Source organism: Lissotriton helveticus, chromosome 9 (assembly GCF_964261635.1).
Source record: "Lissotriton helveticus chromosome 9, aLisHel1.1, whole genome shotgun sequence".
NCBI classification, from domain to species: domain Eukaryota; kingdom Metazoa; phylum Chordata; class Amphibia; order Caudata; family Salamandridae; genus Lissotriton; species Lissotriton helveticus.
The window spans coordinates 172,063,505-172,351,862 of record NC_136070.1 but is presented as its reverse complement, the minus strand read 5'-3'; the positions used below and the strand labels follow the sequence as shown (position 1 = coordinate 172,351,862).

The 288,358-nt window shown below is 45.6% G+C and overlaps 2 protein-coding genes and 1 long non-coding RNA gene across 4 annotated transcripts; 2 read left to right on the top strand and 1 right to left on the bottom strand.

The window, feature by feature from the left end:
* Nucleotides 1-66,104: 66,104 nt before the first annotated feature.
* LOC144782676 (uncharacterized) lies at nt 66,105-221,505 on the bottom strand. Of its 2 annotated transcripts, none has more exons than XR_013601203.1 (3): nt 221,352-221,505; nt 156,623-156,693; nt 66,105-66,179 (listed from the first exon to the last, which is right to left on the bottom strand). It is a non-coding gene; the product is annotated as an uncharacterized LOC144782676 (long non-coding RNA). The 2 variants fall into 2 exon arrangements; XR_013601202.1 differs by lacking the exon at nt 66,105-66,179 and adding an exon at nt 121,073-121,446.
* On the top strand, nt 70,856-74,018 carry LOC144782675 (zinc finger MYM-type protein 1-like). The gene is made up of 2 exons (XM_078662016.1): nt 70,856-70,943; nt 71,294-74,018. The coding sequence occupies exon 2, from the start codon at nt 71,337-71,339 to the stop codon at nt 73,449-73,451; it is 2,115 nt and encodes a 704-aa protein (XP_078518142.1). The 5' UTR covers nt 70,856-70,943; nt 71,294-71,336; the 3' UTR covers nt 73,452-74,018.
* LOC144782674 (uncharacterized) lies at nt 166,925-177,622 on the top strand. Its single transcript, XM_078662015.1, has 2 exons — nt 166,925-168,922; nt 176,602-177,622. The coding sequence occupies exon 1, from the start codon at nt 167,967-167,969 to the stop codon at nt 168,903-168,905; it is 939 nt and encodes a 312-aa protein (XP_078518141.1). The 5' UTR covers nt 166,925-167,966; the 3' UTR covers nt 168,906-168,922; nt 176,602-177,622.
* Nucleotides 221,506-288,358: the final 66,853 nt, after the last annotated feature.

Here is a 288,358-nt window from a genome sequence, read left to right as displayed (position 1 = left end):
TTTTTACATTCACTGTGGTTAAGTCCTTTGTTTATGTTATGTTATGTTATGTTATGTTATTTATTCTTTTATATAGCGCACGGCTACTCAAAAAGAGTGTCCCGGCGCTTTTATTGGAGAAGGAAGGCTGCCACACAATAACATAACACCGATAAAAGAAAGAACAGAAATACAGAACAAGTACAAACAGGAAACCGGCTACTGAGTGAACAACCAGGTTTTCAAACCTTTTCTAAAAGCAAGGAGACTAGAAGCTCCCCGGAGGGCAAGCGGCAAAGAATTCCACAACTGTGGTGCCAGCAAACCAAAGGAGCGGCCTCCCAGGCGCGCTCTCTGCACACGCGGGACGACCGCCAAAAACAGAGATTCTGACCTCAAGGACCTAGTCGGTTGATAAAAGACCAGTCTCTTTTGAAGGTATTTAGCTCCCACCATGTGGAGAGCTTTGTAGGCCAGAGTCAAAGCCTTGAAGGCAATCCGTTTCCGGATGGGAAGCCAGTGCAGAGTTATCAACAGGCCAGATGCACTGGCCCGCCTGTTTAATCCAAAGATTGCTCTCGCGGCAGCGTTCTGCACCACTTGAAGCCGCTGCAGCAAGTACTCTGGAAGGCCCAGGTAAAGAATGTTGGAGTAATCCAACCTGGACCCAATCAGAGCCTGCACTGTCACTTTCCTGTGCTCCTCGGACAACAGGGGAAGGAACCTCCGCAGCATCCTGAGGATGCCGAAGCAAGTGCCCGCCACCCCAAGGATCTGGGATTTCAGTGTTAATCCTTTGTCCATCTTGACCCCCAGATTTTTAGCGACATGGGAAGAGCAGGATGGAGGAAACATATTAATCGGCCACCAGGCCTGCCAGTCTGGCTCTGAGTCACACCCGAAGAAGAGTACCTCGGACTTATCGGAATTGCACTTGAGGCTGTTCAGATGGAACCAATGAAAAACAGCCCCAAGGCAATCCCGGATACTCTCCTCCTCAAAGTCTCCTCCCCTCTGACAAGAGAAGAGGAGCTGGGTGTCATCAGCGTAAGACACGATCCGGGCGCCATACGACTCCGCCAACGCCGCCAATGGGGTCATGAAGATGTTGAAAAGGGTTGGGCTCAAAATAGAGCCCTGTGGGACCCCGACTCCCAGAGGCGGCATCACGGCGGAGTCTGGCGACGCCCAGACCGTTTGCCGGCGGCCGGCTAGGAAGGAAGAAAACCAATCGAGCACCGTCCCCCGTAGACCTATCTCAAAAAGTCTTGCGAGAAGGCCATCATGGGGGACGGTGTCGAATGCCGCCGACAAGTCCAGCATCACCAGCATGACTTTGCCCCCTGAGTCCAGAACACCTTTAATGGTTTCTGAGACCTCAAGGAGCGCAGTCTCTGTGCTTAGATGGGGACGAAAACCAGACTGGGTGGCGTGCAAGATCTCATTGGTTTCAAGAAAATTGGAAAGCACAGCCTGAACGTGCTTTTCCACAATCTTCGAGAAAGCCGGCAGCAGAGAAATAGGCCTGTAATTGGCCGGGGCCTTCGGATCCAGGCCAGATTTTTTCAACAATGGAATCACCATCGCCTGTTTCCAGGCTTGCGGGACCACTCCCCTACTCAACGAAAGATTTAACAGCGGGTTTGCCAGAGGGTTGATCACCTCCGCAACTTTCGCTAAAAATTTAGCGGGGCAAGGGTCGAGGGGCGACCCCGATTTAAGATTGCCCATTATCGCTAAAGAGTCCGGGGCAGACATCGGTGGAAACACATTCAGCGTCACAGCTGGCAAAGCCAGCGCGGATAAGTTGATCTCAGGATTAGTCTGGACCATAGGTCCAGGCGATGGAAAAGAATCCTGTATGCGTTGAATCTTGCTCGTAAAGAAATCAGCAAGGTCCGAAGCCCAGGTGCCAGACGGTTTCTCATCCGAGGTGTTAGACCATGGGGAGATAAATTCTCTCACAATGGAGAAAATCTCCTTGCAGGAATTAGAAGCGGCTTCTATTCTCCTAGCAAGATATGCTTTCTTTTCCAGGCGAATGTCCCGGTGATAGGCTTTGACCACCGTCTGATAGGTCAGCTTGGCTACCGTATCATATTTTGCCCGCCAAGCTCTTTCGGCTACCTTACACTGCTGCCGCGAAGCCGACAGTGCAGCGGTAAACCAAGGCGCAGAGACCCGTTTCGGTGTCAGGCGTGGTGTCAATTCCGGGGCCAGATCATTTAGCCTGTCTAGAAGCCAATCTTGCAAGGTCTCCAGATCCCTGTCCAAATCGCCCGAGAGGGAACACGGGTGATCCACAGCGGCCTGAGCCAGCAACTCTGGGGTCACTCGATGATAAGCTCTATGGACACGGCCCTGTTGCTGTGCCAGGGCAACCCTCGGTTTAGCTATGCCTTTGATCGTATATTTGGCAAGCAGATGGTCTTACCAGAGTACAGGTGTAATCTCAATCTCCTCAAGAGGGGAAGACGAGAATACCTGGTCCAGAGTGTGCCCCTTCTCATGCGTAGGCCCCTGCAAATAGGGGATCAGTCCCAGCGGGGTCATAGCCTCGGAAAGTTTAATGGCAGCAGGGTCGGATGGATCATCCATCCGGAAGTTAAAGTCTGCTGCCACGATGCAATGTTCCGTTTTCAGGGCCAGCCCCAACAGCACGGAGTCCAGATCTTCAAAGAACGTGCCGGGTGAGCCCGGGGGTCTATACACGAGCAATCCCTTAACAGATTGATGTGGAGACAGAGTAATAAAAAAAGCAAGGGTCTCCGAACCTCGAATGTCCTTTACTGGCAAAATCACACACGGGGTGCCCTTCCTGACCACCAAAGCCACTCCACCTCCCCTGCCCTTAGCTCTATCCTTCCTGAAGATGTTGTAATCAGGCGGAATTGCCGTCACGACATCTGGGTTGGAAGAATCACCCCACCACGTCTCAGTTAGCATAAGACATAGCGGCTTCACGGTATCTAGGAGCTCAAAAATGCCCTGCGCATGTTTACCCGCTGACCTGGTGTTAAGTAGCAAACAGCGGTAGCCCACACTAAGAGTATTATAGGTGGGGCATGAAAGCTGAGAGCGGTTAGGGCGCCAGCCACAGCCCGGGCAACAGGATTTCCCGCGATGACGTCCGGGAAAGACAGTGCGGCAGCCTGTGACCAGAGTGTCAAAAGAGCGAAGTTCCGCAGAAGAGTAGTGCAGCACCGGTACCCCAGGAGGACACATCCCTAGTGGAAGAGCCCCACCCGCCGCTCCGATCGCCTCCGGGACGCTGACGGGCGCAGACGGGCAGGACTCTGGCTTGACTCCGGCGCGAGTCAGGCGCTACCGCTGCGCGTCACCGCTGCGCGGGTGTAGCGAGCTTTAAGTAGGGCTCACCTGTGGTGGTGATAAGCGCTAGAGCGCTCAACCAGTGGCACAGTGGACACTCGCCACCCCCAAGATGGCGGCCACGCGCCAGAAACGAAGCCTAAAGATCGTAAATCCGCTCAAAACGCGGTGAGGGGCCCAATTTAGAGTGCAGGTATGTGGGCAGTACAAGCACAATTAAAAGCAAGGTTAACAAGAAATTAAAACAAAGAAAATAGCAAAAACGGTAATTTTTAAAATTACAAGCGCTACAGCCTACTATTGCAGCAGCCTAGCGCGCGTGCGTGTGATTACCTTCTCCAAGGCCGAGGCTACAGAAGAGCTCGCCTTAAGTAGGGCTCACCTGTGGTGGTGATAAGCGCTAGAGCGCTCAACCAGTGGCACAGTGGACACTCGCCACCCCCAAGATGGCGGCCACGCGCCAGAAACGAAGCCTAAAGATCGTAAATCCGCTCAAAACGCGGTGAGGGGCCCAATTTAGAGTGCAGGTATGTGGGCAGTACAAGCACAATTAAAAGCAAGGTTAACAAGAAATTAAAACAAAGAAAATAGCAAAAACGGTAATTTTTAAAATGTTATCACTGACGTATATTTAAATGTGTAAACTGTAATGCTTCTTTAGCGTGATCAAGCCGAAAGGTGAAACGCGTTGCGGTGCAGTCGAATATTTGAATAAATTACCTGCAATACATGCAAGGTGTCCGTGATTACTCTTCCGAAGAGGGGAAGCGTTGGGATACGATATAAATATATATATATACATATATATATATATATATATATATTTATATTTATATATATATATATACACACACACACACACACACACACACATATATATATATATATATATATATATGCAAAAATGAAGCAGAGAACTCTGGGTAGTTCTCAAGTTTAGGTGGAAAGTAGCTTCTGTATAGAGCACCCTCAACACCAGCGACACTCTAGTTCTGCTCACCTCAAATGTCTGCTTTTCTATCAAAATCTTTAAGCATAAGATTAGCACAGTGCCATCCACGCCGAGATAGAAATTGACAAAGTCTTTTGCCTTATATTATATATACATATTACAATAAGAGTATGCTAAAGTTATTTATCTATTTGTTATATATACCAGTGAAGAACCCGATTAACCCACTCACAGGGTCTCGGCAGCGGCGGAATCGCTCAAATCTCCCATACCCTTCATACGTAGTAAAAGGAGACACAGGAGCCTTCGTCTGCAGGAGGAACCCAGATTTATTTCAATAGCCCGGGTTATGGAACAGAGTCCAAAGCCAGTCAAAGACACGACAGAGGAGGCTGCTACTTAAATCCGTAGCTAACAAGCCTTTTATACATTTCATACACCAGACTTTTGGCTGCAAGACCATTGTTCAATCGTAGCAGTGTTTATTATTGATTAGCCGGATGCAGGTGGTGTTTGCAGCTAGTGACCTGATCGAGGTACAGCACACAGTCAAGTGTTGATTCTGCTTTGATCGGGGCTTGGTTTCCTCAGGTCTCTTTGCCCAGTCGCCTTGATCAAAAGCCCCGGCTTTACGAGCCATTCTCCGATTGTTCTGGATGAGAATGCGGCAATCAGACCATTGTCCAGACAACCTGACCATGGTGTCAGGGATGTTTGTCAGGCTGGGAGTAGGAGCAGGAAAAATGGATCATTTACTCTGTGTGAGGGCCATGTTGCTTTTTGACGGGCTGCAGAGAACGGGGGTTGGGTGGGTGACGGTCTCTGGGCTGAAATGCAGGCCTGCAAGAAATGGGTTTTAATCATGGTGGTGGAATTTCTTTCGTAATTTCAAGGGGAAGCAACCAAGTGGGTCCTGTGGAAGTGTTTGCCACGAGATGGCAAGGCAAAAATCAGTGGAGTCCTGTAAAAAGATTGTCGTTCAAAAAATACATTTCCTCAGACCCTCCTTTTGCCATAGAGTGGCAAACACTTTTATGAAATGTCAATGTTCATAAGCCCATCGGTTTCTTGCTGGACCATTACCATCATATTGGTATGGTGGAGGCTTGATGGTCTGGGCACACATAGTACAGAGTACTGGCAGGCATTGAAAACACAGGCAGCAGGAGACCAGGAAAGCTACTCCCAATGCAAGGAAGATGAGGACCTTCCAACCCCACTGGGAAAGAAGCCCCAGATCCAGCCGGTGAGTGACCAGTTGCCTTCATCCAGATGTACTTCGGAAGAGAGACGATGCAGACGTTGGATGGCATCGTACACTGTAGGTGCGTTGTCCGGGATATACACGCAGCAGCTGGAGCCGATCAATTTACATACGCCACCACGATGAGCCAGGATGACGTCCAGGACCATGCGGTTTTGGAGCGTTATGAGGCGGTCCGCCTGCAGCTCCGCAGTGATGTTGGTGAGGGCACCAGCTGTTACTGTGATGGTGGCCTCAAGGACCCTGGTCAGTCCTCAGATAGCTCGACTGTTTGCCATGGGGCCCCAGAATGGAAGCATACCTTTGAAGAAATCCCCAGCTTCCTGGCCTGCTGTATCTTCGGCTGATATGACACCCCTGCGTGAGCGGCGCAGGGTGCCCTTCATTGTCAGATGGTAACCTCCATGGGTGGAATATGTTGGTGGAAGGAGGAAGGCCAGATCGCAGGTACCAGACCAGTTACGGGGGAGCCAAGTGTAGACGGCAGTTCCACAGATAAAGTAGGTGTTGGGGGATGCCACCAACTTCGGAGGAGATGAGGAGTGTAGTGTCTTAGTGATGTCACATACACTGGTGCCAACTGTCTTAGTCCCTAGGCCATGGATGCAGACATGGCCTTGTACATTTATGACGTTCAAAGTGTCTCTTTCATTGAGTAGTATCTTTCTTGTGCGGAAACTTGAAAATGTTTGTCGAGTGCTGGAATTGAATACTACCATCTCACCGAGTTCATCTGGTGGTAGTAGCAATGTGGAAGAGCTGGTCGGGCAAAAAGGAGCACTGGTATTTCCAGATCTGTTCTGCCAGAAGTCATCACGGAATGTTCCAAGGACAGTATAGGCAGTGCCATTGACAGTGAAGGCTTCCTGCATCAACATCCACCATGCAAGGCAAGACCCAGAGATGGAAAATGGATAAGGTAAGAAAGGGACAGGATGTAGCATGGAATGTGGTATCAGTCCGCACACCCAGCAGTTGAAAGTATTCATGATGAGTTGGTGGTGATGTAGCATTTGGATGAAGGTGTTATTGAAAAATTCTGCATGGCGGGGTAATTCGTGGGCTGGCAAGGAATAGTACTGATGCTCTGCAGGAGTCGGGATAGGAGTTGGTGATGTAGCAGGATGGAAGATCAGTAAGAGCCAACCAAGGATAGATAGGAGGAGGGAGTGAAACAGTGTCACCACGGTGATCAGGAAGCATCTGCTATGCCGGAGACTGCATCTCGTTTCTGGATACGGGTGTTTGGGAAGGCAGCCACTGTGCTAAGCCAGGGACCCGTAGTGGCTGTCTGTGATTGGTGGTTGCTTCGCCTGAATGCAGAGGGCTGAGGGCCCTTGTGATTTACCTCAGTCTTACAAACGGCACTACTCGCAGCCTGGAAGGATCACAGCCCTACAGCCTTTGGCACCTGGCGAAGTCAAGGGCAAGCCTTCCCTCTGGAACGTAAATTGTATCTGTCGGAGGCAGGGATAGTATGATCAGGAAACAGTTGTTTTTGAGCAGTGTTAAGGGAGGGTTCCACCCTTCCTCTCAGAATATTGTCAGTTTCTGCTTCAGTGGATGTGGAATGTAGCCTGGCGTCGCTGAATGGGATGAAGGTTGGAACTGTGTCTGTCTCTGTGTCTCCCAGTCCTTCCTTCACCCATTGATCATAGGGGAGAGGCAGAGGGACACGCCGGCAATGGGTAGAGTGGACCCAGTTTTTCCGACCATCCGCTTTTACAGTGGTGTGGGTGGCCAACAGGACTTGGCGTGGCTGTGTCTAGCGGGGCTCGAGACTCTTGGTCCGCTGGAAATTCCGAATTAGGACCCAGTCCCCAGGTTGGATGACGTGTCCTGGGCCCTCGCTTTTGTCCGGTATGGCCTCGTGCACCTGGTGATAAAGAGTACGAAAGTTGTGGGTTAGATTGTACAGGTAATCAGTCAATACAGGGTATTCAACATCTGACAGTTTCTTAGGTCGAGGGACACCCCAGACATTGGCAGGCCTCCGGAATACAATTTCGTGTGGAGATAACCCTATCCTGGTGTGGGCCGTTGTTCTAGTGGACAGTAGGGCCAAGGGCAGAGCATCAACCCAAGTGACACCGGTCTCTGCTACTATTTTGGCCATTTTAGTTTTTAGGATGCCATTGTATACCTCCACTAGACCTGCTGACTGGGGGTGGATAGCGGCGTGAAATTTTTGCTTTATGCCTAGTGCTGTACAGACATGATCCATGATTTGAACTGTAAAGTGTGTCCCGTTGTCGCTCCAGACCAAGCAGGGCAAACTAAAGCGTGGGAAGTACTCCTTGAGTAGTACTTTGGCGGTAGTGATAGCAGTGCAGTCTTTGACAGGGTAGGCTTCCACCCATCGACTGAATGCACAGACCACTACCAGGACATATTTCAAGTTAACGCACCTGTCCATCTGGATGTAGTCCATTTGGAGGACTTCAAACAGGAAGGTAGGAGGAGAGAATCCTCCCTTAGGAGTAACGGTGCCTTTTCCGGGGTTGTACATTAGGCAAACCATACATGTTTTAACCAGCTTGTTTCAAAATTCTCAAACATCAGTTTACCAATTAAACAGTGCATAAAGGAATCATTCCCTGCCACAATTGCACCAATTGCAATAGCATAATTCCTGGGAACACCATGACTCACCCTACCCAAGGACACACGATTCATCTAAAAGTCAATGCTACCTGTGACACTACCAACGTAGTGTACTTGTTAAAATGCCCTTGTGGTTTACCATATGTAGGCAAAACGGAACGGAAAATAAAAACTAGACTGATTGAACATCGCAGTAATATCAGGAATAAGAATCTGAAATCAAGTGTGGCAGCACAGTATGTTCAATCTCTACACAGCCCAAGTCAAATCCGTTTTCAAATTTTAGAAGTGGTCAAGAAACCATCTGGTACTGATCCACTAAAATTCCTTCTACAAAGAGAACTGTATTGGGTTTACAAACTTTGTTCTATTCACCCGAAAGGTCTCAATGACAGACTGGAATTCACTTCAGTAGTTTTCTCTAAATTCATATTTTCTCTCTTGGCGTCTTCTGTATATTATATAATGTATCATGACACTCTGATGCTCTGATATTTTTGATCTATTTATCTATCATTTCTACACTAGATTGTCACGTATTTTTTCAAGTTTACTTCTCATGTAATCTGTTGTTTTTCACGCATCATTTTCCTTCTCTTTCATATATCCACTATCACATTCTCACTAGTTCGTCTTTTTACACGTTTTTATTTTGGGTTACATCATCGGCTTTGTTTGTCTATTTTCTTAGTTTCTTCACTTTGACCTTTTGTGGTTTTGTTTGTGTTTCTGTTCTTATTTACTTTTCCTTTCTTTTCTACACATCTCTAGTCTAACCCTGACCTTTCTTTTCTGCCTTTGACTCCATACGTTTGTGTACCCTTTTTTCATTCGTTTTAGTTCTTTGTTTATGTTCATCCCTTTTACATTACTGTACATTTGGTCTGTCCTTTTTTACTATCATCGGCATTAATCTTTCATTTATAATGTATGCACAGCAGTATGGCACTAGCCCGTTTTTTTATGTCATTTGAATTTCGTCTTCTATCTTTATTGTTCGTAATGTTTATATTTTGGTTTTGCACATCGCTTCCTACACACGTGATCACAGTGTGTTTTCGATCTCTTCTGACTTTTTGCAACCCAGTCCTATTTCTATTTCCGATTCTATGGTCTTTATCACGCATGCGCTTGGACGCTATCGCTTAGTTCCGCATTTGAATGGCGTTTCTTCACCACACGGCGTTACTTTTGAATTCATCCCTTACGCATGGGTAAGCTTGGTTTCTTTGTTCGTTTCACTTTGGCATGCCACATAATTCGTTTCTCTCTCCATTTCATACTTTATCTGGCACTTTGTTTAAAGCGGTTCGTGGTTACCAGGGGTCTATCTTTACACTCTTCACATTTTGTGCATGAGTCAACGTTTATCTATCCATACCCGGTTATCTACAACTTTCTTACGTTTTTCACTCCATTATTTCCTTTTATTAAGTGCACGAAGGTCTATGCTTATCTTTTCCACATCCCATCGATTTCAGGTGTATTTAGATACTTTGTTGATATTATCACACTCGAGCTCTGTATTATTGCTACACACGTTGTCCTGCCTATTTTTTCAGATTATTGACCCCCTGAAGAAGAGCCTGAGGGGCTCGAAATCCATCGGGGATAATTTGAATGCTAGTTAAATTTGTTCAATCTTTGGAATTCTGAATGTGATGATCACGAATTGCATTTGATACAACTTCAATTATAATTAGTTTGTGCATTTGTTGGATATATTAAGCACAAACCAACTGAATGATTCTACCACAAAGTGATTAAAACTTTGGTTTTTGACTGACATTACTAAGTGATACTATCATTGTTCAAAGTGCCACGGCACTCAGGAGTGCTCAAGGTTCCCACCTTACACTGGTAAGGTTCATCTTTGCTATATATTTTGCGCCTTTAGAGCAGGAGGCGAACACCGTGAGCACCCATACCTTTGTTATCTTCTTCTACATTGGATTACTTTTTTGATTACCCACTCTTTTATAACAGGTGTGCAGCGGACCCCATACTCTATTGTCACTTTGCCTGTCTCAACCGCTCGCACCCATCGGTTTACCAACCATGTCTTACGCGGACATAGCAAACCTGACTAGCAATAAAGCAGACACTTTCGAATTTACCACGGAAGACACCGATCGCATATATACCCTCATACAGGAGCCCGAGTGTGTAGCATCCAGTACTGGTTCAGTACAATCGAACATCAGACAACTTCTGTATGCAGCCAAGAGAGAAATAAATCAGCGTCTACATGCTAGTACGCTAATACGCTACCATAAGGTTCAACGTATTGCTAGAGGTCTTCGTATACCATTAAAATCCACTTTGTGTAAAAACAACATCAGATTTACAGAAAGATGGTATGGTATTCTCAACAAATGTTCGCTCGACCTTATTCTTCTCATTGTGGAAGAACTGTCCAAAATGATCGAAGATCTAACTACAGAAGTCAATGAACTCAAATAAGAACTCAGCACCAAACTAACACCAGAGGAACTTGGTCAAACATTAGCCGACATCAATGTTCAACTTGAGAAATACACTAAGGAAATCAATGAGCGTAAGTTAAGAAAGTTTAAACGCGACACTGTTGATTATAAACTCGGCGAGGTTTATAACTGGGTGGAAATTTATGCAGCAAGGAGACAACAACGTTCCCAGTATAACAAATCTACCGATGGTGATACCACTTCCTCTGAGGAATCCTCTTGCACAAGATTTAACAGACAAAATGCCTGAGCGCCGTCACGTCCTGTGCAACCACAAACCATTGTTTCTACATCTCAGCAACCGTCAACTTCCAGCATTGTTTCGGTGCCTTTTTTAGAGGTCGGCACCGCCGTAATTGGCGATCCAGGCGGACCCAGTTTAACAGGATCTCCAGACTCCATAGCCAAATCGACACGGAGCCACAAGGTTTAGTTGTCAACATTTCTCACACGGAGATTTCTAATTCGCAAATGAAAGTATTACAGAAGGGCACGTCTTTTGTCCCGACGTACATCACGAATGAGTTAGAAACTCAAGTATGTTTTTATAAATTTATGCGGACTCTTAGGCTTAAACATTGTTTCACTAACATCAGTGTACCACAACCAACGGAGGAATCTACTCTTCTGGACTTACGTCCCAAAAGTTCATTTTTGGCTCCTGTAAGCCACAAAACATTGGATCTATTTGAGTCAGTTGTTCAAAAGGACTTCCAAGACATCCATAAGACAAAGTTTCATACCAAACAGAATTTATCTATGAATGACAAACAAGCGATCACACAACTTGCCACTAATCCTGATATCACGATTTGTAAGGCAGATAAAGGTGGTGCTTTAGTAATTCTTGATACCAAATTTTATGAAGACAGTGTTAACACACACTTACAAGACAAAAACACCTACATGGAAATTTATTCAGACCCCACTGTGGAATATACTACTGTACTCCAGACCCTCATTGACAAGGCAGTATCATTGTGTACCATCACTGACAAATATCGAAGATATTTGATTAAGCTACATCCACAAATTCCTTACTTGTATATGACGCCGAAAATACATAAACATCTGCTAAAACCTTCATTCAGACCCATCGTCAGCACCCGCAATTCCATCCATGAGCCTATTGGAACTTATCTCGATCGCCATCTTCAAAATTCAGTTCGACAGATGTCCAGCTATCTACAGGACACAATGGACTTTCTCAAAAAGATTCAGACCATTGACATTGATCCTGCTGACCCCATGCTTTTGTGTACCATCGATGTAAATTCCTTATACACATCTATTCCTCACGATCTTGGCCTACAGGCAATTGAAACAGCATTACTCAAAACTAATAAACCACCTTATTTACAAGTATTCTTAATGGAACTTACTCAGTTTACATTACTGCACAGCTATTTTCAATATTCAGGTAAATTTTACATCCAATTGTCCGGCGTCGCCATGGGCAACTGTGCGGCTCCCTCATACGCAAACTTATTCATGCAAGATTTTGAGACAGAGCACATATTGTCAGTTGCATGTTGGAAAGATCATCTTAAAGCCTACTATCGCTATATCGATGACATTTTCCTTATTTGGAAAGGAACTGAAGAACAATTGACCACAGCAATACAAGATCTCAATAAGATCAATAGTAGAATCCAATTTACATTCACCATCAGTGCCTCAAGCATTTTGTTTTTGGATGTTGACATCAAAATGTGTAACGCTAAACTTGATACATCTATACATACCAAACAGACAGATCCTAACAATTTCTTGCATTTCTCCAGTTTCCACCAGTTCAGTTTAAAAAGACATCTACCCTTCTCGCAGTTACTTCGAGCTAGGAGAATAGCTTCTACTGAAGCCTACTTTATTAATGACAGCACCATCATCAAAAACAAATTTTTAAAAAGAGGCTACCCTGAACACATTGTGCAAAACGCGGTTGATCGAGTAGCAGACATAGAACGCAGTACCCTTCTTGCATCTAAAAGTCCCATCGACCAGTCGGAATCCAGAAGTGTATTTGTTTCAAAATTCTCAAACATCAGTTTACCAATTAAACAGTGCATTAAAAAACATTGGCAAATTTTGCAACTTGAACCTGACTTTAACCACATTTTTTAACGTTTTCCTATTTTTGCATACCAAAGGTGAAGCTCTCCCCGAGACAGCTGCAGGGGCTGCGAGCTAATGCTGCTTTATTAGTATTATAGGACAAGGAATTTGCATCTTTTAATCGTTTTTATTACTGACAGTAAAATTGTTCGAGCGCAATTTTAAATTGTACTTTGGGGGGCTTCCAACTAGAATTAAGTGGGAAAATTACTTGAGGTACACTGACACTCTTATCACGTTCCCTCTTCTAGCCACCACCGACGCAGACGATTTCAGGCGGCGGCCGGCGGTGGGCGCCATCTTAGGAGTAGCGGGGTCAGCGCTCTAGTCGCGCAGGACTCCCACCCTCCTCATACTATAATATGTGTGTTATAGCCAGACGGCGCAGCGGGCGCGCCGGGCGCGCGCCGAAGCCGCGCCAAAGCCAAGCCCGTCTGCGCCCGTCTGCGCCCGTCTGCGCCCGTCTGCACCCGTCTGCGCCCGTCCGAGCCTGGACCGAGCCCAGGGCCACCCCCCCTGCCTCACCAGGAGCACCAAGGTTGGTTTATTCCTCACACGACTTACATGCACTGAACAACACCTTCCATAACACACATGACCCACCGGTGTGTATCTACGTAGATCCTATTGGAGGTCCTTTCATGTGCACCTTGTGTAGAAATACCATACAAGACACACAGACATTTTCCAAACCAATACAGGCAGCACTAGTGAACGCGCGCTCACTACCTTGCCACAAGATTGAAATACTGGAACTGCTTGCTAGTCATGCTATCGACCTCTTGTTTCTGACCGAAACTTGGGGAGATGAAGCCTTAGGTCCAGATTTTAAAGCCGCTATGCCAGAGGATTACTGTGTCTATAGACAAGACCGCAAGGCACCAAAAAAAGGTGGTGGTATCGCCATAATTTATCGCAACACTCTACGAGTAAAAGCTATTGACCTTAAACATGCGACATGTGAGGCCCTGGTATTTACCGTTTTGCTTAATACCAATCAATCATTCACGGGCACACTACTCTACCGTCCCCCAGGTTCTCGTAACGCTTTTTTGTCCCAACTTCATCAAATAAGTGAACTAGCTGCCGAACATAAATACTTCACTATATCGGGTGATTTTAACTTTCATTTAGAATCTCAGACGGACAAAGACACGGCCCAGCTCATCGTGGACCTATCTGCTGTAGAATTAGAACAATTGATAATGACTCCCACACATAAGGCAGGACACACGCTTGACGGTATTTTCTCCAACAATCCTTTTATTACCGTGAACAAAGTACTACCTCTTATTTGGTCTGACCATTCCGTTATACTTTTCGATATCAAAATCAAATCAAAGTCAGGTAAAAATGCTTCACATGATTCTCTTTTAACCACCAGAGATTGGCGAAACTTAGATGCGTTTGTACACGCAGAGGGAGAAACAGACCCAAATATTGCGGCCGCCACTTACACTTCCATTCTGGAAAGGACGTTTCAAACTCTAGCTCCGCCCAGAATCTCTAAACGTAACAGAAAAATTCCTTCGGCTCCATGGTTCACAGAACAACTTAGGCTACAACGTCAATATTGCCGCAACTTAGAGCGTAACTGGCGCAAACATTACAACACATCAGATAAAACAACCTATAAAGCTGCACTCCTTGATTATAAGCAGAAAATAGCCAGGGAAAAAAACATCTACTACACCACCCAAATAGACCAGGCGAAATGCAGCATGAAAAAGCTCTTTGATGTAGTGAACCACCTTGCAGAACCAGCTCACCCTTCTACTGAAACTTCACAAAGCTTATGTAATAAATTAGCTGACTATTTCTCAGATAAGGTCACCTCTATATTTAAGGACTTCACTCCCAATTCAAACATTATGGTGCCCATGAATACTCAACCAGAGCTGAACTCAGATAATTTCATGGAATTCACTCAGGTACATTCATACCGTATTCACAAACTTATCTTGTCTACCAAATCAGGTTCCCCTCTGGATCCTTGTCATCCCTCCGTACTTCATTCCATTCCAGACACTATTGTTTCACTATTGACTCACATCTGTAATACTATGTTCTCATCTGGCACATATCCTAATATCTGGAAAAATACTATAATAAAACCGTTACTCAAAAAGCCATCACTTGATCCATCTGAGTCCTCCAGCTACCGTCCCATCGCTTCATTGCCTTTCCCAGCTAAGATCTTCGAATCTGTCATGAATGAACAACTATCTGACTACATTCAAGCCAATGACCTACTAGATGACACTCAGTTCGGTTTTCGACAAGGTCATGGGACAGAAACGGCTCTGATCAAGGCCGCTGATGAAATCAGAACTACAATGGACAACGATGGTCAGGCTATTTTGATACTGTTAGATCTATCAGCGGCTTTCGACACGGTCGATCACTCTACTTTGATCGGCCGTGTCGAGGCCATCGGTATCAAACACAAGGCGAAGGACCTCATAGCTTCCTTCCTGGCTGACCGCAAACAGGCAGTGAAGATGGGTCCATTTACCTCACCAACATTCAAGCTCCCTTGCGGTGTCCCTCAGGGCTCCTCGCTAAGTCCGACCCTTTTCAACATTTATGTGTCGGACTTGGCGAGAGTAAAAAAAGCGTATAACATCAACCTGACTACATACGCCGATGATACTCAGTTGGTATTATCTATTCACAAAAACGGACCGACGAGGGCGGCCAACTTTAAGGACGGTATGCGAGCCATTAGCAGTTGGATGGCTTCCAACTGCTTAAAACTTAACTCTGCTAAGACCGAAGTAATGCTGTTCGGCAAGGTCCAGCCTGCCTGGTCCCCACTGTGGTGGCCGGAAGAGATGGGCACTCCACCTGAACCGGTGGGCAAAGTGAGGAACTTGGGAGTTACATTCGATGACAAGCTTCTTTTTCATCACCATGTGAATTCTGTTGTTTCATCGTCATTTAACATCCTGCGAAAAATTAAGAAGCTTTTGCCATACCTCCCTACCACAACAGGCAAAACTCTTATTTCAACTTTGGTGTTTTCTCACACCGATTATTGTAACGCCCTCTTCCTCAATGCGCAGGAAAAAGTCATTTCCAAATTACAAATGATCCAGAACGCCTCTGCCAGAGTTCTACTTGGCATTCCAAAATTTACCTCTGTTACTAAACATTTGGCCCAACTACACTGGCTCCTGGTCAGAAGCCGTACTAAGTTTAAGTCCTTGTGTATTGTGTACAAGGCATTACACAACATGGGACCCAAATTTCTCAGAAATTCCTTAAAGCCCCTCCCAATTCGCAGAACGCTTCGTTCCAACACGACCCACTTGCTTCAAACCCCCAGAACAAGGAAAGTAAACTGGGGAGACAGACGCTTCAGTGTTGCAGCAGCAAGATTATGGAACACCCTTCCTTTTATTATAAAATCTAGCCCCACATTGCTCACTTTCCGAAAGCAACTTAAGACTTGGTTGTTTTCTCAATGAGCCCTCAGTTCTTTAGACCCAGAATTTACTTGTCCTTAGGATACTGGTATCATACATAGCTCTTAGCGCCGAGACACCCTCGGGTAATTGTAGCGCTTTAAAAATTACATAAATAAATAAATAAATAAATAAAGAAGTTTACAACAGCTGTTAAAATACCGGTCTACCATTTCTACCGTATATAAAGGAACCATTCCCTGCCACAACTGCACCAATTGCAACAGCATCATTCCTGGGAACACCATGACTCACCCTACCCAAGGACACACGATTCATCTAAAAGTCAATGCTACCTGTGACACTACCAACGTAGTGTACTTGTGAAAATGCCCTTGTGGTTTGCCATATGTAGGCAAAACGGAACGGAAAATAAAAACTAGACTGATTGAACATCGCAGCAATATCAGGAATAAGAATCTGAAATCAAGTGTGGCAGCACACTATGTTCAATCTCTACACAACCCAAGTCAAATCCGTTTTCAAATTTTAGAAGTGGTCAAGAAACCACCTGGTACTGATCCACGAAAATTCCTTCTACAAAGAGAACTGTATTGGATTTACAAACTTTGTTCTATTCACCCGAAAGGTATCAATGACAGACTGGAATTCAGTAGTTTTCTCTAAATTCATATTTTCTCTCTTGGCGTCTTCTGTATATTATATAATGTATCATGACACTCTGATGCTCTGATATTTTTGATCTATTTATCTATCATTTCTACACTAGATTGTCACATATTTTTTCAAGTTTACTTCTCATGTAATCTGTTGTTTTTCACACCTCCTTTTCCTTCTCTTTCATATATCCACTATCACATTCTCACTAGGTCGTCTTTTTACACGTTTTTATTATGGGTTACATCATCAGCTTTGTTTGTCTATTTTCTTAGTTTCTTCACTTTGACCGTTTGTGGTTATGTTTGTGTTTCTGTTCTTATTTACTTTTTCTTTCTTTTCTACACATCTCTAGTCTAACCCTGACCTCTCTTTTCTGCCTTTGACTCCATACGTTTGTGTACCCTTTTTTCATTCGTTTTAGTTCTTTGTTTATGTTCATCCCTTTTACATTACTGTACATTTGTTCTGTCCTTTTTTAATATCATCGGCATTAATCTTTCATTTATAATGTATGCACAGCAGTATGGCACTAGCCCGTTTTTTAGGTCATTTGAATTTCGTCTTTCTTCTATCTTTATTGTTCGTAATGTTTATATTTTGGTTTTGCACATCGCTTCCTACACACGTGATCACAGTGTGTTTTCGAACTCTTCCGACTTTTTGCAACCCAGTCCTATTTCTATTTCCGATTCTATGGTCTTTATCACGCATGCGCTTGGACGCTATCGTTTAGTTCCACATTTGAATGGCGTTTCTTAACCACACGGCGTTACTTTTGAATTCATCCCTTACGCATGGGTAAGCTTGGTTTCTTTGTTCGTTTCACTTTGGCATGCCACATAATTCGTTTCTCTCTCCATTTCATACTTTATCTGGCACTTTGTTTATAGCGGTTCGTGGTTACCAGGGGTCTATCTTTACACTCTTCACATTTTGTGCATGAGTTAACGTTTATCTATTCATACCCGGTTATCTACAACTTTCTTACGTTTTTCACTCCATTATTTCCTTTTATAAAGTGCACAAAGGTCTATGCTTATCTTTTCTACATCCCATCGATTTCAGGTGTATTTAGATACTTTGTTGATATTACTCACACTCGAGCCCTGTATTATTGCTATACACGTTGTCCTGCCTATTTTTTCAGATTATTGACCCCCTGAAGAAGAGCCTGAGGGGCTCGAAATGCATCGGGGATACTTTGATTGCTGGTTAAATTTGTTCAATCTTTGGAATTCTGAATGTGATGATCACAAATTGCATTTGATACAACTTCAATTACGATTAGTTTGTGCATTTGTTGGATATATTAAGCACAAACCAACTGAATGATTCTACCACAAAGTGATTAAAACTTTGGTTTTTGACTGACATTACTACGTGATGCTATCATTGTTCAAAGTGCCACGGCACTCAGGAGTGCTCAAGGTTCCCACCTTACACTTGTAAGGTTCATCTTTGCTATATATTTTGCGCCTTTAGAGCAGGAGGCGAACACCGTGAGCACCCATACCTTTGTTATCTTCTTCTACATTGGATTACTTTTGTTATTACCCACTCTTTTATAACAGGTGTGCAGCGGACCTCATACTCTATTAACCAGCTTTTCAGCATATGCTGGTATTTTGGAGTTGTACCATGTAGGTTCCAATAGTTTACAAATTCCTTTCGCGCTAATGTGGGCGGGACCATGGGCCATTGTAACTACGGCCAGCACGTGACTGTCAGGAAACATCCATTGTCTTTACGTGGTTGTACGGACCCAGCAACCATCACTTCCCTCCTTTGCTAAGTGATCTTCCCACACTCTTAGTTCTTCAGGAGTAGTATGGGACTGAATGTCAAGCACACTTTGTACTGTATTTTCAACCATGCCCCCTTCTGTCACCCACCTAGCGGGACCTCCTACATACATTCCTTCCCTCTTCCTCAGTGTTGTTTGTCTGGCCGTCTGATCAGCCAGAGCATTGCCTTTCCTGACATTGTCTGTCACCTTCTTATGGGCTTGACATTTCATAATGGCCACCTTTTTGGGGAGTGACAAAGAGTCTAACCCATGGGAAGTAAGGAAATTCCTTTCTTTCCATAACCAAGTTGTGGGCCACCCCGAAGGCATACTGGCTGTCGGTGTAGATATTTACCGTTATACCCTTGCTTAACTCACAGGCTCTAGTGAGGGCCACTAGTTCTGCTGCTTGGGCAGAGCACTGCGGGATTTGAGCTGTTTCGACTACCTTTTCTAATGTTGTGAGTGCGTAGGCAGCTGAGGTGTTACCAACTGGCCTCCTGAGACATGATCCGTCTACATATAGTGTACCTTCTGGGTCCTCTATCGGGGTATTCTGTAAGTCAACCCATCCCTTTGTCTCGTCCTCTGTCCTTAATATGCAGTCATGTGGGTCTGAGCGGGTATCTGGAGTGTCCAGTGGGAGTAATGTAGCGGGGTTTAGTGCAGTGCATCTTTTGATATTAATGTGGCTGGCAAAGAGTGTTAGTTCATACCATGTAAGTCGTGCACTAGTGAGGTACTGTGTCTTGGTGTTGTTAAGAAGGGTGTCTACATAATGAGGGACCATCAGGGTCAGAGGGGAGTTTATGACGATTCCCGCACTCTGACGGATCATGATGGCGGCCGCAGCTGTCGCCGTAAGCATCCTGGGAGAGCCCTTGCAACAGGATCTAAGGTGGCTGAAAAATAGGCACATGGCCGTTGGTGACCTCTAAACATCTGGGTCAGGACTGCGCATGCACAGCCATCTGTCTCATGTACAAAAAGAAAAAATTGTTTGCTATAGTCAGGAGTACCGAGGACTGGAGCAGTACACAGGGCCTTCTTCAAATCTTCGAAGGCCTGCGCATGCTCTGTAGTCCATGGAAAAGAACTGTCTGATACATCCTTGGTGGTGAGGGCAAGAAGGGGTTTGGCCATGGCCGAAAAATTTGAAATCCACTGTCTGCAGTATGAAGTTAGGCCTATGAAAGCTCGTACCTGCTTTTGTGTTCGTGGGGCCGTCATAGCATTGATAATGGCTACACGATCAGTGGTGAGCTGCCTTCCCTCCTTCGAGAGGAGATTACCTAAATAGGTCACATTCTCTTGACAAAACTGAAGCTTTTTTAAAGAGACTTTGTGGTTGTGGAGGGCAAGGTGGCGTAACAGAAAGAGAGTAGCTTCTTTACATGTTGGGGCAGAGTTTGCAGCAATGAGGAGGTCATCTACATACTGCAATAGTGTTGAATTCTCAGGAAGTTCCAAGGAATCTAGTTGGCTTTTTAAGGCTTGGCTGTAGATACTGGGGCTCTCGGTAAATCCTTGGGGTACGCGGCAGAATCTGAAACTCCGCCCACCAAGGGAGAAAACAAAAAATTGTCTGCTGTCAGGATGTATGGGTATGCTGAAGAAGGCATTCTTCAGGTCAATGACAGAGAAGTGTGTGGCGTCAGAGGGAACCATCGTCAAAAGGGCAGTGATGTCGGGGACAACAGGATATTGGGATATTGTTATTTTGTTAAGGGCTCTTAGGTCAATCACAAATCTGTATATTTTAGGGGAGAGAGCATCTCCATTAGTCTTTTTAAGAACAGGAATAATGGGACTGTTACAGATATTGCCACGTGTCTCCTCTACTACGCCCTTGTCCATCAATTCGGATATTATTGTCAACAGGGCCATTTCTCCTTCCACGGGCAGTCGATACTGTCGAAGGCGGGGGAGAAGTGTACCTGGCTGGATGCGTACCACATGAGGGGGTATGTTGAGACACCCTACATCAGTGTCTGATGATGCCCAGAGGGAGGAAGGTAAAGACTGCAACTCTGGTGGGAGAGGACCGGACAGATACAGGTAGAAAGCTGCAGTCGGGGAGATTGTTAGGGATACACCTTGGGCACTACATGATATGGTCGCATACAGGGCTTTTAGTAAATCCAAACCTAGCAAGTTCTCACTGCAACCTGTAGTAAGGACCAATGGAGCGTCAGCATGTGCAGGGCCATTGTTGAGAGGGAGGGGTTCAGAGACAGGACTGGTCACGGGCGTCCCTGCAAAACCCACAGAGACATTCATATTGCCAGAAAGGGGTGCCTCCGGGACTGACAGACGTGCAATAGAAGACCTGGTGGCCCCAGTATCCAAAAGAAAATTCTTATCATTCCCCACAACTGACATTTTAACATATGGGCCCCTTTGATCCACTGGAATTTGCACTCTGGTAATACCCCTTTTCTGGCTGTCCTATGCTTGGGTGTCTCATCAATTTCATCATAATCATCATTATAATAAGTGCGTGTTGCTTCGTTCCCATCAAACCTGTTGGTCGGGCGTTGCCGGATGGGGGCGTCATCCCTGGGCCTACGTTCTTTATCCTGTGGGTGGGGTGGGCCATGATCCCGAGTCGGCCTCGCTTCCCTGGGAGCGCGAGGCAGAGTCCTCCCTGTTCTTATGTTTTCTGCTAATACAGAACACTCATCTATCCAATGGATGTACCCCTTACAATAAGCACACTGATCGGTTTGGAGGGCTCCCGTACCTTGAGGACTGGAGGGGGTGGACTGGCGAGCCCTTGGAGGGGGTTGGGATTGAGGTCTAAAATTTCCGCGGGCATCGGGACCTCAGAGAGGATAAGCTTGCTGTAAAAGAGCCTTAGTCTTAAAAACCCTAACCTTCTTACTTTCCTTATCTTTATCTTCGTTCTCCCTATTCTCGTGGTATTGAGCCATAGCCAAGATACTGGTCATAGTTTGGGCAGACCATGTACTCTCAACCTTCTTCAGCCAGGCAGAGATCTCGGGAAGTAAGTTGCTGACAAATTTGTCGACAAACACTGGGCCAGAGCCTGGAGTCCGGGGGTCCAGACCACTATGTCCCGTGTATTCAGTCTCAAAACGGGTAAAGAAGTCAGCCATGTTTTCATCCTTTCGCTGTCTACACGGCGTTTATTTTATCCCAGTTAATGACAGTTTCTGGTAAAAACGTTTTCATAAACGTCATTATTTTTCCGGGCAAAGTCAGGATGACAGCTTCTGGTTTAGCCCCTCCTATCCTTGCTTCTTCCATAGCCTCTAGGTCGGCCCATATACCTCCCAATGCCACTTCATGATCGGTATGCCGAATCTTATCCTAAATTTCAGTGGGTACAACCATACCAAAAAGTAAGTCTATATCCTCCAGAACAAGAGTACCTACGGATATAATCTGGCCTAACTCTCGGTAAAAGGCAGCCGGATTCTTCCGGGGATCTGGTAACTGACCTTTTAATTGCATTACTTCTGACCTTTTCCAAGGGACATGAACCCAAAGCCCGCGCCAGTGTGCTTCGACAGCCCCTCGGCCATTATTTTGGGCGTTGGTAAGTGGACTAAAAAAGACAGGGGCGGCCTCTCGCATAGCTGTTTCTAAAGGGGCATTTGAAAAGGTAGTCATGTCACGGTAAGCTACTAAAACAGATATAGCACTAAACATCCCCTCTGCCTGAACATCACCCCTTTTTACTTGTGACCTAAGGTCCATCAATCCGGTAGGTATCTGAACAGACATATTTTCAAATTTTTGCATTATCAAAACACACATATATTCAGCCCAGGTGGTCTGTTCCATAATGGTCCATTGTGAAAAGGTGGACCATATTTCTTTAAAGGAATAAATATTTTTGTTATTCATCCAACATTCACATTATTGCCTCTGTAGGTCTTTCTCTTGAAGGGACGAAAAGCTGACTGCTGAGCATAAGGAGGCTAATCGGGGGGAATTAAATAATTTACATAAGTCTTGTTTGACTGTAGACCACGGGGAAGCAGGAGAAGGACGTGTAGGGGTAAAGCCGCTGGGGTTAGACTGGTGGTGACTTGTTGTCATTCCCTCGCGAGGACAGAGTTAATGGGTGTGGTCGAAGTCATGGGAAAACTCGGGAGGGCTGGGGTGACAGGGAGACAGTAGGGGGGCAGTGGGGGCTGGAGCGGGTGGTGGTAGGGGGACATGCGGGATGTGAGGCATCATGGCAGGGTACATTGGGGCATATGCAGGAGGGCTTTCTAGCATGGTATCAAGCAAAGAATCGCTTTCTTCTCCCCCCTCTATATGGACCTTTACTTTTTCCTCACGGACTGGATAACATTTCTGTACCCGGGCCCCATGCTCCCTATCGGCTATTTCTACAGATTTGGTCATTCTATTTTGCTAAATTTCTCTGGCATGGTCGGCCATAGACATTCGTTCTTGCTTTCTTTCTTGTGCTGTGGAAAAGTAAATTTTGCCATGTTCTGTGTCCCTACGTGTCATCCATCATATGTTATGTGTGCATGACCAATATGCATATGTTATTCCCCATGTCCGATTAATGACGCAATTATAGTTGTGTCCACCTCTAGTATGTCATTTTCCAGTTCTCGTGAATACTACGAATATCAGGCCTATGTAAAGCTACGTTGCCACGTTTCTCAGTGTGCACGCTATTTCATTATAAAGTCCCCGTTTCCAGGCCTCAACAGGGCCCGGACATCAGATTCAGCTCCTGTCTCCTGAAGCCTCGCTAAGGAGCGATACAGCCCCCACCTGTATCCTCGACCCTTCACTTACTTCCTGTCTCACAGTGCCCGGTGCAGCCTGGCTCTGCCTCTGAGTCTGCCAAGAGTATGTTATGATTCCAGCTATCAGTTTAGTCCTCCTTCTCTGCATTCCTAAGCTACTGAACTGCATCAATAGTTTCCGTCATTGTCTAGCCTTCACGTCTCCATGTTAGAGAAATACTGTATTTACTGGTCATTTAATATCCTTCATCACGCACTACATGTAGAATAATGCATGGTCCAGTCTTAGAGTCAAGTTAGCTCTTCCCCTCATGACTTCTAGTTTATATCAACATGTTCCCTAAACATCAGATACTAGATAGGGTTTAGGTACATGTCGCTCCGACCCTCCAGACTTTAGTCTCTGCTCCTAGCACAGAGTTCATAGCCCCCAGCTTCTCCTAGTAACACGTCATTGCCAGTTTGCGCGCACCACCAGATTAGAGGTCCCGGCTCCTTAGGTAGCCCCCTCCAATGTTTCCGCCCATTTCATGACATATTCTGTTACGTCTGCACCACATGTCTATGTATACGCCCAGTTACACCTACTTTTACTGTTATCTTTCGCGACTGCTACGCGTCACACCTTCTGCTCCACCCACTGCTACGCCTACTGCAATGTAATGCTATGTGTTCGCGCTATGTATATATGCCCGTGTATTGTTATTAAAAGTTAGCGCGCTCATCCCAGACCTAGCCCCGGCAGCTGCCGGGCCACTCTAGCCCCGCCATTCTGTTCCTATGCAGGTTGTCCTGATCCTGTCCTAATGCTGTAATAAACCTGCAGAAACTCCTACTACCTCGAATCTTGACTCTTATTTATTGAGCTATCTGTTATGATATATGCCTAGTCAAAAATAGGGTATTATTTATTTATTTACCACATAATGGCGCCCGAATAGGGACTTGCCCTTTCCCCACGCGTCGGTGAAGCCACGCCGACCCCCTGACCCTCTGCAGCCGTGACGGAACCATACCGTGCACATGCAGATATTTCTGCTTCAAGTATCCCTCAGGCCCACGGAGGAGACGGAGGAGGCGGTCCAGCATCCAAACGAGACGGTGGAGGAACGCGGCGAGTCCCGACCAGAGCCCAAGCCGAGAGTCCAAGGTCCGAGGTATCCGGAGGCCCACCCGTAACTGAAGTCCGAAGTCCGAAGTTCGTCGTCATCAGTCCAGTCCAGTCCGAGGCTTTCCGTTCCGTGCTGCCCGGTGAGTACCATTGCTGGAGTAGTATCTAGACAGGACCAATCTAAATTGACTCCTGGTCCGTGGGTTGGTGGTACCCAGACTCACAAACGAAGTGTTCACCTAGGTGGATACGGGTCTTGATGCGTCCCTTTATGGGACCGGTATGTTCCGTACTGTTACAGCAGTGCATCCAGTAACTCTAGTCTGTTCCGTTCTCGAGAAAATCCTTGTATTTCTGTTCTCAGTATTCCAGGTAATATTCTGTTCGAACTGTTATGTTATGATATTGTTTAATGTATTTTCAATGTCGTGGTATGCCTGAATTGTTTTCCCAATTGTTATTGTTCTTTGTATATTGTATTGTGTTCCGATTCAAGTTTACAATGCCGCTCTTTTCCAAGTTACGTCAGTTAAAAACTAGAAAGGGTTTATTAGAAGAAGCAGTTCCTGTTCCGCCGAGGGACAGTCCAGGTCATTTTATGTATCAGAAACATGGCATAAGTGCCATATTGTATCTAGATTTATGGGTAGAGTATACCAAACAGTTAGAAGAAAAGTATAGATGGCCTGTATCGGGTACATGGGATGCCGAATGTATCATGCGAGTAGAAGAAGCATTATGGAAAAAGAAAGCCAGACAGTCACAGAAAGATGCCATCGAGTTATGGCGTAAAGAAGCGCATAGAAGAACCGAAAAGGAAGTCAGAAAGTCAGAGTTAAGTAGAGAATCCCAAGAACGAGCCAAAGAAAGAGAATTAATCGAGATAGGTGAACAAGTCAAAGCCGAACAGTCAGACAGACAGAGGCATGCCCTTATTAAGGGTATGTATCCTCTTCTTGCCGAGGGCTTGCCAAAAGCGACCCCAGAGGCATCCAGTAATTTCCCGCCACCATTAGTTCCGACCAAGCTACGTCACAAACAGACCGCAGCTGATATTTTTATTTCGTCCTATTTGGACGACACAGTCCCAGAATATGCAAATCCTGTTCGCGCTCCGCCAGTCCCTGTAAATCAGGCACTTCCCGCTCTTCCAGACACCGGAGTACCTGCTACGGTACCCCCGGTCCAGCCAGCATTTCAACTTCCCGCTCCGCCACGAAGAATGTCCGTCGATGATTCTAGTTTAGGGGCCGCAGGAGGAGGTCCTCCTCAAACCCCGCCGCCACACAAGCGTTTAACGTTAGCCGAATTACATGCACAAGCGTCACAGCGTACGCCTAGACATCAGACTGTAGCAGAAATAAGAAAATCCCTTGCCGAATGTGTCTATGATCCGGTCCCAGGCGAGGATAATATGGTTTTATATTCGTTCCGCGTAAGAAAGGTGACCGAGTATCTAGTCACCTTACCGAATATGAAAGAAGATCTAGACAGAATATATCGTTTCATCCGTACAGGGGATGATCCAGAAAGTATTCACGAAGCCATGTCTCAAAGGAAAGCTGAGATCCAGCTCATGATATTAAAGTTTCTGATTAATTGTCTAATAAGAGAACAAGATTACCCGTCTAAAGATTCTGCCGAAATGAGAATCCTGACAAGGTGGAGTGATAATATAGCCGAGGGTAAGCACAAGACCGTCGGTGCCATGGAAAGTATGTACAAGAAAATCCGTAAAGAAATAATAAAGATACACGAACAGCGTAAAGCAGCACAAGTAAGCGAGAAAGAAAGTACCTCTGATCCTGAAGAGGAAGACGACGAGAATACCGCTAGAATAGCGTATGTAGGAAAATCTAGATTTCCAGATCGTCATTTACGTCTAGAACCCAAGTCTATTTTCCATCATTCAGTACCAGAACAAGGTTCCCTAGAACAAGTATTTCAAGCTACCGATCACATTCTGAAATCACGAATCGGTTACAGTGAATTAAGTACTATGCATGAACAAGAACTAGTTCGATCAGCAGTCCGATGGATTACTGATTCTACCACTTTTCCAGACGAAATAGTGGCACAAATGTTCCTGAAACTGCCCCCAGCCGAACAACGACTGGTGGGTATGTATATGATTCAGCACCTCATTACTTTGTATGAGGGTCAGCACTCTGATCCAGGCCCGTTACATGATGTCCTGAACGAGTTACTCCAGTATAAATGGAGAGGTCTAGGTACCGATTTAATTAGTGTCATTCTAGAACAGCGTCACAAATATAGAACGTTCTTGAACCCGCATTTTGTTCATGTCTCACCCCCAGAAAGTAAACAATTTTACATAGACAGACAGAATCCGTTACGAGAAGTCCACCCAGTTAAAGGAACGGGTGGCGAAATGCAACGAGTGTTTGTATACACTCCGATTACAAAGATGGAACTCCTCGAGATGAAGAAATTAATTCCCTGTCATGACAAAGATCCAGCAGGGTTCCATCGAGAATTAAAAGACATGCTCCGTATGGGAGAATACACTTACCCAGATATCATTAAAATGTTAAAAGTTCTGCTACCCGCAGGGGTGTATGAAAAGCTAAAGGAAAAAGAATGGGAGGTGGGAGAGAAAAAGATCGATTGGACAGCTCTAGAAGCTGAAGACAAGGCACGAGTACCAGGTACCGGTCTTGGAGATAAATGTAAAGAATTACCAGAATTATTAATTCAAGTTTTACCCAGATTATTAACAACGAGAAAAGAAGACTGGGATGCAATCTCAGCCTGTAAACAGAAGCAAGATGAAGATATTAGTGATTTTTATTCTAGATTTGAAAAATGTTTCAGTATTAACAGTGGCCTCAAGACAAGTAGTGAGTCATATCCTCACCTTTTCGTTACTAAATTAGTCGAGAATTCAAGTCCACAAATTAAAAATCGAGTTTTGAAAGTCGAAAGCACCTGGCAAGCAAATACTCCGTCCCAGATGCTCCAGATGCTTCAGTATCACCAGAATAGAATCAGGGAAGAGCAAGAACACGAGAGAAAACGTATGAAAGACACGAAAATGAAAGTGCTAGTTGCACAATCTGTTCCTCAAGACAGCCAGAAGAGGGGTCCGAATCAAGCCAGTCATCCTGCAGCTCCCGTTAAAGGGAACTGCAATTATTGTAAACAGCCAGGTCATTTTATAAATGAGTGTGCAGTTCTGAAACACAACATAGCTACTGGTAAGACTAAAGAAAGACCACGTCCGCCTAGACAAGAACAAGTTTCACAGATTTCTCAGCCACAGAATGCACAACAGACAGTTACAGTACCGCAGCCTATTGCTGCAACACAGCATGTCACATCGCAGATGTACCAGTATGCGCAGTCTGAGTATCCAGAGTACCAGCCATATTCATGAAACAGCCTAGAGAGGGAGGTAGGCTTGCCTCTCATCGAGATACCTGTAGATCAAGAAGGTCCCTATGTTCACAGTCAAGTATTAGGGAAAGACAGAAAGTTTCTGATTGATACAGGGGCAAGTAGGACCACAATTAGTCATGCCGAAGTTCCAGGGGCTCCGCTCTCAGGCTCAAGAAATGTTTCCCTTGGATTTTCAGGAAAACCTATCGTTAACGAGATATCAAAGCCAGTTACCCTAGAAGTAGGTCCATTGTCCCGCACTACTGATCTGTTACTTACTAAGTCATGTCCAGAAAATCTGTTAGGCATTAAGACACTGAAAGCGTTAGGTGCAGTTATTTGCTGTTCCCCAGAGGGAATACGATTGTTCCTACGTGACTTTAAGGGTCACTATGTGTTACGAGATTTTGATTCCAGACTGTCTAATGTTCCGCAGCATTTATGGGCGCAAGGTCCAACTGATGTAGGTTACATGCAAATCACACCCCATCGTGTGACTCTAAAACCAGGTGTAGTGTTGCCACGAATCAGGCAGTATAGATTGCCACCCGAGGCTGTAGCAGCCTTATCCAAAATTATAGACGAGCTCATCGCTCAAGGAGTAGTTGTAGAAACTGACTCCAATGTATGTAATTCTCCGATCATTCCAGTCATGAAACGCACTGATCCAAATGCACCCCCAGTATATCGACTAGTGATTGACTTACGAGAGCTTAATAAATGTATTATTCCGCAGTACCCAGTTGTCCCAGATATCTCTTCCCTGTTAACAGCTATTGATTCCGAAGCCATGTTCTTCACTGTCATAGATCTCAAGAATGCATTTTTTAGTGTTCCCATTCATCCAGACAGCCAGTTTCTTTTCGGATTTTGTTTAAATGGAAGGAGCTATATGTTCACACGCGCTCCTCAAGGTTTCACAGAAAGTCCTAGTATTTACAGTCAAGCACTGAAGAGACAACTAGACAATATTCACATGCCAACTGACACTGCCCTGCTCCAGTATGTCGATGATCTACTGATCACAGCCCGTTCTGAACGTGATTGCGAGCGTGCATCACTGACGGTTCTGTATTTCCTAGCCGAGATGGGGCACAAGGTGTCCCCTTCGAAGCTTCAATTCTGTGTCCAGCAAGTGGTCTACTTAGGACACTTGCTGTCCAAGAGGGGTAGGCAGTTGACACCAGACCGTATCCAGTTAATAGCGAGTCTTCCCCAACCCAGAACCCAGAAGGAGGTACGTGCCTTTATCGGCCTTACTTCTTATTGCAGACAATGGATTCCCCAGTATGCATTTCTAGCCAAGCCACTGATACAGTTAACGACACAGGAGGCAGCCGTATCGACTGTCCTCCCTTGGACATCTGAACATACACTTAGTTTCAATGAGTTAAAGACAGCCTTATGCCAAGCTCCAGTTCTAGCTACACCGAACTACAGTAAGCCTTTTACACTTTTCGTCACAGAACGTGAAGGTACAGCATTATCTGTTCTCACACAAGATCAAGCAGGTCAATACAAGCCCTGTGCTTATTTTTCGAGCACATTAGATCCAGTCGCCCAGGCGTTGCCTGCGTGCCTCAAGTCAGTTGCAGCCACAGCACTAGCTATCAGACAAAGTGATTCCATAGTTTTAGGACATTCCCTGACAGTACAAGTCCCACACTCCGTAGAAGTTCTTTTAAACCGAACACAAACTCAGCACTTGACAATTGCACGTTTAACAGGTTATGAATTGACACTGTTTCAGCCACACATAGAAATCAGACGCTGCAACGTCCTGAATCCTGCTACACTGTTACCATCAGCTAATTCAAATCCTGACACACACGACTGTGTGGAAATAGTTAACATTACGACAAAGCCAAGACAAGACCTGACAGATATTCCATTACCAGATCCCGACCTGACACTTTATGTGGATGGTTCATGTATGAGAACTAGTACAGGAGATTTAGTTGCCGCGTATGCAGTAACTACTGACACTGAAGTTATTAAAACACACCGTATTGATACCCTGTCCGCTCAAGCAGCAGAGCTAGTTGCTCTGACACAAGCCTGTATACACGCCAAGAACCAGAAAGTTAATGTTTACACAGATTCACGTTACGCATTTGGAGTTGTACACGACTTCGGAGTGCTCTGGCAGGAGAGAGGTTTCATGACTTCTCATGGAACCAAGATTCAGCATGGTTTCCTTATTCAAGCTCTGTTAGATGCCATACATTTACCGACATCCATTGCTATCATGAAATGCAAAGCACATACGAAAGTTACTGACATTATTTCCCAAGGTAATGATCTAGCAGATCGCACAGCCAAGCTTACAGCACAGACTCCAGACATTCCAGTTAACCTGACACACACTCCAGATCCGACTACATGTATGACAATTAAGGACCCTACTCAAGAGGTCATAGATATCCAGTTACATGCTACTCCCGATGAAATCAAGAAATGGTCCGAACAAGGAGGGGTCCAGACAGATCAAGGATGGTTAACAAAGGGTAGAGCCACATGGTTTCTCCCCGACTCTATGGTTCAAGTCATCATTAATACCGCACATAGTCCAGCACATTTAGGAGAAAAAGCTATGTTAGACAGTATCCAGAACATTTGGTTCAACAAGCATTTACGAGCTGCAGCCAAGCAGAAAGTCCGTACCTGTATGATATGTTGTCAGTTCAATCCAGGTAAAAGTGTCCCGGTGGAACAAGGTGGATTCCAGCCTCCTGACCACCCTTTTGAAGTCCTCCAGATGGATTATATTCAGATGGAGCGATGTCGAGGTTTCAAGTATGTCCTTGTAGTTGTATGCGCTTTGTCCAGATGGACAGAAGCATATCCAGTCCCAGATTACACAGCCGCGACCACTGCCAAGCAGTTGGTTCGTGAATTCTTCCCTAGATATGGACTCCCTAGAGTCGTATATTCTGATAACGGTCAGCCATTCTCATCTGAACTCATGAAGCACGTTTCCCTTTTGTTAGGGTACCAGTGGAAGTTCCATTGTGTACGCCATCCTGAAGCAGCCGGTCTAGTCGAGAGACATAATCAGACCCTGAAAATTCGAATCGCCAAAGTTTGTCAAGAGAAAGGTGTGGACTGGCTAGTAGCTCTGCCAGTCGCTTTATTTTATATGCGCATGGTCGCACATTCCAGATCAGGTCTGTCCCCGTATGAGGTCGTTTTCGGCCGCCCCCCTAACATGTGGGGTACTCCTAGACCCCGAAGTATTACTGATGTTTCATGTAATATGCTGACAGATTACCTAGCTTCCTTGATGTCTGCCCTCAACTCATGTCGTTCACAGGTTGCCGCCGCATTTCCAGACAATACCGAGGTGGCACCGCATGAAATCGTTCCAGGTTCGCTGGTGATGATCCGAAATTTTGACAGATCAAGTCCGCTGGAACCTCGTTGGAAGGAGCCCCGTCAGGTCCTCCTCACCACCCGTACAGCCGTGAAGTTGGAAGGCCGAAAAGGATGGATACATCTTTCTCATGTAAAACTTTTCAATGGATTAAAACCCGTTTCTAAAAACATTTCCAAGGATTCCCAGGATTTTAAAGACTGCCGAAATATTGTTCCTAAGGACTGTCCCGCAAAAGACATTGACACAACCCCTTCCCTGTTAGAGAAAACTCCGCAGCAGGAGTATAAGTTAAAGCTCCGGTCTAGTAAAATAAGTCAGTCAGTTTGATTGTATAAGTCCTCCCCTAGGTGAAACGGTTAGGCTGTTTCTGACATGTATAAAATAGACCCCCATAGTGAGAGAGTCGGTCAAAACTCAATTCAATGTATCATTTTTCTAAGCTTCATATTATTCATCAGCATTATGATTTCTTGCATCAGCTATGCATTTTTCCTGTATTTTTCAGTTTCTCATGTAAATAAGTCTGCTAATGTTACAGGAGAGCACACGTTTAGTGATCTGCCTCCTCACGAATATGCTTACCGCCTCGCTATGCGTAACAATTCATTTATCCGTACGTTACATTACTCACACCAGACCAGCAATGCCACTAATTGTTGGGTGTGTGGTCGACTCCCCCCTTTCCAGACACCGAAGGGAGTTCTGCCACTCTTTCCTTATCCATTCTCACATAATGGTTCGTGTGGAGCATGGTCCACGTTAACGTCATCCTCCAATGATATGTCCCTTCTGAATAGAACATGTTTTCCAGACAAGCAAGGTTTCCCCCACAGAACAGGTTTAGATCTAGAAAATGAAGTGTATAATTTAGGTAATTATTCGTCGAATTTCATGGTCCTGAATGTCCAGTCTGATACTACTCCAGACTCACCTGCTATTTCAGTACTACCAGTCAAAGGCGAATTATGTGTCCGTAGTCATGGTTCTGTACACGTAGGACATAGTGATTGTACTACTATTATCCAGTATAGTGACAGTGGGAAATCTATTTTCAAAGCTTCACGTCATTCTTATTTTGTTTGTGGTCAAACTGCATATGTTCATCTGCCCCTCGATTGGGAGGGAACCTGTTACATTGCCTTCCTACTGCCACCTGTTTTCCTAGCCCCACCTGACTACCATAGGAATTCCTTCCTAGTACATACTAGACACAAGAGAAATCTCCCGATTGTCGATTATACTGAAACTGCCGCAGAGCAATTCATTGATATAGATAAAGGTGTGTTCCCTTATTTAGGTACAGTTGTAAACAGTAAGCTAATCCGTAGGTTAACAAGAACCCTTGAAGCAGTAGTAGATGAGACTGCCTCCGCTCTAGGTAACTTAACCGAAGAGCAATCCTTTATGAGAATTGTCGTTTTACAGAATCGTCTCGTCCTTGACGTCATACTGGCCGATAGGGGCGGGGCCTGTAGAGTTCTCGGATCCAGTTGCTGCATTTTCATTCCTAATAACGCGCCGTCTGTTTATTCAGCTATAACCAGACTTCATAAAATTGCCCATCTGTTACACCAAGACCCAGGCACCTGGACATGGTCCGGTTGGTTCTGGAATATAATTTCCGCCTGGGGATGGAAAATCCTGTCCTTTCTAGGTATTGCAGTAGCGATCATATTCAGCTGCTGCCTCTGTATACAATGTGGCCCTGCGATTTGCGGCATTTGTGCTACCTCTTGTATTCCTAGTCCCAAGCCCCGTTCCAAATCCCGTTCCAAGATAATTCGAGACGAACAAATGATACTATATGAAATGATAGATGGTATCATGAATATTGATGTTTCCTGATGGAAACGTAGTGACAAGGAGGGAATGTGGAAAAGTAAATTTTGCCATGTTCTGTGTCCCTACGTGTCATCCATCATATGTTATGTGTGCATGACCAATATGCATATGTTATTCCCCATGTCCGATTAATGACGCAATTATAGTTGTGTCCACCTCTAGTATGTCATTTTCCAGTTCTCGTGAATACTACGAATATCAGGCCTATGTAAAGCTACGTTGCCACGTTTCTCAGTGTGCACGTTATTTCATTATAAAGTCCCCGTTTCCAGGCCTCAACAGGGCCCGGACATCAGATTCAGCTCCTGTCTCCTGAAGCCTCGCTAAGGAGCGATACAGCCCCCACCTGTATCCTCGACCCTTCACTTACTTCCTGTCTCACAGTGCCCGGTGCAGCCTGGCTCTGCCTCTGAGTCTGCCAAGAGTATGTTATGATTCCAGCTATCAGTTTAGTCCTCCTTCTCTGCATTCCTAAGCTACTGAACTGCATCAATAGTTTCCGTCATTGTCTAGCCTTCACGTCTCCATGTTAGAGAAATACTGTATTTACTGGTCATTTAATATCCTTCATCACGCACTACATGTAGAATAATGCATGGTCCAGTCTTAGAGTCAAGTTAGCTCTTCCCCTCATGACTTCTAGTTTATATCAACATGTTCCCTAAACATCAGATACTAGATAGGGTTTAGGTACATGTCGCTCCGACCCTCCAGACTTTAGTCTCTGCTCCTAGCACAGAGTTCATAGCCCCCAGCTTCTCCTAGTAACACGTCATTGCCAGTTTGCGCGCACCACCAGATTAGAGGTCCCGGCTCCTTAGGTAGCCCCCTCCAATGTTTCTGCCCATTTCATGACATATTCTGTTACGTCTGCACCACATGTCTATGTATACGCCCAGTTACACCTACTTTTACTGTTATCTTTCGCGACTGCTACGCGTCACACCTTCTGCTCCACCCACTGCTACGCCTACTGCAATGTAATGCTATGTGTTCGCGCTATGTATATATGCCCGTGTATTGTTATTAAAAATTAGCGCGCTCATCCCAGACCTAGCCCCGGCAGCTGCTGGGCCACTCTAGCCCCGCCATTCTGTTCCTATGCAGGTTGTCCTGATCCTGTCCTAATGCTGTAATAAACCTGCAGAAACTCCTACTACCTCGAATCTTGACTCTTATTTATTGAGCTATCTGTTATGATATATGCCTAGTCAAAAATAGGGTATTATTTATTTATTTACCACAGTGCCTTTTGTTTCCTAGTTCTCTGTTCTACCTCTTTTCTCCAAAATCGAACAGACTCAAACATGGACGGACGCGTTTTTCTTTTAATTAATTGTTCCTCTAAGTTTGCAAGGACTTGGGAATCAAAGTAGCCAAAAAATGGCCACTGTAACTCCGCGCTACTTTTCTTTGTGTATTTCACCCACACGAGGAAAACATTATGGCAGCAGGGCAATATTTAATATACATAGTATGGCCAGGAGTTCCTTCTGGAGGAAGCGAGCAGGCCTCTTCCAGCTGGGAGTCCTGGGTACACATACAACAACATTACCTCTTGAATTTACTACTGACCGGCATGCCTAAAAACAGATATCAGACACCAGCGGGTTCCTAAAACTCACCTCGCTTGCTTGTCTTTTGCAAAGGAAAATTATTCATACAGTTTTCATACAGAACAGACACCAGCGGGTTTTAAAAAATTTACCTCGCTTGCTTGGCTTTGGCAAAAGTAAATAACAAATTGGCTTTTGCGAAAGTCAATAACAGACAGACTTGGTGGATGATCAGTCCACCCTTACCTTACAGGGGTAGTTCTCTTCTGCAGACGTAGGGCTGTGTCCTGTTCCAGAAATTATTTGCTAGGGGACTCCAGCGAGAGGGCGGTCAAGTGGCCCAGACCGGGTGGGGAGGAACACCGGGTTAGTCGTCGGGTCTACCGGAATATAACGAGAATCCTTGGGTAGGGCGCCTCAGTTAGAGTCTCTCCGTGCACCTCCTCACATCCACCGGGCCTGACTTGTGGAGTCCCTGTTTGGGCGCCATTTGAAGAACCGGATGAACCCACTTACAGGGTCTCGGCAGCGGGGGAACCGCTCAAATCTCCCGTACCTTCATACGTAGTAAAAGGAGATACAGGAGCCTTCGTCTGCAGGAGGAACCCAGATTTATTTAAATAGCCCGGGCTATGGTACAGAGTCCAAAGCCAATCAAAGACACGACAGAGGAGGCTGCTACTTAAATCTGTAGCTAACAAGCCTTTTATACATTTCATACTCCAGCCTTTTGGCTGCAAGACCATTGTTCAAGCATAGCAGTGTTTATTATTGATCAGCCGGATCCAGGTGGTGTTTGCAGCTAGTGACCTGATCAAGGTACAGCACACAGTCAAATGTTGGTTCTGCTTTGATCGGGGCTTGGTTTCCTCAGGTCTCTTTGCCCAGTCGCCTTGATCAAAAGTCCCGGCTTTACGAGCCATTCTCCGATTGTTCTGGATGAGAATGCGGCAATCAGACCATTGTCCAGACAACCTGACCATGGTGTCAGGGATGTTTGTCAGGCTGGGAGCAGGAGCAGGAAAAATGGATCATTTACTCGGTGTGAGGGCCATGTTGCTTTTTGACGGGCTGCAGAGAACGGGGGTTGGGTGGGTGACGGTCTCTGGGCAGAAATGCAGGCCTGCAAGAAATGGGTTTTTATCATGGTGGTGGAATTTCTTTCGTAATTTCAAGGGGAAACAACCAAGTGGGTCCTGTGGAAGTGTTTGCCATGAGATGGCAAGGCAAAAATCAGTGGAGTCCGGTGGAAAGGATTGTCGTTCAAAAAATACATTTCCTCACAAGCATTGTATAGTTTTTTTTGTATTGTCTATTTGTTTGCAAAAATCAACTAAATATCTTGAACACAAAAAAATACTAGGTGTGGGGGGATGGGAAAACTAGAAGAGAAATTGAAACAGTCATGGATAGAAAAGACAACAGTTTAAACACGCACATTCCACAGAAACTAAGAGTTCAATTGAAACAGTTATGGGTAGAATCAACAGCAGTTTTAAAGTGAGAAGAATACACAGTACAAGTCTGTGTTCTTACCACCATCTCTGGCATTTGTTCACTGGGCAGTTTAGGGCACAGAGAGGCTGGGGCTACAAGATGGAGGTGGCTGTCTTGGGTTTCCCTACACAGACCTTAAGGGCCTCTGCAGGTGTGAGAGGAGGAGGGCTCAGGGTTGCTTGGGAGCTAGAGCCAGGGGCCAGGGAGCTGCTCCCGAAGTCAAACTCTTCTTGGATACTGACAGGCTAAAGCCACTCTTTGCAGGCCCTGCTTTATGCAGCAGAGAAGGGCCAAATCTAAGCCACTTGAAGAATGCTTTTCGTGCACTTTAACAACTCATTTTTTCTAGCCAAAAATGAGTGCTACCGACAATTTCCAAAGACAGTTTAGACCATAAAGCAAATTAAGCAGTCCCTTACACACACTCTGCTTAGCCTCTGGGGGTGTCCTTTGCCTTTTTACATTTTAAAAACACAAGGGGTGGGAGGGCTGGGAGGGATGGGAGGTTGTCCCTGCAGTCCTAAGCATAGTACAGGGAAAACTAGAAGAGAAATTCAAATAGTCACTGTCAGGAAAAACAACAGTTTTAAAAGCACAAATTGCACAAAAACCAAGAGTTCAATTTAAAGAGTCACTAGTAAAAAAACAGAAGCTTAAACAAAAAATCTGAACAGATTCCCACCACTTGCCTAAGATTATAGAATTGTTGGCTTTGACTACTGGTGCAAAGTGATTCACACACTTAACCACGCATTCGCCAAGTTGAGCTCCCTCCTGAGTCTAGGCACATAGTAGCTTTTGTTTTCCCTGTAGGTACTTATCAGTACTGCAGCAGGCTTTTGGTTTGGCCTCTGTGGCCTCAGTATTTCAACAGGGCATGTGTAACATGCTCAAGGACATCAAAGCTGTGGCTTTCTTTCAGGACAGTGTACTTATTTTTGCTTCTGAATTTGTAGTGCATGATTTCATTTTGGAAACTGTATTACATATTTTTAACAAACATGGTGTCGTTCTGAAGCCACAAACGTGTGAATTTCTAAATCACATTGTGGAATACCTAGGTCATGTAATTTTGAATGAAGGAATTCAACTGAAACTAGGGACAGTCAATGCTATCCTTGAAGCATCACCACTCACTGACAAGACAGGGTTACGTCTTTCTTTGGTTTGATTAAAATTCATTCTCATTGTATCCCCAATTATGAATCTTAAATTAGACCAATCAGCAATCTCCTGAAGAAAAATTTGACTTTTCTCGGATTGAAAAGTCTCAAAATGCTTTTCAATTGATCAAATTACCACTTGTGGATGTAAAATGTTTGCAACCATATGATCCCACACTGACATGCTCTTTGACTGTTGATGCAAGTCATTATGGCTTCTAACTCAGAAAGAGGGGATGAGGAATTCCCAGTGGGCTTTCCATCAAGAGTTCCTAAAAGTACAGAGTTTCACTACTCTGGTATTGAAAAAGAACTCCTACCAAACTTTTTATCCTCCAAATCAATCACAAGAAAAGTACCCCTAATATTACCCTACCTTCAACTAAACCTCTTTAATATCAGTTTGATATTGTTTATATTTCTGGTGGTAGAAATATCAGAGCAGTAGACTACTTATCCAAGTTCCCAGTCAAATGTGACACTGGGAAAAATGAGGTTGAGGAAGTTGAATCAGATGCTGACCTTGAGAATTGTTTGATTGCCTCTGTTGAGGTCGAAAATATCTGTACATGTTCTTAGGCATCCTGGAGGATTTTACCCTCTGATAAATCCTCTCTAGTCCAGGTTGTACATTTTATGAAAGAGGTGGCTAAAAAAGAAAAATGTAGACCTTTTGCCAAGGAAGCTAACAAACTGTCTGTAGAGGATAGTTTGGTGGTGAGGTCAGACAAGTTAGTTCCTTCATATGGTCCTAGAACTGTGCTAATCAACAGAACACATGACGGGCATCGGAGGGTCCACCCTTACCAAACATTAGAACATAAGTTGTTTTGTTGGCTCTACACGGATAAAGACTTTGAGGAGGTGGTGAAGGGTGGTGTAATATACTCAAACCATGAAGTCGTTAAAGGTATACTTTCCCCCTCTGAAAACTACTGACTTACCATTTGGGCCATGGAGAAAGATTGGCGTTGACGTAACAGGTCCTTTTAACCCTTTATCTCATCACACATGCTTCATCTTGTTCACGGTTAAATACTACTCAAAGTGGCCTAAAATAAGGTTGTTAGTGAGTCCAGTTCCAAAACCTTTACTGACTTCATGAAAGATGTGTTCCTTAGGGAAAGATTCCCTGATACTCTGGTGTCTGACAATGGAATTCGATTTTTGAGAAGAGAGGTGGAAAGTTTCCTAAAAAGAAGTGGGATTAAACATCTCATAAGCGCAATGTCCAACCCTCAGACCAAAGGTCTTGTAGAATGCACTAAGAGAGTTGTGGTTGTCTGCCTAAATTGAGCTTTGGGTGATAATTGTGCTGTCACTAACATAATTGTGGTTTTATAGAAAAAAACACCTCATTCCTCTACCAATGTGTTTCCTTTTGAGTTGCTGAGAGGAAGGAAAGCCCTCAACCGAATTCTATCCAGCATGACTATTGGAGTGGCTCAAGAATCAAGGAACTTTGGCTGCACTTGATTCATTTGTGAGAAAAACTGTGTTATGTGCCCAGACAAAAAAAAATTCTGCTGGAATATTTCTAGAGTTGTGAAAATGAAGCCTGACAATGCTGTTGATAGGATAAATCCTAATGTGGCAAAACCAATCTCCTTAGAAGAGACTGATAGGCATGTGCCTGGTAAAGAAGGATGCTTTGGCGGCCCATTTTCTCAACCCATGCAAAAGAGTTCTTGTCGCCACAACATACCTTTTAGATTCAAAGGTTAGTTATTACTGTATTTCACTTTGGTTATCTCTGTACGTTTGCCTCCTAGTCTCTGCTCTTGTTTTTCTTTTTCTTTTTTTCTTTTGGTCTCACACCCTTTAGCCTCCTGTCTCCTGCTTTCTTTTTTGAGCAATTGTCTTTGTTTAGAAGAGGGAATTATAGGTAATATCTTAAGCGTGAATATCTTCCCCTGTCTGATATTTTGTGCACAAATGGCTGGCACACATAATGTTCCATGGAATGTTAACAATCAAATATTCAATGTTTAAAAAAAAAAAATCTTTTCATTAGATTCAGCAGTAGTTATGCATACATCCTTTATCATTGTGTCAATATTTACATAGCACATCATTACAATATCAAGGGGTGAAAAGTAGCATTTACATAGAAGCAACACCTAGATCTCCAGCACGTCTTAGTTCTAATTCCACCAATGGGGAGACACATAACCCTCCCCAGTATTCATTCCATTTGCCCCATTTCTTATCCCACTTCTTACGGCACCCACGTGTCGTAAATACTTCCTTTTCTGCGACCATACATTTGTCCAGTTCTCTTATCCATGCCCGGACAGTCGGTGGGTTTGCCGCCCCCAACCCTTGGCAATTTCTCATTTGACAAGGGTATTACCCAGTGTGGTCAGCTGTTGTTCTGTGTCCGTAAGGTCCTTGGCCACCCAGATGTTAAGTAGACCCAGCCCTGGAGTGAGAGTCATTTCTTTCCCTCCTGCAGTCTAGATATGAGCTGTAGCCCCCTCCCATAGTCGTGGAAACGCCGGGCACCCCCAGATCATGTGATAAAAGGTAGCTGTTTGGTAGCAGCCCCTAAGACAAAGTTCGTCAGTTCTGGCAGCTATTTTCGCTAGAGTCACTCCTTTAAGGTATGACCTATCAAGGATCTTAAGTTTTATCAGTCGGAAGTGGAGAGTAATCACTGCTTCTTTGGGGGACATTAGGGCCACCTGCCAGTCTTCATCGTCGATTGGTCCCAAGTCTTCCTGCCACCGTTCCCTAAGTTTGTGGAATGTGTCTGGTAAGTTGCAAATATTCAATGTTGCAGCTAAGAAACTGTTGTGACTGACCTCGTGCATGTGTGCTCAAGGGTGGTGTCATCTCAAGACCTCAATAAACATTTGAAAATTGGATTTACTTTCTGCTTTGTTTCTGAACATCTATACATATAGGTGCAATTTAAAGCGGACTGCGTTGAAGCATGGGCCGAATACAGAAACCAGTTTTGAACCATCAGGAAGTTTTACCTTCTTACTTAGTCTCTGAAATGGATGTCAAAACTTCTCAGCAGGGCAGGGCAGGGCAGGTTATCAGACGAGGTCCAGGTGAAGCCATTGCCTTTGGCATGAAGGCTCTAAGTGAGAGAACATTATAAATGTGTACCTGGGAAAGATTCCTTGCTGGCTAGGGATAATATGGCACCTTTTCTTGGTGAAAATGTCTATGTTTGGACTTAGTCATTTTTGTGAGGCTTGGATTTCTCCAGCGGGGCAAGGGTGTAAGCTGTAACCGAGCAGGACTCCATGAGCCTGGATACCCTCTCCGCAATATCCAGCTGAAGCAGATTTGCTGTGGTGGAAAATCTATGAGCGGGAGCAACCTGAATTTTTCTCCCAGCTGCAATGCACCTTTGTCAGATTGACTTGGCAGGTTTGTCCTGGCCCTTCAGAGGTCTTTTGAGTCAAACAGTTTCGAAGTCCAATGTTTTTCAAGATGTTAGGAGGAGTGCAATTTGACATAGCCAAGAATCCCAGGACTTCAGGAACAGCACTTGAGGGGGTCGACACAGTGGAAGCCACCAGCAGGGTCCTTGGCAGGTCCAGTTGGAACTAAGCAATTGGGTTCTTCAGGAAAAGGGGCTTCTTGCAGCTTGTTATGTCCGTGTAGCTTGACAGGAGGTCAACTAACTGACCCTTGGCGTCCACTTCTTTGTCCTGGGTACAAGTGGGAGCTGCAAACGTTTTTCAGGTCTCCTCACAGGTCTCAGCAGCAGGTGCTCTCCTTTGTTGCAGGGATTCTGCACACATACAGAACTATGCGCTGGAAACCAGGACCTCGGTAGATCGTGGTATACTAACCTATCACCCTAGTACCCAAAATCCCTAAAACCGACTAGCAATAGTGTCTCATTTGTTCTCCGAATAACAGCAAAGCTACCAATGAGTAGACAACCCAGAACACGACACTCCCGACTCTCTCAGGAATCGTGGGAGTAAGACAACTCTTTTGCTTACTCACTCATACTTATCCACATTAAGAGTATTCAAAGTCACGGTATAGTTTAAAATGTTTATTTTAACTAACGCGCTCTATGGTACAGTACACATGCCATTACCAGCAGCAAAATGCATAAACACAATATAGTCAGCATTGTCACAATTCCATAGAATACAAACAGGGATATCATTTTATAAAGACAGTGGAAAAGGTCTACCACGCCTAACCACCCTCCCCATTATAAGAAATAGTTTATTATAAAAAAGAAGACCACTGGGCTTTGTCAGCAGACCCCATACCTCAAGGCCTAGATGAAAGGTTTACATCTAAGGACAAGCACAGCTCTTCTCTCTGGAAAGGTCTCTCTCGAAGTGCGTGAACAACATGCTTAGCTTGCAATATTAAAGCATGCGATTTTCAGTAGTGCAACTGTGTGTCATGTTATGTCTAGGTACGAGGAACTGACCAGAGCAGAATAACAAGGGGCATTGTTTATCAACCTTGTACATAATATGCAAAATAAACTTCAGAGCACAGCAGAGAATGAGAAAAGCAGACAGTTCTCATGTGAAAAAGGCACAAATAAAGTCATGCAAAAATAAACGCATGTAGTGTCATGTGCAAAAGCAGCCTAATGGCAGCGAAGCTCATGCAACCTTAGCAGTGTCAACAATGAACCCTCCATCCCCACTACACCCTCCCCCTGGTAAGTCCATAGTACATAGGCATAGGATGAAAACAGAGTTCAATTTAGTAACGGCAGAGTTCAAAAGTGCCTAAACTAAAAAAAAGTGATGTTTTTCACAAAAAGGGGCGAGAAGAAAGGGAAAGGAAAAAACCCCATTGAGGAACACATTCAAAATGTAAGAACCTGCGAGATGCCTGTGGTGCATGAGCGAGGTTAATCCATCAGAGTGTATGAGCAAAAGAATGCAACACCCTCCAAAAGGACATCATTGTCGTTGGTAGAAAAAAGGGATGCCATCCAATTCAGCAAGCGGAATGAACAACGTGCTCAGAACTTAGTAAGTCGTTAATACCTGGTTCCTGAGGCCGGGATTTGCGTTTTGCCAAGCAGAGGAGAGTGAGGAGTGAGGAGCAAGGAGCAAGGACGCCTCCCGCTGTCTCCCGCTGCTGGTACTACCCCCAGCCCCAGGTGCCACGGACTTCACGGGCTTCATCGGGAACCCCCGCTCGAGCCCCCGTTCGTGGCCTGAGGTCGATCTTGCCGGTCCTGCATTCCAAGCGGGGGGCCCGCAAATCACCTGCAAATCATCCCTAATCACCTCTAATCGGACCGAGTGGGGGCAGAGCAGGGAGTAAGCTTAGGTCAGCTCCCCTCGCAGTGCATCGAACAGCCGCCGGTCGGGAGGGCCGTGGGTGCGTATGGCAGAGTGGCAGAGAGGCTGAAAGGCACAGCCCCATAGCCCCACAGCAGTGAGGCAGAGCGGTAGAGAGCGGCAGAGAGCAGAGAGGCTCAATGGTACAACCCCACGGTAGTAAGGCAGAAAAAGCAACTTCGAGCCGGCACTCATGACTAAGCCAGGAGTTGGAGGCAGGCTGGCTGCATTACATGCATGGGTCAGATAAGTGAATCATGCAGGACAGTTCACCTGATTCACCAGATTCAGGGCACGAGATGCACGCTGAGCTGAAACCAGAGAGGCAGAGTGCTTTCTTTCACAAGACAATTCTCAAAACAATATTACATTATTAAAACACCAGCAGCAGGGTATAAAAAAACAACAACAAAAACGGCAAGACGTGGCGAAAGCAGGCAGGTGAGCCGGTGAGGAAGAGAGTGAGTGCGAGAGTGAGAGAGGGAGTGTGACCCCCTTATTGGCAGGCAGTGCAGTGAAGTGCCCAGGAGAGCCCAGCCCTCAATCTCTCAATCTCTCGACTCCTGGCAATCCCAGTCCTGCTGTTCTCCATCAAGCTTTCACTCCCAAACACAGATCAACTGCAAATAGTTTGGTTAGTGCACAGCCAACAGCTCATCCCTATCCCGGTCCCGTAGCAGGGAAGCATCCCAGAATGAGGTCAGGGAGGACGAGAGGAGGAGAAAATGGGGAAAAGAAAACGCTACTCCACCCGACACAGGGGGCGGAAAAGGTGGGTTCCCCGGTGCCAATCATGGAGCACAATAGCAGCTCACCAGGAGTGCCAGGAGAACTAGAAACCCCAACAGGAACCACACAGAGGTAGTGAACCAAGTAAGGTCAAGGTCCGAAAACAGAACTGCGTTCCAGAGTGAGGGCTGAATCCACATCCACAGCTACAGTCACAGCCACAGCTACAGTTGCAGCAACAGCTACAGCAACAAGGCTCACCACAGGAGCGGGAAGTAACAAGGCAGCAACCAGCAAAAAGGTCACAGAATCCGCCTCATGTGTTACCAAATAAGGTGGCAAGATAGTCACTCCATCAGCACCCATCAGGCACCATTCATGTCCAAACAACAGTAAACGGACACTGATTACATATTTCCTAAAAGCAGCTATCAAATCTACCGAGCAAAGCAGGAGCTGTGATGACAGTAATGACCCCCTTATTTTCAACCTTCCTATGGTCAGGAATACCAGCAAGAACATCATTGACCCCCTGAGGAGAGCCAACACAAATCCCTCCGACGAAAGCAGCCCCAATAGGGGCGGGAAGGAAATAGATGAACAGCGGGTCACGTGCTCAGACCTTCAATTCACTACAAAGAAAGAAACCCCGGATTTACAGACATCAATAACCACATTTCAAAACCCATTGCACTGTGACCAGCGCAGTAACCTGCAAGTAGTCGAGGCACAAGTATATGGTCACCCATCCACCTTAAATACACAATTACAGCAACAACAACAAATCTTATTTGGAAATCTGGAGGCAGTCCCAAAACCGCAAATTCCTTAAGAAATATAAACACGGAAGAGCAATCGGTATTACAATCTCTAGATGACTCTGGTTTGATAAAAATAACTTTCGACAATTGCAATAAACAAGATAAATCCAGTCTCCGAATCACTTCACCACAAAAGGAATATCAAACCGGGCAGAAAATCCTGAACCTCATCCAATACGATGACAATTCAGTCACGTTCAGCAACCTGGAAATGTCTCCTATGCCGTCACTTTCGCAAAACAAGGTTCAACCCAGCAGGATCTTGGGCACTCCGGACCTTCCGGACCTTCCATTCCTGGACAGGCTATTTTACCAAGAACAACGTGTCAGTTCACCTTTAGAAGGATTACACAGTCACCCTCCACCATCAGTTTGGCAACACCTGCTAAACACCCTGCACACTATCGGCAAAGCGATGAACTACCACGCTGATAAGTTACACACACAGGCAGACCTTCTAAACATTTTAGCAAACTATGTCCAGGGGGTCAAACAAAAGTTGCAAAACCTCACCGATTTGATCATGAGGGTGCAGCGAGATCGCGAAACAACATACCAACTATGTCATTGCCACTGCACCCAAATAATAGACCAACTGGCAGCCGTTCCAACCCTAATGATGGAAATACTGGGGGTCGTCAGCAGCGCGCCAATGAAGATAGTACCTTCTCCCAAAAAAGCAAAAGAACAAATCAGGGAAGAGGTCCAGGAATGCCTCAGCACTCCGAGGGCCCATAACAATAGATAAACAGAGTCTATCACTGTACAAACTCAAACAATTACAGATACATCTCAACAACTGAATGGACAGGGACCCACGAGCACCCCGGCCATCTCACCCAAGGTTAACATCAATCAGTCTTCAGTAAATCAATCAAAAGCAATAACTCCATTATCCAAGCGGGAGAGAAAACGTCTGAGGAAGGCCAGAAACCGCAAACAACTCAGGCATTCAACAAAGGCAATCACCACCACGACTGAGCTAGAAAAGCCCGAAAGTGAAGACACCACCACTTCAATTTTAGGGGAAGCCGAAACTATTGAGGACCACTTGACTCCCCCGACTGAATCGTTTACTGCTCGAAGCACTCAAAAATCGCACACAGCAAAATAAATTCCATCTGTAAAGGTATACGGAAGATTAAATCCGGTTGAGCGGAAGGGACAACAACATCTCACAACTCAGGCGACACAAACCAAGAAGCTCAAGCTAAGTAACAACACAAAAGAACCTACAATAAACAGCCTGAAGGAGGTCATCGGGCCAAAAATAACAGAAAGTGAAGAGAGGCCAAACTCAGAAACAACAAACACTCCAGGACAGGGAGGTAGCTTAGCGACCTCCATCATGGGTAATGACAATTCATCACAAAATCGCATAAGTAATCACCAGATTTTGTTCCTATCAGACCTAGAGCGAATCACGGCTGATCTGCAACCCAATAAGAGCTCGGTTATCGAAAGAGGACCCGCCCATCCCAATCGCGATCAGAAGTTGGATTTTATTCCCCATTACATCTCAAGGGGACCTCATGACATCCTCAACAGAAGCGCACTATTGAAAGTATTTAAAGCCCTTCCATCTCTGTGTCACATTAACACCAACAACATAGAAAGCATAGAGTTCAGACCAAACTTCAATCCAATTGGCCAAGAGAACACCTCAGTCACCTTCCTTGACAGCTTCATTATTGAGCCGATTTGGCAGCAATAGGATTCACTCGCCAAATGGGGCATCGAGGTAAAAAAGCCTGCTTTCAACTGCTATCCAAGCCCACTTCAACGACCCAACCAGACAAAGGGCTTCCTCAGAGGAGCCAAAGGCCCAGACCATGACAGCCCACTGAAGGTAATAGCCCAAACTCTAAGAAAAATCACCATCACCTTTTCCCATCCAGAAGCAGTCAGGCCTTTAGCCACCAGGCAGATGAATAGAGCCGGGAACAGCAATACCACGGGCATGAACACTATCTTCCAAAGCCCCAATTTTGAACCAAGGTTGTGATATCTGTTCCTGGAATATGAACGTTATATATAACACAAAGGGAACCCTGAACCTAAAAAAGGATACGGGGGAACAACCTTCCAGGGAGTTCAGAACTAATAATAACATGAGTGGGAAGTTCCCATTACTCTAAAGGACCAAGACGTTCCAGTATGAACAATTGCCCACAGAAACGCTGCTTATTATTAAATCATTTTATTTTTATATAAATATTTATACACGAAAAAACTTCATTTCTTCAAAAAGTTCTATTGACATACAGAATTCATGTCGTATTAGCCCAGAACAACAGAGAGCAATAAAAACATTATATACAATAATCATTCATACCTTCAGGCATACACACATCTAGCCATCACCACATACATCAAAAAAGGAACTACAAACACATTTTAGCCTAACAGACAGAAGAAAGCGCCGACGCACGTTTCGGAACAAGTGCCACCATAGGGTATTCCTTCATCAGGGCGCAATAAAGGTTTTAAAGTTCCATTTCAGATTTTCTGGGCAACAAACAGCAAATCGTAGCGTATCAGATGGAAAGGCAGCCTTAAGGTCTTCTAAGCTGTAGACAGCCGGTCACTCCGATAAAACCAGCTTGCAAGTAGTGGGATAGTAGATGGACAGACTCTGGAAACTGTTGAGGTCCCAAATCCAGTTATTCAACGGATAACCAGCAAAGTGAACATCCCAGTACACGAAGGTAATTAGCATGTGCAATGTAGGGTATACTCCAAACTTTTAAATATTCGCATGAATATGGTTGAGGGCAGGAGACCGATAGAAGTTATACACTCTAACGCAGATCAGGAGAAGTCTTTAATCGTGATACAGGGAAATCATTCGTAAAGTGTAACGGAGCTCTCGTAAGCGTCTTCGACAACAAACGGACCGATGGGGATTAAACACACTGGAGCAAGCCAGGTGAAGTCTGTGGTCGCGTAAAGGAAATATCATTCGAAAAGTATGGCGGAGCCCCCGTACGCGTCTGCAGCCCTCTACAACCGGATGGAAGGCTAATACGATATGAATTCTGTATGTCAATAGAACTTTTTGAAGAAATTAAGTTTTTTCGTGTATAAATATTTATATAAAAATAAAATGATTTAATAATAAGCAGCGTTTCTGTGGGCAATTGTTCATACTGGAACTTCTTGGTCCTTTAGAGTAATGGGAACTTCCCACTCATGTTATTATTAGTCCTGGAATATGAACGGCCTAAATGCAAAACTGGAAGACCCTGATTTTTATGGAATTCATCAACCAATACGTTCTACTTCTTCTCAAAGAAACATGGCCGGCAATTTTTTCACCTATAGTAGATTTCAAAGAACATCTAAATCCGGGTAAGAGAGCCTCCAAACACAGAAGAGCAAAAGGAGGACTCTCCACCTTTGTTTCGACTAACATCCCATGGCATGTTGCCGCCATAGATCTTGATTCAACCTGGATGTTATGCATTGAAATAGTTGTGTCGCCCTCTTATTGCTTGTTAATATTGAATGTTTATATCCATCCCGCATCCAAACTAAAGAGGTCAAGAGTGGAGAAATTACATGCCGCATTAGCCACCCTCAAACTTGCTCACCCGCATTTTAACATCATACTGTCGGGAGACTTCAATATGAACCTACTTCATGGAGGGGGAAAAAAGTCAAATTGGCCGCCCACATACCAGCAAATGACGAGATTTCCACGGTAATAGAAGTGCAGCTCTTTTGGAATAACTCTCAATTCACATGCTCAACACACGAGGTCTGATCAACCACCCTCCAGCCTGCACAAGGGTCACACAAAAACAGGCTCAATCATTGACTACACTTTTACGGACTACGATATTCTACCATACATCTCGAATTTTCAAATACAAGATAGAGCAGAAAGTGATCACTTACCACAAACCTTCAAACTACTCACAAATACACCAAGACCAATAACAAATAAGGTGATGTCTTCGCAATCTCAATGTTTTAACCTAAAGCGCCTTACCTGAAAAAAGGAAACTATTGGTGATATAATCGGCATATGTACCACCCTCTTGGAGAGCATCAAAAATGAATCATCGCCCATAGAGGCATGGGAATCTTTTGTTCTCAAACTAGACAAAGAACTCCCAAGACAGGGCAATGCGAGCAAAGTAGGAGGTTCATCTGGGGCAGCATGGTTCACAAACAGCCTTAGGAAACAAAAAAACAACTGAATATATATCTAAGATGTCCAGGAACCTGCAGTCAAGAATCCACCCAAGAGACCCTAAGCTTAATAGGAAAATCTAGAAAGGAACTCAAAATGAACATCAAGGTAGCCAAGCGAGATCATAGAGAACTCACATGGGCGACTCTCCTCCATGCCAGCAAGAAAGGAGACTCCAGACTCTATTGGCGGATGAGGGAAGCCGAAGATAATACCCTGGCCCACTTCTGTTGGGAAGAGATAGAAAAACAAGCCAGGCTAAAGAATTGAATCTTTACCATCCATAAAGAGTCACTCCTGGCCCTTCACCTCGAGGAAGCATGGCTCACAATCCCCACATACTCCGTATTCAAAACAGCAGCGAATAACGCAATTAAACGGGTCTCTTTGCTAATGGACAAAACTATCTTCGCCATGAAAAGTCACGCATGGGAGCGGCCGAGGAAAATGGCTGTGGCGTAGAGGAGCTCCGAAAAAGCAGTAGCCCTCTTTAACAATCTGTTCATTTATCCGTGACATCAAGGCTCCCCGGAGGCTCTCGCCGGTGTCGGAAGGTGAGCGGCGGCTGTGCGGCTGACCCCGGTCGAAATTCGAGACCGGACTCGGGCACACCTGGGGGCAAACGGTGGCGGCCTACAGAACTCACGGAAGCCGGGGGCTTGCCTAGAGCGTGCGCACAGCACGGCAGCAAGGACGGACTGGCGTGGGCGTCGCTAACAGGGCACACGCACTCTGAGGAAAATAACGCAGGACGGCCCTGAGCACAGGAGTGGCGGTGGGGGACCAAAGACCGCTGAAAAGCACATCCTGAGGTGGTGGGTCCGAGGTGAGGCCTACACACAGCAGGGAAGCCGGGAGGTCGCGTACCGGAAACCCTGGGCCCCACGCAGTGCCAGCAACATAGGAGCCCGCAATACAGCGAGGATGAGACCCCGTGATTCCTGACTCGGGAGACCCGGTCTGCCCCCCCCCTCACATCTGGAGATCTTGGCTGGGGGCACAGAAGTGGTGAGGCCTGGATGTCCTGGGGAGGCTAGCCAGTGCTGACGGTGGCAAGTAAGGAGGCCCCAGATAACCTACGTGGTGGCCAGTGAAGCCACTGACAAAATAAACGGTCCGCAGGTGGTGAAGCCACGGGCTGGCGCAGACCCAGGGATACACCGCCGGACATGCAGAAACGCGGAATAGTGGGCAACATCACACGCCCACGGAGTTGTGATGTCGGGCAGAGGCCCGCGGAACCAGTCCACACAGTCCTAATTGGACAAATACGCATATGGCAAGGACTTACCGCCGCTTCCAGAATGACAGGGCCAGGCAGAAAAGACCCAAGGCGATGGTGGCACCACAAAAGTAACGTTGGAGGACATAATGGCGGCCCTCATGGCGGTGCAAGCCACAGTGAGATCCATATCAACTGACGTGTCACTATTAAGGGCAGACTTTCAAAAAATAACGACCAGAGTCACAGAGGTCGAACAAGTCACCAAGACTTTAATAACAGACACGACATCCCTGCAGAAAACAGTAGCTCGGCTTGAGATGGAGAACAAGCAAATAATGGCAAAACTGGATGATCAGGAAGGGCGTTCTCGAAGGAATAACGTTCGAATTCTCAGAATTCCTGAGAGTGAAGGGACCCCGGCGATGGACCTCTATGTAGAGGACCTCATAAAGACACGTCTGCAACCTAGGGGACTATCAACCTTCTTCTCGGTCGAAAGAGCCCACAGAGTTCCTGGGGGAAGACCCAAACCGGGAGCCCCTCCTAGGCCGGTACTGGCTCGTCTCTTCAACTTCCGAGATAGGGACGTCGTGCTGCAGGCAGCCAGAGTGGCCCGCCACTCCGAGTATTGAACTCCACAGTGTCCTTCTTCCCTGACTATACAGCAGCGGTCTCTAGGCGCCGTCGTAGTTTTATGGAGGTCAAAAAGAACTGAGGGCCAAGGAGCTTCCCTATTCAATGTTGTTCCCCGCAAAGCTCAGAGTTGTGGCGGAGGGCAAGACTTGGTTTTTTGAGACACCGGAGGAGGCCCATGACTGGCTTGAAGGCTGGCGACAAACCGGAAGGCACAGGCGCAGAGATGGGAACCGACACCGTCAGGACGAGGCTGAAAATACAGACGTCCAAGATCAGCATCAAGATGAAGTTCTGCACTCACAGTGGAGTGACAGGGGGGACCCTGATCTCGGTTGACCCGGTCCGACAGGAATAGACTGGAAAACTGTAAGACTGTACCGGGGCGGCGGTGCAGCCGCGCTTGTTCTGAACGCCCGACTGATGTAGTCTCTGAGGGGCAGGGAAGGTCTACGTGCTTCTCGGACTACTTCCCCCTTCACGCAAGTACTTTTTCGGGGTTGGGGTTGGGATTGAGCACTCTGCTAAGTTGGGGAGGCGGGCAGTTTTGAGTCCGTCGGGCAGGGAGGCAGGGAGGGGGAGGGGATTTGGGGGACAAGTCTATGATGTTTAAAGTTTTTGGGTTCAGTTTGTGATGGCAGTGTCAGAATGGCTACATATTCCTTGACTATTAGGCAAGCACATCACACGGACAGATTAACGCTACTATTCCCTCAATATCTTACACAATAGCGACACAAACCCCAGCTGAACGCGCGTCAGAGATGCCCATTAGATCCCCGGTAACTCCTCTGATACTACTTACCTCGAACGTCCATGGGCTGGGGGACAAAATAAAGAGAGGCCTGGTACTGCAGGCCCTCAAGCGTCAGGCCCCAACACTGGCCCTCTTGCAGGAAACACACCTCACCGACGCGGCATGTAAGGCGCTAGATAGGTGGGGATACAAGATGGTCGTACACTCCGAGTTCTCATCTGGCTCCAGAGGGGTCGGTATACTGCTCAGGAAGGGTTCCTCCTTCATAACCAAACATACCCAAAGGGATGATCAGGGGAGATTTGAAGCCCTTCAGGGTCAATGGGAAGGTAGACTAGTAAATGTGGTGTCGGTCTATATGCCCCCGGCTTTACATGCGATAGCGCTACCAGCCCTGGGAGAATTACTACTGGCTTTGCCGGAGGGCGATCTTATAATTGGGGGCGACTTTATTGCCACCATGGACAGCAACTTGGACAGGCACCCAGTAAGGTCGCACACACCAGGTATCTCTCGCATGCAGGGTTTCATAGAGGCCCTCTGGCTTATTGATGTCTGGAGACACCGCCACCAGGCCACACGGCAATACACCTTCCACTCTAACGCACACAATAGCCTATCCAGGATAGATTATTTCCTGACTTCTGCAAACAGCCTGCAGAGTGTTGACGACATACTGATAAAGCCCAGAGGGATCTCATACCACTCACCAATTCTACTGACATTCTCGCACCATCTCGAGACCCGTAGACAACTCTACCCTATACACCCGGGCTACCTACAGGTGCCAAAAATCAGAAAGGATATCAGTAAAACCACAAAGCTCTTTTTTGAGGAAAACACCACATCTGTTCCTTCCCCCACTACATTATATGAAGCTTATAAGACAGTGCTACGGGGACAGGCGATAGTCACGATTGTAGGGCATAAACGAAAGAAGCAACGAGAATTGCTGGAACTAGAATGAGAACTGCAGGACGCTGAGGCACGTCACGCAGTGGACCCCACACCAATTTCTTCACATACATTATGCCTAAAGCAACAATAATACAGGGACCACTACAGAGAGGTAGTATCCACACACCTCTTGTCCACCAGACACGGGGTATGCGACGTTGGGGATAAGGCTGGGAAACTACTCGCATGGCTAGACAGACGGGAACAGGGAGCTAAGGGAATAACGCAAATATGGACGGCAGAGGGACGGCTCACCACTGACTCACGAGACATAATACACACAATGGCAGAGCATTTCCAAGCAATTTACACACCTACGTCTACCGTTACGGAGGAGGAAGCGGCCGCCATCATTAAAGACATAGTTATGCCCAAGCTCACCCCTGAGGCTGCCTTAGAGCTAGAGGCCGACCTCACGGAGGAGGAGCTGCAAACCGCGATCCGAGCTCTGCAGTCGAGCAAAGCAATGGGGCCGAACGGGGTCCCGATCGAGTTATATAAACATTTGGCAGGCACTCTCATCCGCATCTTCTGCGAATGTACGTGGACAGCCTGGATAGGGGGGAATTGCCACTCGACCAGCGATTGGCCACGATAGTAGCGATCCCAAAGCCGGGGAAACTCCCGTCTGAATGCGCCTCATATCGCCCAATCTCATTGCTCAATGCAGAAGTTAAGATACTTGCCAAGGTATTGGCCAACAGGCTGACACCTCACCTCCCGCATCTAATTAACTCGGACAAAGCCGGCTTTATGCCAGACAGAAACACCGCATTAAACCTCAGACGTCTGCATGGGGTGATGGCTAAGATCCCTGCCCTACAGGAACAGGCAGTGGTGATCTCCTTGGATGCGAAGATGGCCTTCGACATGGTTGAGTGGAGTTTCCTCTTTGCGGTCCTTCACCATCTGGGGTTTGGGCCCAAGTTCTGTGCATGGATCCGTCTCCTGTATACCAGACCCTTGGCATGCGTGACAGCAAACAGCCATCTCTCCGATAACATACCGCTGGCTAGAGGGACTCGGCAGGGGTGCCCACTCTCGTCGATACTTTTCGCATTAGCACTGGAGCCCCTGGCGGCGTGGATTAGGGGAGAACCGCTGCTGAGAGGCATTAAATGGGCGGAGGGGTTGGAAGACCATATCTCACTCTACGCTGACAATATTTTGGTATATTTAACCAACCCTGAGTACTCCTTGCAAGTCCTCCTTCAGATATGTGACAGCTTTGGGAAAGTATTGGGTACACTATTAACTGGTCCAAATCTGTGCTATATGTATTACACAGTGGATTGCCCACTTCTTGTTGCGCGGGACTCGTTCAAATATCTAGGCATCCATGTCACGCCTAACCCTACGGACTTCTTCTCCACAAATTTAGCGCCCCCACTGGAGCGTTTGAAGAGAGACGTGACACATTGGGAATCACTGGGGAAGGCAGCATTGTTTAAAATGATGGCCTTGCCTCGATTCTTATATGTACTTGAGAACACACCATTTCCAGTACCCCTGAAATACTTTAAGCAAATAGCGGCCCAGGTGTCCACACTGTTATGGGGCAATAAGCCAGCACAGGCAAAGCTGCATAGGGGGTGGTACGATGGAGTAATAGCACTTCCAAGTATCCAACTGTATTACTGGGCGGCGCACCTCAAAGTTATTAACCAATGGATACAGGCCCCGCAGGGGGATCCAGCGTATCAGGCAGATAGGTTACAGCTGGGCACAGGGAACAGACTGGCAGCCCTCTACAATAGAGGCCAGCTCACGAAGCTAGTCGGTCCCACAAAACACACGGTTATGATATGGCACTCGGCGCGCCCCGGCTAGGCTGGAAAGGAGTCATTACACGGCACACACCGCTTTGGGATACCAAGAAACTGGGATACCTGAGAAATAGCAAGGGTTTTGACCAATGGGACAACATAGGCATATCCACGGTGGGCGACCAATGGGACAAAGGGACAGTAATCCCATTTGCACAACTTAGACAGCAATATGACCATGCACCTTCTGAAGCATTTCGCTATGCCCAGATTAAACACGCACTACTAACGGTCCCCCCCCGGACACTGAGGTCCCGGAGGCCTCTCCGTTAGAGGATAGGCTTCTCACGGAGTACATGCAAAAACGGGCCACATCCTTCACATACCGTAAACTGATAAATAACTTACCAGACCCGACAGTCGCTCTCCGGGAGAAGTGGGTAGTGGACGTGGGGGATTTGGACGATACGGAGTGGCAGGAAGCACTTTCCTCTCCCAAAGAGGTGTGCATACCCTCGCGCCTTAGGCTGGTGCAGCTTAAAATACTACACCGCACATACCACACTAGGCGTAACCTACATACCATGGGCAGAGCACAGGATCCATACTGTCTGCGAAGGTGTGGGAAGGAGGGTACCCTCTTCAATACGTTGTGGGAATGCCCCAAGATAACCGACTATTGGATAAAGATCCTACGAACAATGTCATAAACGGTGGGGATATCACTAGTCCCTGAGCCATGCCGATGTCTACTAAATGTGTGGGAACCCAATGACCTGACATGCCCTGCGCAAACATGGGCTACTATGGGCTTGATGTTAGCTAAGTGAAATATAGCGCAGAGATGGGGAGCGGTGGAGGGTCCATCGCTAACGACTTGGTGTAAGGACATGGACATGGCTATGCTGGCAGAGAAAACAGTGTTCATAAACAGAAAGTGTCCCCGGAAATGGGGCAAAATATGGGGACCATGGAACAAGGTGGATGTATATGTTTAATGTAGCATGTAACACTGATCAACCTGACTTTATTGCCAAAGTTGTGAATGAAAACAATAAACAGAGTTTTAAAAAATAAATTTAAAAAAGTCACGCATGGGGCGTGATACAATTATATCAGTCGCTGAAGCCCCAAGCGTACCTATCTGAACACTTCTCACACCATAAAAAGCACTTTTTGATGCTACTGCGGCTGGGGTCTTTTCCAACGAAAGACTTAACTCCGAAGTGGATATGCAGCTGGCCGACCAAAGAATGCCGCCTCTGTGGACAAGGAGAAGAGTCACTGCTACACCTTCTATGAATTTGCCCCTCATTACTAGAAATCAGAAAAACATTGCTCCGTGAGTTACTGAGGAAGGCACAATTAAGGACATGCAGAGGGGCAGTCATACAATGTCTCGGAGGCTCGTCAATTCAACTATCTTGCAGGGCCATAACCTTCTGGAAAATGGCAGCAAAGGAACTGAATAAAAAAAGCAAATGAACTAACCGGAGCAGTCCAGAACTGAACGGCCCGCTCAATTTTCAAATAACACCGCCATCTTGCATTTTACTGTTTCTAAAATGTTTAAAATAATATTTTATTTCACAATCAGATACTTTTAAAGCTACCACTCGCCGACTGCTCAAGCACCTGATTGCGTTATGCACGTACTTTTAGGATTATCAAACAACCCTTAAATTCTATTTACAATGTATTATGGTATAATCAACCAGCTGTCAAATAGCCAGAACCAACACTTCAACTCGGATATAATGGAGGACACTTGGAGAGCCCATATTGATCAAACATATAATGCAACCTCCACCCTAGTTCTAATAACTCACAGGATGCAACCTGAGAATGGGGGTCCCCAAGCAGGAATAGTTGCTGAATCACCTAAGCCACGCTCACAGGAATTTGCTAGCCAGTTCTCGCAAGACCAGGTCCATAAGATCATAAAAAATCTAAGGCCAGAGGGAGCCCAGGGACCAAATGGTCTGCCAAACGCCCTATTTTGGCCGGACCCATCGTTCTGGAGCGGTATTCTAACCCCGCTTTTTACACACGCTCTAGCAACTGGCTCAATCCCAGATTCATGACAAGGAAGCATTATAAATCACATATACAAACCATACCCTCATTCTGACCCTTCCAATTATAGAATGATTGCATTAATCGACATTGAGTCTAAGATATATGCATCAAATTTGTTGCTAGATCTAGAGGATTGGGTGGATCGTACAAATTTGATGCCAAACACGCAAACGGGATTTCGCGCAGGAATGGGCACACTCACAAACATCTGGGTGGTAACTCTTCTAGCCAATCAAGCGTATGCAAAATCCCGCACCTTGTATGCATGCTTCATCGATCTCAAAGCAACATTTGATAACGTTCTGAGGGCGAAATTATGGGCCAAAATGCAAAGTTTGGGGGCGCCACAAAACTACTGGAAGCCATAATCAACTTGTACTCGCACACATGGGTCCAAATAAAGATAGGCGACAGGCGCACTCTAACAAAAAAGATTCATACATCAAATGCACTAAATCAGCGGTGCATTCTGGCTCCCTGCCTATTTAACATCTATACTGCAGACCTTGAGAAGTACCTCCAGCTTACACACTCTGACCCCCCCAAAACTGGGTAAAACATTGATACCTAGTCTCCAATAAGCGGATGGCATAGTCCTCCTAGCCCAAACACCTATAGGCCTACAGAGATCGATATCTCAATTAGGCGCCTACATTACTTCTGCCCAACTTTCAATTAATCATCAAAAAACAAAGGTGCTATGCTTTTCAAAACAGCGTAAAAACAGGAAAAAAGGTAAATTTACCTGGAATTTAGATGCAAACCCAATATCCCAGGTGGATTCGTATAAATGCCTGGGGTTTTATCTTGATCACAATCTAAATTTTAAGCCACAACTGGAACAAGGCAAAACGAAAGCGAAACAACTCCACTTCACCTTTAAAACTGTTCAGAAGAAGCTAACAGGCTGCTCAACAGGCCATCTCCTCAAAGTAATCTTTGCTAAATTCCTCCCCTCCATAACCTATGGGTCAGAAATTTTGAAAACAAAAGATGCCACTGTCCTAAATCTAGCACAGTCCGGTCTCTTCAAGAGACTGTTTTCAATTCCCCAATATATCTCTCAGGCTCAAATTTGATTGGAATACGGACTCAAAAACCAGATACCCGCTAGACAAGGGGCAATGGCCAAATATTTTTGTCGGATGAGGGAAGCCGAAGATAATACCCTGGCCCACTTCTGTTGGGAAGAGATAGAAAAACAAGCCAGGCTAAAGAATTGAATCTTTACCATCCATAAAGAGTCACTCCTGGCCCTTCACCTCGATGAAGCATGGCTCACAATCCCCACATACTCTGGATTCAAAACAGCAGCGAGTAACGCAATTAAACGGGTCTCTTTGCTAATGGACAAAACTACCTTCACCATGAAAAGTCACGCATGGGGCGTGATACAATTATATCAGTCGCTGAAGCCCCAAGCGTACCTATATGAACACTTCTCACACCATAAAAAGCACTTTTTGACGCTACTGCGGCTGGGGTCTTGTCCTACGAAAGACTTAACTCCGAAGTGGATATGCAGCTGGCCGACCAAAGAATGCCGCCTCTGTGGACAAGGAGAAGAGTCACTGCTACACCTTCATTGTATTTGCCCCTCATTACTAGAAATCAGAAAAACATTGTGTCAAGGATTACACGTTGTTACATTGCTGTAATATTTTTTTCTTGTACGTCCTCGCGATGTATTCACTGCGAGAACGCATGTATTGCCTGAAAAAACTACATCTCCCATGATCCTCGGAGGAAGGGGAGGTATTTCAGCATGGTAGACACGCTTCCTGTTGTGTGTAATTCCTTGTGTCTCCAGATTTTCTGGCGTGGGGAAGGTCCCTGCACGTCGCCTTAGAATTTGGCATCTGTGAAGTGAAGCTGCCGTCTGATTACCCCGACTCGAGGTAGGATCGGGGTTCTCCTGAGAAACCCTTGCTAGGAGCGCGCTGCCTTCCACCGCACTGCCTCTTTGGAAAAATCGGTCTTTAATGCATTCGACTTTTGGCGGAGCACGGTAGTATCCGCTACGCTTTGCCGTACTGCTCTTGAGAAGTGATCATATAACTTCTTAGAGCATCTTCGTATTATTTGTTTGTGGGCATGCTATTCTTTGCATCCAGCGCACCGCCTTAGTGGTCGCAACTATGCGCTACCGTGTGGGCTCATTTCCTTAGGATTATATGACTAAGAGGAAGCGGAGCGCTGTGGGGTGCTATTCTACTCGCTTCCGTGTTCCATCACTCAATGACATTTCATTATGCACTAGGAAAGTGCCGCAAATACAATTGCTGTGGTTCTACATATAAATTGATCTTTGCATAACAGAGCGGAGTGTTGTAGTTTTTGCTTCCTACACACTACCGTGTCTCAGAAGCCAAGGTGCTACTATTTAGTGTTTCTTTCTCTCCTCCGAAGGGTTTGTTTTCTTTTCTTATGTTGTGGAGCAACTACAAGAATCCAGCTGATAGCGCTATCCTTTTGGTTCTTTCAAGGTATGCCTGAGGGATTATCTCTACAATACACATGTTTGTCCAATAATAGATTATGAATGTTTTCTGAGTATTGTTTATGTTTCATTAGGCGAAACAAAGCCGCAACTGGAGGTGTTTGAGGAGGCCTTCATCAGAGGTTGTGTTTTTCTTATTTTGCAGGTATATAGATAGTCTAGTGAGACCATATGAGAGTAGCCTGATGTTATGTGTTTGTTAGGGCCAGATTGAGCCATTGAGCTTCCTGCGCGGGGGGAAAAAGCTAATTTTTACAGCAAATAACGTGCTGTGAAACCGTTACAATGTATGATATTCCAGCAAGCAAACCACAACATTCTTGGTTATTTAAAATAAGATAACTACAGTTAATAAGCAAAGTGAATGTGGGAGTTATTGCGGGAACTGGATTACCTTTTAAAACACAAGCAAGGCTTTGAGCCGACACATTACAAGCCCTGTGCAACTTTATGTTTTTACAAACAAGGGAATGACCTACTGTAGAGTCACAGTCCTCTCCCGTAAGGTATACCTCCTTCTCATCCCGTAAGCATCTGTATGTGAAAGGCAGAGACCACAATTCCTGTAGAAAAGCGCTATCCAGGGGTTCAAAGCAGCCTAGCGGGTAATGTTTAATGCAAGAGCTGAATTGAAACAAAGAGAAAGGTAAATATATAACTCCATAATAATCTGAATGACAGAGCACAGCTCATACATGTTATAGAAGGGACTCAAGTGGGTCCACAGCTCTGAGAACAATAGTAGCACAAGTCCATTTGTATATGCAACAGAAATATTTTATTCATAAGTCACCTCCAATGTTGACACGTAGAGACAGAAATAAGAACAGCCGACACGTGTTTCATCTTGGGACGACTTTTTTAAGGCTGTTTAACAGAATAATACATTTCATTCATCAATTTTTAATATTTATTCACCAAAAAGTTTTTATTTGTAGAAAAATCTATTAAGATTCTAATAAAAACATGCCTGTAGAAGAAACAAGAAGGAATAGAAAGGAAGGTCTTAAGAGTGTTGGTTAAAAAAAGGAAAACAGAGGAAAAATGTTGAAAATATCAAGTGAATCACGGAAAGACACCCGAGTATACAAAGTGAGGCTCCAAGTGAAAGAAGCAAAAAGTTGATTCAAAGTAAAAAATAGACCCAATCCCCATACAGTAAGCCAATTCCAAATTCAAGGATAGTTCGTGACTAACCACTTCCAAAGTGACATAAAATTCAAGAGAAACATATAAGTAAATACCTAAGTTGAGAATGTTGTAAATATTATGTGAGGCGCTTCTAAGCTTCTCAAAGGGTATTCTGAGGAGGTAGTATGGTTGCCAAGCTAGAAGATGTTCTGCAAATACGTAGTATAAACACTAAAAAGAAAAATAGAGGCGAGAGTCCACGTGTTATTCCTATACAATCTTCTTATATTTTTTGCAACTAACGGGAATATTCAGTGCCTATGACTTTGATGAGGATACCCCTGGAAGAGAACCAGGATTACAGGTAAGTAACTTGTCCAACTTGCATATTGATTGAATGGAAGTTCTTTCGATTCCGGTCGACTTGCTCTCTGGCGTATGGTGGCACTGAGGCAATATGAGTGCCATCAATTGCTCCAACCACATGTGGTAGGTGACCGAAACCATAAAATTTGCTCTTCACATTGGAAAAATCCTCATGTTGTGGAACCTGGATGAAGCTGTTGATGTGTCTCATCATTGAAATAAGAACTTCTTGTAGCACACCACTGAAAGTTAGTTGTGACATTCCACTGGATACTGCCACAGTGTATTGGAACGATCCTTTGGCCACAAAATGATGTACTGCCATTAGTTTGACAATTGATATATTAGATGTTGGAATTCTATTGTGTGGCAGAAGATCTTGGTCCAGCTGATCACATCAATCCAGTATAGTTTGCCTATACAATATGATTTGTTTTATAACATCCCTTTCTTCCATGGTGGCAAGGTCTGGAAATGGTTGGAAGACTTGAGGCTGTTGTCTCTTCAATCTTCCTGAGTTCATATGTCTGCAATGAAAATTTGTCAAGATTTTGAAAAAGTTTCAAACTTTTTTTATAAAAAACACAAATGTCATGTTTTGCTAACAATATATATGGTTTCTTAACACATTTAACAGAACATGTAATATTGACATCCTTTCTTAACAAATAACATTTTTAATATTCTATTGTTTTAAAATCATTATTATTATTTTTCAACCAATATACTGTAAACAAACCTGCACACCTATCCCATTTCACCAAAGTAACACACTAACTATAAATGTTTATTTTTTAAAATAACTAGCTAAATTAGCATTTTGTATATGCAAACAAACTAGCCACCATTTTGAGTAGTGCTTACGTACTAAATATTCTCAAACACACTATTTGACCATCTAAAATTGCAGGCATCTGACCTCGCCATAAGGACATTTGCAATTAGGCTGCCGAAGCGGAAGTTGACCGGGCTGTGGGTGTAAAACTCTATGATGAACACAGCCATAGGCTAATGTGCGTGACAGCAATGTACGAGAGCTAATGGCTGTGTCCATTTCCACTGATGATCGCGTATGTCGTGTACATGTACTCAGCATTTAAAAAAACAGCCAACATGACCTCCTCAACTTTTGCTGCTGTTTCCGACCTGTAGGAGCCATGATGCCAGGATGAGAAGGTGACAAGACCCCAGCCTTCTCGCCAGAGGAGCTGGAGTTACTGGCAAAGGAGGTCCTGTCCCTCTGCAGCCAGCTCTATGCCCTACCAGAGGAACAGGTACATGTTTAAAAAGTATTTGTAAATCTGTGTTTTTTTAACCCAGACTATGTCCCTTTGAGTTCCTGAGTGAAGTGGAGTGATTTAAGTGAAGTGTCTTCTATGAGTTACATTAGTGTGACATTTTAAGACATTTATGATTAGAGAAAACAACATTTGTATGTGTGGTATGTTTTAAGCCCTATATTTAATATGGTGTATATTTAGAGATATATCTATGTATATGTATGAATTTCATATGAAATATAGAAATTCCACATCATGCAAAATTAGAAAACACATTATATTTTCTTTACAATTGTACATATATATAATTTTTTACATACCAAATTAAAATGATGTTTGCTACGTGTATTATCCCACAAATCACTCAATCTAGATCAGATGTTTCCAATCAGTCCATTTAGGAGCTACCAGTAGCTCTGAGGTACTTTCAGAGTAGCTCATTACATTGAGTTCCTTTTCAAATGAGCACAATTTCATATTTTCTTTTCAACGTTAAGGAAGGCAGTGTTAATTTGATATCATGATAATCAGGCTGCAGATAGCAGGGTCAGGCAATGAGCAGTGCTCAGGCAGATATATGGGCTAGGTGGGGACAGAGTCACAGGTGAACAACTGAAGCACTGAGGTATTGTACTCTTAAAAATAATTCCTTGTCACTCAAACTTAGAGTTGTGAACAAAATGATGCTTCTAAATGCTTTTAAACGGAGGAAAAATAAAATTGAGTGTTACTTTAATTATTGAGTTAACACTTCATCTCAATTTTCTCACATTTAAAATGTTGCTTATGAGTGATGTAGTAAAATTGTGTTATATCAATAAAGATAAACAAAAAAAGTCATGAAACAAATCTTTTTTCCTTTAACTTTTTCTGTTCATAAATAAAGCACTATGGGATCACTCAAACTCACATATTCATCACAAACGGAAGTTTAAAAATTCTCAAAATTACATCAATGCATACGATTAAAAACACATCAAAGAAATCATATTATTTTTTTTTCTATTCATACAGGTCAACAGCCATCAGAAAAAGGTCATTTGGAAGGCCATTACCAAGAAGGTGGAAACCCTGGGGTCTAGAAGCGGCGCAGCATTCATTGTCATAAGAGGTGGGAGGACCTACAATGCTGGACCAAGAAGTAATCAGAAAACCAGCTCGGCCACTCACCCATACCGAAGTTGAATACTACATTTATTGGTTAACCTGTCTTTTTATAGCATTTGAAGACTATTTTATGTCAATTTTAGTATTCAGTAGTATTCTTTTTGTGAAGCCTAGGGTATGAAGACTACGTATGAAGAGACTAAAATGTGAGTGATACTTCTTGAACACTAACACAATATAATCATATAGTTTTCATTTACAATGCAGAACAAATAGTGAATATTGATACTACTGTACTTTAATGAATATTTCCAGACTACTAATCACATTCTTCTTTTCAAGTGTTGCATGCTGAATTGAATGATTTAGTATACAGCGATTGATATGAATATGAACCTTATTATGTGCTTACTATTGAACTATTAAAAAGATGTAAGTGCAAAGCATTGTTCCAAACTTTTAATGCTAAACTGAATGGTATGGCTAGGTTATTAATATTATATAACAATTTTAACAAACAAACGTGCATGTGTTTGCATATATTTTCATTATTATTAAGATCAATTGAAATTATTAGAGCCTTAAATGCATTGCTATTCTGAAAAAGATGTAACATCTAACTAGTAATAAATTATCAGAAGTTTACAAACTGTTTGTGTTTTTTTTAACCTAATCGTTTTAGATACTCATAAAAAACCCTAATATGTAAGTGGATGTTATAGTAAAGGAATGCACAGTTCGACTATAATATGTCTGGCAGTTTTATTAAAAGAATAAGTGAAGTGTTGAAACAACTTCATGTTTCAAATCTCGACCTCTGTTCAACATCCCCTGATTAAATCACATAGCCTGCCTCTTCCTAAAAATAAATTGCAACATCTGGCTCTCAAGTGTAAAAATATCTTGTTCTCATGTAAAGCACACTCTGATGTCTTTCGGCCAAGTTTACGCTATATAAAACTCCATTTAAATGTTTTACTTTCAACACAAATTAAAATGTGTTCTGTGTCTCGCCTGCTTCTACAATAGTTGGTTCAAACAAGAAAAATGAAGGCTTCTAAAGGTGGTGTGCACACCGGCAGAGAGGTTGTATGTACAAGTTAGGAACAAGTTGCCTTTACAAATGTTTGATGGCCGCCAAGTTAATTCCTGCACTGTGAGTTTGGTGCAGTCCCTTTTCTGTTTTTTTAATCTACCTGCATTGCATCAGAGAGGAAGTGGAAGCACAGTGCTATTGTGACCGAGGGCGAGGGGATATAGCTGCTGTGTTGAGCAGTGTGTTGATCTGGTGCCCTTCTCACTAGAGAGGGGACTGACAAAGCATTCTTCCATTCTGTTCTGTAGTTTTTGAGGGGGGTGTTGGAAACAAGGGAAAGGCATGAAGTGTGAGCAGCTGTTTGTGTGAAAGGAGGGAGACTGCCATTTAAATGCAGCCATTGATTATTTTATTTCCCCGGTCAAACAGGATTACTTTAGAAGCCATCCTAGAACTATTGAATGTCTACGGTAGAAGTCATTTTCATGTCCTCAGAAATCACCAACATCTTGAAGTCATCAGCAAAGTTTAGAAATTTGAGCCTGATGATTGGAGGATGGCTTCAAAATGAGCATCTGATGACTTCACAAGATGTGACATATTCCTGATGACCCGAGGATGATTTGAAAAGGAGTATCTGATTACTTCACATGGTGTGAATATTTCTGATGATTTGAGGATGATTTGAAAATGAGTATCTGATTACTTCACAGGGTGTGACTATTTCTGATGACTTAAAGATGATTTGAAAATGCGTATCGGATTACTTCACGAGTTGTGAATATTTCTGATGACTTGAGGATGGTTTGAAAATGAGTATCTGAGTACTTCACTAGCATCAATAAAATAGTATTGTTTTTGATGATTATGAAATGATTTGTATGCATTTACATATGCCTTATGTAGATCTGTATAATGTATTTATGTATCCATAATGTATTTATATATACATTAAAAATAGTAACCCTAACATCATTTCCTGTATTTCTGTGTATCTTAATGCTTTAAGTACCTGATCTGAAAGGTGTAATATGTACAGTCTGTGTGTTTAATTGAACTATAAGTAGACCATCCAAACAGTACAGTCAGCCGTTAGTCTGGCTGCTCTAAGCTTCTGATAACCATTGTACAGTGCGCACAGGGTTTATATTTTAATTTGCTTTATCTAAACAATTTCGTCTCTTTGGCCTTTTGTGCACAGCAGGTGACAAACACGGTTTATAAGGAAAAACAACACAGGACTGGTTCATTAATACAGCTGAAAGGGGGAGCAATGGTAGTAATGTGATTGTGGCACCGTATAAAACAGGGCAAAAACCACTGGCAGATAGAGCTCCATCTTCGCTCAGTACTGGTAGTAAATACATATATTGAAGCTAACTGGGAAAAAGTACAGTGCGCTGATATCACACTCTTAGGCACAACCATTGCCACAGAACACAAAACTCAGTAGTTAATATAGCAAACCTCAATATTTCAATAAACTTGGTATTGGGATGTGAAGTTAAGGACAGTGACATAGATAAGACTGTGTTAGTCTAATAATTGGTTAAGTGAATTAGAACTTCACTAGCACTACAACTTTAATTTGAAGCCGAAAAATTCAAACTGACTTGGGAAACTGAGTCACCTGTTGACACTACTACTGTGAATGGTTTTAGCTCAAAAAGTTGTTTCTGGGTTTTTTGGACAATTTAATTTAAATATTTTACAATTCATATTTTAATTTTTATGTTGTAATACGTTATTAATTGAACTACATTTCAAGCCGTTTGCTTTCAACGGATAATAAACGTTTCTCCTTGATGTTCTAACCAGTTCTAACCTATTTTCACTTGACTTGGTCAGCAACTTTCCTCAGGTCTGCCCCCAGGAGATTAACATTAATGAGACCGTCTCTAATTTATGTTTGAGTGCGATTTTGGAGCTTGAATAGCTGCCTAGAGTTTAGCCCTGGAGGGGTCCCCAGGAGCATCATACTGTTGTCACCACATCGTCTTTTGGACATGTGAACCAGGGAGATATACGAGTCACTGCGACCGGGCCTGACAGGAGGGTGCAGCTGCTCTCTGGCTGAGGGAGAGCCAATAACGCTGCTTACATTGATACCACTCTGTAGAGTAAGTACGCATGATTTAGAGGAAGAAGACATCTTTTGGGATGTTATTCATACAGAGCAATCTTCTTTGTACCCGCAGCCAAACAGCAGCTCTCCCAGACAGGTAGACAATTCTTACACTGCTCTCCAGGAGACCTACAAGAGTGGTCACATGGGGGACAGTGAGCCCTCTTAGACCGGTCACATGGCGGCCCAAGAACCAATCACAGAACAGGCTAAGCCCTTTAAAGGGGAGTATATGGAAGAAGAGCATTTGAGTGTGGAAGAGAAAATGCTTTGTGAGACAGAGAAGTTGAAGACAACTACCCGAGGACACAGGACGGAGCCAAAACCTACCTGGTTTCTCATCCGAGAATTCCAGAATAGAGGAGCCGCCCAAAGGTTTGCGGTGCTGAGCCATACTGCTCCTAAATGGCAGCTCAACACTCAAGAAGACAAGACCTGAGAAGATGCAACGAGTATGTCGGAGTTGGCGTTTTTGAAGAAATGTGGCTTAGCCAGGTACAGCGCCAGATCTGGGGAAAGTGGGAGGGAAGAGGGACTTAAAGTTTTGTCTCTCTCTTCCCTCTGTTTCCCTTGAAAACAGCGAGCATACATTAAACGGGAACGTTAACTATCAGATTAAAGTAGCCACTTTAATCTCAACTGCTAATAACAAGAACTTTGTGAAGTTAACTAAGTCCTCTGCACCATTCTAATTTTTTCTTTTCTGCCATGAAGCTATTCTTTACTTAGTTGTCATCCAGGGGTGTACGTGTCTTTGGGAATGAACCTCTCCTATCTCAATAAATTGTGAGATAAACAATTCAAAAGGAATTATCTCTAGCTTTTGTTTTGTTTTCTTTTGTTCGATTGCATGCTTCGATCGGGTGTTTGAATCTTGAAGGACCTTGAAGCCTGGGAAGTGAGAGAAAGAAGAAGAAACACTATATTACCCATTGTTTTTTTTAACCCCAAAAAGGAATAACCAAAATAAAGAGAACACTAAAGCACATACAGTTGTGAGTGTGTTAGCGCCTTGAGACCCTCCGGGTGAGTAGTGCGCTATACAAATGCTCTGATTGATTGATTGATTGATTGATTGATTGTTAGAAATCTCATCAACTGTGACAGGTGGTGGAGAATGCAGGCGATTTAACCATTCATTGATAAAAATTTAAAACGTTGTACAGCAATTAATACAGGGCCACACGTAAGCTAGAATAGGTGCTTGAGAGACAGATGTCCTCTGCCAAAGCGGATCGTTAGATATGTAAAGATTCAATGATGGCACAGGTGGAAAGGCTTCATAAAGTAGCAGAGGACCAATTTCAACTGACTTCCAACCTTTCTTAATAAACTTTGAACGCGCTGCTAAAGCTGGTGCGTGGCCTCCAGAGAAATGGCCCTATATCCTTATCCCATTGATAGTAGGGGAAGCCCAAGCTGCTTACCAGGCAGCAAATCCATATGGCATCAAAACCTATGAAGAAATCAAGGTTGTCAGTTAGCAATTAGGATTGGACACCGAGTCTTACCGGTTGAAGTTTTGGAAAGTGCCATGGGATAACCCCAAATTCCCTTTTCATTACGTTGAAATTGGCTGCCGATAAGTGGCTCAAACCCCTAGATCACACAAAAAAGGAGATCATGAATCTGATATACTTAAAACAATTGTTGGAGGCCCTACCTCTTGCGACACAGAAGTGGTTAAGACAACATACTGGGTTGAGAGTTAAACAACCCATAGAAATGGCCAAAACTTTTGCTAGAACTAAACCAAGTTCCGGTTTTGAGGAACAAGAAAAATCCTAGAGGATTTACCAGCGGCAAGATTAAACATGATAGGAAACTTATTCAACCCCCCCACAGAAAGTCTCACACCTAGAATCTTTAAATCAGTGCCACCCACCTTTAAAGGTCCCCAGTGCTTTGACTGCGGTGAGTGGGGACACATATCTCGGTATTGCCCTAAAATGAAGTCTACAGAGGAACCCATGGATGTCAGCTTTATACCATGCACCATCCTTTACACTCAAGAGCTTGGTCATTGTTTGTATGTAAGTCTTTTTCTTAACAACCGGAACATTACTGCTTTACTAGACTCTGGTGTAGTCAATCAGTTATAAACAAAAGTTGGTACTACCCTCCCAGATCCTTCCCGAAAGGAAAGTAGATATTAGCGGGGTCATTAGTATGGCAGGCGGATCTGCCCGCCATAAATCACCCCCCGTTTTCAAATTCCTCCTGCCACATTAACATGGCGGGGGGACACCGTCGGACGGAAAGACCGTCTGCCTTTTTCCCGCCCGGTCGAAGAGTCGACCGGGCGGAAAAGCTGCTAACATGGTGTCTGTGTCTGGGAGACACCACCATCCATATTAGCATGTCTGCGGGGAAATGCCTTTCCGTGGCGGAATGCAGGCGGTTCACACAATTGGGGGCCCATAGCGGGCCCCCAGGGATTCTGTGGGGTGGGGGGTGCACATGGGGGGTACCTATGGTACCCCCCTGCAGTTCCATGCACAACATGGCAGGCACCGCGCGGTACCTGCCACGTTGTGCATGGAAGTGCAAGGCATGCCTTCTTGGCATTGCAGTGGGCCGTGCTGAGAACACCGCCCGCCGCAATGCCAAGAATGCAGGATGCGTCTGCCAGTGTGGCGGGCACATCCTAATGTCAACAAGGGCACCCCCGAGCAATGGCGGGTGGTCCCATTTCACAAAAGGATGGCCCTAATGACGCCCTAGGTGTGTACACGGAGATGTAAAAAGATATCCGGTAGCTAATGTATTAGTGACTACCCACACAGGGAAAGTATTAAAGATAGAAGTAGGGGTATTCAGCAGCGGTGCGTCCATTGGGGCGTAGGGGCGTAGCCCCACCAGCCCATGGACACACGGCTGCCAGTAAATAATTAAAATAAATGTCCCAACAACAACTTGCAGTTACTTCCTGACTTCTCATGCCCGACTGAAACGGGAGTGCGCAGGGGGGCGGGCTGCGGGCTGCAGTGTCAGTGAATGATTGACAGGCGCTGAAATGTCACGACGAGACAGACGACGAGTCAGAAGACGAACGCGCATCACAGCTTGGGGCAGAAACTTGCCCGAGCATGTGCATATTAGGGTGCCCCATAGTGACATGGGGGGGGTGCATGTTTATTCGCATGCGGCGCAGCCCTGGCGTTAAAAGGGCGACAGGGCGAGCATTTCGTGTGCCCTCCAAGCCAATCCTGGCGCTGCAGCAGCGCCAGGATTGGCTGGTCACCGTTCCGCAGAGCAGGGGCAATCCATATTGGATGCCGCGCGTGGGTGGCTCAGCCGCAGTGCACAATGGCCAATCACTGTATCTGACTTCTTGTAGTCATGCAGTGATTGGCCATTGGCGCGCGGCGCTGGTAACGGTTCTTCACTACTAGTGATCACTACGTACTCACTCACTGTCTACTAGTCCGACTCTCGCCTCGTGGTTGTGACTGACTGTGTGGACTGTGGACTCGAGTCGACTCGTGTGCTGGTGCTGCTGCTGCTCGTGTGGAGTCAGACTCAGTGCCTGTTCCAGACAAACACTGCTAGTTTATTGTACCGCTCGAATATCAGAGGTGAGCGCAGAGCGAGCCACCTCAGCAAAGTATAACGAAGGAAACCGTTTTATGAAGCGTTACTGGCGATGTGACCCCCAGCAGGGTTTGATCGGGCTCACTTATAGAGCTCTAAAAAATTACGCCGTATTTTTTTGCAGTTTAACACAAACTCGTACCCAGGTATCAGAAAGCTTTAACCGAGCAGCAGTCACATTATTAGGCAGGGTCGCATTATGTGTGTTTTGTTAAACCTGGGGAAATCAAGTCATTAGCCCAGAATCACAGGTTTTTTGTTGGACCGAGACCAGCCCTGACCGAGACTTGAAACCGGTGTTTCCCTGTCCCACAGTCGGCAGCTCTGGAAACGCCACATCTCCTCACCTCTCCTCTCTTTCATGCAGGAGTACGCCACCCACTCCAAGCCTGTTCTTCACATTCATGGATTTGATGTCCTGATTTTATCTCGAGATAAGAGAGAGCTACAAAATCTAAAAAGCAAAGGAAAATATACTTGACTGGATCAGCTATTACAAATATAGGACGGCCCGTTTTCGAATACCAGGAAAACACAGCCTGGATTAACTATTATGCAAATACTTAAAATCACGAGAGCCCTTTGCACCCGGCTCCGGTATTCACTGGTAAAATGGAAAGTCAAGAATATTTTCCTTTGCTTTTTAGATTTTGTAGCTCTCCTAATAATGTGACTGCTGCAGTTTTGCAATAATCACTTTTTTATTGTTTAGCGTAGATCTCTGTGAGGTAGAACTCACTGAATGTAAATAAGTCTGCTGTCCTTACTCCAGCAGAAATGATCAAGCTCGAAATGAGCACGAAATAAGTGATTATTTAAATTTGGAAGACATGAGCGCGAGGAAGCATGTATCCCTTAATATTAAAACAAATTAGAGGAAATACAAAACAGACTTCATCATGTAGTCGACATCCAAGCGCTCTGCGGAAAGTAGTTGAGGCAAAAGCAAGCGAGAGGAGCTTTATGTTAATGAAAGTGGGGCAGTAACACAACCTCGAAAGTCGAGTGATTTAAAAAAAATACTTTTGCAGTTTTATGTGGTGGCATGAACTCGACCCAAAGGGTATTGGGGCGCTTTTCATTAGCACCAGCTACATTACACAAGGACGCATTCCTTTTTTTTCTGGTAGGCACGGGGAGATTAATTGATTTGCCCAGAATCACAGGATGTTGAGCCGACGCCGAGGCTGAGGCTGGAACTTGAATCTCAATCCAAAGTCGGCGGCTCTCTTTAGGGTTCTGTGCTTGTCTGTGGGCTCCAGGCTCGTCTTTAAGGTCCTGTGCTTGTTTTTTGTCAGTATGCTCCAGGCTCGTCTGTAAGGTTCTGTTCTTGTCTGTATGCTCCAGACTTATCTTTAAGCGTTCCGGTCTTGTCTGTATGCTCCAGACTTCTCTTTAAGATACTGTATTTGTCTCTATGCTGTAGTTTCATTTCATTTTTAAGGTGCTGTGCGTGTCTCTATGTTCCAGTAAACAACAAGACAACCCCAACCTCCTCCTTTGCTGCTCTCTCACCCGACCCCGGCTACAACCCAGTGTCTCTTTCAGTGCCTCCAGCAACCACTATGGCACAGAGAGGCAGGAGCGAGTACGGCTGTATTTTAGCAGTCATTTTGTGGGAAGGGGAGCTGTTGGAGATGTATTTGTATTTGTACTGAAATTTCATATTATTGCACTGCACCTTATACGTTGTACTTTGATTATTGACAGGTTTATCAGCAAACAACAAGAGGACCCCAACCTCCTTTGCTGCTCTCTCACCCGACCCCGGCTACAACCCAGCAAACACCAGTGACCAGTGTTAAAGGTAAGCAAACTGATGCTATATATTTTGTTTACATGGGAGTTAGGGCTATGTATCTAGTCACTCTCCAGGCCCTCAAGCAGTGTCTCTTTCAGTGCCTCCAGCAACCACTATAGCACAGAGAGGCAGGAGCGAGTACGGCTGTATTTTAGCAGTCATTTTGTGGGAAGGGGAGCTGTTGGAGATGTATTTGTATTTGTACTGAAATTTCATATTATTGCACTGCACCTTATACGTTGTACTTTGATTATTGACAGGTTTATCAGCAAACAACAAGAGGACCCCAACCTCCTTTGCTGCTCTCTTACCCGACCCCGGCTACAACCCAGCAAACACCAGTGACCAGTGTTAAAGGTAAGCAAACTGATGCTATATATTTTTTTACATGGGAGTTAGGGCTATGTATCTGGTCACTCTCCAGGACCTGAAGCAGTGTCTCTTTCAGTGCCTCCAGCAATCACTATGGCACAGAGAGGCAGGAGGCAGTACGGCTGTATTTTAGCAGTCATTTTGTGGGAAGGGGAGCTGTTGGGGATGTATTTGTATTTGTACTGAAATTTCATATTATTGCACTCCACCTTATACGTTGTATTTTGATTATTGACAGGTTTCTTTAATATATATATTGGTAAGGCCAGCAACACACCATCATGAATACAGTACAAGAGATGATTGCAAGGTCATTCCAGTCACGGCCACTTGAACAAAAACTACAGATAAAGCAATTAGGACCTCATCAGCCTGAAATAAACCTACAGCAAACTACCCAGGACAGAGGAAAAATGTCAAAACGTACATTCTCAAATGCCTGGTACAAAAAAGCTGATTGGCTTACAGGGTGCCCTATAAAAAATTCTCTGTTCTGCTTCCCCTGCCTGCTGTTTGGTGGTGACTTTTCTTGGACACGGCAAGGAATGGTAGACCTGAAGCACATCGCTGAAAAAATAAAGAAGCATGCGCTCACAAGAAATCATCTGGAAAACCTGACAAGACTGGGAATGTTGGGGGAAGACGCACCAATTGAGCAGCAGATAAATGATGCATATCGCAAATCCATTCAAAAACACAATGAAGCTGTTGATAGGAACAGACAAAATCTATCCAGGATCATTGATTGCATTTGTTTCTGTGGTGCTTTCGAACTGGCATTGCGAGGCGATGACGAATCAGAAACTTCCTCAAAACCTGGGATCTTCCGAGGCCTAGTGGATTTAATGTCAACCATAGACAAGGATTTGGAAACACATTTAGCACGTGCTACAGTCTTTAAGGGCACCTCTAATACGATACAAAATGAACTCCTTGACTGTATGCTCGAGATTATAAAAAGCCATATTGTGCAAGAGTTGCAAAACACAGACTTTGTGGCTATTCAGGCTGATGACACCACTGATGTGGCCACTAAAACACAGTCCGTGTTAGTGTTTCGGTACCTTGACAGTGACAGAAACATTGTGGAGCGGTTTTATGGTTTCACACATTTAAAAGACTCTAGTGCAGCAACCATCACTGAAGCTATACTGTGTCAACTGGACTTAATTTTCCCGGACCTGCCTCAAAAACAAAAACTTATCGCACAAAGCTATGATGGTGCATCCGTAATGAGTGGAAACCTTGGTGGAGTACAGAAACGAATTCGAGATGTGTACCCTAATGCTCATTTTGTGCACTGTTACGCACACCAACTCAATCTTATTATGCAACAGGCGGTATCAAAGATCAGAGAGACACAAGTTTTCTTTCAGGATATCGGAGGCATAGCAGCATTCTTCACACGTTCCCCCAAAAGAACAGAAGCCCTTCATGAGATTGTGGACAAAAGCGTACCAAGGGGATCCTCAACTCGTTGGAACTTTCACATTCATACAGTCAACTTAATCTTTGAAGAGAGGGAGGGCCTTGAGAAATGTTTTGTCGCCATATCATCCAGAGAAGACTTTGATCGCACAAGTCAGAATGAAGCCCATGGCTTTCTTAGAACACTACAAGACAAAGAGTTTCAGTTCTTACTGTTTTTATTTCATGACATAATGTCTCATGTTGATGGGTTATACGATCAGTTACAACGAAAAGACATAGATACTGTCTCTGTGAAAGCCGTTACATCTGCATTTGTACAAAAGATAATGGAAGTGAGAGATGGGGTTGACGATTTGGAGAGCAAACTGCCGGAGCATTCTATTTTTGCAAACCGCAGACAAAACATCACCTCTCTGGTTCGAATTGGAAAGGAGATATGTGACATTGTAATTGTGCAGGCAAAAGAACGTTTTTCATTCACAAAACATTTGGTGACTGCCACTTTATTGCAAAGTAAAGAGTTTGCACGATATGATGAATCCTTCCCTGAGCGTGCTCTGAATCAGGCTGCGGAAGCATATCCTATGCTCAAAAAAGAGCAGTTGAGAACTGAGTTAACTGTACTCTACGGAATGCCTGTGTACCGGAAGGCCACAAGCGCCTTGAGTTTGCTGAGGTTAATTCATAAACTGCATATGGAAAACTCACTTACAGAGACAGTGACTTTACTCAAAATTGTGATTACGACTCCAATGACAACAGTAGAAGCTGAACGATGTTTTTCAGCCTTAAAGCGTATAAAGACATTCCTCAGAAACACCATGCTAGAGGAAAGACTAAATGCTTTGGCGATGCTGTCTGTAGAGAGCAAGCTAGTCCAAAAGATACCGGACTTCAATATGCAAGTAATTGACAAGTTTGCTACACTGAAAGACAGACGTGCGGATTTCCTTTACAAAAAGTGAATGCTGCTACTTGTTGGTTGAATACAAAAAATTCTGATTGAGGTAAGAAATGCATTGTTATCTCTGTTTTTAAAAGTTTTGTAGTGTTTGTTCTATTTGGAGACTACACAGATTTGCTCACCTTTGTTCACTGGCCGGACCTGTCTCCCGCAGGGTGAACCATTCGTTGCTTGTGTTGCCTATCAAACCTTTCCCCTTGGCAAATTGCGAAAACCTTTATACCATTTATGTTTGGGGTACTTGCGTGGACCTATGTGAAGTGTGTACAAAGCTCAGCTCAACCAGAATCACGGTAACAGCGCATTGCGCTGCCTCTTTTATATTCAGTATATTGTAAGACTGTTTTTCTTCCCCCGCCTTTCCTTGTTTTGTTTCCCTGTTTTCCCCTTGCTTGCCATTCGTTACTCTAGAGTCTAATATTCAGTATATTGTAAGACTGTTTTTCTTCCCCCGTCTTTCCTTGTTTTGTTTCCCTGTTTTCCCCTTGCGTGCCATTCGTTACTCTAGAGTCTAATAGAGTCGGAAGGCCGTAGGGGAAGACTGTGGACTTTTCTTCAAGTTCCTGACGCTCCTGCGGAACGAACCTGGCAACCATTACACTGCTGTCTAACTTCTTCTACTCTTAGAGCTGAGATTTCCATGAAAGTCTTATAGTCTGAATTCAGCACCTGAGCATAATAGGACAGAATGTATGAAGCTCTGTGGTAATACTGAATAAGCAGCTACCTATGTTATGCCATCTATTAATGTAATAACTGCACTTTCACAATTGCTTTATTAACCTTCCTGTTTTCTCAAATTTGCTTGAAAATGCACGATTTTTCTTCTTTTTTTCAAAATTTTCATAGGGGGGGTAACCCCCCCAAACCCCACTTTTGGGGTTCGGGTGCGCTCGCTGCGCTCGCGCCCTACGGTGCTGTATGCTAATTAGTTTGCGCCCCACCACTTTAAAATCTCACCCACCGCCCCTGGGGGTATTACAAAACTTCCCAGAGGATATGTTAGGTACAGATAATAAAGAATTCCTGTCCATGTTTCAGAAACAACTTCAATCATTAAACCTCTTAACAGGAAGGAGATATAAAACCACTGTGTCACAATACTTTACTTACCTCAGAGCCATGGCAAATACATAGGGATTTTCACCATGTCTAAAGAAATTATGTAAATTTACAAAATGCCTGGAGGGAAGCTAGGGAGAATGAGGAAAAGCCCCCTTCTCACTTTCCTCACTTTATCAATAAAAAGAGTCTTTTGTATAGGTTGGGAAAACTGGGGGCTGATCTCCACCTCCTAGTTTCAAAGGAATTCAGCGAACAAATACTTTTTTTCTCATTCTCACCTCCTGGCTGCAGAAAAAACATCCCAAATGATTCTGAGATATATGTATTGCCCAGGTATCCATGCCAAACAAAAGAAATACTGTCAAGAGTGTGAGGTTTGTCAGCGTAAAAATTCATACAGTCCTCCACCCGTTCGTCTCCAACCATTACCTATAATTGGCAAACCGTTTTAGCGTTTTGGCATGGATCTGATTGGGCCCTTTCAGAAGACCAAGGACCAGATGTACAACTATATTTTGCGTTCGCAAATGGGAAACTGGCCCGTTTACTACTGCAAAATTGGTCTGCCCAATGTAGAAACCCTATTTTGTGAGTCTGTAACTTATTACCGACTTCTGCTTTGTGAGTGTGTGCGAAAATATTTTTTAAGAGAAGGCAGCGGTCTGGCGGACCACTCCCTACACTTGAAAAATGAAACAGAAACATTTCATTTTTTTTTAAAATGCATTTCGCTTTCTTTTGAGGAAAATGGACTGTATTTAAAAAAAAAAACTGCTTTATTTAAAATGGAGTCACAGACATGGTGGTCTGCTGACCCCAGCAGACCACCATCCCTGGGAGTGCTAGCCATTCCTAATGGGGTCACAAATCGCACCTACCTCATGAATATTAGATCACTGACATAACATCGACACTCAAAATATCGACCTACAACATTATCGACGCACAAATATCGATAACATAATTATCTATTTTTTTTGTAACAGATTTTATTAGATTTTTCCAGTTTTCACCCCTTCAATGCAATGCAGTCATACACCATATTATAGTACTTTGAATTCAACGCACAGTGTACAAACATTATCAGTAACTGTGAGTGTACATTTTTAGGAGGGTAACCAACCCTCCCTCCCTCCCCCAACGTCGTCTGGCACCAACCATTTATAGCGAATCTGGCAAAGAGCTCCCAAGTCTATTCCCGGCTGTACATAAGCAGTTAAAGGGTATGTAAACGCCCTACAGCGCAGGAGTCGCAAGCAGCTGTGATCCTTAAGCATAGAACCTAGAAAACAGAGAACAGGGGCTCGGTGATATTACAAGTGTTACGTCCGGGCTATCGACACAGGTGGCGGGGCCGCAGCCTTGAACCCTTCCAAGATACTGTCCCAATCTAAGGAAATAATTATTTGGCGCAGTCCCCGTGCTTCCTCCCAGCGAATGGCAACACTCTCCGCCGCACACCATCTCACAACTTTCTCATGCCATCCGTAAAGCCGGGGGGTGTAGTTGATTTCCACTGCATAGTGATGGAGCATATCCACAAGCAAAGACAGGTCCACAAAGCGAAGTTGTACTTTCTGCGCCTTAGGGCGTCTTATCAATCCTAAGAGGCACACTGCAGGCATGATTGGGACAGGGATCTTAACCGCAGCTGTAATCAAGGACAGTACCTCCGACCAATAAGGGGTAAGAACAGGGCACAGCCATAGCATGTGTAGGAGGTCAGCATCCTCCAGGTGGCATCTTGGGCAGCAGTGTTGTGTGGTCGGAAACATCTGATGCAGGTGGTGCGGGGTAAGATATGCTCTGTGTAAAACCATATATTGGATGAATTTAAACTTGGCATTCCGTGGAATTCTCCTAGGGTACGCCAAGGCACTGTCCCAGTCTTTGTCCCCCAGGTCCATCCCGAGGTCTGCAGACCATTTGTTGCGTAGGTCAGTTAGTGGAGTTCTAGTGTGAGCAGTAATGCCCTTATATAGCCATTTAGTAAGGTGGTGGCCGTCTCCCATAAGGTAAGTCATAAAGACCATTTCATGGTGTGGTGGCTCCTCCCTGTGTGGGGCCCAATTTTTCTTCACATACTGCACTAGTGCAGCATGCTAAAGGTACAGTGTCTCCGTGACTCCCCGGCGCCGGGCAAAATTGCCATGGTCCATGAGCGTGCTGTCATCAAAGAGGTCACCCACCGTAGTCACTCCACCCTCCACCCAGGGAAGCAATTGTCGTTTAGTAAGCAGGCCAGTGGGGGTAGGGATCCCGAAAGGTGGTGTAGTGTCGGATTAGGGAAGGCAGCTGCGCGTGTAGTGAGTGTCTTTTTTTTAAATGAGTGAGTGCAGTGCGCATGAGCAATGGGGCATCCGCCGGGATCATAGCCTGCGGAAGCAGCAGTGTATGGAGCCGCCCTCGGCCTACATCAGCAGAGGAATAGTCAATTTCCTGTAAGTTACGCCCAGACAGCCAGTAAGATAGCCATTCCAGTTGGCTCGAATAACAGTATACCCGGAAGTCTGGGGCCCTCAACCCGCCCTTATCAGTGTCTAGCTGTAGCTTAGTCAACCCCACTCTGTGGCAACCAGTACCCCAGATCAAAGCGGAAAGAGTGGTGTTCAGGGAGTTAAGCATCGGGGTCGGGATCACAACCGGTAAATTAGCAAAAAAATATAAAAGCCTGGGTAGGACCACCATTTTCGAAATCGCTACTCGGCCCATCGCCAAGAGTGGTAAGGAGGACCAAAAGGTGACCTGGGAATGGAGCGGTCGAATAGCCTTGCCCAGATTACCCTCAATAAGGTCCGGTGTCAATCTGTAGGCTTGTAACCCTAAATACCTAAATGTGTGTGCAGCAACAGTCAGGGAGTGGGGGCCGAACTGGACCATCTCCGGACAGTCCCACTGCAGGAAGAAGAAAGCATAAGATTTATTGTTATTGATTGCAAGGCCCGATAGCCACGCAAAAGATTAAAAAATGCTCGGGATAGGTGCAAGAGAGGTGAGGTCATCAGCATATAGAATAATGCCGTTTTAATACGCGGAAATTACATTAGTCGTCTGCCCCAGGCGAATCCCCCGTGGCATCGACGATAGGCGCACCCTGAGGGCCAAAGGCTCCAGGGCTATGACGCAGAGCAGGGGGGACAAGGGGCATCCATGGCGGGTGCCTTTACACACTGGGTACTCCTTTGAGATGTGCCGCCCCGTACGGGCCCGCACTGTGGGATCCGTATCTAAAAGCCTCACCCACTTCAGATAGTACGGGGGGGATTCCAAAGCGTTCTAGGGCTCGGAACATGTAATCCCATCGGAGCGTGTCAAATGCCTGTCTCAGATCTAGGGTGACGCATCCAGCGTTGGTTCTCTCCTCTGGGGTGGCCGCCATCACATGATACAGCCTCCTGATATTAAGTGAAGTGCACCGTGCTGGCATTGATCCGGGTGTATGAGCTTTGGCACATAAGGGAGCAGACGGCTAGCTAGTACCTTGCTCCAAATTTTATATTCGGTGGTGAGTAAGGACAGTGGTCTATATCCGGACAAGTCAGTCGCCGGGCGCCCTGGTTTGGGAAGAGATACCACTAGTGCCTGTCTAGTAGAGTGGGGAAGAGACCCTGAGGACAGCACAGCTCTATACAAGCTCTCTAGGTGTGGCACCAGACTGTCCGAGTAGATGGCAAAGAATTCGGCCGGGAGGCCGTCTAAACCTGGGGCCTTATTCCGGGGCAGGGCCCCGATGGCTGCCTTAATTTCGGTCTTTGTAAAAGGGCCAGAGAGAGCGTCCTGTGCCAATTTATCCAATTGTGGGAACTGTACCTCAGCTAAAAAGGCGTCTAGTGCCTCCTCCATCAATGGAGGGGTGCCCTGTATAGGCCCTGATAATAGTCACAGAAGGCCTCATTAATTTCCTGGTGCATGTTTATCAAGGTCCCATCGCTAGTGATAATCCCATGAATCTGGGAATGTGGGGGATCATCCCTGAGTATGCGTGCCAATAGCTGGCCCGCTTTGTCCGCATCGGCGTGTTTCGCGGTTGTATAAGTGGTATAGTCTATGTGCCTAAGCGTGTCTAACAACTCTGCATGTCGTATTCGGGCGTCTTGCAGAAGCGTTCCCTTCTTGGGATCGGTCGCTGCAGCCTGTTCGAGACTATTTAGTGGATTTTCTACCTCTTTCAAGGTATTATGTATTTCCTGCCGTGCTCCCGCTGTGGTGCTGATAGCAATCCGCCTTAGCACCGTCTTGAACATGTCCCACTCCACCTGTGGTGTGGAAGCGGTACCAGCGTTCTCCACAAAGTAATTATCTATGCCAGTCGCCAGTGCCTCCCTGAACACCGGGTCCTCAAGCATCAGGGGCCACAGCTTCCAGGTAGGTACCGGAGCTGGGATCTTACCCCAGCTAAGATAAATTTCCAGTGGGTTATGGTCAGAAAGAGTTTTATCCAAATATGTTGCATGTGTCACCTGAGTTGTGATGTGGTTGGAGCAAAGGAACCTATCTATACGGGTATGAAGTTGGTGCGGATGGGAAAAGAATGAATACTCCCTACTGTTGGGGATTTTCAAACGTCACACTTCACCCAATCCCCAACCCTCTGCCCAATTGGATAATGCCTCCGCTTGCCGGATGGTGCCTGCCCCTCCAAGGAGGGGGTGAGATCTATCGATAGCTGGGTCCATTACCGTATTATAATCCCCGTCCAGTATCCATGGGCAGGCAGCCCACAGCACCCGAATCAGGTTGAGGCTTAAGAGGTATGCATCCTGCTCAAAGTTGGGCGAGTATATGCTGCCAAGGACAATCTGCGCCCCATCCAGTGTGCCCTTCACTAAGACATATCTGCCCAGAGGATCTATTTGTTGCTCCAGCGCCTCAAAGGGAACCCCATTCCTGACCCAAATGGACGTGCCCCTCGGAAATGCAGAGTAATACGTGGAGAAAATCTGGAACTCTCCTTTTTTTGCGAAGCTTAGTCCACACAACCGCTGTCAGGTGGGACTCCTGTAGGAGTACTATGTGCGCACGCCGCCTGTTCAGCTGCGCATGTACTCTGTGCCGCTTGTGAACCAACCCCAGTCCCCTGACATTCCAGGTGATCACGTTGTAGCTATCCTGCATTGATCTCTCAGTTGTGTAAACATGCATTGCCTGCGCAGCGGAGTTGGAGTAGTTTTGTATCGGCAAGCTCAAGTGGTGGGCCAGAACCTAAAAGCTACAGAACTCCCATCTACCCAATGCACAACGGTGCAAACTAAAAACATTGTGCATGTTGTTTTCGCTATGGGTGGGTGCACGTCTATAGTCAGGTCAACTGAGTTAAAGCGTCACGAGCTTCACGCAGCCTGGATAGCTGTTGTTACCTTCATATGTCGCAGTGTCGGTACTAAAGGTATGACATCCTGCAGCCAATTGCAAGACAGCAGGGAGCGGGGTCAACAGGTACCTTACCACCACAACGTACGGGAGTCACCATCACCCTAAGAACCAATCAGCAGTCTGGGGTGTAATGTTACTGAACAAGTTAATACTGGATTCCGAGTCCGAGTGGTGTGATGCCTCATCAGAGGAGTCTGAAAGGATTGGATGGGCCTCATCCCAGAACCTGATGGCTGTTTCAAGTGCCTCTGCTTGGTCCCGCAGGTCTTGCTCCAGAGCAGGGGTCCTGGGTTTAGCTGCCAGCCCCCCCGGAGGCGTTTTGATTTGCATACTCGCCGTGGCCTCAAAGAGCCCAGATCCGCCAGGGGGAACACGATTTTGATCCCTTCTGCCACTTCGTCAAGAGACTCAAAGAATTGTGTCTTATGATTATGGATCACTTTCAGTTTAGCGGGGAATAGCAGTGCGTATTTAACATTCAGTGTCCTGAGATTGGCCTTCACGTCTTGGTAGTTGGAGCGTTGGTGCTGGACCAGGGCGGTGTAGTCCGGGTACAGGGATATCCGCTGGTTCTCATACTGTATGTGGGACAGCTCCCTAGCCTTTTGCAGCAGAACGTCCCGGTCTCTAAAGTTCAGCACCCTAACGATGCAGGGCCGAGGGCGGGCCCCTGCCACTGGTCTTCCCTCAGCACCCTGTGCGCTCTTTCCACGCAGAAAAGATCTGAGAGGCCCCCCTGAGCCACGTGCTCCCTGAACCACCCCTCCATGAAACCGGCAGCATCAGAACCTTCGCATCGTTCCGGCAATCCTATGACGCGGATGTTATTAGGCCGGGCACGCGCTTCCGCATCATCCGTCCTCTCCTGTAGCCCTGCGACCTGTTTTTGGAGCAGTGTGATCTGTGCTCTATGTTCTTTGTGTTGCGGCGCCTTCTCCATCAGGGTAAGTTTGTTTTCTTTAACCACCACAGAAAGCTTGTCGTGATTTGCTTTTAGGAGTTTGAACCCAGACTTCAGAGTCCCAAGCTACTTCTCAATGGCCTCAATGGCCTGCCGCGAGCCGCGCACCTCCTTTAGAATAAGGTCCAGCTTGTCCGAAGGAGCCTCCAGGTCAGAGGGTGGGTCGCCAGCAGGCAGTTGCGGGGCGGGCATGGAGTCGTCCACCTGTTGACTTTCAGGAGCGCCAGTATCTGCCCCCTTGGCTCTGGGACGGCTCATTGCGGCGTATGGAGTTAATGTAATGCGAGAGCCCAGGCAGGCCGGTAGTCACCACTATCATGGCCGATGAAGTCGCCAGCAATTTTCAAGAGTGCTTTCCCCACAGTGGGCCACAACCAGTGGGGGGGGGGTACCGCAGGCCCCAAGCAGGGCGCTACACTTCAAACGTCACTCCAGGCAGCTCAGAGGGCCAGATTAGTGCCAAATCAGCACCCCCAAATCAGCCCAAGCCTGTGCCAGTTCTCCATGAACCCCTAGGCCTCACACCAGATCTACGCCCCAAGAATAGGAGAGGGGGAAATCGCAACAGGCAATCAAAGGCTGTAAGTTGCCCAAGGGTCAGTAGACAACACTCCGCTGGGCGCTCTCCCCAATGGTAGTGATGCAGCCAGGCAAGGGGGAGCAAGGAATAGTACCAGGTTAGTGTCTTTAAACATCAGTTAGAGGCATTGCGCCGGTTGGTTGCCGCCCAGGTGACAGGCAACAGGGATAAATGAAACAGGGGGCTTACTTGTGCAGCCGAGTGCTCTAAACGCCACCTCTCAGATGCTCACCGCTGCGCCAATGCTGGAAAGCACAAGCATGTCTGTGTGCCACTCAGTTGATCTCGATATGCAGCAGGATCCTCACAACGACCCTCTCGAGGCTTCCAGCACAACAGCCTGTGGTGACGGTCTAGTCGCTGTGACTAGCGCCGGAACCGGAAGTCCGGAAAGAGGAACCGGAAGGTGGCCATTTTGTGTGGCGCTGGACGGCTCCTACTGAGAGTCACGTAATCCCGGCGCTCCGGGTAATAAAGAGAATAAGCACCTTAACCAGAAGTCCGAGCATTATTTGGGGTGTAGCCTCATTCTTACAATGGCGACGAGGCGGGACCAGGACTGAATGCAAGCAGACTGGAAGAAAAAAAACGAAAACGAAAAACACGGAAACAGAAGAAGGTAACACCCACACGAACAGGGGGTGCTGGCACACACCAGCAAGGCGACTTTGGCGCCATTCCCGGAGCGCGGCAGAGGACGAAGGATAGGGCAGCGGCCCCCCGCTACGACAGTAACCGCGACGCTCCGTAGCAGAGGAGTGGAGTGGCCCCATGCAGTCAGGATACCTGGTACTGCGCCCACCCAAGAGGGGTGGCCGACGACCGAAAAGCGGGAAGCGGCAAGATGTGGACAACGCGACTGGTCCATCACTATAGGCAGCGGCAGGGGGGAGCAAAGCCCTACACACACACACACCCCTGAGTCAGGGCACGCTGGCGGAGCAGCAGGAGCGGGGTGAGGGGCCAAGCAAAGCGGAGAGGGGCAGACCATTATTTGGGGTGTAGCCTCATTCTTACACAGCCCTCTTGCATGCGGCCGCCTGACACTGCAGCACAGCCAGGGAGCACCCCACGGCTCACCACGAACCTCCCGCCAGTCCGGGGTGCACCCGATGAATCCCAGCGTCGTGGCCGGCTGTCCACTCACAGCCATGCAATCAGGGACCCGCTCCCAGCGACAAACATCCAGAATGGGGCGCCCACTGTCCACAGCCGTGTCCTAATCAACAGATGTCCGATGTGGTCAAACCACCCCGGGACCTCTTCCACCAGGCAAAGAGTAGATATCTGGAAATTGCAAATACGAGCCACCTTGTAGTGCCTGTCCTAAAAATGCGTAGAGCGTCGCTAGGCCGGGTCAAAGATAATAAGCGGCAGACTGGAGTTATCTACGTTTTTCTAAGATCAACATAGGAGGGACAGTAACAAAAAAAATTATCAAGAGTCTCAGGAAAAGTTTGACATGTAGGGCACAGTGGTGTCACTCTCCCAGGTGCTTCTTCTTGCATTTAAGGGAAAGGTTCCGTATCTGAATTGAATATACAACGCTCATGTCATCCAGAAATATTTCGAAGCCAACCCCTCCTTTAAGTTCGCAGTTAAAGTGCCATGTGCAGTGCATTCTAGACTTTGTGAGTTCATAAACTCCCAGTACCTTTTTTTGAGAACCACTCCTTGATCTTATTGAGCCACTTAATCTGACCAGTTTGTTTATGCAGAGTAATCAGCTCTTCCAGGGTTTCCTTCACCGGGACCTGTGTGTGGCTTGCCCATATTATAATCCAGAACAGGAGTGACCTAAGGATAGCAAAGTGGGCTATATGTTTTAGATCAAGATCAAGTCTTAGTGGCAGTAGAGGAGTATTCACAGGCAAATTCAGGATCGCTCTAATTAATTTATTTTCAGCAAGGGCTAACCCCCAGATTCATCATTGTCCCGTTTTGCGAGTCCTTAATAGCGATTATTAAGGAATCGCTATTAAAGACTCGCAAAACGGGATTCATGTAGAAATCGCAATTTTATTTGCGATTTCAACAGCTTCCTTATTTGCGATTAGCAATTTGCTAATCGCTAAAAGGATGCGATTTCAAGGGTGCCAGGGGTGTCCAAAGGACACCCTGTAGCACCCCTGAAATGTAAATGTAGACTGACGTTGCGCACACACATGTCCAAAGGACATGTGTGTGTGTAACATACAACTTAGAAAAATGCACTAAAGTGCATTTTTCTAAGTTTTAGCTATTTACCACGAAGTCAGACTTCGCGGTAAATAGTGGCCAAAAATAGCGATTTCGCAATTTTTAAAAGGTTCATGAATAGCATTTAAGGAATCTCAAATTGAGATTCCTTAAATGCGATCGCAATTTGATAAATCGCAATTATTTGCGATTTTTCAAATTGCGAGTTCATGAACTATTGATGAATCTCAATCCATGGACTGTATCACAATACCAACATCCCCTTTATATATGCCCTGTTACCAAACAAACAAACCACTACCTGTGTAGAACTCTTAACAAAAGTATTTGTATTTGTAGAGTGCAACATTCATCCCGAGGGACATCACAGCGCTAAGTCAAAGCAAAGTGTAGGTTAATGTAGGAGTGTGATAGTCTACTTGACAGGTTGATAGATGGGGAATAGGTGAGTTTTTAGTTTTTTCCTGAACGTAAGGTAATCTTCCGTCATACTGCTGCTAATTTTGAGAATGATCGGTCACCCATCCTGACTTTAGATGTAATCTTAACTGACGCCAATGCCTGATGGTGGGATCTCAAGTTGCGCGAGGGTACATAAAAGTCTAATTTTCCCTGTAGAATTTGTGGGCCAGTTTGTATAGCAATCTATATGCATAACACAGGAGCCTAAAATTGGCTCTTTGGAGTACTGGTAACCAATGTAACTCCTTCATACAGAAGGAGGCTGAACTGTATTTGCTCTTGTTGCATATCAGTTTAGCAGCGGCATTTTGGACCACTTGAAGTCTGGTGAAAAGGTAGTCCGCCATGCCAACGCACAGTGCATTTCCATAGTCCAGCCTACTCACAAGAAGTGCCTGTGTCACCGTTTTCCTACAGTTTAGAGCAATCCATGGAAAAAGTCATCTAAAATGTTATAGTGTGGCGAAACTTTTCCAGCACAATAGACGTACTTGATTCTGCATGGACAGGGCGTCATCAAAGATGATGCCCAAATTCTTAGCAGCCGGCCTTGGTTTAGGGACAGGGCCCAGTGTCTGGGGCCACCAGCTATTGTCCCAAATTGCATGGGCGCCTCCGAAAAGTAGGATCTCCGATTTTCCAGCAATTAGCTTTAAGCAATGTCCAGACATTCAACCAGCAATTTCTGTAAGGCAGTGTATAAGATTGTCTTTAGTGTCGACTTTTGTCAGTCTATCAAACAGGGGGATTATCAATTGTGTGTCATCAGCGTAGGAGCATATATCGAAACCCCATTTCCTGCTGATGTCTGCTAGGGAAGAAACATATATGTTAAAAAGAGTAGGGCTTAAGGTAGCTCCCTTCGGGACTCCATAATTGACTTTTTTTGCAGTGGAAGAATAGGGACCCATTTGAATTATCTGGGTTTGGTTTTTAAATTCAAATTTGTTTTATTGGTTTCAGGAGCAGCATTAGTCATTACATTGCAAGGGAGGTATAGTAGGCATAGAAGGCAATCAAGCAAATAAGATATGCAGTATTCAGAAAACGTATGATTGAACATTTGCGTTTGATAAACATTGACGTGGTACTGGAAGTGCAAACTCCCCTTGCTATGCAGCAGTGAAATCGTAAGAAGAAAAAACCCCAACTGTAACCCCCCCCGCTCCCCTGCCCTTCTCCCGGTTCCCACCCCGCCCAGTATGCCGATATTGTGGGGCAAGCAGAGCCCTGATCATGTAGTAGCTGAAGCAATCACTCAGGTGGATGTATGGAGTCATTTGTGTTCGCGGTGAGTCTCAGAATGCGCAGGTATTTGGGGCACGTGATCTCATTGAATTCCCTGTATAAAAGGGAGAGCAGTGGAAGCCACACTTTCTGATAAGCAGCTGTGGACTGTGTAAGCGTAGCGTGAATGCGCTCCATGCCCAGAGTAAACCATATTTTATGTAACCAACCCGTGTGAGTAGGTCTGGTGGTTGAGCCTCACAGGGACAGGACATGTTGTGTTGCGGCCTGCATGGCTACTCCCATCTGGCGACCTCTAAGGGATTTCAGGGGGAATGTGAGTGCGTTGGGAAAACCCAAAATGGCATACGCCGGGAATCTGGGAATTTCGGTATCAAATGCGGAATCGATGTCGTCTAGGACAGCCTTCCAATAGTCTTGAACCCGCGGCAGTCCCAGAGGAGGTGAGTCAGAGTGCCCCTTTCCCCGCAGCCCCTCCAGCATAACACGCTTCGTGCGGGGTTGCCCTTATTGAGCCGAGCCGGTGTGAGGTGCCAGTATATGACCAGTTTCGTCGCTGTTTCCCTGGCAGCCGTGTTGCGAGTGGTGTGTGCAGCTCTATAGTAAACATAACTCCATTCCTTGTGTGACAAGGCCCTCCCCAATTCTGCCTCCCAACGCCTCTGGCCCGCTGTTTTGCCTGACGGGGGAGTAGGTGTAAGCATTTTGTAAAGGTCCGTAATAAGATGTTTGTCTGAGTCTCTCGTCACTAGCCATTTCTCGAAGACTGTTATGAGTCTGCCGACTAAGGGGACTATGTCCGGGTGGGTGAGCCAATGTCAGAGCTGGAAATATTGAAATAGATGAGGGGATACAACATCTTAGCCTTGGATTATGTCTTTAAGGGGGAGAAAACCCCGCAGGTCAAAGAGATGACCAGCGGAGAAACTACCAATTCCTCGCCATTGCGGAAAGGCTCTAGGAGCATTGCCCGGTGGGAACTCCGGGTTATCCAGAACAGGCGTAAGGGGAGAGGGGAAGGTGGTGAGATCCCTCTTGACCGCGACCGCTTTCCAGACCTGCATGACAGTGCGAGTGATAGGAGACCGTAAAAGGTAGCGTGGTCGGTGTTGTCTGGGAAGGAACGGGATCTTCCAAAGGGAGGTGCCCGCCATTGCTCTGTCCTGGAACAACCAGCGCTTCTCGGACTCTGGCCTGAACCACTCCACAAAGTATCGGAGTTGCGCCGCCTGAAAATATTGCAACAAGTTGGGGATAGCAAGACCTTCCTCATCCGTAGTCCTATAGGTTAGGTGTTTATGTAGGCGCGCCCGTTTGCCCTCCCAGATGAAATGATGGATGGCGCTTGGAGGGCCTGAATGGTACCCCCGGGGGGGAGCATCGGGAGAGTCTGGAAAAAGTATAGGATCTTAGGCAAGGCCGACATCTTGACCGCCGCAATGCGACCCAGTAGGGAGAGTGGCTGTTTGGCCCATCGAGCTAGGTCAGACCTGATCCGGGAGGAAAGGGCTGCGTAGTTGAGAGTCAGCGTGGAGTCCATGGAAGCCGTGAGCGTGATGCCTAGGTACGGGAGGTGTGCTGCGGAGGGGACTCCTCCTCTGTAAGCAGGTGGATGGGTGTGCGTGTGGACGATCCTGCCCAAGGGTAAAATGAGGGACTTTCCTTTATTGACTTTGAAGCCGGAGATGGCTCCAAATGATTCAAGCTCCGTCAGGAATGCGGGGACGGAGCGATCCGGGGCATCCAGAGCAGCGATGATATCATCGGCATAAAGGCCTATTACATGGGGCTCCCGGCCGAAGGTTATGCCTCGGATGGTAGGGTTGTCGCGGATCTTTTGCGCAAGAGGCTCTAGATAAAGGGCGAAGAGAAGGGGCGAAAGGGAGCAACCCTGCCTCGTGCCCCGCTGAATCTCAAAGGGAGCAGAGCGCAGGCCTCCCAGGCAGACACGAGCTTGGAGGCGGTGGTAGCAGCTCGCGATCCAGGCCTGAAACCTGTCCCCCACTCGAAAGCGCCGCAGGACTTGCTGGAGGTAGTGCCAGTCCACCCGATCAAACGCTTTCTCCGCGTCTATAGCCAACAACGCGGAGTCAGAGTTCTGGAAGTGGGCCTTATCAATTAGGTGTAAAATACGTATAGTGTTGTCGCTGCATTGGCGAATGGGGACAAAGCCAGATTGATCAGACTTAAGGATCCCGGGTAGACATCGGCCGAGGCGCGCAGCCAAGATCCCCGTAAAGATCTTCAGGTCCTCGTTAAGTAGGGATAAGGGGCGGAATGCTGAACAGCTGGAGGGTTTTTTGCCTGGTTTGGGTAGCACAATAATCTCAGCCGCCAGCATGTCTGGAGGAATGGAGCTCGGGCCCTCGAAGGAGTTGAAAAGTCGGGCGAGGACGGGGCCAGCAGTTGGCAAAAGGTTTTATAAAACCCGGCTGAAAATCCGTCAGGTCCTGGGGACTTCAGAGGGCGAAGACGAGAGATAGCTGCAATGACTTCGTCTAAGCGAATAGGGGCGTCTAGGGAATCTACATTGTCCTGAGACAACTCCGTTACATTCGCCGATTCCAAGTATCGGTGAACCTCCTCCGGCGAGACGTCATCGGCTTTGTATAATGTAGCGTAAAACGTTCTGAATGCTTCTGCTATCTGGGTCTCACCCGAGATGTCCTGACTGGAGTCATCCGTCAGGCTAGTGATTTGGGAGCTTTGGGCCTTCGCTCTCAGGGCGCTAGCAAGTAAGCGGCCTGTTTTGTTCCCCCGACGTAATAAGAATGACGGAGGCGCAGGGCGGCAAACTCCGACCAATCCGTATCTAGGCTGGCCAGTTGAGCTCTGGTAGATTTTAGTTGTCTCCAAACTCTCGGAGCGCCGGTGCGACTATGGACCCTCTCGAGTTCCGAGACGCGAGCCGTGAGGTCAACCCTCTTCGCTTTGCGTTCCTTGGCCTCTGTTGCTGCAATGGCAATGAGCTCGCCCCGGGCCACCGCTTTCAAGGCCCCCCCATAGGGCGGTCGCAGATGTCTCGGGAGTGTTGTTAATCGCCAGGTAGTCGGTAAGGCATGTATGAAGTTGTTTGGTGACTTCCGGCCGCTGTAGGAGGGTCTCGCGCAATCGCCATGACCCAGGGGGGCGAGCGGACCTGGGAACCTGTAGTGTCAGTTCCACAGCGTCGTGGTCAGATAACGCCGCAGGAGTAATGTTTATGTCTTTGAGAATGGGGAGCAGTTCGGAAGAACCCAAGATGTGGTCTAACCTGGCGTAGGTGTGATGAACGTGAGAGTAGAACATGAAGTGAAGTGTGATGTGGTGGGATGAGCGGATCTCCATAGGTCCACCAGGCCCTGGTCACGCAGCCAGTCCCTACCAGCAGCCGTTATGGCTCCCGTGTCCCCATACCGACGACCCGACCTGTCCATGTCCGAGTCAATCAATCAATCAATCAGAGCATTTGTATAGCGCACTACTCACCCGGAGGGTCTCAAGGCGCTTGGGGAAGGGAGGTCCGCTACTGCTCGAACAGCCAGGTCTTGAGTTTCTTCCTGAAGGCGAGGTGGTCTTGGGTCAGGTGGGGGTGGGTGGGGAGGGAGTTCCACGTCTTGGCAGCCAGGTAGGAGAAGGAGCTTCAGTGGAGCGAGGTCGTCTGCGCAGTTGCTGATCCACCTCGTGAGGTTGATGGCGGCTTGGTTGGGGTTTGCTGAGCTGGCGGGAGGGTTCTGGCTCAGGGATGTTGGTCGGCTGTGATCTTGTTCCAGTTTCTGCAGGGGACCTGTTGCTGGCGGTGGTGGAGCGTGGTCCTTCTGAAGCTGAAGTGGACGCAGCTGTGGTCTGTCCAGTGAAGTCCGGTGGCGTGGCTGAAGGAGATGTCCTTGCTGGAGGAGAAGATGGGGTCAAGCGTGTGGCCGGCGTAGTGGGTGGGGTGGTCACCAGTTGCTTGAGTCCGAGGTTGGCGAGGTTGTCCAGCAGTGTGGTGGTGTTGCGGTCGTTGTTATTCTCCAGGTGGAAGTTGAGGTCCCAGAGGAGGATGTAGTCAGCGGAGGGGAGGGCGTGCGGGCTGATGAAGTCGGTGATGTCTTCGCTGAATTGTGTGCGTGGTCCCGGGGGTCTGTAGATGAGGGTGCCTCTGAGGGTTGTCTTGGGGTCGGTGTGGATCTGGAAGTGCAGGTGTTCGGCGGCGGTGAGGGTGTCGTCGGCGTTGGTCGTGAGGCGGATGGTGATCTTGTGGACGATAGCGATGCCTACTCCAGTCCGGTTGACGTGGTCCCTCCGGGTGATCTTGTATCCGTCCGGGATGCGATGGCGATGTCGGGCGCTAAGGAGGCGTTCATCCAGGTTTCCGTGAGGAAGGCGACATCTGGAGCTGTGGTGTCTATGAGGTTCCAGATTTCTATGGCGTGTCTGTGGATGGAGCGGGTGTTGAGCAGGATGCATTTCAGGTGGTTGTTGCTGGTGCTTGTCTTGGCGGGTGCAGTGCAGTCCATTACTAAATTGAGGTCTCCCCTGACAAGCAGAAGCGAGGCAGGGGAATGAAGAGATTGGGAGGTAGCCTGTTTCAGAAAAGTTTCCTGACCTGAATTCGGGGCATATAGTGAGGCAATCGTGAAGCGCTGTCCCCCCAGGAGAAAGGTGTATGCCAGCAATCTGCCCTTAATCTCCTCCACCCTGTCCCCTACGCAGCCACAGAAGCGCTGGGAGACTAAAATAGCCACTCCCGCCTTCTTAGTTGGAAGCGAGGAAAAGAACTGTTGGGGGAAAGCGCGCGAGCGCATCCTATGCCAATCTTTAGGTAAGAGGTGGGTTTCTTGGAGTAAGCATATGTCTGCTCCAGAGTTCTCCAGGTACGAGATCACCGCCCTCCATTTAATCTGATTGTTCAGACCCTTAACATTAAGAGTCAGTACCTTCAGACTGGACTCCATCTCAGGGGGTCACGGAAGCCATGAGCTGTGTGATTGCAATCTCCTGTCGGGACTGAAGGCGCGAACGCAGCGCTTTCACTGCTGACACTTCCCTTTCGGCACACTGGGTCCCCCCTCCCAACCCACCCTGAACCCCCCCAATCAACCCAACTGTCAAACTGTCTATTCAGAGTCCAAACCCAGTGTTCCAGAACTGAACGTTCATCCCCCCTCCCAACTCCCTCCCCCCAACCCTCCAACCAAGAAAAGGCATAGTCCCAGTCCTGTCAGTTCGCACAGGGCTGTGGAAAAGGTTCTTACAAGGGTCATATCCGATGGCGGCCGTCCCGGCCCCCCACCCTACACCCCCCTGCCGCACCAGCGAGGATCGTGCTATGAATGATCTCCCTGCCCGGGGGTATAGGTCATTCGGAGGAAGAGGTCTCTTTGGCCACCTCAGCCACCGCTGTAGCCCGCTCTTGCGTGATGATGGCTGCGTCAGGCTTCAAGCGATGTGAAGGGGACCGTCTTCGGCCCACTGTCTGCCAGCCCCCCCTGGAGGGCCCTTGCGATGCTCTTGCTGTTGGCGCATCAACCTCCTGGTCGAGTCCCAGAAGGGTGTAGGTGTCCGTAAGCGATCGCATTTGATGTAGGGTTCCATTCCATTTAAATATCAGCCTGAAGGGGTGACCCCAGGAGTAAGGGATTTCTTGACTTCTCAGGAAGTCCGTCGCTGTTTTAAACTCCTTTCGTTTTTGCAGTGTAATGGCCGACAGGTCCTGGTAAAGGGCGACTGGGTTACCCTGAAACTGAAGGGGTTGTGCTCGCCGAGCCTCTCGTAGAATCCGCTCTTTCAAGGGGAAATCAGGGAGAAAGGCCAGGATGTCTGGTGGAGGGGCAGAGGCACGCCGAGGCAGCCCGACCCTATGCGCTCTGTCAATACGTATGGCAAAGTCTGCTGGCTCCCCTAGAATGTTCCGGAATAGGGCTTGCAAGTATACCACGACGTCAGTCCCCTCCGCTTTTTGAGGGACCCCCCGGACCCGTATGTTGTTGCGCCGGGAACGGTTTTCAAGGTCCTCTGCGTGGGCCTGAAGGTCCAGCTGCTGGTCCATGAGTCGCAGGACTTCTTGTTGGAGCTGCTCGATTTCGTCGCTTCTGGTTTGGTCGGCTTCTTTGATTGCCACCACTCGTTCCCCAAGATCCTCCACGTCCCGCCGAAGCTCACGGACCTCTCCCGCCACTTCTTGCTTCAGGGACTTGAAGTCTTCCCTGAGGGAATTAAACAGAGTCTCTAAGAAGGATCTGGTGATGGGTATCTGGTCATCGGGCGGTGACGGCAAAGTTTTCGTGGTCACTGGGGAGGGTGGGTCCTTGCTGGGTTTAGATTGGGACTTGGCCAGCATTTCGGGGAGCGTCTGGGGCCCTTTCTTCCCTCTGAGACCTGCCATGTTGCGGCTAGCCTCCGAGATGGCCCGGGCGTCTAGCTGTAGGTGTTCGGGGGCAGGTGCAGAGGGCTAGCAGTGGGGAGCCGAAGGCAGGTCGTGTGCCGCTGGCGGGTCATGCGGTATCTTACTCGGTGCTATCTGGGCTCAGACCCGTGAGGCAGTCGTGGCTTAATGGGCAGCCGAGCAGCGTGCGGCTGTGGAGTGAACAGTACCAGGGTCAACCGGCCGTCAGGCAAATTCCCGGTGGTTCCTTGTGTGTCCCCAGGGGGGGCAGGCCGCCGCCACAGACTCAGCGCCTATCAGTTCCCCCTGTCCATGCAGCTACGCTCCCCCTCAGGTGTCTCCGCGATGGCCGCTCGCGCTATGCCACAGGGGCAAATGGGCCCTAAAGCAGACCGGGAAGCTTGTGGTCCCGTTCTCTGGACACCAATGAGGCTTGGCCCGCCAGGCAGTCCCCCCGCCGGGAGCTCGATCATGCCCCCGAGCCCTCGCTGCAATGCCCGCCTCCGCGCACCTCACCGTCCCTCTGTGGCTGGCGCCGCCGTTCTGGCCCTTCAGGTTCGCTCACCCCTCTCTCCGGTCGGCCCCGGCCCAGGGGAGATCCTCAACCACCAGATCTCGGGATGCAGTCACAGGCTCGGCCTGTTCCGGAGTAGAGTGGTGTGATCTACAGCCAGCGATCACCCCCGCGCCGCGGGGGCCCGCCGACCAGGTCTCGTGGAGGGTCGCGGGCTCGCGGTCAGATGGCCCGAAGCTGGGGCCTCGATTTTCACCGCACCCGGCCGGACCGCTCCTCACCACGGGCCGGGTCGCGGGTTCGGCAGATCACGCCCGATAGGGGCTCCGCTTCCAAGGCCGGCTTCAGGGGGGCCGCTCCGGCAAATTCCACGGGCAACTGGCTGTCTCGCCACCACGAAGGACAGGGGCGGCGGGAGCACAGGCCATTCAGCGCCTCGTTGCGGCCGCCATTACCGAGGCCGCGGCCGGGGTCTCTTCTCCGTCCGGTGCCACCCCGAGGTGTGCAGGCACTGCGATGGGATCACAGCTGTGTTCCGCTGCTGGCGCCGGTGATTCCCCGTGCTTTAGGGAGACCAGGCAGAGTGGGATCGGGCAGGGAGCCTCACAGACCTGCGTCCGATCACGCCGCCATCTTGGACACGCCCCGTGGGTTTGGTTTTTAAGAAAAGATGCGAACCATGCCAGGCCTTTTGAGCAGAGCCCTTTTTCATAGAGAATTTGTAGCAGCTTGCTGTGGGACACAGTATCAAAAACCGCTGTGAGATCCAAAAGGAACAGTGCTACGGCTTTGCCCTGATCGACTAAGGACCTAATATTATCGGACACAGCTAGCAAAGTAGCCTCAGTGCCGTTGTTTGCTCTGAATCCGGTTTATGAAGGATCTAATAGGCTATTGGTTTCAATAAAAGTCGTGAGTTGCTTATTAACCAATTTCTCCAAAACTTTAGACAGGTATGGTAATTGGGAGATTGGCCTATAGTTGGCTGTATCAAAGATTTCAAGACCTGGTTTCTTTAGAAGGGGGAAAACAACAGTTTTTCTCCATATATCTGGGAAGGATGCAAGCTCTAAAGATTGGTTGAGGGCTTTGGTGACCTGGGGGCATAATACTGACACCAGGCGGGAAAAAATGAAGTGTGGACAAGGGTCTAAGGGAGATCCTGCCTTAACCTCTGTCATGGCTTTAGCCACTTGTTCTTCAGAAAAAGGTGACAGCCTGTCTAGATGACTATGGGCGGCAGGATGAGGAGCTACATTTTACCAGACTGTCTTCCTTGTTAGTGGGAGTAAAGGTTGCATAGATTTTTGTCACCTTATCTATAAAGAAGTTGTTTAGTAGTTCACAATTCTCTGGCGAAGGCATCATAGATTGAGACGGCGAGGTGGGCTTACATAGTTCCCGAATGACTTTGTAAAGTTCTTTGTATGAACTACCAGTTTTTCAATCCTTTCTGTATAGTTTTAGGTTTTTGCCTTTTTTAAGGCCCCATGATAGGTTCTTTGTTCAGCTAGATAGATATGTCTGTTGGTACTTGTTTTTGAGAGTCTCCATTTGTGTTCCTTAATTCTGCACTCTCTTTTCATAAGTTTTAATTTCAGTGTATACCACTTTTCTGATTGGGTTTTGGGGACTGGTTTCTGAGTAAATTTGGGGGTATATTGGTCAAGAACTTTTTCAATATCTAATTGTAGCTGTGTAGCTAATGTGGTTGTAGGGTCTTGATGCTGTGGTCTAGGCGCGCAAGAAACTAATATTAACTAGCCTCAAATAAATATCATAGACTTTGAACAGTCAATGATACAAGCCAAAACACAAACACTTTTAGATAGGGTCTGAGGCAATCTTTTAAGACCTGCCTGGATACCTTGCCCCAATTCACAATACTAACATATCCGAGTATCCAAGGGTCTACAACAATGTTCTAAGCACTATGAACTCTAGAAAACAAAAACCAAATGAGTGCGCCGCAATAGGAAAATATTCATTACATTTACGGATTCCCATCACTCACCAACTTGGTGACATGCTTCATCATCTGGGTCTCCTCTTAAAGTCACTTTGGTGACACTAAGGGCTACAACACCATCATAATGATTGGGAAGCCCGAGGATGCTTTCATTGAACTGATAAGGGAGGAAAACTGTCTAAACCAGATGTGAGCAGTTGACTTGTGTGGGAAATAAGTGCAGAGCATCAGTGATATGTGAGATTAAAATTGAATTGCGACAGACCCTATATTTATTATTGTTTCTCACAGTTCAAATTAAAAACAGAGCAAACAACAGTTTTACCAAAAAGCTGTCTGGTGTTAGTAAGAGGTCAACATGTTTCAGCACACCCGGACATCGATCTGTCAAGTACCTTCATCAGGACCAACCAAAATATTGCTACTGCAACCCGCAAAACAAATAGTAAAAAATTAACTAGTACAAGTACATTTGAAGCAGTTGGAAAACGATACAACCGAATCACCTGTAATACGGCGTGTACAATCCTTCCTCAGCAAAACCCGTACATCTGGCTGTATCTGTAGCATAGGAAAGGAAAACGTGTGCCACATTTGAGTTCATTAACATAGAATATAGTGTTCTCAAAACTAATAATGTAGTGACATTGACATTACAAAATAACAATATGAGAGAGGGGAATATTTACCGACCTAGTATCCCATACCCCTATTCAACATTACAAACTACAAAAAGGGGGATACTGGGTCCTGAGTGTGTGTTCGCACCAAAACAACTAAGGTGAAAGAGACCACATACTAGGCATACTGAGTCATATCTGGCTGAGAAATACCCATCCGACCACCCTTTATTGGCGGAGTATCGTCATGTGGGAGTTGGTACATGATCCTAGTACCACCATAACCATCAAACGACGGTATGGGTATGGATCTGTAAAGAGACTCTTGCCAAGATAATGCTCAAAAGAGTGGAAAGAGATGAGGATAAAGTGCAGTGCTCAAAGTGAAAAGTGAGACTAAAATTGACTACTTAAACAAAAAATATCTTTAATCAGGATTGTCTAAGTGCCAAAATGAAAACCACGCCCTGTAGTGGAAATTAATAACTACAAAGTGGCGCTGTGCAGGACGGTCAACATGTTTCAGCCAGTTAGGAAAATTTATCCGGCTTTCTTCAGGACCCAATGATATAATAGCTACTGCAGATATACAAAGTGTAGTGAAAAAAGAAGAATTTAATACTTTACAAAAAGCTGTAGTCTCCCTGGACCTTGGAGCCCCAATGTATCCTGGAGAGCTAGCTTTCCTTTCCTGTTTATAAAAAGAAAACTATCAGCATATATGTATGTATACTGTATATAGCCACCTCACACACAAAAGAAATAATGAGTGCACACACACACTGGCATAAGTAGTATTTACTTGGCCGAATATGTGTGTGAGGTGGCTATGTACAGTATACATACATATATGCTGATAGTTTTCTTTTTATAAACAGGAAAGGAAAGCTAGCTCTCCAGGATACATTGGGGCTCCAAGGTCCAGGGAGACTACAGCTTTTTGTAAAGTATTAAATTCTTCTTTTTTCACTACACTTTGTATATCTGCAGTAGCTATTATATCATTGGGTCCTGAAGAAAGCCAGATAAATTTTCCTAACTGGCTGAAACATGTTGACCGTCCTGCACAGCGCCACTTTGTAGTTATTAATTTCCACTACAGGGCGTGGTTTTCATTTTGGCACTTAGACAATCCTGATTAAAGATATTTTTTGTTTAAGTAGTCAATTTTAGTCTCACTTTTCACTTTGAGCACTGCACTTTATCTTCATCTCTTTCCACTCTTTTGAGCATTATCTTGGCAAGAGTCTCTTTACAGATCCATACCCATACCGTCGTTTGATGGTTATGGTGGTACTAGGATCATGTACCAACTCCCACATGACGATACTCCGCCAATAAAGGGTGGTCGGATGGGTATTTCTCAGCCAGATATGACTCAGTATGTCTAGTATGTGGTCTCTTTCACCTTAGTTGTTTTGGTGCGAACACACACTCAGGACCCAGTATCCCCCTTTTTGTAGTTTGTAGTGACATTGACATTGTCATCTACCTAACTCCAATAATGGATATATGCCACTTGTTCTTACCCGAAATGTATAAGGAGGCTACCTCACCTCACCTGGCCATGGCTCAGGAAAAAGGAGCCACCGCTCTGTAAGAAAAAAGTAGAACAATTCCTTGTTTATTGTGGTGTTCTACCATTCCTAACATCCTATTGACTATCATTGTGCTCCAATCACCATACGAAAACACACAGAAGCACAGGGTTAAAAACTGCTTATGTAAGCTTGTCATGCCTATCATAGCCAGATATGCTGCTCATAAAGAAATAACAGTACATCACGAGCATGTTCATCCAACCAGATGAAAATGTATTCCATAGTGCCTTTTCTTCCCTAGCATTTATTCACTTATGAGTGCTGCTATGACTTTTAAATTTACTGAGTGTAATACCACGTCATTGGATGTAGAAAACGATCAGATTTTTCTTCTATCCTCGATGAGACACGAGTGCATTGTCGAAAGAGGAAGTACATGACACTTTCCTGCTGCATACTGAATTAAATGCCGCTCAGCGTCTCACTCGATGTTTGGACCAACACTTGATGACTATCATTCATCTGAAAACTTCTGTGTTCCGAGGAACACTCATATTACAGTGTCCTGAGACAACGGTATCCCTTTCTGAATACTGAATTGACTGCTGCTCAGCGTCTCACTTGCTTTTTGAACAAACACTTGATGACTATCATTCATTTGAAAACTACCATGTTTCGGGGAACACTCATATTACAGTGTCCTGAGACAGCAGTATCTCTTTCTATCACAAAGCCAACCTCGCAGTGGTTAGTATTTCAACTAATCTACCAAAGGCACGCAGGCTTACCTTTCCGTCGTTACCTCTTGATGGTCATCCAAGCCGTCTGGGAGGTGCCGACCAGGTAGTTGTTCCATCTATTTAATCGCAATGCCGTTCCTCAGCATCCTGTGTGCCTGGGGCATCAAAATCATGACATCACGGCTGTGCGTCTAAGGAATCATGGGAAATGTAGTTCCCTACCGGCATTATCACCGATATTATTGACACCTCTGAGCTTTATTAACAAAAAATCCCATTGAGATGTCATATTCTTTTTGATGTAACTAATAGTGTGTAGATATTTTTACATCGGGGTTATTGTGTGGCCAATGGCATCAAACATGTATAGTACACGTTTCAAACGGTGGAACACCGCGTGTGTAGATTAAATATAGATCTCAAAGAAAGAAGCTATTCAGAGGCCCTCAAAAATATATATAAAACCACCCAGTTAATCTGGATTACCCGTGATGTTCCTACCAAATGCACAGGTTCTAAAACATATTAAGAGATCTCATTAAATTGCTGGTACAATGAGCTGGCGTTTTGTGGCAGAATACAAGTCGTTACTTTAAGATTCAGATCTTCCTGCCACTAGATCTCAACAGGGCACTTGTATCAAATATAGATGTTGTTCACATGAGACATCTGCTGTTCTTATGTCACCCCCCTAGAGTATCCACTCTGATGAATCAGAATTAGTTAGATGTACAAATCCCTAATTGCTAACAGTCCAGGTATACAAAACACTGTCGGGGAATGTTTGAGAATCAGACTGCCCCCAGAATCATCAAATTGAGCAAGTGGGATATAAACACTTATTACAGCATTACCCAAGGTATCGCGTCATTTAAACCCACTTTATCGCTCTTTAATTTGAACACCCACTTCTGTTATTTAAGCAGGAGAAATTTATATATGTCAGTGATATGTTCTGGATTGTACGGTTGTTCTAAAACCGTCCAGGTAAAGTCTACTGGTCGATGATGGACTTCTAGAAAATGGCTCGTCGATCTAGTAGCTTGTTTTTTGCAACTCACTGTGCTTCTGTGTTCCATTATTCTCAATTTCTCCTTTTGAGTCGTCATCCCTACATAGTTTAACTTGCAGGGGCACATAATCAAATATACGACCTTCTCACTGTTACAATTCGTACATTTCTTCTGCACCCATGGTTTTCCGGTGCCCTTTTTGATTTCTGCGTTTGGGGGCAGACCCCACATGAACCACAGGGGAAATGACCTTGAACAGCGGGGAGATCCCACAACGTGCCTGTTGTCTGAGCTTTACTAGTCCCCGGTCTGGTGTGCACAAGCTGGTCACGCAAGTTGGTACTCCTTTTGAAAGAAAAGAGTGGCTCAGGTATCTACTCCTTGCCAATGTTTAATATTTTCCAATGCTTACGCACACTCTTCTTTATATCATTTGACACTGTACTGAAGGTGTTTACAAAGGTTAATCTCGACAACTCTCCTTTAGGTTCAGGTGAATCCAGCAGAGCCTCTCTGTTATTATTGGTGGCTCGTTTCACAGAGCACCGGACCAACTTAGGAGGATATTTTCTAGCACATAGTTGGGATGTTAAGGTTTTGGGCATGCTTCTGAAAACTCTCTTTTGTGTAACAGTTTCTGCGAATCCTTAAGGAAGATTATCCTTCATGGACTTGGGATGATGGCTGTCATAGCTCAATAAAGAATTCCTTAACATTGGTTTTGTTTACAATTCTGTTTCAAGCCCTGTAGAAGTAGCCACAATTAGCAAATCAAGAAATGCCAGCTTGTGTTTGTTAGTCTCCACCGTGAATTTTAGAAAGTTGTTCCTGCCATTAAGCCAGGTGAGGAATCCATCAATCGCTTCTCTATACCCTCGCCAGATGACAAAAATGTCGTCTATATAACGCCAACAACAAATGGAGGAGTATCTCTGTGAGATTTTGTAAAAAATCTCTCAATACAGATTATTATGGTGCACGTCGTGCTCAACCAACCTGGGACATGGGTAGTCCTTTAAAAGACCCCTCACTCACCAACCTGGTTGGTGACATGCTTCATCATCGGGGTCCCACCCCGAAGGCCGAGTGCCAACAGGGTGTGCTATGACACCTGATTACAGTGGAGCGGGTATTCTTTTTTTTAATATGTGCAGTGAAATATAAACGTTAGTGGTTTAAAAAGTGTCCAAAGCTACTCATAGACTTTATTCTGGAGTGTTTGGGCACCGGATACAAATAAAGTGAGACACCTTTGTCTGGTTAGGTAGGCTTTGGTGTTTCAAAGACGTGTAGTGTATTAAAAATAGCGTTGTGTGTTATGTGTTTAAAACTTAGGTCTACATGTTTCAACCATTGCAGTATTATAGGTTTTCGTCAGGACCAAGGTGGGTGAACGGGGAGGTACACACACGCTAAGGCGTGTCCAGCCCTCGATCACTGTGTCAGATGGAACCACAAAATCGTGGTTCCTGAAAAAATAGTGTAGTCTTCCTCCGGATTCTGGAACAGATTCCCCCCGATTTGCCCACCATTGGGAATGTATTTACACCCACTTACTCCACAACGAGGTAACATCACATGTTACCTAACATAGTGGGGTCATAGAATCGAGAAATCAGACACATGTCTGTACCCCCCCTGGGAATTGTGTAACCAGGGCAGGTTACTTGATAGTGCACGAACTACGAAGCACAGTGTACTAGTAACTTCCACCACGCGATCAACTTCACTCAGACGTTACCGCTAAGAGCACGACTCTGTATGCTGTACGGTTTACACGTGTGAGCTATGGTTGTCGTGGTCCCAACCCCCCTTCCTCAATAATAAAAATTTTTATCCACAGGTTTTGTTGCAGAATCTGGAGGAAGACTACACTATTTTTTCAGGAACACGATTTTGTGGTTCCATCTGACACAGTGATCGAGGGCTGGACACGCCTTAGCGTGTGTGTACCTCCCCGTTCACCCACCTTGGTCCTGACGAAAACCTATAATACTGCAATGGTTGAAACATGTAGACCTAAGTTTTAGACACGTAACACACAACGCTATTTTTAATACACGACACGTCTTTGAAACCCAAAGCCTACCTAACCAGACAAAGGTCTCTCACTTTATTTTTATCCGGTGCCCAAACACTCCAGAATAAAGTCTATGAGTAGCTTTGGACACTTTTTAAACCACTAACGTTTATATTTCACTGCACATATAAAAAAAGAATACCCGCTCCATTGTAATCAGGAGTCGTAACACACCCTGTTGGCACTCGGCCTTCGGGGTGGGACCCCGATGATGAAGCATGTCACCAACCAGGTTGGTGAGTGAGGGGTCTTTTAAAGGACTACCCATGTCCCAGGTTGGTTGGGCACGACGTGCACCATAATAATCTGTATTGAGAGATTTTTTATAAAATCTCACGGAGATACTCCTCCATTTGTTGTTGACAATATTTCTAAGAGGACCAGGAGTTTCCTCCCTACACATAGTTAGATTCCCTTTCTCTCCCTTTTGTTGTAAATAAGTCTATATAAAGCCTCCAAAGGCGTATTGACTCACAATAGGGATTCATAGTTGTTAACACATGTTCTTGTTCGAACCCGTGGACATAAAGGTTCGCCAGGCTGGGAGCGAAAACATTCCCATACTGGTACCGGAAGCCGGGAGATAGATGGTGGTTTCAAATTTGAAGAAATTCTCCTTCATTGCGATCTGGGCACAAGCCATGATAAAATGTGTAGGGGTTATAGAGTCCAGGTCTCTCTCCGCCAATAGTAACGCAATGGCATCTAATGTCTCGTCCTGAGGAATCGAGGAGTAGAGAGATTCTACATCAAACGATACAAGTACTTCAGTTTCTTTGTCAAAATCAACTTCAGGTAGTAACCTTAGAACATCTTTCGTGTCCTGTAAAAAAGTTGGCATGTCTTTCACCATAGGTCTTAAAAAATGATCTACAAATGTAGATAAGGGTTCCAGTAGAGATCCAATGGCAGATATAATCGGGCGTCCAGGTGGAGGCCTCTTGGCAGACCCCCAGGATTTTGCGATTTCGCGGTTTGCCGCGAAATCGGCACTTTTGTAAAATTGCAGCGATTTTTACGAAAGTGCCCGCAAAATCGGCATTTTTGTAAAAATGCAGCGGTTTTTACAAAAGTGCCTGCAAAATCGGCACTGAGATTCTCTCATCTTCTGCTACATTGATTCTGGTGTTTCGCAGCGTCTACACATAGAACATGAAACGTTACATAGTATGTTATTCGGTCCGTGACAGCTAGTTTGCCCTTGGAAGTGTACATCATGTCTGACTTTACTGGGAAAGTCTCCTTGTTACAGCAAAACCTGGAAAGTTATAGCAGAAATGATCATGTGGTATATGGCAATGACACATCCAACATGGACGACAGAAGCTAAATTGTCCTAAATTAGCTAAAATGCCTTGTTGTGTTCGACACATTACAATGTTGCTACTGTACTTTCACACACCGACAGGAACAGGAAATATGCCAGCCTCTAGGAGCCTTCTGTGTATTTTTATACTCCGTACCCGTCTCTTACTATTTCGGCATCAAATAGTAAGGGATGAAAGGGCTAGGGTTGGACCCAGTGTTTGTGAGTCACTGCTGCTGCCACTGCCATTTTCAGGACTCAATGCCATGGCATCTCGGTCTGACGGAGCGTGCCAAAAAAGTACAGTTTCCAAGGTCATCAGAAACCAGAATTGGAATTGATTTATGTTTCAAAGTAATTAAAATGCTGCCCGAATCAATAACATTCTAAATAAGGGTGGTACCTTTAAACAACATTTCTGAAACATTGCGGGACACTCAAAAGCAACACATTTTGCATTTTGTATGGTTCAAGCTCCGACTCTTTCTGGTGGAAAGTGTGTCAAGGAACATCATGTGGGTGCAGTCTTACCGGAAGAGCCTTCAGCCTGAAGCCACCCCCAGATACCTGCTGCCCCCTTACTTCGAAGACACTCGGTGGCTTTGCTGAAAGGAGCTGACGAAGAAATTAAGTTTCTCGCTCACAGCTGCAAGGGTATTAGCCACACTTGTGACTCCAGGAACTTACAGCAACTGTGAGTCAGCAAATTATTTCAGAAATGTTAAGAAAGGGGCTGAAACTATTACAGGATATGAGCTCTTCCATTTTGGCCTTTTGCTGTTGGATTTACCCTGCCATAATCGCTCCACTGACACAGAGATTATGCATCTTTTTTTTGTTGCAGTTTTATATAGCGCTTTACATGAGCACCTGATTACATTATAAAAGGCCATCATTTTTTTAGGCACAGGAAGATTAAGTGATGTGCCCAGAATCACATCACGGTGGGACACTAAGCTGGCTACCAAGTCCAAAGCTGGCAGCTCTGCTGTTAGGTCATATCTCCTGCCCTACTTTCTGGTACTGATACCAATGTACGGGCTAAGCCCTGTAACCCTAAGAGGATGTATGTCGTTACAATGCATGCTTTTTCTACGCATGCATTTACAACGCAAGTTTTACAATGCAAGTCGTTACAACGACTTGCGTTGGGGGGTGCTGGATAGTGGAATAGTTTAATTTACTATTCCAACTCCAGTCCCCTTGTGTAGGAAGGTGGATATCTGACTATGGTTACCCCCAAACTTTTTGCCTAGTGTTTAGCTGGTTTTTGACTTAGTTGGCCTGGAATCCTGCTATTCAGGGCCCCAGGCTAATTGCTCTCTCCTTTAAATGGACTCCATGTACCTTAGGTACATTACCAATTGGAACTAGTTCACCTTATTGGCCCCTGTAACAGTGTACCCTAGGTACCCAGGGCATAGGTGGTTCCAAGGCCTACCAGGGGCTGCAGCATGTATTGTGCCACCCCTGGCCTGGCCTCCATATTTGACACAACTGGCTGATCACTCAGCTGGGGTAAGTCGGTGTAATCACCCCTTACTTAGGTATAGTATGCCTATACCTAACCTAAAATGGACACATATGTTCCTATCAGCCACTCCTATGGAAGGCCTCATCAATCCTGGAGGCAGAGTGCTTGGAAATATGTGAGATGGTGCTCTAGCATGAGCTGAGCCTGTCTGCAGCTTTCGGAACCACTTCCTGTAGCTGTTCCATGATACTGCCATACCATATACTCTTAAGTACATTATAATCCTCGCGGTTATTTGCTAACTTTGGTTTGGCTTTATCAAAACATGTCGAGTAAGGTGTCATACGAATTGGAATACTACCCCCTCGCCAGTTCTGGCGACGGGGGTAGCATTCCACCCTTCTAGAGGGACACGACATGTACATAACCTGAACCCCGGTTAAAATTAAACTAGAGCCTCAGCATCACAAAATGGATGCTGCCACCACAGACACAAGTCTGACCTCCTGCTGCTGGGAGTCCTTCCAGCGAGGGAGGCTTGGACAAAGGGTTTCCTGCCTTGGGAGGTGCTAGCACCACCCCAGACAGGATTTTGTGTATTGGGTAGGACAGGGCTGAATAGAATGAGACATGCCTGGGGCACACAAGGTGTCCCTGTGCATATGCCAGTTCAAACCAGTGTTGGGACTCTCCAGCCCCAGTCTTGGCGCGAAGCTGGACAAAGGAAAGGGGGTGTAACCACCCCCCTTCCTGGTCCCACCCAGAGGAGGGACCTAGCAGGTAATCCGGCCCCTAGATTTAGAATAAGAGTAGGAGCTGTGTCCCAAGACTTCAGATCATCCTGAACTCGACTTGAAACTAAGAAGAAAACTGGACTTCGACATTCTGCTGCACAGAAGACTGAAGAGAATCTCCCTTGTGGCCAAGGAGTGACCACCCTGTGAATACAGGCAGCAACCAGCAACTCGACATCTGATTTGCCGCCGCCTCCCGCCGGAGCCGGAGCCCGAGCCTAGAGCCCGACAAGACCTGGATTCCCAGACATCTCACAGCCCGATCCACAGTCCCTGAAAAGAAGAGACCCGTGGAGGCATCGAGATACGTGGGACCGGCCATCTTGAAAGACCCCCAAGAAGCTGACTGCGCAGCACTCAAGGCTCCCTCAATGCTGTGCTTTGGGGTTTGAGAAGCCCCACCACCGAGCAGCATTTGCACCGAAGATCAGCCCCCCAGCATCTCCACGATCTGCGTGGGGCCCTTTTGCATTTTGCCACTTGACGCGCCATCCCGGCCACTTGCCACGTGGCTAGCGGCCATCTTGGCGACGAAATCTACAAACAACACCACTGGTCTGGTTGCTCCAGACTGGCCCTTGCTCCCCTGAAAAGGAGCACCCGCTCTGACCTTGCTGGTCCGAGTAACAAACTTTCTTCACTTCCTGTGTGGCTTGCATTAGCCAAGGCCTGTTTGCTCCAATCAAGTTGCCGACACCGCCATCAGCTAGAGCCTTCGTGGGACAGCTCGTGATCGACTCCTGGACGTCCTTGACCTCTTCGTATCCACGTGGCTGCAAGGCAAGATGCACCTCTTCACCTGTTAGCACCCGACATCGCCTGGTTCCATCCTGGTTCCACGGTAGTCACTGGCTAGTGACTTTGAACATTGTCCCCTCTGCTTTCAGGTCTTCACATCTTCAGATCCATCCTTGGATCCACCGGAACTCTCCTCGACGACCCGCCTGCAGCATCTTCATCTCCAGGTACCATCGACCTGCGTGACGAAACCGGACACAACTAGGCACCTGTGCACCCGCTTCCTGTGGGTGAGGTAACTCAGCAATGCCGGTGTTCCTACACTGGTACACACCTCTAGTGCCTAGAGCTAAAGTTTTGTCCTTGTAGGTCAGTCGGAAGGTTCCTAAAACACTAACCGTGTAACTTTTACGCACCATTGACATTGCATTGGTGCATGCGTGTGCTTTAAGCGCTGCACCGAGTCCCGCGGGCCTTTCCCGACTTCTTCACTGTTAGTCCCGAACAGCTCCAGCGATTCCCCAGGCCCTAGGCCTATTTCCTTTCAGATTGGTGGTTCTTATACCACTATTTTAGTATATGGTTTAGGTGGCCCCTAGGGCTCATCCATATTGTGAAACATTTGTATATTTAAACTGTGTTTTGTTTTAACGCATTTGCTTCTGTGCTCATAAAGAGTATAGGGGATATTTGTAGTAAATAAATATATATATATTTTCAATATATATCTGTGTGGTGTCCTTTCATTTGGTATTCAAGGGGATTGTGTATGGTAAAACAGCTTGCTTCACATGCCTTTACAGAGTTTAACCTAAGACTGCTTTGTCCACGCTACTAGGATAGCTGGTCTATAAGGTTGACTTACAACCAATCATCATAAGGGTTGCTTGGCATGGTACAAGGTGATCACTAGAACTAGTGAGCATCATATACCAGGCCAACTTCTCACATTGGTGAGCAGCGGTGGGATTTGAGCTTGCTGTTGTTTTACCATTACAATCTTTGAGAGTATCATTTGAAAGATCATACAGGTACCTGTTAGGTACATATAAAACAAGACTAGTATACTTAAGTTCTACTGAACTTAGTTGTTGTAGAGGATAGGGAGTAGCACACCCTGACTACAACTACTAGATAGGTTTAGTAGGTAAACACCGGTGTAGGTAGATTGCAACATATCCACCCACACTAGAGCAATGTCTGGAGCAGAGGGGTCCACTGGACCTACCCCTGTTGAGAGTGACCCTCCAAAGGCACCATCCAAATTTGCTATGCTTAATTTTAAAGAACTGAGGCAGCTGTGTACCTTAAGAGGTCTCAAGACGGGTCCAGTCCCTACCACAGCACACCTCAGAGAGCTTTTAGACCAGTCTGAAGCTCTAAAGACCTCTAAAACAGACCCCCACAGGGAATGTTGAAGGAGGCTCTCCCACTGAAGATGATAACACTGATGCCCCTGTCCCTGTTGTCCAGATAGATGAGGAAAACCAGAACACTGGGGATACTCAGCCCGAGGATGAGGAGGATGAAGAGGAGAAAGGAGAAAGTGATTCTGATGATGAGAGACTTAGTCAGGTGCCAGCCAGAGGGCTTAGCCAGGCTAACTTAAGCCTATTTGGGACTGAGTCAGGGTCAAACCCACTCAGACCCCCAAGTGGACTTAACCAGGAGCAAAGGAGGAGGAGGAATCACTCAGGTGAATCCAATACTTCCCAAGCTTCTAGAGGTTCTCATGGTCACTCCAGAAGGGGGATGACTAGTCCTCAGAGAAGGGAACATGAGGCCAGAATGAGAGAGGCTGAGCTTAGGATCCAGAAGCAAGAATTAGAAGTTGCCCTGGCCCAAGAGAAGCTTGCTAAAGCAAGACAGCCTAGAGAGAGTGGATTAGGATCCACTGGTGGCAGCACTATCCCTAAGGATAAAGACAGGTCCTATGACAATAGAAACCTGAGTAAGATTGTGCCCCCCTACAAAGCTGGGGATGACATCCACAAATGGATAACTGCACTTGAGAGAGCCTGCAGAGTACAGCAGATCCCCCAGGAGCAGTGGGCAGCAACCTTGTGGCTCTCATTTGAAGGTAGAGGCAGAGACAGACTCCTCACAGTTAGTGATGGGGATTCTAGAAACTACCTGGTCCTGAAGAGTGCTCTGATTGATGGGTTAGGCTTAACCACTGAACAGTACAGGTTAATGTTCAGAGAGACCCAGAAGACACAGACTCAGGACTGGTCTGAATTTGTTGAATGTGCCACTAAGGCTCTGGAGGGCTGGTTGCTGGGAAGTAAGGTTACAGACTATACAGGATTGTATAATTTGATGATGAGAGAGCAAATCTTAAATAATTGTCAAAACCAGTTTCTACATCAGCACCCGGTGGACTCTGATCTGACCTCTCCACACGAATTGGGTAAGAGGGCAGACAAATGGGTCAGAACCAGGATCAGACCTAAGAACCAGGGTGGTGACCAAAAGAAAGAGACTACCACGCCTCAAGAGAAGGGTGGGGATAAATCAAAAGAGAAGACTTCCCCAGGGCCCCAAAACTCCAAGGATGGGGGTGGGTCCCAAGACACTTCCTCTACACAGAAAAAGCCTTATTGCCATGCCTGTAAACAGGTTGGCCATTGGAAAACAGACAGCTGTTGTCCAAAGAATAGTAATAAGGAAAACATACCTCCAGGTAAAGCTCCAACACCTCCTGTCACTGTTAGCAGTGGTCCCCCAGGTGGTGGGAGCACCCCCAAGAATTTGGGTGGGTTTACCTTTGGAACACAGGTGGACTCTGGCCTAACCAGGTCCCCAACTGATCTTGTCTATGAGACTGGCATGGGGTTTGCCAATTTCACTGATTGCCCAAATACTTTGAGCAAGTATAGACAAGAACCCCTCATCAATGGTTTGAAAGTTGAGGCCTACAGAGACACAGGGGCTAGTATCACCATGGTGACTGAGCATCTAGTCCTCTCTAGGCAACTTTTACCTGGTACCACATACCAGGTGACAAACATTGATGGAGTTCAGAAAAATCATCCCATAGCAGTGGTAAACCTCAGCTGGGGAGGAGTCACTGGCCCAAAGAGAGTGGCAGTGTCCCCAAACTTGCCTGTAGATTGTCTACTGGGGAATGATTTGGAAATCTCAGCCTGGGCTGAGGTTGAACAACAAACCCATTCTAAAATGGTAAATCTCCTTGGAAAGGTTAGTGGGGCTGTGCTGGCCACAGCCCCAATACAAGATGTCCTTCCTGAAAAGGTTGGTAGGGCTGAGCAAATCTCATCCCCATCTTCAGTAGAAATTCTTCCTGAGAAAGTTAGCAGAGCTGTTATGGTAACAGCCCATACCCAAACTGAGTCCCTTCCTGAAAAGGTTGGTGGGGCTGTGATGGCCACAGCCCAAACTCAAACTGATTCATGTGTTGTGAAGCCTGAAACTATGGATCACTCCACACAAACAGAGAGCATTGAGGAGGAAGAGAAATCTCCCTCCCACCAGACATTAGGAAAGGATCAGCCTCCTCAGGGAACTGATCTTACCCCTTGTGAAGAAACTGCCCCAGAGGTAGTCAGGCCTAGCCTGGCAGAGCCCCTGATGTCAGTGGACCCTTCCAAGGTGGGACCCAGTCTGGAGCAGGTAACCTGCCCCTCTCTACCTTGCCTCAGCCAGACCAGGGCTGCAGAGGACAAGAAGGTCAGTGAGCCCCAAAGGGCCCCCTGTCAAATAAAGCACCCCCATCAGCAGATTAGGGGCACCAAAGCTAGCCGCCCTAGCAAGGTGAAAACTTTAAAAACGTCTGAGGGATCCCCCTTACAACTAGTTAGGGACCTCCCCCAAATGGACACTGTTGGGCACAGCCAAACCTGGGACCCCAAGGCCCCAAACCTGACCTGTCCCTCCAGTAAGCCAACAGAAGGGACCCAGCCTCCAGCTTTAGGAAGCCAGAGGTTGACCCTGAGAGCACAGTGCAACTCAGTCAAAGAAAGAAAGGCCTACATGGTGGAGAGTGATTGGAGGAAGCTGAGTCCTACAGAGGAATCTCACTTCAGTACTCCATCTCAACATCAGCCTTTAACTTTGCCAAGACACACCACAGGTAGAGATTCCCTATGGTGGAGACCCTCAGATACCCTTAGGGTGAGGGATTGCTTAGTGGACCATGAGACAGGGGGTAACCAAGCCAGAGCTGGTACTTCCTTATATGGCCACTTAGGCAATATAGGCTTACCTGGTCAAGGATAGCCTTATCTCCTTTCGTTTGCGGGGGGTTGTGTAGGAAGGTGGATATCTGACTATGGTTACCCCCAAACGTTTTGCCTAGTGTTTAGCTGGTTTTTTACTTAGTTGGCCTGGGATCCTGCTATACAGGGCCCCAGGCTAATTGCTCTCTCCTTAAAATGGACTCCATGTACCTTAGGTACATTACCAATTGGAACTGGTTCATCTTATTGGCCCATGTAACAGTGTACCCTAGGTACCCAGGGCATAGGTGGTTCCAAGGCCTACCAGGGGCTGCAGCATGCATTGTGCCACCCCTGACCTGGCCTCCATATTTGACACAACTGGCTGATCACTCAGCTGGGGTGAGTCTGTGTAATCACCCCTTACTTAGGTATAGTATGCCTATACCTAACCTAAAATGGACACATGTTCCTATCAGCCACTCCTATGGAAGGCCTCATCAATCCTGGAGGCAGAGTGCTTGGAAATATGTGAGATGGTGCTCTAGCATGAGCTGAGCCTGTCTGCAGCTTTCGGAACCACTTCCTGTAGCTGTTCCATGATACTGCCATACCATATACTCTTAAGTGCATTATAATCCTCGCGGTTATTTGCTAACTTTGGTTTGGCTTTATCAAAACATGTCGAGTAAGGTGTCATACGAATTGGAATACTACCCCCTCGCCAGTTCTGGCGACGGGGGTAGCATTCCACCCTTCTAGAGGGACACGACATGTACATAACCTGAACCCGGTTAAAATTAAACTAGAGCCTCAGCATCACAAAATGGATGCTGCCACCACAGACACAAGTCTGACCTCCTGCTGCTGGGAGTCCTTCCAGCGAGGGAGGCTTGGACAAAGGGTTTCCTGCCTTGGGAGGTGCTAGCACCACCCCAGACATGATTTTGTGTATTGGGTAGGACAGGGCTGAATAGAATGAGACATGCCTGGGGCACACAAGGTGTCCCTGTGCATATGTCAGTTCAAACCGGTGTTGGAGCTCTCCAGCCCCAGTCTTGGTGCGAAGCTGGACAAAGGAAAGGGGGTGTAACCACCCCCCTTCCTGGTCCCACCCAGAGGAGGAACCTAGCAGGTAATCCGGCCCCTAGATTTGGAATAAGAGTAGGAGCTGTGTCCCAAGACTTCAGATCATCCTGAACTCGACTTGAAACTAAGAAGAAAATTGGACTTCGACATTCTGCTGCACAGAAGACTGAAGAGAATCTCCCTTGTGGCCAAGGAGTGACCACCCTGTGAATACAGGCACCAACCAGCAACTCGATGTCTGCTTTGCCGCCGCCTCCCGCCGGAGCCCGAGCCCAGAGCTCGACAAGACCTAGATTCCCAGACATTTCGCAGCCCGATCCACAGTCCCTGAAAAGAAGAGACCCGTGGAGGCATCGAGAGACGTGGGACCGGCCATCTTGAAAGACCCCCGAGAAGCTGACTGCGCAGCACTCGAGGCTCCCTCAATGCTGTGCTTTGGAATTTGAGAAGCCCAACCACCGAGCAGCATTTGCACCGAAGATCAGCCTCCCATCATCTCCACGATCTGCGTGGGGCCCTTTTGCATTTTGCCACTCGACGCGCCATCCCGGCCACTTGCCACGTGGCTAGCGGCCATCCTGGCGACGTAATCTACAAACAACACCGCTGGTCTGGTTGCTCCAGACTGGCCCTTGCTTCCCTGAAAAAGAGCACCCGCTCTGACCTTGCTGGTCCGATTAACATGCTTTCTTCACTTCCTGCGTGGCTTCCATTAGCCAAGGCCTGTTTGCTCCAATCAAGTTGCCGACACCGCCATCAGCTAGAGCCTTCGTGGGACAGCTCGTGATCGACTCCTGGACGTCCTTGACCTCTTCGTGTCCACGTGGCTGCGGAGACAAGCTGCACCTCTTCACCTGTTTGCACCCGGCATAGCATGGTTCCATCCTGGTTCCACAGTAGTCACTGGCTAGTGACTTTGAACATTGTCCCCTCTGCTTTCAGGTCTTCACATCTTCAGATCCATCCTTGGATCCACCGGAACTCTCCTCGACGACCCCCCTGCAGCATCTTCATCTCCAGGCACCATCGACCTGCGTGACGAAACCCGACACAACTTGGCACCTGTGCACCCGCTTCCGGTGGGTGAGCCAGCTACGGTCCACCAGCCTCGCCCTCGCAGCCGTACCACGCATCCGAAGAGCCACCGCCGGAGGAAGATCCTTCTCTTACCTGGCTGCCAAGACTTGGAACTCCCTCCCCATCCACCTTCGGCTGACCCAGGACCATCTCGCCTTCAGGAAACAACTCAAGACCTGGCTGTTCGAGCAGTAGCATACACCTCCCCCCAAGCGCCTTGAGACCCTCCCGGGTGAGTAGTGCGCTATACAAATGGCATGATTGATTGATTGATTGATTGAACTCAGCAACGCCGGTGTTCCTACACTGGTACACACCTCTAGTGCCTAGATCTAAAGTTTTGTCCTTGTAGGTCAGTGGGAAGGTTCCTAAAACACTAACTTTGTAACTTTTACGCACCATTGACATTGCATTGGTGCATGCGTGTGCTTTATGCGCTGCACCCGAGTCCCGCGGGCTTTTCCCGACTTCTTCACTGTTAGTCCCGAACAGCTCCAGCGATTCCCCAGGCCCTAGGCCTATTTCCTTTCAGATTGGTGGTTCTTATACCACTATTTTATTATATGGTTTAGGTGGCCCCTAGGGCTCATCCATATTGTGCAACTTTTGTATATTTAAACTGTGTTTTGTTTTAACGCATTTGCTTCTGTGCTCATAAAGAGTATAGGGGATATTTGTAGTAAATAAATATATATATATTTTCAATATATATCTGTGTGGTGTCCTTTCATTTGGTATTCAAGGGGATTGTGTATGATAAAACAGCTTGCTTCACATGCCTTTACAGAGTTTAGCCTAAGACTGCTTTGTCCATGCTACTAGGATAGCTGGTCTATAAGGTTGACTTACAACCAATCATCATAAGGGTTGCTTGGCATGGTACAAGGTGATCACTAGAACTAGTGAGCATCATATACCAGGCCAACTTCTCACACCGTGGATTGTAGGGAAGGTTTTGGATAGTAAATTAAACTATTCCCTAGCCTACAGCACCCTCCAGCGCAAGTCGTTGTAACGACTTGCGTTGTAATACTTGCGTTGTAAAGGTACTGCGTGGAAAAAGTTTTGTTGTAAAGGATGTTTCCCACCCTAAGAACCAGGGTGATAATATATCCTCAAATAACTGTGGTTCACTTGGGATAGCCTTGACCGACATAGACTGAGACTATAAACATGAACAAAAACACATAGGGTCCAATTCACAAAGGTGGACATTGACGTTTGATCTAAACTTAGACCAAACGTCTATGTTTACAACTTTGGGAATTCACAAAAGGGCATTTTTCGAGTACTATATTTAAGTCAGTACCTGAGGTGCAGATCCGGCTGATTGCAGACATAAAGATAGTACTCGTAAATGCCCTTTGTGAATTTCCAAATTCGTAAAGTTAGACATTTCGTCTAAGTTCAGACCAAACGTCTGTATACCTTTGTGAATCGGGCCCATAGTATGTAAAACAAAGTGAGCCTGCCACATAGTGATCCAGCGCTCTCACCAAAATATTGCACAAATGACACTATCTACTACCACCAAACTTACATTACAACACTAGGCCCATATCAGCAATAGAGCGACTGAATCATGAGGCGATAAAATCTAAATATGTTGTTTAAACAATCTACAATAATCAAGATCAGCTTGTCATTTTAGAAAGTTTATTTAAACACATCTAGGAAAACTCAGGTTTTGGAATTTTATTAAGCAAGCATTAGAAAATGTCATGAAGAGAGGTTTATTCAGAATTAATAAAAAGAGCATAAATCAAGAATTATTATTCATTAGCAGAAATATGTAAAATTAAGCATTTCCAAAATCCTAACTATCTCTCTGTCTCTACCCTCATCACCTAGAAATAAAATAATTAATAATAACTCCTTTCCTCACGTGTATAGTCCATCAGCATATCACGTCCTCCAGAATTCTCGAGCGTAAGCCAAATCTCTGCTGTTTGGTCTGATTCTTATACCCTAAAATAAGCTGAGCTAACTATTTTTCACATTCCAGCAAACGAATTCTAACTCTCCATTGGCTGAGCCACCTCGTGCCACAGTAAACTGTGACACCTCCTTCTCACATGCCCGGGCAAATTCACTAGTTCATTGTTCATGTAGAAGTCTTGGCAGCATTTCCTCAGGCTGCTACAATTTGTATCGAAGAAAATTCAAGCAATGCAATTTTTGTCACGTCTCTTCCTTTCAACCTTGAGCTTGTCCGTTCTAAGCTCCCGTGGCACGTTAGCAGATTTCTCCACAAAATCATCTTTTAGCAGTTCTTTCCAAAACCTTTCAAAATAAAAGCTCAGAGGCTTTTTCCATCCTTTCAGAATTATTTTCTCTTGAGCCATTTTCATCATTAGGCCTCTTTTCAGAAAGCGTCATTTTTCTGCGCCACCTCTCTTGCGCCACTTTTAAAAGAGCATTATTTTTCTGCAGCCATCTCTAAGCTTCATTTGTAAAACTATTATATAAACAAACACAAAAGAGTAATTAATGCAAGAAATACAGTTTGTTTTGTTATCACCCATCATTGTTAATGATTAACCCATTAGTCTAAATTACTTAGCAGAAGCACAAATAAAGCAGCATTTTATATCTACCATTCTTCATTTAACCCAGCAGGTTTCTTTATGCACCTATATAGAATAGAGTGACACCACATAGACAGGGAAGCAAAATAAGCACATGCCATTATTTAAAAACAGCTGCTATTAGTTATGACACAACAATAGACAAGATGAATTTATTAATTTCCACATACATGAGAATGTAACATAATGCACATTTATGAGCACACATGTTAGTTTCCCGCGTGTCTTTTGTGTATGCAACTTTAAACTAGGTTGTATTAATACTCACACACAGCACAAATTGTTAGCATAATTAATTAATTTATGGAAGTGTGACTTCACGAGTTGAAATAAAAATTATTTCTTAACCTCGCTTCATCAACTCCCCCATCTGGTGATTTTAAAATCACCAAACACCACCAAAAATGTTAGCAAAAATTTTATCTAAGATGAACATGATTCAATTTCACCTGTGTTAGTAAATTCTAAAGACTTATCTTATCAGTTTATCTACAACTCTCATTTTGAGTTTTAAGAAACCCCTTCAGTTCTACCTTTCTTTCTTATGCCTTTCTCATTTTATAAATTCTCTGCTTTTCCTCAAGTGAAATTGACAACTAAAACTAACTAAAGTATCAATTATTAGGAGCACACATATCAGAGACATCTTACAATATCTCTTTAAGATTAAGCATCTTGAGCTGTTAATTACAAAAACATGAAAGTAATTTCATTAAGCTTGCAAGGAAAAATAAAACAAAAATGTTAAAAAATTTTGGCTAAATTTTCTAAAAATTTCTAACACCCCCCTTTTTCAATTTTTTTTAAATATTTTTTTATATATATATACTTAAACCTTCTAACAGTTTTTCTTCGACCTAAAGTCACATGTTATATTTTTCCAGCTAACACAATTTCTTCGACCTTGTGTCACCTAACACACTTTCTTCAGCCTTATGCCAAAAACAGAAAACCTAAAAATTTTAACAGGTATGTACCTCAATCATTGTCACTATTCTCTTCAATGTTTTCCTGACTGTGACTATTTACCTCCATTACAGGTATCACTTCCATTTTCTTTCCTGTCTTACTTTTCTTTTCAGAATCTTTTTGACTTGATATTTCATCAATCTTTTCTTTTGATCTGTGTATCAATTTGAATTTTAGGCCTTCATTTTCTTCTAGCCAATTATCATCTTTTCTTGATAATTTCTTCTTTTGCTTGGTCACATTACATTCTGTTCTCCAAGCTCCTTTTCTTAATTTTCTTATCTGAGAATCTTCATCACTCTCATCAGTTTCAGTGTCAGAAATTTGAATTCTGGACTCAGGTACTTCTTTACTCGGCAGCTTCACTCTGTTAGGAATGTCATCTTTGCAACTGGTACTTGGCAATTCATCTTCTTCTTCTTCTTCAATTACCTTCAACTTCCCAGTTTCACAATTCTTGTTCCTGCTTTCAGAGCTTCTTTCCTGCTTTTCAATACTCTCCTGGTTTTGAATCACAATCTGATCACATTCTTCTTCTGCTTCTTTTTCTAGCAGATCTCCATCATTTTCTGAGCCTTCAGTCACAAATTTCAAGTCTTCTTCATTCAAGGCTTGTTTTTCAATCAAACTCTCCAGATGTCGACCATCCTGTCGATCTTCAAGATCTGGATTCTTTTCATGTTCTTCTTCAGAATTTAAATCAGCAGTGATGACACTATCCTCATCAGGAATTTCAGGTGTAGTTACACGAAAGGTATGGCCAGTGTCAATCCACCTCTTCAGTCTTTTGCACTTCACTGCATTTGTTGTGACAAGACTAACTGGCCTCCTTTTCTGCCACCTTGGCACTAGAGTATTTCTTTTTAGACGAACCTTTTTCCTGACTCTTTCACCTGGTAACAATTCAAGTGCTTGCTCTTTTTCTCTTGTTTGCACTTCAGTTCTATCTTCATCAGACACAGAAGTTACTACATCTGAAAAATTCCTGCAGTTCTCCAAATTGATGCTATCATTGATAGTCATCATTATTTTCTCTGGAATGAATGCCTGTCTCATGACCTTGTCCATCATAATTTCACGTGGACTTAAATCAGTCTTTTTATCAGTAGTACTTCTCAAAAACATCAAAACAAGTGGAAGGACATCTGTCCACTTTGTACCTATAGCTAAGTACATGTTAGCATCTCTATTCTTTATAGTACCGTTCTCTTGCTCCTCAACACCTGAAATTTCTGTTCTATCTGTACAATGGAGCAGTCTGTTTTCAATATGTCTTCTACTAACTGGTAAATTTGCAACAGTAATTTCATCATTATGCCGCATCTGAAATGTTTCAATCCATTTTGAAAATAAACATATTAATACAAAAATGTAGCACAGTTTGTCATGCATTGCCATCTCAATGAAATCCATTTGTAATCCAGTGAATGAATCATTCTCCTGTAATTCTGTTCCCAATCTCACAATTGTTTTCTTAATTGTGTTCACTTGCTGGTATGACAGACACCTCTGGTAAAGAAATTCTACAATTCTTTGGTACATTTTGTCCATGTCAGTAATCATGCTATTTAGTAAAACTACTCTGCCATCTTTGTGTGTCCAAATCTCATCCTCATCTCGCTGTTTATAATATGTTCTCAACCATGTGTTTTTCTCCTCATGAGTTGCTTCATCTTGTAAATCTTTAACTCCCTGCCATGTTTCAACTACAGATGTTAGTATTAGTAAACTCAAAGCATGTTCATCATTCATTTTGTATGCTGTACATATCACGACAGCAATCCTTTCTGCCAATTGAATGTTATCAATCAATCCTTTAATTAAATTTGCATTTCTGATAAGTGAACCTGTAGAAGTAAAATAATCTTTTTGGGACCAGAACTGTTCAAAATCATGCTCAACTCCATAACCGTATTCATTGTCTGTTTCCTGTTCTCTATTTAATCCTGTATCTGTATTGTCTGACTGCTTATTAACATAATTTGGCAATGGCAGTGAAGCCATCTCATTCTGTTCAATCATTACCTGTCGCTGTATTTGTAGCTGTTCATTCAGCTCATTTATTTCAATCTCCTTTTCTTTTGACCATAATTTTGACTCATCAGACTGTGTCAATTCAATTAGATCAATATCAGACTTCTCACTTACTAGAACTGAAGTCATCTCTGTTTCTTGCTGAGTTGCAATCCCTACTAGTTCAATTTCAAGTACAATAGAATAAACCTTTTCAGTAAAATGTTTAATTTCTGAATTTAATGGGACCATTAAAGCTGTAAGACTAGTTTCATCTTTTCCAAGTACAGGGACTGTTACTGCTTCCATATATTTCATGGACTGTTTTAAATCAATTGATGAATTCACATGATCAGGAATATTTATTCCAGAAGTATTTGGCATTTCATCATGTTTTTCTGTTGCATCACGTTGAGAACAAGTCTGAGTTGACACACTATCAATCTGATCTGGGACTTTTGGTGTTATATTAATCTGCTCTGGGGGTCTTCTTGAATTTCTGTTCTGATCTGTATTTATAACATCTATTTTACATTGATCTCTATCTTCTACTCTGATACCTTTATTATTTAATTTCGTTAATTTGGGAATCATTAATTTATTCTCGCATTTAGCAACAACCTTTTTCATTTTCTTATACAAGGAAGACATTTTCTCTAAATAATTTGGTAAATGCACTCTCTAAATTTGTCTTGCAGCGTTTGCTGATCAATTAATTAATTAATTTAACTCTATCAGGTGTAGAATTATCTTATAATTTGGTCAATTTAATATTTCTCCTAATTTACTTGTATCACTAATTTTAATTAATCTGGAAAGAAAAACATCAATTTGCAAAAACAGTAGCAACGCAAAATATTTATTTATAACAATAAATACCAACATATAATCACATGTGTTTTAAATGTACTTAATTTTCACTTACACACCTTCTGCAACATATATCTGTGAAAAGTAAGCCTAAATGTGCTTGCCTTAATTTTAAATAAAACGTCTGCTTGCAAATAACCTTTGACCCCTTAAACATTAATTCTTAGCTCTGACATTACTGTTATTACATCTAGCTGCCACAGGCTACTCAGTTTAATTTAAATGAAATTGCAGTCTTTTATATCAGCTGTGTCACCAATGTGATCACAGCACTTCTCTTTCCTCCTTTTTTTTTTTTTAAGTCAAGACACCTCCTAACTCGGCAGACACAGGCAGCCTAAATAATTAAACTCCACTTTTGGAATGACGCTGCGCACGTCTTTAAAGACACACAGCCAGCCTCTAAATGCCCAACACCTGGTTTTAATAGTGTCACGATGTTTATAAAGCCTTGACCAATGAGGTCGCGGTTTTTCAATGATACTGTGCGTCAATAGCCAATCAGTAGAAACCCAGCAGCACAGATACAGTGAAAATCCAAGCTTGCCTCTTCAATAATAAAACGGCAAAGACAGCATAGGCACAGGTATAGCGTAATGCTTATACAGCATTCGCTATAACAGCTAACTTAACAAATAAGCATTTATTCAGACGGAGACAAGAGCAACCTCGAGGCTCGAGAAGCCTCAACCAATAAGGTCGCGGCTCCTCTATGACGCTGCGCGTCACCAGCCAATGGGTGCGCGGCTCTTCTATGATGAGTCGGGACCAAGGAATACTCACTGGGAAAGCCTCGCCCAATCAGAGCGCGGTTCTGCCTATGACGCGCTAGTCACAATTTTTACCAATCGGAGCATAGCGGCTCTAATACACCCTGCCGCTGTATCTCCAAGCTCTCTCCTCTCGCTTTTTGCTTTAAGAAGTATTTTAATATAACACTCGTCAGTGGCTGCATACAAGTCAGCTTTTCTTTCTTTTAAATTAATAGCCTAATCTATGAGGAGAATGTTGACACCATCAAATATAAATATCACAGGCAATTACTTTTAAACTTTAAAAACGCTTCGAATACGGTCAAGGAATTAAAACGGGGATCTTTATTATTTATACAACTAACTCGGTAATTAAAGCAAATCACATTGTTACTTTGCAGTGACGTTATGAAAGTTTCAGCCAAATCGGAGCGCTTCCTTACTCTAATGCTCCTGAAGCCTTAACCAATCAGAGCACGACTTTACCCTAACACTTCGGATGTTCCAACAAATCAGAGCGCGGCGGCTCACACAATTGCTGCAGCTCTCAGTTCTTCGCACTTTGCCTAAATAGGATTTAAACACAGCGCACAATCGCTTTTAATTTAATTTATTTATGCAACTTTATTTAGCGTGTACTCGCTCATCCTCTTCACCCACAACACGCTTTTCTTTTGAAAACGACAACGCGACTACAGTAAGGGAAATAAAAGCGGAGATCTATCTCTTTTTATCTGAGAACACTTGCAATTTTATAGGTAATAATGATGCACATTAGCTACCCCAAACGCCACCACCCTAAACAAAGAAACGTCATTTACCAATCAAAATTGCAGCTCTTGCTCTGACACTGCGATACTTCAGCCAATTAGGTCACGGTCTTGTTATGACACTACGGCCTCTTAACCAATGGGAACGCGGCGGCTGTGATGTGGTCAGCCGCTGCAGCTGGTAGCTCTCCCCTTCGCTCCTCACTCGGCAAACGGCCCCTCCCTTACAAAATGTATTTTAACAGAGCGCGCTATGCTCTTCTTTTAAATAATAGCGTTTGGGAAGAAGTATTTTAAAAATAAAACGGGCATTTATTTCGAGGACACTTGTTTAATACTAAGATTTTCAGCAGAAGACACTCCAGACACTTCAATTAATCGGAGTGATATTTTATTGTGACTCGTTTTGTTGCTTGAAAGCAGTTTTTATTCTTTAATACAACGCTTGTCATGTGCATCAGTTTTTAATTTAGCAGTATTATTGAATCAAAGGGAACAAAGTGGAGGCTTAGCTTGTTACAGCATAACGACGCCTCAACCAATCAGGAGGCAGCTTTTCATTAACAAACCAGACGCTCTAGCCAATCCGAGCGCGGCTGTTTCTGACGTATGCAGCTGCTGCGGTTTCAGGCTCTCCCCACACGATCTTACTCCAAAATCAGCCCCTCCCTTACAATTTTCGATCGGGGCACTTTTCAATTGATTTAAATAGTGTGCAATGCTTTTTAATGTATTTAAACACTGCACAACATTTTAAAAAGTCTTAGAATGGTACAGACTTTATCCTGAACTTTCCTAAGTACCTTACTTTTGGTACAATTTAGTAAATACATAAAACGGACTCATCTGCTCTCTTCTCTCTAATTAGGATAGTTTTACATGCATTCAAGTATTCTCATTCTCGGAATAGTCGACGCTATTCCCATAGAATATGCATTTGCCAGTACAGTAATCCTTTTACTCTACCCTTCTAACAAGTAAAATATGAACTCATCTCCCTCAGAATGCACAACCAAGTGACATTTCAAAGTTCAACTTGAACATACCTTACAAAACAATCACGCACTTTAAAACAGAAAAGTTTCCCTATTCAAACACACATGAAATCCGTACAGGACTCTCACCTGTTTATAGATATCATGCACCGTTAGTAAAATAAAGACGTTATCCGTACAGGACTCTCACCTGTTTATAGATATAAAACATGTACCCCTACAGGACTCTCACCTGTTTATAGATAATCATGCACCGGCATTATCTTACCCTTCACTCAAGCTTGAATATAACTAATACTCTTATCACAGTGAGTTTTACAGCAGGCTCATTGTCCCTATACTCATGCTGCTCAAATTTCTTAGATAATCCTCACTATACAACATTCACACCTAGCCCTAACATGTGTTGCACGGCCACAACACTGGTGATACACGGCGATATCACCTCAGAAGCAGAACAAATGTACTTGTGTAACCTGCTTACATATCAGCGTCCTGATCACAGCGTTACACATCTCTAGCCATGGCTAATCTGAGAAATTTCACACTGCTTGAAAAATCTCTACATTAAACAAACTGACTAACTCAACATATGTTAAAATGTAATCCTATCAATATACCAACATATATGTATCAAACATGTAACATGTATGTCAAAAACAACATAAAACCATCCGATTGCTGCCAGAGAATTGATCCAGCGCTCTCACCAAAATATTGCACAAATGACACTATCTACTACCACCAAACTTACATTACAACACTAGGCCCATATCAACAATAGAGCGACTGAATCATGAGGCGATAAAATCTAAATATGTTGTTTAAACAATCTACAATAATCAAGACCAGCTTGTCATTTTAGAAAGTTTATTTAAACACATCTAGGAAAACTCAGGTTTTGGAATTTTATCAAGCAAGCATTAGAAAATGTCATAAAGAGAGGTTTATTCAGAATTAATAAAAAGAGCATAAATCAAGAATTATTATTCATTAGCAGAAATATGTAAAATTAAGCATTTCCAAAATCCTAACTATCTCTCTGTCTCTACCCTCATCACCTAGAAATAAAATAATTAATAATAACTCCTTTCCTCACGTGTATAGTCCATCAGCATATCACGTCCTCCAGAATTCTCGAGCGTAAGCCAAATCTCTGCTGTTTGGTCTGATTCTTATACCCTAAAATAAGGTGAGCTAACTATTTTTCACATTCCAGCAAACAAATTCTAACTCTCCATTGGCTGAGCCACCTCGTGCCACAGTAAACTGTGACACCTCCTTCTCACATGCCCGGGCAAATTCACTAGTTCATTGTTCATGTAGAAGTCTTGGCAGCATTTCCTCAGGCTGCTACAATTTGTATCGAAGAAAATTCAAGCAATGCAATTTTTGTCACGTCTCTTCCTTTCAACCTTGAGCTTGTCCGTTCTAAGCTCCCGTGGCACGTTAGCAGATTTCTCCACAAAGTCATCTTTTAGCAGTTCTTTCCAAAACCTTTCAAAATAAAAGCTCAGAGGCTTTTTCCATCCTTTCAGAATTATTTTCTCTTGAGCCATTTTCATCATTAGGCCTCTTTTCAGAAAGCGTCATTTTTCTGCGCCACCTCTCTTGCGCCACTTTTAAAAGAGCATTATTTTTCTGCAGCCATCTCTAAGCTTCATTTGTAAAACTATTATATAAACAAACACAAAAGAGTAATTAATGCAAGAAATACAGTTTGTTTTGTTATCACCCATCATTGTTAATGATTAACCCATTAGTCTAAATTACTTAGCAGAAGCACAAATAAAGCAGCATTTTATATCTACCATTCTTCATTTAACCCAGCAGGTTTCTTTATGCACCTATATAGAATAGAGTGAATAGACAGGGAAGCAAAATAAGCACATGCCATTATTTAAAAACAGCTGCTATTAGTTATGACACAACAATAGACAAGATTAATTTATTAATTTCCACATACATGAGAATGTAACATAATGCACATTTATGAGCACACATGTTAGTTTCCCGCGTGTCTTTTGTGTATGCAACTTTAAACTAGGTTGTATTAATACTCACACACAGCACAAATTGTTAGCATAATTAATTAATTTATGGAAGTGTGACTTCACGAGTTGAAATAAAAATTATTTCTTAACCTCGCTTCATCAATAGGAAACCCCAAACAAACAATACTTACAATTAGCACGAAAAGAGAAACAAACACAAAGGAAAAAATTTGAACTAGGTACCTAACTAATCCCTAGACAGACCCTCCAGGATTTCGCGATTTGGCGGTTTGCCGCGAAATCGGCACTTTGTAAAATTGCCGCAATTTTTACAAAAGTGCCAGCAAAATCGGCACTTTTGTAAAAATGGTGCGATTTTAACAAAAATCCAGACATGCCCATTTAGCTGAAAACGTGTCTCAGAAGCTATTATTAACCCTAGTTAAAGTCCAATGAGGAATGCATGAGATGTGTATTACTTTGGATGAGTGGATTACCCACCCCTATGCTACTACTTTCTTGGCATTTTCCCAAACAGACAGGCACGCATATGAAACTAAATAAACACGTATGCTCCCCCCGCCCCCCTACCCTTGGCATCGCTAGCTCGTCCTGCGAGTATCTGGAAAAATCCCAGTGGGTGGCGTGCCCCCCGGGGCATTGCTTTTGGGGCATTTATTCATTAACATGTTTATGTCCTATATGTAGCCTTGAAGCCAAACAACGTATCTACATTGTAAATAAACCAAATATACATTGCTTCATGTTGTTAAATAACTCAAAAAAACGGAGATATCTGTGTTTGTTGTAGGAAAAATGGCCAAATAAAATGCCGCAAAATTGCCGCTAAATTTCCATCGTTGTGCCGCTAAATTTCCATTTTTGTGCCGCTAAATTTGCTAATCCATGCCGCTATATCCTGGGGGGGTCTGGATGCATGTACTTTTGGCAGCACATAAAAATAGGGCATCACAGGATGTTTGGTTTGTAAGAATACTGCTTCTTGTGCAGTAATTCAGCCTTCTCTCAATGCGTCTTCAACCATGGTAGCAATGTTATTCTTTATTCTCTCTGTAGGGGTCTTCTTTTAAAGGGCGATATGAATTCCTGTACCCTAATTGCCTTAGACACTCTGCCCGATACACTTCTGTATCAAGGACCACAATCGCCCCGCCTTTGTCGGACGTTTTTATTACGATCTGATCATCAGAAGTGAGACTGCGTAGTACTGTTTGCTCTTTTTGGGAAGGTTACAGAACGTTTTATGATCCTTTTTAAAAAAAAAAAAAAAAAAAAAAAACCTTTATTGTACAAAAGGAAAACAGATACAGACCTACAACCAACACGGCCGGTCAGTAATGCAAATCAGCAAAAATAAAACAGTACATAGCTCATCAGCCGACAACCCGGGGGTCCGGCAGCTTAGAAGCAGGATGTGATTTGGAGCACCTGACAGTTGAGGATAAATAAAAGGTTTTCATGTTTTAATACACACAAACGACAAAAAGAAAACCCACAAGAAAAGAGTCGAGGCAAGAGTATCAGTATGGGGTCTGCTACGTGCGGTATGGGGGAGACAACGAAGAGCAAGCATCAGAAAACATGGAGATGGGTGGCGGGGATCAGGAGCGAGCAACACTTCACAGATAACAGAAAGTCAAAATACTGGAACGTGAAGTCAAGGAGATACTGTAATGTCAAGGGGTTCCGCAATGGGAGGGTCACAAATCTCTCCACGATACGCGTTCCACTGACCCCAAATCCTAACCCACTTCTTGGGCCTACCCCGGGAGACGTACACAATTTTTTCACGAAACATGCACCAATCCATGTTCTCCTCCCAGGTCGAGATCTGTGGCGCCCTATGTGACCCCCAGAGTTGAGCGATGTCTCTCTTTGCAATCATACTGCCCAGTGTGACCCACTGAGTCGGAGCAACGCTGCAGTCATTCGGTTCCCAAATATTCAGCAGACAGCGTCGGGCCTCAGGAAATAGCCCGACGCCCGTCACCTCTCGCATCACCGCATGCACACGATTCCAGAAGGCCACCACCTCCGGGCATTCCCATATAATATGAAGGAAGGTAGCAAGCAAACCACATCCACGCCGACATAACCCATCCACCGAATAACCCATATGTATCAACCGTGGACCCGTAACATAGACACGATGACGAATCTTTAGCTGCACCAGTCGGAGACGCGCCGGAATAGCGACTTCCTTGGGGGAGGACACTGCAGCCTGCCAGTCCTCATCATCCAACTCCAGCCCGTCACCCGTCCACGCCTCACGCAGCTGCAGTAGGAGATCCGAACGGGTATTAATACGTTTTTTGTATATGAGGGAAATAGTATTATCAGGAACATGTCCATCCATCACCCTATCCTCCAAAGGAGAAGACTCAGGAATCAAGGTACCAGTGGGGAAGACCGAGGTGAGCGCATGACGGATCTGAAGGTATCGGAAATATTCGCTATCATTCAGCGTATATTCCCGCTTTAACTCGTCAAAAGTTTTGACTCTATTAGTGGCCCAAAGATCACCCACTTTGCTGATACCAATAAGATCCCACCGATCAAATCCCTTTGAAGACCACAGACCGCCCAGCCTCTCAGCTGCATATAAAGGGGTCGCCCTAGTGAGTCTATCAGTCCAGCCCGTGGCCGAGGTTGCACTATCCCATACACGTATGGCCACCGCAGTGGGCCCCGTCAAACATCTCCTGTCAATCTTGGAGTAAAGCGCTCTATTATAATCGCCCCCCGGCAGTTGCCACCTGTCCATATCATAAGCGGGATTAGGAACAGGTCCATACATGGCGTGGTTGACAGCACTCAACTGGGACGCCCAATAATAGCGCCTGACATCCGGCAAAGCTATACCACCGTCATACCAAGGCAGAGTCAATTTCGTCAGTGCTATGCGTGGCCGTCGGTCCCAAACCAATTTCCTCTGGAGGCCCTCGATCTCCCGGAAATAATCAGCTGGAACCAGATCCAGCGTGTTCTGAACGGCGTACAAGAATCGCGGAAGAGACATCATTTTAAATAAGGCCGCCCTCCCCAAAGGGGAAAGAGGCAATTTACACCACGCCGCTACATCCGATCGAAGTCGGGCCAACGGGGGCTGAAGATTCCACTCAAATCGGACTTTGGGGTCCAAAGAAACGTAGATCCCCAAATACTTGAAACCAACACTGGAAACAGGTATAGGGCAGAGGCGAGGCAAAGAAGGTTGGCCACCCGCGAGTGGGTAAATACAGGATTTAGTCCAGTTGATAATCAAACCAGAATTCTTTCCGAAAGAGCTCAAGACATCAAACAGGACACCCAACGACTTACGGGGAGAAGTAAGGTACAATAGTATGTCATCGGCATAGAGCGACACTCGGTCCTCGAAGGTAGGGGACCACCGTATGCCCTTGAGCGAGGGCTCCCAACGGAGCCACTCAGCAAGGGGTTCGAGAGCTAGCGCGAAAAAGAGAGGCGACAAAGGGCAGCCCTGTCTCGTGCCACGCCCAAGGACAAAAGGAGCCGAGGCCCGTCCATTAACCACCACCTGAGCGAGCGGTTGTTCGTATAAAAGTTTAACCCACCCGATAAACTTGGGACCAAAGCCGAATTTGGCGAGGGCAGCCCACAAATATGGCCATTCCACCGTATCGAAGGCCATCGAGGCGTCAAGGGAAACCAAGATGGCCAGGTCAGTAAGAGACCCCGCCTTCGCCAGGACGCCATGGAGACGTCTAAGATTGAGTGCCGTATTACGGTGGGGGATGAATCCAGACTGATCAGGGTGCACCAAATCGCCGATCACCGTGATCATGCGGCTCGTCAGAATTTTAGCAAGAACCTTGGGTTCTACGTTCAGAAGCGAGATCGGCCGATATAATGAACAGTGTTCCCGAGGCTTACCGTCTTTGTGGATGACCACAATGGACGATCGACGAAGGTACAGCGCCATTTTGTCGGGACACAACTTGTACAGCTCAACTGGCAAACCGTTCGGGCCTGAAGCCTTACCCGGGCGAAGTGCACGGTTAGCGAGCGCTACTTCATCGGTAGAAAAATCCGCCTCCATAAGCTCCCTATCCGAGTCTGACAGACTAGGCAATGTGATATCACGGAGCAACAGGTGCGAGTCCTCCTCAGGTCTATCCGAGACCGGCTAATACACCTTCCGAAAGTGCTGGGCAAAGACCTCCACTATCTCGATCGGGTCCACAACTCGCACACCGTCCATTCGCACAATAACAGGCACCACACGATTCACTCTATCCCGTCTATCAAGCCAAGCCAGCAATTTCCCAGCCTTATCACCCGCATCATACAGGCGTCCCTGCTGTTCACGATGCATTGCCTTAGCTGCATCGGTCACCAGAGCTCTGTATTCGAACTGTTTAAGCGCCAAGGAATGCAAGTTATCAGGTGTAAATACAGATTCCATACGTTCCTCCAACTCAGAAATATCAGTTTCAAGTCGTACCACCTCTACAGTTCTGCGCCTCCTGTCGCTGGCAATCAAAGAAAGAGTCTGACCCCGGATCACAGTCTTGTACGCCTCCCATAAAGTAACAGGGGAGGATACTGACCCCTCATTCTCAGCAAAGTAATGTTCCATACACTTAACCACTTCCTTACTAATGTTGGGGTTACGGAGATGCCACGGATTAATAGGAGCGGCACGACCCCTGGACTCCAGCCGCACATCAATATTAAGCCATAGTGGGGAGTGATCTGAGATCCCTCTTGCCAGATGTCTAATTTCTCTCACGGATATCATCTGCACTGCTGGTACAAGGATATAGTCAAGTCGCGAGAGACTACCGTGGGCCCCCGAATGAAAGGTATACTGGAGCTGCCCAGGGTGTAGTTGCCTCCAACAATCTGCTAATCCCAGGGTATCCATGAAATTTCCCAACCATAGCGGCGACTTGGGGAGGGTTCTACGTGGACTGCGATCCTCCTCTCCACTGACAACCGAATTAAAATCACCACCCACCACCAGCAAACCATCGGGGAGTCCCAGGACCACCCCCCCCCAAATCCGAGAACGTGGTGGACTGTAGACCAGGGGGAACATACACAGACAAAATGGAGATCGTCTTCCCCTCCCAGTGACCCACGACAGCAGCATAACGGCCCCTATCATCCAACACCTCGTCATCTACTTCGAGGGGGTGGGAATTACTAACCAAGATACCCACCCCCCTCGATCCAGTGGTAAAGCCAGAGTGGGCCACCAAACGGTAGCCCCTTCTATTCAGTGCACGGCACGTATTGCCTACCAGATGCGTTTCTTGTAGTAGAACAACATCAGGGGAGTGTCGCTTTAAATACTGTGAGACTATCCCCCGTTTTATTCTATCTCCGAGGCCATTAACATTCCAGCTCAGCACCCGCAGCCCCCTACCCCCCATCCAAAACAGAAACCAACAGTCCCCCCGCCACAAAGCAGGCACAAAGGATAAAATAGCAACCAAATCAGAGCCTCAAAACAAACAAACAAGAAAAGACCCCCCTACCTCCCCCCAAAGAACCCTCAACACACAGCCCCCCACCCTGCACCCCTGCGGTAGACCAGAAAGCCACCCCAACTTGCAGTGTGCCTGTCGCCCCATTAAACTAACCTACAAGAAGAGAGAGAAAAATATCCCCTGAGGAGGAAGAGTCCCGAATCCCCCCACCCCTGGGTATAAACAACGTATAAAACAGAACTATCACAGAGCCACTGCAAAGCGTCCAATAATGGCTCATCGGTACCGACTCACTGATCCTGTTCTTCCAGGCCGCCTTCGGCACCTCTCGAATTCTCCGAATTGGTGTGTTGCATCGGCAAGGAGTCCAGCCAGTCACTAGCTACTTCAGGACGATCAAAGAAAAATGTAAGTTCATTATACACAATCCTCAGGCGAGCCGGAAAAAGCATGGCATACTTGAGTTCCATATCTCTGAGGCGTCGCTTCACCCCCGTAAAGGCCATACGCTGCTTCTGCACCTCCTGAGTGAAATCCGGGTAGAAACTGACCGACACATTTTCAAACTTGGTAGGACCATTAGTACGGGAGGGCTGCAGGATAACGTCTCTGTCACGGAAGTTAAAAATCCTGGCTATGATAGGTCTCGGAGCGGCCCGAGCTTGGGCTTCCCACCTGGAACCCTATGAGCACGCTCCACCGCAAAAAGTCTACTAAGGCCCTTCGGTGTCAAATAGTTTTGGATAAGGTCCTCCACCAAAAGGTCCGTCGGCACATCCGTAGAATTCTCCGGAACACCTATAATGCGAACATTATTGCGTCTGGCTCGGCTCTCAAAATCATCCAGCCGACGGGCAAACGAGTCTCTGGCCATGCGATGATCGCGGGCCTCGGTCTGAAGATCCGACATATCTGTAATCAAGCTTGCCGTCTTTACGTCCAGAGATTTGACCCGTTTGTTGGTTTTCCCCAGGTCTGTCCTGATAAGGTTGACCTCAATTGCAACCATATCCAATTTAGTGGCTAGCATTTTGTATTGCTGACCCATCGAAGTCTGGATATTGGAAATAGCGCCCATGACATCCGTCAATGTCGGCTCCTCATTCGCAGGAGGACCGTCGCCAGCCTCTACGAGGGCCTTGCTCGGACCACCCGGGGATCCCTTCGGGCGAGTAAAGCGTTCAATAGTCTGGGTCTGAGCGGCTCCCCCTCGATTCGGGCCTCTGGTGTTGCGCCTCTCAGCGTCCGGCCTGCCTGCCATGGTGATCGACGAGCTCCGAAGGGTCCTCCGAGATCTGGTAAGAATGAACCACTCTGTGGCAAGCGCAGTGAATCGAGAAGTCGAGGAACGACAGTCAGAGGAGAGAAGGCAACCAAGCCAGGGCAGCAGTATCAAACAGCGATGAGTCGACACCAATGATGACCGAAATCGAAACCGAAAGTGCCACAGGGGCAACGGAGGCGTCCCTCCAGCCGTTGTTGTTCGATTACCACCTGGGCACCTCGGGAACTAAAACCCCCGGACTCTCGCCACCGTAGGCCTCAGATTACAGGGTGCAGCAAGTCCAGTTCCCGGCGGCCAAATCAAATTCCGAAAAAAGCTTTCAATATCAGCAGGGCATCAGCATGAAATACCCGTCGACCAATTCAGGATTAATGCCAGGATAGATGTGGGTGGCGGAAGGGGTCTCGGGAGCCCTCTGCCATGCGTCCATCTTGGATCCGCGCGTAGCTCCTCCTCTTATGATCCTTTTTTAATATGGCCGTTATGTCATTACTCACGCCTTGCTCGAATGTCAACAACTGTGCCGGGACTAGGTGGGTCGGAGGATTGAATGTAGATCTTTTTTTAAGCCCGGTATTGGTGTCCACGGGATCAGAAGATTCTTCCTTTCCTTCAAAGAAGAAATGTAGCCGGACCTTACGAAAAAAGTTGGCAAGTTCCCAGTTGGTCTGGAATGGATCACCTTTGGAGGTAGAAACAAAACCAAGGCCTCTGTTCAGTACTGTCTCTTCGTCTACACTGAGAGATCTAGAACTCAAATTCATTATTAGTCCGCCTCTGCACTCGTCCAGGGTTGTCCGGGGGGGTTTCTTCTTGCTGCTGCACAGGCTCCGGGGTGATGGAGGTGGACTCCAGTGGACCTGGGCCTGTTGACTTCTCTGCCTCCCTCTGGAGCGTCCACGGCCGAATCCTATAAAAGGCTGTTGTTAAAATTGCCTGGGAAACCAGGTGTTTGAAATGGTCCCATCGGTCCCATGTGAGTTTGAAAAGGGGGTGCTGGAAATTGCCAGGGATTCGGTTGCCACCATTGCTGGTATTGGTTCGGTGGACAACCTCGCCATTTGGTTTGGTAGTTCCTTCCCTGCCCTCTGTTCTGTTGACCATTTTTTGTGGAGGAGTCCGAGTCGCTAGCACTTGACCCTTCATCTGAACTAGAGGTGCCATAAGTGGAACCCAGTTTACGTCCTCTGCTGTTAAATTCTGGAGGAACATAGCTGTCACTCATGTGTGGATAAACCCTTTCATGGATAAATCTTGCCAGGTCCTTTTTAAACTTCTCAATCTACGAGAACAAGATAGCATCCTTAAATTCCTTATTGTTCTTATTAGATTCTTCTTGATTTTTCTTAAAGGCCGTGCCAGTGATTGTGGTCCTAATTTGTGCCTCCAGTACTTGGATCTCAATGAGAATGGTATCTGCAGCGCGTTTGGCTGTCTTAATAATAAGGATCAGACAGTCGTTCGTGCATGCAGACCGTGTAATCAACGACCAATCTTTTAAAAATTGTTTGTCTGTGAGGAATAGTCGGGGAGCATTTGTCTCTAGTAATCCTGTGGGGGCATCATTCCCTAGTAAGTATTCTGCCATTATTACCCCATGGATTACTGTTCGTGAATGTGATTTCTTTAACCCCAGCAATTTGCCCCAATCTTCCTCATTACTACTTACAATCAAGGTGATCCATTCCAGACCAACTGGGAACTTGCCAACTTTTTTCGTAAGGTACAGCTACATTTCTTCTTTAAAGGAAAGGAAGAATCTGCTGATCCTGTGGACACCAACACCGGGCTTAAAAAAAGATCTACATTCAATCCTCACGCACACTTAGTCCCGGCGCAGGTGTTTGACATTCAAACAAGCCGTGAGTAGTGACATAACGGCCATATTCGAAAAGGATCATAAAACGTCTGTAACCTTACCAAAAATGAGCAAACAGCACTACGCAGTCTCACCTCTGATGATCAGATCGTAATAAAACCATCCGACAAAGGCGGGGCAATTGTGGTCCTTGATACAGCAGTGTATCGGGCAGAGTGTCTAAGGTAATTAGGGGACAGGAATTCATATCGCCCTTTAAAAGAAGACCCTACAGAGAGAATAAAGAATAACATTGCTACCATGGTTGAAGAGGCATTAAGTAAAGGCTGGATTACTACACAAGAAGCAGTATTCTTACAAATCAAACATCCTGTGATGCCCTTTTTTTATGTGCTGCCAAAAGTACATAAATCCAAGAGGCCTCCACCTGGACGCCCGATTATATCTGCCATTGGATCTCTACTGGAACCCTTATCTACATTTATAGATCATTTTTTAAGACCTATGGTGAAAGACATGCCAACTTTTTTACAGCACACGAAAGATGTTCTAAGGTTACTACCTGAAGTTGATTTTGACAAAGAAACTGATGTACTCGTATCTTTTGATGTAGAATATCTCTACACCTTGATTCCTCAGGACGAGACATTAGATGCCATTGCGTTACTTCTGGTGGGGAGAGACCTGGACTCTATAACACCTACACATTTTATCATGGCTTGTGCCCAGATCGCAATAAAGGAGAATTTCTTCAAATTTGAAAACACTGTCTATCTCCAGACTTCCGGTACCAGTATTGGAAGCATTTCGCTCCCAGCCTGGCGAACCTTTATGTCCATGGCTGCGAACAAGAACATGTGTTAGCAATATTAATCCCTATCGTGAGTCAATACGCCTTTGGAGGCGTTATATAGACGACATTTTTGTAATCTGGTGAGGGGAAAGAGAAGCGATTGATGGATTCCTCACCTGGCTTAGTGGCAGGAATAACTTTCTAAAATTCATGGTAGAGACTAACAAACACAAGCTGCCATTTCTTGATTTGCTGATTGTGGCTACTCCTACAGGGCTTGAAACAGAATTGTACACAAAACTAATGGTAAGGAATTCTTTATTGAGATATGACAGCAATCATCACAAGTCCTTGAAGTATAATCTTCCTTATGGACAGTTTCTGTGGATTCACAGAAACTGTTCCACAAAAGAGAGTTTTCAGAAGCATGCCAAAACCTTAACATTCCAACTATGTGCTAGAAAGTATCCTCCTAAGTTGGTCCGGCGCTCTGTGAAACGAGCCACCAATAATAACAGTGAGGCTCTGCTAGATCCACCTGAACCTAAAGGAGAGTTGTCGAGATAAACCTTTGTAAACACCTTCAGTACAGTGTCAAATGATATAAAGAAGAGTGTGCGTAAGCATTGGAAAATATTAAACATTGGCAAGGAGCAGATACCTAAGCCACTTTTTTCTTTCAAAAGGAGTACCAACTTGCGTGACCAGCTTGTGCACACCAGACCGAGGACTAGTAAAGCTCAGACAACAGGCACGTTGTGGGACCTCCCCGCTGTTTAAGGTAATTTCCCCTGTGGTTTGTGTGGGGTCTGCACCCAAACGCAGAAATAAAAAAGGGTTGACATTGGCACCGGAAAACCATAGATGCAGAAGAAATGTACGCATTGTAACAGTGAGAAGGTCCTATATTTGATTACGTGCCCCTGCAAGTTAAACTATGTAGGGATGACAATCTGAAATGTGAAATTGAGAATAATGGAACACAGAAGCACAGTGAGGTGCAAAAAACAAGCTACTAGATTGACGAGCCATTTTCTAGTAGTCAATCATCGACCAGTAGACTTTACCTGGACAGTTTTAGAACAACCGTACTTTCCAGAACATATCACTGACATATCTAAATTTCTTCTGCTTTAAGAACAGAAGTGGGTGTTCAAATTAAAGAGCGATAAAGTGGGTTTAAACGACACGATACCTTGGGTAATGCTGTGATAAGTGTTTATATCCCACTTGCTCAATTTGATGATTCTGGGGGCATTCTGATTCGCGAACATTCCCCAACAGTGTTTTGTATACCTGGACTGTTAGCAATTAGGGATTTGTACATCTAACTAATTCTGATTGATCAGAGAGGATACTCTAGGGGGTGACATAAGAACAACAGATGCCTTATTTGATACAACATCTATATTCGATACATGTGCCCTGTTGAGATCTAGTGGCAGGAAGATCTGAATCTTAAAGTAACGCCTTGTATTCTGTCAAAAAACGCCAGCTCATTGTACCGGCAATTTAATGAGATCTCTTAATATGTTTTAGAATGTGTGCATTTGGTAGGAATATCGCGCGTAATCCAGATTTACTGTGTGGTTTTATATTTTTATCTTTGTGGGTCTCTGAATAGCTTCTTTCTTTGAGATCTATATTCAATCTACACACGCGGTGTTCCACCGTTTGAAACGTGTACTATACATGTATGATGCCATTGGCCACATAATAACCCCGATGTAAAAATATCTACACACTATTAGTTACATCAAAAAGAATATGACATCTCAATGGGATTTTTTGTTAATAAAGCTCGGAGGTTTCAATAATATCAGCGATAATGCCAGTAGGGAACTACATTTCCCATGATTCCTTCGACTCACAGCCGTGATGTCATGATTTGGCGCCCCAGGCGCACAGGATGCTGAGGAACGGCATTGCGATTAAATAGATGGAACATCTACCCGGTCGGCACCTCCCCGATGGCTTGGATGACCGCCAAGAGGTACCAACGGATAGGTAAGCCTACGTGCCTTTGTTAGATTAGTTGAAATACTAACCACTGGGAGGTTGGCTTTGTGATAGAAAGAGATACCGCTGTCTCAGGACACTGTAATATGAGTGGTCCTCGAAATATGGTAGTTTTCAAATGAATGATAGTCATCAAGTGTTTTTTCAAAAAGCAAGTGAGCCGCTGAGCGGCAGTCAATTCAGTATTCAGAAAGGGATGCCGTTGTCTCAGGACACTGTAATATGAGTGTTCCTCGGAACACAGGAGTTTTCAAATAAATGATAGTCATCAAGTGTTTGTCCAAAAATCGAGTGAGCCGCTGAGCGGCAGTTAATTTAGTATGCAGGAGGAAAGTGTCATGTTCTTCCTCTTTCAACAATGCACTTGTGTCTCACCGAGGACAAAGAAAAATTTGGTAGTTTTCTACATCCAATGACGTCGTATTACACTCAGTAAATTTAAAAGTCTCAGCAGCACTCATAAGTGAATAAATGCTAGGGAAGAAAAGGCACTATGGAATACATTTTCATCTGGTTGGATGAACATGCTGTTGGTTTACTGTTATTTCTTTATGACCAGCATATCTGGCTATGATAGGCATGACAAGCTTACATAAGCAGTTTTTAACCTGTGCTTCTGTGTGTTTTCGTATGGTGATTGGAGCACAATGATAGTCAATAGGATGTTAGGAATGGTAGAACACCACAATAAACAAGGAATTGTTCTACTATTTTCTTATAGAGCAGTTCCTCCTTTTTCCCTGAGCCGTGGCCAGGCGAGGTGAGGTAGCCTCCTCATACATTTCGGGTAAAAACAAGTGGCATATATCCATTATTGGAGTTAGGTAGATGACAATGTCAATGTCACTACATTGTTAGTTTTGAGAACACTATATTTTATGTTAATGAACTCAAATGTGGCGCGCTTTTTCCTTTCCCATGTTACAGATACAGCTAGATGTACGGGTTTTGCTGAGGAAGGATTGTACACTCCGTATTACAGGTGATTCAGTTGTATCGTTTCCAACCACTTCAAGTGTACTTGTACGAGTTAAGTTTTTACTATTTGTTTTGCGGTTTGAAGTAGCAATACTTTGGTTGGTCCTGATGAAGGCACTGGACAGATCGATGTCCGGGTGTGCTGAAACATGTTGACCTCTTTCTAACACCAGACAGCCATTTGGTAAAACTGTTGTTTGCTCAGTTTTTAATTTGAACTATGAGAGACAATAATAAATATAGGGTCTGTCGCAATTCAATCTAAATCTCACATATCACTGATGCACTGCACTTATTTCCCACACAAGTCAACTGCTCTCATCTGGTAGTTTAGATAGTTTTCCTCCCTTATCAGTTCAATGAAAACATCCTCGGGCTCCCCAGTCATTATGATGGGGTTGTTGCCCTAAGTGTCACCAGAGTGACTTTAAGAGGAGACCCAGATGATGAAGCATGCCACCAAGTTGGTGAGTGATAGGAATCCGTAAATTTAATTAATATTTTCCTATTGCGGCGCACACATTTGGTTTTTGTTTTCTAGAGTTCATAGTGTTTAGAACATTGTTGTAGACCCTTGAATACTCGAGATATGTTATTAATGATAAAAGCCATCCTGAAAAGACTACCCTTACACAGCAATACAAAGTTGCTATTACCACTTCAATCAATGCATATGGAGACATCTTCAAAAATCTACGCATAGGGCCCGGTTCCAATCTCGCTCGGAAAGGCTACAAATTGAATCCATCAATTGTGAATCCGATTTGTAGACCTGATTTCTGACCGACTCTTATTGTTGTACGAGCAAGTATGATGCGTTTTAAGCCTTGTGCTACGATTGACTCGTACCTGTCAGTGATGCCTTCTGAGCGACTCCAAAACGGCCGCTGTGTACAGCGCAATGTGTACGATTTCCGACCGAGCGATTGCGATGCACACTTTGAGCAGCCGGAGCGAGTTGGAGCCTCTGACTCAAAAAAGCTACAGGAAGCAGACTTTGGGGGACCGTGGCGGACCCCCGTTCACCCGGGCCCTACGACTCGGCCAGTGGGGAAGACCCAGGGGTCCCCCCCTTCACATGTTTCCATATTGCGGGTGAACCGAGGTGACCCCATGACAGGGGGTGCTCTTTTCCGAACTGTGCCTTTTTCGTCAATGGGATCTTATGTACGCTCTGTACAACAGGCTCCCATTCACTTCAATGGAGCTCCAAGTGACCCGAGTCCATCAGAGCTGAATTGCATTGTACTCGGTCGCTCGGAACCTAGCAGCCCGAGTCGCTCGGAAAGCTCTAAGTTCACGAGTCCGCCGTAGGGAAACGGAATCAGGTCCTAAGTGTACAATATACAACTAATAGCAATTTTGCATATGAAATTAAAAAGCTAATTTCAAAATCATACGTCCCAATAACTACTGTAGCATAACACTACAATCTCTTAATAGAAATCCCCTACTACCAAACAAATGAACATAAATTAAGTCCCCATCTCAACTATTTCGAGGATACCTGGGTAGGAAGGCTACACAGATCTGGACACAGGAGACAGCCCAAATACCACATTCCATGGTGCAATGTATATACCAGTACCCTAAACAAAGAAGCAAAAACTAATAACGCTGTGGAAGGATGGCATAATGCTTTCCACGCCACAACATTCATAACCCAACCAACCCTACAGAAATTACTACAATCATTCCAAAAAGAACAAAGCTACCAACAACTAAGACTTGAACAGTCTGTAACACAACTAGGTCTAAAACTAACTAAAAAAACTAAAACAATGTTCGAGCACCTAAAGTAAGACTGCCCAAACACTAAAGGGCTAGAATATCTAGAAACAATAGCTAAATCCCTACTTTAAAACAGTAGTTCAAAAACATAGAAAAATCATAATTGTGATCTGGATTCTTAAATAAACATTTCTTTGCAAACATGTAAAATATAAATATTATGCCAATTAATTTTAACTTTAAAAAACAATATATTTGACATAATAAATATATTTTATAAATTCCTGGCCTGCTCCCACTGAGGACGCCCTTTGATCCTGCCCCCCCTCCCCCCTGGTAGCTAGGAAACAGCGCCCTACCACCTAAACTTTGCCTCCAACGCTGCTGACCCGGCCTCCTATGGGCTGCGGCGCCCCTTATGCACTGACCAACTGAGACGCCAGGTGAGGGACAGAGAGTGGTCGGGGGCGCCCTTCTGATCGCTGTTTACTGCTCATCTGACCACGGAGGGCCTGTTTGACCCCTGCTCCGGGGCTGCGCGGCGATGCTTGGGGAACACGAGGAGTGGCCATATTCGCATCCTGCACGGCTGCGGCCTGGGACGCTGTCGAAGCCCGAGCTCGTTCCGAATCAGACTTGCTGTGATACACTGCGGACCTGCTCGACTCTTTTGCCTACTACCTGGCGCTTCTCCTTGAGAGTGGTGACTTTTCACTGTCCTACTGTAGACCTCTGCACGGCGATGGGTAAAGGCGATAAATCGCAGAGCAAGCTCCCCTTTGAGAGCCGCCGCACCAAACCTACAGATACTGCGGACCCCGAAGGCGCGGCCATGTCCAAGAACACTGACAGTACGATCTACTCAGATATAAAAGACCTGCTGATCACTATGGAAAAGGGCCTCCAGGACAGTATCACATCCATTGGCACCAAGATCGATGCGCTCACCTACCGGATGGACCGCATGGCGGAACGCGTTGACAAACACGCAGAGCACCTGGACATGACCGAGAGGCGCTTGACCGAAGTGGAGGAGGCGCAAACAGAGCCAAACAAGGATCGCCAACAGATCGGGAAGATACTTCAGGTGATACGGGACAAGTCGGAGGATTTGGAGGCCCGCTCACGTCGATCCAACATACGGATTACGGGAATTGCGGAGACGACTCCGACTGGAAAAATTGAACTTTTTGTTGAAAAACTTCTCCGCTTGCTGCTTGGGGACGACGTTTTCTCGCCAATGTTTATCATGGAGAGTGCGCACCGCACGCTGGCTCCGCAGCAAAGTCCGGGATTCCCCCCAAGGCCCATCATCTCGAAACTTCTGAATTATAGAGACCGTGACACGGCCCTGCGGATTGCCCGAGAGAAGGGGACCTTACAATACGAGGGCTCAGCGATTTCCATCTATCCTGACTTCACAGCTAAAGTGCAGGAGGAATGTAAGCGTTTCACCCCATACAAAAAACAACTGAAAGACCTGGGGCTGGACTATGCCATGCTGTACCCAGCGAAGCTGAGAATTAACCGACAGGTGCCACTCACACTTTTTTACGGACCCCAAAGACCTGCAGAAAACCCTAAAAGTGTGGTCTAAGGAGCATCGGAAGGTCCATGTCACCCAGGCGGAGAGCAGAGGCAACGACAGCCAACTGGATGAGCAGGAGTAGGAGAGCGGGCTGGTTTGCTGACCATTGCTCGGAGAAGGACTCACTCTTTGACACTCTGTTGCCGCCAGTGGTGGACACCTGTACCAGCTGGGACACTGTTCTCTGCCCCGGACCGGGGGTGACCACTGCATTGGCTGGGTGAACGTATGGACACAACCTCATGGTGAGACTATTCCAAACTGTATGGGTGTGTCATGCTTTTTTATGGCTGTTTTGCACTGTATATGATATCTGCGCACCCGGAGTTGGTGTTGGGGGTAAACTACGTGACTATGTCTGTCGGAGTCTCCACGCGGGTGAGCCCCGCTATCTAAAGAGTTTGGTATGATTTTGCAGTACTGAGGTCCGTTACGAATACAACGCAGGGCAATGGTGCTAGGGGCGGTCTTAACTCAGTGACCTCTTTGTGTTACTGACTTCTACTCATGCAACCTTGGCCCCTGCGCTGTTTGCATTCCCTGCTCCCTTGGGAGCCTTCTGTTGTTCACGGGATTGTTCTCCATGTTAGGCCAAGTTGGGGTTGGTCAACTGTGGGAGGGGGGTGGAGGGAGTCGGGGGTGGGTCGGTTTAGCTACTCAAGGTACAAGATGCTTAACTCATACTTACATAGTACACATGAGGCACACACTTGCGAATTCCAGTATGATGACATTTAAGACCTGCCTTAATGGCGGAGGACACGAATAGCGCAGCTCACACACCCCTTCCCAGGATTACGATTCTAACGTGGAACATGCGAGGGCTCAACGATCACAGGAAAATTAGGAAGGTACTGAGTTACTTACAGCGTCATCATGTTGATATCGCACTGCTCCAGGAGACTCACCTCCCGAATAACAGCGGGATGTTAAAGTGTAGAGGCCTGGAGGGGAATACAGCTACTGCGGGTTTCACAACTCATGCCAGGGGGGTGATGACCTGGATCAATTCAAAATCTACACTAACACAGCAGGCCCTGGAATCCGACCCGAGGGTAGATATGTCATATCTAGGTGTTCTGGCCTAGGAATGTCCTTCATAGTCATCAACACTTACGGCCCCAATTTTGACTCCCCAGAGTTTTATCGGGACATGGAGACCAGGGCACGCCACTACGACCCGACTCTACTGCTCTGGGGGGGAGATATGAATCTCACGCTTAACCCGGTCCTAGATAGGTCGTCGGGACCACATCGCAAACCGTCAGCGGCAGCGACGGCACTACAGAGAGCTATGACTTGCCTAGGCCTTGAGGATGTCTGGAGGTCCAGATTCCTACAACAGGGAGGTTATACCCATTATTCTGCTTACCACGACATCCACACCAGAATAGACTACATGCTGATTCCCTCGGGCAGGCTGGGTGCGGTTAGAGATTGCAGGGTGCTACCCAGGACGCTGTCTGATCACTCTCCTGTACTCTTGGAACTGCTGACACCTAGCAGATCCATCCCCCCTTTCACGTGGCGGTTCCCGTCATACTCGCTGCTTGACCCGGTGTTTAGAGGGGAATTGGCGGAGGCCATTGATACTCTCTCCGAGACTAATATAGGTTCGGTGGAGAGCTTCCAGACTGTCTGGGAAACTTTTAAAGTATATATGCGGGGGGTAGCTATGTCAAAGCACTCAGGGATACCTAAATCCATCAGGAAGAGACTGTAGTGTGTTTATCTAGGTACCTATATTGATACTCCTATTTCTGACCCTTGTCCGGGTATTAATTCACTAATGTCCATACACCGGCACAGAAACCCGTTTTCAGATTAGGTCATAGCGCATGCTGTCACATTAAGCAAGCACTATCCCTTCAGCCCCCTAGAAAGCACACCGAGTTCTCAAAACAAATCAAACCTCCAACAGACCTGGGAAATCCCCCGCAGCTATTGTTTTGATTTTGCTCGAGAACTCCTGCAAAGAATGTAAGAACGACCAGTCCTTATGACATTCTTGCTGACGTCTTATGTCCATCCTTACGTCAAACACGGCACCTTTCAGGTATAAATATACCGACGCTGCCCTAAGCTAACACACGGTGGTGACGAGCTTGGAGCAGCGCTACTTGCCGGAGAGCCCAGCTGATGCAGAAAAGCCCACGGACGCTGCCCCTCCCTTTTGACGCGCTGAGAGAGACGCTGCCTTTTCTCCTGCCGAGAAATCCAGCCTCCGGCGTTTCCAGCCGCCCTCGCGGGTAACTGGGATATCGAGTCCTGTGACAGAGATACCAACCCTCCAGCCTTCTAAATCCCAGGTACTGAACTGACTAACCCCTTACAGAGAATTCTTGAGTCCGATTCTTGGCAAAACAAACTTAACTTAAACTGCTACTTACTTACTCCCTCCCAAGTATTAGGCTTAGGTCAGGTACACCGGGATAGGCGTAGTTAGAAGCACCAGTTGAGAACGATTAGTCAATGTATATATGTATGTATATCTTTTATCCATTTTAAGTATCATATGGCTAAGAAACCATATACATGCTTTTACAGTATTATTTTATAATTCTGTTTTTACTGTATGCACTTTACTTAACTATAAGTATTGCAATAATAGCGATTCATTTCTCTTGTATGGGAAAAGAGACTGATCAATAAATAAAATCTTTTTATTGAAGCACGCCCATCTCTTATTTCTCTACAAACTGGTGAAACTAAGAATGCACGTACTGACTGAGTAAAATAGTTGTCTTTTGTTTTCACACGACTCTAGAGATATACTCTTGATTAGGGGAGAGCAAAGTTGTCATGTTCTATGGTTGTCAGAAACTAAATCCCTTCTTGTCTATCCAGGGAGGTTAAACTCCTCCTTGCCTATTCGAGAAATTTTCTAGTGAACTCTGAGCTAGCTGGCACACATAACTTTAAGTCTAATATCGTCAGTAGAAGACCTAGTTAACCACAGTCCTACGTCTATACTATTGAAGATATTATTCCAATGCGCAGAGCCTATTGGGATAATAGGAACTACACTACATGGCGCCCAACGGTTTGGATAGGCGATAAATCTAACGCAAGACATTAGAGTAACTCAGTCGTGCTTTTTCACACAGACCCTTTTTTCCATAAAACTCCAAAGACGTCTGGAGTGGGTGAAAGGTTAAAATCCGCCAAACTTAGTAGGAGGAGACTCCTATGTATGGTTTTTGGTTTATTCAACGTTGAAGGATACAGTGTTCCAAAATATTGTGCATCTAATCTTTGTTTCCGTGGAAACCTGATCTGCAACAAAAAACCTTCTTGTCAGTAAAATGTCAGACAATGAAGAAGAAAGGGAGGCAGCTAGAATAGCAGCTCAACTCCTAGCGGATGACACAAGTCTCCTGCAAACTGACCCGGGTGCAATACTCATCCCGGTCAGCATAAGAAAAACTATAACTTCTATTTTGGGATAATCTCTCCAAGGGCTATGACATCCTTCTAGCTGAAAAAGACTGGCCACCAGAGTTTGTCAGGGAGTGCCCTCATGGCGAAGAAATGATTATGCCTGCCTTCTCAAATCATATTCCAATTCATAAAAAATATACACTTGCAAGAAAGTGGGCAGTAGCCCAGGCTCCTGCATTATATAAAAATCATGTGAGATGGGATGAGGACTCTCCTCCTCACAAAATCCAGTTAAAATCTCAACTGACTGCACAGAGGCAGTACCCAATTAGCAAGAAGCTAAAAAACAGGTCAGGGAGATCTTAGATCAACTTGAATACCAGGGGGTGATTGAAACATGCACCTCACAAATGAACAATCCTTTGTTTCCTGTCTCCAAACCAGATGATTCATATCGTCTAGTTTTGGACTACAGACACCTTAACTCATGCTGCAAAACATTTGCAGTACAAAACTCACACAGTGCAGCACTAATGAATAGCATAGTGCGCAAAAAATACAAAACAACATTAGACATCTCTAATGGATTCTTTTGTCAAAATATAGCACCTGAAAGCAGATATTTGACCGCTTTCTCAATAAATGCTCGCAGAAAAATTTCTGTCGTTTGCCCCAAGGGTTCAAGAACAGCCCAGGATTATTCTCAGCAAGAGTAACAGAGTTACTACAAATATATGATGATGAGACATTATCTTATGTCGACGACATCTATCTAACAGACGATGACTTGGATACTCACTTGAAAAGAGTGAACACCATAATACTTGGGTTCGCAGCAGAGGGTTACAAATTCAACTTCAAGAAGTCAAGAATTGCCCATCTGACTGTCCTATTTTTAGGATATGAATTATCAAGTGAAGGCAAAAGCCTGGCTAAAGATTTCCTAGAGAAATGTGCTGTAATCCAAGCACCTAGGACACTGAAAAACTTGCAATCAATTCTAGGTTTCCTGAATTTCGGAAGAACTTACATTATAAACTATGCAGAGAGGGTTAAACCTCTCTATGATCTAATAAAACCAGATTTTAAAAGAATCAATTGGACTCAAAAACACACAGAAATTTTGAGATCTTTACAAACAGACATGTTAGTTAAAACAAAACTGCAAACACGCGACAACACACGCAACCTTGTGATTCGAGTCATCCCAGGAAGATGCGGATTCACATACCTAACCTCAAATGAGGGAGAAAAGGTACCAATAGCATACAAAACACATCTGTACACAGATGCTGAAAAAACATTCAGCATTAAGGAAAACATTGTTCACGCGGTTCAAACAGCTGTAGCAAGAGAAAGATACCAAGCTGACGGCAGACAGATTACAGTCAGAACAGCAGAATCAGCCTTTGAGGCATTAACAACCCCATGTAATTTACCTACTATGGCACTAAATCCAAGATGGATACAATGGGAAGATTCTCTTGCTACAGACAGAGTGAAATACTATTTTGATCCAGAAATGACAAAATTAAAAAATCTAGAATATGAAAGAGAATATCCTCTGCCAATCGACATTCTGCCCATACGACAGTACGCCTGTGTGATACATACAGACGGACATGCTCAGCCCTCAGTTTGGGGAGAACAAGCTTATAACGCCACATGCGAGATTACAAAAGACGTGTGGCGCGGAGGTAAATTAAAACCTCTGTTTTCAAAAACACACTCAGTGGAAAATAATTCAGAACAACAAACTGAAATAATAGCATTAAAAATGGCGCTAGATAATGCGGATCTCGAATTCCCGACACTTATAGTGTGCGATTCCTATTACTGCGTCAAATCATAACATAACGACTTGCAAAAATGGGTTGAAAACGGGTACAAAGATGACACAGGTGCCACAATAAAGCAAAAAGTGCTTTGGGAACAAGTAGTTCTTTTGCAGAAAGAACTACCAAAGACTCACGTGATACATACACTGAGTCATCAGCGTGATGGCGTTCACGTTGCAGGGAATTCATTGGCTGAGACAGCCACAGCGGAAACAACTAAATCGGCTTCCGTAGCTACAAAAAAGCGTTCAGTAAAATACATTGACGGGGAAACAATGCTGGCGGTGAAAACGTCATCAAAAGGCGACTGCTCAGCGCTACCCCTCATGTATCCACTCAATTATACATACATAATCGATGCAAACTCCGTTCCTTTTGCTCGAATCCCTGGAGTGGGGGATAAAGTGATTCCAAACATGGACAGGAGAGGCTTGTTAATAGCAGACGCACATATGGGCGAGGGTCTTAGACACCTTACACTTAAGGATTCTCTAGAAGAATTACAATCAACATACTGGTGGCCAGGAATGAGCCTGCAACATCACATATTTGCAAAAAACTGCCCAAACTGCAGCAGAGATCGCAGTGGTGAACGAGACGGTGTATTGACATGGCGTTTCACCCAATAAGGATTAGGCTATCGACATAAAATACCCAGTATGAATAATGCGTCATATTAACATGTAGAGACTATTTTCACTTAAAATGTAGACCCCAGCTCTCGGCTGACGTCTGAACTGTTATACAAAGATTTGCGAGTCTATAATGGCATATACGCAATTGGCATGCTACATTCTGACCAGGGTCCTGCTTTTAGCTCTCGAGCTTATAAGACGGACATGGCCGGCATGGGCATAGCATTGCGGTACTCTTGTCACCTCCTTCCTGAGGGAAACGGGATGGTGTAAAGAAAAAACCAGGGTCATGTGCTGTGAAAGAGTATTGTTCCCGAATGATGCTCCAGACAGGGAGGGAAGGTTATGGCCCAGTTTAAAAATCTCTTCTATTAGAATTGATACTTTAAGCAGAATGAAGACTGTGCTCCTACAGACGCCAACCCAGTTGACGTCATCAAAAGAAACGTATGATCTCCAAGTTGCAAGGACAACGGCAGAGATTCATTCAATGTTATCAACAAATTGCCCCCTACACTTCGCAGAAATGCTGAACGAAATCTTAAATATTTCTGATACAAGTGGTATCGCAAGTGTATTTAAGACAGTTTTTGCAGGCGCTTTAACCCCATTCAAAGCGATCCTGGGTATTTTTCCAAATTTCGTCCATTCCATCTTTGGCGGACTTCCACTCCTGTTGGGACTCGTAGCAGGCATTTTATTCTTGCTACTATTGCATCGTTATGGCAAGCCATGTCACAGACAAGACTCCAGCAACAATGGAAGAAACGATCCTAGCTATCCGCTACCGGGACCGCATGACTAAAGTCCTTGGCTTAGCCCGGCTACGAGATCTGAATATGACCTGGTTTCTTTCATTCAGACCCATCTGGCAGAATTGTGTTATGCCTGTATTAAGATGCATGCTATGCGGCGAAGAATGCGTGTTGGACACCTGTCTTACAGTACAATCAGAAGTACCATTGGATGCAGATACTTTGTTGGGTCCAGTAAAGGCTCATGAATTGTGCTGTCCCCAGCGGCTACCTATCCTGATGACGGCATTCGTGGAGACTTCACCACTACGATTGAAGAGTAGTGAAGTACAAGATGAAAGCAGCATCAACCAGGTACGACCTTCTGTAAGCAGTTCTGATCGAACCATCATTGAAAGCAATCATGCGCATGACTGCATGGTAGCGACATTTTCAAACCTAGTCGAACTTTCACCAAAAGCTATAGACTGTTTTTTCGAGAGTCTGTCTGAAATGATGTTTTCACCAGAACAGAGAGAATGATTTTAAACAAACTTGCACACGGCGGTCCCTGAACTCTGAATTTGGCCTTCAGTCTTTTCTAAACAAAGTGACTGTGAACTATTTTTTCTCTTCTCCCCTGAATAGCGAAAACTTTTTTCCAATTCCAAAATATTTACCTTTTTGGCACTTATCTTCTGCTTAAAGTAAAACTATTCTTAAAGAACAGAACTTCTATTCTTAGAAATACTAGAGACATTACGTTACCTCAAACCTCTAGTTTATATGCAATTAATTGTGTTTATATGTGATGAGATGGTCTCGCAATTTTTTTTTCTGTATCAAGAGCCATTTCATGTGTAATTTCGCAAATCTTTCATGCTGATATAAAATATGCATCTCCCTTTTGAATGATTATACTGCTTGAATGCATACAGTACCTATACTCATTTCGTGCATTTTGCATACGCCATTTTTCAAAACAAAATTATTTTTGGGGTGGTTCGGTATACACATGCACTGTTAGTTATGTTTAATATTGCTTAGGTTAGTAAATATGTACATAAAATCGTGGAGTGGGTGTAGTGTGTTTATCTAGGTACCTATATTGATACTCCTATTTCTGACCCTTGTCCGGTTATTAATTCACTAATGTCCATACACCGGCACAGAAACCCGTTTTCAGATTAGGTCATAGCGCATGCTGTCACATTAAGCAAGCACTATCCCTTCAGCCCCCTAGAAAGCACACCGAGTTCTCAAAACAAATCAAACCTCCAACAGACCTGGGAAATCCCCCGCAGCTATTGTTTTGATTTCGCTCGAGAACTCCTGCAAAGAATGTAAGAACGACCAGTCCTTATGACATTCTTGCTGACGTCTTATGTCCATCCTTACGTCAAACACGGCACCTTTCAGGTATAAATATACTGACGCTGCCCTAAGCTAACACACGGTGGTGACGAGCTTGGAGCAGCGCTACTTGCCGGAGAGCCCAGCTGATGCAGAAAAGCCCACGGACGCTGCCCCTCCCTTTTGACGCGCTGAGAGAGACGCTGCCTTTTCTCCTGCCGAGAAATCCAGCCTCCGGCGTTTCCAGCCGCCCTCGCGGGTAACTGGGATATCGAGTCCTGTGACAGAGATACCAACCCTCCAGCCTTCTAAATCCCAGGTACTGAACTGACTAACCCCTTACAGAGAATTCTTGAGTCCGATTCTTGGCAAAACAAACTTAACTTAAACTGCTACTTACTTACTCCCTCCCAAGTATTAGGCTTAGGTCAGGTACACCGGGGTAGGCGTAGTTAGAAGCACCAGTTGAGAACGATTAGTCAATGTATATATGTATGTATATCTTTTATCCATTTTAAGTATCATATGGCTAAGAAACCATATACATGCTTTTACAGTATTATTTTATAATTCTGTTTTTACTGTATGCACTTTACTTAACTATAAGTATTGCAATAATAGCGATTCATTTCTCTTGTATGGGAAAAGAGACTGATCAATAAATAATATTGAAGCACGCCCATCTCTTATTTCTCTACAAACTGGTGAAACTAAGAATGCACGTACTGACTGAGTAAAATAGTTGTCTTTTGTTTTCACACGACTCTAGAGATATACTCTTGATTAGGGGAGAGCAAAGTTGTCATGTTCTATGGTTGTCAGAAACTAAATCCCTTCTTGTCTATCCAGGGAGGTTAAACTCCCCCTTGCCTATTCGAGAAAGTTTCTAGTGAACTCTGAGCTAGCTGGCACACATAACTTTAAGTCTAATATCGTCAGTAGAAGACCTAGTTAACCACAGTCCTACGTCTATACTATTGAAGATATTATTCTAATGCGCAGAGCCTATTGGGATAATAGGAACTACACTACAAGACTGACTGACTTGGAGGAGCAGCGGGGGGAGCTGGAGAGGAAACAGAGAGAACAAGCAGACGGACCAGAGTTGGCTGACATCAATAGGTTACTGGCTGAATACCACGAGGAAGCGGACAGGGAAGTGAAGCACATGGGGAAGTACGCTACGGCCAGGATCTATGGAGAGCGAGACCGCCCTGGTGCCTTGCTAGCCAGGATTATTGGAGGGCCTAGAAAACGACACTCTGGTATAGAAATTCAATCACCAAATGGCGACCTCCTGTAAAGGATACACGACGATTCTGCAGGAGCGTCAGGAATCCGAAGTATAATCCACAGCCTTCCCCTGCTGCCTACTACTCTATCAAGCACTAGAGCACAGGAGGCTAGCCAGGGGAAAACAGGGAAACAAAACAAGGAAAGGTTGGGGTAACAACTGGGTGTTGAGGGTCTTCAGTCTGGTCGTTTCAACCTTCGTGTGGACTTGGTAATCAGGAGAGACTGTAATGCAAAGAGTTATATTCTTCAATCTGGAGAGGACAATCACATTCTTAAGTTTCGTACATAACCTCACATACCTAGATGTTTGTACATTGTTGTCCCTGAATGCATATGTGAAAACCTCTGGAAAGGAATATAACTGGAGCTGTAGTGAAGAAGACAATAACCTCATAAATTCACGTACCCAATGTATACTTGTCGTAGTAAGAGACAAACAATATATCGTGCTCACTCTGTTCTATTGTCTTTAACAGCCTCGAAGCACACCCCACAGGATATCCTAATATACGCATTTGATAGTCAATATTCTTGATGGTGAGAACAACATCTATAATGGTCAAAACAAGGAGTCAGAGTCAATACAGTAACACTTATAACAACACTAAATGCAGCGCAGAAATGCGCTGTTACCGTATTTCTGGAACATGAATCTGCATCCCACTCCTCACTGGTCCACGCAATAGTTCAAGTCCAAAATGAGGTGAATAAACACCAGTACTACGAACCCCAAGGAATATGGTGAAATCAGGGAAAAGGAGAAGACCTAACTAACTAAATAGAGAGCACCGGAAAACCACCCAGCCACCAGCGGAGCAATACCCGGCTGGTAGCGGAGCAACCCGGTGAGGCAAGACAAAGTGAGGGAGAATGTGTGCCCGGCCCGTCAGCGGAGTAAAACCCGGCTGACAGGCGGAGCGTAACACCAAGGAGGACAAAAACAGAGGGAGGATGCCCGGCTCTTCAGCGGAGCCAAGCCCGGCTGAAAAGCGGAGCTGAAATGAGGCAAAGGATATGGCAAGGGAATCTCGCCGGATGGCGGAGTAAAACCCGGCCGCCGGGCGAGATGAGAGAATACTGCAATGCAGTCTAACTGCGGAGAGACACAGAACGTGTCAAATGTACACAAGCGCGGTGGGGTGGCGATGTGTAAAGGAGAGCACCGGCCGGGAAAGGCTCAGGATGAACCAAACAGAGCCGAGGACTCTCACTGCGGGACAAACACCAAAACGAAGAGAAACCGGAAGTCAGGCACAGGAAGTCAGGCACCGGAACGGACCCAACGGAGCTAGACGCAAGAACGTGAAGCGTCGCTCCATGGGTTAAGGGCACCTAAGTAGTGCATGTTTAAAGGGCCAGCGCACTAGGAGGGGGCTTGGGGCATGACAGTACACTCCCCCCACAACAACCCCCAACCGGTTTTGGCTTGTCAGGGTATCTTTTATAGAAAGCCCTTAACAGTCTGGGTGCATGGACGTTAGACAGGGGTTCCCATGTACGTTCTTCCACACCGTACCCCTTCCAGTGAATCAGATACTGAACCGTACCCCTAACTCTACGGGAATCTAGGATTGATTCAACTTCATATTCCTCCGAGTCCTGCAGAGTTAACGGAGTAGGTTTTGCTGGCAGAGTAGTCCCTGGTTCAACCGGCTTTAGTAGGGAAACATGAAAAACCGGATGAATCCTGAATGAAGGCGGAAGCAGCAATCGTATGGCAACAGGATTGATTATTTTTTCCACCTTATAGGGACCTATGTATTTGGGATTGAACTTGCGTGGACCCCCGAGAGTAATGTATTTAGTGGAAAGCCAAACCTCATCTCCTGGTGTGTATATGGGTTCTAATCTTCTGTGTAGGTTTGCCCCTTCTGTGTATCTCACCTTGGCCATCTCAAGACTCTCCAATGCCTTCCTCTGTATTTCATGTAATTCTTCTACTCTATCTGCAGCAGCAGGGGTTGGACAATCTAAGGAACCACCAGAGGGCAACAATTTAGGATGATAGCCATACAGGCAAAAGAACGGAGAGATCTTAATAGAGGAATGCGTGCTGTTATTATATGAGATTTCTGCCAACCAAACCAACTCATCCCAATCCACTGGAGACTGCAACACCTGATTCCTTATGTATTGCTCAAAACACTGATTGACTCTCTCCGTCTGTCCATCTGACTGTGGATGGTGACTTGAGGACAGACGGACGTCTATTTGAAGCAAAGAGCACAGACTCTTCCAGAACCTTGACACAAATTGTGCTCCTCTGTCGGAAACTAATGCAGATGGGAAACCATGAAGCCGCACTATGTGTTGCATGTATATGGCGGCTAATTCCACTGCTGTGGGAAGACGTTGTAACGGTACAAAATGAGCCATCTTGGTGTACATATCCACCACCACCAGTAGCGTAGTGTTCTTTGCCTTGGTGAGCGGTAGTTCCACTATAAAATCAAGGGACACCGTATGCCAGGGACCGGGAGGGGGAGGTAATGGCATGAGAAGGCCTACAGGGTTGAGACGAGAAACCTTAGTCTGTGTACACACATAGCAGGTCTTCACAAAGTTTTCTATATCTGCCAACATGGAAGGCCACCAATAGCGCTCACGCACAGTACTAATGGTCTTCTTAATCCCTGGATGGCCCGCTATGGGATGTGCATGATACCACTGCATAACCTGGTTTTGGAGGTTCTTTGTCGGTATAACCACTCCCCCTTGTACGCACACTAGGTCTCCCTTCTTGGTCGTGTCTTGTGAACCCACTAGAGCCTGCATGTCTGCTGACGCTTGACTACACTTAACTTGTACCAAAAACTCCTCCTCTGACCTAGTTCCTCCTACAATATTCATTCTAGGGATAATCGGTGTAGGCTCAATGGGATCTGTAGGTGTATCAAAACCCAACCTTGAAAGGGCATCTGCCTTCCCATTACGTTTGCCTGGTCTGTACTGTACAGTGAAGTCGAACTCACTGAAGAACTGAGCCCAACGCAGTTGTCTCATGGAAAGTGCTTTCGCTGTCTTCAGATATTGGAGATTGCGATGATCGGTGTAGACTACCGCAGGGTGTCTTGCACCTAGGAGATACTGCCGCCACTCTTCGAATGCCTTCTTGATGGCCAGGAGTTCCTTGTCCCCGACCGCATAATTGTATTCCGCAGGGGAGAGTTTATGCGAGTAATAGGCCACTGGATGATACTCACCGGACACCGCATCTGCCTGAGATAGAACACCTCCCACTGCCACTTGCGAGGCGTCTACCTCCACCACAAAGGGCAGAGCAGGGTCGGGATGAAGCAGCACCGGGGCACTAGTGAATGCATTCTTAAGCATCTGGAAGGATCGCTCTGCCTCACCGGACCAGACAAAAGGAACCCCCTTTTTTAACAAAGATGTTATGGGTGATACCAAGTCCGAGAAATTGCGAATGAATCTCCTATAGAAATTGGCCAGACCTATAAAACTCTGGACTTCTTTAACCGTCCGCAGAGCCGGCCATGCCAGTACAGCCTCTACCTTGGAGGGATCCATGCGCAGTCCACCAGGGGAAACTATATATCCTAGGAACGGGACTTCCTGAGTATGAAAAGTACATTTTTCCAACTTGCAGTACAACTGATTATTAAGTAACCGTTCTAACACGTTACGGACATGTTGTTGGTGCGTCTCCAAGTTAGAGGAAAAGATCAGCAGGTCATCAATGTAGGCAATGACGTAGTCATCGAGAATGTCTTTCAAGACTTCATTTATGAAGAATTGAAACGCCGCTGGGGCATTACAGAGCCCAAAGGGCATCACAAGGTACTCGAAGAGACCATACTTAGTGCAGAACGCAGTCTTCCACTCGTCTCCCTCCCTGACTCGTACCAGATGATAAGCGCCCCGCAAGTCCAATTTGGTGAAATATTGGGCATTGCGTATTCTGTCAAGGAGGGAGGCTATGAGAGGAAGAGGGTATCGATTTTTTATGGTCACTTCATTAAGCTTCCTGTAATCGATGCAACACCGCAGGCCCCCTTCCCTTTTAGGAATGAAAAACAAGGAAGAAGAGGCCGGGGATCGCGAAGGTCTGATAAATCCTTTCTCAAGCATAGAGTCAAGATATTCCCGTAAATACACGTTCTCCTTCTCAGTGAGTGCATACACTCTACTACATGGTATCCTGGCTCCTGCCTCTAGATCAATACGGCAATCGTAGACACGATGCGGCGGAAGACCCTCCGCTTCCTGTACATCGAAGACTGCTTGTAATTCATGGTAACAGGATGGTAGAACAGGATAGTCTTCCTGTTCCTCCTTGGCTGTGTGTACCTCTCTATGAGAAACTCCTACAACAGGCCCCAGCACCACCGGAGGAAAGGTTATAGTGGATGTTACCCAATTGATGACAGGATTGTGTGACCTTAACCATGGGATACCCAGAAGCACAGGGAACTGTGGGGAACAAATTAAATCAAACATTATATCCTCATGATGATCAGGAGCTATAACCAAGTGCATCGAGTTGGTGTGATGAGTAACTGGACCGGAAAGAAGGGGACTGCCATCGATGGTAGTGACATTACTGGCAATCTCCTTCTTAGTGTCGGTTATCATATTCTCTCTAGCCCATTCCCTGTCCATATAGTTACCAGAAGCCCCAGAGTCAACCATTATCAATACGTGTAGACCAAGAGTGCCTTGTGTGAGATATGCAGGTATATACAGATGGTTAGTAGGAGCGTACGTATAGTCGGAAGAAGAGACTGTTAGTCCAGACCTACCTGAGTTCCTCGTCTCACAAGAACTCAGGCTGACTAGTTTCCCGACACCTTGGACTGAGCGGGTTTGACTGGGCATTCCCTTAGGAAATGACCCGCTTTCCCACAATACAGACATAACCGTAGAGTTCGTCTCCTCTGTCTTTCCTCGGAAGTCAGAGGACCTCGGACTATGCCTATCTGCATGGGTTCGCTGTCTTCCGTGGCTTTTTCAGGGGCAGGTTTTTTATCCTTCGGAGCAACATACCGATACTCATGCTTCCCTTTTTCTTTCTTTCGTTCATGCAAACGATGATCTATTCTCACTACCAAATCTGTGAGAGCACTACAAGAGGTAGGAAGGTCGACTATCTGGGACAAGGCATCTTTCAGTTCTTCTCGCAACCCCCTGTAGAACATGGTGCTGCGTTTTTCTTCCGGCCAATCGGACTCAATCACCAATCGGCGGAACTTAGTAATATAGGTCACCAGATCCTGAGTACCCTGTTTTAGTTCTAATAATTCAGTATCGGCAGAATGCGTATACATGTGTCTATCGAAGAGCTTACGGAATTCTCGACGAAAAGCTGCATAATTATGTAACAGGGGGTCATCTCTGTCTACTAAGGGTATAGCCCAATCAGCGGCAGAACCACTGAGATAAGAAATTACAAAGGCTACTTTGGCCTGATCAGAGGGAAAACATTGAGCCTTGCAGGAGAAATGAAGTTGGCATTGACTGAGGAAAGCCGCGCAGCGCGCTGTTTCTCCTGAAAAACGCTCAGGGGGTGCTAGAGGTATTGAATGGGGAGTAGTCACTTGCACTACCGATGGCCCCCCTCCTGTGGCATTAGAAGTCTGTTGTCTCTGCAGGGAGTCCATTCTGGCCATCAATGTCTGAGTCTCAACCTGCAGATTACCCAACATACCTGCCACATCCGCCAGCGTGACCGCTTCGAGATCCATGACGCTCGGGCAGAACTAACCACTTGGGCTTCACGTTCTGTAAAGGATACACGACGATTCTGCAGGAGCGTCAGGAATCCGAAGTATAATCCACAGCCTTCCCCTGCTGCCTACTACTCTATCAAGCACTAGAGCACAGGAGGCTAGCCAGGGGAAAACAGGGAAACAAAACAAGGAAAGGTTGGGGTAACAACTGGGTGTTGAGGGTCTTCAGTCTGGTCGTTTCAACCTTCGTGTGGACTTGGTAATCAGGAGAGACTGTAATGCAAAGAGTTATATTCTTCAATCTGGAGAGGACAATCACATTCTTAAGTTTCGTACATAACCTCACATACCTAGATGTTTGTACATTGTTGTCCCTGAATGCATATGTGAAAACCTCTGGAAAGGAATATAACTGGAGCTGTAGTGAAGAAGACAATAACCTCATAAATTCACGTACCCAATGTATACTTGTCGTAGTAAGAGACAAACAATATATCGTGCTCACTCTGTTCTATTGTCTTTAACAGCCTCGAAGCACACCCCACAGGATATCCTAATATACGCATTTGATAGTCAATATTCTTGATGGTGAGAACAACATCTATAATGGTCAAAACAAGGAGTCAGAGTCAATACAGTAACACTTATAACAACACTAAATGCAGCGCAGAAATGCGCTGTTACCGTATTTCTGGAACATGAATCTGCATCCCACTCCTCACTGGTCCACGCAATAGTTCAAGTCCAAAATGAGGTGAATAAACACCAGTACTACGAACCCCAAGGAATATGGTGAAATCAGGGAAAAGGAGAAGACCTAACTAACTAAATAGAGAGCACCGGAAAACCACCCAGCCACCAGCGGAGCAATACCCGGCTGGTAGCGGAGCAACCCGGTGAGGCAAGACAAAGTGAGGGAGAATGTGTGCCCGGCCCGTCAGCGGAGTAAAACCCGGCTGACAAGCGGAGCGTAACACCAAGGAGGACAAAAACAGAGGGAGGATGCCCGGCTCTTCAGCGGAGCCAAGCCCGGCTGAAAAGCGGAGCTGAAATGAGGCAAAGGATATGGCAAGGGAATCTCGCCGGATGGCGGAGTAAAACCCGGCCGCCGGGCGAGATGAGAGAATACTGCAATGCAGTCTAACTGCGGAGAGACACAGAACGTGTCAAATGTACACAAGCGCGGTGGGGTGGCGATGTGTAAAGGAGAGCACCGGCCGGGAAAGGCTCAGGATGAACCAAACAGAGCCGAGGACTCTCACTGCGGGACAAACACCAAAACGAAGAGAAACCGGAAGTCAGGCACAGGAAGTCAGGCACCGGAACGGACCCAACGGAGCTAGACGCAAGAACGTGAAGCGTCGCTCCATGGGTTAAGGGCACCTAAGTAGTGCATGTTTAAAGGGCCAGCGCACTAGGAGGGGGCTTGGGGCATGACACCTCCTCTCTGATCCCGTTGAAGTAGCGGGTGCTTTTAAAGATTACTACTCTGACCTATATACGTCTCGGGGTGGAAATCTTGATGATGATATAGAGGACTACCTCGGCCATATAGATATCCCTATGCTGTCGAACTCTGATAGAGAATTCCTCATGCAGCCGATTGATAGAGAGGAGATCTCGGATGCCCTGACTGCGATGAAATCGGGTAGCGCCCCTGGTGCAGACGGCCTTACAGCCGCCTTCTATAAAGCCTTCATGGACCAGCTTATCCCACACCTGTCGGCCCTTTTTGGTGACATCTGCGTGGAGGGCAGTATGCCAGATTCCATGAGGGAAGCTCTCCTGATTGCGATACTGAAGCCGGGAAAGCCCAGGGAGCATTGCAGCTCGTACCGGCCCCTCTCCTTACTAAATGTTGACACAAAGCTGTTTGCCAAGGTTTTAGCTACTCGACTGGCCCTACTTGCACCTTCCATGGTTGCTCCTGAACAGGCGGGGTTTATCCCGAGCAGAAACCTGACGTACAATATTCGGACTGCACTGGGGGTGCTTCAACATGTTCGGCAAGATAGGAAGGCGCTTGCGGTCTTCCTAGACATGGAGAAGGCCTTCGACTCTGTTGAATGGTCATTCATGGGCAAGGTCCTGACTAAGATGGGCCTGGGACAACCTTTCATGCAAATGATAGGAGCACTGTACGCCCGTCCAAGAGCTAGACTCCGACTAAATGATTTTGTAACTGACTCATTTCCTATTACAAGGGGATGCCCACTTTCGCCGCTGTTGTATGCCCTGGTAGCGGAACCATTAGCCTGCGCCCTGCGGGAATATCATGGTGCTAGGGGTGTGAGTTTTCCCACCTATCAGATAGTGGTATCTATGTATGCGGACGATATCTTGCTTTATGTCCGTGACCCTGACAATAACCTGTCGCCTGTCCTAAGGGAGGTTGTCCGAGACGGTGCCCTATCTGGCCTAAAAGTCAACTGGTCCAAGTCACTAGCATTCCCCTTGACCCCAAGTACACAACTAACCGCCATGGAATACCCACTTCAATGGACGGAATCGGGATATACCGCACGTTAAACTGGAAACCTTATTCGCCAAGCCCCTCACACTCCCTCATACGATTTTTGAATCCACGGACCGTAGGACTGGCATACTTGACTCAGTGACTTCTACTAATCATGCATGGTCCAGACTCTTACACATCCAGGCTGGTGCGCTACTATATTCCCCCATTATGCCTATTGACTGGGCACGGTGGTTGCCCCCTCTCCATGAGAAGGGGGTTGTGGCTTCCATGCTGGACCTCAACATCGGGACAGCAGGAGATCTATTTATTGAGGGAACAGCTAAGACTTGGGACCAAGTGACCACAGACTTGCTATCTCCTACTCCGCTACTGAAATTTCAGTTCTACAGAGTCAGACATGCGCTCTCTGAGCTTCTAGGAGGTGACATCGCGGAGCCTCCCGAGGTGCGGGAGCTCACGCACGTACTCAAAGCTTCCTCTCCCCAGAAACTACAGTCTCACCTGTATTCACTATCGCAAGCGCATAGGGAACACACATATATTAAATCGCGGCTGGCATGGCAGTCGGATTTGCACGTGGCAATAGACGACGACATGTGGAAGTATTGTTGCACTGCCACCAAGACGCTCTCATTGAACGGCCGGCATCGGCTTATACATTTCAAATTTATAAATAGAATTTACTATACACCTGCCAGATTTCATAGATACAGCCTGAGGGCCACAGCAGAATATGATAGATGCCATACCCCTGATGCGGGGTTCCTCCATCTAGCTTGGCTGTGCCCTGGAGTGTGCGCTTTCTGGATTAAGATCTTCATTGAAATAAGCGCAGCTGTAGACTTGGACATACCTCCAGACCCGGGGATGGCCCTGTTGGGATACACGAAGCCACTGCCAGTGTCTATACGACGGCTGGTGGGCATGGGACTGTTAATATTACGTAAAGTGATTGCGTGTTCCTGGATGAGGGGTCCTGTTCCAACCCCTACACGATGGGCACGTGAAATGGTATACTGCTGTACGCAATCTGAAATCTATTGTAAACTTCTTCCCCCCACAAGTAGGCCCAAAAACTACTGGGGACTCTACCAAACGTATCTATCACGCCGAATAGAAGAGACTGCGACTACTGAAGCGGTCTAGCGGTTGTACTGGGTGCTGACCCTGGGTTGCTTTATACCTTCTGGCCCTCACTTATGGACGCTGGGTGAGACAGTAAAAAAGTTACTTTTTTGTTGCGGAAGAATTGAATCCAGACTGCCATAAATAAATCCAAATGTGTAAAAATCCCAAAATAATCCAGCGGCAACATAGCCATAGACTTGAATCCATTAAAAACCCAAAAAGAAACGCTCCAGAAAAACCTGAAAAATAAAGGAACTGCAAAATAATTATTAGTTTACTAGAAACTAATACAAAGTTCCTTTAAAAAAAGGCATACTTCTCCCAACGGCTACTTCCAAGCAACAAAAACCTGAAGAAAAAACAACACAATCCCTCCCAAACAAATACACAATAAAATCATTAAAAAACACACATAAACATACTAATAACACCATTCTCTAAACATATTTAAACATATAGAACATACCTTAACACCTACCTATCAACGCACTGACCGCATTTCCCATATGCAAAAGTACTAACTAAACCGCACCAAAAACACAAAATACAAACATTGCATACACTATAGACTACCTAACTACCTTCACCCTATACCTAAATTAAGCCTAAAAGTAATTAAATTAAACTTACCTTAACCGATGGGATGCAACTTCCAACTGCAAGCTTCTCCCCTCAGAAAGGACCTAAACAACCCAGGTAGCCTACAAAATACAACTTAGTTTAGAAAATGACTACCAAAATGAAATAATAAGAATACTTTTTTACATTAAACTCAATGTACATTAGAAATGTAATACAAAAAATGTTTACAAAATACTAATTAATATTACTTATGTACAAAATGTTTTTTCTTTACTGTGTACATTTTTTAAATTATAATAGTAAATATTAAAAAATATGTATTTATTATTATACATTAAAATAAAATACGTCAACTCACCAATGTGATAAAAAATAGTACTGCTTGCTAAAAATGTGAAAAAATGCATTAATGTTAAGAAATATTTTTCTTTTTCAAAATGCATTCTTACCTTCATAATTTTATTTGTATTTACAATGTAAATAATATTATAAAAAATATAAACAAGTTATACAATGAAAAACTTTTTAAAAAAATGCATGTTATTAAAAATGTACACTATGGGGCCGATTCCGGTTCGGTAAACTAATCTGTACAACCAAATCGAATCTGTAGCCCTTTCCGTTCGACTCGTCCAATTACCGTCCGAATCCCGTAGTACGATTCGTAGGAAAAATATACGACCGAATCGTTGCGAACCGTATGAATAGCAAGGGAAAATCCGTACAACACGGACCCTCAAAGTGAACCGTACGAATCGTAAACATGCTGTACGACCAGACAAGTATGATCCAGACCGGGAAATCAGAATGTGATTTGTACGGAAAACGTCGTGATGAGCGAGCCACACAATCAAATACGAGACGAACCCACACAGAATGACACGCACGTGAACCCCATAAAACAGCACAAGGAGGATGAAAACGACTCGTACCGCGGAGAATGCCGCCTACGACCGAGTCGGACACACAAATAAACAGAAGCAAATACAACTAAACAAGCCGTACTGAACCACACGGACACTGTAAAACAGCACAAGGAGGGTGAAAACGACTTGCACTAAACCACAAAACACGTCTCCAGTGTACAAACCATGGAAATGAATGTGCTGGGCAGATACAAACAGGCAAACAGAGGGGCTTACTCAGAACCACCCCTTATAACACACCCACCAAAAATTCAAGCTAAGCCCCACCCATAAATGGACCAATAAAAAGGGCCCACACACACAAACCATGACCTTTTGCAACAGACTCAATTTGCAACAGACACTGCCAACACACCACCAACTGCACACATCCACCTTCACACATACCCCCATTCACATTCAGACCCACACACCCACATCCATACACACCATCACCCCACACCATGTCCACACAGAAGAATCCAAAGTTCACAAAGGAGGAGATGGAGACCCTTGTCAACGAAGTCATCAGAGTCGAGCCACAGGTGTTTGGCACATTGGTCAGACGGACCAGCATAGCTGAGAAAACCTGCCTGTGGGAGAGGATAGTCAATAGGGTGTATGCTGTTGCACCCACCAGACGCACAAGGAAAGAGTGCCAGGAAAGGTGGTACGATCTGCGGAGGATGATCAAGCGCAAAATGGATGAAGACTACGCACAGAGCCAGCACACTGGAGGTGGCGGTCCCCGCAGACCAGTACAGTACCAGCCCTGGGAGGAGAAGGTGATAGCCCTGCTTCCACCGGTGGGAGTACATGGAATTGAAGGAGTAGTAGAGCCTGGTGAGTACACAAACAACTCATGTAACATGGGGGTAATGGCATCCACATTCCAAGTACAAAAAATGCCCGCACCAACCCCCCAGCGCCCACCGCCCGGAACTGCAGCCCAAAACAACGCTAATGCCACTAACATGTGTTTTCCCCATTGAGAAAGCAAGGCCATGCTATGTCCCATGCTACAGGAAGTACAGACCCTAGAATGGACGTCCGGAATGCTGGGAGGGTGGGTGTCACAAAATGCATTGTGGGACTCCATATCAGACCCAATTGCCCTCATCCCATATGGCCCAGGTTCACACCTATGCACCATGCTCAATGCACAGGGAGTGGGAAAGTACTGACAAGATAGCTGACACTGGGCCCTGGTGTAGGCAGCACAAGACCCTCTTGTGACCAGTGCAAACACAAACACCAGGACAACAAGGTCTGATATCTAGGACAGGAACTTACACCCACTGTCATGGCAGCATGGTCCATGGGGGGACAGCTACATCACGAGGGAGGCCCAGTGCCAACTCAGACTCCAACTACCAGCACGGCCTGTTACACACACCCCTTACACAAACATACCCTCCTGGGACAGGCAATGGAGTGCCCCACTGTCACAATGGCCATGTAACACAACAAGACCAATACAGATCTGCTGAAGCATCCAAGCCAAAAATCCACGGCGCAGATTTACAAGCCCCTTGCGCCTCTTTTACATCGCCGTTGCGTCACTTTTGTGACGTAGCGGCGGCACAAAAGTGGCGCCATGGTGCAGGGTATTTACAAGGTGACGCATCTGGGAGATGCGTCACGTTGTAAAGCCCTGCGCCAGAAGTAAGTGTTCCCGCGCAGGGGGGGGGGGGGGCGTTCCAGTGCAGGAACGCCTCCTAAAAGTGGCTGAGTGAAAACTACAAGATTTCACTCAGTCACTTTGAAGCCCATGCTGCGTCAAAACCCTGCGCCTGCTTGAAGCAGGCATAAGGATTGACGCAGCATTGTGCAGATAGGGCCCCCCAGAGCATTGCTGGAACTGCGTCGCGCTTGCGATGCAACTCCAGGAATGCACCACTTTTACGGCACAGATGCGTAACGCATCTGTGCCGTTTTTTCCCCATGGTGCGCCGGCGCATCCATGCTGGTGGAGCTGTGGCGCACAATAACTGACGCATACCTGCTGATATGCAGGGATGCGCCAGTTATTGTAAATATGCCCCCACATGTCAATGACTCAGGAGCACGTATCAATCTGACCCCACAACATACCAATCCACAAGTGAACATTGAAGACAATGCAAAGCACAGACAACTACCTGGTGAACCAGTGCCAACTACAATGTGTATGAAACATTGATGTTGCATGAAATGGCATTAAAATTGTCTGTCTCTCACACCCACAGGGCAACGTGCAGAATCAACCCCCAACAATGGGGGAGATGATCACAGTCCCAGACTCCGCCGGACCCTGATCCCACCGTCAACGACACCTCTCACCACTCCACGGATGACCCCAACCACCCTGGCCCCTCTGCTGTCCAACCCCCTGCAGCACCTGGATCCAGAACATCTGTGCAAACCACCACCACCATTCCTGCCACATCCCAGCAGACATCTAGGAGCCCTGCCCGCAGTGAACAACTGAGCCAGTCTGACGATAAGGGACAAGGTCCGCCGGGCAACCAGGAGGTGGCAGACAACACCACCACTGCCATCCCTCAGGGGTCCCGTCATCCCGATGTGCCCACAACGGCAGGCCAGGCTCGTGTGGGCAGAGGTGGTGGGAGTGGCGGCAGGCGGAGGCAAGAACCTGACCAACCAGCTGCAGGGCCCGGTATGTCAGAACTATGCAACATCCTGGAGGCATACCGGAGGGACACCAGGGAGACCAGCCAGGTAGTGGTGACCCTCACAAACATCCAAAACCTGCAGGCCCAGTAACACGCCAGTCAACAACAACACCAAGGACGGATGGAGGCAAGACTGGCTGAGCTCCTGGCAGTGCAAAGGGATATGAGCAACTCACCCCGTCGGATCGCAGACTACATGGAGCACCCTACCTGTGTCACCAGGCAACACACTTCTAGGCGAAGACTGCCACCAGGCACAGGGAGGGAGGAGGAGGATGAATCATCCGACGGAGCATCCCATGCATCATCAAAGCCTGCATATGAGGGTCCACCAAGGAAGGTGGGTCGTCCAAGGAAAAAACCCTGAGAGGCAGCGGGCCATGCATATCTCCCAGGTCACCTGGTCTGGCACCTGGAATGTGTGTGCAACAGCATCACTTCATTGACTGTCATACTCTGCCACATGGACTTGCTGGTTGCAGTCTGAACAATGATGCCAAGCACTGTGGTCTGGACTCTGGTGACTCCAACTGCAAAGCATCACATCTCCCTCTGTGAACTTTGGATTCTCTGGATTATTGTACAGCACCTATCACCTACTCACGAATCACGAATCACGCACCTGACAGAGAAATAAAGAAAACAATCACAAGGTAAATTGATGTTGCAGTCATTTAGCATGAGTCAACAACATACATGTGGGGATATGTCAAAGTATGCCTGAGTGTGGAACAAACTCAAGCCATCCATACACTGGGATCTGAGTCCGTTCGAGGACACACATAGGTCACAATGTATCTTCAAATTCATACATGGAGCGCAATACTCACCTGTGATGGTCTCAAGCTGCTGAGGGGGGAGGGTGCAATACTGCTTGGACAGACAGGTTTGGAAGAGTACCATGAAGGCGTAGAGGTCATGGGTCATGTGGAGGTGCCCGGGGAGGGAGTCCCAGGTCTGTTTGGTGAGGTGGGAGAACTATCTCCTGCATGCAGTTGTTCTGTGGATGTGATGAATGGTGGCCAGGGTAAGGTTGGCTGGACAGAGTTGGGGCAACTGGGTGTTGGATGAGAGACGTGCAAGGTCGTTTTTGGGTCTGGGGTTGTGGACTGCCTCCTGAGTGTGGGTGAGGAGTCTGAAGGTGATTCGAGCATGAGTCTGTTGTGTTACGTGGGTCATGCAAGGACCAGAGGGTCTTGCACTGTGCACGTTGCAGGCGCTGACGGGCGCTGACGGTCCAGCCTTTGGCACGGTGTTGGAGCAACAGTGGCACAGACAAGCTGCTGCCTGCATTAAGAATGGGTGGAGGGAGGGAGGAGCATCTGGGAGTCGTGTGAGTTGCAGAATCAGGGCACTCGGTGTAGAATGCCATTGAGAGGTTGAGGGGGGTGAGGGTGGTGGTCTCACCATTGTTGAGCAGGGTCCAAGATGTTGGTGGTGGTGGCAATGAGGGCGGTTGCAGTGGTGTGATTATTGTGGAAGATGGACTGGTGCGGGCTGCCTGGAGGTGTTTGCTTGGATGAAGTTGGTCAGTTGTTTGTTGACTGTCTTCTTGATGACATTTGCCGGGTAGTGATGCAGGGTGATGTTCCAGGAGATCCTGTGGTACTGCCTTCCGTTGTTTAAGAAGGGCCTGGGTCTCTACATGCCTCCAGCTCACATGGAATGTGGCGTACTCAAAGGAGACATTCATGACGTGCCGGATGTGGGCTTTAAGGATGGGGTATGCTGTGATTGAGATGTTGTGTGGGAAGGGTCCTGATGGAGAGCGTGTACATGAGCCGGGTGGTGTCTTTGCTGCTGACGGGAGTCCAGAACCTGGGGGGGGTATGTCCCACGGATTATAGCGATGTCTGCCTCTATGTGCCGAGGCTGTCATGTATGTCCACAAGCTTGCAGTGGTATAATGTTGCGAGGGATTCGCTTGGCCTTGCAAAGGTGGGATGTCTTTTGGATGGAGAGCTGGGGTTAGATAGTTCACTCACGATGCCGATTAGCTCCTTGATATCGTGTTTGTTGGTGCCTAGGCCCTATCTGAAGGATGTCCTCTTGTCCGTGCTGATGATATGGTGATGTCTATGTGCGGCGGTTTCCAGGGCTGAAAGGTTACCGATGGTTGTTTGTGTCCGGCTAGATCTGTATGAGTCCAGTAGGTCTGCCTTGTCCCAGGTGGCTTAACTGTTGTTGTGCTTCACAGGAAAGTCCGTCAATGTGGCAAGATTGTTGGATCAGTCGCTGATCCAGTGTGTGAGGTTGCAGGGTGTGGCGGTGGTGTTGGTTGGAGTGTCCTGGGCGAGGGTGCCACACAGCTCGTTTGTGGTGAGTTAGATCAAGCATCTTCGGGGGATCTGTAGTGGGGTGTGGGGCAGTGTGTTGCTTGTCGGAGAAGTGGATGCAAATGTTGATGTACCAATGAAGGATGGTGGTGTGGTTGTCCTCCAGCCAGAAGTTGCTGTCCCCCAGCCGCATGTAGTATGTGGAGGTGAGTGCGTGCTGATGTAGTTGTTGATGGCTTCGCGGAATTGTGGATGTAGGCCTGGAGATCTGTAGATGAGTGTTAGTCTGAGGGTGGTCAGGGGGTTGGTGTGAAACCTGAAGTGCAGGTGCTTGACAATGCTGAGTGTGTCCTTGGTGTTGTTTGTGACTCTGAGGGTGTACTTGTGAATGAATTGGAAATCATCCACCTGGATTGTTGGTGTGGTCCCTGCGGGTGATCTTGTATCCGTCTGTAATGGCAATGTTGAAGTTGTGTGCTGAGGATGCGTTCAACCAGCTTACTGTAATGAAGGCGATGTGTGGGGCTGTTGTGTTGAGGAGGTAACAGAGTCCAATGGCGCGCTGGTGGACGGAGCGGGTGTGGAGTAGGAGGCACATGACCTGGTTGTTCTGACATGGTCTGGTAGGCGGGGCAGTGCGGTGTAGGCAGTTGGAGTTGCATACCCAGCATGCGAAGCTATCGTGTGTGCGCTTAGGGGTTGCCTGATAGCCGGTGGTTGATTGTCCGGTGTTCATTGCTTGGAGGGTGGTTGTAGCATGAGTCTGTTGTGTTACGTGGGTCATGCAAGGACCAGAAGGTCTTGCACTGTGCACGTTGCAGGCGCTTAAGGGCGCTGACGGTCCTGCCTTTGGCACGGCGTTGGAGCAACAGTGGCACAGACAAGCTGCTGCCTGTATTAAGAATGGGTGGAGGGAGGGAGGAGCATCTGGGATGCATGGGATGATTCGCAATGTGACCTATTGATTTTGTGCTCATGTGTCAGATGTATACAGGTGACTGATGCATTTCTGTTTCTTCTCCCACAGCATCATCACCCGAAACTGGAGGAGACAGCTGCACGGACCAGGAGGAGGGACCCAGCCACAGTGCCACCAGCGTGGAGAGTCAGAGGGAGCCAGTGGCACAGAGGGTGAGGGAAGTCAGTCAGCGGACCTGTCGGGAGGCGACGCTTCTTCCTACGCCAATGGGTCCGAATCTGATTCCCATGAGGAGGCGGAAGTTGCAGCAACACCTGGTAACAGCACTGAGTCTGTCCCTGCCTCCTCCAGCACCATCTCCACCCTCCCAGTTGCTCCCGTCCCTTCTGTCCGTGCAGCCCCCCATGTCTCCTTCAGCCTGGCACCGCAGCCCCTGCCCCTGTCACCCCTGCTGCCCTCGGTGCGGAGTCAGTTGACCTACTCCATCAGTTACAGGTTGGTCAGACATCGATGCTGAATGTCCTCCATGTCTACACTCAACTCCTGACGCAGTTGGTGTCTTTCATGAAGGGCATGTCATCAACGATGTCTGACCAACGTCGGATTATGCAGTGCATGGACTCATCACTGATGGCAGCAGTTTCCCTCCTGCAGCAGTCCGTCCCCCCACCTCCTTCGGACCCATCCACTCTCCCCTCTCCCATACCTGTCCCATGCACATGCAGGATGACATGGTCACGCACCCCAACAGACACAGGCAGCACACCCCCACATAAGGTGAAGCGCACACCTCCTGGCACGCACACTCAGGGGGCTGCAGGCACACCCACAGGGGCTGGGGTTAAACATCATACACGCAGCCAGAGTCGCAGTCCGCACTCCTCACAACCCTCTCCCTCCACTACAATAGTGTCCTCAGGTGCAGGGGTTGGGCTGGACGAACTGGCTGCAGTGTGCAGCGCCGACTATATCACCACCTTCGGCGCAGCCCCACCCATTGAGGTGGATACGTCCACCCCTGCACCCACCACACCTACCCTTCCCACTCCTGTCCCTGCGGTGCCTGGTCCTGCCCCCGATGGTGCCCCCCCAGGCAAGGTAGGGGTAGACGGGCTACCCAACCCCCCCCATTGGCCTAATTTGAGCATGGACTCTTTTTCACGCACTTATAATTTCTGTGCTGAATAAAACCTTTTTTTTTTACTTTAAACACTTTTGCATTGCAGGTACTTGATATTGCAGATGAGGGTCCTGGAGTTGGTGTCATGGTATTATATGTGGGTAATGAATGATGTTTGTTGTTGATGGTCCTGATGTTGACTCTGGTATCTGTGTGTCATAACAGTGTCTCTGCAATTCCTCATATGTTGTGTGTGTTCATTTAGGTTTGAGACATTGTCCCATGGAGTGTTCCTGCTCTGTGGCACCTGACATCTTCACTGCAAACAGTTGCACAACTGTTGTGCTGACATGTGTGCACATTTCCTTTGTTGGTGACGTTTCCCTTCAACAATGGCCATGCCTGCTCACAGATGTCTACTGCTCATTCGCTGGACACTGCAGGCCCGACCTGCACACACCAATGTGAAGGTAATATGCAGGGCCAGATCGATGTGTACCCTTCCGTTGGTGCGGTACGCAGGGGTTGCTGGACACGCCCCCAGGTAACCGGACATTGGTGGTGATGTATTGTATACAGATTATGGGGTGGGACTTTGGTATGGGTGATGTTTCCCGCCCCTCACTCCCCAGCCCCTGGTTGTTGTTCTCGCACCAGGTCCTAGGCGTACAGGACTGGGATGACATGGACGATGGGGTTGATGGTGTGTGTGCGCCTCGTATCACTATTGTGATGGAGTTATACGTGAGCATGTGTAATGCACCGTACCCCAGCATTCATGGCGTGGGTGCACCTCGTATCACTATTGTGATGGAGCCATACGTGAGCATGTGTAACGCACCGTACCCCGGCATTCATGGCATGTGTGCACCTCGTATCACTATGGTGATGGAGCCATACGCGAGCGTGTGTAATGCACCGTACACCGGCATTCATGGCATGTGTGCGCCTCGTATCACTATTGTAATGGAGCCATACGCGAGCGTGTGTAACACACCGTACCCCGGCATTCATGGCGTGTGTGCACCTCGAATCACTATTGTAATGAAGCCATACGCGAGCGTGTGTAACGCACCGTACCCCGTCATTCATGGCGTTTGTGCGCCTCGTATCACTATTGTGATGTAGCCATATGCGAGCGTGTGTAACGCACCGTACCCCGGCATTCATGGAGTGTGTGCCCCTCGTATCACTATTGTTATGGAGCCATATGCGAGCGTGTTTAACGCACCGTACCCTGGCATTCATGGCGTATGTGGGCCTCGTATCAATATTGTGATGGAGCCATACGTGAGCGTGTGTAACGCACCGTAACCCGGCATTCATGGCGTGTGTACGCCTCGTATCACTATTGTGATGGAGCCATAAACGAGAGTGTGTAATGCACCGTACACCGTCATTCATGGCGTGTGTGCGCCTCATATTACTATTTCAATGGTGCTATACGCGAGCATGTGAAACGCACCGTAACAGTACACTTCTGTTGTTGCGGTACGCAGGTGTTTCTGCACACGCCCGCCAAGAAACAGGACATTGGTGTGGATGTATGTCATCCAGATTATGGGTTTGGACTTTGGTATGGGTGATGTTTACCACCCCCAATCGCCCCTGGTTGTTGTTCTCACCGTATGCGCCGTCGTCGGTTTCTGTGCACCAGGTCGTTGCGTACAGGACTGGGATGACACAGGCAATGGGGTTCATGGCATGTACGTCGTGTACCGGGGATATGGTTCGGGTCGGACTCTGCTTTTCTGGATGTTTTGAGCTCCCGTAGAAAAAGAGTCGTACGGAGTGTCACAGAGACGAATCGTACCTACTGGGCCGGAAACTGCTGCTTTATTACATACGGACGTCGCGTACTGCGTGTCCTGGATACAATTTGCACGTATTTTTTTGTTGTACGGTTTTTAGTACAATTCATACAGAGATCTGCTTTGGATCCGAATCATACTTCATCTTACGTACGGGGACGTTTACGGGTACGATTCGTACAGGAAATATGCTCCATACGGCTATTTGTAAAGGGATTTTACCGAATCGGAATCGGCCCCCATATGTAATTATGTGATGCGTATTTGCAATGTAAATAAATATTCTATAACTGTACAACTATGTACTAAAAAGTTTTTTAAAAACCAGTGGACAACTACATCTTTTATTTATTAAAATGTACATATTTACCAAGTTCTCCATTATAAAAAACATAAAAATGTTTCATGCTGACTATACTTAAATATTATATGTTTTTGTTTAAATATGTACAAAATATGCAATGTATCCAAAAATAAAAAATGTATTATTACTTCTCTTTATGACAATATATATATATATAAAAATGAAATGTTGAATTAGATATACTTCATATATTTTACAGATCGAATGATGATCGTTAGAAATGGGTCAGGGCACTAGACCTTGTAAATACGACATTTGCAATAGGCATAAGGAACCCATCTAACAAACAAGTGGGCACATTGTTATCACCACTGCTGATCAATTTCTGCCTTCCCAGTTCATATGTTCTTATCACATCTAAATGTATGAAGGAAAAGATATGCAATTGCGTTTTTTATAATTGTAATAATACAATTTAAGTTTTGAAAGCTGCCTTATGAAGTGTCAAGCATGATCAGTACACTAGTCAAAAATGGCGGATCTTTTTACATCCAGTAAAAGTAATACTGGAGGGATTGTACTTCCTCTATGTTTAGTTGACTTTTCCCTTGTTTATGTTTGTGTATTTAAGCAAGCGTAATGTTGTGTTTGGCAACGTGTGATCAAGACACACTTTGGTGTCGAAACGCGTAGCGTTATTTGAGAAATAAAAAGAAATTTGAGCATCGCTATTGCCGAGTGCGCGTGTTGCTGTGAAGCACTCTGTGGAAAATTAATTAACTATACGGCTGGGTTTGCCGTATTACGCGCCACCTGACTTTGGGAGTACGGATCTCGGAAGGACCCTCTTGTTCATATGATGTATTCGTTACGAGAGATCCAGAGCCGGCCGTTCTGAAATTGGATTGCCTACACGGGAAAACCAGGATTGAAGGTGACGCCTGGACTCCGAAGGTAAGCCCTCCTCTGTTTTCATCTGTGGCTCTTGAACGGAGCCTTTGCAGGAGTGCAGGGGCGTTGATCGGCGGAGTGCAGGTGCCGACGAGTGAGGGGCTGAAACGGAGAAGGCGGAATCTAGACGGGAATTGAAAATTGCAGAGTATGACACGCAATACCCATTTTCCTACGATGGATTTGAGAAATAGTTTCCCGGAAGTCTAGTACACCTCCCTGGTGTGTTTGATATCACGGCATCAGGAACCATTTACTTAGTGGGGCAATAGCGAGCAGCGAAATTAAGAACGGTGATTCTAATTACATACAGATAAAGCGGAACTGAGTACCGCGATTTTTTCTCAGAAAAAACCAAACGCAGAGTAAATAGTAGTAAATGCGGACAGAACAGTCATCTAAACTCCACAGGCAGTGATTAATATAGCAGTATGGATGAAGAAGGGGAGAGAAGACGCGAGGCAGCGTCACTTTTTGCCAGAGCTCCAGGAAAAGGAAGTTCAAATATAATCAAACAAGGCAAACCCACTAATGATCCCCTGAACGAACAATTGCGCAAATATGAAAGACTAAAAAAACAAGAAAGTTCTAAGTGGTGGGAGGCAACATCGTTGCAGGATTATGTGGACAAAGAAATGGTGCCAAGGGGCCTAAGAATCTACATTACTCCGTCTCATGAATCACTAAACCCGAAAATGTTAGATGATTGGTCACTGAATTCTGCCAGGAGTTCAAAAAATATGCTAGACATACTTATTAAATACGCATGGGAAGATCGTGACGTTATCCTGCAACAATTGAAAGACATGGATGAGGAATTCGGGAAATGCAACGACCAGGAAACCATCAAAAAGTTCAAAGATGAACTTAAAAATAGATTAAAAAAACATGAAGATGACATTAAATATCGAAAACAAAGGAAATTGCACTGTGACTGCGGAGATTACGAGAGTGGACGAATCCTGACTTATAGTCCCAAGTATGATTATCTGTACAACCAACAGGACACCACCTCCATCACTGTGAACCAAACTCTAACTGAAAGTGACCACAATATAGCCACCCTAACAAGCGGATCGGAGACTGACACCTCCCAACAATCAACAAGCACAGCATTGGTGATTGATATCTCTAAGAAACCGGCAAATTTTTTACAGGAATTCCGGGTATTAAGGACACGGAGGAAAAAAGAGGTGGATACAACTCATCAATCGGAATTCAAACGGAATCCAACACGAGGACGACCAAGGGGAAGAGCAAGAGGCAGGGGAGATCGCGACAGAGACGACTCAAGCTCCAGCAGAGGAGAAGAAAAAAACAACAAAAAACCAGTGGGAACCAAACGTGGGGTTTACAGAAAACGAAAATGAAGATGGATGAAGAAACGGTAAATAAAACTATAATAAATCTTTCTCCAAGAACATTGACTTTTTTTTTTTGTTGAAAATTTGTTTTTATTGTTGCCTTCACAAATTAGCAGTAATAATCAGCAGCATAACATGCAGCGTCAACATTCAGCTGCATTCAGTCAGTGGAGCAACTTTTCAAATTTTCTTTTCCCCCCAACTCTGAACATACTACATAAAAGGGTCAAGCGTAACAACCGCATCATTTGACAATCATATTATCAGTGTGAGTAGAGCTTATGCGTACATTACTTTAGGTTTTGACAATGGCTAGTCCATCCATGAGACCATATTCTATGTCCCAGGCACCCCCCCCATCAACGTCCACCCCAGATGTCGTCACATTAGTCCAATTCATCCTCCTCCCCTGAACTATCTGCATCCTCATCTTCCGGTAACGGCTCACAAATATCCCCTCTATAAGAGTTCCATGGCGTCCATATTTTATTCCACTTGCGCGGGTTGAGTCTCTGTTTATAGACCTCCCGTTCCCTCAACATAAGCATATCCATGTTCTTGCACCACTGCGACAGCGTCGGAGTAGTCGGCGCACCCCAGTTCTGTGCTATATCGCGCTTCGCCAGCATCATCCCAATGACCACCCAACGCTTCCCATGTAGTGATAGATCTGTCGGGCCCCACACGTGTAGTATGCATACCCGAGGGGTAGGTGTGAAAGGGGTGTCCAGCGTCTGGCTGATTGTGCGCGCTACGCGTCTCCAGTAATTTTGTAAAGTGGGACATTCCCATAATGTATGGAACAGTGTACCCTCCTCCCCACAGTTGCGCAAGCAATAGGGATGTTCCGCCCTGTGTATGTTATAGAGTGTTGTGCGGGTGTAGTAAACTCTGTGTAAAATTTTAAATTGGACCAATCGAAATCGCATGGATATGCCTGCCTCTCTGGGTGACGCTAGCGCCTCGTTCCACTCCGACTCATCCAGATCCCCCAGCTCCTCCATCCACTTTTCCCTCAGGCGCCCCAGCGGATCTGGCAAATTGTTCAACAGTTTACGGTACGTGAGGGATGTAGCACTCGTCTCCATATAGTCCGTTAGTAGTCGGTCCTCTAACGGAGCCGACTCCGGGATCAGCGCCCCGGCTTCCAACACAGACATGAGTGCGTGTCTAATTTGTACATATCTGTACGTTTCTGTCACTCCCAGGTCATACTGTGTCCTCAGTGTATCGAAAGAGAGTACTGCGCCTCCCGACCATAGATCGCCCACCGTGGATATCCCGATGGTATCCCATCGATCAAACCCTTTACTGTTACGCAAAGTACCGAACGCCCTGGAGTCCCATAGTGGTGTGAGTCTGGTAATTACCCCCTCCCATCCAAGCCGCCTCTGTGCCTTATGCCAGATAGTCACCGTGTGCTTGGTCGGGCCTTCCAGCTTCCCAACCAAACCCTTATTATAGAGCGGTGCCAGGAGGGTAGCCGTACCTAATTGCCGTCTATCAGCCACATACGCCGGGTCATCATGGGTACCATGAATCCATTGGTTGATCACCTTAAGGTGCGCCGCCCAATAGTACAGTTCAAGGCTCGGGAGCGCTATCCCCCCGCTATACCAATCTCTAATTAATTTCAGCTGTGCTACCCTAGCCGGCTTGCCACTCCAAAGCAACGTGGTCAATTGTGCCGTCACCTGGCGGAAGAACGACGCTGGAACCGCCGTCGGGGTGTTTTCCAGGACATATAGAAAGCGAGGTAGTGCCAGCATTTTAAAGAGCGCCGCCCTACCCAGTAATGTCAGGGGGAGGGCCTTCCAATGGCGCACATCCGCCCTCAGTCTAGTCATCAAGGGAACCAGGTTGAGCTCTAGAAATGTCTCCGAGTCCAGCGCGATTTGGATTCCCAGGTACCTGAAGGTACGTGTTTCTATGATCAACTGGCATCCATCAGGCAGCACCGGGGGGTCACCCCGGATCATGAACAGCACGGACTTGGACCAGTTTAGTTTATATCCTGATGCTGCACCATGGGTCTCACAGAGGGTCAGCAGGATCGGAATGCCAGCGTCTAGGTCCATGAGGTAGACCAGCATATCATCCGCATACAGGGAGACCCTGTCCTCCCAACCGTCACCCCACTGTATGCCCTTCAGCAAGTGAGTGGAACGGAGAATGGTGGCCAGGGGCTCCAGCACTAATGCAAAGAGTAGCGGCGAAAGCGGGCATCCCTGCCTCGTGCCTCTTGCCAGTGGGAACTCCCGCGAGATACACCCATTGGTCGTCACCCTCGCAACGGGCTCGGTGTATAACAACCTGATCCATGAGATGAAGCCAGGGCCAAATCCCATATGTTCCAGGACTGCGAAAAGATAGCGCCACTCTACCAAGTCGAACGCCATTCGGGCATCCAATGAGAGCACCGCTGCTGGCTCCGTCAATCGCGGGGCGCGTGCCAGCACTCCGTGCAATCTTCTCAGATTCAGCGCCGTGCTCCGATGCGGCATAAATCCCGACTGATCCGGATGAATTAGGTGTCGCAGGTGTGGCAGCAGTCTAGCGGCCAGTAATTTCGCCAGAATTTTATTTTCGGCGTTGAGGAGCGATATAGGGCGGTATGAGCTGCATTCCTCAGGAGGTTTGCCAGGCTTCGGAATCGCCACTATGGTGGCCATGCGCTGGTCAAAGGGCAAGATCCCCCGTTCCCGGCTTTCCTTGTACATTTCGAGTAGGGGAGTGGAAAGTGTCTCGGACATAATTTTGTACCATTCAATCGGTACGCCGTTGGGACCCAATGCTTTCCCTGGGCGCAACGCTGCTACGGCTACCCGTATTTCATCTGACGTCAGTTCCGATTCAAGTTCGTCCCTGGCGTCCGGGAGGAGGGTACGAGTCGGTACCCCCATGAGCGATCCCTCCACTATTTCACGCGAAACTTCAGTTTCGGGGGAATAAACAGCCTCAAAGTGGTCCGCGAGGAGCTCCACTATTCGGTCAGGCCTAGTGTGCAACACCCCCCTCGAGTCCTTGAGTTGTAGTATGGCCCTTTGATCTCCACGTTTCCTCTCCAGCCATACCAAGAGTTTACCTGCCTTATCGCCCATGTCATATACTCTACTTGCCGTTGCCGCCATCCCACCCAACACGATACGTCGCTGGTGATCGGTGTGTCTCTGCTGACTCAGCCGGAGCGTGTGAAGTGTGTCCTCACTTGGGTCACTTTCATGCGCCCGAGTCGCATCGGCGAGTCGGTCTTCCAGGTCTGACAGCTCTCTGCTTTGCGTGCGTTTATGTTGTGCGATAGCCGATATCGCCTGCCCGCGAAGGACTGTTTTGTAGGCCTCCCAGAATGTTACATGTGAGGCAACCGAACCCTCATTTTCCGTGATATAAGATTTTGTACTTGCTTTTAAAGCCTTGGTTATTACAGGTTCCTTAAAATACCCCGGGTAAATAGGATAGAGGCGTCTGTGGGTTCGCACCTGGCTGGATTGAGTCAGAGTTAACGGGGAATGATCCGAAATCCCTCGTGGCCTGATGTTAGTGTCAGAGATAGTGAGAAGGCCCCCTCCCAATGTGAGGAAGTAGTCTATTCGTGACAGACTATCGTGAACTGCCGAATAATACGTGTATTGCTGGACGTCCGGGTGAAACTGTCTCCATATATCCACTAAACCCTGTGCTTCCATGAATTCAAACAATTTGGTAGGCCCCGGGGTGCGTGTGCGTGTTGGGTAACGGTCCTGAGAGCTGTGCGCCACTGCGTTGAAATCTCCCCCCACTATTAGGTCCCCTTCCGGGAGGTGTAACAGAAAGTTCCCCAGGTCTGGAAGAGCCACGGTGTGCAGAGCTGGTGGTATGTATACCGAGACTATGTTCAGCGGCCTCCCCTCCCAATGTCCATGGACCGCCGCAAAGCGTCCCTGAGTGTCTGTCTTAACTGAGTGTACAATGAACCTGGCAGAGCGGTGCATTAATATCCCAGTACCCCGGGACCCCTTAGTGAACTCAGAGTGCACTATCATACTGTAGCCTTTCCTATCCATGGCCCGTGCGGCGGGCCCAGTCAAATGCGTTTCCTGTAGCAGGACCAAGGCGGGGTTGGACCTCCTGATGTGCTGTAAGACCAGTCCCCGCTTTATTTTATCTCCCAAGCCCCTTACATTCCAAGACAGTAGGCACAGTGGTGATGCCCTCCCCGTTCTAATGTCCTCCCCCATCGTAGCAGACAAAGCGACAAGCCATCCGGCTGTCGTAACACATCATACATCGTGTGAAATGATTTCGCAATTCGCGCAGTTGTACCTCTACTGTACGCATTCGCTCCATACTGTACAGTGATTGACCCAGTGTAGCACTTAAAAACCAAAAAGTCATCCTACCCCCAACTCCCCCCCTCCCTGCCTCCCTGCTCAACGGACTTAGAACTGCCCGCCCCCCCAACTCAGCAGAGTGCTTGAACCCAACCCAAAACATAGTACTTGCTCGTTGGGGTGAAGGGTTCTCCGGTATCGGCGGCCCCCAACTTCTGCCGCGGAGGCCCTCAGCCCAGTGTCCATAGCGGCATTGCCGGTCCACAATGCAGTCAGGTCATCCAAAGATCAGTTGCGATATATTAGTCCTCATCAGCACCCTCTTCTCGAAGATCAGACAACGGGGAACGGGCCTCCGCTCCCTCCCCTGCGGACTGTGAGTTTTGTCGGGCTCCCGTAGTACGGTGCTTGTTCTGCCGGTGAGAGCGACGCGGGGGATCCACCTGTCTCCACCCCTCCAGCCATTCCTGCGCCATTTCCGGGGAGTCAAAGAACCAAGTCTTATTGTCTGCCACAACCCGAAGTTTGGCCGGAAAAAGCATGGAGTACGGTATTTCCCGGGCTCTCAGTTCCTTCTTCACCTCGAAAAAGGTCCTCCTCCTACGTGCGACCTCGGCCGTGTAGTCCGGGAAGAACGCCAAGGTAGAATTCTGGATTTTGAGTGGGGGGGAAAGTCTCGCCGCCTGGAGGATGGCATCCCGATCTCTGAAATTAAAGAGTCTCGCTATGATCGGCCTGGGGTTCATGCCCGACTTTTGGCGCCCACCGGGGACCCTGTGCGCCCTTTCTACCGTGAAGAATGCCGAGAGGCCCTTAGGCTGCAGCTTTTGCTTAATTAAATCCTCCACGTATAAGTCCATTGCTCTCGTGTCTTCCGACTCCGGCACACCTATGATACGATAGAGAAGAACATTGACTTTTAAAGAAAAAGAAACCCTGTGTTTAGGACTCACATTTTGCCCAACCAAACTTTTTGATTATGCAGACACAAGGGTGGATATTTTTAAATTTATTAGGAAATTGAAACTGTCTAAATTTCATTCAATAGTCAAAAAGAAACCTGTAACTAATCAAGAAGAGGTTAGTAGTGTACCAGAACTTACAGTTGGGGATGTTGACATATTACAAACAGTCTACTCGCTAGGAGATGTAACCTGTGATAATGTATTGGACTCGGATGTTGTTGGTGTCAGAGAAACAAGAACAGATAGGGCGGCCAACACTCCCTTTAAACCTAAATCAGTGTTTTATCCTACCCTTCCACACGATGCAATTGACACCTTTCACGAGGTAGTAACCAGAGAACTGACCAAACTTAAACACACATGTCCTAAACAAAGGAGAGGTGACAGCAATTTGACTAAGGGAGAAATGGATTTTATTTTTTCCTTGGCTACTGATAAAAATGTGATCCTGAGACCCTCCGACAAGGGTGGAAATATCGTGTTGTGGGGTAGAGAATTATATATAAAGGAAGCATTGTTTCAATTGCAAGGTGGATTATTCTATTGTACCAGCAATATGAATGAGTACAACAAAAGTATTATTGAAACATGGGAATACCTTAGTGAGTGGCACAATGGGGGATTACTTTCATGGCAAGAATTTCGTTTTCTAAAGAAAGACTATCCAAAACTCCCCATTTTTTACCTTCTACCGAAGGTTCACAAAGATCCACACGAACCGCCTGGGAGACCTATTATTTCTTCCATAGGTAGCGTAAATGAAAACCTTTCTAAATATGTCGATCATTTTTTAAGAGAATTTGTTTGTCAACTACCCTCTTATACGAAAGATACAACAGCTTTTCTAAAGAAACTTGAAAATATTGTATGGGCTGAAGGCTCTCTATTAATTACCATGGATGTGAGTGCCCTGTACACTATCATAGACCACACACAAGGAATGGAAGCTAGTTACCACTACCTTAAAAAGAGAGAAATAGGCTTTCGGGAACATACTGCCATGCTAATTCAAATGATGAAACTGTGTCTAAAAAATAACATTTTCATGTTCGATGGGGAAATTTACAAACAGACCCGTGGGGCAGCTATGGGTTCGGCCTTCGCGCCTAGTTTCGCGAATCTCTTTGTAGGGAAGTGGGAAGAGGAATTGAGAAATTATGTGACACTGATTGAAGATTTTGCTAAGGTACAAACATGGATCAGGTACATTGATGATCTGTTTTTAGTAGGGTGTGGCGCTAAAGATGAAGCATTTAAATTCATTGAGAAACTCAATAGAAATGCATATAATATACAGCTGACCCATACTATAAGCAGATCTCATGTAGAATTTTTGGATACTGAGATAAGAATAGTCGAAGGAAGACTTATCTCTGTACTTCATAGAAAAGAGACGTCGGGGAACAGTCTCCTACTGAGTGCACACCCTGAACCTTTAAAATGGAGCATCCCCTATGGGGAACTGCTCAGGGCTAAGAGGAATCGTAGCGACAATGAGGGGTTTCTGGTGGAACAAGAATGTATGATATCCCGATTCCGTGAACGAGGTTATCCTGAATGGGTGCTGACGAAGGCAGTGAGAAAGGTGGCTGAGGTAGAAAGAGGAGAAACCCTCACCCCCAAATCTGATAAAGATAATGGTACTGAACCAACCAGAATTATAACAACGTATCATGAAAGATCACAACAAGTCCGCAAAATTGTTGTAGACAACTGGAATATTCTCCAGTCTGACAACACTATAGGACCCGAGTTATCTGATAGACCCCAAATCACGTATAGAAGGGGGAGAAATTTAAGGGATATTCTGGTGAGAGGAGACATATCAGACACTAAAAAACAGCACATACAGGGCCTCAAAGGATTCTATCCATGCGGATATTGTGTTGCCTGCAAATCCAGTTACATGGTCAAAGAAGTTAGTATTCCAGGACAAAAAGAACGACATAAAATCAAACAATTCCTTACGTGTAATACAAGTTTTGTTATATACGTATTGGAATGTCCATGTGACATGAAATATGTAGGCAGCACAACCTGCATGGCCAAGAAACGCATACAAGAACACCTAAGAGCAATAACTAATGTTGATACACGATACCCCGTTGCTAGACATTTTCAGCAATTCCACCAATCTAATACCTCGCTACTCAGATATTTTGCAGTGGAACAAGTCAATGTGGGTAAAAGAGGAGGTAATCGGGTACTAGCACTCAGGAAAAAAGAATCCAAATGGATCATGGAGCTAGAAAGTAGATATCCCTGTGGGCACAATTTAGATGAGGAGCTTGCAACCCATTTGTATGAAGAATAAGTCTAACCTGTGGATATGTGATTGATGATTTTTTGTTCTGAACTGCATATATAAGATGATTGCTTATATTATCCTTGTATTATTTTAATGCATATTTTAAATGTTTCTTTTAGGAGAAAAGGAAGGGAGACACCGGAAATATAATTTTTCCTAAGCACTGCACATCTTCCCTACCCTTTTCTTTGGCGAATGAACTTGCACCTCACTTGATTAAGATAAGAATATTCACTTTTCACTGTTTTTTTGTTGGACATTATTCAGGTCTTCAATTGTTTTAATTCCATTGAGAGTCCTGATGCTTGCGCAGTAATAACATACATGGGGGATGTAGCAAAAAAATATATGGAGGATTGCATCAAGGGAAGAAGCATAATATTTATATGATGTGATCTGTGTAAGGTATTAATTAATGAAAATATAGGCACTAGACCTCATGAAATGTTGAATTAGATATACTTCATATATTTTACAGATCGAATGATGATCCTTAGAAATGGGTCAGGGCACTAGACCTTGTAAATACGACATTTGCAATAGGCATAAGGAACCCATCTAACAAACAAGTGGGCACATTGTTATCACCACTGTTGATCAATTTCTGCCTTCCCAGTTCATATGTTCTTATCACATCTAAATGTATGAAGGAAAAGATATGCAATTGCGTTTTTTATAATTGTAATAATACAATTTAAGTTTTGAAAGCTGCCTTATGAAGTGTCAAGCATGATCAGTACACTAGTCAAAAATGGCGGATCTTTTTACATCCAGTAAAAGTAATACTGGAGGGATTGTACTTCCTCTATGTTTAGTTGACTTTTCCCTTGTTTATGTTTGTGTATTTAAGCAAGCGTAATGTTGTGTTTGGCAACGTGTGATCAAGACACACTTTGGTGTCGAAACGCGTAGCGTTATTTGAGAAATAAAAAGAAATTTGAGCATCGCTATTGCCGAGTGCGCGTGTTGCTGTGAAGCACTCTGTGGAAAATTAATTAACTATACGGCTGGGTTCGCCGTATTACGCGCCACCTGACTTTGGGAGTACGGATCTCGGAAGGACCCTCTTGTTCATATGATATATATATATATATATATATAAAACAATGGTAATAAAATATAATGCATATTATTTCTTTGCTTGAGTCTTTGAATGAAAATAAAAACATAAATAAAATATAAATATTGCTTTTAATTTAATTCCTATATTAATTGTTGTTTCTGTATTTACAATAAAATAATTATCTTAAAATAATTATCAGGCATAATTTATTTTTTAATACACATATATAACTTACTATTACCAGAGCAAATAGCGACTGCAAAAACCGCATACGCAGAGGCACTGCAAGACCTGTGTAAATATAACTTCAGGGTCGGGTACAATATTAGCGTGGTTAGCCAGACAAGAAGTGGACAACAAACCGGACACGGAACTACTGGACCACACAAGTACCCTCAGGCACTCACAAATTGACATATTACACATCTTCCGAGATTATTACTCGGAAATCTACCGAGCCCCGGCGCAAACAAATCAATGGGAAATAGCACAATTCCTCCACCCGTTGCAGATTCCCCACATCCCAAGAACCACCAGGAAAGACCTGGATTTCAAGATCAAAGCCCCAGAGCTCACTCACGCCATTAAACAACTAGCACGATGTAAAGCCCCGGGAATGGATGGCTTCCCACTGGAATACTACAGCATGTTCTCGACGCAACTTGTCCTCAAGATAGTGACCTTGTTTCCACAGGGACCCCGCCCTCCCAGCTTCCTTCAGACCAATAACACTGCTAAATACAGACTGTAAATTGTTAGGGAAGATTCTGGCAAACCGATACACCCAAATTCTTGCGCCGTTGGTGCACCCTGACCAAAACGGGTTCGTACCAGGACAAAACACCTCCCAAAACATACGCAGACTGTTCCATCTCCAAGACAGAGCGAGAACACACTTCCCAAACGCAGCCTGCCTGATCTTAGATCTCGAAAAGGCGTTCGATACTCTGCTCTGGCCATATCTGTTTGCAGTTGTGCGCAGGGTTCGGGTGGGACCTGTTCTGCTGAAATACACAAAACTGCTCTACAAGGGCCTCACATCTCGAGTGCGAATAGGCAACTATATTTCAGCTCCATTTCAGGTAGAAAGGGGGACAGGACAGGGGTGCCCCCTATCCCCCCTCCTGTTTGCCCTAGAAGTAGAATCACTTGTAATTAAACTACGACAGGAGGGACAGACATGGGGAATACCGATAGCAGACATAACACACTGAGTATCACTCTATGCTGACGACCTTTGGATCTACGTCAGAGACATTACGAGTGACCTATCCACTATCTGGTCGACTTTGCAAGAATTTGCGGTGGTATCGGGCCTTAGTGTCAAGTGGACCAAGTCCATGATATTCCCCGCGAGCCCACATCTAGCTCCACACGACATACCGGTGGACGCTCATGCGCTCACTTGGAGTACAGCGGCGCCTAGATACCTAGGGGTACAATTATTTCACTCCCCCACAGATTTATATGACGGGAATCATCGCAAGATCTTAGCGGGACTGCGAGCGTCAGTACAATTCTGGAAAAAACTACCCCTTGCCCCCATAGGCTGCATAGCACTTGCAAAGATGATAATGATCCCACGACTCCTGTACCATTTCGCCAACCTCCCAGTGATACCGCCACATTCCTTTTTTAAAGAACTAAACACACTCCTAACCACCCTGATCTGGGGAGGGGGGAGAAGCAGGGTGGCCTTGAATATGCTTTACCTGCCCACGACCCGAGGAGGACTCGGGGCTCCAGTATTTGAGGCATACTTTCTGGCGGCGCAGCTCCAATGGTTGTCGTACTGGACAGCGGAGCGCCATATCGGGGAAACAATAACGGAACAGGAACGGATCCCACGTCCAGCTATACGCAGGCTACTACTACCAGGTACAAAACCCCTACGTACACACCCCCTGCAGGCGACAATTGCACGCACATGTATGCTGAGGATCCACCGCATGTCCAAAGGGAAACCCCCGTACTCACCGCTACATCCGCATGTGGGCTTCCCCCGCAATGACATATATTACTCTACCCGCGCCCTCCAGGTTTGGACTGACTACTCTATCACGGACATGGCGTCCCTCTTTGATGACGGACAAAAACTGACGGACGCCCAATTGACGGACCTCTACGACCTTCCTCCAGGGCAATTTTTACTGCAACGACAGATATTTGACAGTAGTCGCCCGTTCTGGAATGCGCAGGAGGGCAAACTCCCAACACACCCGCTAATATACACCATTCTCCATATGGGAGTGGGTAGACACCTGGTCACATGGTTATACAAGGCAGTCCGAGAGCTCACTCTCCGACCCCTGGACACATTACGACAGACATGAGAAGACGAAGTAGGTCGGATATTCAATGACAAAGAGTGGGAAAGAGCGCTAGAGTATCTAAAGAAAGTCTCCAGAAACACACGTTTCCGAAACATTCAATTCAATATACTCGATAGGCCATACCTCACCCCACAACGTCTCCACCGGTTCTATCCTGACACACACTTCGCCTGCCCCCCGATGTCAGACCGCGGAGGCTGCCTTCAAACACATGTTTTGGGATTGCCCAATCATTCAACAATATTGGAACCAGGTACACCATACACTCCAGGAGGTTACGAATAATCCGACCCTGTCCTCATGGGAAGCCAGTGCCCTTGGGGTGTTCCGCAAGCAGAAGGCAGAGAAGGTAACATGCCGATTCACTTCCCTAGCCATTCTCCTAGCCAAGAGAGGGATTGCCGTGCATTGGCATGCCCCCGGTGGACCCCCCGAGGCAGCATGGGTAGGGGAAATGAAAAAATGGGGGGCAGCTGAGGAGGAGATGCTACGAGATGAAGAGGTAAGAGGTATATGAAAGCACCCAATCTCCCTAGAAGGGGTGCAACTGATGCGTCAATTTACCCACGTAACAGCGCAGCCATCCTCCCCGACCACCTCCCGGACACAGTCCCCATTGGGCTCCCCTCAGAGGCAGATAGAAGATAATGCATGACTAACCACCAATGCCTAGAAAGATCATCTGAATGACACCAACCCTACCATCCCCAAGGGTTACACAGAGATTACCTTCCGCGAATGCCACCCATAAAGATCCTACCACAATCCACAGCACTTACCTAGGATAGTCTATTACACACTAGAATCTCCGCAGCATTAACCCCCAGTTCATTCCTCACTGAGTTAACAGTTCTTCTGAATATCGGAGTTTCCGATTCCGATACACAGTACATAAGAATACATACATCCAAGGCCTGGTGAGGGACACCACCACGAGGATACATTGAAGTGTCACACTGAGTCCTTGGAGAAGCTGGATAATACTGACCCAATAGCTCAAACACTTCATCACCTCACATTATAGGGTGGGCTTGGGAGATTTCCACAACCGTCAACCACTGAAAATGTTCCAAGTGACCTTACGTAGGAGGTCATATCCCTCTTACAAAATTGTTTAATACCAATGCCTGTTGAATGGACATTCACCATGGATTGCTGTATCATTATGATGAAATAATTTAGGCATACACAAGGTGGCAAGCACCACGTGGTGCCTGTCAAGTTGTGCTTGCCAATGCACAACATGCATATATTGCATTGTGGTGGGTGATGCTTACAGCACCGTCCGCCACAATGTAATATATGCGGAATGCGACCGCCAGGGTGGCGGCTGCATCCTAGTCGGCCATTCTAATAGACCCCTAAACATATAGAAATTACAATTCCCACCCCAAACTATATTAACTCCGGGTAGGTGCTGGACACTAAACATATTTAATTTACCATTCCCACTCCAAACTAGAAAAAGTCAGGGAAGATGCTGGACATTAAACATATATAATTTACTGTTCCCACTCCAAATTAGAAAAAGTCAGGGAAGTGCTGGACACTAAACATATATAATTTACTATTCCAACTCCAAATTGTATTAACTCAGGGAAGGTGCTGGGCACTAAACATATGTAATATACTAGTCCCACTATAAACTGTTTTAACTCTGGGAAAGTTCTGGACACTAAACATATATAATTTACTATTCCCACTCCAAACTGTATTAACTCAGGGAAGGTGCTGGACACTAAACATATATAATTTACTATTCCCACTCCAAACTGCATTAACTCAGGGAAGGTGCTGGACACTAAACATATATAATTTACTATTGCCACTCCAAACTGTATTAACTCAAGGAAGGTGCTGAACACTAAACATATTTAATTTACTATTCCCACACCAAACTGTATTAACTCAGGGAAGGTGCTGGACGCTAAACATATAAAATTTAATATTCCCACTCAAAACTGAATTAACTCAGGGAAGGTGCTGGAACCTAAACATATATAATTTACTATTCCCACACCAAACTAGAATAAGGCAGGGAAGGTGCTGGACACTAAACATCATAATTTACTATTCCCACTCCAAACTACATTAACTCAAGGAAGGTGCTGGACACTAAACATAATATTTACTATTCCCACTTCAAACTACATTAGCTCAGGGAAGGTGCTGGACACTAAACTTATATAATTTACTATTTCCACCCCAAACTATATTAACTAAAGCAAAATGTACACAAATATACTCATAAAATGTAAAATTCCCAATAAAATTACATAGATACTTATAAAATAATACACATCATACACATATATGAACATATTCCCAATTATAAAAACGTATCCAAAAATAAAATATGTGCCTTTTAAATGTTTATTTTTATTTATAAATTCAATTATAAAAAAATATAAAAAAATTATTACAAAATTAAACATCTAGGGTCCGATTTTGATGGCGGGCGGACTTGAGTCCAGGGCATTTAACGTTGCGGACAGTGCTGCTGGCTGCAGTACTGTACGCAATCTAAAAACGTCATGCTGTACATTTCCCTGTTCTAAGTGACAGGCACCACGAGGTGCCTGCTACGTAGTGCAGGGAATAGGGAGGTACCATGAGTACCCCACCAGTGAACAGCTAACTCCCCCCAACACAAGGGGGACCCGCTACGGGCTTCCAAATCTGTTTCCGCCTGTCTTTTCGCGATGGAAAGAGATATCGTAATCCCTACAGCAGTGCCTGCAAGGCACCGCCTCAATGTTGGCCCACAGTTTAGATCAGCAAGTCGGGCGCAAAAGGACCGTCTTGCAGAACCACGCTTCCCTGAGGATTCCCCCTGCCTGCATAATCTGGTGGGGGGAATAATGCTGTCAGATGGTGGAGGGCAAGCCACCGCTCGGCTGACGGTGGCAGTCCCTCCGACATTGTAATGAGCCGCATATCATACATTTTTGTTCCATCAATTTGTCACCGCTGTTATCCTCTGCAATATATCCCTTCACCGTCTTCTTCCACTTACATCCCTTGGTTCCAACCAATACTCTTCCCAGTTTGTTTGGCAACCATTATGATATTCTTTGCTTGTTAATTTTGTAGATACTTCCCCTGATAAAGGGCGACCTGCCCGAAATGCATCGGGAGACATGTCTAAATGAACAGACGGATTTATGTGTAGTCAATTGATTTACTCTTTGAGATGAAGCAATAACACTTCATTAATAAATACAGTTAATGAATGAATACTTGATCAGCCTTCATTCTGCTCAAACCTCTGCTAAGCATCTTTATCCTGCTGTCAGCAGGCTTTTGGCTGTGCCCAGGGGGATGTCGCAGAGATAAGTGTCACTACCCACGTACATTTGAATTTACACCCTTGTCAGAGGGTGACACTCCTGGTGCACGCCACAACCCCTCACCTTGTGAGCACTTCAGTAGTGTGTTTTCTAATTACCTACCTTCCTGAGAAATATAGGGGGTACCATGAGTACCCCCCCAGTGCACAGCTACCTCCCCCCAACACAAGGGGTGCCCGCTACGTGCCCCCGAATCCGTTTCCGCCTGTCTTTTTCGCGGTGGAATGACCGTCGCTAAATGACAGGCGGAAAGGGATATCGTAATCCCTACGGTGGTGCCTGCAAGGCACCGGCGCAATGTTAGCCCATAGTTCTGCAAGGTGAGTGGAAAAGGACCGGCTTGTGGAACCGTGGCGGATGGTCTTTGCATCCACCACTCTTCCCTGAGGATTCCCCCGCCATCATAATCTGGCAGGGGGAATAATGCTGTCAGATGGTGGAGCACTGGCCACCGCACGGCTGGCGGTGGCAGTCCCTCCGCCATCGTAATGAGCCCCATAGTTATTAATTTTATATACAATATTCTTTTTTACAACACTATTATTTTCAAAATCAAACATTAAACAGCTTCAAAATTTACTATTTAAAAAAAATATTACATGTTTTTAATTATGAAAACAATATTTCCCATTTCTTTTAAAGTACACAATAATACCATCTCAACACTAAACACCTCTACATTAAATTATATATATATATATATATATATATTTTTAATTATCATTTCACTACTATAATACTATATCAAAACAAAAATGTTTAATATTTTATTTTTTAAATTGTCATTTCAAATTTGTACTTTTTCAATAAAAAAAATAATTAAATATTACTCCACAAAATTAACTGAAAATGTCACAAAATTAAAAAAAAATTTATACATTTATAATTCATTTTTAATATATTAAAATTAAAATGTATTTTAAACATACACCTTCATCACCTATAACCACAACATCCCACTCCTAAAATCCAAATGTAAATCATTTTTAATATAAAAGATAATTTTTTTTATTTAAATTTTTGTATATTTTAAAACACCCCCCCACCCTTATCCCCTATAACCCCAACAGCCTGCTCCTAAAAAATGTTTATGTTTTTAAATATAATTTTATAGATTTATTGCAATTTTTACCATTTTATTTTAAAACACCCACCACCTTTATCCCCTATAACCCCAACATCCTGCTCCTAAAACACAATTAAAATTTGTATTAATATTAATTGAAATAAAAAAAAATGAAAACACCCTTATCTCCTATAAACCCAACATCCTGCTCCTAATTTTTTTCTATAAAACATATACAATTTAATAACATTTTAATACATTTAAAAATATATACTCTAATAGAAATTTCACAACATTTTCAAAATCAATATTTTTTTATATTTTCAAAATCGATATTTTTAACAAAGATATGTTATACAACCCATTAAATTGATATTCTTGACATAGATATTATACACAACGATATTTTTGACTTTCGACATTTTAAACTATTATAGCAGAACGATATTTAAAACTCAATTAATTTTATGTCTACTTACCATAAATATTAATGAGGCAGGCAATTTGTGACCCCCATTAGGAATTGCTAACAGGGTCTGGGCCACTGTTGTAAATTACATTTTGCGAGTTGCAATGTAACGCAACTTGCGACTCACAAATTGTAAGGGTTTTACATCTAGCCCCAAGAGTAGTAATTCATATGTCCTTGTAGTTGTTCATTACGCAACTCAGTATCCTGAGGCAATTCCCCTCAAAGCAGCCACTACAAAAAATAGAGCCCATGTCCTCATTGAAATATTCTCCATAGTGGGATTTCCTAAGGAAATTATTACTGGCCAGGGCACCCCTTTCCTCTCCAAACTATTGCAATAGATATATATACCACTTTAGACCTCTCACCCATCAAAACTTCCGTACACCAGCCCCAGACTGATGGATTGGTGGAACATTATAATGACACTCTCAAACTCACCCTTTGAAAGATGCTTATAGGAGAGGGGAACATTTGAGACCTTCTCCTACCCCTGGCTCTCTTTTTCATCCAAGAGTAAGTTCAGAGCATCTTGGGTTGCTCATCGTTTGAGATTTTATATGGTAGACAGCTCAGTACCCTTCTTTAAATGACAAGAGAAACCTGGAAGAAGGAAGTGGGAATGGAAGCGCAGGATCTCTTAGAATTCGTCCAACAATTAAGGTCTCCTATTGGTAAGTTGAGGGACTTAGCTCACAATCAACTTGAGAAAAGTCAGGCTAAACAAAAGCTCTTCTATGATAGGGAGAAGAAGTGTAGAGAATATGAAGTAAATGACTGGGCCCTTGTCCTGCAAAATGAAGGCTGAATGGAAGGGCCCCTTCCAAATTATACCAACCATACCACATAAACATTGTTTAAAAGTGGTTGAAATCCCACCAAAAAGGGCTATTATCTTAAAACAGAGATTCCTCAAAACAGTACAATTAAATAGCTCATTGTTAATGACGAATTAAACAAAATACAGAAAGATTCTCTCGCCTCTGTCTTACAATCCTTCTCAATGATTTTTTCAGACTTACCCAGTCGTACATGTTTAACAGAACATGCATACCTACAGAGAGAGGGACAGTTTTAAGGCAAAAACCTTACAGGATACCTGTAGCCAGGAAAGAGGTACTCAGCAAAGAGATATCCTCTATGCTACAGATGGGAGTGATTCGCTCCTCTAAAAGTACCTGGTCCCCACCAATGGTACTTGTCCCTAAACCAGATGGATCCATCCGATCCTGTATAGACTTCAGGGCAGATAATTGAGTGTTGAAGTTTGACGCCTACCCTCTCCCCAGGGTAGATGAGCTAATTGAGAAGCTAGGTAAGACTAAATACATCACAACACTAGATTTAACAAAAGCGTATTGGCAAGTACTTCTAAAGAAGGAAGTTCAGGATAAAACAGCCTTTTCCACATCAGACGATCTTTTTGAGTTCACTGTTCTACCTTTTGGCCTCCATGGTGCCCCAGCAACCTTTAGAAGGTTGATGAATAAAGTACTAGAGATTCATCAAGCTTAGTCATCTGCCTATGTGGATTATATAGTGATCTTTAGTTTGACATGGGAGTTACATCTTCAACACCTTCAGGTTATAAAGTACGAATTACAACAAGCCCAATTTTATGTCAATGCAAAAAAATCCGGTATCAGTTTCATTAAGGTAAAATACCAAGGCTATATTTTAGGGAACGGATTGATTTAACCACAAGTGGAGAAGGTTCAGGCTTTCCCAGACACACATTTTCCCAAAACCCATAAAGAAGTGCGTGCTTTTCTGGGTCTTCTTGGCTATTATAGGAGATTCATTCCCTGATATTCTGAAATAGCAGCTTCCCTCATTGACCTTTTGAAAAAGAGTATTTCAAAACAGAATCTCCAGAATCCATCCCTGACAGCTAAAGAAGCATTTCTGGAACTTAAAAAGGCCATTACTTCTAGCCCCATTCATAATTGTACTTACTTGTCTAAAACATTCATTCTTCTGACTGATGCTTCTGAAGTTGCAGTTGTAGCTGTTCTTTCACAATCCTATAATGAGGAACTAGACACACTTATTCTCTTCATAAGTTGTAAACTCTTTGCCAGCTATTAAATGGGCTATTGAAAAGTTGAGGTACTACCTCATGGGCAACTCCTTCATTCTATATACTGACCATACCCCCATGACTCGGATGAGCCGGACCATGGGTAATAACCACAGGGTCCTCTGGTGGTTTTTGTCTTTGCAACCCTTTTGCTTTGAGGTTCGTCATCAAAAGGGAAGGATCATGCCAATGCTGACTTCCTCTCTCGGATGCCTCTTTTCCCCGAGGGGGTAAATCTTAGGGAGGGAATGTGTAGAATGAGAACACAGGATTTAGAGGAAGAAGACATTCCTTGGCATGTCATTAAGACTCCCTTACGAGAGCAATCTTCTTTGTCCCTGCAGCCAAACAACATTTCTTACACTGCTCCCCAGGAGACCTAAGAGCATGGTCACGTGGGAGAAAATCAAGCCCTACGAGACCAGTCATATAGAAGCCCAAGAAACAACCATGGAACAGGCTAAGCCCTTTAAAGGGGAGGATACAGAAGAAGAAGAAGAGATGCAGGAGTTGAAGACAACTACCTGAGGACACAAGACAGAACCAAAACCCATCTGTTTTCTGTCCTGAGAATTCCAGAATAGAGGATCAGCCCAAGGGTTCGCGGCTCCGAAGCATACTGCACCTGAATGGCAGCTCAACACTCAAGAATGCGAGACCCGAGAAGACGCAGAGAGCACGTCGGAGTCGGCGTCTTTGCTGTGGGACCATAGTGGAGGACTGCAGCAGAACCCCCGGTCAAACTCACAGACCTGTCACGTTTCTGGAGAAACGTGGCTTAGCCAGGTATGGGGCCGGATTTGGGGAACGTAGGAGGGAAGAGGGACTTAAGGTTTTGTCTCTCTCTTCCCTCTGTTTCTTTGTGAAAACAGAGAGCACGCATTAAACAGGAACGTTAACTATCAGATTAAGGTGGGCACTTTAATGTTGACTGCTAATAAAAAAGACTACATGAAGTTAAATAAGTCCTCTACACTGTTCTAATTTTTTCTTTTCTGCCCTGAAGCTATTCTTGACTTGCTGTCATTCAGCGGGGTAAGTGTCGTTGGGAACGGATTACTTCTATCTCTATATATTGTGAGATAAACAATTCAAAAGGACTTTCTTTTCTTGTGTTCGAGGGCACGCTCTGACCAGGTGGTTAAAGCTTGAACGACCTTGAAGCCTGGGAAGTGAGAAAAAGATGAAGAAACAGTATATTACCATTGTTTATTTAAATCCAAAAAGGAATAACCAAACTAAAGAAAACACTAAGGGCCTGATGTACGACGGTATTTAGCTTGCAAAACGGGGTTGTGACCTGTTTGCGCATGCTAAATACCTGTTGCCAATGTACAAACACTATTTTGCGAGTCGCAAATAAATTACGACTCGCAAAATAGTGTTTAGTGACTCGCTATTAGGAAGGGACGTTCCCTTCCTAATATCAAACGCAAAGCCATGTATGAATGATTTGCGACCGCACTTGCGGTTGCAAAACACTCGCAATTTACCGCCCCCTTCAAGAGGGTGGTAATGCATTTGCAAAAGGGATGGGGTCCCCAAGGACCCCTACCTGCCCTAAAAGAATGAAACACAAGCATTTCATTTTTCATTTTTGAAATGCATCCCACTGCATTAAAAATAAACTTATTTAAAAGCAGCCCCAGACATGGTGATCTGCTGAGCCCAGTAGGCCACCATAACTGGGAGGGCCTGCCATTCCCAATGGGGTCGCAAATTGCGTGTGGCTCATTAATATTCATGAGCACTGGGGTCATGCTGCACTTCGCTCCTTTTGGATGGTCACTCCTGATGCAATGTTGGCAGGCTCCTTCCATCTTTCAACAGGCAGACTGGGTTCTAACTGCTTCAGGGCAGGTGAGGAGCTCTTCAAAAAGGGAAAACTGAAGTGATGTCTCCTCACCTCTGGGAAGCTGGCAGTCAGGCAGACATGAGCTCTGGTTGCTCGGCTTATCTTCGAGTACTTTGAGGAGCACTCCTTTCCTTGGTCTTAAAGAATTGGGAAATGAAACAACAAGTGGGCCAGTGGGTCTCACCTTTATAAAGTAAAAGTAGACAGGAGAAGTGTATCCAATGTGTGCCATTTTTAGAACCTGTTTAAGGTGATTTACCTTTCAAGTGCACTTTTTAGACTTCTCTCCAGACAAATTCTTCTTGCTACAGGATAGTCTCGAGCCTGTAGTACCCGCAATAAAGGCACAAAGAATTGTCAACATTCTGCATCAGGCTTTCATCAGTAAAACTGAAGGAGTTTATAGCGGGAGACAAAAGGCTGGGAATTTCCCAAGTAGTCCACTTCGCCTTGCTCAATAGAACCCTCCCAACTTTCACTCCCCCACCATGTACTAAATGGCAGTGCTCCAGGAAGACTAAGCTTCAGCAGCAGCTCCTTGCTTAACTAAAGGCTAATCTCATATCTAAAGGGAGATGGGGCTATATGTATCAAGCTAAATTACGTTCGCATTTTAGCTTTGTGCTATGTAGGTAAGTTTAAACCTACTTGCAAAAATAAGGAATTGCAAAAATTGCGATTCCTTATTTTGCGTAAGCCTTTAGAGAATCGCAATTCGCGATTCTCTAAATGCTATGCTAGAAGGCATCGCAAATTGCGATATTGCCTTAAGAAATTGCAAATTACCACCAACTTCAAGTTGGTGGTAAATACGATTTCCTTTAAAAAAGCACTTTTTAGATTTTTTCAAGGTGCCATGTGGCACACATACATGCCCTTAGGGCATGTATGTGCCCCACTTGTGCACACATGCACATTTTATGGGTGCAACAGGGTGTCCTTTTGGCACCCTTGCAACCTTGAAATTGCATACTCAATATGCGATTCTGTAATTGGTAATCGCAAATTGATAATGTCTTCCCATTCATTCCTATGGGCCTCCTAGCCTATAGGAATGAATGGGAAGGTATTCCTTATATACGAATCTCAATTTGTGATTCGCAAATAAGGAATATGTAGGATTCGCAACATGTTTAGCAAATCCTACATACATTGCATTTTGAAATTCTCAAATAGCGATTCTCTAAAAATTGCTATTTGAGAATCGCAAATGTATCCTTTGATACATATGCCCCTATATCTCTTCTGCACTCACTTCACTGTTTAGGTGTCCTCCTTCCTGCTGGGCAACCATACTATGTAGGGCGTGCATTGTGGCACCAGCTCTGGCTCCGGTTTTACGCCCAGCACCATGCCTGGCTTTACCATTATACTATGAACAATAGAAGTTTAAGGGTTTGTAGTACATGGAATGTCGGAGTGTACTGCCCATTCCAATGAGTTGCTCTCTGTTGCTCCTCGGTTGATCCTAAGCCTATAAACCTTGGTTGGATGTGCCTGGCTGTAGTATCTTCATGTCATGTTTATAATGTTCCTTTTTAACTGGTCCCTCGCTCCTCAGCCAGTGTGAGTGTTCATATGGAATGTTGGTGTGATGGACATGAGTAGAATGCTTAGGTGCCTGGTGTAAATGTTGAGAGTTGGAATATGGTCTGAGCATCTAGCAGGCTGCTCCTGGTGGGGCTGCCACCACTGTCCTTATGGAGTTAATAAATATACTAAAAAGACACTTCTCGGCTATGTCTGCTATGTCACCTCTATGCCTGGGACTATACCACTACACTGGCCCTCCAGGGTGGACACGTCAGACCACATACCATGGCTGGCTGCATAAGGCTGGTAAATGTCTGTCCTGGGAGAACTTCTCAGAGCATATACAAAAGTTGGTTGCACACAGCCAAACCTCTGTTCTACTCTTGCTACTTCTGTGTGGACCCTCACCATCTATATCATGGCGGATTCTATAATGTCCCGTCCTATATGTTTCTCCATGTTTGTTCTGTTGGGGACTTCTCAGAGCATGTACAGTCTGTGATTGCCCAAACTGGACCACTGTGAAACATCCTAAAGTGTTATTACCTCAGTGAATCTGGCCAGAGGGGAAAGTTGTAAAGTATTAGGCTAATCTTACTATGCCTTCTCTGATGAAGCAATCTAGAACTCAAAGATAATTAAAGTTCTTGGGTGAACAAGGTCAATGGACATTTTTTTAAACTTTAGACGTCTTGAAAAGATATATCCACTCAGCCCACAAGGATTAAAATCAAATTAATCTGTCTATGTCTTGTCTGAACTACTCATCCTCTCCCGTAATATACTGTGCTACTCCTTATATGCCTACTCTGCTACGGTGACTATAACTAGTTTATAATTAACCTATTTGGATTAACTGGGTCACTGCAAAATTAGTAACATAGGGCCAGATGTACAGAATTGCTTGTTTGCATATTCCTGAAAGCGATTTTTAGCGATTCGCTGTTAGGAAATCACAAACTGCGATGTACAACAGTGTGTTTGACACTGTTAGCGATTCGCACTGGGGCGCAAATGGACCTGCCTCATCAATATAGATGAGGTAGGTCGCAATATGTGACCCATTGTGAATGGCTACAATCACAGGGATGATGGCCTGCTGGGGTCAGTAGACCACCATGTCTGTGATTCCTTAAAGGAAAACAGGATGTATTTCAAAAATAAAAATGAAAAGCTACATTTTCATTTTTTAAGAGTAGGCAGTGGTTTGTGGGACCACTGCTTGCTCTTAAAAAATAGTGTCGCCCTTATTCACAAAGGGAAGGGGGTCCCTTGGAGACTCCTTACGTTTTGCGAATGGGTAACCACGAACTTGAAGCTGGTGATAACTGCAAATGTTTTGCGACTGCATTTCCTGTCACAAAACATTCATACATACCAGTTCTATTTGGTATTAGGAAGAGACGCCCTAAATGGCCCGAGGGTCTGAGACTGAGGAATAATGGTTCCTTTTGGTTACAATGAGGGTCTGAAGTTTAGCAGAGGTGTTTACAATATCTGTGGGCCACTAGAGACTTCTTTGAGATCCTTTAGGGATGGCTGAGGTGTCCTTAGAATTGTACGCCGGCTGTAAGAGCAGTAGAGGAGATGTCTATGGCCCTGGTTTCTGGCAGGGCATGAAAGTCTGTGAGAGGTTGGTGAGGGTCAATTATTGCAGCTGCATAGTGCTGGTCTGTGAGGACCACCTTATGGAATGTGACGAAGAGCCAAGGGGCCTCATGGTTGGGTAAGGGTGCCGGAGGGTCATCTTTGGCCCTCACGGGGGTCATCATAGGGTGATAGATGGTTGACTGAGGCCAAATTGAGATTGTCTAAGGAAAGGCAGATGATAAGCAGAGGGAGCTTCACAGACTCTGGGCACTGGCAGAGCAAAGTGCGCCTGAGGGACATTTTAGGGTGGCTTATGGACAATTACGGCTGGTTGCAAGCTGCGGATTTCAATTCTGATGGGCGATTGGTGGTCCTTGTTTGACTTATAGTGCCTTAGAACTGGTAGAGGTTCTCTAAGTTTGACTTGGACTAGCTTAGGATCCTTTAGGGTTGGCAGAGAATCTTTATGGGCTGGATGAGGGTTAACGAAGGTCTGAGGTAATACAAAGGTTTAGTATTGTCCCATTAGTGTCAGGATATGAAACGTGATGATTAGTTGATGGCCGTCAACATCTGGCTGAGTATTTTTCAGTGTAGGCTGAGGTACCTCAATGAGCCAGTGCAAAATGTATAAAGGGCTGGATTGCCTATAGAAGAGCTCTGGATGACTGAGGTGTTTGGGGGAATTAAAAACAGAGGGTCCAGCAGTAGCCCCCTTCCCCAACACTCTCAGCAGGTCGCTGCTTCTAATCTATCTTCAATACACACCGTTGAGACAGGAAGACCTCTCTTTGCAACATTGCTTATACCCTCTCTCTGACGTACCTTGTCAGGGACAGACAAGCTCCCTAAACAGGTCTTGCACCCACATGTATCTGCACACACTGTTGGCGTCTGGAGACCCCCAAAGTAGACCCTGTTACCAGGATTCGCTTCCACTTGCCTGCCCTATTTCTGTTTTGAATGTGTGGTTAGCTTGTGTTACTGCTACCTAATATTGTACCTGTATTGTTTTGTGTAAGGGATGCTCACAATGCTGCTGCCACTTCTGTAGAGACCTTTACACCTCTCTTGTCTGTGCTGTGCCTGCCCCGTGTATGCATGTAATAATTACTCTGTTGCCTTTTATTGGAAAGGGAATGTCCTGTTTGTGGAGACGTGTTCCCCTGTTCTGAGTACCTGATTGCAAGTATCTGGTATCCTGGTTTTGGATTTTTACCCCAGCCTCACACTCATCAAGTGTGTGCTCAAAGACCTAAGCCTGTCCTTTAACATGAGCAAGACCCTGGACCTCTCCTTTGACCTTCAAGGGAGCACCAAGTGTGCTCTTATTTAAATGACAGAGGACTATTAAAAGACAGAGTACTACCGGCTCTGTCCTCCTTGTAGCATAGCAGTCTACTCTGATAGGTGCAGGCTGTAGAACCAGCAGCTCCTGGTACAATTCACTTGCAGTGTCTCTACCACATGGGGTCACAGCCCCTTTACTTATAGTCAGAATGTTTTTGTTCTAGGGGGCACTTCAAACACTGTACAGAAGTGCACCACACCCCCATTCACATTGCAGGCCCCCGACACACCACAGTGGGGCGGTGACAGCATTGTAGAAGGCAGGCACAGCCCTATTCAGGTGCGGGTGCAATTCCTCCCACCACTCCAAATGCAGACCAGGCCTATTCAGGTGCAAGGGAAACTCCTCCCGCTACTCTAAATGCAGCCATGGTCTATTCAGCCTACCACTGAGTCACCCAGGAAATACAGGACCAACCTCAACCCCCTTGTGACTGTCTAGAGTGAATGCACATCCCCCCTCTTGAGTCAGTCAAAACCAGACAGTGAATACACATCCAGGCAGGGCACAGAGACTCATAAGCATACAGAAATGCACACTTCTAAAAAAGGCATTTCTAAAATAGTAATGACAAATCCGCTTTCACTAATAAGTAGGATATATCACTACTTTTCCAAACATACCAAACATGGTCACGCTACCCCTCTCATATCAGAAATTACCATTGAAGCACATATCAGAGAATCCCCGATGCAAACCTATGAGAGGGCAGCCTCACAGCAGTAAGAAACCAAATAGGCTGTTTGTCATTACCAGGACCTGCTACACCGTTAAGGCACATGTCCTACCTTTTACCTACACAGCACCCTGCCCATAGGGCTAGCTACTGCCTAACTTAGGGGTGACTTATATGTAGTAATAGGGACATTTCAGATGTGGTAACCACTTTACATGCCTCGTCACTGCGGCAGTAAACTGTGGGCGCAGGCCCCGCAGAGGCCCCAGACCGACTTTAAAGGCTACTTCAGTGGATGACTCAAGCAACGCTGCAAGCCCACCAGTAGCATTTAATTTACAGGTCCTGGGTATATGAGATACCACTGTATAAGGGACTTACAGGTACATTAAATATGCCAAACAGGTGTAGACCAATCTTACCATGTTTACAAGAGAGAGCACATGCACTGATCGGCAGTGGTAATGTGTCCAGAGTCATAAAACCAACAAAAACAGGTCAGAAAAAATACAAGAGGAAGGCAAAAAGTTGTGAGATGACCCTGCAAAAAGGGCCAAGTCCAATGCTGAACAATGCAAACATTCACCCCAGTCACAAAGATCTGAGTTTAATCCATCATTTTTTTGCTCACCACGCCACCCCAGTCTGGACCCCACCATATGCATATCTTTCTTGACCCTGCTCCTCATGGCAGCAGTCCAACCCGAACTGACAAGCCAGGTCTTCCCTGGACTGGAAACAAGCATCCTGGGACCAGTTTCGAGGCATCGCCCCTCATCAGCCAGGCTAGCTTGAATCCAGTGGCGCAGTGAGCATGGGACTCACGTCTAATAATACCCATCGCACTTAGGGCATCTACTGCAACAACAGCAAGGTGATGGATGGAATGCTTGAATTAATCTCAGCCACTTGCAATTGCTCGGGCCTCATCCCAATCCATTGTTTTTTGCCCACCATGCCAACTCAGTTTGGACCCAGCCATATGAAATCACTCTTGACCCTCCCCCAATGGAAACACTCCAGCCCAAAATGCTAACAAAATCTCCTAAATGAGACGGCACCCTTCTGGACCTTGGGGCAGAATGAGTGGGATCAACTTGGTCTCCAGGCCCCTTCAAAGGAAGATCATCAGGAGGACTCATCCCCACATCTCCAGGCAACTTGTTACCCGGGTACCTCAACAAACTGGACATGCTCCACGTGCTACCAGTATGGACTGTCACCATATTTCTCCTGATAGAGGTGATGATAAAGAGACCCATGTACTCAGTTACTCCCTTCCTCTTCCATCTTGGTTTCATTATCAGACATGATCTCCCACTTTCCATTTCCTGCCCTTTACAGAGTTTTTCGCATGATACCTATGCTTATACCTCTGCTGGTAGGACCTGATTCTGGCACCCACCTCCTCTCTGTCCAGGATGACAGCACACTTGACAGGCAACCACTGAGGATTTAGCTTGGAAATGACTGCTCAATACCTCAAAGACTCAAAAGGTGACTTCTGCGTGATGCCATTGGGAGCTGTTCAATACACCCACCACATGTCCATAAGCACTCCTCTAAGTGGTACCTTGGACTCCAAAGCTCTCTGAACACTTGCCTTCACCATCCCGTTCAAGCGTTCCGCAACACCATTGGCCTTCAGTGCATGAAGGGCTATCTTCTGATGTGTTATCCCAAAGTCATTCAAATACTCTTGCATTTTATGTGAGGTGAATTGCACCCCATTAACCGTCACCAGATACTTTGGTACCCCTTCACCTGCAAATCGATCTCTAAGGAACTCAATGACCATCTTAGTACACACAGTGCCCACACACCTGGTAGGTACCCATTTGGATGTGTAATCCACCAGCAGTAACACAAATCTCTCCTTTGGCGGTAACAACTTAAATGGGCCCATCATTTCAAGGCCCAGCTTTGTCCAAGGCTCTTCTGGCACAGCAGCTGGAGATAAAGGGGCAGTATTAGTCACATGTGTTTTATCATTAGAAGCACACAAACAACACTCTTTCACCACCTCCTCCACTTGGTGATACATCCCTGGCCACCAGTACCTCTCCCTGATCCGGGCCTTAGTGAGACTTCTACCAATGGGGCCATCGTAGTCTAAGTTGATCACCTTGGGCCTCAAGCTTCTAGGTGGGACATTCCTTTCACCCCTCACAAGGTCATCTTGGAACAATGTGAGCTCATTTCTTACTGACCAGAATGGTCTCATTTCAGGGTCTACCCTTTATAACCAGGCCACCCATTAACTACATAGGTTTTAATAATAGGAAATAGTCCGTCCAACTCACTACTTTTCAGCTACTCCTCCCTCGCAATCAAGGGTTCCCTCACCCGATTCACCCAATTTACATCCTCAATGACCCCATAATTGTTGCCAGTCACTGACAGCCATTGCCTTATTAGTAGCCCCAGAAAGATACTGAACCTGGAACTTAATTTCTTCTAGACCTTCACTCCACTGCTTGAGTGTTAGTTTTCAGCATGAAGGGAATGCCCCACAGTTAAAACTTAAAACGTTGGATAATCCAGACTATAGCCAGAGCCTCTCTTTCAATATATAAGTAGCTGTTAGACCTGACACCCGTGGCGTGGTTTTCCCCCATCTTTTTGCCTCTGTCTCCTGTATTTTTGATGCTGTGCTGGATTTCGTTTTTGATGGTTTAGATGCTTTGGACACTCTGCCACTGCTGATCAGTGCCAGAGTGTAAGTGCTCCCTATGTAAATTGTCATATTGATTGGGTATACCTGATTGGCATATTTGTTTCACCATGAAGTCCCTAGTAAAGTGCACTTTGTGTGCCAGGGCTGGTGATGACAGATGCTACTAGTGGGCCTGCAGCGCAGATTGCGCCACCCACACGAGTAGCCCTAAAATGGTGTCTCAGGCCTGCCAGCGCAGTGCCTGTGTGCAGTCAGTGGACTGCCATGTCCGCCTGGCCAGTGTCCCCACTGGCTGGGCCTAACCCTTCCCTGTCTGTGCACATCAGTCACCCCTATGGAAGGCTCAAGGTACCCCCCTGGCAGGGTCCAGTGTATGGGTAAGGTAGAGCATGTACTAGTGCAGGTCACATGCTCTGGTAGTGAGCAGCAGCCATTTTGTGTGCTCACTGCTGTAAGGTTATCTTGCTCCATAGAATAACATGGGGGAGGATGGTCCCAATGGATACCAGCCTATCTTCTCATAGGAACAAGATGGGACATACGTGATTGATATCCCTGAACTCAGAATTTAATAACACATCTTTTAGTAAAGGTTGTTTTTAAATTCTGTGTTTGAGAATAGTATTTTTAGAAAGTGGCTGTTCTCTTATCTAACCTTTCTGTGTGCCTGGGCCTGTTTGTGGATTAACTGTCTGGTTTGAGGGTGACAGGGGCTGCAGAGCCCCCAGGAGGTTGTCTGAGTCAGCCCGTGGATCCGTGGATGAAAGGCAGCATCTGCTGCCAGGGAAGTGGGAGGAAATCGCACCTGATAGTGAATAGGGCTGTGCCTGTCTGACCACAATGCTTGCTCCACCCCCCTGCTGGGCGACTGTCACCTCTGTCCCTGATACTGAGAGGAAGAAGGTAGCCAGGAAAGCCCCAGTGCGCCAGCAACACCCAGAACTGATTTAGACCGGGCTCAGGGCCCACTTGCACAAAGACTTCAAAGGACTTCAAAGACTTTTTGGGGTTTAAGAGAAGGACCCCTGACAATAGAAAATTAGATTCTACAATCAAGAGGAACCTCTGCTGGAAGAAGGACTGCTGGAGAACTAAAGGAAGATTGCCTTGCTGTGTGCTCTAAGGGCTGACCTGTTCTGCTGTCTAACTGAAGCTGAGAAGAAGAAAGGGACTTTGCTGTGTGCTGTGACCCTGCCTGCTTGAACTATAAAGACTTTGCTGTGTGCTGTGTCTTCAACTCGAATCTCCAAGGGCCTGAGAAGAGCTGGCCCCCTGTCTGCAACCCAGGGACATAAAAGTTGCCCAAGGACTACAAAACTCTGCTGTGCCCCCTGAAGCTGCTGTGTGCTGAAGAGATCGTGAGCGCTGTGTATTGCCTGCCCACCGGCTGCTGTGCCGTGCTGTGAGGTCGCCGTGTTCATCGACACGTGTTGTGGGAAGACCGAAGGTTTGTGGGCCTTCCCAGTGCAGGGCGCACTAAATCAACGTGTGTGCCGCTTCACCACCGCGGCCCGGGGTCAGGAAATACCCTGCGAAGTGCCCCGTACCTTGCCGGTACTGATGCCGTGAAGATCGAGCCCGCTGCTCTCTGATTGGACGAGAGAGCCGAGCCTCCTCACCAACGCCGCGACGGGATTGGCCCGTGCGCCGTAACGTCACCAGCGAGGCCGTGCTGGGGTTTGTTGACGACTCGGCGTCATCAGGGGCTAGTCCCGGGAGCCGCACTGCCATTGGCTGACTCCCGGGTACACACGGAGGCTCGAAGGAAGTGCCGCAACATCATTGGCTGGTACGAGGGAAGCCCGTGGAAGACAGGAGCCGCGCCCGCAGCGAGAAGAAGATCCGTCCCCGAGACCTGTCCTCGCCGCGGGAGCAGCGCGAGTGCCGACCGTCCCTGGCCTGTGTCCCGGAGGGCTGTGCTAGCTCCCCACCGCTCCCTGGAAGTACTGAGAGCGGGCGGAGAGCAGAAGGGACCGGCCGGGGCTGAAGCAAGTCCGTTCTGATCGGCGCGTTGCACCCGCAGCCCCTGGTGAGGCGCGCTCACATTGCATGAGCGCAATAGAAGTGAAAGGTGATTATTAGAAGTAAATCACACGCGGGCGTTATTTGAACAGAGCGCTTTTAGAACCTATTGGAGATAAGTCATTAGCATTATTTTTAGATGCCGATTTGAAGAGACTTGGGACTATTTTTGTTTACAGTGAGAACTTCCTAACAAGAGCAACCATTAAGATTAAGTGCAACCTTTTTCTAAAGAAGTGAATATCATGCAACTGTTTTATTTCTCTTGCTGAAACTAGATAAAGTTATATTTTTATAAATATACTTACCTGTGTGGTCTCAGTTTGTGGTGGATGGGGGGTCATTGTCTGTGTTAAGTGCAACTATTATACACATTGCCTTAGGGATAAGCCTGTCTGCTCGTGCCAAGCTCCCTAGAGGGTGAGCAGGGGTTATCTATTGTGTATAATTCTTCACCCTGACTAGAAGCAAGGGTTCCTACTTTGTCTAAGGTACTTACCTCTGCCAATTAGAGACCCCCAGATCTAACAGTAGCTTCTTCCTAAATACTCTTGAGGCAAGTGCCACTAACATTTCCACACCACCCTCAACTTGAGAAAGTATCGCACCCAATCCCCGAAGACTAGCAATGGTAGTCAATATAGTATTTCCCCTGGTGTCAAAATGACCCATGGTGAGCATTGTACTGATACCCAATTTCACTGCTTTGATTGCTGCCTCACATTCCTCTGATCAAGCAAAATGAACGCCCTTCTTCAGTAGAGTTCTGATTAGCTCCACCACACTCGCACACCCCTTGATGAACTTAGAGTAGAACTCAGCGAGTCCTGAAAATGACCTCACCTGTTCTTTGTCAGTAGGGGTGGGAGCATTCACAATACTGTCCACTAACTCAAGTTTAGGTTGGATGCCCTCTCCTTAGATAACATGGCCCAGGTACGTGATTAATGTTACACCAATTCTATTGTAGTGTAGTTCCTATCATCCCAATAGGCTCTGCGCATTGGAATAATACCTACAATAGTAAAGGCCTAGACCAGACGTTAACTAGGTCTACTACTGTCGATACTAGACTTAAAGTTTTGGGTTTGCCAGCTTAGCTCAGAGTTCACTAGAAACTTTCTCGAATGTTCAGGAAAGAATTAACTCCCCTGATTAGACAAGAAGGGATTTAGTTTCTGACAACCATAGAACATGACAACTTTGCTCTCCCCTAATCAAGAGTATATCTCGAGAGTCGTGTGAACAAAAGGCAATTTATTTTACTCAGTCAGTACGTGCATTCTTAGTCTCATCAGAATGTAGAGAAAAGGAAGAGACGGGCGTGTTCAATAAAAAGGTGTTATTTATTGATCAGTCTCTTTTCTCATACAAGAGAAATGGATCGATATTATTGCAATACTTATAGTTAAGTAAAGTGCATACATTAAAAGCAATAGTATAAAATAATACTGTAAAAACATTGATATGGTTTCTAAGCCATATGATGTTTTAAAATGAATAAAATATATTACATACACATATACATTTGACTAAACGTACTCAACTGGTGTTTCTAAATACGCCTACCCCGTGTACCTGACCTAAGCCTAATACGTGGGCGGGAATAGAAAGTTACAGTTTAAGTTAAGTTTGTTTTTGCCAAGTGAATAACTAAAGAATTCTCTGTGAGGGGTTATTCAGTTCTGTACCTGGAATCTAGGTTGAATGAGGGATGGTATCTCTCGTCTCTGGTCTCGATATTCCAGGCTGCCTGCGAGGGCTACCCAGAAACGCCGGTGCTGGATTTCTCGGCAGGAGAAAGCAGCTTCTCTCAGCGCGTCAGGAAGGCGGGGCTGCGCCAGCGGGGTCTGCTCTGCTCTTCGCTTCGGCAAGTATGGCTGCTCCGTCTCGTCACCACGCGTGTGTTTGCATAGGGCAATATCGGTAATATTTATACCTTTAAGGTGCCGAGATTGACGTAAGGATGGACATAGATACGTCAATAAGGATGTCATACGACTTGCTCGTTAGCACATTATTTTACTGAAGTTCTCGGTGAAATCAAAACAATGGCCGCAGGGTTTTGCCCAGGTTGTCATAGGTTTGATTTGTTATGAGAACTCCGTATGCCTTATCAGGGGCTGGAGGAATATCGCTTGTCTAATTAGATCGCAAGCGTTATGACCTAATCAGATAACACGTTCCTGTGCCGTAGTGTGACTGCGTCAGATAACGGTATCTGCATCATGGGGATTTTCTGCCTCATGGGCTGATTACTAGTTAACTTGTTAGTTTACTAACCAGAATAGGGTCAGGAATAGGGGGATCGATTCAGGACCTATAGGAATACATCACACCCACTCCACGCTAACTATGGTCATATTTACTAATCTAGGCATAGTATAACATAGTACAACATACTACAGAGTATAGTGTATACCTTACCACCCCAAAATACATAAATGCATTTTGAAATTTTTCAAATATACGGAAAAATTGCAGTCATATGTATTGTATGCACTCAAGCTGTATAATTATGCCAAAGTAATCGCATTTGTATACATTATTGCTATTTGGTATATGAGAATTACACATGAAATGGCTCTTAATACAGAAAAAAAGTTCGAGACCATTCCATCACATAATAAAGTATTTGTGAACATACCTGCGGGCAGCTAATGTCTATAAACTATGTCTATAAGCTATCTAAAATTTAGAAACCTTAGTTCTTTAAGAATAGTTCTTACTTTAAGCAGAAGATAGTGTCCCGAAAAATATGAAAAAATATTTTGGGGCGGCTGAAAAATTGCTGTCCGTGAACTGGAGGAAAGATTGTTCATGTGACTTTATTTTTAAAGTTGAAGGCCGAATTCAGGGAACGCCGTGTGCGAGCTTGTTCAAAAAGTCTCTATTTCTGCTCTGGTGAGAACATCATATCATTTAGGCTTTCGAAAAAACTGTCAACAGCTTCCTGGGAAAGTTCCACTAACTCGGAAATAGGTGTAATCATGCATTCGTGCGCATGATTGTCTCCATTGACATTCTGATTTGCATTGCTGACAGAAGGTCGTACCTGTTCGATGCTGCTTTCATCTTGAACTTCACTACCCATCAATCGTAGTGGTGAAGCTTCCACGAATGCCGTCATCAGGATTGGTAGCCTTTGAGGGCAGCACAAAGCATGAACCTTGATCGGGCTCAACAATGTTTCTGCATCCATTGGCGCATCCGATTGTAGCGTCAGACAGGTGTCTAACACGCATTCTTCTCCGCATAGCAGGCACCTTAATACAGGTAAAACACATCTTTGCCACATTGGTCGAAATGATAGAAACCAAGTCATATTTAGGTCTCTAAGCCGGGAGAGTCCCAGGATTTTTGATATCCGGTCCCGGTATCCAATGGCTAGGATTGTTTCTTCCCTTGTCGCAAGAGTTTTGTCTGTGACATGGGTTGCCATAACGAAAAATAAGGACTAAGAATAGGATTCCTGCAATTAGTCCCAGGATCAGGGGAAGTCCGCCAAAAATCGAATGGACGAAATCTGGAAAAATACCCAGTATGGCTTTGAATGGTGTTAATGCCATCGAAAATACTGTCTTAAATACCTTTGAGATCCCATTGGTATCAGAAATATTTAAGATTTCATTTAGAATTTCCGCGAAATGTATGGGGGAATTAGTTGATAACAATGAATGTATCTCTGCAGTCGTCCTTGCGACTTGTAGATCATACGTTTCTTTTGATGACGAGAGCCTTGTAGGCGTCTGAAGAAGCACTGTTTTCATTCTGCTTAAAGTATCTATTCGAATAGAAGTAATTTTCAAGTTGGGCCATGCCCTTGCCTCCCTGTCTGGAAAGGAGCTGGGGAACAACGAGCGTCCACAGCACTTGACCTTCGCAGTCGTAGTTACTAGATAAGGAGTCCCGGGCATAAGACTACAACATCTGCGGTCTACAATTAGAATGTAACTCCCATTATAGAGTCTTTGAAAGAATGGTTCTATTTCTGTTGCAGGTGCGCCTTGCTGGTGACATGAAAGGTTGTATGAATTCCCTTCACAGGCTCCATGCAAACTAATACCGTTACACAGAAGTGTGCCACTTAGTGACATCGCACAATTGTTGCCACTAAGAAACACTTTCTGTCCTTTATTACTGACACATGCATGTGAATAGGGCAGGTTCCATGTTGTTTTAAGGTACCCTTTTCCCAATTTCTCGTACATGCCAGCCTGTATATATTTTTGGCAGTATTGAAACCTGAAGGTTGAAATTGGAATATTTATTATCCCATGTATTATCCATTCACTGACAGGTCGTTCTGACATTGTCATTGGTAATCTCTCAAGTTTCTCAATGCTCAGGATTGTATAATCAGCACCCCTTTGCGCCATACTGATTTGTCTATCAGTAAGGTTAAAGATTTGGAATAGTGACGTTGTGTTGATTAAACGCCAAGGCACATAGCCTGAACGCAGATTTTGTAACGTCCAGCCAAGCTGTACAATAGAACGCAATTGTGACTGACCGTGTTGTAATAACAGTAAGTCCTGCGATAATATGTCGATTGCTGAAGACACAATGCTGTCCAAAGAAAAAATTCTGGAGGACAGAGTCATTAACCCATTGTCCACTACAGAAAGTGATTTTTCCAAATTAATACGGTCAATTTCCCGTATTCTCTCTGCTGTTTCAATTTGAGTAACCTTCCAGGCCTCATTGTATGCTGCATATACAGAGGCTGCTATGAAACGTTTTTGACGCTGTTTGCGTGGTCCCATAATGAAATCACGCAAGTCAGCACCATCAGTAAGTAAAGTTAGGTGTTGCTTAATTTCTGCCAGTGTGGAAGTTTGCAGCCATTGAAGGCATAATTTGCCCACACTGTAGGTGGTTATTATCCCTGGGTGATGTCTTTGGGGATATCTAGGGTCTGGCCTGGTCATTTTGAACCCCTGTGTTTTATTCAGGAATCTGTCTTGACAGTTATTAGTATCTGTGGGCCAGATCAACCACTGTTTCCAATCAGGATGTGTTCTGTTTTGGTTTAATATATGGTTTACGTCTATCTCTTCATCTGTAGAAGTGTTGCTAAACATTGTTGGTTTTGGAATAGACGGTTTAATTAAATCTTTGATTTTGGCTAGGCCAAGACAGGTGGTTTGTTGAACAGTGTCATTTAAAAATATCATTTGTTCTGGGATCATGCAGGCTCTAAACAAAGCTTCTATACCCTGTACTTGCCAATCTTTTGTACCCCAAACACTTTTCAATTCAACATTTTTGTCCCAATAATCAAAACCAAAGGTATTCAATTTTTCAAAAAATGAGTCTGAATAAATCAATATTGTGTTGGTTATCATGGTCTTGGTTCCTGTCTTGTTTGACAATTTAAAATAGAATGCTTCAGCATTACTTGTGTTAAAACCTGAAAAGTATGAATATTTGTCATAGAAGGTTCTTGAGCTTCCTTTTGGAGGGGTTGCACAATGTTCCCATTGATTATAATTTAAAACATTTCTAGGCTGTGCAGATTTATGTAGAAAATGGTTACCATTATGGTTATAACAGTACATACTATCATAATTTGTAGAACCCTGCAAATAATCATGTTTGGTAAATTTAGCAGACATTACTAAGTCAGACATCATATTATTAATGCTTTCGAAGTCCCAATCATCAGCAAATGAGCTTGGTTTTGCAAAGTCACTCAATGAGATCTTAATTTGGTGTGGATATTTCAGGATTTCGACCGGACCATAAATTTCATAGTCAGTGTTGTCCCAGGCTACCCCACCCGGTATCGGATTGGCTGTGAAGTTGGCTGAAGAAAGTTCTCTTTTCTCGACGTGTGAAGATGTGTGTGGTTTGAGGATCAAGTTGATTTTCTGACTTTCTGTGTCCATTTTAGCATATTTTCCCTCAATGAAGCGTCCCAAAGTAAGTACCATGATGAGCCAAAGTATGAGGATAAATGCACCAAAACCCACCCAAAATTCAATCCATGGAGAAATCAGATATGTTTCTTTCAGTTGTTTCAAAAGTTCTTTAGCTTTATCTTTAAAGGTTTTTGATGATGGCTGTGTCTTTGATTCACTGAAGCCCTCAGAGGAATCATCGAAGTTTATGAAGTAGCCGGATGCAGTTCTGTCAATTGTTCCAATTGGTTCAGGATTTATGTTTCTTGCATTTTCACTTGGTACTTCATTATAGATTGGTGTGTCTCTGCTAAATGTTTTTATTTGGGTTTTCAGAGGTCTGAGTTCTATTGCATTGCTGCATAGTCCTTGTTGTTCTTCTGTAGGCGTTTCGAATGTGATGAGCCTCTTCGTTAGGACCTCTGTACTGGTAGCAAACCTTGGTGTTCGGCTACTTATTGGGAGTCCACTTGGCCTACTGTTTGTTATCGGCCACATGTTGTGGTTTTACCAGGTCGATTGATACAACTCGGTTCTCCTTTTTTCCAGCAAGTGGCGGTAGTACAACTGATCTTGTCCCGTTGACAGACAAGACAGGAACTGCTTTTCTGTAAGAAGGCCCAAATTCCTTCTTTACCGCGATCTTCTCCCTGACTAGATCCCCGACTTTTGGAATCCAGACAGGTCTTGCTGGGACAGGTGGTGGTTCTTCAGTGGTTGTTGGCTGTTGTTTCAATTTTATGTTGCTCAGGTCTTTCCTTGTTTTGTTTAAGTCCTGCAAAATAGCCAAACGGTCTTTGATATCAAAGCTTTTTTCTTTCACCACTGAAGTCTGACTATCAATGTCAGAGATCATCATCCTAGTTCCAAATAATAATTCGTACGCACTGAATCCCTTCAGAGAATTTCTTGGCAAGTTATTTAGACTACGTTGGACACTTATTAGATGTTTGACCCACCCAGCTCCCGAACCTAATACCCTTTCCGCTATAGATTGCTTTATGCCTTGGTTTTTTCTTTACACCATCCCGTACCCTCAGGAAGGAAGTGAGAAGATTCCCGCTGGGCTATGCTCATTTGGTCATGTTTCCCCTCAGGCTGGAGTGCTAGAGTGAAGACAATGGTCAAACGTAGCATGCTCTTAGCGTATATGCCATTTAGACTCGCAAATCTTTGTATAACAGTCCGGACGTCAGCCGAGTGCTGGTGATCTACATTATAAGTGGAAACTAGCCTGTATATGTTAATCGCAACCCTTCCTTTTTACTCTTGATTTTTTCCGGAGTAAAACGATGAGGTATTAAACTGTTTCTCTCCCCACTGCGATCTCTGTTGCAGTTTGGGCAGTTTTTTACAAACATGGTGTGACGCAGACTCATGCCTGGCCACCAGTACCGTGATTGTAATTCTTTCAGAGAATCTTTTAGTTTGAGGTGTCTGAGACCCTCGCCCATATGTGCGTCTGCGATTAACAAGTTTCTCCTGTCCATGTTTGGAATCACCCTATCCCCCACTCCAGGGATTCGAGCAAAAGGGACGGAGTTTGCATCGATTATGTATGTATAATTGAGTGGATAATTGATCGGTAACGCTGAGCAGTCGCCTTTTGATGACGTTCTCACTGCCAGCACTGTTTCACCGTCAATGTATTTTAATGTACGCTTTTTTCGAACTACGGGAGCCGATTTAGTTGCTGCCGCTGTGGCTGTTTCAGCCAATGAATTCCCTGCAACGTGAACGCCATCACGCTGATGACTCAGTGAGTGTGTCACGTAAGTCTTTGGTAGTTCTTTTTTCAAAAGAGCTATTTGTTCCCAGAGCAGTTTCTGCTTTATTAGTGCATCTGTGTCATCTTTGTAACCGTTTTGAATCCATGTTTGCAAATCCTTGTTATATGATTTGATGCAGTAATATGAATCTGACACTATAAGTGTCGGGAATTCGCGATCCGCATTATCTAGCGCCATTTTCAAGGCTACTATCTCAGTTTGTTGTTCTGAATTAGTTTCTACTGAGTGTGTTTTTGTTAATAGAGGTTTTAGTTTACCTCCGCGCCAAACTTCTTTTGTAATCCCACATGTGGGGTTGTATGCTTGTTCTCCCCAAACGGGAGGTTGAGCATGTCCGTCTGTATAAATTACACAGGCGTAATGTCGTAAAGGCAGAATATCGATTGGCAGAGGGAATATTCTTTCATATTCTACATTTTTCAACTCTTCTAGTTCTGGATCAAGGTAATAGTATACTTTGTCCGTTGTGATTGAATTCACCCATTGTATCCACTTTGGATTCAATGTTGTTGTTGGTAAATTACACGGTGTTGTTAGTGCCTCAAAGGCTGATTCTGCTGTTCTGACTGTGATATGTCTACCGTTAGCTTTATCCTTTTCTCTAGCTATTGCGGTTTGAACTGCATGAACAATTCTTTCTGTACTGCTGAACTTCTTTTCAGCTTCTGTGTACAAGTGTGATTTGAATGCAATTGGTACCTTTTCTCCCTCATTAGAGGTCAGGTATGTGAATCCGCATCTCCCTGGGATGACTCGAATCACAAGATTGCGTGTGTTATCACGTGTTTCTAATTTTGTTTTAATTAGCATGTCTGTTTGTAAGGATCTCAGAATTTCTGTGTGTATTTGAGTCCAATTGGTTCTTTTAAAATCTGGTTTTATCAGATCATAAAGGGGTTTCACCCTTTCTGCGTAATTTGCAATGTATGTTCTTCCGAAATTTAGGAAGCCTAGAATTGACTGTAGGTTTTTTAGTGTTCTAGGTGCTTGGAGTACGGCACATTTTTCTAGAAAATTGTCAGCCAGGCTTTTGCCTTCACTTGATAACTCATATCCTAAGAATAGGACTGTCAGATGGGCAATTCTGGATTTTTTAAAGTTGAATTTGTAACCCTCTGCTGCGAACCCAAGTATTATGGTGTTCACTCTCTTCAAGTGAGTCTCCAAGTCATCATCTGTTAAGTAAATGTCATCGACATAAGATAATGCCTCATCATCATATAATTGTAGTAATTCTGTTACTCTCGCTGAGAATACCCCCGGGCTGTTCTTGTACCCCTGGGCTAACCGACAGAATTGTTTTTGAGTGCCATTTATTGAGAACGCAGTTAAATATCTGCTCTCTGGTGCTATGTTTTGACAAAAGAATCCATTAGAGATGTCCAAGGTTGTTTTGTATTTTTTGCGCACTATGTTATTCATTACTGCAGCACTGTGTGAGTTTTGCACTGCAGAAGTTTTGCAACATGTGTTAAGGTGTCGGTAATCCAAAACTAGACGATATGAATTGTCTGGTTTGGAGACCGGAAACAAAGGGTTGTTCATTTGTGAGGTGCAAGTTTCAATCACCCCCTGGTATTCTAGCTGATCTAGTATTTCATTTACCTGTTTTTTAGCTTCTTGCTTAATTGGGTACTGCCTTTGTGCAGTAGGTTGTGATTTTAACTGGATTTTGTGAGGAGGAGAGTCCTCATCCCATCCCACGTGATTTTTATATAAAGCAGGAGCTAGAGCCACTGCCCATTTCCTGGCAAGTGTGTACTTTTTATGAATTGGAATATGATTTGAGAAGGCAGGCATAATTACTTCTTCGCCATGAGGGCACTCCCTTACAAACAAGACTGGTCTTTTTCAGCTAGAAGGATATCATAGCCCTTGGAGAGATTATCCCAAAATAGTCCCCTTATTTTCCTAGTCTTATCTCCCTCTATACGCAATGTTATTTCGTATATTTTGTGAGGTTTGCTAACTCTGGTGTCCGCAGTTTCCACTTGAAGATATTCATTCGTGTCCACTGTCTCCAGATGATTCATAAGGACTTTGCGAGCTATGCTCACTTCTGCTGCGCTGTCTAGCATTGTCTGAGCCCATTCCCCGTTTTTCAGTTGTGTCCTCAGTATTCTCGGCATTGTTAACTACCTTGATACTGGCTACCTTCTTTTTTGGAAATTGTAATTTCTTTTTTAGCTGAGCAGGTTCCTTGTCTTTGGACTTGGCGTGCTCTTCTCTTTGTTCTGATCGTCCTCTTCTTTCCGATTTCTGCGAGGAAGTCTGAAAAGATTGAGAGGGACGTGTATCAATGTCTTGATATCTATCAGGCTTTCTTATATTATCCCTATTTCTAAGGTTATATCTATTCCCAGAGGGGTCACTTTGTGGTGACCTGTATCTCTGGTTTGGAGATTTTTCTCTTCGCCTAGGAGACCTTCCTCTGGACTGGAATTTCTTTTCTTTATGATTGGATTGTTTGTTTCCATCCCAGTTCTTTTTTGGTGATGTAGATTTATTGTTATAAAATATTTTTTCAGGACTTTCAATCAGTTGTGGTTTTACTGGTATCCCACCTAAACTATCTCTGCCTAGTTCCTCATAGGATTTTTCTATGATTCTGGCTATTTCAGCTGGTTGGTCTGCTATATCTGTCTCTTTTAACCTCTGGCGGATCGCCACGTTTGCTGCTTCTCCTTTTATGTTGGCTAATAGTATAGCCGAGACCTGCTTGAAGTCTTTCAGTAATTTCATACCAAGAGTTAAAGCGGGTTCTGGACCATATTCATCTTGAATTTGTTTTAGCACATCTGGTATTACCGAAATGGATGGAACACCGTGCGTTTTTGTGTAGATGGAAGCAAAGACTGTACCCCAAGTGTCACAGTCCTCTATGTGTGGTGCGATTCCCATTGGGAGACAGATAGTCAGAATCCTGTGTTTTTCTAATGGGTTGGTGTCAGGAAACACCGCCTCTATTTGGGTGATTTTCTGTGCCAACCAGAATGGTATTTGTTCCCGTTTAGCCGGTACCTTCCCTAGACAGGACTGGATGTTCTGTGGTGTAATTTTATTTGTGTTCCCCTGGTGAGGGGTCAGCTGTGGAAGTTTAATCGCTGGCTGAATTGTTGAAGTCCGCATCACATATTGGACTAATTGTCTATGTATTTTTATTAATTGTTTTAGCTGTGTTAACAGCTCTGCTGCAGACATCCCTTCGATGTCTGGATGTGGTGTGTATCCGGCTAGGACCGGCCACGTTGCTCCTGGTCTACCTAAAGGACCGAGCCTGGTGATGTGATTGTTATGTTTTAGGGCGCCATCAAATAAGAGCAGGTGCTCTTGAAATTTGAGTGGTACTTCCACCTCCTTGAAAGGAGTGTACGTTTCAGGAGGTTCCTCTATTTTGTAATAGTGGAAGTACTTTGTTACAGCATTTGCTGCTGGAAAATGTATCCATGAATAGTATACCTCTGTCTGCCGATATTCGTGTGCCTCAATTATGAATATGACTGTGCCACCTCTAGGTGTCAGTCCATTTTCTATAAGTTTTAAAGTTATAGATCTCCTTTTGATGACCGGGATGAGTATTATATCCTCGTCTGCTGCCTGCATGGTAGCATCAGCTGCTGCGAGTTCAGTTGCTAATCTAATTGCCTCTCTTTCATCCTCATTGTCTGACATTTTACTGTCCAAAAGGTTATTTTGTTTGTTTGCTGATCAGGTTTCTTGTGGAAACAAAGATTAGATGCACAATATTTTGGAACTGTGTATCCTTCAACGTTGACTATACCAAGAACCATACATAGGAGTTCCCTCCTGCAAAGTCTGGCGGATATTACCTTTCACCCACTCCAGACGTCTTTGGAGTATTATGGGAAAAGGGGTCTGAATGAGAAAGCACGACTGAGTTACTCTAAATGTCTTACGTTAGTTTTATCGCCCTTTCCAAACGCGTTGGGCGCCATGTAGTGTAGTTCCTATCATCCCAATAGGCTCTGCGCATTGGAATAATACCTACAATAGTAAAGGCCTAGACCAGACGTTAACTAGGTCTACTACTGTCGATACTAGACTTAAAGTTTTGGGTTTGCCAGCTTAGCTCAGAGTTCACTAGAAACTTTCTCGAATGTTCAGGAAAGAATTAACTCCCCTGATTAGACAAGAAGGGATTTAGTTTCTGACAACCATAGAACATGACAACTTTGCTCTCCCCTAATCAAGAGTATATCTCGAGAGTCGTGTGAACAAAAGGCAATTTATTTTACTCAGTCAGTACGTGCATTCTTAGTCTCATCAGAATGTAGAGAAAAGGAAGAGACGGGCGTGTTCAATAAAAAGGTGTTATTTATTGATCAGTCTCTTTTCTCATACAAGAGAAATGGATCGATATTATTGCAATACTTATAGTTAAGTAAAGTGCATACATTAAAAGCAATAGTATAAAATAATACTGTAAAAACATTGATATGGTTTCTAAGCCATATGATGTTTTAAAATGAATAAAATATATTACATACACATATACATTTGACTAAACGTACTCAACTGGTGTTTCTAAATACGCCTACCCCGTGTACCTGACCTAAGCCTAATACGTGGGCGGGAATAGAAAGTTACAGTTTAAGTTAAGTTTGTTTTTGCCAAGTGAATAACTAAAGAATTCTCTGTGAGGGGTTATTCAGTTCTGTACCTGGAATCTAGGTTGAATGAGGGATGGTATCTCTCGTCTCTGGTCTCGATATTCCAGGCTGCCTGCGAGGGCTACCCAGAAACTCCGGTGCTGGATTTCTCGGCAGGAGAAAGCAGCTTCTCTCAGCGCGTCAGGAAGGCGGGGCTGCGCCAGCGGGGTCTGCTCTGCTCTTCGCTTCGGCAAGTATGGCTGCTCCGTCTCGTCACCACGCGTGTGTTTGCATAGGGCAATATCGGTAATATTTATACCTTTAAGGTGCCGAGATTGACGTAAGGATGGACATAGATACGTCAATAAGGATGTCATACGACTTGCTCGTTAGCACATTATTTTACTGAAGTTCTCGGTGAAATCAAAACAATGGCCGCAGGGTTTTGCCCAGGTTGTCATAGGTTTGATTTGTTATGAGAACTCCGTATGCCTTATCAGGGGCTGGAGGAATATCGCTTGTCTAATTAGATCGCAAGCGTTATGACCTAATCAGATAACACGTTCCTGTGCCGTAGTGTGACTGCGTCAGATAACGGTATCTGCATCATGGGGATTTTCTGCCTCATGGGCTGATTACTAGTTAACTTGTTAGTTTACTAACCAGAATAGGGTCAGGAATAGGGGGATCGATTCAGGACCTATAGGAATACATCACACTATACTTCTACTTCTTCACTGTAATACCCTTGTCCGCCAATCTCCTCAATACGCTTCTTAAAACTCCATCATGCTCACCTGCATCCTCATCAAAAAAGAGAATGTGATCCTGGAAGAATAGGATGTTAGATATTTGTTAAGAATAGACTCCACACAGGATTAGAGAGAGAGGGAGTTTATTACGAACCAGATTCTTCAGTGCCATCTACTAGAGTGAGCTCACCAACATTCCAATGTGAGCTCCACTCCAACGTTCTAAGGTAGGCTATACCATGGGGAAGAGGGGAGGGGGGGCGAGGGGAGAGAGGGAACATACCAAGTTACAACACACCTCCCTATGTAAGGGCAACAGAACTGGGATAGTGAGTCTCTAGAGCATAAATGGTTTGGAAAAACAATGGAAAAGACCTGGAAAGAAAACGCAGGTTAGTATACCAAGCAGAAGAGATCACAAACAGTGCAAAATGTGAAACATGCGATCTAATCTCCTGAAGTCAGTTGCACAGGGTGCACTTACCAAGAACCACAAAAACACTTCATGTGACCAGTAACAATAACATTACATACTGTAATCAGCTTGCCACGCCGGACGCCTACATTGACGTGCTACTCTTCCCATACTAGGATCAACCATCCGTTCTCCAGGGTCAACGTTGCTAGAAGGTTGGGAAACATGAACATTAGTGCAACGAGCCAATCTATCCTTGCTCCATAAATTACTATCTTCTAACAGGACAGAATTATTATGGACTTTCCTGATCCTAAGGGGTTTAGAGAAAGAGGAAGATTTGGACTTTAACAGAGTGGGTTTTTTGACTACCACCCAATCCCCAACCATCCACTCCCTGTCAGATGTGCCCCATTTTGCATCATAATCATTTTTGTACTTGACTTGATGTTCTTTGACTCTCTCCATTACAGTGTTCCTGTCTACCCACACAGGGGACCCTCCATTTAGCCAGTTTGGAGTCAGTTTGGAACCTGGGTTTCTTCCTTTCAGAGAAGTAAATGGGGATACTCCTGACACAGAATTGGGGGTGATGTGATAAGACCACAACATTTTCCTTAAACTGTCATCAATTGGCTCTTTGTTTGATAAGGCAAGTTGAATGGAGTCCTTAAGCAATCTGTTAGCCCTTTCCACTAAACCATTAGATTTGGGGGAGTACAGTGGAGATTTTACGTGAATAACAGATAAACTGTCCAGGAACTCTCTCATCTCATCCGAAGTAAATTGCACACCATTGTCCGTTATCAACTCACTGGGTAAGCCTTCTTTGGAAAAGGTATCCTTCAAAAATTCAATGAGATACACAGTAGAAATGGAAGGGACAAACTTAGTCGTTATCCAGTGCGAATGATAATCAATCAGGACAAACATAAATTTTTGAGATTGACTTAATAAATTCAAAGGACCAATAATGTCCATCCCAGTTTATCCCAAGGTTTGGTGGGAACAGTGACCGGAATTAGTGGAGCCTTGCGGACATTCTTTGACTTATCGCTGGCCCCACATGCAATACATCCTTTTACCATCTCTTCAATTTGTGTATCCATTTTAGGGAACCAATAGTTTTGTCGGATTTTACTTTTGGTTAAGCTTCGTCCAGGATGACCTTCATGTCCGATTTGTATGATGCGATCCCTCATTCCTTTCGGGGGAATTATTTTATTCCCTCTCCAGACCAGGTCTTCAATTATGGACGACTCGTCCTTTGCGTTCCAAAATTCCTGGAGATCTTCTGGCACTTCATTCTTTTCCTCTGGCCAGCCAACGGTGATCATGTCTTTCAATTTTCCCAATACCATGTCTTCTTGAATGGATTTCAACCATTCGTCTTTCTTAATGGCTGGAATATCGATTGCCAGGATGGTTTCTTGCACCTCAGTTTCTTCTGGTTCATCTACCAAAAGCGGCATGCGCGAAAGACAATCCGCCAAAGAATTTCTTGAACCTGGGACATGCACAATAGAATAGTTGAACCCCTGCAGTCCTAAGACCCACTTGGAGATGCGTGGAGTGGTGTTCTCTAAAAGTTTGTTTGCAAACAACGGAATCAATGGCTTGTGATCCATTTTAAGGCAGAAAGGAATTCCCCACAGGAAGTACTTAAAATGGCGAATAGCCCAGTCACACGCTAGTGCTTCTTTTTCAATCGTGGAGTAATTTACTTCAGCAGTCTTCAAGGTTCTTGAAACGAAGGCTATTACTCTCTCTTCACCATTTACCAATTGGATCAAAGAGGCACCCAGACCTTTATTACTTGCATCCGTAGACAATGTGGTCTTGGCATTCGGATCAAAGGTGTGTAAGATGGGAGCCTCCGAAATGGCTTCTTTGATGAATTGGAAGGTTTGTTGATGCTCTGTGCTCCATTCGAATTTGGTTCCCTGTTTAAGTAACTCCCTGAGAGGTTGGACTTGGTCAGCGAAATTCTTCACAAACTTCGACATATACTCAACCAGGCCCAAGAAGGATTTCAGCTCATCTTTGTTTGAGAGACCGGTGCGAGTTTTACTGCATCTACCAGACTGGCCTTAGGTTTAATACCTTCACTTGAAATCGTGTGCCCCAGGTACACAACTGTTTCCACACCTATCTTGCATTTATCCTTCTGAGTAGTGACGCCAGCATTGCTGAGTTTTGACAATATTTTTACAAGATTATGTTGTGCTCATTTTCAGTCGCTCCATAGATTAGAATGTCGTCTTGGAAACAGACTACTTTTTCAAGACCTTGCAAGATGTTTTGCATAATACGCTGAAAAACAGCGGCTGCAGATGCAAGGCCAAAAGGCAATCTTGAGAATTGATATGCACCAAAAGGGGTTATGAAGGACGTGAGGTGCTTAGATTCTGGATGGCGAACGACCTGGTGATAGGCAGAGGACAGATCTAAGACTGAGAAAACCTTTGCACCCTTAATGGCCATCAACATCTCATTGATGTTGGGGAGGGGGTGTCTATCCACCCAGATGTTAGCGTTCAAATCCCTGAGGTCAACACAGAGGCAGATGCCCTTTCCCCCCCCTTTTGCCGCTACGACAATGGGGGCCAACCATTCTGAACTTTCAATGCGCTCTATTATTCTGTTTTCTTCCAGTCTATTCAATTCTTTTTGCAATGGTTCTTTCAAAAGCAATGGAATGGATCTGGCTTTGTGTACTACAGGCTTTGCATTAGATTTAAGTTTGATTTTGTGGAGAAATCCTTTAAGCTGTCCCAAATTGTCTGTGAACACCTCTGGAAATTTTTCACACACTTCCTTCCCAACTGAAGGCCTATCAATAAGTAGAACTGGTTCAGGGGCATTTGGGTCTAATTTGATACCCAGGTCCTTTTGGTGTTTCCAACCTAACAAATATGAGCCCTTTTCTGTGATATACACTTTACCCAGTGTGGTTCTACCTTTAAAATGTATCTGCATCAGCAACATTCCAACCAGTGGAATAGGATTGTAATTGTATCCCCCAGGTTTAATGTCAGGTGGTAACAGATTGTAGTTTTTATGGCCTGAATTTTGTTTGAAGGAAGTCTCATTTATCAGAGTATAAGGTGAACAGGAATCCGCAAAGACCTGATATACAACATTGTCAAGAAATATTTCACATTCGGGATAACAATTCACATTCTGCTCACCATTGTTCACCACTTGGAAGATAATATCCCCCTGCAAAGATTGTTCAGAATCCTGGACCACCATGTGAGTAGTACTTTTCTTTTCATGGCATACTCTTGAAAAATGTCCCCTTTTTTTTACAATTGCTACAAGTGACACCCTCTGCCGGACACTTTACATCATTAGCTAAATGGTTAGGGTTACCACATCTATAGCATTTAGGCTTATTAATCTGTGCGCTATGTTTATTCACATTGGGCAAAATAGCTTTAGGTCTGCTATCTTTTTGAACCACCTTGTTTACACCATTGTCACTGACCTGTTTCACATCATGGGCTTCCTTCATTTCATTCATGCAGTAGCTTGTGTGCTCTATGCTAATTGCAATATCAATAGCTCTTTGTAAATCTGGAGCTTCAGCTAAAAGTCTCTCCTGAATTTTTTTTTCACACGTGCACCTGACCAATTGGTCCCTGATCAGGGACTCTGTGATCACTCCAAAATCACACGTGGCTGCCAAACCCCTCAAAACTGCAATGTAATTTTTCACTTTTTCATTTTTCCCCTGGGCACGTAAGAAAAATTTATGATGCTCCAAGACTATATTAATTCTGTCCCCAAACTGCTCCGCCAATTTTTTAACCGTAGCCTCATACACATCGGGTTGGGCTACTCCATCTCCCCCAACATTGATATTTGCGCCTCCATCAGCTACCTCAGGCAAATCCTCAAACACATCCCTTGCATATTTACCTAAATTATGAAGTAAAATGTGTTGCTTCCTTAATGAGGAAAACCTATTTCCCCCAATTGCAATCAAATATGATTCAAATAAATGAAACCATTTTTTCCAGGAAATAAGGGGATCGCCTGCCTCATCCAAAAATGGCGGTGGTTGGGACATATTTAAGGCAGTCATGTTCAAGAAAGAAAAGTAGAAGTGGAAGATGAGAGATTAAAGGAAACAGGAGTAAAAGGTAGGAGAGAACAGTGTGAGGAAAATAAAATAAAGAGAAAAGCCGGGACAGCTATGACAGATAAAACAATTTTAAAATATCCACAGTTCCTAAAAGGTTCAATGTAAATGTTCTGACAGGAGTAGGGAGAACAAAGCTGAGCCAATCAGCGAAAGAAACGTCTGATGGCTCCTGCGATTTGAATTTGCTTCGTTTAATCACTAAAATACCCAGACTAAGGGCCTGATTACGATTGCGGTTTTCCCGCATCCTCCGGGCCGGCGGAAGCCACCGCCTGCCCGGAGGATGCGGGAAAACCGCTGCGGACTGAAAAAGACCCCCGCCAGATTAGGATGGCTGGGGGATCGTTTTTCAGTCCGCAGCTTTTCCGCTGCGGACGCCTTCCGTCCGCGGCGGAAAAGCTTCAACATGGCTGGCGGTGTCTATCAGACACCGCCAGCCATATTAGGATTTCTGCAGAAAGATGCCTTTACACGGCGGCATTTCCGCCGTGTAAAGGCATATGGATTTGTGTTTGGGGGCCCGTTGCGGGCCCCCAGGGGTGAAGGGGGGGTGGGGGGTGCACATGGGGGGTACCTATGGTACCCCCCTGCATTTGCCTGCACAAAGCGGCAGGCACCGCGAGGTGCCTGCCGCTTTGTGCAGGCAAATGCACAACATAAATTTTTATCATTGCGACGGGTGCTGCTTCAAGCAGCACCCGCCGCAATGATAAATATACAGGATGTGACCGCCAGGGTGGCGGTCACATCCTTATTAGCACGGAGGGACCACCGCTGCCCCTGCGGACGGTCCCTCCTTCTCTATTGTGGCGGACGGACTCAGGTCCGTCCGCCATCATAATCGGCCTCTAAGTTGGAATGTATGTAATGTAATGTCCAGAGAGTAGCAGGAAAAAACTATAGAATAACCTTCCCTACCCAGCAGTAATGCTCTCCACAAATAATAGAGAGGCTGAAGAAATAAAACTCTAGTGGACAAGGATAATGCTGTCACGAATGAAATACACTGAAGAAACTGCTCTCTGTGGAACAACCGAAGGGGAATAAAGGTTAGTCACTAATTCCCACGACGTCAGCAGTAGAACACTCCCCCTTAGAAATCGAGCACTGGGTGTAGAACCAGTCCGCCGTTTTTCTGACAGGAATGGTTATGAGTCATAGTCAACTGTAAAACGCTCTTTACTGAAAACGAGCGCTAGGACAGTACCAATTTCCCGCTTTACAAACAGGAATTTCCCACAGTCATTCAAAAAGAATCCCTCGACGATCGGACAGGCAGAAACCCAGCTTGTCGAAAGAGGGGACAAGGTAACGAAGTTTCCTACCTCTTTCACGCTGGTCAGCTCCTTCGATATCCAAACAGCACAGGCAGTCCCAGAGACAGCACCTCCGACGGCTAAAAATGACAGGAAAAGCAAATCCCGCCCTACCCTGTCACGTTGCTTCACCAGAGGCGGTCCGTCTTAAGGAACTGACTAATTAACGATCCGGAGGGCGGAGAAACACTCTGACGTGAATTCCTTGCTCAGCAACCGGGCGGGGTTGGGAAAAGCGTCCCGTCACTAGGAGCTTCGTAACAAACTTGGCTACTTCCTGGTTGCCTTGAGCAGGACTGCTCGTCTGCTTTATTCTCGCACCCCTTCACAGCAGGTTTTCTCACTTTTCACTCGATGTCCTCCAGTATACTACGACTGAGTGCCAGACGATAACACACCAGTTTGGTTTGAAGACGCCTTCTATTCCTATCGACCACACCAGTTTGGTGAAAATCACCCTTTTATTTTCCTCTGTTCCACGGAAGTCACAGCTTCATCATCTTAGTAATTTTGACTTTTTGTAGATGGCAAGGATTACAGGGGAAAGAATCCAACCGTCCCCAGCAAGGTGTTTGTCGCCAAATTGTTAAGAATAGACTCCACACAGGATTAGAGAGAGAGGGAGTTTATTACAAACCAGATTCTTCAGTGCCATCTACTGGAGTGAGCTCACCAACATTCCAATGTGAGCTCCACTCCAACGTTCTAAGATAGGCTATACCATGGGGAAGAGGGGAGGGGGGCGAGGGGAGAGAGGGAACATACCAAGTTACAACAATATTCCTTCCAGGACCATTTTCATTATTCTTTGAAAACAAGCTAAGGCCAGGCCAAGCGACATTCTATTAAACTGATATGCCCCCAACGGTATTACATATGAGGTCAAGTGCTTTGAGTCTTGATGAAACTGTACCTGGTGGTAAGCTGAGGAAAGATCTAAAACAGAAAAAAAACAATTTCCTCCCTTAAATATACTGAGAGCTTCAGGGATGTTTGGAAGTAGCTGGCGGTCCACCCAAATCCATTTATTAAGATCTCTCAAGGCCACACACACACACTTTCTAATAAACTTCCCACCTTCTTTGGGTGCTAAAACTACTGGTGCCAACCACTCTGAATACTCGATTTCTTCAATTACCTTTAAGTTTAACAATCTGTTGAATTCCTCCTTCAAGGGTTCAAGCATCATGTGAGGGACTCGGCGCACTATGCACACATAGTACAATGCTATTTTCAAACCTTTTAAGCAGACCCAACTCGCTGCTAAATACCTCCAAATATTCCTTATAAAAACTCTCACCCTGATCACACTCAACAAACTTACCTGATCCCGAGCATTGGGATTCACAATATTTACCATGTCCCTAATGGTGTTTCCCCTTTTGGCCACACATATCTACCCAATGGTCTCTCTGCCTTTGAACTACATTTTTTTCACCATATACCCCAATACTTCAATATGTGAGCCACCATAACTGACTGGGTTAATGTCTGGAGTGAACAATTTTTTATTGGAAATCATGCCATACCACAACCTGTCTCCAATCATGGTGAATGGAGAACTGGAGCCTGCCATTATGACAAATGTCAACTTCACACTGAGGCATAATTACCACACCAGCAGCCACTTCACTTGCCTCGTCTCTCACATTCAAGACCACTGTCCTCAGCCAGTCAGTCACACTATCCACACTATCCACTGCACGCACCTTCTCTCCAGACCTACAGACCCTCGCTTCTTGCCCCTTAAGGCCTCACTTGCGACACGTTACATTCTTAGCAAGACAGTTTGAGCTATTCGTGATCTATAGCACCTGGACTTGTTACTGTCAAGCAGAGTCTTAAGTTTCATTCCAGGGTTGACCTTAAAAATACTCTCATCTATCTTTTGACATCCCTGCCTGAATGTTCATGTATACTGCTTTGCGCAGAGTAAGTGTCAGGTGCCAAAGCATGATTTCTCATTTCCTTCACCTATCCAGATGCATTCTCAACACCCTCTCCAATAGCATTTGCCTCCTTAAGTTAAGGATTTCTGGCCAGCAATTTCTCTTGTACCCTGCACCTGTGGGTACGCCTCACCAATTTATTCCTTACAAGGGAATCAGTCAGATCCCCAAATTCACAGGTGCGCACCAACATTTTCAATGAAGCATTATATTTATCCACTCTTTCATTAGACTTCTGTGCCCTCGTAAAACAAAATTGTGTCTCTCCAATTCCAAGTTGTTACTTGGGCCAAAGTACTGCTCCAGCATTGCAGGGACGTTTCAAATGCAACTAAGGGCTCTCCAGCACCATCACCAATAGGCACCTTGTCAATACTCTCATAAATATTGAGTCCCTCAACACCCAGATTGTGCAAAAGGATGGATTGCTACCTAAGAGCAGAAATATTCTTGCCCCCCCCCACCCAATGACTACTAATGTGGAGTCAAAGAGTTTTCTCCAATGGTTCCAAAGAAGGACAGGTTCCCCTTTCTCAGATAGGAAAGCTGGGGGCTGTGACATGTTGCTGACTGACATGTTAAAGAAAAATTGGTATATATTACAATTAAATGAATGATACGTAGTCCAGATATATATATTAGGATGACAGCTTTATTCTTCAAATAGGATCCAAGTTATGTCTAATGCTATGCCCCACCAGGAGCAGCCTCCTTGCTGCTCAGCCCTTCCACACCAACTGATTCCTTCTTCCACTCAAACACTCTCAACATTCTGATGACATCACATAGACTGAGCAGCAAGGCAAAGGGCAGCAACTGAGAGGATGCATTAATCACTTACTAGATTATAACACATCCCCCCTCATCAGAATTGAAAAAATACAAGCATGCAAGATCAATGTACATACATGCAATAAGACTAATTATAAATAAAATGTACGGTGGTGGACATACACACATACAAAAAAGTCAACGAGCTTCAAGAATAACACAAAGCTTCAAGACGTAACACTAAAGGGTAATTTTGCAACCCCTAACAACAGGATGATACAAATACTTCAACCAAAAACAAGAGTAAATCCAGAGGAACTAAAAAGCATTCTCTTTTTCCCAAACAAGGGTAAATCCAGAGAAGCAAAAGAGCATTCTCATCTTTCCAAAACAGAGGTAAATCCAGAGAAGCTAAAAAGGAAATAGTCTTCTCTTGTGCTCACCTGTAATGCACAGTCCAACACCTCACACGAGGTAACAACCAATTCAGAGGGTAAAACCAAACAGGCAAATCAGAGAAGCTACTCAAAAGGTAGACCTCTCATGTGCGCACCCGTAACGCACAATCCAACACCTCACACGAGGTAATAACCAATTCAAAGGGTAAAACCAAACAGGCAAGTCAGAGAAGCTTCAGAAGAAGAAGTCTTCTCATGTGCGCACCCGTAACGCACAGTCCAACACCTCACACGAGGTAACCACCAATTCAGAGGGTAAAACCAAACAGGCAAGTCAGAGAAGCTTCAAAAGAAGGAGTCTTCTCATGTGCGCACCCACACGCACAGTCCAAACATCACACAATAGATAAAACCTACTTAAAGGCGTAAACTATCATGACCGAAGACACTACACCCTCTCTCCCTCTGTTCATACAGATACAAAACAAGGACACTACACTCTCTCACCTCCTCTTATACAATACAGGATCAGGTGCCAGCGAATGGTACAGTTATTACGTAAGAAACACACATGACAACAATATTTTGAAAAATGCAGTGTCCCAAAAAAAGAAACCAAGCTAAAATAAAGAAGGTAGTCACCATTGTCAGTAAACAGCCAAAGTCTGGAACATGTGAGCCACAACCAAGAAAACAGTACCTTCGTTCCTTTAGGATGTTGTAAGCAGCATTGCACAAGAGACTCACCAGAAAATAAGAGAGAACTACATAAAGTATTCCAGTGAAAAAAACGAGCAGATAAACAGGTCGACATTGCTGCAGACGAGGAACTCTTGAAATGACTTCAAAGACAAACATGGATGGCAGAAACAACATGCAGGAGGCACAGGAACCAGACGACCAAAAGAGTAACACCACGGAGGCAGATGCAGGAAGGACTGGTGAACGACGAGGCTGTAATAAACTTTATTGTTCTCCGAAGTGAGAAGAAGAAAAAACACGTGGTTGGCAAAACGGGAGTGCAGGCAATAACCAAAGGAAAAGATGGGTGACAGCCACAAGATGGCGGCACGTTTTCAGCGTCCTGCCGGGTGGCTCACGGCACGCTGCTGCCTGCAGGCTTCAGAATCCACAACGCACAGTCCAGAATTTCGGAGAGGATCTATGGAGACATCACAGCTCTGTGCGCGCCTCTTTTTCAAAATACCACACCACGGTAAAACTGTCACAACCATGGTGTGACAGGTTATTGCCTGTGTATAAGACCAATAATAAGACAACAAAGTGGAAGTGTCGCACCAAATACTGCACACTACGCACAGTACAGTCGGCAATTTGCAGTTAGTATGGGGGGAAAACTCTGCAGCACACGCAATGCCCTTCATCTAGGGAGTGAAGGAAATCCATCTTTTTTTTTTTACCAAATTGTCCCAAAAGGTGTAGAATGAAGTAGCTTAATGCAAAAACTGCTCTAAAAGACAGGCACTGGTCACTCAAAGCCAGGGTGTTCTCTTTCCATCTGCAGCACAGAAAAGTACAAAATGTCGCACAACTCTCACCAGGCAAGAGAGTGGTAGTCAGTAACACAGCAGAGTGGTACAGAGTTCACACCAGGGAAACTCCTCATCAGCCAAGGGTAACACACTCTGCCTAATCAACAGAGCTGGAAGAGATAAAGTCCAACAGGAAGCAGTGCAGACAGGTAGACAAGGAACAACTCTCCAAAGACAGGAGAAGAGGCAGGCAGCAAAAAAGTAGGTAGGAGCAGGTCACTACTCAGGGACTGCCTCAAGGAGCAGGAGGGCACACTTCCTCTAAGACAGGCAGGCAGTGGACAGCAGGCAGGCATAATCCAATGGCAGCAGGAACTAACACTTATCCAAATGTACAGTACCCTATAGTACATGCAAATAATGTCCAGGTCAAAGATGATGTTCTCTGTCAACATGTTACAGGACAGGAACAGTTGAGCAAAGACAGGTAAGGCTTTAAAAACAACGAAAGAAAATCTTAGACAAACTGGCACTTACTGGTAGGGGCGACCGATGAAATGATCACTGGTGGGGCATTAGGGGTGCCAGGTTTGTACAAATCCACAGGTTGTAGTTTCTTCAGTTCTCAAAGTCCAATCTCCCTCGAAGTAGCACCAGGTTCTTTGAATCGTTGCCAGTGTTACAATTAAATGAATGATTCGTAGTCCAGATATATATATCAGGATCACAGCGTTATTCATCAAATAGGATCCAAGTTATGTCTAATGCTATGCCCCACCAGGAGCAGCCTCCTTGCTGCTCAGCCCTTCCACACCAACTGATTCCTTCTTCCACTCAAACACTCTCAACATTCTGATGACATCACATAGAGTGAGCAGCAAGGCAGAGGGCAGCAACTTAGAGGATGCATTAATCACTTACTAGATTATAACAGTATACAATTGTTTTCTGTACCAGTAGCAATCCACAGTGCCTCAGTGCATACACATGCTCCGAAAGGTGATAATAGGACAGCCGGTTTCAAAGAGCATTATGAAATAGACGCTCTATGGCTGCTGGTCCGATTCATGACAGAGCAACAAAGGACTGAGCTCTGCATGTTGTTGTGCACATTATTGTGCTGTGGGTACTTCACTATGTAGAAAGCCCCAATTCAAAATGGTGTCTTCACAGTGACGCAGTGACATCACAATAGTCACGTCCACATCTTGTGAGGTCACGTTGTCGATGACTCCCAGTACACCAGCTGGAATCCACTTAACGCTCGTGGCCACATGAAGGAATTGGTTCCACAAGTTCCACAGCTTGCTTTGCAACTCGCGTGCAACACGTGCAGCATTCCTACGCTCGAGCCAACGATAAGCCAACATCCCAAAATGGTGAGCCTTCACCAAACATTGTTTACCTTCGTGTGGAATAACCACCACAGTAGCGCTTCAGTATCAAGTTGGCTGCTTGCGTTTCCAATGACATCCAACTAGGTTTCAAGAAATGCACAGACATGCATGGGTGCTCAGGTGTCCACATGGGAATTGGTGGTGTAGCTGGACTCCAATCCAGCGACGCTCGTAGCCAGTTTTACAACACTTAGCCAAGTTATTTTACAAACCTATTTTATTGTAATATGGAAGCAGCACCAACAGCGCAGCTCCCAGTATCCAACTGACATTCACTAGAACATCCCTACCGTGGAGACAGCGAACATTACTGGCATGAGTTGCTTGTATACATTTAAATGAGCTGTGCACGCCTTTAACAGTAACCCAGTGTTAGTTAATGGGAGATATAGGGCTTACAACAGAAAAAAAAACAACTTTAGGACTTTTTCACTGTTATGACATGTAAAACATAAGATACAATGCACCCTGCTCATTAAGCCTGTAGGGACTAACTTAGGGGTGACTTATATATATTATACAGGAAAGTTTAGGCCTGGAAAAGGTTTATTTTGCCATGTCGAAATGGTAGTTTTGAACTGCTCCGCAGGCTGCAGTGGCAGGCCTGAGATGTTTTAAAAGGCTTCTTAAGTGGGTGACACGAGTGCTGCAGACCCACTAGTAGCACTTAATATACCATTGACTAGGAACTTACAGGTAAATAAATGTGCCAATCAAGTGTAATTCAATGTTACCATTTTGAAGGTGCGAACATAAGAACTTTAGCACTAGTTAGCAGTGGTAACGTGCACAGAGTCCTAATGCTAACAACAACCAATTCAGCAAAACAGGAGGAGTAAAGCCACACAGTTTGGGGGAATACCAGGCCAAGAATGTCAGATCTATCACTCACTGATGTGTCGACATAAAACAAAGTTTGAAGGGTACTGATTTAAACGTGCATTGACAATGACTGCTACATTACAGAGTGGAGTGTGCAATCACAAGCAGGACTGCACAGCTCCTCTAAGCTAGAGTCTAGACTTAAAACAAACCCCGAGCTCAGCCCTGGGCAGGGGAAATGTGTCTGCTCTGCAAGGACCGGGGGATTCAGATCTGTCATAAACCATTCGTTCCTTCATATATTATTATCGTTCACTCTTGGCGAGACTTTGAGCCCTTTTTTCAGCTTAACTTTTTCTTTGAAATGTGAGATTTTTCTAACCCTCACTTCTCACCTGTCTGCTATTGATTTCCAGAGCCTAAAATCAATGACCTCAAATACCAAAGCCAAGGTGATTGCTTTAATGTGTGCCTCGTTTATCGTTTCTCCCAGTCATAGGCCAAGTTTCAAGAAAGAGATGTCGGGCTGTGATGATGGCTTTTAATATAAATGTTACCGCTAGGGGCTTGGGGCTGGCGGCTTCTTTTCCCTGTAACTACTCATTTCTCTGTGAAAAAGCGGTGTTTCAAATCTAGAAATGTATGACCTTAAACTAAAGAGACATTTTTATTCTGTAAGAAGCTTTGGTGCTTTGAATAGTGTACAGGTGCTCCTTTGCCAACCTGCATTCCCAAAGGGTGAAATATTAAGTGCCTTGATCCTAATACAGTGCACACCAATGTGCATTCCTAGCAAATGTCTCCTAAATTAAAAAATGGCACTACATAGTAAAGTCCGTTGCAAATGTATATGTTTCTTTCAGATGCTGAAAAAAATAAAGGCACCATGGCATTTTAAACACCATTTTGCAAATATTCACTGAAAACCCGTCTCTTGTGGCCTCTTTCGACAGTAGCTTGTCTTCTGGCTGCCATGTACCAATACGATGCTATTTAATGACACTCATCTTGTAGACTCTCAAAGGTCAGTCCTCCTCCTCAAAAGAGTCAGCCTTTCAGCAAATGCCTGATCCCCTAACATGGCTAAGTTTGACATTCACCCATCTATTCCTTCACACCACCACTCAGCTCCTATATCTGCGAGTTGAATTTCAGGAGACTTCAATATTATGCCAGAATATTTCGAGTTCAGGTCCCAGAGCTATGGAGTTACCTTCCACCAGCCATACATGGGCTGTGTAACTATTTACCTTTTTGAAGACTTCTGAACACAGAACTGTTCAGACAATCATGCGACTGAGGCACGAGACCCCAAACACAGCAATGAGTAACAGTGGTGTAATGCAAAATGGTGTCCCCCCACCTCCTGGGAGAATGTGATGAGTGACCCCTGACTATCCCATATTCCCATAGATATTCATTTACCTGGAACTGAGTGGGGAGCCCTTGAAGGGTTGGCTCCCCTTAATGGTTGCCACCACCGTGCCATTGGGCTTGATGGCTTGTGTTCAGGAGCGGCCCATGCAGGTAAGATCTTTGTGGCCAGATCGGGGGTGCGGGGTGTGAGGGGATTTTACAGATGACCACGAGGCAAAATTAAATAAATAATTAATTTTCTCTCGTCGTCTGTTGAAATCACCCCCCACTCGGGCACACCACTGTTACCTGCTCGGGCTGCTGCTGCTTGTGTTACACCACGAGTAACACCAGAATGTGGGTTATGTCATGTTATGTTACACGTTTTATGTAGTGCTGTGCACACCAGTCTCTTGTACTCTTGCTAGTGCCATTTTCACATGGCCAGACCTAAATCTTTGTTTTGTGAGTTTGATACACCACCCCCTGCTCCTACATCAGTGGATATTGAGTTTTGAGGGTGAATGTTTTCCTGCGATGCTCTTAGAAGTTGTAGATAATATCACTTGCCGACTATACCCTTGTGTCACTGGGATGTGCTGTTGTTGGTTTCTTCTGATAATGTCGAAGTGGGGTTTGTGTCTTCTAGCCCTCCCGCAATACGGACCCTTTATGATGGTGTTATCTCTTGCCAAGTTGCCATTGTGTCCTAATGAGAGTAAGGGTGGGTGATTTCCTTCCCTCTCATCGGGTGTATCCTAGAGTAATCAAGGTGCTGAGAATAAGGCTGAGGTTGTCTTATTTGGAGCATTTCGCTCCTTCTCCATGATCTATTCCTTTTGCTGTTTTATGTGTGATACTGAACTGTTCACTGCTGCCTTTCTAATATGCTCCTCTATTGTGCTATATTAGTTCAACACTGGTTCTTCGAGCCCTCCTCATCAGCCATCGAGAGAAGCATCACAATCTTTGCAGAGTCACATGGGGTTCCTTTATTTTTCTTCCATTCTAGCTAACAGGTGTTTCGTCATAGCTGACTTCATCAGGACTAGAAACCACATAGTACACAATAGAATTACTTGCTATGTAATTCCGCCTGTTTCCTCTCAACTCCATTAGTCATGCAATTGTCAAAACTTCAAACAAAAGAAAATCCTATAACCAAAATGTAAGTAATAATGCACAAGACCGTAAATGAGATACTGGATGGTTAGTACTCCGGTGGGTATAGCACATGTTGGTGTTCATTTACCCTCAATGTAACAGTCCATAGTGCATGCCTCTGCACATCCCATGTATCAAGTTATTTTTCACGTTATTTGTTTCAGAATAGAATAGTAAATCGAAACGAGCAGCAAGTGGCATCAAAACCATATGCGAATGCCAAAACGTCACAAAACCCATGAACTAAAAGGACCAAAATTATACCCATAATGAAAAACCACAGGAATCCAGTCCATGTGACATTTACGGTTCATTATACAATCTACCCCGCCTGGGGGGGGCGCCCTGTGTCCCCTGTTGCACTTTTATAAAACACAATGCATTCCTGTTGCAACATATGGAGCCGGGATATAGGTGTTCCTCTACCTACAGACCTGTCCAAACTGAAGAAAGCAAGCTCTGTAGAAAGGTCCGGCAGCCCCCATATTATCTTCATCAGTGATTTGTCATGAAGAACTGGGTCTATCATATGTATCATATTATAGTAGATCACGTCCACCCCTATTGTGGCTAGCAGTATGGAAGAATCCAGAGGCCATTCTAACCGGGGTTATTATTAAAGACTGTCTTGAGTGCAAAAGGGTACACCAAATCCCATGGTTAGCAGGAGGGGAATCTGCCCTTTGAAAGACTGGCCTGTATCCTATTTACACAGATCCTGAAAGTATTGCGGTTGTAGGTAAAACTTTGCGCAGCAAGCCCTGCTTAACTCTGAGCAAACCATGGGGCATATTATCGAGCGTGGCGTTAAAATTATTGCAGTTTTAGCGGCAGAAAACTGCCGCTAAAGTGACGATAATGGGTTTGATAATATGCTCTTGAGAATTCCAATAGAATCCCATGTTGACACCAGAATGGGCTTCTATTGGAATTCTCAAGGGCATATTATCAAGCCCATTATTGCCGCTTTAGTGGCAGTTTTCTGCCGCTAAAACGGCGATCATTTTAACGCCGTTTCTTTATAATATGCCCCCATGAGACTAAGCGAGAATGGGAGAAAGACAACCCAAGCGTGACAGCTCATTTGAGTATGGTTGCAGTTAACCCTCCTACCAAATGTCTCTATTTAGCGAAGGGGGCACTGGGGAAAAAGTTTGCTGTTTCGATTTAGGGCCGGCACTTTAAAATATCTGTTATGTTTCCCACTGGGCTACAAACCATGGGGCATATTAGCAACAAATAGCGATTTTTTTATCGCCGGATATTCTCGCAGAGATAACATGCTATTAGCAACGTTTATCTCAAATACGATAAAATATCCGGCGATAGCGGCTCAATGCGTGAATATCGCAGTAAATCCAGCGATATTCAGGCATTAACGCTAACAGGGACTTAACCTGATTATCCACCTCCCATTGGATAAACAGGTTAAGTCATTGCCCTTGCTAATAATATGCCCCTGTATCATGAGATGTGCCTTTGTGACGGGAGAGCCGGTCAGACCATGCAGCACTTTGCTGTAAATTTTATTTAAAATATACAAAGCCTTTCTACTTCTGCTTATTAAAAAGCACAATATTAGGAACTTTAGGGCGGCTTTTAGCTTGTTAATGCAAATGCCAGATACGGAGACATGATACATGTATGCTCATTCCTTAGAACGGCTGTTGGGGCATGACGCACAATGCTTCCTGATTAAAATGGGCCTGCTGAAATTATAGTGATGAAAGATTGTTTTTAATCCAGCTTTCATCATGTTGTCAGATGTAGGTGGTTCATCTTGTATTATACTTGTCATATGTTTTTAATGTGTTTTACTTTTATGGATATTTGACTGTCCGAAAAAATATGTTTCTGATCTGATCAGTGAATGTGTGCTTTTAAATTCCATGAATGAGTTTCCTACATGTATGTGTCTCTGAAGTGTCTTTTCTTTTCATAAAATAAGCAAAATAGAGTACATTCCATGACACTGTTTATTTGTCGAGCTGAAATGTACTAAATTGTGTTCTTCAAGAAGGAAACCATGTGCCGAATATGTGTATTTTCAACAAATTCAAAGCTTTTTGCCCACGTCTGCTGTAAGTAGCTGTTTGTTGCAGAAATATCATATTATTTCCTTGTACGCTGTATTATAATTATGCAGGTAAGTAGATGTTCCTAAATTTTTCTTATCTAAAGTATCGTATTTTGTTGAAAATATATTTTTCAGTGAAAGTAACCTCATTAGTACATCTTGATGTCAGCTCTCACCATGTCGAGAGCGTAGTTTTAACTATCTGAAACCTAACAAATGTGCCATCATCATTTATTGATAGTTTGAAACGTTTTGCTTCATCATCGAAAGATAGAAGCGTAAAAACATTTTTTAGTCAAATACAGACATTTAACAATTAAAAATTCATAAATATTTATAAACACAGATAAAAATCACACTAAAAAGTTACGATCAAGTAAAAAAACATGCGAATGGATTTAATCAAATAGCTGACACTTTACACCCAATTGCCCAAGCTATGTACAGAAATGCTTGAAACACCCACCACCTTCAGGCAATTAAAGTCAGATAAGAAAAGGCAAATTGGGACATAATTTCAAACAACATCTAGCATTTTACATCGAATTAATCAGGCTATGTACAAAAATGGAGAAACAGCCACAACTACAATTGATGGGGAGTCGCTTTTGCATACCGTATATGCTTCTCCTCCAGTGGGTAAGCTCAAAGCCCTGCACATTAGAGCAATCCATTTAGACATAGGTTTTGCATAGAGTGGGCAAAAAAGACAATAGACTTTACTGACTTTCACATGCATTTTTACAATAGAAGCAATATTCAGAACCCCAGTTCTTCCCTCAACTGGCGGTGAAAGTTGATACAGGAAGAGACCCATACCTAAATTGTCGGTACAATGACTGGGCCCAAACTGGGGGGATGAAATCCAGGAATGGAATCCTTGGCCTTGCACACTGATTTTTGGAGAAGAAAGGCACTTGTTTGACTACCTTGTGAGGATGAGTGGTCCCTGCATCTAGTGGTCTTCCCTTTCCTCATCTTTTTAATTGAGGCAGCATCCCCTCTCTGGATGGATTGTGGCTTGCTTCAGAACTTCCACAGGGCCACCTCACTTCAACCTTTCTCGACTGCCCCATACCATCTGATTTCCCCCGCAATTGGCCAAAATGACATTCTCCAGGCCCTCTTTAAGGTGGCGCAGTTTATCAGTGCCCCAGATTCGGATCCAGTACATTAGGGGTCTCAATGCCACCAATGATGAGATCTCGTAGATCCCAGATCCAAGCACAATGGGACAAAAGGCGAGCCCTTCCCTAGATTCACCAGGCTTCTGACAAAATAGTTTTAGCTATGCTCAATGGACTAGCATTACAGTGCCCTCATTGTTCCGCCCTGTAAAGAGCAGCCCCCTTGCCTGGACCTTACAGATTTCTAGTGCTGGCCATACAGGGGACCATGATGCTTTTTTGGTCAACTTGAGTATGCTGCTTTACGGATAAGAGGCTCTTTAAAATCTGCAGGGCCCAGGATCCGAGCTCATCTAGCCTGATACCCAGGTAGCCAAACTCCGGTACCGTTTGAAAAACGTCGGACCCCACTTTAATAACCCTACTCACTCTACCTTTCATAGTATACATCATGTATTTGGTCTTAGAAGTGTTTATTTTAAGATCAGAATCACTGCAAAACTGGTTAAAACTATCAATCAGCCTTTGCAAGCCTCTCATAGTTTTGGACAGAAACAACGTATCTTCTGCAAAGAGGAAGGCCGGTTCTTTTGTTACTGTGAGAGTGGGGGAAGTCATTTGCACAGTTTGTTAAATGGGCAATACCATTATTGATGTAGAGAAGGAAAAGGGTAGGGGGAAATACACAGCCATGCCTAACACTTTGCTTGATGAGGAAAGCCTCTGTTAATTTTCCTTTTGTTCCACACCTTACTTTAGCAAAGTTCCCCTAGTGCAATAATCTAATCAAGTATAAGAGGTCAGGCGGAGTCCCCATCTCCGAGAGCACTTCCCATAATTTCCCCTTGGGCACCAGGTCAAATGCAGTGTGTGCAAGTCAATGAACGCCACAAAAAGATTGCCCCAGGCCAGGTCATCCGCCCTCTATTTAACCAGGAGGAACTGGAAGACTTGATCAACGGCACGGCGCTAACCCTATGCCTGAATCCTGCCTGAAGCCCTGTCAGGAGCTGCTTGTCCTCGCACCAACCCAACAGGTACTTGAGGACCTGTTTGTAGAAAAGGTTTTGGAGATTGTCTAGTAAGCTGATGGGGCGGTAATTAGAGGGCACGCCTGGGTCCACTTTTTTTGTAAGTTGGAACGATCTCCCCTTCTTTCCAGGACGGGGGAATTGCTCCTTCTGCCGCAATGGCATTAGAAACCAAATTGAAGTAGGGCACCCTTGTCGAGAGCATATTTTTCTCTATCTGAAACCTCTAAAATGTGTCCTTTTTGGGTTGTGTGCTAGACTTTTTGCATACTTCCACAAAGGCAAACTCCAAATCTGTATGTTTAATCTTAGACTTTTCTCACCTTTTCTATTGTACACACTGTTTGTTGATTTATACTTTTCCTGAGTTTTAAATTGAGCAGATTTATGCTAGTCCTTTTACTGAACTATACTTTGGTTCAGGCTGTTTACTTGTTTTGGATGTGTATGTTTTTTTCTCATTAGTTTTATATAGCGCAAACTTGACCCGAAGGTACCTGGGGCCTCATTTATGAAAAGTGACGCATCGCTGCGTGAAAACAGCGATGCGTAACTTTTCACTGCGTCCTCCTTGCGACACCAATGATGCGTCATATTTACAGTATGACGCATCATGTCGCAAGGAGTTACAGATACGTCAGTATTTCTGACGTATCTGTAAGCGCAAAAGTCACGCATTGCTGGGGTGTGTCACAAAAGTGACGCAACTCCAGCAATGCGTTCTTTCACATGGGGAAAGCCCCATGTGAAAGGGCTTGCGTCAGTCTTACGCCTGCTGTGAGGCAGGCGCAAGATTTTGATGCAACAGCGTCCTAAAAGTGACGCAGTGAAATCTCATAGATTTCACTGCGTCACTATTACGAGGCTTTTTGAGGGGGAACGCCCCCTCTGCATACATTATACCTGACGCAGGTATAATGTAGCGCAGGGGTTTACAAAGTGACGCATCTGATTAGATGCGTCACTTTGTAAATAGTGCGCAACAGGAAGCATGTTTTACGCCGCCGATGCGTCACAAAAAGTGACGCATCGGAAGCGCAAAACTGACGCAAGGCCTCATAAATGAGGCCCCCGGTATCAGAGCGCTTTACATGAGCACCAGTTGCGTTACACAAGGACACATACATTTTTTTTGTTAGGCACGAGGAGATTGAGTGATTTGCCCAGAATCACAGGATGTTGAGCGTCGTTCCCCAGATTTGCGGTCTACCGCACTAGTTGTTAGACCACAACCTCTCGCCTATGTTGAGTCATCTTGCATTTGCATTATGGATGCGGATTTGAATTTGACGAACTGTTTTAGCTTTCTGCAATAGCTCTTATTTTTAAAAAAACCTTTAAGGTTTTGACTTTGAAATGTGTCCTATGAAGGCATCTTTTATTTGCACATGGCCATCGTCTTATGAGACCCACATGGTCCCCAGTCCTGCGTATCAACACTTTAATTGTATTAGTTAAAATCAGTTACACCATCATCCTTGGTTGCATGGAAACATAACGCAACCATGTATAGTTATCAACTACACATTCTAAAGTTTCTATAAAGGAGTGGCAGACCTGCCTCCCTTAAGGGCATATTATCAAGCCCATTATCGCCACTTAATCGGCAGTTTCCTGCCGATAAAAAACGGCGATAATGTATCGCCCTTGCTTGATAATATGGCCCCATGTTCTCTGTTTTCTACTGTGCAAACACCTTTTTAATCTATTTTGTTTATATTTCAATGTTCCACTAGGTGGCAGCGTTGCACCTACAATGGATTTTATTTTTCTCTGAACCGAAAACTAGATTTTGGCCGAGACACCTAAGTGTAAAACGTTGCTTTACAGTCACGGAAGGGTGGAAACTAGAACAGGAGAACGCACGAGCAAGTTTAATTATGATCTTTAAAATCACAGTTGCGACCCTGTCAATTATTTCCATTGACGCTGGCACTCCGGAAACCCACCATAAGAAACAAGCACATCTAGGTACCTTGCATTTATTTCGCAAAATGATTGAGACCTATGTAGATGCGTGCAAAGCAACAGATTGTCTGCTTTGTGGTACATTTTGCCTAATCTTTGTGGTGACATAACCGACAACACGCGGATAACATCTTAAAAGACAGCGAGGAAACGCAAAGCAGCGGATTTCTCAAATACCAAGCCAGAGGCCTACTCCGGGTCCCTGTTGGTGCAATCTTCTGCATGAAATAACATTCATAACACACAAAACTGCGCTGCTGTCCACCTGCCCGGTGCTTGTAGCCCCCTCGGAACCATTTCAGGACTCGGCGTTACACTCCAAGGGGCCGCCAGGGGCAGTTTTTAAAAATGTGTTGGAGCGCGTTGCTTCCGCTCTTGAGCAATTTCCCGTCATAAATATTAAAAGGGAATGCCCAGGGCACTGCAGGAGATATGTTTCCTTCCGTGACTAGAGTACAGCAAGCATTTGCCCCACATCTTTGCCAGGTTCCTGTGTGTTTTCATGGCGCGCTCTTTCATCAGTCTTCGACCCCCCTTAGAGGCTGCTCATGTGCCGTTGATGTGAAATGCAGCGGTAAAAACACTGAAACGTCGCAACCTTGAGAAGGAAGTTGTTTCATTCTGTTTCAGTTAACATCGACCACAGAAGGGGACGTGTAGCACATTGTTTATTTATGTATTTGCTTAGGCAACATAATGCATGCCTTATTTACTTGCCACGGATGTTTGCAGATAAACATGTCTAATTCAGGCGAAATGGTCAAGGGAGAGTCAGACAAAAAGAGAAGGACCCAATCTTCAGGGCCAAACACTTGGGGCTTATTTACAAGGCCCTTGCGTCACGTTTGCGTCATTTTTAACATGGGAAAAGTGACGCAAAAGTGGCTCAAGGGGCCTGTAAATCTGCCCCGTGCTACCTTCCACACCGCAAGAGTTTATTTTAGGCAATGTGGCTGGTGGGTACTGCTGGTGGCACAAGCTTCCCCTGATGACGTTGCAATCCCCAGCACACATTTTCTATTTCAAGGACATGACAGCAGTAACATGCAAAAGTACACGCAATTACAAAAAACACAGTAATGTGGTTCTTCCTTTCTTTCATTCTCGAGGCACCGGAACTCGAACGTTGACACGGACGTTGCGATAGCTCACCAGGACAGACCAGGAAAGTTGGTTATGAAATTGGACGAATATAGAAAGCGAATAGCGAACCATACGAATATCTTCGCCTATGTACCCTGTGGGTTGGAATTATCACCAGAATTGAAAAATATCAGGACCAGGAACTATTGAGCCTTGAAAAAGTTGCGAGTCTATATTCCCAATGTGGCGACGAAACACGTGTTGGCTAGCTTAAAACTTGTACGAAGAAAAAAGAGGAAAAGAATAAATGAAAGGAAGAACCTCATTACTGTGTTTTTTGTAATTGCGTGTTCTTTCACATGTTAATGCTGTTATGTCTTTGAAATAGAAAACATGTTCTGGGGATTGCAATTGCTTTCATTTGCAGCCTAGGCCACAAGTTTTGGGGAGGCCGGTGGTTCTCTCCACCCTACAGCACTGTTGAATTAATACAGTCCTATATATTGATATTTTGTGACATCACCCTTGTGGCGCCAGTTCTCCTACCATTATACCACCGACCATCTGTTTTACTTCCGCTGATGACATTTGCTTCAATGGATGTGTCTAGTTTGATCTTTAATTCGGCTGAAAACATTGGAGGTGGGCTCTTAAAGGGGCATGGCCTGTGCAACTAAGGGTGTGAGTTAAACAGGTAAGCTACACATCTGTGTTTAGAATGGTGTGCCGCCCGACTGGTGTTTTGATGCCTCTTTCTGTTAGCGCCTTAACCGCAGCAGCAATTCCGCCGCGGGGCGTTCCATTATGTGGGCAGGGCCGCGTCGGCCAACGGACGTGCGTAGCACTACGGAGGTAGTGTTCCCGATGGCCGTTGGCCGACAGTCGCAAGGAAAGGGTTAAGGCATCCAGGTCTATTACAACAACCGACATCACTCTTAAAACAAACCAGGACTATTGGCTTTGTCAGTGGTTGTTATCTGCATTAAATAAAAGGAGTAACAACATTGACTTTGTTGTGAATAATATTGAAAATGCTTCAATTCTGAAATTGTGAGATTGTGAAATAACCATAACGCTCCTTGAGTTACGTTAAGCCAAACTCTTTGTGAAATATTTACTTTTATTTATTGTTGGCCTGAAACATGTCTAGATGTTGCTAATGCTTGGCAGCTATGGACCCACTGCCTGTGGCACCTTGATCATGCAGACCTGTCAGATTTAGAGCCTGGCCTTTGACCTTCGCCTCTCCTGCGCTCTGCAGATCCCAGTGCGTGCACTTTCAGATCTCTATCAGGTGATCATATCTTCGGAGTAGCACCTGACTGTTATTGTTATTGTTAATTGTTAATCAGACTTATAAAGCGCACTGTAACCCTACGGGCATCCTGGCGCTGCGATACATATGCACTGTCACTGTCACCATAGTTCCAGGAGGAGCATGTTACTGTTTTAAAGCTACCCTCCAGGAAATAGCCAGGTTTTGATTTTCCTTCTGAACTTCAACAGATCCTGCGACTGTCTTAGGTCAGTTGGAAGACCATAGCGATACAAAAGGGGATGATGGATGGAGCGTTTGAGCAAATCAAACACTCACCCCCAGTCAACTGATCTGGGTTTAATCCATCACCATTCTTTAGCCCACTCAGCCACCCCATTTCAGACATGGCTGTCTGACCCTGTGCCTCATGGGAACTGTTTTGCATATAGCCATGTCTGAACTGGAGTGGCAGAGTGGGCTAAAGAACGGTGATGGATTAAACCCAGATCTTTTGACTGGGTGTGAGTGTTTGATTGGTTCAGATGCTCCGTCCATTACCACCCCCTTTTGTACCGCAGTTGGAAGACCATTCCAGAGCCACGCTGCCGCAAAGCTGAAAGCTCTTCCACCCGATTTTGCTCTTTTAATCCTGGGTATTTTCACCAGGTTAGCCGAAGAAGAACGGAGTCTACGGGTGGGGACATACCAGCTGAACTTAGACTGTGGAGGCATGAATAACAAAGGAGTCTCTTTGTAGCTACGTCAAAGGCCGGTGATGGGTGGTAGCTTTTTTGCCCCTGCCCATGTATCCACAGGGGGTGGATCTCATGACATCCCGTTGTCCTGCCTGCCTGTAAGCTGTGGGTGATGCATGTGGATATATTATGTCTTTGAATGTGTCATCGGGCCACATTCGTAGATGAGTGTGCATGTCATTGCCCCCCTACCTCAGTGGGTGGTCCAAGCTTCATCTTTAGTCTGTGCATTTGCGTTCACAATAGTCTCTTAGTGGCCCTGAAGCCATATTACCAAATTGTCCGAGTGGTGCAACAGGCATGTGCCCCATTTCTCAAAACATGTTGGCAGCAGTCTCTGTAACATCCATTGCACCTTCTCTGGGTGTGTCCAAAAAAACGTAAAGTGAGCACATCCTCATGCCCAAATTCAAATGTGTTCTTTTTGCATTTGTCACCTTGGGTCGGATGGGTATACCCAGACGTGGGTTCCGTGCTCTCCATGCCACTGGATTCAAGCTGGCCTGGCTGATGAGGAGTGATACCCCGAAACCGGTCCCAGGATGCTTGCTTCCAGTTCAGAGATGACCTGGCCTGGTAGTTCGGGCTGGACTGGTCCCATGGGGAGGAGGGCCAAGACTGATTTGTATATGGATGTGTCTTTACTGGAATGCCATGGCGAGCAAAAGAATTATGGATTTAACCCAGATCTGGGACTGCGGGTGAATGTTTGATTTGTTCAGCATCCCGTCCATCATCTGTTTTATTTGCATTTGTCTCTGTAAGTGGAATGGGTATACCCAGACATGTTCCATGCTTGCTATGCCACCAGATTCAAGTTAGCCTGGCTGATGAGGAGCGATACCTCGAAACCGGTCCGAGGATGCTTGTTTCTGGTCCAGTGAAGATTTGGCTTTGCTGTTCGGACTGGACTGTTTCCATGGGGAGAAGGGTCAAGACTGATTTGCATATGACTTTGTCTAAACTATAATGGCATGGCAAGCAAAATAAATATAGATTTAACCCAGATCTGACTAAGGGTGAATGTTTGATTTGATCAGCATTTCGTCCATCATCTGTTCTTTTTGCAATTCAAATGTGTGACTCCATTTCCTGTGCGCCTACATCACCTCACATACGCAGGCTCATGGGTATTAAGGCAATCGAGAAACATGACAACTCTGCACATAGATTGGTGCACAGTTTGTGCTCCCCAATATACCTGATCGGACGTTTCGTAGAGACACTAAGTGGTAGGAACTATGTCACCAGTGTTTCTTCCGGGGCACCCTGCACCCCGAAGAGGTTCCCCTACCTCGATGAGAATGCCATCAATTCTCAATGAACTGTAATGGTGCTGCATTGTGCAATCTCAAATCTCAAATTTGCACACTACAGGAAACTGTTCTCATCAACAAAACTATACTTCATTAGATCCCTACCCTCGTGCATGGTCCACATTTCCCCAAATATTTAAAAGAAGAGTGGTCTACTAAACACAAGCAATATTTTGTAGTTTATTGCTTACTTTATCATAATAAATGTGTATCTCCAAAGCGATTCCAAAGTTGTCATTGTCCTTCAAAATTCGGGAATCACTGAACATGGATTTTAATATACAACATAATATGAGTGCATTTGTGATATCGCGCAAAGAGGACCACACGATGATGATCCTTCTGCTCATACTCATGTTTAAAAGGAACCATTAATGGTTCGCTCGCCAGGTTATATAATACCATGTTGAACCCATCCTTACACCTCCATGAAATCCCTACGCCCTTACGTACATAGTATAAGTGCAGGCCTAAGTTAACAGCAAGTCAGACAACGGTCTAATCCATCCAATCTGAATTGCACCAATTCTAAGTTTCATGGAAGTTCCAAGCTCATGGAGTCAATTGCCTTCTCAGCATTAAGGTTGATTATGACCAACTGGTCCCCAAACACTTTGGAAGTATCTATTATTAGAGTAATCTATCCAGGTTCCTCATAATAGTTCTATTAGGGCCGGGGGAAAGCCACATTAATTTGGATATATAATCACATTTTTTGTCATTATTTCATTAGAGATATACTCTACTCACTGAGAAAAACTTAAAACAACCAACCATATAACTCTTACCTGCATTTTTGGTCATTCCAGTCGCAGAACTGTTGTATACCTTACAGTTACACCACATCAGCCCTCTCATTGAACCATCTGATATTGTCCTTGATTGATCCCCAGGTGGAAATCTTTGGTTTAAGAGTATATGGAAATATAGAAAACAACAAAAGAAAATCATCTGTGATAACTCTCTCCAACACTCAAAATCCAGGATCCATAATCCTGCGATTTCAAATGTAAGGACTATATTCATATGGGTAAAGACCCTATGTACTAGGTATTAAAAGGACAACTAATTTCAGTCTTCCTTAAATCTATGACACTTCACTCCTCTGCCAGTTTCAATAGATATCGTACTGGGACTTCATACCTTTGGTGCATGCCTTTCCTGCACGGGATTTAATACTACATAGAAATGACCACTCCCACAATACTGGGCAGCATAAATAACTTTGTATTTTCACCAAAGTTCCAGCCAGAGACCAATACATCTGAATGTTTGTTGCATACGGTTACAGCCAAATGAGTTTCTTATAGCACTGGTGAGAGGTGTTTTTTCTTTTACAGGAGCAGTTGTATCCTCTGCCTGTTGACAACGCCTCAACACCCTTCCATTCCTTGTGCCTCCTGCCAGATTGGCCCTCATCTGATTGTGCCCTTTAACTTAAAACTCATTGGTTGTTCTGGCAGATAAATAAAATATGTTACAAAAGATATGTTAAAGGAGGCCCCGGTCCACTATATAATTCTGCTACCTCTAACCGTTGCCACTTACCATGCCTCAATATCACTGTATCCATAACTGATTCACTAGCCTGCCAACTCAAACAATTCCAGATTCACCAAAATAATTTCCTTCCCACCTTGGAAAGTGAATACAAACAATGTCTTAGCCTTCACTGGCTGATCAGTGCCAAAGAAGAGCACCTGGCCCAAAATTCCAAATCCTCTAAGACAACTCAAATGCTATTTATTTAATCCTTGACCATCACACCTTTGTTCTACATGGAGATAAAATTCATCATCATTTGTGATAGTGTGAAGATCCAGGGGCAGGGCACTGTCACATGAAGGAATTGTAATCATTAGCGGAGACAGGGAGAATAATCCCACATCCCAGATCAGCTACTGTAGTGTAGTTCCTATATTCCCAATAGGCTCTGCGCATTGGAATAATATATCCCTTAGATATGACATAGGACTTAGGTCAGTAGGTCTCTATCGAATATACTAAACTTTATAGTGAGTGCCAGCTAGCTCAGAGGTCACTAGAAACTTTCTTGAATACACAAGAAGGGATTAGTTTCTGACAACCGCATAAACTTGACAACTTTGCTTCCCTAGGACTGGAATAACTATCTTCAGAGTCGTGGAAACAATAGATGACTATTTTACTCAGTCAATCGTGCATGCTTTGTTTCTACAGAGTTCCAGAGAAAAATAGAGGGATGGTTGTTTCAATAAAAGGATTTATTGAACAGTCTTCTTTCTCATGCAAGAGAGGTGAACTGCTACAATCGTTAGACAGAATACAAAGTATAATGCATACAGTGCAAACGGTAGTATAAAATAATACTGTAATAGCAGTGTATGGTTTCTAAGCCATATAAAAATACATACATAAATAACACAGGCTAAAATACTCAACTGGTGCTTCTAAAATACTCCTACCCCAATGTACCTAACCTAAGTCTAGTACGAGGGAAGAAGTAAGTATGGTCTTTAGCATAGGTTTAGTTTTGCCAAGAATTTGCTAAGAATTTGCCAAGGTTTCTCTAGGTTCTAATCAGGTCCATACCTTAGAATGAAGGAGGTCTGGTATCTCTGTCTCGGACTCGATTTACTAACACCCCGTAAGGGGAGTCAGAAACACTGGAGCTGGATTTCTCCGCAGAGGAGGGCAGCTTCCTGATCAGTGCGTCAGCTTGAGAGTCGGCTTCCTTCGGCACTTGCTGTAGCGAGCTGCGTCGGGCAAGTAGTCGAACTGCATCAAACCACACTGTGCTTTGCCATAGCAAGTGAAGGTATATTTATACCTTGAAGGTGTTTAGGAATGCCAGTATTGACGTAAAGTTGGGCATATGAACGTCATGGATGAACCCCTAAGGAAAGGATGTTCATGCATAATAAATGAGTTCTTGGAGAAATCAATATCCAGGCTGGGGGGGGGGAAGTCCCTTCTGCTTAAGAGTCTGGTTTTCCAAGAAATCGTGGTGACATTTGGTGAACGGATGGAAGTAGCCATGCCTGTATTTGGGTAGCATGGGCTATGCCTAAATAAGGACTGGATTTCTATGCGTATATAAGGTCAACGCAAATTGTACCTATATAAGGGCATGAATCTGGAAAATTCATTTGGAATCTAAAACGCCATAAAACACTACCATATAGGCAATAGACACAATCCCAGCAATAATCAATTTTTCACTCAAAAAGCAGCTCTTCAGAACATGAACTGTTGGGCCTGTCATCCTTAGGGTGGCTTCCCCAAACTTTTTGCCTACTTTCCTCAATTTTTTGCTGTATCATTTTGTTGGGCTTAGAACTCTGAGCACTTTCCATGCCTAACAAGTAGAAAAGTGCATGTGCTTTTCCCCTAAAACATGCTGACGTTAGTGTATACATGATTGGCATATTTAGTTTACCTGTAAGCCTCTTGTAAAGTGGTATACCATGTACCCAGTGCCTGTAATCTAAATGGTACTAGTGGGCGTGCAGCACTAGATGTATCACCCACACAAGTAGCCTTTTAAACATGTCTCAGGCCTCCCATTGCAGGGCCTGTGTGTGCAGTTTACTAAGGTAAACCCTACATGATTCTAAGGGCATGGTGTTGTGCAACTAAAAGGCAGAATGTGTACTTTTATGTTTTACATGCCCTGGCAGTGACAAATAGTTAAATTATTTTTTCACTGCTGTGAGGCCAACTCCTTCCATAGGCTAGCATTGGGAATCCCTTAAAACACTCTTAACAATAATTCCTGATTAGAAAGGAGTAGCTACTTCATGTTTACTGTCTTTGGAGTGGTGGTGATAAATCTTCTTTAGTGGTAAAGTTGGTTTTTGCATTACCATTTTAGAAATGCCACTTTTAGAAAGTGGACATTTCTCTCCCTTTAACACATTCATTTTTTTTTTGTTAGGCACAGTGAGATTAAATTGCACAGAATCACAGGATGTTGAGCGTCCCTGCCGAGACTAAGTATGGGCCAAAAATCCGTTCCGTTCGCGAAATTTGCGGATTTTCGGCAATTTCGCCATCCGCGAATCTTGAGAAATTGCTGAAAAATTCGCAAATTCGCTCGCGGGCAGATTTTTAAAGTTTTTTATTGCCAGCTCATTCAAGGGACCAAAGTTACAGGCACACACGGTCACTGGAGGCAAATCTTCTAGCACTTTACGCAGCTGAAGTGTAGGAAAAGCACCATACATATACCCAACTAGGTAGCACTTACTGATTAGCCAGTAGAAAGTAATCCAGTTGAGTAGAGGTATTGCACAAAACGGTGGCATCTTCGTGGATAAAATATGCAGTGCAGGATTCATTCTGGCACGAGGCTCCTGTCACAACAATTAAACCTCAACAGGAAGCACTTACAGATTATCATGTGCCCGAGTTGAAGCGCAAATTCTGTAACGTTTTATTCAGCCCAAAACATTAGTGAGTACGGTCGAGGCTGGGCAAGTGTGCTTTATCCCTGTCTCTGCCGTCGAAAATTAGCTGTAATACTTCGGGGAGGTCTTTGCATCCATGAGTTTCTCGAGCGTGATCCCTGTGTAATTCCTGTCACCAGGAGGCTGCTTTCTCCTCATATGATGCCCTGCACGCTCTCTGACCCACACAAGAGGCATGTGAACACGCATCGAAGCCCCGTCCATTTGGCCCCGCACACCACACACTAGCGGTAGGAAATGTCTTCCCGCCCTTTCCCAACTATGATGGACAGCTCACTCAAGGGACCTCGGCGCCTTTTGGCACGGTGGCAAAGTTACAGGCACACATGGTCACTGGAGACAAATCTTCTGGCCCTTTACGCAGCTGCAGTGTAGGAAAAGCACTATACATTTACCCAACGAGGTAGCACTTACTGATTAGCCAGAAGAAAGTACTCCAGTTGAGTAGAGGTATTGCACAAAACGGAGGCATCTTCGTGGATAAAATATGCAGGGCAGGATTCATTCTGGCACGAGGCTCCTGTAACAACAATTAAACCTCAACAGGAAGCACTTACAGATTATCAGGTGCCCAAGTGGAAGCGCAAATTCTGTAATGTTTTAATCAGCCCAAAACATTAGTGAGCACGGTCGAGGCTGGGCAAGTGTGCTTTATCCCCGTCTCTGCCGTCGAAAATTAGCTGTAATATTTCGGGGAGGTCTTTGCATCCATGAGTTTCTCGAGCGTGATCCCCGTGTAATTCCTGTCCCCAGGAGGCTGCTTTTTCCCCATATGATGCCCTGCTCGCTCTCTGACCCTTTATACACCAGAGGCATGTGAACATGCATAGAAGCCCCGCCCGTTTGGCCCCGCACACCAGGAAACAGTCTTTTTTGGGCAAATCCGCAAGTTTGCAAATTTTTTCGCGAACTCGCTGATTTTTTTTGCCGATTTTGCCCGAATTTGCAGATCGCAGATCCGCAATATTCGCCCATACCTAGCCAAGACTCGAACCCGGTTCCCCAACTTCAAGGTCGACCACCCTAGCTGTTAGGCCACATCTTCTCCCCAATTAATCATTAAAAATTCCTGTCTCAACTTCAACGTATTGGATTTTTGTCAATTAGGGTTTTATTTAATCAGATACCTATTTTCTATTTTTGTAAAACTGTGTGGAGTCTTTTTGTGGTGTTTTCAGTGAGTTACTGTCATCTAAGTGAATGCATATATACTTAACACATTGCCTCTGAAGTTAAGCCTGACTGCTCTCTGCCAAGCTACCAGAGGGTGAGCACAGGTTTATTTAGAGTGTGCATCTGACTTACCCTGACTAGAGTGGTGGCCCATACTTGGATATGGTGCAAACCTCTGCCAACTAGAGACCCCATTTCTAACATGAATGTATTTACATTACTACTTTACAGGATCGAGGCACCAAAAGCACATATTTTTGTTACCTTGCAAAACAAAAACAACAACAAATAAACATGCATGTTAAAAGATTCAATTGCCATGATACTGTCCACCATGCTTTTTCATGTTTGGATGGTACAGTGCCATTTGTTGAATTGCCTTTCCGGTATTTTAAGTAAAGGTGCTGCTTTTCTGACAAAGTGTCTGTCATCTAAGCAGAAAACAGCAAGCATGTGGCAGCGTTCTCTCTCTAAACTGGGCATGCCCCATTCACTGTACTGCACCATGATGATTCATAAGGGTAAAATCTGGGTACACCTCTAGGTTAACACTCCTCCCCTGTACAACCCTTCATCGGCGCTGTGCCCCTATGTACTCTACCACAATACTGATAATTCAGAGCACGCATTGATAATTGCCATTGGGGCTGTTTCCTGCTTAAGGCTGCAGGGTCTATTACATCATGAAGTTAACTAGCTGCAGAAAAACAAACATCATTATCCTTTCAGCAGTTAAAATGCCAGATTCTGAGATCATTTGGACAGAATGAGAGACTGCAAATGTTTATAGATTTACCACATTGTAAAACCATGTTTTCCCTTGTCTCAAAATGCAAAACACAGACTCAGGACAGTTTTCTCTGTGCAAATGTTCCCAAGTATTGCCTGGTGAAATGTGTGCCTGGAAAAATCATGGGGCTAAGAGCTATTGCGCTTACACCAGTCTGTCCCTCAATTTATATTTATTGGCCCACTCAGAATGAGAGACTCAGAGCGAAGCATCTGCTGTGCCAACAGTTTCCTAAGCAGTGATTTCAGACATTTTGTAAGCTTACTGGTTTAGATTTCTCAGGAAAGCATTGTAAACAAATATTTGCTAGTGAATGAGCTTTCCTGTAGGTTGTGAGTTGTGAGTCACTGAGCCTTAACCTCATTTTGAACTTGTTTTAGTTGAAGACTCATGCAATATGTGCTATCTTCAACAAGATGGACTCTAGTATTGATGTCACCCATCACAAGATTTGAATTTGTCAAGGCTTGGGTGCATAGTGGCCACTGCTGCTAAAAGATTTCTCTTGAATAACACTTCTTTGCTACATGCAGCAAGACCATAACGATTGATTACTTAGGGGGAGGGCCCTGAGCCCCCGCAGTAGACATAGAAACCTGCATGAGCTTTGATCCATCCGAGCACCTGGTCCCTCCTGCGTGCTTCAGATTCAAGCTCTTTTAAACCTTTGGAATTCTGTTTGAGGAGAGCACCCTGCTCACCTTCTCCGTTGTACCGTAATCATGGCATTAAGTGGGGTGGGTCCCACCAGGTCTCGGCAGTGGCGTAGCAAGGTCAGGTGGCACCCAGTGCGGAAAATTTCTTGTCACCCCCAGCTTGACAAAATGGCAAAAATATGTTTAACAAATATTTTTGCAATTTTTTCACCCTCCTCAGTGATGACACCCGGGGCGGACCGCACCCCCCCCCCCCCCCCCCTTCCTACACCACTGGGTCTGGGACCCCAAAGTAGTTAGAAACGGACAATGAAAAGGGTCTGTATCAAGCCCTACTATTCATATACATAACATTACTGGCAAAAACAGTGACAGTTTTCAGAACAATGAACATTAAAACATCAAGTTGCATTTAAGAGATTTAACTCTTGTTTATCTTTCATATTTTTTAGTTAAGCTTCCATTACCCCATCTTATGGGCTTTTTCCAGGATGATGTGTTTCTGTTTTTTTTCCATGTAGCATATTACTTGTACATAGTGCATACTTTCAACGGAGTCGCCTTCATATGTTTAGAATGGGCCACAATTGAGAGCTCTGGAGCAGAGGCTGAAAGCTGTGCTAGTTTTCCGCAGTACCTCTCGGTCTGTCAAAAAGGTGTTCAGGATATATGAGCACTAGCCTCAGCAATGTTTAATTCACAATATTACAATTTCAGAATTTAAACATTTCTAATATTAATTATGTTCAACAAAATCGTTGTGGTTATTCATTTACCGTAAACAGCGAACAGCCATCGACTAAGCTAATAGTCCTGGTTGGGTGGTTTAGTTGTATGTCAGTTGTGTTATATATCTGGATGCACTTGCAGATAACTCAAAAAGAAACCAAAATACCGGTTGGATGGCACACTCTGGCAAGCACAGAAATGCAGTTAATATGTTTACACCACACCCTTAATTACAAAGGCTGCACCCATTTAGAGATCTCCCACTTTTTTGTTTGTTCTCACTAAAGTCATGACCTTAACACAGCTAAATAAAGAGTATTAGAATGATATTATATAGATCCTGGACTGAAGGCCATTCATTGACTTCCTTGTGTCACACTACAATCTGGTAGTTAGTGGGACCTCTGTGCCAGCAGTCACTGTGGAGGACGTGTCCACTCTGCCCACAATTGGCAACTTTTTGCTTTCGGTTGTACTCACCCATGATGTGTTGATTTATAGGATGTGTATTCCTGGGACACCAGGGCCTAATTTATGAGGTTTTGACGTAGGGCAGTGCCGCAGCCCTTCCTGCGGCGCTGCCCTACGGCAAAATAAAAGAGCAGGAATGCACTGTATCAATCAGATACGGCGCATTCCTGCCCTTTACCCCTGCGCAGGTGCACAATGGGCTTCCGTGCACCAACGCAGGCACCTTTGCACCATGGTGCAAAGGTGCCTGCGTTGCGGGGATGATTCTTTTTATGCAAGAAGGTAAACCTTGCTGCACAAAAACAATCACAAGAGGCTTTTTTCTCTTTCTATGCACAATGCAGCAGGCACAGAAAGAGGAAAAATTAGGAGAATTAAATATTTTTCTCCTCATTGTGCCACCCTTACCCCTCCCCTGGTGAGACATCATTTTTGGCGCTGCCTCTGTTTTACGATTTCTCGTTAATCTGGGGCAGTGTCAAAAGGCCATGGATGTTGCTGGGAATGCACCCAGCCCCTCTTTAATGCAGAAAACTGCGTTAAAGGGACCAATATTTACGAGGCAGAATTAAGCCAAGAAAAATGGCTTAGAGATGCCTCGTAAATATGGAGCAGGCTCCTGCGCCATGGAACATCAAAAAAGTGACTTTCCGGCAGTGCGAGGCCCCTAATGTACTATTTTGACTTCAGCACCAGAATATATAGGGAAAGCGCATAGAACGCTTTATTTACAATTCTAGCTCCAGGCCTGGAATATTTTGGCAAAAGTTAAAAATTCCCCCCCCATAATATAAAAAAAGTTAAAATGTCCAAATGTGATGTTTCCCTGCGACATGTGGTTGCCTTCGCGAGGATGCCACTGAATGAAAAAACACAATGGAATACCCTGGCAGCCCTGACAGCTCCCTGATTTATCTATGAGCCTCTGTTGCGGCTCCTTTCGGACTTTTTCCAGCTGCTGAACTCTATGACTCCAAAGGACCCATCGAAACACCACGAGGCATAATGGGCAAAATGAGGTCTGTGCATTGAAATTGAAAGTATGCACATAACAGAAAATACAATTTTGCATGTGCTGCCATCTGCAGAGTTTTAAATACAGTGGAGAACCCCTTATATTTCCAATACCTCCACAATGGAACCAGCTGTTGCAAGCCATATGCAGCTAAAAGAACTTACTTCAAACCACCTGACGTGAAACCTCGGTTTCAAATGTCTTGACTAGCTGTATCCAGTAGCTTAGCATGGATGCCAGGGTGAAAGAAAGGAAAACTGCTGTTGTGGTAGTAATATGCAGAAATAATCAAGGTTCACTAGGCCCCTCTGGGTCTGGGTGCCACTGCACCTGCTGCACCGGAGATAGTTAAGCCCCTGCCTGATTCCCTCCTGTCTACAGTTTCAGTGAAGAGTCTCCATCGTGTGCGAGTGGAGCCTTCACAGAGCAAGGCTCCTGGAGTAAACGCTGCGCTCGCGTGCTTCAGGCGCGCAGTGCCTGCCTCCTACCTCAGTGGTCCCCTCGGTACTTGAAAGGCAACGCTAATTGGTATTCAGAGAGGCGCTCTGGCGCGAGGAGCCGCGGGGCCGCCAGGGGACGCTCTGACCTGCAGCCAGCATCATTAGACATCACAAGCAGGAGCGAGGAGCAAGCCGGACCCTGCTCCGCCGCGGCAGCAGCCTTTGCTTATTTTTAGAATACATTATTTATTGCTCATCCTTGTGCGACTTGCAACATTTTCCTGTAATGGCAGGCTGTTGAACCGATTGCTGCACTATCCAAGATGTACTTTACGAGCACGCATCTGCAGCCTGGCACGAGGACGCTTTTATCTTCTGAGGAGCGAGGTCTGAGGCAGCCCGTGTGACTGTCAGGCCCAAACCCATGGAACGCAGGGAGGCGAAAGGTTAAGTCTGATCGCATCCACTTCCTTGCAACTCAAACAAGAGTGCTTTTAACCCGCTCTTCGCATAATATTAATGTGTACGCTTTGATCCAAAGTATTGGCTCGGGCATCCGTAAATAATTTTGCCTCCGTGTGCCTGAAAAATTATGTAATATTTAAAAATAAATAAAAATAATATATATATATATATATATATAGACACACACACACATATAATGCCCCTCATTGCGCTTTTCTTTTTGATAATTATTCCACCAACCTTCCCTGCTTCCCACCATAGCTTGTTTTCTGAACGCTCTCCAGACTGCTCCATCACTTTAAGCGCTCCTGAACTAAGGGACATATTAGCAAGGGCGATATGGCAGCTTTAGCGGGACTTTTTCCCGCTAAAGCAGCAATATTTTTATCGCCCTATTAGCAAGCTGTCGCTAACAGCAGTTAGCGACAGCTTATAGGCGACAGCTACAGGTTTGGGGCCCGCTTTGCATGTCAGCGATATTTATCGCTAATGACATGCAAAGTGGGCATACCCAACCTGTTAGCGACTGAAAGCAGTTGCTAACACAGCTATCGCCGATTAGCAAGGCAGGCAAAGCGATTAAAAAAATCACGCTAAGCGCGAATATCGCCAGAACCTAATGCCTGCTCAGACCATGACTTAACCTGTATATCCAATGGGAGGTGGATTTTCAGGTTAAGTCCCCATTAGCGAGATTAAGTCCCCATTAGCGATAGAGCCTGAATATCGCTGGATATTCACGCATTGAGCCGCTATCGCCGGATATTTCATCGCTTTAGAGATAAACGTTGCTAATAGCACGTTATCTCTGCGATAATATCCGGCGATAGGCGGCGATAAAAAAATGCGCTAAGCGCATTTAGTGATAATTATAGCTATTTGTTGCTAATATGCCCCTAAACGTGTTTCTGTAAAGCAAGTCAGAGTTTTGATTGCAGGTAGATTTATTTATAATTTTTCTCTGGTTCCTCTTTACTATATTTGTTTTTGAGTGCTTACAGCTTGGGGAGAAGATGTAGCCTAATGGTTAAGGAGGTCGACCTCAAATCTGGGGAACCAGGTTCGAGTCTGGGCAGCAGCAAGGACGGGCAACATCCTGTGATTCTGGGCAAATCACTTAATCTCCCTGTGCCCAACAAAAATGAATGTGTCCTCATGTAACGCATCTGGTTCTGGTGTAATGCGCTCCCATACCCTTAGTGTCCAGCTGAACACTTTCTAGTGTTCAACCTTGTGTTGCACCCACACTGTACACCCACCCATCACAGGCGTCACTGATCGGTGACACCGCTATTAAAAGGGACCTGGTGCACGTGCCCTGGGCCAATTACCAGTACCCTACCACTCTGTCTGTGTGTGCATTATTCGCAAGTATGTGGGCCTAGAGCCCTCTAGTCTACAATGGCGACGAGCGGGTCGATCTCCACTTGTAAACTGTCCGCCACCTCGCAGTTCCTGGTGAGGAGAGATGTAGCCTGCACATAGGCTCTCCGTGCCTACTGCCAGCAAGACAACAGCCAAGGCCGTGACGAGTGGGAAGAAAGAATTGTCCAGGCAGGGGTAGTCCGCTCTCTTCTGCCACCTGATCGAAGGGGAGAAGTTGTCCCTCAAGAACAAGCATTGGAAATGCAATGGGGCTCGCATTAGGAAAGTTTGAGCTATTGGTCTTATAAATGATTTTTTTTTATTTAAGTGTTATTTTTTAAAATAGCTAAATTAATAGCTTTGTCATTTACAATGCCAATAGTTATATCTTTTGCAAATGTGACACCTATAGCATTTGTAATGCAACATGTTTTGTATTTACCTGACTTAGATGTATTGATATTACGAATAACAATGGCTTTTACATTTTTTAAATAATTAATACTTAAATAATTTATTTAATTTGTAATGGCAATAGCTTAAACTTTTCTAAATAACGTTTGTGAAGATTATGTTCAGTGTTTTTTATTTTGACGAAAATCCAAGAACAGAAGTGAAATATTAACATCTTTTTGTGATTTGTAATAAAGCGTGAAAGCTTGAAAACAGCTTGAAACATTGAAAGAACATATTTGAACCAGTGATGCTGTGGTTGCGCTGAGTGATGCTGTGGTTGCGCTGAGTGATGCTGTGGTGGTGCTGAGTGATGCTGTGGTTGCGCTGAGTGATGCTGTGGTTGCGCTGAGTGGTGTGTGCATCGGTGGAGCTTAATGGGTGCATTGGTGGAGCTGTGCAGTGGGTGCATTGGTGGAGCTTAGTTGGAGCATCGGTGGAGCTGTGTGGTGGGTGTATCGGTGGAGCTGTGTGGTGGGTGCCTCGGTGGAGCTGTGTGGTGGGTGCATCGGCGGAGCTGTGTGGTGGGTGCATCGGTGGAGCTGTGTGGTGGGTGCTTCGGTGGAGCATTGTGGTGGGTGCATCTGTGGAGCTGTGTGGTGGGTGCATCTGTGGAGCTGTGTGGTGGGTGCATCTGTGGAGCTGTGTGGTGGGTGCCTCGGTGGAGCTGTGTGGTGGGTGCATCGGTGGAGCTGTGTGGTGGGTGCCTTGGTGGAGCTGTATGGTGGGTGCCTCGGTGGAGCTGTTTGGTGGGTGCCTCGGTGGAGCTGTGTGGTGGGTGCATCGGTGGAGCTGTGTGGTGGGTGCCTTGGTGGAGCTGTATGGTGGGTGCCTCGGTGAAGCTGGGTGGTGGGTGCATCGGTGGAGCTGTGTCAGTGGAGCTGTGTGGTGGCTGTATCGGTGGAGCTGTGTGGTGGCTGCATCGGTGGAGCTGTGTGGTGGGTGCCTCGGTGGAGCTGTGTGGTGGGTGCCTCAGTGGAGCTGTGTGGTGGGTGCATCGGTGGAGCTGTGTGGTGGGTGCATTGGTGGAGCTGTGTGGTGGGTGCATCGGTGGAGCTGTGTGGTGGGTGCATTGGTGGAGCTGTGTGGTGGGTGCATCGGAGGAGCTGTGTGGTGGGTGCCTCGGTGGAGCTCTGTGGTGGGTGCATCGGTGAAGCTGTGTGGTGGGTGCATCGGTGGAGCTTAGTGGGTGCATTGGTGGAGCTGTGTGGTGGGTGCACTGGTGGAGCTTAGTTGGAGCATCGGTGGAGATGTGTGGTGGGTGCATCGGTGGAGTGGTGTGGTGGGTGCATCAGTGGAGCTGTGTGGTGGGTGCATCGGTGGAGCTGTGTCGGTGGAGCTGTGTGGTGGGTGCATCGGTGGAGCTGTGTGGTGGGTGCATCGGTGAAGCTGTGTGGTGGGTGCATCGGTGGAGCTTAGTGGGTGCATCGGTGGAGCTGTGTGGTGGGTGCATCGGTGGAGCTGTGTGGTGGGTGCATCAGTGGAGCTGTGTGGTGGGTGCATCGGTGGAGCTGTGTGGTGGGTGCATCGGTGGAGCTGGGTGGTGGGTGCATCGGTGGAGCTGTGTAGGTGGAGCTGTGTGGTGGGTGCATCGGTGGAGCTGGGTGGTGGGTGCATCAGTGGAGCTGTGTGGTGGGTGCATCGGTGGAGCTGGGTGGTGAGTGCATCGGTGGAGCTTAGTGGGTGCATTGGTGGAGCTGTGTGGTGGGTGCATCGGTGGAGCTTAGTTGGTGCATCGGTGGAGCTGTGTGGTGGGTGCATCGGTAGAGCTGTGTGGTGGGTGCATCGGTTGAGCTGTGTGGTGGGTGCCTCGGCAGAGCTGTGTGGTGGGTGCATCGGTGGAGCTGTGTGGTAGGTGCATCGGTAGAGCTGTGTGGTGGGTGCCTTGGCGGAGCTGTGTGGTGGGTGCATCGGTAAAGCTGCGTGGTGGGTGCATCGGTGGAGCTGTGTGGAGGGTGCTTCGGTGGAGCTGTGTGGTTGGGTGCATCTGTGGAGCTGTGTGGTGGGTGCCTCTGTGGAGCTGTGTGGTGGGTGCATCTGTTGAGCTGTGTGGTGGGTGCCTCGTGGAGCTGTGTGGTGGGTGCATAGGTGGAGCTGTGTGATGGGTGCATCGGTGGAGCTGTGTGGTAGGTGCCTCGGTGGAGCTGTGTGGTGGGTGCATCGGTTGAGCTGTTTGGTGGGTGCATCAGTGGAGCTGTGTGGTGGGTGCATCGGTGGAAATGTGTCAGTGGAGCTGTGTGGTGGGTGCATTGGTGGAGCTGTGTGGTGGGTGCCTCAGTGGAGTTCTGTGGTGGGTGCATCGGTGAAGCTGTGTGGTGGGTGCATCGGTGGAGCTTAGTGGGTGCATTGGTGGAGCTATGTGGTGGAGCTGTGTGGTGGGTGCATCGGTGGAGCAGGGTGGTGGGTGCATCGGTGGAGCTGTGTAGGTGGAGCTGTGTGTTGGGTGCATCGGTGGAGCTGGGTGGTGGGTGCATCAGTGGATCTGTGTGGTGGGTGCATCGGTGGAGCTGGGTGGTGGGTGCATCGGTGGAGCTTAGTGGGTGCATTGGTGGAGCTGTGTGGTGGGTGCATCGGTGGAGCTTAGTTGGTGCATCGGTGGAGCTGTGTGGTGGGTGCATCGGTAGAGCTGTGTGGTGGGTGCATCGGTTGAGCTGTGTGGTGGGTGCCTCGGCAGAGCTGTGTGGTGGGTGCATCGGTGGAGCTGTGTGGTGGGTGCAGCGGTAGAGCTGTGTGGTGGGTGCCTTGGCGGAGCTGTGTGGTGGGTGCATCGGTAAAGCTGCATGGTGGGTGCATCGGTGGAGCTGTGTGGTGGGTGCTTCGGTGGAGCTGTGTGGTTGGGTGCATCTGTGGAGCTGTGTGGTGGGTGCCTCTGTGGAGCTGTGTGGTGGGTGCATCTGTTGAGCTGTGTGGTGGGTGCCTCGGTGGAGCTGTGTGGTGGGTGCATAGGTGGAGCCGTGTGATGGGTGCATCGGTGGAGCTGTGTGGTAGGTGCCTCGGTGGAGCTGTGTGGTGGATGCATCGGTGGAGCTGTTTGGTGGGTGCATCAGTGGAGCTGTGTGGTGGGTGCATCGGTGGAAATGTGTCGGTGGAGCGGTGTGGTGGGTGCATCGGTGGAGCTGTGTGGTGGGTGCCTCAGTGGAGTTCTGTGGTGGGTGCATCGGTGAAGCTGTGTGGTGGGTGCATCGGTGGAGCTTAGTGGGTGCATTGGTGGAGCTGTGTGGTGGGTGCATTGGTGGAGCTTAGTTGGAGCATCGGTGGAGCTGTGTGGTGGGTGCATCGGTGGAGCTGTGTGGTGGGTGCATCAGTGGAGCTGTGTGGTGGGTACATCAGTGGAGCTGCATCGGTGGAGCTGTGTCGGTGGAGCTGTGTGGTGGGTACATCGGTGGTGGTGGGTGCATCTGTGGAGCTGTGTAGGTGTAGCTGTGTGGTGGGTGCATCGGTGGAGCTGGGTGGTGGGTGCATCAGTGGAGCTGTGTGGTGGGTGCATCGGTGGAGCAGTGTGGTGTGTGCATTGGTGGAGCTTAGTAGGTGCATTGGTGGAGCTGTGTGGTGGGTGCATCGGTAGAGCTGTGTGGTGGGTGCATCGGTTGAGCTGTGTGGTGGGTGCCTCGGCGGAGCTGTGTGGTGGGTGCATCGGTGGAGCTGTGTGGTGGGTGCATCGGTAGAGCTGAGTGGCGGGTGCCTCGGCGGAGCTGTGTGGTGGGTGCCTCGGTAAAGCTGCGTGGTGGGTGCATCGGTGGAGCTGTGTGGTGGGTGTTTCGGTGGAGCTGTGTGGTGGGTGCATCTGTGAAGCTGTGTGGTGGGTGCCTCTGTGGAGCTGTGTGGTGGGTGCATCTGTTGAGCTGTGTGGTGGGTGCCTCGGTGGAGCTGTGTGGTGGGTGCATAGGAGGAGCTGTGTGGTGGGTGCATAGGAGGAGCTGTGTGGTGGGTGCATCGGTGGAGCTGTGTGGTAGGTGCCTCGGTGGAGCTGTGTGGTGGGTGCATCGGTGGAGCTGTGTGGTGGGTGCATCGGTGGAGCTGTGTGGTGGGGGCATCTGTGGAGCTCTGTGGTGGGTGCATCGATGGAGCTCTGTGGTGGGGGCATAGGTGGAGCTCTGTGGTGGGTGCATCGGTGGAGGTCTGTGGTGGGTGCATCGGTGGAGCTCTGTGGTGGGTGCATCAGTGGAGCTGTGTGGTGGGTGCATTGGTGGAGCTGTGTCGGTGGAGCTGTGTGGTGGTTGCATCAGTGGAGCTGGGTGGTGGGTGCATCGGTGGAGCTGTGTCGGTGGAGCTGTGTGGTGGGTGCATCGGTGGAGCTGGGTGGTGGGTGCATCAGTGGAGCTGTGTGGTGGGTGCATTGGTGGAGCTGGGTGATGGGTGCATCTTTGGAGCTGTGTGGTGGGTGCATCTGTGGAGCTGTGTGGTGGGTGCATCGGTGGAGCTGTGTGGTGGGTGCATCTGTGGAGCTGTGTGGTGAGTGCATCTGTGGAGCTGTGTGGTGGGTGCCTCGGTGGAGCTGTGTGGTGGGTGCATCATTTGCATCCCACACTCATTGTTTCAAGATAAAAGTATGCAACTTGCCACCATGCTTGAAATGCACGCAGAAAGAAAGCTTACTAGTTAGAAAGTATTAGGCAAAGTAGGACGCTGAGTGAAAATATGCCTGCAAATGCTCACAGCCATGTAAAGTTACAGAAAGCCCCCTGAAATGATAAAAGTGTGTTATATTCAAATAAAAGTACGGTAACACTAGTTAAAACGAGTCTTTGAGGCATAAAGTTTGAAACGCAAAAACAAGAAGAACTCACTTAAAATGTAGTAAACATGCATAGTTCCTATGTAAAGAATATATTTCTCCTAAATCAGAATGTAAATAAACGACCGGTGTTTTTTTCTGAGAAAGGTGCCCAATGTGCCACGCCTGCTTTTGACTCATTTCACCAACACAGCAACGTTGGGCAGCACGAGACATGCGCGTGACTGAACAGTTAGAAATAACATAAGGCACCATGTGAAGTTTAAGAATAATGCTGAACATTATACCGTACTATGTTGCTCATTAGTTGGACAGCACATGACACTATATTGAATTTTCATCTGCCATGATGTGCAACGCTTGCGTCCTGCCTGTCGGGGGTTGTAGTATGCTGTGTTTAGTCCTGGGTGAGATTCCGTACTCTGAGGGTGGAGATTAGAACCAGTTTGTTGTTTATTGATTCTGGACTCTGGGAGCGAGGAGGAGAAGGAGGGACCCCCACAGATATGCTCCGCTGACTACTGGGAGCATACACAGTGCAGGAACACGCAGACATAACAAGCACTGGTAAATGCAATCATTTTCGCCAAGCATTGGTAAATGCATTGTAAAAAAAGCGGAATGAAGTCCCAGGCATCAGAGCTAGGGAAAGTTTAGTGTGCAGGCCAGGGAACGTTAAGTAAACGAGTCTGGAAGAAGACAGACAAGCCCTCTGCATTGCTGTGGTGGGGAGGGGGGGCGGGGAGAGGCAAGAAGGGAAGAATAGGGGAGAGTAAGGGTGACGAGACACATGGGGAGCAGCAGCCTTTGATGTGCTGGCCTGCCGTGGGCAGGGAATAATTAGGGGAGGAGAAATGCCAGAGCGCACGCTGGGGTAAGCTTGTGGAGGGAGGCTGGTGGCTTTGATGCTGTGCACGCGCTTTTTCACGGGCACAGCATCAAATCGCCCGTTTAGTTAAGCTCTGTATAAGCCCCAATATGTCTCAACATCTGCAATACTCGTGCATTGGCAGAGGCCGAGCCCTAAAAAGGACTCCACTTCAAGGAGCAAGAGGCCGGTCCAGGCTTGTAGTTCACGGGCAGTGTAGTATCCCCTGCCTCAAGGCAGGCCAACCAGCTGCAGCAGTGAGGTATAGAGCTGGGTCCCTTGGGACAGGCGATGGATTCTGAGCTTACAGGCCTTCCCTATAGTCACCTGTAACAAAAGGGTCGAGGCTGGCTGTGTTCCCGTAAGAGCAGGGGGCGGATTGCCAGCAACGATAAAGGTACAGCCTCGGAACAGGCCCCCCCAAGTAATGGCCCACTGTCCAGCGAGATAGCCACTGGAGCTGTGCACCTCAAATGATGGGCCCCCAGGCATCCTCGATCCTCGATCCTCTGGCAACTGCAGCTAAGCTAGGGCTACTCACCGACGGCTGCTTCCTCAAATATGGGAGCAAAGCAGGGCGTCCAATTCACTGAAGAAGGAACGGGGAGAGATGACTGGAAGGTCCACAAAATAGTACAGGGTGATTTTCCCTTATGGGAGCCAGGGGAAGAGGCCTCCAAAACCGACCAAGGAGCGTATACCCACCAGTGCTCTATGGTGACTTCCCTCATATAGATAACAGGGGATATGATACAGAAGGACGCCCAGGTAGCATGGTGCCTGCGCGTGCCGGTAAAGGCAAGAATCATCACTGCACAGCTCCTGCAGGGAGTGGTCGGGCAGCAAGGGTAGACTGAAGGTTTTGTCCAGTTGACGCTCAGTCCAGCCGGGTCAGCGAAATCTGACAGCATAGCCCGAAGAGGTTCGAGATCGGCCGAGATGTCTCGCAGGGAGAGGAGCAAGTCATCTGCGTACAAGGACACACTGTAAGCCTTGCCCACCAGAGGGATGCCCCAATCCCTCCCCTCCCTCCGGAGGCACACAACTAAGGACACATTGCCAGGGCAAAGAGGAGAGGGGAGAGCGGACACCCCTAGTCACTGGGAAGGGAGCCGATATGTAGCAGCCCAGACAAATCCAGGAGGTGGGATTCGAGTATAGTAACTTTGTGTAGGCCAATAGTTTGGGCCCCACTCCTATGCGGCGATGCACAGCAAATAGATAGGGCCAGGGCAGGGTGTCAAACACCTTCTCTAGGTCCAGGACCAGACAAGCAGCACTGGGAAAAAGACCCCCCCACCCAATCCTGGACATGAACAAGATGGCAGATGCTTTGAGGGGGTGCATCGGCCAGGGACAAAACCATAATGGTCTGAGTGCATGAGCGCATGGAGGACTTGGGCATAGTGGTCAGCTAATATTTTACTAAGGATATTGTAATCTGTCGCTAGGAGGACAAGCAGCATACAGGAACCCAACAGTGTTAGGTTTCTATCTGGTTTTGGGATCGAGACCAAGAGAGACTCGTGAAGAAAGAGAGTGAGGGAGCTCACCGCTTCTCAGTGCTGCCTTGTACATTTCTGCCAGCTGGGGCACCAGGAGAGCTGAAAAGGCACTAAAGTATTCTTGGGGCAGGCTGTCTAGACCCAGGGTTTTATTACGGGCAAAGTTAAGGATCACCTGTTTTACATCAGCTGGCGTGATCTCCGCATTTAAGGACGTCTTCACATGGTGAGGAATCGGGGGCAGGGCAAGGGTGGTGAGGAACTGGTCTATTAATTCTGAGGAATTGCTCAACGGAGCCCTATACACTTCAGAATAATAGTCTTAGACGGTCTGCAGGATGTCGGTCTGAGAACAGACCATATCGCCAGAAGGGGTGACCACCTCAGTGATAAGATGAGTTTCGGGAATCCTGGCAGATAAGTCATGCCAAGAGTGTGCCGGGCCTATCCCCATCATGGTGCACTCTGGCGGCGTTCATCTTGAAATTGTACCGTCTGAGATCTGCAAGAAGAACTGTGTAGGTTGTCTTCGCCTCCAACATCCAGGCTGCAGATGCCGGGTTGGCATCCACAGCCTTACTGAGGGCAGCAAGCTTGCGTTCCACTGCTTGTAAGTCCTTTCAGGTATTCTACAGACTCCCACTATCTGTCAGATGCATGCCCTCCTGGTGACTATCTTGAAGGGATCCTATTCCAGCATTCTGGTGGACGCCGTGTTAGAGTTTTCAGAGACATAGCAGCGGATGTTTGTTACCTGTTCATGGCGAAACACCGGGTCCTCAAGACAGTCACAGGGCAGCCACCAGGTGGGAACAGGGGGTGTGGGGCACCCCTTAAGGGTTATGAGGTGTGCATTGTGGTCAGACAGAACCTGGCCTAAGTAATCTGCACACTGGACCAAAGGGACGACTGTGGGCGAGCATAAGAAATGGTCAAGGCGCATGTAAAGGCTATGCGGAATAGAATGAAATGAATATAGTTTAGTCGTGGGGTGCCAGGATCTCCAAACATCAGCAAGCGATGAATGGTTTATCCAGGCGCAGAAGTGCTCCATCTGTGCATCGGACGGGGAACAAGGAAGGGGAGGGTGGGACCTGTCCAGGGAAAGGTCAAGCACACAGTTGTAATCCCCCCTAGTATCCATGGTGACACTGTAAATTGCGCCATGGTGCTCAAGAGGGAATCCCAAAACATCCCCTTTTCAGTGTTGAGTGCGTAAATGATACCTAGGAGTGAAGGTTCACCATCTAGGTCCCCATCTAGGACCCCATGGGTTGCCTGAAAGGGGATGCCAGGCTGAAGCCACACCATTGCCCCCGGGTGAATGCTGAGTAAGTAGTGGAACAAAAATGACCACATCATCACTTGCGCAGATGCTCTAGCTCTCCAGCAGTAAGATGTGTCTCTTGTAAGAAGACTATCTGTGCCTGCTGACGCTTGTTGTAAGAGTATAGCTTGTAACGCTTGAGGGCAGTGTGCATGCCTCTTGTATTCAGAGTGAAGAGACAGGTGTCAGCAATAGGGGTCAAAGCGAGGCAAAAGCGGTGCAAGGAAAAAGGATGCTGAACGCACCAAAGGACCCGCCCCTGGCTAGAAAATGCTGGCTCCCAGAACTTAGTGACATCTGCCCACCACAGTGTTGGAGATGGAAGAGGGGATGGACCAGAAGGTTAGGTGATAACGGATGAGGGACATGTTCCCAATACTGGGGACCAGCCGCAACTGACAGTACGTCCAAACAAACTATGGTGCAAGGGCTCTAGTGTTTTGCAAGGGCAAGCAAAGTAAGTGCCCGGGGCAGGTGAAGTGAGCTGCCATGTAGAGCCAGGGAGAGATAGGGGTGTCAGGAGCATCAGAGGAAGGCAATGCCATTGCCGCAATGATACTCGAGCTGCGATTAAGGCAAAATATCAAAGAACAGTTAGATGAGAGTGTCAGTCATCAGAAGAGTCATGATAGGCAGCATCAGTGGCTCGGCCCAGGAGGTGCCTGAACCACTGGGGTCCTCCTCGGAGGTGAAAATGTGGGGGCCCTCTCATCATCCGAGGGCACGGAATTAGGTCCCAACTCTGCCACAGCCTACAGGACCTTTCTGCATTCAGCAATCATTTACTTTAGTTTGGGAGAGCTGGACACGGAGCCCCGGGGCAGGGACCTTGTGTGTGACTGAGTCTGCTTCCTGTGGCGTTGCTTGTTCCGAGATCCTCAAGCTTGTAGGGTATGACCAGGGTCTCAAAGCCCAAGTTCATTTGAGTGTTGATTGATCCAGTCCGACGGCTCGGCCGGATCAGTGAAGAAGGAGGTGGTGCCTCTTGATTATCTTGAGGTGCGCTGGGAAGACAGCATTTTACTTCCAACAAGGATGATCAAGAACATCGTAAATGTGATAATCATTCACGTTATCTCTAATCTATTATGATCAAGAACTTTTCTATAACTAAGAGTTTTGGGGCCATATAAATTCAATAACCACTTACATATATCAGGTCCTCCGATAGATCTTTGGTAGAGCTAGTAGCGATTTGATAATAAGAAATGGATGCAATTTCCTTCATGAAGACCTATCATGAAGAAAATGACCTAACTAACAGCTATAGTCACAATATGAAAATATGTCAAATAACTCATCAATAAAGACAAACTCTGAATACTTAACAAGTTACCTTTATCTAAATATTTCAAAATATGAATGGTCAATACACAGGTACCTAATAATGATCAGTTATTCATTATTCTGTTATTACAGGTAAATTCACAATAAGGAAACACAGTTCATGACAAATACATCATAATATCAATAACAGATGTGAAGGGAGAGAGAGAGAGACCATGAAAAATAGATTTATTTACAATATCATTATGCAATTTTGAAATTCATACGAACCTAGATCAGAGAATACTAATGCACAGCGTGCAAAAGTCAGAAATAGCTAACCCTTCAGCCGAAAAGGTATAGCTTGAGCAACATCACCAGCAGATGAAGTGCAAGATAATCAGGATAGTCTCGCTCAGGAAGTGCAAGGATAATAGCCAGCCAGAGTAGCATGGAGAGTACAGCAGCAAAGGCTCTCGTCTAATAAAATTGCTACAGCCAAGTTATTTTTCTCACAGTAATATTTATACCTCAAATGTTTACAAGTCCAACCCCCCTAAAGTTACAATTTCACGATTCCACATGATTTTATTGGTCAAACGTATGAGTTGATTGTTGTCTCAGTCAGTTCATCCGGATTTCTCTGTTAAAGTTCTTTGTTAAAATGAATGTCATCATCATTCTTTGGAAGCAGGGAAGGAAATTGTGATTTCTTCATGTCCTCGCGCTCAGTCCACATCTGCTTCCAACGTAGTTGGCACAATTATTCATGGAAAGAAATACTCTAACCGTAGGAAGGAAATCCCAGTGATATGCTTTGTGCACAACTTAAACAAATAAATCAGCATTTTTAGAAATAATGAAGGCCTACGTTAGGGAAAGGAACATTAACTCTAGTAGGTTTTGAGGCATACATACAATAATCAATATTTCAAAGAATTCATTATTCTAATTAAACTCATAAGTATATTCTACATTTTCAATAATTAAGCTATTAATAATCAATGTTCTTCTCTTGCTTTGAGGAAAGGATAAACATTTCACGAAACATTTTCTGTAAGCGTTTCTATGATTAATATTTCATATTTCTACGTGCAGGTTTCAAATGCATATTTATTCAAGTCTCTCTCTCACACTCTGGGGTCGATTCTGATTTGGGAAAAACCACTCTGAATAGCCGTTCAGAGCATTTTTCCCGTACGAATCGTACCCTGCAATGTCTCCCGTACGTACGACGAAGTACGATTCGTACCAGGAGCTGGACTCAGTACGAATCGTACAGAGACCGTATGAATCAAATCCCGTACGATTCTCCCTCGGAACCCGCTGTACGTGACATCTGTACGGTTCATGGCTGGTTTTTCCAACCCAGCAAGTACGATTCGTGTCGGGTACGCACCGTATGACCCTTTTTCTATGGGAGCTGAAAACAGCAATAAAAGCCGGGTTCGCCCCGAAACAGGTACGGAATGGCCCCCCCCGGGTACGGTGCGTACACCCCATGATCGCAGGGATACGGTGCGTACCCCTGCAATCATGGGGTGTACGCACCGTACCCCACAATCGCAGGGTGTACGCCCCGTACCCCATGTTCGCTGGGTGTACGGTGCGTACACCCTGCGATCGCGGGGTACGGTGCGTACACCCCATGATCGCAGGTGTACGCACCGTGCGGTGTGTATGTGTGTTTTTCCGTACGAATCGCCCTTACCTGACGTGAACCGTACGAATCGCGTCCTCATTCCCCGGTCCGGATCGTACTCGTCGGTTCGTACGGCATGTTCACGATTCGTACGGAGACGGCTCCGGAAAAGAATCGTACGGACGATTTTTTTCCCGAATCGGAATCGACCTCTATGTGTGTTTACTCAAAAAACCCTATTTTTAATTTCTTTCTGCACAGCAAATCATTGTTGCTTTTTTGATTATTAAACATGTCATTTTCTTTCTCAAATACCTATGTTAAAATTCTCACACCATTAGTCATTGTTTTGTTAATAACACAATTATGAGTAGATTTAACCAAGAAGGATAATTTAGCAAAAATCATGCTTCATCAATCCCCATCTGATGACGACTCAAGCCATCACACAATCTACATAATCTGAATTCAATCTGATTTGTTTGATAATGCACTTGTTCTCATTTGTTTCAGTCTAACAACCTGTATATCTCTCAGTACTTCATAGTAAGCACCCTTTTTATCTTCCATCTCTATTTCATCTCATTTCCTTTTCCCTGCTCTTCGCTTTGTGTCTTTTTGTTTGCATTTGCAGCATTTATATATCGGTATTACTATTAGTAACAAGCTGTTTTCAAGCAGGTTTCAAATGCATATTTGTTCAAGTCTCTCTCTCACACTATGCGTGTTTACTCAAAAACCCATATTTTTAATTTCTTTCTGCACAGCAAATCATTTCGCAAAAATCATGTTTCCTCAATCCCCCATCTGATGACGACTCAAGCCATCACACAATCTACATAATCTGATTTCAATCTGATTTGTTTGATAATGCACTTGTTCTCATTTGTTTCAGTCTACCGGCCTGTATATCTCTCAGTACTTCAAAGTAAGCACCCTTTTTATCTTCCATCTCTATTTCATCTCATTTCCTTTTCCGTGCTCTTCGTTTTTTGTCTTTTTGTTTGCATTTGCAGCATTTATATATCAGTAAGTAAGTAAGTAAGTTTATTGCTTGATTAATTAAAATCTTAGTAGTACACGCATCAATATAAAATGTATAAAAGGATACATATATGTGACATCATTTCATATTGTCTCAAAAAACAACGTGATGGATATCATTAAAATCGAACGATTTTCTGGTTAAAATGACATACAGTTTGTTTGCGATGAAGGTATAAAATGTAAGGAAGAAATAAGGGTGAGTCCCCGTCTGGGGGTGACGCCAGTGTCCGTAAATCTAATAGTCGATTGTGTGGTCCTGGACGACTGCCTCAGGGTCGGAGCGTAGTGGGAGTCAAAGAGAGTTGTCGGATAAGAGAGCTTGGGTGTGCGCCACTGTGCTCAGGCTGCGGCGAGAAGCTTTATTTGGGCAGTTTTCATGTAGCGGATGAAGCTGCACGTTAATTTAACGTTGGCCCCTCTGAAACACGCCTTCACTTCCTGTCTGCACATCCGGATATGCATTTAATTTATATGCGGTTTTAACAGTTCTCTCCTCTCCCGGTCTAGGAACTTACATATGCATAGGAGATGCAGCATATCTTCTTTAGTTTCGCCGCATAGTCTGCATTGCATAGATGTGAATGTACCTTTCCAGGGGGGCAAATGTGGTTTGGCAGGAAGGATTCCCATCCTCAGTGCCAAGAAGCCTTCCTTTAATGGCCCGGAAAAGCTGGTACCGAAGTACGGTTGTGGGGAGCATTTCAGATAGCTTTGTATCACAAACCAGCTATGGGCCCTCTTATTTAGACATTCTTTATCATTTGCGGTGGAGACGAGCTTTGTTGACTTAGAATGGGAGCCCTGACTCCCAAATATTCTCCAGGGCTAGCAAGCTGATCCCTGATTGGAGGTAGTCTTTGGCCGGTAAGGCATTTTTCCTTGATATTTCCTACCATAGGAATGAGTTCAGCGAGCCCGCCTCTGCACTCTTTATTTTATGCCAGCTTTTTACATACGCGGCCTTCCTGCTTATTCTCTGGTTTACTATTCCAAATTCGAGACATAGTTGGGCTGGGGAGGTGTATTTAGGGAGCTTGAAGATTATTCTTAAAGCTTTAGCAACCGTTTTGTTGAGAGTTTCTTCCTCCGACCCTCGCAAGGCCTCGCTGCCATATGTGAGCGTGGGCAGCAGCTTTGCGTGAAGCACTTCAAGCAGCTGGAGCAGGTTTGGTCCTGCTATTTTGCTGTTAAGATTTTTCAGGGTGATTGCTAAGATGATTTCTAACCCGTTTTTTGAGGCGTTGTTGTGCGTAGTATGGACCAGGTGTTGTAAGCCGACTGGGGTTTGGCTGATCAAAATCAGGTCGTCGGCGTACAGTAAATTTGAGAGAGGGAGGCCTCCCAGGTTTGGTGCATGATGGTTACAATTGTCTAGGTCAGTTGAAAGATCAGCCACAAAGAGGTTAAATAGAGTAGGAGCCAAAACGCAGCCCTGCTTTAAGCCTCTGGAGGTTAGGATCCGCCTGGATACGATTGTACCACTCCCCAGTTTTATTTGGACCCATGTATCGGAATGTAGTAGGATGAGTTGATTCAGAAGGGGGGGGGGGTATTTCCCATCGTACTAGCTTTGACCATAGCTTTCCTCGATCTATGCTGTCAAAGGCAGCTTTGTAATCGATGAAACAAACAAATAATGGTTTTCTTGCTGCTTTTGTGGAATCGGCTAAAAGGGAAAGAGCCAGGATGTTTGTGGTGGTTCCCTGGTTTTCCTGGAAGCCTGTTTGGTTAATAGGAATTAGGGCCTTTTCCCTTGCCCCTTCCCGGAGGTCGGCTAAAATAAGTCCTGCGTAGTACTTGGCCTCAATGTCAATGAGGGCGATGAGCCTGTAGTTTTTAGGATCACTTTTGCAGCCTTTTTTATAGATAGGCGAGAGGATTGAGCCTTTCCAGGATTCTGGGATTGTTCCTGTTGTAGTAATGTTGCCAAAGAGCTTTAGTAATGTGCCAGACCAATACTTTCGATCTTGTTTATATAACAATGGAGGCAAGCCGTTTGGCCCGGGGGCACCCTCTTGGTGGCTGTGCGGTATTCTGTCCTCGATCGTTTTTAGGGAGGAACTAGGTGGTAGATTATTCCTATAAAGGGGGGCCGAGATAGATCAGCATAGAACTCAGCTGGTTTTTGCAAGTTGCTTTGAGGGCCTGCGTTAAAGTAGTGTTGCAGATAGGTTGTCCAAACGTCCTCCGGTATGTATGAGTTGATCCTGGGTGCCGATGGATTTTCGATGCTCTTGACCGTTTGCCAGAATCTGGTGCTGTTATTCATTTTGGCGTCATGAAGTAGTTTAGCCCAGAGTGATTCTTTGTATTCCTTTTTTGCGCGCCAGATGATTTTCTTTTTCCTTGTTCGAAGTTTTCTTAGTGCATCTATGGTGACGGCAGTTGCGCTGTTTTGGCGAATAGAGCGAATTGCTCTGTTTATGTCGCCCCTTAGTTGTCTTAATTCGGCATGCTCGCTTGATGACAAGTGGGTGCACTGGCTTGTTCCTGCCCAGATGCTTTGTTCTGGCTGAGGCACTTTTTGTACTGGTTGGGTGACAACAGGTGGGGCGGGTTGGCCCAGAGCTTTGGTAAAAATTTCCCATGCGTGGACGGTGCTTCCTTCGGTGAGTTTGATTTCTTCCCACGTTATTTTTGCAGCAGCTGATAGGTTTCCTGGGTCACGTATTACAACGGATTCTCCTATGTTGGTATCTCGTGGTCTGACAGGGTTCGGAAGTTGCGTATGTTGTGGCAGTGCCCTGGATACCTAGAGTGAGTTCTTGGGGCTGATGGTCACTGTAATCGGACACCCCAATCTTGAAATCTTTTACTAAGCCAAGAAGTGGGAGGGCGACGAAGGTATAGTCGATTGCGGTGTTGACCGTGTTTCTGTGGAAAGTTGGGGCTTGAGGTCTGTCCCCTGGCATGCGGCCGTTTAGTGCTACCATTGAGAGACTTTCCAGTTCTCTGTGCAGATCTTTCGAGATTTGTTTTGGTTTGCCCCACTTGTAGTTGTCCTGGGAGACGATCGCCCATGCTCGATGTTTATCGTCGTCTAGGTTGCGGTCTCCTGTTACCTCCCCATGGAACATGTTGAAGTCACCTGTTAGGATATAGTTCGAGCTTTCTCCGTTATTAACCGGGTAAGTTCAAGTATTAACTGTTTGCACCAGTCCTCTTGCCCTGGGGGGTGGATATAAATGTTTACCAGAGTTATGTGTTGTTGGTTACTTTGGCCCCGCATTTCGAATTGGATTGCCATTATTTCAAGGGATGTAATGTTTTTAGTCGTGTATTCTTTCCCTACGGTTATGGCTGCAATCGAGGCGTAGACGGTTAGTCCTCCTTTGCGGTGGCCATAGTTCGATTGTCGAGCTGCAGGGAGGTGGTAGGTTTTGTAGCCTTGGAGATGTGGGGGGTCCTCCAGCCAGGTTTCCTGTAGGAGAACTAGATCAAAATTTTGAAAGTATAACAGTAGTAAGGGGTCGTTGATTTTCGTCCCGAGGCCGTTGATGTTCCATGAGCAGAGTTTTAGGTTTCTTTCCTTGTTTCCCTGTTCAAGGTTCGGTCATGGATTATCAGTTCTGAAATGTATTGTTTTGGATATCCAAGACCAGTCGGTTGGGGGATGGGTTTCCTCTAGCCTCCTACCCCTCCTAGCTGTGAAGCTGGGACCATCGGGGCCTGTGACGGAGGTGCTGTGGGCCCCCTTGAGAAATGTGTTGCTTTGATTTTGTTCGGTCGAACTACTTAATGGTCTCTTATTGGAGTCAAGTTAGTATTGGACCAGCGGGGTCGGGTACCCGACTGGTCGATGCTGATACACTTGAATCCCCCATGCTTCTAGTTGTGCGCCTTCACTGAGAATTCTTTCTACTAGCTCCGAACTTGCCCATTCGGTCATGGAAGCTTCTTGGTCCGAGAGACGCTTGAAAGTTTCAAATTCTACGGACAGCAGGTCGTGGGTTCTAATCCCGGCCAAGCTTCTGATTGCTTTTAGAATTTGGAGGATGTTACCACGATTTAAGATGTCCCTTCTGCCTTTGGACTTGTATTCTGGGACAAACAGAATTATTTGTGAGGTTGCTTGTTGACCTTGGTTAGCTAGGTTGCTGCTGCCTAGGAGCTTGTAGCCTAGTTCTTCAGTCTGGACATTCGTTTGGGTTTCTTCTGTTTTATTTTCGATTCCGTAAGTTCGCTCCCTGTGATGAAGTTGACCATCTATATTGGTGATGGTGGTTCGGTTTGCTTCAGTTATTGCTACTGAATTTAGTTGCGCAGTTGTGTATTGATGTTGAGTAGTATCACATACTGGTGGGGTCTATTCCTTTTTGTGTCGTCACTTCCGTTTGTGCTAGACATTTTGCTGCAAGTCGCTTTATCCTGTGGATTTATTAGGTTTTGATTGAGGTCCTTGGGGGAATCAACTCCAACTCGTGCTTGGCTTCCTGATGTCTGGGTGGTAGTTGGGCCTTGGTCTGGCTGTTGGTTTTTTGGTGTGCTGGATTCTTATGTCTCTTGCGGAAGGGCATTCTGGGTGTTTGGTACAATCTGAAAGTATGATTTGATAGGTGGGTTCTTGTACCTCCCTTTCCTCCTTTGTTTCCTTCGCTGCTTGGAGGATTGTCCTTTGTTCTGCTCAGCTTTGCCTTCTAAAGTTGTAGCTTCATGCGCAGTTGGGTGGCTGATGGTTGCTGCAGCTGATTCCGGATACTTGACCCCAACATTCCTTGGGGGTTTTAAAGGGAACGAGTTGGATGCTGTATGGGAAGTTTTCGTTCCGGTTTCAGGATATTGGCCAGCCTCGTGGGGAGTTTGGACCATCGGGTGTGATGCCTCTTCCTTTGGACTTTCCCCTTGACTTTTCTGAGGCTAAGAGAGTTGCAGGTGGTAGGTGGATTGAGATCTTGGGTGACTGAATCTTGCGCCCCTTTATGTATCCTTGTTTCGGAGACGGTTTGGCTATTGGCTACTTGTCCTCTAATGCTGATGTTCGCGCTATCGAACTCGGGCTTCATACTAGAGCCAATGGTTTTCAGGTCGGTGAGGAGGTCACTCATCACTGTGGGTAACGTGGTGATTTTTTCCACGATTAGATGGCAGGTGCAGCTTGGTGGAAGGATAGTTGAGTCCCGTTGGGCCCTTTCAATAAAGTTATTCATGTCTGAAAGTTTGCTGTCAATGCTGGTAACGTGTAGCGCAAGACAGTTGAGGATGTTAAGCTGGATATCCATTTTGTCTGAGTGATATTCCAGAGCTTTAGTGGAAAGTTGCATGGTGTTTAGAAGTGAAGCCCATATTCCTGATTCACTTGGCGGAGTGTTTGCGTCGACCTTTTTTGAGGGAGTTGCCAATCCTTGTGGGGCCACTTCCTTCTTTTCCTCGGATGTGTAGGTGGTGACAAGATTTTCCCATTCTTCCTTTGTGAGGGAAGCAAGATAGGTGCTTCCTGCAATTATGTCGTCCGGGTCGCCCTCCATGTTGGTCGTTGTAGGGAGGTGCTTAAGGAGGGGTGCTTCGGGGTGAGGTTCCTCCGTAGTGGACTTTGAGAGTTTGTAATTTGAACTGTTTCGAATGGGTAAGTGATTCTCTGTCGACTGTGTAAAGGCAGTGTCTTTCTGGTGGTCTTTACGCTCCTGTTCGTAATTATGTTTATTGGATTTGTTGGGTTCTTGGTTGCAATCAGTAGAGTTGGAGAAATAGGATTTCAATGGTTGTAGAGAAATTGACTCTCTGGCTTCCGTTGTGTTAGTTTTGTCTTCAGATGGGGGTGTCGGGTGACCTGTGAAATGAAACACACCTGACACTGCAGGAGAAGAAACAGAAAATTCCATAACTCGGGGGGGGTGCTTTTATGCTGGCGATGAAGTACTATGATTTTAGGCTCTAATGGCAGCCCAGATGGGTCTGCTGGTAATTCCATTTCATTTACTTGGTTAGAATTGGGAGCTGGTAGAGCGGGTAAAGCTAGTAGAGCTGATGAATGCGTAGTTTCGTCGCCTGGCAGGGCCTCTTCTGGGGCGCCCTATGTTGTTTTTTCAAAGTTAGTTATGGGGGGGTTTAGTGAATGTCAATGGTTCCGTTGCGCCTTTTAAGGACTCTATGTTTGATTTGGTCCGTGTTTTTAAGTAGTTGTTTCTTTTCTCCCCTAGTTCAGTTAATAGGGTGGACATGCCGGTATCTGTATCGAGTGTCGCCGATGAGGCTGAAAGGTAACCGGATGCCCCTTCTGGTAGCTGAGGATGCAGCGGGGAGGGGAGATTCAATTGGTTGCGGGTGTTGAGATGGAGTAGTGCACCTGCGTCTTTAATAAAGGAAAATTTGGAATAAATTTTAAGTTGAAGTAATTTTTTCCCCTGGGGCGCAGATTTCTTCCAGATACTCTCCTTTCCTACCTCTCTTGAATCTTGAACTAAGTCTACTAACAGGATATCTGGCATTCCTGAGTTAGCGGCAATGGCCGCGCGGGATGCATTCTCCCGTCCAGTCGAGGTGGTCGGGGTGGCCGGAGTGGTCAGGGTTTGGGTGTTATTTTCCAACGGCTCGTTTGGAACCTTAGGGTTCCTTGTTTTCCCTTTTCTGGTATTGCTAGTGGAAGTTGTGACTCGCCTCACCCTACCAGACCTCATTATCGGCTTGGCACCCTGTGCGGTGGGGTAGGTGGATCAGGTTAGGAGAATTGGGGGGTCTCGGGTGATTCATCCTTTGCGTCCTTTACTTCCTTTGCTGGCTTTCCCCCGGTGGCTTCCTGGGTGTTGAAGTGTATTTCAACTTTGCGCCTCCTCCCAGTTGGCAATGGATTGGGGATTTTTAACAGTGATACTGATTGCAATTACGACAATTTTGGGTTGATTGCTGGAGACTGTTGGGGGCTGCTGGCCGAGTTTTAAGCAGAATTTTAAGCAGTTTAGGCAAAGTTGGAATAACTATTGGGTCCTCTGTATTGCCTTCGGTGGGCCACCTATGACTTTCTTTTTCTCTTTGGGTTTTAAAAGATCTTTATTTTGATGAGTAGATCACAAAAAGATAGTTGATGGTTGAGGGTTGTTGTGGGCTGCCCGCCTCTCTGGTTGTTGGTTGCCTAGTCTCTTGGGCAAACCCTCCTCGCCTTATAGGTGAGTGGGGGGGGCGGGGAGAGCCTAGAACAGGGAGCAGTGACCAGGGTGCAGTGGGTGGGAGCCCCTCACTGCCCTATTTCTCCCTCTCTTACCCTGATTCAGCCTGATTCAGCCTGTTACAGCCTGGGCGGTTCTGGCGGCGCCTCAATGCTTCTCTCGTTGCCGCGACTCCCCCTCAGTGCTTCTCGCCTTGCCACGGAGCTGCTCGGTACGGGGCGGTGATTCGGCGTGAAAGGTTCGTGATCGCCGGTCATATCGCGCAGCTCATGGCTCTCCTCCCGCGGTCTTCCCGTGCTCCCGTTCTACGGCTCCGTCTCCGTCACCCTCGCGGCAGAGGGGCAGAAGGGAAGGAAGGGGGGGTGACTTCGCGTGGTTAGTAGTGCTGAGAGAGCTGCGTGCGTGGCTCCTCCGCGGCCCCGGTCTGTCTGAGTCATGAACTCGGTCTGGCTCTGCTCTGATCAACAACTCAGAGGTTAAGGTGTACAGTACTGGGCAATATGGGGAACTACTGCAGTGGGTGTGCTCATCTGGAGATTTGAGCTCTCAATCTTAAAAGTTGTGTCAGTTATGTTGGTCGAGCGGGAAGGGAATATGAGTAAGAGAGGGAGGAGGAGAAGAAAGTTTCTGGCTCACCTCTCAATTCCATAGCCTCCCCTCTTTTGTGTCTGTGAGGCTTTGTAGTTTGTAATTTTGTTGTTTTTGTAGCTTGATGGCCCCTTGTGGCTCCTTGTGCCCCTGTGCCCCTGGTGTTGAACAGCACGGAAAATGAGAGGAAGTAAAATGCAGATGGGAGCGATAATCATATAGTCCGATCCTGGTGCTTGCTTGTCCTTGCTTGTCTTGCAGCCCTAGGGTGCCCCGCTCCTTCTTTGTTGGGGACTTGGGGACTTGGGGACTTGCTGCTTGCTGCTCCTGCTGCTGCTGCAGCTACTGCATCTCTGTTTCTCTGGTGTTTCTCTGCCCACTGCCCACTGTCTCTGTTCCCTGCAGTGGGTTTGCTACAGGGCTACCGACCACCACAGCAGAAGCAGTAGGGCAGGGCAGGTCAACAGCGACAGCAACAGGTAGTCGGCCAGCACTGCCACTGTGTGCGGTAGGTGACTGTAGGTGGCTGTAAGGAGGCTGTATGAGGCTGGGGGACCCAAGGGATGTGAAATTGCTGAATTATCCCAGGACCCCAGACCCCGCTGGTCCCACCTGCTCCGCCGGCCTCGCCTCGGTTTTTCTGCCGGTTTTCGCGGCTCCGATTTTCGCTCCCGTTTTCGCGGCCCCTGCTGCTTCCCGCGCCTCCACCAATTTCCCAGGTGGGGAGGGGGCAGGAGTGAGGTTGCAGGATCACGGGCTCACCGTGTTGCCTTTCTCGGCTTTCACAGCGTCTCTTGGTGCTGTAGCTGGCTAGCTGGCTCCACAGGCAGGCTCCGCTCCGCTCCACTCCTCTCCACTCCACTCTGCTGTCTGGCGCTGCTCTGATCTGCGGCAAGATTGCAAGCCCGGACTGGATTCCAAAGGAGGCAATCTATGTGAGGGAATTTTATATATCAATATTACTATTAGTATGCCAGCAGCAATAGCAATTAATGGTGTTAGTATCTTTCCTAACAAGCTGTTACTTAGGGTTAAAAACCAGTTACCTACTGAGGAAAAACACTTACCAAGTTCCTCCCAAGCACCATCAGCTTTCAATTCTGTTACATCATTACGGAAATGTGTAATGTTACTAATATATCCCTCCAAGTCTTTGCTTTTGTCAGGGATATATGTGCAACATTGTTGAATTTTCAAAAAACTACATACTCTGCTCTCTTTTGACAATAATACATCAAGAGCAAGTATATTCTGCAAAACTATAGAACTCATCACAAACATTTCAGTGTCAATCGTCAAGAACCCACCAGCTGTGTCCGTTGATAATCCATCAACCACAATAGACAATTTTCTAATCTTATGTGAGGTCAAGACTACTCCCACTGAAGGTATTAATGCACCAAAAATTTCTCCCACTATCTCTGCAGCACTAATTCCTCTTTTACTCTATATTACTCTATGTTAGTTTCTTTTCATTGGTTCCATGTTTTTCACACATGTGATAGATTTTGGGAAATACTATGCCCATGTAACAACCCCATACCAATATTGTGACAGTCTATGATAAGCATTTTTACCACACACATAATAAACTGGATCAGTACCACCTCACAATCCCCAACCCCCTGTAAGTAGGAAGGTATGTTCACATTCACTAGAACCAATGAAATAAGTGTTATATTCAGTCTTTTGTCTTAGTAAGTAAAGCTTCCATTTGTGATGCCAGTCTAGAGTCATTGTAGTATATGTCTCTCCTTTCTTGTAATCACCCTCCCTATGATCCCATGGAGGTGTGTTAGTCTTTTGTTCTGCAGCTTTTATTTTAAACTCTTGTCGTTTATCCTCTACAGTATTTATAAATTCTATTTCAACACTACGTAAACTACAAGTCAAATTATTTTGATGCACATATACAGTATCTATTGATTTTGTAGTATGGAACAATTCTCACATATATTCTGCATTCCTTGCACTGGTCGCTATATTCATATTCTTCTTAATAGGAACTTCTGAAAACACTGATCATAATTTGAATAAAAATATTGAAATTGCTCTTTGCCATAGAATAATTTTGTTAGTACACTACACAAAATTCCATATGTTAATGGTAGGTGATGATAAGTCATCCTTCTGACACAGAAGAGGGTAATTGCATGCACACATAACAATCTCTTGCATACATAGTAGCCACATACTCATAGAGATGTTTTGTAAAAACATTTAACAAAAAGTCATTAATAGAATTATCTTGATGTAAGTCATTCCCTGTTAGTTTTTTAATATTAGTCTCTGGATCTTCTTTAAGAACTTTCTTCTAATGAGTTAATATATTTACATAATTATTAGTATAATTAACATTAGTAGAATACATGAAATAAGGCACTGCTAAAATTAGAATCAACCAGACAAACAATATTATAAAAATACATATACAGCAAGCGTTAAAACACGTTTGCCTAAATAAACCTTGGTTTTGATTACCAGTCTCAATATTTTCCATCTTATAATTAAAAAATAAATAAATTAGTAAGTATAACATTTTGCAAGATCTGTGTATCTCAAACACTTTTTAAGTAAGTATAATAAAATTTTGCAAGATCTGTGTATCTCATACACTTTTTAATCTTTAGTCTCCTCTCTCTTTTTCTGCACCCCTTTTCTTAAGCGCAGTTCATTTAGGGTGGTTCATATGATGGTTTGTCTCTGGAACAAATCTCGATTCATTATTTTTCCAAATCATTTGAAACAGTAGACAAATATGTCTATTCAGGTGCTATGTACTTCTTATTTGGGATTTTTGTTCTTTTTCGGTCTGCGTACTGTATTTTCGTCTTCTTCAGTATCTCTTTGTTCAGATTGGCTTGAAATTTCAATTGTAGTTGCTGGAATCTTTTCATTCAAAGTATATTTCACTTTCTTAACTCCTCTAGGCCACTTATCACTTTTACTTGTTCGTTTTCCAGAAACACTGTCTACTTCATTCGATTCAAGACTTCGTTTAGCTGATTCCTTTTTTTCAATTTCTCTGTCTCTTTCAGAGACCAACTCTCTTTCAGCATCAACAATGACAGTGTTGCGAGACCCAGTAGCTTGTGCCCACTTTACTTGATTCTCAGTCTGTTCAGGCTCTCTTCTTTCTCCTTTTTCACCTTTAACTGATTCAAGTGGACATGGGCCTCAATGAGTGTGGCCTGCGTGGATCCAATTAGGCAAACCATTACATTTAACTTCTGTTCTTGTCATAAGAATCACTTAATATGGCCCACGCCAGCGAGGTTCCAAACACGACTTCCTCATATGCTTCTTGATGAATACCCATTCACCAGGGCTAATGTCATGTGCTTGTTCTTCTTGAACTGTAGTTGCGACTTTTCCAACTTGGTGAGACACAGAACGCCAATCCTTTGAAATAAGCGAGTACTAAATCATCAGTTATATTCACAAGTTGATTTGCTGGGACTGTTGGCTGACTCATAGCCCTTCCCATCACAATCTCATGTGGGGACAGTCCAGTACATTTGTCTGGGATACTTCTTAAACTCATCAACACCAATGGTAATGCATCAGGCCATTTCTGTGTTGTGGATGCACAAACCTTGGCCAGTCTCAATTTTATTGTGCCATTGACTTGTTCAACCACTCCCGATGCCTCAGGTTGATAAGCACAATGCAATTTTTTTTCAATTTGTAATTCTGCACAAATCATACGGATTATTTCATTGTTAAAATGTGAACATCCATCAGATTCTAATGCGACTGGAAATCCAAATCTTGGAATTATCTCTCTAAGAAGCAGTTTAGCAACAATTAGGCTATCATTCCATCTTGTTAGATATGCCTCGACCTAACGAGAAAACAGGCACACAATCACTAACACAAGCTTTAATCCATGACAAGGAGGCTTGTTGATTAAAATCAACCTGCATACGCATAAATGGACTTGCTGCTTTTCCAACTCGACCCAAACTAACAACTGTTTTCCTCCCTGCATTTTGTTTAAGGGTGGGCGTAGTCCGCGTAGTGGGGCTACGCGAAGCTCCGCGAAGTGGGGTAGGCGCTACGCCCACCCACACACTTCACGTAGCCCCACTACGCGCCGCCCACCTCCCTCCCGCCCTCTTCCACAACCCTATTTTTCATATTACATGCGCATTCGTTTGAAGAAGGCGGCGCGTCTACAGGATGAGGGAGCACCGGGACGCCGCATCCAAGGTAAGTTATTTTCCTTTTATTTTACTGTATGTAATATGAAAAATAGGGTTGTAGAAGAGAGCGGGAGGGAGGCGGGTGGCGGGCAACTTCGCTCCGCCATGGAGTGGGCGTAGTGTTGCCTACTACGCCTACTTTTTGAAGCGCGAAGTAGGCAACACTGCACCCACTCCGTGACCGGAGCAAAGTGCTACGCCCATGGTTAATTTTGTTGTTGACATCAGAGACTTTCTGTAATGACTTTAAACTTGGGATTGTACCAAGTTTGTTTGAATATTCTAATCATAGCATCTCTACCCACAAGTGTAGGTCCATGACAAACTCCTGCCTTTTACGATAAAAGAATATCTTACAATATCAGTCTTCTATCAGTGTAAATCCACACTTCATCCTGTGCCCTGCGTGTACATCCTGCTTTGATCCACCCTTCTCTTTCTGCCTCACTAGCTGCATCTTGTAATTCTCTGATTTCTTTCCATGTTTCAACAGATGAGAACTTTAACCTGCATTCTTCTTGATCAGATCGTTCTTTCAAATATTCCTCATTGATTGTATATGAATTTTGAGCACAAAATCATGCAATTTCATCAGCATATCTATTGCCCACGGTGATATAGTCACATCCAGAATTGTGTGCTGAACATTTCACCGCCCCCCTTTGAGCTGGCAATTGTAGTGCCATCAATAGATGCTTTACACACTCTCCATTTCGTATTGGTGAACACAAAGAGGTCAAAAATCCATGTTGAGACCACAACTACCCAAAATCATGAACAACCCCGAAACCATATTGACTACCCTTAAATATGGTTACTCGCATTTGTTTTACAAGACAACATTCCCTTATTAAAGCTATTAACTCTGCCACTTGTGCTGAACCTTCTCCTTTCAACCATGATGCTTCAATGACACTCTCTACTGTACAAATTGCATATGCAGCTCACAAGGTACATTCAGAATGTCTCAAGCATGATCCATTCACGTACATCACAAGATCAGATTCAGGTAATGTAGTATCTTGTATGTCAGATCTTGGTTTTGTACACAACTCAGTAAGATCCAAACAATCAGGATCTGCTTCATCCACTACCACTTCACAACTTGGAATCAGCAATAAAGTAGCTGGATTTATATTCGTGCGTCTTCTGGCTGTCACGTTTTCAGCTTCCAATATCACTTGCTTATATTTTGTTGACCGACTGCTTTTAAGGTGCTGTGTGCGAGTTCATGTTAACAATATCTCAACTGAATGTGGCACATACACTTTTAACAAATGTCCCATTACAATCGTTTCACTCTGTTCCAAACTCATACAAGTAGCAGTAACCTCTTGTAGACAACCAGGCAAAGCTGCAACCACGGGGATTAAGAGTAGCTGAAAAATATGCCACTGGATGGCGTGCTGTTCCATGCATTTGCGTTAAAACTGAAATTGCACATCTCCCACGTTCACTACAGAATAATGCAAAATCCTTTTTGAAATCTGGCATTCCCAATGCTGGTACTTGACACAAACTGTCTTGCAACTCTAGAAATGCTTTCATGCATTCAACATCAAGATGTATAGGATCTGACACGTCTTTGTGCATCAATCTTTGTAATTGATTGGCTATCAGTGAAAAACCAATGACCCACTACCTGCAATATCCAATGATTCCCAGAAATATTCGAACTTCCTTTTGTGTTCTCGGTGGATTCATTTGCATAATAGCATTGATCCAATCTTGAGACACTTTCCTCCTTCTTTTTTCAATTTTGTGACCCAAGTGAAGAAATTATTTTTGACAGAATTGTAATTTTGCTGGTGACACTTTATGCCTACCTACTGCCAAATGGTTCAGTAGAGTAATCATATCTGTAACACAATCGATCTTTGACACAACCAATAAGTCATCTATATATTGGATCAGGACAGAATTATTAGGCATCACTAATGATTTCTTCAATATCAGATTTAAGATTGAGGGGCACTCTGTACACCCATGAGGAACTTGGCACCATGCCAAAACACAGTTTCCGAACCAGAAAGCAAACAAATATTGGCCATCCGGATGCAAAGGTATAGAGAAAAATGCTTAACATAGGTCAATCACTGAAAACCAGAATTACAGCTGGATTTAGCACTTTTGGACAACAAGGTATTACTATCTGATTAATTTTACGTAAATCTTGAACTATCCTATACTTGCCATTAGGTTTGCAAATTCCCGTAATAGGTGGATTACATGGACTCCCTAGAATCTCTTTTAGGATACCTTGTTCAGTCAGCATCTCAATCACAGGTGTTACTCCTGCAATTGTTTTAGGACTCATTTTGTAAGCTGGTGTTCTTGGAAATTCTTAATTTGGTTTAACTGTAATCTGAATTAGAGTTACTCCTTTTGTCAATCCAATATCTTTCCCTGAAAATTCCACACATCGTCAATACTGTATCTCTCAATTCAACAGGAAAATCATTTGCTGTAAATAGAGGATATAAATCATTCACCTCTGTTCCCCGCCTTTCCATTTTAAAGACCACGTCTTCATGTTTTGTATGAATTGCTATTCCACCTGGTGAACAATTGTTAGAGCAGTTTATTTTACACAGCAAGTCCCTTCCTAATAGATTAACTGGAGTTGTGTCACACACCACACATTGGTGTTAATCTTGAAATCTTCCAATTTGCACTTTCATTGGTTTAGTTACTGGGGTCTTAATCAATTTGTTTGAAACTTCTACAACTTGGGTACTTTCTCCTGAGAGGGGTAGGTTTGGAATTTCCACAGTTCTCACAGTGGAATGGTTTGCACCAGTATCTATGAGAAACGTAATTGAAATTCCGTCTCCCTTGCCATCCACATAAGGACCACACTGATCTACCTCTAAGAATGCACCAAACACGCACTCCTCCTCCCCCCTCAGGCACAGTCATTGAGATGTATCTGAATCATTTTCTTCCCACTGCATTAAATATTGTGAAGACACCTGCATATTTGAATTCACTTGATCATTTGAATGGAAACCCACATATGCATTGTATTTCTGTACTTGACCATTCACATTCTGATTTGGCATAGGAACTTGAGGTATCTGCAGATTCTGTCCTCTACCAACTGTCAACTGCTGATTCTGATTCTGTTGATTCATCTGCATCTGATTCATTTCAGTTACTCCTGTATCACCTGTGTTCACCTGTAGAATTCTACACTCGTGCTTCCAATGCCCCAATTCTCTGCACGCATGACAAGGGAACTTCTTTTTCAATTAATCTCCTTTACCTCCCCCTCTCCCTAGTGGATTCAGTATCATTTGTGTCACTGTATTTCCATTTGACACTACACCTCTCATACCAATAGTAGTCTGACCACTTCCTTGGTTAGCTTCTGAAAAATCTGTATTTAGGAATCCTCCTTTCATCACCGCTTTGATCTGAACTAACATTCATTTCTCCTTTAACGTTTTGTGTCTCGTTTCAATGTCATCACCACAATACTTCGCATAACGAAGAATTTCGTCCATTGTCCTACACTGCCAACAAATTAAATGTTGCTGAATCATAGCACTAATTTCTGGTCTCAATCCATACACAAATCTATACACAAAATGTCCCATATCTTTTTCAGTGATGTTTTCAATGCCACTGCACTGTTGGAATACCTGTAGTATCCTCTCATAATAAGCATGTACTGATTCCTTCAATTCTTGAGTAGTCCTGTCTATTCTAACCCAAACTGTTTCTTTTGGTGACATTTTCCCTTTCACATAGTTGATAACTTGATTACATTTTTTCATAACCTCTGTAGATGGTTCTCCTGTTTTTGGATCTCTTGGAATTTTTTTCTTCAAATTTCTTTATCAGTTTGTTCTTCCAGATCTGTAAACCATGTTCATATACAATTACACATCTCATCTACCGCAGCCGATTCAGTGAACATTCCAACCATAAACTCAGGAATTTAGACCTCTACTCTCTTCTGTGGAAGTTTTACAATCTAACATGGTTTGTTTACGTTTTTTTTTGTTGCATGGTATCCCAACTGTAACTAAACCTACACTCAACCCCCCCAGCCTCCCAATCCCCCCCCAACATCGCCCCATCTCTACCCCTTCCCCTGCCGGGTATGCATAACTTGAGGTCTCTGTATTGCAAAGTCCATTCTGGATCTCCTCATGTCTCCCCCCTAGCTTTGGGTCTCCCCCCGAGGGAAGTCATCCCCTCTGATGGTATCTGTGTGGAATGTGGGGCCTGTCCCATTATCTCCTGGACCATCATTCCCCATGCCAGCAGTACCTCAGGTAGTTTGTCATCTCTCGTAGTGTTACGCATATGCCCCTCCTTGGCCAGAGCCCATTCCCTCAAGTCTGTTTTCCATTTTGCCACTAGTGGCCCTTGCTGGGTTAACCAATGGATTGCAATACGCCGCCTAGCTATAACTAGTCCCCAAACCAGGAACCACCTACTTGTCTTGCGTTTAGGAGCACGAGGAATCAAGCCCAGGAGACAAGAGCACGTATCCATGGCAATCGTCCACCCTGTTATTCTGTTAAGGTCCTCGAGGACCGCCATCCAGTACATCTGAAATGTTGGACAGGTCCACACCATATGCCGAAAATCTGCCTGAACATGGCGACATCTAGGGCAATGTGGATCTGTTGGATCTCTTGGATATTCTTCTTTTGGTCAATCTACAGAAATGTTACACTCATCCCACAAGTCAGCTGAAACTACAGTATCAAACAAGCCATCCAAACCTTCCACAATACTTTCAAAACCTTCACAAACCTTTCTACCTGTTTGTACCATTCCACTGGTTTTTCTCTCAATCTTGGGAAATCATTTGTAAATGATAATATATCCTGCCTTGACCATAGGACATGGAAATACCCATCTCCTGGTACTTCTCTTATAGGATATACTGTCACATCAGCGGTTACAGTTCCTGTCTCTTTAACAGGATACAATGGTAAGGCCACTGAAGTTTCTGTTGTATCTTCCTTCTTTTTAGCCCATCTTCCTTTCCATCGATCTAATTCACTCCGTCATTTTAGTGTGCTAATTAATTCTTTAATTTGCAAACGCTTTCCTAAAGCATTCAAACTCTCCAAATCTTTGTCACTGAAAGCTAATCTATACGTTTTTTGTAAGGCTTTAGACTTCTCTATGTCAACTCTATAAGTTTGGGCGGGTAAACATCACTTACAACAAAACTTTTACAACGCACTACCATTACAACGCGGTCATTACAATGCAAACTATTACAACGCATTGCGCTGGGGGGCGCTCTAGGATAGGGAATAGGTTAATTTACTATCCAATAACCTTCCCTAGTGTCCACGGGGACTGGAGTTGGAATAGTAAATTAAACTATTCACTATCCAACACCCAAAAGCGCTATGCGTTGTAATGGTATGCGATGTAAAAACCACGTTGTAAAGGCAGGTGTTGTAATAACCTGCGTTATAACGTCATACATCCGTTTGGGCGATTTCAGCAACTTTTTCATGTAGGTGTCTCGCTTTCCTTGTAATGTTTTTACACATAAATGCAATCCTTCATCCTGATATCTACTTAATCTCTCTGGGTTTATTGTGCCAAGAATCATTTCTTCCAAATCTGATTTTAACTTACTCACGTCTATAGTTGAGTTATTAAACTTTACACTGCAACCAGGAGCTATTTCTTTTATCCATTCATCTAATTGTTCTGTAGAGGTACCTAATGATCTCTTAGTATTTTCACCTGTCTCACTTCTTGACCCTCCTGAAGTAGGCGTCATTTTTTTCTCAATCTGTAACAATCTCTTTGTGTGTGTATATATATATATATATATATATTGCACAAATCTCTTAAGATAAGAGAAAAAGTCCGCACTCACAAGGAGTTGTTTCCCAATCTTCCGATTTATTAGTCAAGGTTCAGCATATAAAGTTACAAACCAACGCGTTTCGCAACCCACAGTTGCTTGTTCACGGCACTTGTAGCTGCCTCTCCTGGGCAAAAAGACGAAAAGTGGACCCAGATCAGAATTCAGTGCCAATCAAATGTGCTTTATTGTTCGGCCAGCCTGTCCGCCATGACGAGTTTCGACCCCCAATCGGGTCTTGATATATATACATACCTTGCTTTGGAGTTTTAACAAATATTTCTGAGATGTTATCAATTGTTCCGATTCTCCTATAACTACACTCACATTTGTTCCACTAGTTCCAATCAATTCTTGATTAGTCTCATCTTTTCCTTGTAGACTGTATGAACTCTATTTACATTTCTATCTGGTATTGTTAAAGAATGTACTTGAGAAATTCCTTGTCCAACATTGTATAATGGAACAATTAGACCAACAGTCACCGGAACTGACAAAAGATCCGGCTTTATTGGTGTCATTATTCTTGACAACTCCTCTTTAACTGGATTTTGATTCTGACTCACGCTTGCTGAAGTTTTCTCTTGTGGCACTTCTATTTGAATCAATGGAGCACTTGTAAAGAATTTGTCTCTACTTAATTTCCTCAGTATATTCAGTATTTCTAGATCTTTGTTCCTCAACATTCTTCTTTTTCTCCTTACATTTTTCTGCTTCTATAGTCCCAACTATCGTAATAGGAAACATCTTTGTTCATTCCGTTACGTCTCTTCTCCACATTTTCTTTTGAGAATTCCATTTTGCTTCTGAATATCTACTCACAGTATCTACTCTGATACCTATCTCTGTCTCTCCTGTATGCCTCATGTTCCCATTCTTGAATAGCTTCCTACTGCATAGGTCTAGGAAGGCAGGTCTAGGCATGGCAAGGTATCTTTAATAGGTGGTCTATTTGGGTCTATATTATTCTCATGATCTCCTCTGCTGGCGCTCAATGTCCTACACATCTTTTCTGCTCGCCCTAACCTGTTGCTGCTGGGGTATTGCCACAAGCGCTGCCATACCCCCTTGAACCTACCTCCACTCTTGCCGCAAGAGACGGCCGTTTGAGGGGCACTGCAGGCACTAAGGACTCCATCTCCCAGCACCCCCTGGACCATGCACATCGAGGACGTCATTCTAAAGTGCCCGGAGGCGCTTAAATCACCGCTGCGCCTCCCGCATCGCGGGACACATCTTTTCTGCTCGCCCTAACCTGTTGCTGCTGGGGTATTGCCACAAGCGCTGCCATACCCCCTTGAACCTACCTCCACTCTCGCCGCAAGAGACGGCCGTTTGAGGGGCACTGCAGGCCCTAAGGACTCCATCTCCCAGCACCCCCTGGGCCGCGCACATCGAGGACGCCATTCTAAAGCGCCCAGAGGCGCTTAAATCACTGCTGTGCCTCCCGCGGTGCAGGACACATGTTTTCTGCTCGCCCTAACCTGTTGCTGCAGGGGTATTGCCACAAGCGCTGCCATAACCCCTTGAACCTACCTCCACTCTTGCCGCAAGAGACGGCCGTTTGAGGGGCACTGCAGGCACTAAGGACTCCATCTCCCAGCACCCCCTGGACCACGCACATCGAGGACATCATTCTAAAGTGCCCGGAGGCGCTTAAATTACCGCTGCGCCTCCCGCATCGCGGGACACATCTTTTCTGCTCACCCTAACCTGTTGCTTCTGGGGTATTGCCACAAGCGCTGCCATACCCCCTTGAACCTACCTCCACTCTCGCCGCAAGAGATGGCCGTTTGAGGGGCACTGCAGGCACTAAGTACTCCATCTCCCAGCACCCCCTGGGCCGCGCACATCAAGGACGTCATTCTAAAGCGCCTGGAGGCGCTTAATACACCGCGCAGGCTAAGGCCGGGCCCGTCTGCGCCCGTCTGAGACTGGAAGAGACTGGACTGGGCAATCCCTCTAACAAGTTTTCCCAAGTGAGTTAGGTGGGCTATCTGAATGAATTTAGTGCATTTTATGTACCAAAATATGTAGAGGATTATACTTGGGTATCTCTTGGTGGTTTGTGAATATAACGGGGAGTTAGTGTATATTTTCCTTCGCACTCTGTTTCAGTTATTAGTCTTGTCTAAGTATGGTAGAGAGCCCACCCCCAATCCCTAGGCTTAATACGCGTCAGAAAGCCACTATGCGTACACCCAGCCCGAAACCAACTGCTATTGACAAAATGTTACAGCAGGTGTTGGGTGCAGTCTCTAATGAGATTGAATGCACGTAACGCAGGCTCTCTGTGATGCCCTCTTTTTAATGCCCCTCTTTGGATCTAGAATTGGGAGCCCCCAGTTTAGCTCAGAGACTAGATTTGTCTGCTACTCCAGACCCGATGGAGCTTCCGAAAGGGCCCACTCTGTATCTCCTGCTAAAACACCTGTGAGGGGGGCTAGTCGGAAAGGCAATCCAAGAAAACAAAAAAAGGGGGGGAAGCACGCGAGTTCCTCTTTGAGAGTAACCACAACGACCCAGACTGTAAGCAATAATGGAAGCTGCCATTTAGAATTGGAGCCACAGACATGGGCTTCCACGCTTCTAAAAGAAATTAGAGAGAACCTGGAAGCATATATCCACAGTGAGATGGGAGTCCTTAGACAGCATTTAGAGAAGCTCACTATGAAGGTCGAAACTTGGGGAAGCAAAATTGATGCCCTTTTTAAAACCTTGGGTGATCTGAAACCTATCGAACCGGCTCATATACAACAGAGTAGCCAGGTGTCCATCCTTCCTGGAAATGCTAATAGAGAATCTACCCCCCCCCCCCACTGTGACTAAATCTGCTATGATACCAGTTTTTTTTTCGGGGGCAGTAAGGGCCCCAAGGGAGGGGGCTGTTAGCCAAGGGCTGTTCCCAGTGGTATCCCCATTAGATTTGCCAGCAGAGGGTAGGACATTGAGCACCAGCAGAGGAGATCATGAGAATAATCTAGACCCAAATAGACCACCTATTAAAGATACCTTGCCATGTCTAGACCTGCCTTCTGCATCAATCCCTTACACTGTTATCCTCACTGGAATCCCTGAGTTAGAACCAAATAAAGTTGAGCAATACCCGGAGCTAAAAAATAAAGTTATTTTTTGGCTAAATAAACATAGACCATTGCCCCCTCTAATCCAGAGTGAAATTCTATTCGCTAGGCGGGTTAGCTGGATAGGACCAAAGAAAAAAGACACACAGGGGGATTGTGTATTGATTAACTTTAGGGACCCTAGGGCAGTCCACCATTGTTAGAACCTGAGATGCCAGGTCACCTAGGGTAGCCTGGCCTAGGGGTAAGACAAGCAATTCTAGAGGCACAGTGTGAAGGTTGCAGACCACCCAGCAGTAAATCCACACAATATCACTTAAAAAGGACACTACACCAATTTGTTGTAAAAATATGTACTGGTTTATAAAAATAATATCCTCTGCTCTTTAGTTTCAAAATGTACAGTTTAGGCACTTCAGTTTGTCATGGAAGCATTACTATACTCTTAAACTACTAACACATTTTAGCAACCAGTAATTACAGTACCATACATTTAGTCACGTTCCATATCCTTGTCTGGTAGGTAACACTTACACTTCCATAGGCTAGATTAAATATGACCTATACTCTACAACTGGTCTCAGAAATAGCAATAATACTTTTAAACTGCTACGCAAGTTATCAATTAATTCCAATAGTTCATTACAGTTAAACATGCACCATAACCATGTCTGGTAGGTAACCCTTCTAATTTCATAGGACAGTTAATTATGCAATGCGCTGTTATTTTGCTTCTCAGAAACTCTACTCCATCAGAGGGGGCAAGCTGTCATTAATTGTCAAGAGCCAGGGGTTGATTGAGACTTTTATATTCCTTGCACCCCACAGGTAACTAGGCTTCTTGAGTCAGTCAGTTTTTAACAGCTAAGCCACTTGTTTTCCAGGCTCTCCACCCTCCTCCTCTCTCTCCGTTTCACCCAATGTGGGGAGGGAGCCAGACGATCAGGAGGCCTAACCAGCTCTCCCTCGCCACCCCTCACTCCTCCCTGCTTACTTGTGAGGGTGGCCAGCAGGCGGATCTTCCGCTCACCCTCTGGGCCTCAAGACGCTTCTCCTCTCCTGCTCGGCCTCCCCGCCCCCTCACAGAGGAGCGGAGGCCCTCTCAGAAGCAGAACCGAAGCGCTGACACGGTGATGCAGCCTCGCAACAGGGCTGCTCCTCACCGTCAAGGATCTGTCCCTCGGCGCTCGAATCGGTCCCAGCCACTCGTCGAAGCCGCCTCCTCCTCTCAGCTCTCCTCAGAGGCGGACGTCGTCGACTTCCACACACGGCCTCTTCCGCGCATGCGCGGGGGTAAAGCGACTCCGCACCGGGCCTGCTCAGTCCTCGGCCCCTCCTACAAGGCAGTCCCCAATTCAGTGGGGAATAAGCGCACTGGCGCCGGGCATGAGCACTACGCTCTCTCTCTCTCCTGATTCCACCGGGCGCTGACACAGAGCGCGGTAGGCGCCCCCGGGGTCCCGTTCACGGCGCTGGCCTCACAAGACTGCCCAGGCTTAATGGGACCTTCCTCCAATCTCCAACACCTTGTCAGTTAGTAAAGTGTCGGCTCCCTGCCAATCCTGACACAGGTAAGAGATGCCCAGTGCCACCCAGGCCAAAAGCTTACTTCTTGCCCTCAAAAGGGAAGGGGGGATTAAAGGGGCTTCCACAGGATAAAGCCACAGTGCACTTTTTCAGCTCTAGAACACCAGCCCTCCTTACTGGACAGATAACAGGAGTCCTCTTTAGTTCAGTTCCTACCACTGGGCAGAGGACTGCGCTCCACAGCGCCGCAGTCTCCTTCTCCTGCTTACACCCCACTATTTTGAAGCTAGGGGTCAGTCAGGCGCCCAGGGTCTCCCTTAAACTTCCACAGCGGGGACAAGACAAGAAACCCACAGGAGAAGTAGAGAAGTGGAATAATTAGGCTGCTTCCCAGTCCAGGAGTTCAACCCTTACACTAGTCTCCCCCCACCTGCCAGGATAGCCTGTCCTCCAGCTGACTCTCTCAGGTAGACAAAATGGCTGCCCCGCATTCCGCCTTATATAGGCTGCCCCTCAGTGGTCCAGAATGGACCAGAAGGTTCTGGAACGCCCTATACTGATCTATGGGCAAGTTCTGGGTTAGGCAGTTAAGGCAGTTGGTAACCACCATTTTGTGTGGTTCCAACTTTTCCTGTCAGAACAGGCCTCTGGGCCTGAGGTGAAAAACTATGAGGGACAAAAGAACACCTATCCCCTTGGCCAACACCTATAAAAACTAGTAGACACAAAAATTATTAAGGGTCTGAGGGGCAAAAAGGGGACAAAATAAATAATAATTTGGAGGGACTACGCAAAAAAAACCAGACAGGTCTAACACGCGTCCCCCCCAGCTGAAAGTGGGGAGAACTACCCAACCCCTTGGGAGTCCTCATCACTAAGGCGGAAATACCTGGAGAGACCGTCTGCATTGGCGTGGTCCACTCCAGGCCGATGTTCCACCCGGAAGTCCATTCCCTGTAGGGAGATGGACCACCTCAACAGCTTGGGATTTTCCCCCTTCATTTGCATCAGCCAACGAAGGGGTCGGTGGTCAGTCTGAACCAGGAAGTGCGAGCCAAAGAGGTATGGCCGCAGCTTCTTCAGAGCCCACACCACCGCAAAAGCTTCCCTCTCAATCGCACTCCACTTCTGTTCCCGGGGAAGCAGTCTCCTGGATAAGAAGACTACAGGCTGATCCAGGCCCTCTTCATTTAGTTGCGATAACACTGCCCCAATGCCATGTTCTGATGCATCTGTTTGGACAATGAACTCCTTGGAGAAGTCTGGGGCCCTCAGGACCGGTGCTACACACATTGCCTGCTTCAACTTTTCGAAGGCTTGCTGACAAGCCTTCGTCCAAACTACCCGTCGAGGTTGTTTCTTGGAGGTGAGCTCTGTGAGGGGCGCCACAATAGTGCCATACCCCTTCACAAAGCGACGGTAGTAACCTGTGAGGCCCAGGAAAGCTCGGACCTCAGTCTGTGTCTTGGGGGGTTCCCAGGCCATGATTGCCTCAATCTTCGCCTGCAGGGGCTGCACTGACCCCCTACCCACCAAGTGTCCAAGGTACACAACCGACCCCTGCCCAATCTGGCATTTGCTGGCCTTGATTGTCAATCCAGCCTTTTTCAGGGCCTGGAGAACTGCTTGCAAATGTTGAAAATGGTCCTTCCAACTGCTACTGAAGACAGCAATGTCATCCAGGTAGGCAGCAGAGAAACTCTCCATTCCAGAGAGGACCTGGTTCACCAGCCGCTGAAATGTGGCAGGGGCGTTCTTGAGCCCAAAGGGCATCACACAAAACTGGAAGTGTCCCTCAGGCGTGGAGAAGGCTGACCTTTCCTTTGCTCCATCTGTCAAGGAGATCTGCCAGTACCCTGAAGTGAGGTCAAAGGTACTTAGGTATTGGGCAGCTCCTAGCCGGTCAATTAACTCATCCGCCCTAGGGATCGGATGAGCATCAGTCTTTGTAACTGAGTTCAGTCCTCGGTAATCCACACAGAACCTCAGTTCTGGTGTGGTGCCTGGTGGGGCGGCTTTTGGCACTAGCACCACCGGACTGGACCAAGGGCTGTTGGAAGGTTCTATCACTCCTAGCTCTAGCATCTTGGCAACCTCTCCATGGATGCTAGCCTTCACCTTGTCTGACAGCCTATAGGTCTTTGACTTCACTGGGGGGCTGTCTCCTGTGTCCACATCATGGGTACACAGGTGGGTTCTTCCCGGGACAAGGGAGAACAGCGAAGAGTACTGCTCCAATACCCGGTGGCAATCCTCTCGTTGCTCAGGAGTTAGGGATGGGGAGAGAATCACTCCCTCCACCGACCCATCCTTCTCTTGGGATGAAAAGAGATCCGGGAGAGGCTCGCTTTCTGCTTCCTCTGCACCATCAGTCACCAACATCAGGATGACCTCTGGCCTCTCATGGTGGGGTTTGAGGCGATTGGCATGCAGCACCCGTAGGGGCTGTCACGGGGTCTTAAGATCCACCAAGTAAGTGGCCTTACCCTTCTTTTCCAACACCTCAAATGTGCCTGTCCATCGATCTTGAAGGGCACTTAGCTCTCCAGGTTCCATCACCCATACTTTCTGGCCAGGCTCCAACTCCACCGGGTGAGCATTTTGGTCGTACCATTCCTTCATTACTGCCTGGCTGGCCTCCAGGTTGTCAGAAGCCTGCTTCCACAACTTAGCCATCTGGCTTCTGAAGGCCAGCATGTAGCTCACCACATCCTGGGGAGGTTTTCTGGGAGACTTTTCCCATCCATCCTTCACCAGGCTGAGAGGCCCACGCACAGGGTGCCCATACAACAATTCAAAAGGGCTGAAGCCCACTCCCTTCTGTGGCACCTCTCTGTAAGAGAACAGCAAGCAAGGTAGGAGGACGTCCCATTTCCTCCGTAAGCTCTCCGGCAGACTTCTTATCATGCCCTTCAGGGTCTTATTAAACCTCTCAACCAGTCCATTTGACTGGGGGTGATAAGGAGTGGTGAACCGGTAGGTCACTCCACACTCCTTCCACATTGTCCGCATGTAAGCTGACAGGAAGTTCGTCCCCCTGTCGGACACAACTTCCTTGGGGAATCCTACACGGGTAAAGATTCCCATCAGGGCCCTAGCCACCACAGGTGCAGTAACAGTCCTCAGAGGGATGGCCTCTGGGTACCGTGTGGCATGATCCACCAGAACCAGGATAAACCTGTGACCAGCTGTTGTTGGTGGATCCAATGGCCCTACAATGTCGATGCCCACCCTTTCAAAGGGGGTGCTAACGACTGGAAGTGGTTCCAGGGGAGCCTTTAGCTTCACCCCTGTTTTCCCACTGGCCTGGCAGGATACACATGTCCGACAGTATGTGTTGGATGCCACTTTCATCTGAGGCCAGTAAAAGTGGAGGACAAGCCGTGCAAAGGTCTTGTCCTGGCCTAAGTGTCCTGCCAGTGGTATAGCATGAGCCAATTCCAGCAGAAAGGCTCGGTATTGCTGCGGGACCACCAAGGCCCTTGATGAGCCAGGTAGGGGTACCTTGGGTTCACTGTAGAGGAGTCCATCCTCCCAGTAAATATGGTGGTGTCCCGTAGCATCACCTGCTGCCTGGGCTTCAGCCTGACGCCTCAGTCCCTCAAGGGTAGGGCACTCCCTCTGCCCCTTACAGAATTCCTCTCTGGTAGGTCCTCCCTCCACATGCCACTCAGCAGGGATGGGTAAATCCTCCAGAGAGTCTACTTCCCCTCCATGGACTCTTGGCCTACCACCGCAGGTGGCCGATCTGTCACATGGGGCGTGGAAGCCGAAGCAGGCTCTTCCTGTCTCCGGGTCTGTCCCTTTTTGGCAGCGGGTTGGGCCATTGTTCCAGGCTCCAACCCAGGCGAACTCCCTCTCCGGGCAGTCGCAGACCGTGTGCTTACACAGGCCCAGTCAGGTGTACCCAGCATCGCAGAATGCGTCCGGTATTCCACCTCTCTCCAAGTGTTGTGCTCCATGTCATTCCCCAACAGACAATCAACTGGCACGGCAGGGCTTACGGCAACTCGAAGTGAACCTGCAACCCCCTCCCACTCAAAGGGAACCTCAGCCACTGGATAGTGGCCCATTCTGCCGTCAGCCATCGCGTCGGGGTGGAGTACATTAGGAACAACCTGCTCTGGAGACACCAGTTGACTTCTCACCATAGTCATA

What these genes read in the sequence shown, in the direction of transcription:
- LOC144782674 (XM_078662015.1), top strand. Translation starts at nt 167,967, where the DNA reads ATGGATGAAGAAGGGGAGAGAAGACGCGAGGCAGCGTCACTTTTTGCC.
- LOC144782675 (XM_078662016.1), top strand. Translation starts at nt 71,337, where the DNA reads ATGAATACAGTACAAGAGATGATTGCAAGGTCATTCCAGTCACGGCCA.